Below are 279,557 nucleotides of genomic sequence, written 5' to 3'. Positions count from 1 at the left end.
TTGCTAAAGAAGAACTGAACTTTTTGGCTAGACTAATGGGAGGCCTGGAGATCAAGAAACCCAATGGCAGTGAGCCGGGATTCCGATTAAACCTGTTCACAACAGATGAGGAAGAAGAGTATGCTTAATTCCAATGCAATTTTGTGTGTGTGGTTTTGGGACTGGGGAGAGGCACAGCATTGACAGTCCTGGAGACTGAAGCCCTTTCTCTAAAGCGAAGGTACAGCACAGGGCAAGCGTTCTATTATGGCTCAGTCCTGACCTGGATGGATCCTCTCCAGGGACAAGAGAGGGGCTCAGTCTCTCTGGTGTGTTCACACCTTGGCCTCTGAAATTACCAACCAGAAATCCAGTTAGCACAGGTTGGGGGGCGGGAGTTGTAACATGGAGTCTTCTCCACTATAAAGTGACTGAGGCTTTTAATTCCCCATTGGATGGTAATGACTTTTGGTCACTAGTGACCTGATAGATTTGAACCTGTGCCTGAACTGAAGTACTCTCCCATTACCAATCTCCCTCCAGCTCCTTTTAAGCAAATAAACATTTCACAAGATAAGTGCTTTATTATAGCCTTAATGACAATTAAGGTAATCTGGTCTCTCAGATCTAATCATCCTAGTCTCTTTGATAAAGGATTTATTTTCTGGCTGTGGGGAGCAGGGGAAGGCTGCCATTCCATTTTCTGTATTAGCATCTCATGGATGTGCCAGGGTTGCTATATGAAGAAGGATGCTCAGTAAATTAATAACCAACCAGATGTTTTCCCCTTCATTCCCCTATCTATCATACATGAGATTAAGTAAACTTTTTTTATGCTTTCAATCAGACATGCAGCATTGACCAGGCCTGAAGAGTTGTCTTACAAAGTTATCAACATCCAAGCAACCCAGGTATGTATAGAGTCAAGTATCAGAGGGGTAGCCATGTTAGTCTGGATTTGTAAAAAGCAACAAAGAATCCTGTGGCACGTTATAGACTAACAGATGTTTTGGAGCATAAGCTTTCGTGGGTGAATACTCACTTCATCAGATGCATGTCATTTTACAGGTATGTATGGTGTATTTCAGATCGTTGATCTTTATCATCTCTTTGTTTCTGAGAAAATAATTTTACCCTAAAGATGAATTTGATAAATTTTGAAAATATTAATGTATTTTGACAAAACCCAGTTAAGATCACAAATAAGTAACAGAAATTATGTGCAGATTTAGCAATTACAAAGTAATAGAATTAGAAATATAGCAGATATTTGCAACTGTATCTCCTTTACTCACCTGCCAAAGCACCAAGTTTTACAAATATATAGACTAGAGAAGGCAGACCCGATGGACCATTTGCCTGCTCCTATTGCCCTATAGCTACAGATCCTCACATGCTTAAGTATGTCACCTGAGTTTTGTATTCTGATTCCAGTCCTGTGGTCTGCACGGGGTAAAACTGCAAGGGCAGGCTCCATCATTAGCTATTTTAAGGGAAAAGCAATGGCCAGTGTTATAATTAACGAATGGGGGGAGGAGGGAGCTAACACTTGTTTTTATTTGTAGTGTTTAAAAAACTGGTGGTTCATCGGGGTTTAGTTAATTTCTCAGTAACTGAAAAGTATCTTTTCTTAAACATACTTTTTATGTTAAAATACATAAAATTCAGAACACTGAGGGCTTTTCTAAGGTTATGATGACAGTTCTAAATGTAGTCAAATTTTGCACCTTAAATCTTGAGATGAACTCTCTGAACAGAGTTACACTGACAATAATTGTGAAATTAAGGATTTAGATGTCGGGGTTTTGTTTTCATTTTCAACAGGACCAACAGCAGAATGAGGAGCTGGCTCGAATCATGGGAGAGTTTGAGGTGACAGATCAGCCCAGACAGAGCACAAGCAAGGGAGATGATTTACTCGCTATGATGGATGAATTATGATACTCTGCTTCCCAGAGGCACAGGCAGAACAAGAAGCTGTTTATTTAGTCACTTACAATTTGACCCAGACAGAAACCTGCTGCTAGTCTCCTACCACATGGAGCTGTTACAAATCCTGTCTGTTTGTGTCATGACTGATTACACAGGCCAGCCTCAGACCCCAGAATCAGTCTGGGTGGCATTGATACACATTCTACCAAAACTTCTCTGATTTTAAATGTGACCTTTCAATATTTGCCTCCTTCATTTCCTGTGAAAGCTCTAGATTGTTCCAGGCCTGAGATTTAGAATCTTGAGTAATTAAAGGAAATGGGAAGTGAGCATTCATGTTCTGCCCTTAACCTTTGCTGTGGGAAGTCTGGATACTTTAGATACCATTTATAATGGGAAATGTGAAGCTTAGTGTAATATATACTAGCTTGTGCGCAATTCTTAAGCACTCCTGGAAGGAACAGTCCCTTCTCTTTGCCAGTTGAGGCCAAAGAAGATTTTGTTTGCTTCAATTCATGTAGTTAGCTGTCTGTCCACCATTAAACAGTAGCAACCTCTTTTTTGCTGCACTCATAAAAATGAGAGGTCTAGAAATGACCTACTATCAAAAAAGTGTCTTATTTGTGTTTCTATGTACTTAATGTATATTTTTTTCCCTTTTCAGTAAGGTACAGTACCATACTTCACTGTTTGTTTCTGCCCCCATCACAAAACAGGGAACTCCAATTCTTCAGAAATATTTTCCCAAGTGCAGGGCCGGTGCTACCATTAAGGCAAACTAGGCGGTTGCCTAGGGTGCCAAGATTTGGGGGCGCCAAAAAGAGGTGCCCCCAATTTGCTTTTACAGCATTCCTATGCCCCCTCCCCGAGCGCGCGGTCACCGCTCCACTTCTCCCACCTCCCAGGCTTGCAGCGCCAATCAGCTGTTTGGCGCCGCAAACCTGGGAGGGGAGGAGAATTAGAGCGGGGGCGGCGTGCTAGCGAGGAGGTGGAGCAGAGGTGAGCTGGGGTGGGGAGCTGCCGCACGACTCCCCGGGCCTGGGGGGGTGGGGAGCTGCCGTGGGGGTGCCTCAGGGCAGGGAGGGGGAGCTGCCGCAGGGCTCCCCACCCCAGCTCACCTCTGCTACGCCCCCTCCCTGAGCATGCCGTCGCTGCTCCACTTCTCCCGCCTCCCAGGCGCCTCAGGGCAGGGGTGGGGGGAAGCTACCACGGGGGAGCGTGGGCGGGGAGCTGCCGCAGGGCTGGGGACGGGGAGCGCAAGGTGGAAGTTTCACCTAGGGCGTGAAACTTCCTTGCACCGGCCCTGCCCAAGTGCATAGGTTTTTCTGCCTTAGAATAAATCTGTTGGCCTGAGCAATGTAAACTTCAGGCCCTAAATGCTATCTACCACTTTTCTTACTTCCCTTTAGTGATACTCCTATTTATAAATGTAGCAATTTGAAAGTAACTTTCAGCTGGATTACGTTTATGGTCTGTTGTTTGCAAGAAATAAGGGGGTGGTTCCATGGCTCATGTCAGGGGAATAGGGGAGATGGGGGGGGTAAGAGAGATGGGGGGGGTCCATGGCCCGGGATAGGGGAGATGGGGGGGGATGGATCCATGGCCTGGAAGAGGGGAATGGGGGGTGGGTCCGGGGGGTAGGGGAGATGGGGGGGTCTATGGCCGGGGTAGGGGAGATGGGGGGTCCATGGTCAGGGGGGGTAGGAGAGATGGGGGGGTCCATGGCCTGGATGGGGGGGGTAGGAGAGATGGGGGGGTCCATGGCCTGGATGAGGGGGTGGGTCTGGGGGGTAGGAGAGATGGGGGGGTCCATGGCCTGGAAGGGGGCGATGGGGGGGTGGGTCCGGGGGGTAGGGGAGATGGGGGGTCCATGGCCAGGGGGGGTAAGAGAGATGTAGGGGGTCCATGGCCAGGGGGAGGGGAGATGGGCGGGGTGGATCCATGGCCTGGAAGGGGGCGATGGGGGGGTCTATGGCGGGGGGGGAGATGGGGGGTCCATGGCCAGGGGGAGGGGAGATGGGCGGGGTGGATCTATGGCCTGGAAGGGGGCGATGGGGGGGTCTATGGCGGGGGGGGAGATGGGGGGTCCATGGCCAGGGGGAGGGGAGATGGGCGGGGTGGATCTATGGCGGGGGGGGGAGATGGGGGGGTCTATGGCGGGGGGGGAGATGGGCGGGGTGGATCTATGGCGGGGGGGGGAGATGGGGGGGTCTATGGCGGGGGGGGGAGATGGGGGGTCCATGGCCAGGGGGAGGGGAGATGGGCGGGGTGGATCTATGGCGGGGGGGGGAGATGGGGGGGTCTATGGCGGGGGGGGAGATGGGCGGGGTGGATCTATGGCGGGGGGGGAGATGGGGGGGTCTATGGCGGGGGGGGAGATGGGGGGTCCATGGCCAGGGGGAGGGGAGATGGGCGGGGTGGATCTATGGCGGGGGGGGAGATGGGGGGGTCTATGGCGGGGGGGGAGATGGGCGGGGTGGATCTATGGCGGGGGGGGGAGATGGGGGGGTCTATGGCGGGGGGGGAGATGGGGGGTCCATGGCCAGGGGGAGGGGAGATGGGCGGGGTGGATCTATGGCGGGGGGGGGAGATGGGGGGGTCTATGGCGGGGGGGGAGATGGGCGGGGTGGATCTATGGCGGGGGGGGGAGATGGGGGGGTCTATGGCGGGGGGGGGAGATGGGGGGGTCTATGGCGGGGGGGGGAGATGGGGGGTCCATGGCCAGGGGGAGGGGAGATGGGCGGGGTGGATCTATGGCGGGGGGGGGAGATGGGGGGGTCTATGGCGGGGGGGGAGATGGGGGGTCCATGGCCAGGGGGAGGGGAGATGGGCGGGGTGGATCTATGGCGGGGGGGGGAGATGGGGGGGGTCTATGGCGGGGGGGGGAGATGGGGGGGTCTATGGCGGGGGGGGGAGATGGGGGGTCCATGGCCAGGGGGAGGGGAGATGGGCGGGGTGGATCTATGGCGGGGGGGGGAGATGGGGGGGTCTATGGCGGGGGGGGAGATGGGGGGTCCATGGCCAGGGGGAGGGGAGATGGGGGGGTGGATCTATGGCCTGGAAGGGGGCGATGGGGGGGTCTATGGCGGGGGGGGGAGATGGGGGGTCCATGGCCAGGGGGAGGGGAGATGGGCGGGGTGGATCTATGGCGGGGGGGGGAGATGGGGGGGGTCTATGGCGGGGGGGGGCGATGTCGTGGTGAGGACGCGGAGCAGACGCAGAGAGGACGGACGGATTTGCGGCCTCCGGGGGGCGGGGCTCACCGTCCCGCGCTCCGATGTCGTATCCCCCCGCCCCGAACATTAGCCAATGGGCAGCGGCCGCCCCGCCCCCTGCCCCCACACGCGTTGAAAGGGGGCGGGCCGCGCCGGTTGCTCACTGCGCAGGCGCCGCTGGGCGCGCGGTCGTTTCGGGGGCGGGTCAGGAAGAGGCCGAGTTCCCCCCCGGAGCGCGCGGAGCCCGGGGGCGGGGCCAGCCCGGGGCGCTCCCCCCTCCCCCCCCGCCGCCAGGAGCTGCAGCCCGGTGAGCGAAGCCAGCCCCGAGGGCCGCTCCGGCGCGCCCCCGCCAGCCCGCGCGTGCGCGCGTGGTCCCGTCTGCGCCTTCTCGCGCGCGTGGGTCCGCGCCCGCGCCCCGGTGGCCCGCGCAGTGGTGCAGGCGGGGCGGGGTTCGTCCGGCTCCTGAGGGCAGGTGACCAGACAGCAAGTGTGAAAAATGGGGGGTGGGGGGGGTAATAGGAGCCTATATAAGAAAAAGCCCCAAAATCGGGCCGGTCCCTATAAACTGCTTCTCGCGGGTTAGCCCGGCGCCGTCGGGACTGGGGCCGTCCGGCTCCGCGGTGAGGGACCGGGCTCGTCCCGTCCCCCGGACTAGCCAGTCTGTTTGCGGTCGCCTGGCTGGCCCTGCCCGAGGACGGCTGGGCTGCTCAGGCCAATGCCTGGCAGACACTGTGCAAAAGTTAATCCTTGCACCCCCTTGTGATGGGCGCGGTGCGGCTGTCTGCCGTTTGCAGGTGGAGAAATGGACGCGGGCCGGTTTAGCGACTTGGTCTGCAGAGCGAGGTGTCAGGTCTGGGGTTACCGCTCAAGAGCGAGACGGGTCCAACGTGATCCCGTGGCTGGAAGCGGAAGCTAGACAGACTCAGGCTGGAAATAAGGGTTATGTTTTTAACCGTTGTAACAATTTTTCGAGGTTTGTGGTGGAATCTCCATCAATGACAAATTTTAAATCCAGGTTTAGAAGATCTGCTCTCGGAGTTATTTTGGGGAGGCTCTGTGGCTCGTGCTATACAGGACCTCCGAGTAGATGACCATAGTAATCCACTTTGTCTTTAAGTATCAGGGGGTAGCCGTGTTAGTCTGTATCTACAAAAACAACAAGGAGTCTGGTGGCACCTTAAAGACTAACAGATTTATTTGGGCATGAGCTTTCGTGGGTAAAAACCTCACTTCTTCGGATGCATTTTGGCTTTGGAATCTATGACTCTGCAACTCCTGGGCCCCTGCTCAGCCTTCTAGCCCTTGCTGCCTTTTGAAGTGTACAGATCCCCCCAAATAATCCCACAATAGGCACTGAATTCCCCATTATTGACTTGTCTCAGCAGAGTGGCTAAGGAGTGAATGGGACAGGGACAATCCCCTTTGTCCTTTAGAGGGCAGAAGTAAGGCACATTAACAGAGGGTGGTGTATGTCTGAAGCGTCTGCTAATGTCCATGATGTGCCTGTTACAGAGAGAACTTTGGAGACTGATTCTTGTTGCTTGGCCAGCCCCATATACCAGTGCTAAGTTCATCTTGAAAGCTTTAGCAATGTAAATATTTGTTATATAATGTGTTCCCTATAAACTGTCCCAAACTTTGCAGAACTCAGTACTAGTGGAGGCAGAGGGCAGTTGGAGGTAGCAGCAGGACCTGTTAGAGAGCGTTAACATGGGGTGAATTCACAAGTGTTACACAGGCTTCTCTTACTTTTTTCCTTGTAGTTGGGTAGCGCTGTACAATGGAAATCAGCCACTCTGTCAAAGAGCGCACCATTGCTGAGAACAGCCTGGTCATCCTACTCCAAGGTATCCACGGCTATGTCACCACAGTCGATCTCCGCGACGAGAGCACAGCGCTGGGCCGCATCACCAATGTGGACGCCTTCATGAACATTCGCCTGGCTGAGGTGACCTTCACAGACAGGCAGGGCAGAGTCTCCCAGCTGGATGACCTGTTTGTGACGGGCAGGAATGTCCGCTATGTCCATATCCCTGATGAAGTGGATATCAAGGCCACAGTGGAGAAGCAGCTGCAGCTAATCCACAAGGTGCGCTACTTTGGAGGCCGAGACAAAGGGAGAAAGGAATTCCCTACAGCGAGACACAAATAAACTCTCCTGGGCATTGCCTGGAATCCCCAGGGGGCTCTAATGTGAAACGATAGCTCTTAGCTCCCTTATAACACCCCCGCCCTCCCCCCCCAACTTCTGTACTGGAAATCTTCCTGTCTCTGTTACCGTTTTAGAGACGAGAACAAATATGTCTCATCCTGAAAGATCCCCTGGGCTTCTCTTTCAAATCCCTCCTCTGTTTGTTTGTTACGGGGATTTGGTTTTGGTTTCTTTGGGCAGCTTCCTGACATTGGTGTTTTGGGGTTGGGGCGGAATGCAGACAAGGGATCATTCATAGGGGTTTATTTTTAATTTTTTTAAGGCCTCTGTGAGACCGTCTGGTGTGTTTCTTGCTGGTCTGGCAGGTTTTAGATCCCGTCTCATTCTTAGGTTGTTCAATAAACTTTTTTCAGATAAAACCTGTTTCCAGAAACCAACAAGCTGCTTCTGTGTTATCATTAGGTCTTTCCAGTGCCTTTTGCAAACTCCATTGGCCTGCTAGCTTGGGCCATCACTGTATTTTTATTCTTTGATCAATGGCTGGTGGATTATTTCTCTTATCTCATTAATCTTTGCTCACCAGCGCAGACCTGAGAATTCACTACCTTCTCTCCATTAGGAAGTTAGAACCAGAAGGATCCTTCTGAATGGGAAAGCAAGATGGAAATCTCAGCCCATGAGACAGGCCAGAGGGCCAGCTAGCAGGGACAATTGGATTATAAACTGACCACTGATTGCTCACCTTGTGTTATTCCAAATGCTAGAAGTGGTTTTGCCTTTGCAGTGGAAAAGAGATCAGAAAGGCCTAGGTCAGGGGTCGGCAACGTTCGGCACACGGCTCGTCAGGGTAAGCCTGGCGGGCCGGGCCAGTTTATTTACCTGCTGACACGGCAGGTTCGGCCGGTCGTGGCCCACACTGGCCGCAGTTTGCCGTCCTGGGCCAATGGGCGCTGCGAGAAGCTGCGACCAGCACATCCCTCGGCCCGTGCCGCTTCTCGCCACCCCCATTGGCCCGGGACAGCAAACCGCGGCCAGTGGGGGCTGCGATCGGCCGAACCTGCCGCATCAGCAGGTAAATAAACTGGCCTGGCCCACCAGGGTTCTTACCCTGGCCAGCTGCGTGCCGAATGTTGCCGACCCCTGGCCTAGGTCATGGCCGAGGGAAAAAATGTAGCCATGCCATCCTTCCCTGGCTGATTAAACCCTCTAATCTCTGGTGTCCTGACTTAAAATGAAAGTCACAGGGACAATCTGAGCATTGAATGCGTCCTTGCTCCGCTGTGTGTATTCAATCCTGTGTCTGGGGGCAGGTGGCAACAGCTCCTGACAGCAGCGGAGGCATGGAGTGACAGTGTCCCTCAACGGATGAGCTATGCTGGCTGTGCCTCACAGCATGGGGGTGACTATGGCTCTGGGAAGCAATGCGAGCTCCATTTCGGTCAGTTACAGCCCCTCTCGGAGTAGTGCCCATTTGGTCTAGGAGTCTTGCCACACACGGAGCCCTTTTTTCTCCTGACTTGTTGCTAGGTCTCCCTCTCCACCCCCTCCTTGAAATCCACCCCTAGTCATGTGTGCTGGACCTATGAGCCACCTGATCGCCTCACTTCAACAACAGCTCAGCGTATCCACAGCTACCACTGGTTGCGTGCTGCTGCGGCACATAGGGATCAACTGGAGTTAGGAAATCGCCGAATGCTGACGTGAACCCCTTGCTTAACTCTATTCCCAACAGCTGCCAAATCTCCGAGAGCGGCTGCTTCGGCAGCACTGCAGGGCCCTCCGTGAGTGTTCCAAGGGCCCTGTGGGGAGTTCACATCCCAGCTGCAGGTTAGTCTAAGTCACCCCATTTCTTGCCCTTCTATGCTGCCCGGGATGTTAGTGGCATCTGCTCAGGCCCTTTAGGTGCTATTCTAGTTGAGAGAATAATGGCAAGGCGTTGTCTCATTGACGCTGCTCCAACCCTTCAGTATTTAGTTAGATTCTGGACCCAGGGCTGATCCTGTGCTTGTTTCCATCTCTCTGTGTGTGAACCTGCTCAAGCACAGCTGGTCTTTTTTAACTGCGATCTTCTTTAAGAAGGAGTGTTCCATCCAGAAAACCGTCTCTGTTAATTTTCTCAATGATTTGAAGGCCTTAGCTCTTGTGGGACTTCATAGTTTGTTCATTCTGACTCCTGCCCGTGCAGCTGTAATTTTAAAAACATCCATAATAGAAACCGCTTGAGACAAAAGTCAGTCTATAGTGACAGGGCTAAAATCAGTGGGAGAGTGGGGGCGCGGTGTATGGAGCTGTGCGACTGGGAAGGTATTTCTTATTGGTAGAGCGTCGGGTTGCCTACAGTTAGCTTGCAGTTGACAGGTGATCTGCTACAAGGCCCTGGGAAGAAGTAAAGCCTGACATGATGCACGTGGAGGGCCGCTTTTGTGTGTAGCCTGCCACTGCCTGCACCCTTGGGAGCACGGCTGAGCAAGCAGATGAGCTCAGAACCTTTCTGTATTGTGTTGCTGGTTTACTGTTCAGAGCATGAAGTGTGTGAGCCCTCGGGGGATAACTGTGTTGTGACCAAAGGGCAGGAGGAAGGAATAGGCTGTCAGAAGTGACGTGTTTCTTGGTTAAATGAAAGCACCAAGCAGCCATGGTTTCTGGAGCCTGCTATTTTTGGGTCATCTGGTGACATCTCTCTGCATGGCTTATCTTGGGAGGTGTGGGGAGAGAGGAATTGGTGCCAGGAGAGGGGAAGTTGGGATGTTGAACAGGACTGGACACACAGTCCCTTTGACAGAGGCCTGGCACATTACGATTTCATACCCAAGGGAGGAAGGTACAAACTGAAACGTAACTGACAGCAGCCGTAGCATGAATCCGAGAAAGGAGTTAACCAGGAAAACCTCTGTCGGTGGCAATCAGCACAGGGTGTGTGCATCCAGCCTGCAGTTTACCAGCGTAAGAGCTTGCCTACGCTTGGAGTTATTCTGGAATAACTCCTATTCCTGACAAGTCCTGGTGCACTCCTAGTGCCTTGTTCCAGTTTAGCCTAACCTACTTTGAAAGTAGATTAAGTTAAACTGGAAGAAGATATGCTCATTCTAGAATAAGAGACTCCACACAGAGTCAAGAACAGCTATTGCACTTTGGATTAAGGGTATGTCTACACTACGAAATTAGTTCGAATTTATAGAAGCCGGTTTTATTGAAATCGGTTGTATACAGCCGATTGTGTATGTCCACACAATAAAATGCTCTAGGTGCTCTAGTCGGCAGACCGCGTCCACAGTACGAGGCTAGCGTCGACTTCCAGAGCATTGCACTATGGGTAGCTATCCCACAGCTATCCCACAGTTCCCGCAGTCTCCGCCGCCCCTTGGAATTCTGGGTTGAGATCCCAATGCCCGGATGATGCAAAACAGTGTCGCGGGCGGTTCTGGGTACATGTCGTCAGGCCCCTCCCTCCCCCGTCACAGCAACGGCAGACAATAGATTCGCGCCCTTTTATCTGGGTTAGTTACCTGGGTTACCTGTGCAGACAACATGGAGCCCGCTCAGCACAGCTGAGCTCACCGTCACCATATATCCTCTTGGTGCCGGCAGACGTGGGACTGCATTGCTACACAGCAGCAGCTGCTAACTGCCTTTTGGCGGTAGACGGTGCAGTAGACTGGTAGCCTTCATCGGCGATCTGGGTGCTGGCAGCCGTGGGGCTTGCCTTTTGGCAGTAAATGGTGTATTATGACTGTTAGCCGGCCTATTACAAGTCGGGTCATCGCACATTAGCAGAGTCTTCCCTGAGCAGCAGCTCGTGCAATAGGCCTGAAGACCATCGTCATACACCGCCCCGTATTTGCTGCCAAGCACCCAGAAAGATGCCGAGGGCTATCAGTCACGCTGCACCGTCGTCTTAAGATGTAAAAAATAGATTTTCTCTGTATTCATTTGCTTCCCCCTCCCTCCGTCAAATCAACGGCCTGCTAAACCCAGGGTTTTCAGTTTAATCTTTGGGGGGGACCAGTCTGTGACAGTTGTTTGTGTCTCTCCCTGATGCACAGCCACCGTTCTTTATTTTAATTCCCTGTGCCTGTACGCCATGTCGTCACTCGGCCCCCCTCCCTCCTTCCCCTAGGCCGTCAGATACTACGTTTGCGCCACAGCTCGAGCCGCGAAGCGGTTCACGCCTTTTCTTTGAATTCTGGGTTGAGATCCCAATGCCCGGATGATGCAAAACAGTGTCGCGGGCGGTTCTGGGTACATGTCGTCAGGCCCCTCCCTCCCCCGTCACAGCAACGGCAGACAATAGATTCGCGCCTTTTTACCTGGGTTACCTGGGTTACCTGTGCAGACAACATGGAGCCCGCTCAGCACAGCTGAGCTCACCGTCACCATATGTCCTCTGGGTGCCGGCAGACGTGGGACTGCATTGCTACACAGCAGCAGCTGCTAACTGCCTTTTGGCAGTAGACGGTGTAGCATGAGTGATAGCCGTGGGGCTGGCAGCCGTAGGGCTGCATTGCACCAGCCCCTTCCAGGCGATGGTATATTATGACTGGTACCCGTCGTCGTCGTACTGGAGTGGCTGTCAATCATGGCCACCTGGGCAGACATGCTACTGTCTCGATGATGACGGTTACCAGTCATAATGTACTATTTTCTGCCAATTGCCCAATATTGTCTGCTAAGCACCCAGAAGAGGCCGAGGGCGATGCTGGGTGCTGGCGGACGTGGGGCTGGCAGACATGGGGCTGCATTGCTACACAGCAGCAGCCCCTTGCCTTTTGGCAGATGATGGTATATTATGATTGGTACCCATCATCATCATACTGGTATGGCTGTCACTCATGCTGCAGCGTCGGCTGCCACCTTAAGATGTAAAAAATAGATTTATTCTGTGTTCATTTGCTTCCCCTTCCTCCGTGAAATCAACGGCCTGCTAAGCCCAGGGTTTCCAGTTTAATCTTTGGGGGGACCATTCTGTGTGACAGTTGTTTGTGTTTCTCCCTGTTCCTGTACCTGTACGCCATGTCGTCACTTGGCCCTCCCTCCCTCCCTCCCTCCCTCCCGCCCTCCTTCTCCTGGTCCATCAGATACTACTTTCGCGCCTTTTTTCTGACCAGGCGCCATAGCTAGCACTGGGATCATGGAGCCCGCTCAGATCACCGCGGCAATTATGAGCACTATGAACACCACGCGCATTGTCCTGGAGTATATGCAGAGCCAGAACATGCCAAGGCGAAACCCGGACCAGGCGAGGAGGCGATTGCAGCACGGCGACGAGAGTGATGAGGAAATTGACATGGCCATAGACCTCTCACAAGGCACAGGCCCCAGCAATGTGGAAATCATGGTGTCACTGGGGCAGGTTGATACCGTGGAACGCCGATTCTGGGCCCGGGAAACAAGCACAGACTGGTGGGATCGCATCGTGCTGCAGGTATGGGACGATTCCCAGTGGCTGCGAAACTTTCGCATGCGTAAGGCCACTTTCATGGAACTTTGTGACTTGCTTTCCCCTGCCCTGAAGCGCCAGAATACCAAGATGAGAGCAGCCCTCACAGTTGAGAAGCGAGTGGCGATAGCCCTGTGGAAGCTTGCAACGCCAGACAGCTACCGGTCAGTCGGGAATCAATTTGGAGTGGGCAAATCTACGGTGGGGGCTGCTGTGATCCAATTTGCCAGGGCAATGAAAGACCTGGTGATAGCAAGGGTAGTGACTCTGGGCAACGTGCAGTCAATAGTGGATGGTTTTGCTGAAATGGGATTCCCAAACTGTGGCGGGGCCATAGACGGAACCCATATCCCTATCTTGTCACCGGAGCACCAAGCCACCGACTACGTAAACCGCAAGGGGTACTTTTCAATGCTGCTGCAAGCCCTGGTGGATCACAAGGGACGTTTCACCAACATCAACGTGGGATGGCCGGGAAAGGTACATGATGCTCGCGTCTTCAGGAACTCTGCTCTGTTTCGAAAGCTGGAGGAAGGGACTTTCTTCCCGGACCAGAAAGTGACCATTGGGGATGTTGAAATGCCTATCGTGATCCTTGGGGACCCAGCCTACCCCTTAATGCCATGGCTCATGAAGCCGTACACAGGCAGCCTGGACAGGAGTCAGGACCTGTTCAACTACAGGCTGAGCAAGTGCCGAATGGTGGTGGAATGTGCATTTGGACGTTTAAAAGCGCGCTGGCGCAGCTTACTGACTCGCTCAGACCTCAGCGAAAAGAATATCCCTATTGTTATTGCTGCTTGCTGTGCGCTCCACAATATCTGTGAGAGTAAGGGGGAGACCTTTATGGCGGGGTGGGAGGTTGAGGCAACTCGCCTGGCCGCTGATTACGCGCAGCCAGACACCAGGGCGGTTAGAGGAGCACAGCAGGGCGCGGTGCGCATCAGAGAAGCTTTGAAAACGAGTTTTGTGACTGGCCAGGCTACTGTGTGAAACTTCTGTTTGTTTCTCCTTGATGAACCCTCCAACCCCCCCCCCCCGACCCGGTTCACTCTACTTCCCTGTAAACCAACCACCCCACCCCACCCTCCCCTCCCCCTTGCAGAGGCAATAAAGTCATTGTTTTTTCACATTCATGCATTCTTTATTAGTTCCTTACAGAGGTAGGGGGATAATTGCCAAGGTAGCCTGGGATGGGTGGGGGAGGAGGGATGGAAAAGGACACACTGCATTTTAAAACTTTAACTCTTATTGAAGGCCAGCCTTCTGATGCTTTGGCGATCATCTGGGGTGGAGTGACTGGGTGGACGGAGGCCCCCCCACCGTGTTCTTGGGCGTCTGGGTGAGGAGGCTATGGAACTTGGGGAGGAGGGCTGTTGGTTACACAGGGGCTGTAGCGGCGGTCTCTGCTCCTGCTGCCTTTCCTGCAACTCAACCATACGCTCGAGCATATCACTTTGATGCTCCAGCAGACGGAGCATTGCCTCTTGCCGTCTGTCTGCAAGCTGACGCCACCTATCGTCTTCAGCCCGCCACTTGCTCTGTTCTTCCCGCGATTCAGCCCGCCACCTCTCCTCTCGTTCATATTGGGCTTTTCTCATCTCCGTCATTGACTGCCTCCACGCATTCTGCTGTGCTCTATCAGCCTGGGCGGACATCTGCAGCTCCGTGAACATCTCGTCCCTCGTCTTACGTTTTCTCTTTCTAATGTTCACGAGCCTCTGCGAAGGAGAAACATTTGCAGCTGGTGGAGGAGAAGGGAGAGGTGGTTAAAAAGGACACATTTTAGGGAACAATGGGTACACTCTTTCATTACAAGGTCGCATATTTCGGCTTGCAGGCAGCCATCGTAGGCCACAGTGTTTTGGCTTTTTTAACCTTCTTAACATGCGGGAAAGGTTGCAAACAGCAGCGCATTTCCCATATCAAGGATGAATTGGGTTGTCCATTTAAAATGGGGTTTCAATGTAAAAGGAGGGGGCTGCGGTTTCCCGGTTAACATGCGGCACAAACACAAGTAAACCACCCCCCCACACACACACACACACGATTCTCTGGGATGATCACTTCACCCCTCCCCCCCACCGCGTGGTTAACAGCGGGGAACATTTCTGGTCAGAAGAGCAGGAACGGGCGCCTCTGAATGTCCCCCTTAATAAAATCACCCCATTTCAACCAGGAGAGCTTTCTGGAGATGTCCCTGGAGGATTTCCGCCCCATCCCCATACACGTTAACAGACTTGCTTGCTTTTTTTTTGTAATGTTTACAAATATTTACAAAGTTACACTCACCAGAGGTCTCCTGTGTGCCCTGAGGGTCTTGGGTGAGTTCGGGGGTTACTGGTTCCAGGTCCAGGGTCACAAACATATCCTGGCTGTTGGGGAAACCGGTTTCTCCGCTTCCTTGCTGCTGTGAGCTACCTACAGTACCTCCATCGTCATCTTCCTCGTTCCCCGAACCGTCTTCCCTGTGTGTTTCTCCAGTGAGAGAGTCATAGCACACGGTTGGGGTAGTGGTGGCTGCACCCCCTAGGATCGCATGCAGCTCCGCGTAGTAGCGGCAAGTTTGCGGCTCTGCCCCGGACCTTCCGTTTGCTTCTCTGGCTTTGTGGTAGGCTTGCCTTAGCTCCTTAATTTTCACGCGGCACTGCTGTGTGTCCCTGTTATGGCCTCGGTCCTTCATGGCCTTGGAGATCTTTTCTAATACTTTTCCATTTCTTTTACTGCTACGGAGTTCAGCTATCACTGCTTCATCTCCCCATATGGCGAGCAGATCTCGTACCTCCCGTTCGGTCCATGCTGGAGCTCTTTTGCGATCCTGGGAGGACTCCATGACGGTTACCTGTGCTGATGAGCTCTGCGTGGTCACCTGTGCTCTCCACGCTGGGCAAACAGGAAATGAAATTCAAACCTTCGCGGGTCTTTTCCTGTCTACCTGGTCAGTGCATCTGAGTTGAGAGCGCTGTCCAGAGCGGTCACAATGAAGCACTGTGGGATAGCTCCCGGAGGCCAATAACATCGAATTCCGTCCACACTACCCCAATTCCGACCCGCAAAGGCCGGTTTTATCGCTAATCCCCTCGTCGGAGGTGGTGTAAAGAAACCGGTTTAAAGGGCCCTTTAATTCGAAAGAAAGGGCCTCGTTGTGTGGACGTGTCCAGGCTTAATTCGGTTTAACGCTGCTAAAGTCGACCTAAACCCGTAGTGTAGACCAGGCCTAAGGTAGGGTGTGAATTTAAATTTGAAGTGTAGACAAGCCTTTAAGCTTCTCTGGAAATCCCCACCTTCCCTTCCCTTCCTCTCCCTAGTCTCCTTTCTCTTTCACAGATTGATAGATTTGAAGGCCATTGTGATCATCTAGTCTGATCTCCTAGATTACATGGGCCACAGAACGTTTCCAAAATAATTCCTAGAATAATTCTAGAAGAACGTCCAATCTTGATTTAAAATTCCCAGTGATCTTTCTTCTGCAGACCGTCAGATACTTACAGACTTACCTTCATCTTTTCTTGTTAATATATTGAGCTACTTGAGTTTATCACTATAAGGCATGTTTGCTAATCCTTTAATTGTTCTCATGAGTTCAGAGAAAAGCCTCTCCAGTTTATCAACTTCCTGCTAGAATTGTGGGAAGCAGAACTGGATGTGCTATTCCAGTAGTGGTTGTACTAGTGCCAGATACAGAGGTAAAATAACCTCTCTACTCCTGCTCAAGATTCCCCTGTTTATGCATCCCAGGATTGCATTCATTCTTTTGGCCGCAGCATCACATGGGAAGTTCACATTCAGCTGATTACCCACCGAGACGCTCACGTTTTATTTTATTTTTTTAGACTTGCTGTTTCCCAGGACAAAGTCCCCCATCCTGCAGTTTATGAAGTGATCCAGATCGGTCTGAATCAATGACCTTGTCCCCTGTTATCACTGTCCCATTTTTTGTCACCTGTAAACGTTATCCGTGATCATTTTATGTTTTCTTCTAGATGAGTGATAAAAATATTAAATAGCGTAGAGCCAAGAACCGATACCTCTGGGACCCCACTGGAAACACACCTGCTAGGTGATTCCATGTTTACCGTTACACTTTGAGACTTAGCAGCCAGTTTTTAATCCATTTCATTTGATATCACCGCCCTCCTTTAGTTCTTATTAATCTTCCCTGCCTCGTGGAGAGGGGAACTTCCCTTCTGGGCTTCAGTCTTTCCCAGGCTGCTCCTAGGGCTGAGTTCTTGGAGCATGGAGGCTGGCAGCCGGACGGCATGCTGCTTCTGCTGGAATTCCTTCCTGGAATGTGGTGACCCAGGCAACCACCTGTCCAGCCTCTGCCTGAATCCACCCCGGATTTCTGGACAGCCCTTTCCCAGCTCACACTTTCATCCTAGGCAGCTGGAAACTTGCTCATCTCAGGTTTCCCCCTGCAGTGCCCTGGGAACTCCCTGTGAGCGTGGGCAGCACAGGCTGTGCCATAGGCAGGAAAGCGCACAGACTGCTAATAGCTCAACGGCATGAATCCCCGTCTCTGATGCACAAACAGGAGTCGCTCCTGAAATAGTTATGCCCTGTTTAACAGCTGACTGCCCCGATGCTCTCCTAGCCTGTCACTGATCTCTAGGCAGGTGAGATTGACAGTGACCCTTTGGCCAGTCGGGCTGGGACCCCCTGTGCCTGGTTTGGGTCTCTAGTGTCAATAGCGTCTAGCTGAGCTTGTCCATTTCCTGCTAGAAGGTGGGTGGGACGCTATGAAGCTGGATCTTAATGGGGGAAATAATAGAAGGATCCTTCTGTGCACATGGTCTGTCGCTTTTGCCAGCCTTGCACCTGCTGTGGGAGAGGACTTCGATCCCTACTGCCTTCATCCTGGCACAGTCTACCAGCGCTGCATGGCGTTACCACAGAAGTCACTGTCCCGGCCTAGCCTTCCTCTGCAGAGCACAGCGAGTGATCAGTGCTACGTGGTACTGACGTTTGGTTCCACGAGAGACAGGCTGTCTAACCCAACAAAGCCACGCCAGCCGCGGATCCCAGCCATCAGGGGGCAGGGAGGGTTTAGCTAATTTAAGTAGAGGGGAGATTTTCACCAGGGAAAGTAATTGGACTGGAATTGCTGTTTGATGATTCACCGGTCTAAATGTCCCTCTGGACGCAGCAAAAGATGTCCCTGCCAGCTCTCTGCTGCTCCCTTGAGCCAGGGAGGAATTAGCCTGGGTCACAGCCAAGGGCAATAGATGATTTCATCCTAGTTTGACAGGGCTCTTTTTGCCAATCAACACTATCTGGCTCCTCTGAGATGGAGCTCTGGTCTCTTCCCTTCACTCACTCCCAGCCCAGTCCTGGCCTGTATCACGATGACCGCGCACCCCTTGTCTCCTGTTTATCATCCGAGTGGGCAGGTGTGGGGTTGGCTGAGTCACCTGCAGCAATTCAGCTGGTAACTAACACATGGGGACAGTCAGAGCTGGACTGGGAGCTGGCAGGAGCAGTGTGGGAGCTGGAATGGTGTGTGGGTTTGGAGGGGAGAGTGGTGAGCAGAGATTTGACTTCCAGCTGCCGTTCCCAGCTCTGAGAGGGGATTGTGGTCTGGGGATCGGAGCCGCAGGACTGGGAGTCAGAACTCCTGGGTTCTGTCCCTAGCTCGGGCTGTAATGGTTAGAGCAGGGGAGTGGGAGTCCGAACTTCTGAGTTCTAGTCCTGGCTTTGCCAGTGATGCTCTGTGGCTTGATTTCCTCAGCAGTGGCCTGGTCGGGTGAGGCTGAATCCCTGTATTGTGGAGGGGGTGGAACTGGGAAGCCCTGAGGCGAGGCACTAGCGGGGAAGCAGGCTGATTTACTTACTCTTTCCAGGATCTCTCTGGCAGCAGCTGCTGCAGGGTCAGGTGCAGCCAGAATGGTTCAGGGCCAGCCCCAGGCACAAGCAATGAAAGTGACAGCTTGGACACCAGCCCATTTCCCTCACCCTGGGTGGCTTGAGGGTCTGCAGGACATTAACAGACACTGGCTTTGGGGCTGGGGGGAGTTGTTTCTCCTGGGGGGCTGGCAGTCTGGGGCAGAGCAGGCACCTTGTACTAACAGGGGGCGGGGGTATGACAGCCCAGTTAGCGCAGCAATACCCTGTGCCTGTGACGCCCTGGCCTCTGCTGCATCCCCTGCCCTTAGGCCACATGGGGTATGTTTGGGACGTGATGCTGGGCTGCCGTTCAGGCCCTGCTGGTGGGTGCCGCGTGATAGCACAAAGCAGCCTGCTCCCAATGCTGGGGGGGCTGGGCTTGACACTGCCATGTCCACACTGCTGCTCGGCAGCCTCATGACAGCAGGGAGCCAGCGCTTGGGCAGCAGGAGGCTTTTCCCTGGACCCTCAGCGGGGACGACATTCCATCTCCTGGAGTATGTTCAGAGCTGAATTCCCCATCACCCTGCGCCGCCTGCAGCCAGGTTCGGATGTGCAGAGGGTGAGGCGTTGGCCGGTCACCATGGACGTGTTTGCCCCCGCTTGGCCCAGGGGTGAATAGCCCCCCCCCCAGTGCTGGTCAGCAGAGTACTTGGCTCCTACAAGGCAGTTCCCAGACTAGGCTAAGACATACCTAGCCAAGGCTCACCTAGCTTGTCCAGCAGGGGGCAAAGCCGTGCCACAGACACACACGTCTACCACATCCAGATGCACCCCTCCCAGATCTGGACACGCCCCCCTCCCCAGACCTCCACTCACACATGCATTCTGCCCCCTGTTCTTTTTTCTCCAGCTAGAGAGAGTTAAGTGGAAAATGCCCTGACTCAGCAAGAATCACAGACCTTTTGGAAAACGGAGACACCCGATTTCACTAGCTGGCTGGTGCTGCCACCGGGACCTTCTCTGAGTTCAAGGGCCCCTGGGAGCTGGGGGGGGGGGAAGGAGGTTTGTGCCATCCTCCTCCGGTAGCTAGGTTTCTCTTTCTTGGCACACATGCTCTGTCTGTGCAGTGCCGCTCAGGGAGGCAGGGCTCTATTTAGCAAACTGTGTCTGTGGAAGATGCTGAGCTGTGGGAAGAGGGGACCAGCTGGCATCCAGACAGAGCAGGGATGAGCCAGACTTTGGGCATTGATTTATAATGATGTGACTGTGCAACAGAATTAGCTCCATGTTAATCGGCTCCTGATTCACTCACTTGTCCCACCAGGGCCCAGCCAAGAGCCTCCCGTTTTCATGCACTTTATAAAGAATTTGGACATGAATCTGGTGCTTGTGAAGCAACAAGCTGGTGTGTCTGGTGTTCAGTGCAGTGCTGGCAGGAGCTGGGCAAATTCTCCCACTCCAGCTCTGCAGATGCCCCTCGATCCCAACCCGCAGCCCCCCTGCTATTCCAGTTCTGGTGGTCTCCTGACCAGAGCCTGCCAATCATGCCAATTTGGGGAGCTGGGAGGTGTGAGTGTGTGAGAGACAGCAAGAGATGGTGTGTGGTGAGAGACTGCAGGTGTGTGTGTGTGTGTGTGTGTGTCTGAGAGAGTGAGCAGGGTGTGAACAGGGAACGAGTGTGTGTCTCTCAGAACGCCTGTGAGTGAGTGAATGTGTGGGGGTGGGGGTGGGGCATTGCACCCGGGCCTGGGGAAGGTGCCAGCTCCCTGGCCCTGCAGACCTACCTCCCTCCCCCCCCCCCCCCAGCACGTCTATCAGTGTGCGTCATCTAATCACCAAGGCAACCTGGCTCCATGACATCAGGGATGTAACATCCCAGCGGCTTTGGACAGCATGGGAAGAAAATAAATTTCCCTGTATCCTAACTACAGCCCGAGCTGTGATAGATGGGGGCGGCATATGGGTGTAGACTGATTTTGGGGACAGGTTGCAGCTTTGTATCTGTCCCCTGATGAGCCAGGGTCCCCTGCTGCTGGATTCTGTGCTCCCTCCCTGTGATGTATTTGGTCCCTCAGCACCGTCTCCCGTTCATGCAATGCTGCTGTTGAATGGATAAAGAGAGGCTCTGGTCGTGACACTGTCCCTTCTCGCTCTGGGGCCAGCGGGGTCTGGAAACAGCTCTCAGCAGTGAATAACATGAGCAAGATCAGTTGGGCATTAAACCCCGCTCTGTGCATCAGCCTCAGCCAAGACAGAGCCCGTGAGAAACCAGCTAGCCCTTCCCACGAGCCGAAGACTCTGCCCTTCCTGGGGTCAGGGCTGCCCAAAGAAGCATGGGAAATCTCAGGCTGCAGCGTGGGGTGTCAGTGAAGGCCAGGGATGCTGCAGCCTACCTGCATGCACCTCTCAAGTCCCCTTGGAGGATGGGGACAGCAGAGGGTGTCACGTCTACCCCTTACTCATAAAGACAAAGCGACCCTGCACACACATAGGAAGTTTGCGGTGTGTCCAGGTAGCTCCCAGGAAGAGGGATGGACCCACAGACCTCAGGACAAACAACAGCCCCTTCTCTCAGCAGCATTGGCTGGCTAGGTACCGTTCAAGCCAGGGAAGTGACAGGAAGTGCTGTTTGTGCAGACTCTGGGCCAGTCTGGAGCAGCCGGAGAGACAGCTGCACGTGGGTAGGGGGACCTTCGAACAATCCCAGTCTCACCTGCTTCCCGCTCAGGAGTGGGAGTGTATAGGAACTAGGCCTGGGGGAGTTTCCAAGCTTTCACAGTAGGGAGAAAGGCAGCCCAGGGGCCTTCACTACTCAGCATTTGTACAGTGCTGTGAGATCCTCAGCTGCATCTCCATGTCAGGAGCCCTGGGGCCAGCCCAGGTGGCAATCCTGCAGAGCTTCAGGGAGTGTACGGGGAGGGAGTTGCTGGTCTCCTTAGCCATGCTGGGTCTGGACTGCAGCAGAATTTGACATGTTGGGCCACAGACAGGAGCTTTCCTCCCCATCCTCTGCCACCTTCTCCCGGTGCTTATTAATGCGAGAGCTGGCATCTCACGTGGCACAGTCTAGGAAGGACCATGTGGGCTGTTGGTTCACTCTGCTCCCCTGCAGGCACGATGCTGTGGAATAACTGGGCATTGGAATATCCCAGCATAATGCAGATACAGTAGAGTCTTCCCTGCCTCCCTCCCCATTCTGTTCCACCCACCGCTCTCCTGCGGCTGGATGGTGCAATCAGGACGAGGGGAGTAATTGACTGATGCTCCTGGGAGTTTTGAGGTTGCCTCTCAGGCACCTTCGGTTGCTGAGAGGCAGAGAGAATCCAGAGAGGGAGGAGGGTGCCCTGCCTGTTGCATGATTCACCCTGCGTGATGCAATTGCTTTAGAGTACCCATGTGCTGCTGCTCTCTGCGTGCAGCTGATTCACCAGAGGAGTGGCAGGGAGCGAAGGCTGGGAAGAGATTGCACAAGCTGAACGGGGCTGCTTATTGGGCTGCTTCACAGGAAAGGCTGCTCCAGCACCACACCTGACATGAATCACCCGCAGCCAAACATCTGGGGGTCTGATGAGATCACAAAGGGCTGCCTGCCATCTCTGAGGTGTCCCCATCACATCCCACTCTGTGGGTGGGGACTCAGAAACCCCTGGGGCGGGTTCGTGCATGTGCCCCTCTTGTACTTGCTTTCCTGAAATCGCTGGCCATGGCCCTCGCCCAAGGATCTGGGAGAGCAGCTCAGGAACATAGGGACTGTCAGACTGGATCAGATCACTAGCCCAAAATCCCATCTGTGACAGCAGCCAGGAGCAGGTGGTTCACAGGAAGGAGCCCTGCAGGGGACCTGCCCCCAAGGAGAGTTAACCCTGTCAGGGAAAGGTTGGCCTAGGCACTGAAGCAGGAGTATCTAGATTCTTCCAAGGCTGCTAGAAGGGGGTTGTGTGTAATCCTGGCTTTTGGCCTGTGGAGGCTCTCCGTATCCATAGAAACATCCCATCCTTTTGACCCCTGCTGTGCTCTTGGCCTCTCTGGGATCCTGTGCAGGGAGTTCCCCAGGTTAATCATGTGTTGTTTGTGTATACAGTGTTGTTGTAGCCACATCGGTCTCAGGTTATTAGAGAGACAAGGTGGGTGAGGTAATATCTTTTATTGGACCAACTTCTGTCGGTGAGAGAGACACGCTTTTCAGCTACGCAGCTCTGGGAAAGGGACTGTGAGTATCACAGCTAAATATAAGATAGTTTAGCATAAATAGTTAGCACATATTTTAAGGGACCATTTAAGGTGAAGTGGCCCATTAATATCCCTGTAGCCATAGGACACAAAGGGCAGTTAGTGGGTTACAGATTGTTGTAATAAGCCACAAATCCAGTGTCTCTGTTCAGTCCATGATTCTTAGCAAAGTTATGCATTTAAGCTCCCAGGCGCGTCTTTGCAAAGTGTTGTACACGTTTCCTTTGAGGATGAGGCCTGAGGCGTCAGCTACAGAACGGTCGCTGTGTGAGACACGTCCACCCACAGTAGGGGGACCAGATGTCCCGATTTTATAGGGACAGTCTCGGTTTTGGGGTCTTTTTTTATATCGGCTCCTATTACCCCCCACCCCTGTCCTGATTTTTCACACTTGCTGTCTGGTCACCCTAACCCACAGGCAATGGGGCGTTTCGTCTTCCTGTGCGAGTTCATTCGCTTGGCTGCTTTCGCCCGCCGAGCTGCTGTCGGGGCGGTCGGTGCCCTGCACGAGGGGCCCCACGGCCCGTGACAGGTCTGGGTGTGCGGGGGGGTATTGCTGTGATGTGCCATGCAGACAGGCCCTGGTCTCTGCGCAAGCACCCTGGGCATTCGAGGGGAGCTCTGGGGGCCCCCAGGCATTTGCCTGACAGGTGCTGGGGGGGCCCCATCCCCACCTGCTCTGCACAGAGCCCAAGGGTGACCTGGCAAATAGATACTCAGCTCTCCTCCAATCACAGCCAAGCAGCTTTTTAATCCCCCAGTTACTCACCAATCCTCATGCCCCAAGCCAGCCCACCTGGGGCACAGCCAATCAGCACGTGAAATTGACCAGCCCTGCCCAGTCACCTACCCCGCCCCTGCCGTGATCAGCCAATCAGCAACTAACACCCTCCAAACTCCTCAATCCCCTTCCTGCCCGGCTAAGGTTTCAGCCAATCAACATTGACGGCGCTGGCCCAGCCTTCCAATCAGGAGCGACTCTGGGAAGATCAAAGTGACTTCCCGGGCAGCAGCAGCAGCCGCCATCTTTGCTGTGTCCAGAGGCGCCAGGAAAAAAGATGGCGGGTAGTGCTGGGGGGCGGAGCCGGGCGGAGGAGGGGCTCGGCGGGGTGCGTCACTTCCGTTGTCAGGTGGCCGCCGCCGGGAGCGGAGCGAGCCGGGGAGGACGGCCGAAGCGGGCCTGGGCTGCGGCAGGAGATCCCTCCGGCCGGGCCCGGGGGTCATGGGTGAGGAGCGCTGAGCGGCCGCCGGGACCGGTGAGGGGGGCGCGGGTCACCCGGCGGGGGAGCTGCCTCCTGGGCGGAGATGTGGTGCCCCCTCCCTGGGGGGCTGGAGGGGTTAACCCCCCTTCTCTGGGGGGCTGGAGGGCAGGTGCCCCCTCCTTGGCGGGCTGAGGGGGGGGTTAACCCCTCCCCCCGGGGCAGGTGCCCCCTCCTTGGCGGGCTGAGGGGGGGGTTAACCCCTCCCCCCGGGGCAGGTGCCCCCCCTCCTTGGCGGGCTGAGGGGGGGGTTAACCCCTCCCCCCGGGGCAGGTGCCCCCCCTCCTTGGCGGGCTGAGGGGGGGGTTAACCCCTCCCCCCGGGGCAGGTGCCCCCCCTCCTTGGCGGGCTGAGGGGGGGGTTAACCCCTCCCCCCGGGGCAGGTGCCCCCCCTCCTTGGCGGGCTGAGGGGGGGGTTAACCCTTCCCCCCGGGGCAGGTGCCCCCCCTCCTTGGCGGGCTGAGGGGGGGATTAACCCCTCCCCCCGGGGCAGGTGCCCCCCCTCCTTGGCGGGCTGAGGGGGGGGTTAACCCTTCCCCCCGGGGCAGGTGCCCCATCTTGTGCCCCCTTCCTGGGGCAGGTGCCTCTCTCCCTTGGGGGGCGGGGGTGTGCCTGCTGAACTGGGGCTCCCTTTCTTGGCATAGTTGCCCTGGTTGGAACCACTCCCCTCCCCTGCTGTTTTCCTGTTACCTAGCAATGGAGCAGGGCTCCTCCACCAGGAACCATGGAAACGCCCCTCGTCCAGCAGAGATGGGGGCTTAAAACCCCACTCCAGGAGCTCCTGGTGTTTAGATAGTGTCCCCCACTTGAAAGCTTTCACTTGTGTTGTGGGGCAGATTGGGGGGGGGGGGAAGGAAGGTGTGCATGGGCTTGTCAGGGCTCTCCCAAGAGCCTTGTAAGTTTCTTTGAAGGTCCTTAGCATGAGCTTTGCTGCCTGTGGCTGAGAGACACAGCAACACGCGTGACCGTCTCCGCAAAGTGCTGCCACTGCTATAGTGCTGGGGTTTGCCGCCCAGCAAATTGAGTAATGAAGTCCAGCACAGATAGCGATGGCAAAGGCTAGTTATAGGGTTGTATGCCATGGTGGTGTAGTCGCCTTGGTCCCAGGATATTGGAGAGACAAGTGGGGGAGGTAGTACCTTTTATTGGACCAACTTCTCTTGGTGAGAGAGAAAAGTTTCTAGACTTACACCTGAAAAGAGTTCTGTGTCTCTCTCACCCGCTGAAGTTGGTCCCGTAAAATGTGACCTCCCCCACTTCATAGCTTTGTCAGGCAGGCTCCTTCGCCAGGAGCCTCTCAGGACACTTTGCAGAGGGGGATCCGGGCATTCCTCTTCCGCACCCCCAGCTTGGCTGCTTTGTTTCCGAGGTGACTGATGCATGGTGGTTTGTCATTATTTGTAGGCTGTTGGGCTAAATGCAGCATTTCCCAGTGTCTGATGATTCGCCCTGTTGGTTTCAGGTTTAACATGTAATATGATTTGGGGTGTTCTCACCACATCATAACCCACTTCAGATAGCGCCCGCCCTGTGACTGGCAGCATTGGTTTATTTATCTTGCTGTGTCCTGAAATCTTTAACTACATAGATGACAGAAACAAGAGTCAGCAAAGACCTGTTATTAGTCATATTGTATTGCAGATGTGCAAACTGTTTTCTGATGAGGATAAACATGCTGAGAATGGAGTCCTGGCCTGGAAGAGGCTACATCTGAATGGATGAGTGGGTATCATGCAGTGTAAACAGTATTGCCAGGGAGAGTATTATCTAGTAGTTTCAGTGGGTCACTGGGACTTGAGACTTTTTGGCAGCATCTACTGCAGGAAAATTGGCACCTATAATCCCCACTGGCTGCTGAGTGTAGACAGGGGTCAGATATTTGTACCATCATCTCATTTAACTTACACTACATCTTATACCTTTCCTACAGCTGGTGGAACTGCACTGCTGGGAAAGTATAGGTCCTAATTCTCCTCCTGTAGATAAGCCCTAGGCTCTGTTCTTAGTTCTGCTGCTGACTCACTGCGTCATTAGGAAAATCACCTTTCCATGCATCTCTACCTTAATCTGTAAAATGTTGGGTATAGTGCCTTCCTGTCTGGCAGGGGGCTTGCAAGTCCTAATGAATATTTCCAATCTACTTTGAGCTCTAGATGACAGGTGCTATAGAAGTGCGAACACGCTGGGGGTGGTCACTGTAGCTGGAATGCTTGGTGGAAGACTCGTATTCTCAGATTTGAAAGAAAAGAAGCATGATGGCTGGGTCTCTGGTTTAGCCTTTGTAAGTGCCATATTGTTCTACAGCAGGGTCAAGGAAACTGCCTCACTATCTTGTTTTTTTTTTTAACTGTAGAAACTGAGTAAATAACTGGTTGTCTCTAAAACCTGCAATAACTGATTAAGGTGGCTGAGAAAGCCTGAATATTTTCTAGGATGCGCTGTGGCTTTCACATAAGCTTAGGAAGAAGCCACACTGAAATCTTGATGGAAAGCTGGAGGAGAAAATAGTTAGTTAATGCACACATTGAAGCTGTGTGGTATGCAAATATTGTACTTGGGATGTTTAAGTATTGAATAGCCTAGAGAGATTGAAGTGGTCTTGATCATGAAATTATTCAGGGACTGAAACTCCAGGTGTTCAAGGTGCTGAACTTGTCTGTACTTCTGTCCTGCTGTGTGAGAGTTGGAAACATAAGCTTGCATGTGAATTCTTCCAAGGGTAAGTGGGGGGAGGAGGGGCTTGAAAGTTACTCTAGCCATTCTCATCTAGGCTTAGGATTTAAACCCTGATAAGGCTCCTACTGGTAGTTGATTTTCTGCTGCTCTGGTCCTTAGTAGTGTTTTGTTCTGATCTGTGAAGATCCAGGCTGTTCAGGAAGGACCTGGAACTAGGTTGAGTGGTGGTTACCCAGCTGATCAAAGAAGCTTGCACACTGGCTTCCCTGCTAGCCAGTGTTAATCTTACTTTCATAAACACCAAATTAATCCATTAACTCTTTAAAAAATATGTATGCACAAAAATGATTTTAGAGCTATATGTCTTTGTCTAAAAGTTCTTTGTTTGGTATTAATGTTTGTTTAGCACTTCTTGCATGTAAAGTACTAGCCCAGTGCTAAGTGTTCCTTTCTGGTGTTGGTGCACAGAAAACCTCATGGACTCCTGTGAAGATGGTTTTACATCTGTACTGTTAGGAAAGAATTAGATGATAGTTTTACTCACTTGTGTAACAGCTTTGATACTTTCCTGTAGAAAATGCTTTGACTTTAGAATCATGGAAACATAGTCTGACTTTTTTTTTCTTTGCAGGTATTTACAGTGAAGAATTTTAGGGAAAACATGGGTGACTCTTTAGTTCGGTGCTAAAACCTTAAAAGGAAGTTTTGCTTTTAACAGAAATGACTTTCTGAGAACATTGACAGCCTTCTGAGTAAAGGTTTCCATCAAACCCAACAATGGAGGTGTAACGTCCTGATTCTCTTAAGATCCCCTACTGACTTGCTAGTAAAGAAAAGTGGCTTCATGCTCCCATTCAAAATTTCTTTCTGACCAGGCCACTGAATCTCTGAGAGAGATTTTCCTGGTCTTGCGCAGTTTTTTGTGGTGTGGAAGCCAGTGTCCTATTGACTCATCTCTTAAGGATGTGTTCAAAGGTAGCAGCAGTTAGATCATTATTGGACTAGTTAATGAAACTACAGAAGTGCAACTACATGCACATTGGCCTTCAGACAGTTGCCACATTCCCTTGCCTACATTTGGTCAGAGGTAAGCTGCCTGACTTTCACTGAGATAAACTCACCAAGCCTGCATAGCTTGCATACCTTCCACAACTAACAGCTCTAAAATAGGCTTGTTCAGTAACAGGCCTGTGTGCTCGTGAGGCACTTTGAAAAGCAGCTTTTTCTGTCTTGAGTAACATCTGAAATACATTTGTGGGACTGAAGAACAGTTTACTTCATTAATTCTGGGTGTGCATAGTGTACATTTCTGTGTGTACACACTCACTTCAGTAGTTCTACGTGTGTCCCCACATACACACAATATCCGCTCTTTTCCAGGATCCAGATTGTCGTGAGACATTAGTTGGAACAACTACACCTTGTTTGTGCAAGTTTGAGCTATCCTCTGCTAACTGATCTTGGTGGTTCCTGAGTCTGCCCAGAACAAGACAGTCCAGCACCGTTCAATCATAACTAACAGGTTCTTGTCTACAGCTGTTCTACACTGATGTACAGTACAGGTGCCAAGCAAGTGTAGTGTGCATTTATCTATATGCACCATTCAATTGTTTACTCTGATGGGGGTCTCCATAGGATATGACTGCATGAAAGGAAAGTAATGAAATTCCCAAGTTCCTCATTTTTGGTCTTTTCAAGCGTTTCATTGTGGATGTAACACTAATTTTGCCTTAGATTGATACAACCTATTCATTCATACAACAGAGTAGCACATTGTGACCACGCCAAGGGAACAAACAGGTCATGTGTAACACTATTTCTGTTTTCAATCAGTGTTTATCAGTTTCTTGTCTGTCCTTTTCAGGCCCCAGCAATGAAGGAGAAATTTTACATACTCTGTCTTACGCACTTGTCTTAGTTGAGGTGAACAGTGCCGGATAAGAACTGCTTAGACAATAATAAAGCTTTAAAGATGGGGATAGAGGCTAGTAGAAGATGAGTTTCTGTGGCTGTGCTATTGTTCCCTTCATTCACCTGAATAAGATAATGGAGAACCCGTTTTACTTTCATCTACCTGGTACCTTGTCATTTTGCTCTGTAATTTACTGGTGGCTCTTAACAGTAAAACTTGAATTAAGATGCTTCGTTGTTGCAGTATATAAAATATCAGTCTTGTCTTAAATTTGTCATTGGGAGAACCCACAGGTGCCCCTCCCCACTCACTTCAGACATGATGAGAGAGAGTCTGTAATTCTTATATTTTGGCTTCCTAACCTCCTCTTCTCTCTAACACTATCTTGTTTGTTAGCTCAGTGGTTCTGATCTTGAATGTGAATGAGACTCTTCTGTGTAGGAGATGATTCCTTAAGTGCTGAAAGCAGACCAGGAAGCTGCATGTCTTGGTGTTGTGATTGATCCTCCTTTGCAGGAGAAGTACAGAATCCTGAACTCAGAACTTGGCAGCTTAAAAAAAGCAAAACAAATTTTCCATTTACTTTTTTAAAGCATTTATTCGGCATGTTGCATTAAACTGTTCTCAGAATCTCTTTAACATTGTGCTAGCATGGTTGAGGTTTAAGAATTAGACTCAATGTACATTACTATTTATATTAGTGCCTAACAGTATTGTAGGCACCTCACAGGACAAATAAAACACAGCTCCTACCCTGGAGAGACTCCATTTTAATACCAGATGTGGTGGGCGTCAGATCAGTGGGGAGGAGGACAAAAGAACTCAGCAACAGGTAATGCATAGCGGAGCCAAAACCCTTTTTACTGTATGAACAAATTCAGTGGCTTTGACTCCTTTCCTGGCAGTGTCACAGTGAGAGTAGGTCTTGCAGAGGGTAGTGGCTGGGCATACCAGCTCGGTAAGAATGTCCCTGTGCATAGGGGGCAGAGGGTAAGCCCAGCAAGGCTTCAGGAGAAGTGGAGTTAAATGCTAGATGACTAGCCAGAACACTCTCTAATAATGTCTAGTCCTTGTCTACACGAGGAGAAATCAGATGGATAATTCTCTACTGGTGCAGTTCTACCAGTGGTAGCTGTCGTGAAGAAAGGGCACATGTCTCTCTACCCACCAAGTCAACTCACTCTTTATCTGAGTCCTGGCTGCACTACAGCTTCCACCATTGCCATGACTGGTGGAGAATTACAGGTCTGAATTTTGCCATTGTAGGTAGGTAAATCCCTGTATCAGCAGCTTCATGCCCGATTCGGTTTCTGTGTGAAACTCCTACTGAGTGGCTTCTCACTATAGCATAATCTCTAGCTACCAGCATCTGGCGGGCTATTTTTCAGAAAACAATCCATGTTCTGGCAGGTATCTGAAGTGTCAGGTGCTGCATTGTTGTTTTTCAAGATAGTGTGGTGAAAAATTGGGACAGGGTGTGGGGGGTAACAGGAGCCTATATAAGAAAAAGACCCAAAAATCAGGACTGTCCCTATAAAATCGGGACATCTGGTCACCCTAGGTGAAAATGGGCTGGATCAAACCATTCTAAATGGTACTTTAATTGTGGAGGCATTTGTCAGCCTAATCACTTTACAAATAAAGATTTAAAATGACTGCAGTTCAGATTGAACATCTTTTCTCTCTAATTCTTCACAGACCATGTTACATGGAATATTGGTCTTCTGGCTCTCCAGGCCTGAGCCCTTTCTCTTCCAACTAGTAACGGCCAGGTAAATCCCTGGTTCAGTATAGGCTGTGCTCAGGAGTAGGGGCCATACCTCTACTTAAGTTCTGCTGTGGGATTTGCTCTCACAGATGCTGTGCAAAACCTATAATTTTTACTGAGTTTAACTGAATAAGTCCTTGAGCAAGTCTTCACTTTCCCATTAAATGTTTTCTAACTGGAGAATTCTTTCCTGGAAATCGAATGGAGAGGCGGCTAGTTAGTAGTAAAGTTTGAGCCTGCCTTGCTACAGTGCGTCTGAGACAGTTTTGCCAATGAACTTAACAAATAATCCTAACCAATGGGAAGGTTTCAGCCATCACTCGAAAGCATCAGTGAGCAAAATCAAGTGCAACAGGAGCAGAGGTGTTCCTCTGCAGAAGGGATTTTTTCCTATGGCCAATTACAAAACTGTGGTCCAATAGCCATTTGGTCGGAGAAGTCAGTGGTCTCTAGGTGGGGTCAAGAAAACAACAGGAGCTCAGACTTGTCTCTGTCTAAGTAGACCTAGGGGCAGGTTCTGGCACATTCTCCTTTTGAAGAAGAGCCTGTGTTAAAGCCTGTTTAGTGAACAGTCCCTGAGCAATGGCAGTCATTAGGATGCAGGAAGTATTTCCCTCATTCTGCAGTGTTAACGCTACATCCTTTCATTGTTTCTCTGTGGCATCCGCACTAATGATTTGGTCACATAATCGTATTGCTTAAAAGCACCGTCATCTTCAGCTGCTTTTTATCCTTAGGATGTTATGGCATTATCTCCTTTTAAAGACCACACAAAGGGAAGCCTTGTAGATTGTTAGCTGCTGTTTGATTAAGGATGACCCTATCGATTTCAGCTGCACTGCACTTTGCTTTTAGTCTAAATAAGCCTTGTGTTATCTCTGTTTGCAGAGGAGACTTGGGAATGCTCTGGGTTTTCTAAATAGGGTACCACGCTCTCATTTGGTGTAGTCTCTATTTGGAAGCTGGTGCTCGGATTGCTGAAGTTCCATCCATATTTTAGTTCATCGTCAGGAATGTCCTTCTCCTGTGAGTTGTAATCAGGATGCAGGTTTTGTGGGTTTATGGTGCTGGTATCAAGCAATGTTCCCTCTAAGTTTTCCATCCATGTGTGGAATGAATTTTGTTATTGCACCAATACGGAGGTGATGCGTGGCAGGGGTGGGGTGGAGAGGTTCGGAGTGTGGGAGGAGGCTCAGGGTAGGGATGCGGTGGGGGGGGGAGCGGTGAGGGCTCTGGGGTGAGGCTGTGGATGAGGGGGTTCAGGATGTGGGAGGGGGCTCAGGGTTGGGACAGAGGGTTGGAGTGAGGGCTCTGGGTGGGGGGGGAGGGCTGGGGTTTTGGATGCAGGCTGTTGTGGTGGGGAGAGAGGACCCCCCCCCCCCGCAGCCCTGCACGCCCTCCCCCCCACTCCCTATATTCCACCTCATGCTACACCCCTTTCCTCTCCAGGCCCCTGTGGCTGTGCGCCTGCGTGGCTCTCCTCATCAGCTGCGCAGCCCTTGATGGGCTCCTGTGCCGCCACGCAGGTGCACACCTTAGAGGGAACACAGGTGTCAAGCATGCTGTCATGTAAAAGACTCTGCATTAGTCAGGTTGTACCACATAAGGACCTTGTAGGCAATCTGAAATGCAGCTTCTAAAGTGTTTTCTTTCTGCCCAGTTAGGGTTATAGGGTATATTACATCTCCTGTTAAAAACAGCAACAACACTTCACTGCAAAGAATAAAAATGTCAGCATGTGCATGAGTCATACAATAATATTCTGTGCATGCAAAGGAAGCCTTACTGCAGCTAAATACACACAGTAACTTAAGTAAAATAAAATCCAGTGTAATAAGCATCTTATGCGATGGGTACATTTTTTTTAAACAAATACGGCTTTATGCAAGTTCTGTGTGAATTGCAGCCCTCTGAATTAGGGATGCGCTGGGCATGGAGTTGCTATACAAACAGCAGTGGCTGTCCTTTCTAGGCATCTGCAGGATGCAGCAACACTTCATTTGTACGCGCTCCCTCCGCATTGTACCATGTCCTAATAGGTTTTGCATCAAGCTTATAGACCATGGCTGCAAGCGTGTATTTTTGGAATGGATTGGAAACCTGGATACTAAATGAAATGTGTTTGATCTGTCTCCAGCACTAAACCAGGGGTCTCATACATGCGGCGTCCACGGAGTTATTTCCTGCGGCCCACCATAGCTCCCCTTACCCCCCGCTTCCACACACACACACACCCCAGCGCGCCACATCCCCGCTCCTCAGCCTACCTGCCAATGCCTTCACTTCCGACTTTCCAGGAGGGAAGGGGGAGGAGTGGGGACATGATGCATTCAGGGGAGGAGGCGGAGAAGAGGTGGGGCCAGGGCAGGGTGGGGGCGGAGTTGGGCCGGTGACTTTGGGTAAGGGGTTGGAATGGGGGTGGGGAAGGGATGACAAGAGGCGGGGCAGGCGCGGGGCCTCATGGAAGGGGTGGAGTGGGGGTATGGTTTTTGTATCTTTGTATGAAAAGGTGTCAGTGATGCGACCCTCGGGCCAATGTACTACTCCTCATGTGGCCCTCCTGGTGATTTGAGTTTGAGATCCCTGCACTAAACAGTTAAGCTTACTAGTTAGAAAGGGATTGTGTAAAGACAGCCCTGTCCTCTAACCTTATAGCCAATAAGAAAATGTTTCCCTGTCACTGACGGTCCTTAACTGTTCTCTTCTGTTCCACACTCTTCTATAGGCTTTTAATCAGAAAAACTGTTTTGCTTTTCAATTCTAAAGTTTTCTTTTAATCATTCAGTTAGGGGAGGAGCCGGAATCAGTCTGCAGATTTCCAAGGGCATAAGCCAAAGCTTCCTGAGTCTAGACTTCCTCTCCCTGCCCCCTCCAGCCATGTTTCTGTAGAAGGCTTTGTTCCTACAAAAGGGCTTTCAACTCAATACACAGTTCTTTGTGTGTCTCAGTGGTGCTTTTGAATAACTGGACTCAGTCTTAGACTTTGGGCTCTTTGAATCTGTACTGACAGGTTTTCATTTCATGTAATTTAGTTTTCTGTATAGAATTGTTATATTTCCGAAGGTTTATTAGTATTTCAGTTGATTAAAAGTGAGAGTTCATATAAACTGAATCAGCACCAAACTACTGCCATCTCTGTAAGGCAGAGGAACTAACTTGATTTGTACTTCCTTTTTTAGAAAGGTCTCTACTGCCCTGGCTGTCCTCTGCACTTACCTTTCTTGTAGTGAAGGGGATTGTCTCCACTGAAGAGCCCTTGCTTTGCACCCGAAGGATAGTGGAGCTGATCTTTGCATTCATTCTTTGGAGGTAGCATGGTCGGGGGAGAAAGGAAAGGTCCTGGCTTGTAGAGTAAGTTGCTGCACTGACCTCTAGCATCACCAGGCCAAGTTGCAACCTCCTTACTTTATCATTCTCCCTTCATACTTTGAATCTGACCTACAAAGCTTCCCTTAACCCAGGAGCCAGGGCCTCTTGCTCATCTCAGGACCAGTCAATTTTGAACAACCAGGCTTTTAGGAAGGTTGTTTAAATAGGTGTCCGAGTCCTGTATTGAGATGATCTGGGCAGCTTTGTCTCAGAAGTTCTAAAGTTCTTTCCAAATGGGAAGTGGCTCATGGAGACGCATGAAAATACTTTCCTTGGAACGTTGTTTTTCACCATAATCTCCCAACTGATAAATCAAGTCATACTTGAGGTTTTACTGTGTTAAACTTCAGTAAATGTTTAAATCATTCATTTGGATTGAAGGTCATGTCCATTGTAACCTCTCTTCTGCACACCAAGTTTAAGACATCTGATAACCTTGATTAAATGGGAATGAATTTTAGCTGGTAAACGTTTACAGGCAAACAGATATATTTTTGACCTGTTCTGTTGACTCAAATGTCATCTTTTGCTGTTTAAATTTCAGTAAAATCTAAAACTGGCATTGAAGCCTGTCTGATCAGGTGCCTGGTATCAGTGGATTGGAGGAAGCAAGCAGAACAGTAACCTTTGTGCTAACTCTTGTAACTTGTGTTGGAAGTATCCAATCGTTTTTGGTCTTATTCTCAAGAGAGCCTGAGTATACATTGCTGCACATTAACAAGTGCTGGAAAAGCCAGCAAGTTAAGATGCCAGATGCATTGCAAATGGCTGGGTCTTGTGCAGTTCATCTCTAAAGCTGCAGAGCTCTGCAAGGTGATGCTAATGTGGCTTCCCCTTCCTATGAATAAACAGGTCTGAGGGCCTTTGTTCTGTCCCTCGGTGCAAAACCGGTAATGCCATTCTAACTTTTGTTTTGGAAAATGGACTGAATCCTGCAGGGAGAAGCACAGTTCTATGGACACTGAAATATCAGTCATGAGGGCCTAGTAACTCCACTGAGCACCAGAATGTGGGTTCCTTGTCTTCCTGATGCAGTAGGTGTTGGGAAAGCCTTGCACTCAAGCAGTATTTTGGCCTCTCCTGGCAGCAGTGGAAGAAAGATCTGTGTCCAGTGTTCTGTACCTAGACGGAGGGTCCCTTGCAGCATGAGGAAGAGATCAATAATCCAGGGATATGTGGTGGGAGCTTTGAGCCTCTCCTAGCTGCATAGCAGCCAGAGGGGTGGTGAGTGGATTTTTATTCATTTATTTAGGCTGTTTCCACTGGCGTCTCTTCCTTTCTATGTCTTTAGCTGACGTTTCAGGTTCGATGACAAATTGTAGCTGCCAGGAGTCTCCGGGGGAAAATGATTCATTTGTCCTGTGCCATGTTTAAATTAGCAGTCTGGGAGCTGTGCTTGTAACTCTGTTTACCTATCTTGTTTTGCCTGCAGTGTTTCCATCATAGAAACGATACAAAAGTTTCAGGCACTTCAGTGATCACTTCAGCAAAGCAAAAACATAAGTGTGTGAGAATATTCACCAGTTCAGCTTCGAATAGTTTCTGGAGGTATCCTGGTTTCTGAGGGCTGCTACTTGCTGCAAGTAAAGCTCAGACTCTTTCAAAAACTGCCTCTTCAGCTCCTGGGAGGTTTGGGGATACTAAATGCAAGACCAATGAAGCAACTTTATTTGGAATCCTCAATTCTAAATCCAGCACGAGCTGTTGTAGTGAGAAACACCCCTGTGGTAGCTGATGCATCCAAACTCTGGGTACAATTGCAATTTTTGCTGCTTGTCTTGTAATCCTTAAATTCCAGCACATGCAGGTCTCCTTTGCCTTTGATCTTTGTCCGGGATCAGTCAACCTTTTCTGCTTTTGTCAGCTGACTTTAGGCATTTAGAAGTTACGACAATTCAGAGTTTCCTAGGAAGGTGACTTGCTGGGTCTCCATTCTTTTATGGAGAGAGAGAGCACTGCTGGGCCATCACAATGTGCACAAGTCAAAATATTTCCAGGCAGCTTTTGCAGAATTCATTTTGGCACTCGGTTTAGTAACCTAGGGTTGAATCCTGTACTATTAAAATGGATCTCTTTAGGCTCCTGATGTGAGAATGAGATCCAGCTCTAAAGCAGTGTTTGAGACTATCTGCAGACGACATTGCAGAAGTTCATTTGTGGTTCTTTCTTCACCATCATAATGCTAAAGACTTCGATTTTCTGTTAAAGCAAGTGTAGATTTTAGAGCCTGATTGTGTAGCAATCTTAAAATAATTAACAATTATGCTGCAATTTGCATGGTTGCATAATTGCATTGTATACAGGGGCCATGATTATTACTATTCATTTGCTCTTTGGTTCCCTGTTCATTATGCCTTTGCAGAGCAAGAAATCCTTGCATGATGCAGTAATCCTCAGATTTGTCTGCTTTCTTCTTGTGAGCAAACAGGACAGGGGAAAGCCTCTTGCTGCTTTGGCAGATCAGTGGTGGTAAAACATTCTACCAAAAGGAAATTGGAGTTTGGAACATAATTTGGCCTTTGTGGTAACTGTGACACTTCCTGTTTCTCTCTGGCACCTCCTCCAGTTGATGTAGGGGTAGTGTTGACGGGGTCCATTGGCATGTACCACCAACCTACCTTGGCTGGAAGGAAGCTGTGATTGTTTTAAGGGAGGCTGGGGATCCTGTGAAGCCCTTTGGGGATGGAGGGGACTGCAGATTATCTAGCTTTCTGCAGTGCTTGCAGAACCAGATTCCCATCTCTTTCATTGTCCTCTGTGCTCACAAGAACTACGCATACAGTCAAAGTGCAGGATTAGCATCAGTGCTTCCAAACACAGCTGCTGGATCTACTTTTAGGGTCTACTGGTTTGGATGATGTCCCTTTAAATATGACTTAACACTTAGATCTTTTTAGAATATAATTAAATAGTTGGTATTTGAGCTGGCAGCCTATAGACCAGGTTTCAGTGGGATTCATAGATTCCAAGGCCAGAAAGGACCATTGTGATGTCGTCTGACCTCCTGTATGACACAGGCCAGAGAACTAACACATTAATTCCCAGAGCAGATCTGTTGGGAAAACATCCAATCTTTATGTAAAAATGGCCAGTGATGAAGAATCCACCACGACCCTTGGTAAATTGTTCCAATGGTTAATTACCCTCACTCGCTTAAAAATATGCCCTTATTTCCAGTCTGAATTTGTCTAGCTTCAACTTTCAGCCATGAGATTGTGCTATCCCTTTCTCTGCTAGATGGAAGAGCCCGTTATTAAATATTTGATACAAGTGCTCCCCTCTTGAAATGAGCGTTATAATGACAGTGCTCAGGGCTAAGACAAAACAGAAGCACTAGCAGATCTGCATGTTCTGTATGCCTGTGGACTTGGTAGGGGGCGGGGAATCTCTTGCATTGCAGTTTATCAGGGCTGTGATGATGATGCATTCTGTAGAGGACACTTTCAAGTAAAGGCAGCACAGTGGCATTCATGTTGAAAGGCCTCAATAGAGTCATCCCCTAGATCCTGTTTTTCAAAGCAATGCAGTGTTGTAGGTGAAACAAACCTGTGTCTCTGTGGGCATTCCCCGGTTACTAAGAGAGAAGCTGCACCATGAAACCTGTGGCCTTTTGACCACTTTCCTTGGTTTAATCAGGGTTATGCAATGTCAGTAAATGCAGAAAAGGGAACCATCTTCCCGGTATTTTTGAGAGCAGCTGCCTTTGGCTTTCTTCCTTTTACTTCTGGGACTTTCTCTTTCTATCTTGGATTTAATTCATGTTCCATTGCTTAAAGGATCTTCAACATGAAATCCTCTCAATTTCAAAACATGAGTTAAAAGTAATTTCAGGTGCTATCCTTGCACCTGAGTCCCCCTGTCAATTTTTGCAGCTTTACAATTGCATTTTCCTATTTATTAAGTTATTCTCTTCCCTGTTGCTGTGTGAGATCCCCAAACTAAACAGGCAAAATCTCCTACAGAGGGAGAAACAAGCTAGACAAAGTGCTGTCAGATGCACAGACCGAAAACAGGATTTTCTTTAATCGTTCAGTCCCAGCCGTTTTGGACATTGCTTGTTACAACAGCAGGTAAATTTTCTGACAGGAGTGTGATCGTTAAGTCAGTGTCACTTTAACAGGGCAGGAATGAGAACTCCTCCCACTCTGTTTGTGATAAACTCATAGTGAAAATGCTGCGTAGACCATGCTTGTAGGTTTGTGAGCTTGCCTCCTTTGCACTGCTACAGCCCATCCGGCACAAGTCTGCATGACTGAGGCTATGTCTACAGCCACGCTGCTGTAGTGTAGACGCTTGCTTCAGCTGCAGAAGGGGGGTTTCCACCGCTATACTAAATCCGCCCCCTCAAGAAGCAGCTGCTAAATTGTTGGAAGAATTCTTTCGTTGACCTAGCGGTGTTTACACTGGAGCTTAGATCGGTTTAACGACGGCTCTTGGGGGTGTAAATTTTTCATACTGCTGAGCAACATGGTAGGTCAACCTACATTTTTAGGTGTAGACCAACCCTCAGAAAAATGTTCATTGTGGTCTTCGCTCCTAGTGCTAAGTCCTTTGGCATTGTCAGACAAAATATTAAAAATTGAAGATGACATTCAAAGTACAGTGCCAGGTAGCCTTTTAAACAAGTTCCAGTAACCAGATGTATTGTGACTTTACAGTTTATCTGGCCTCAAAGGAGATTAACTTTTGTTGTGTCCCAAATATGGTCACGTATGCGTTTATTTAGGTTCAACTGCAGTTTATTATTTAAACAAATACAAGGGGATTAAAACATTGTTGGGGTTTAGTAAAGCTGTACAAATTGTGTTACACAATATTTAAACCTCAAATGTTTGTAATAATCTGTTGGTTTTTAATACACTGACTGCCTGACTAAATCCTAATTGCAATCCTTACTTGAGCATGACTTTGAGTTGTGACCAGATTAACTGGAAATGATACTGAATTTTAGTGGAATTATTTTTGTCACAGGTTTTCTTGGCCCTTTTAAAGAGAGGTCCTTGTGCAACCAGGATTCAATAAGAACTTAGTTTCTGGGAAGGACAAAGTTTGATACACTGTCTGAAGTACAAACTTTGTGCATATATTAACCCTTTTATAGCAATACAAAAATAGTTGCTGATGCTGAGGAATTCATTTCCTTCTCTCCTTCCATGAAAGTGGTAGGTAAGTAATTATTAATTTTTATGTAGGTAAAAGCTCAACAGTCAGGCATCCCTTGAAAACCATTTAGCTAGTTTTTACTGAGTTCTAAATGATCCGGCTTGCACCACAAAATAACATTAGAAAGATCCTTGAGGCTAGTATTTGTCTTCAGTTTGTACAGTACCATCCGTACATTTAACTTTCCAGTAACAGAGCTTTGGTAGCCATACTCGCTTGTCCACAAGCAGAATCTTAGAGGGATCTGGAGGTTATTCCAAGACAAACAAAATATAGACGTTGCAAATTACAGAAGTTTTGGTGCCTACCATGTTGTCATAGTCAAACATAATCCGAGAACCATAGCATCAAGTGCATCTCTTTTACATTTACAGAGTCCCGGACCTTTCCACCATCCAGCCTTCTCCAGAGTGATGCCTGCTGTCTCCTGAGGCATTGGAAAACCTAGTTTGGAAGAAGAATAAAGATATGGTTGATGCTGAACTACAACGTGAGTCCTCAGATTATTTTGTTTACGACAATGCCATGTGCACCAGTGAGTCCTAATGAACGCAGATTGCACAGCACCAGTTGTTGCAGCATATGTATTAGCTGGGGGTTTCCTCAGGGAAATTTTGTTTGTGCATATTTCCATCTGGAATGATTACATTGCGGGGAATTGAGTGATTTCAGCAAGGTCAAGTAGCAAGTCAATGATGCAGCATGAACAGAACTAAGACCATTGTGGCACCCAGACCTTGGTTCTAACCACTAAACCTTATGGGCGCCATAACTGAATTCAGTTAATTTCAGTTAATACTTAATTTAAAGGCAAAACCAAATATATGTATGGGTCAGTAATGGGGGGGTTTAAACCTGCTGATTGATTTCATGGAAACATCCCACTTCCTATTGTAAAATTTCTTGCTCTGCTGGGCACGGTGGTAAGTGCTTTTGTATAAATTGATAGTGGTGTCATGTTGAGTCAGCAGTCAGTGAAAAGTTCATGCCACCGGAGGTGTGAACTTCCCACTCTACCTAGTCACGGCTGGAGAGGGGGAAGAATGTATCCGTCTATCTCACCTTTTAAACATCAGCACTGTTAACAAGTACTCAAAGCCCCCTTCCCCTGCCCAGAAGTCATTGAAACTTTGCAAGGAATTTGTTTAAGGCAGTTCCTATTGAAAGTCTTAGTCACTCCTTTTTGAACTGCTTTTAAAATGTGTTAGAATGAATCCAGTTAATCAATGTGGAGTTGGAGCATTCTCTTTAAAATGACTCCTAAGCCAGGGAAGGGAGTCCGGTGTAAGGGGAACTCTCTGCAGACTGGTGCTCGCGCCAGTGACGACTGCTGCTGCAGTAAGACCTTTGCACTAGCAGCGAACCCACTGAGCGCAGTATGTAGCAACAGCAATAGTTTCATAGCCAACCTGAGGACAAATTCTCTTGCCACTGAACTGAGGCAAGACTGTACCCTATAGAGAGAAATGTATTGTGACCAATCGGAGACGTGGATTAATCTGGACCTTTAGCTGTTGGGGCTGCAGGGCTACGTCAATACATTTTCTTTAGGGCTCTGAGGAACAGAAGGCTGGTTCATTTGAGAAGAGTCCAGAACATCTCTGCAATACCTGAATAAGGAGACGGTAACACACTCCAGAGCCTAGTCCAGAGTGATTATCCATTCCTTCAGTCTGCCTATATATAATGCTGTTATCTGCACATTTGGATGCATGCAAGACATTCCTGTGATGGACAGGAGTATTTTCCTGCATGGCGGTAGAGCAGGGGAGCTCACATCCAGGTCTTTTCATTACAAATTTGTCCACCGCAAAATATCTGTTGAGAACTGGTGGCAGTGCTTTTCCTTAGACAGTGTGAAGCACAGAAATACGAGAGAGAGACAGTGATTTTATACAGCAGACTGAAAGTGCCTGAATTCAACTCAGTCCAGCTGGATGAACATAGTGAAGGGATAAGAGTATAGATTAGGTTATAGGGTAAACAGGGACAAAGAGAGGGGGATTTTAGTTTACACTAACTATAAAATGTATATAATTTTTCTCTCTCATTTACAAATAAGTTGTTAATTGTGGATGAATTAGCTAATTATCCCAAAGTAACTAATAGAGATGTATGCATCTTTCATGCGCCCTCCCTCCCCAATGCTCTGTCCCAGGGAAAGCTAAAATGTAGTGATTCAGCCAAATGATCAGTTTTATTCCGCTAAGTGCTGAGAACTGTAAAGACTCTTGTGCTTCTCAATAGCTGGTGAGTTGGCCACAATCATTAAAGCATAAGTGTTTCTGTGAATAAACTCCTAGGGCCTCATGGGTTGACTTCAGAGTTTTTTGGAGGAACAGAGGCAGTTTCTTCTGAAGCTTTTTAGAATGTGTTCATTCATGTGCTTTATTCTGCTGTAAAACAAGTCTTAATTATTTAGATTCTTCTCTCTCCCCTCCCCCCCCCCCCCCCCCGGCCCAATTACATGTGTCAAATAACTGATCTAGGAACATTACATTCTAATGAAGCTGCCTTGTTCCTTGTACCTTCCTGAAATGTATGAAGTCTGTAGCTCCCAATTCATCCGCCAGTAGATGAGCCATAGCATTTTGTCAGTAGGAACTGCCTTCTACTATACAAATAGGCAGAGGAGCTGTGCATCATCCAGTAAAAGGTTTCCAGCACAAGATAGGGTTTGGTGCAAGGAGAAGAGCTTTGTTACTCACTGAAGTGTGATCTTCCCTGTCTTTCAAGAGCTGAGGATGAAGCGGCGAGCGTCAGACAGAGGAGCTGGGGAAACATCCGCTAAGGCAAAGACTCTTTGTGCAGGGATTTCTGGAAGTAATGCCAAGAGAGCAGGCCCTTTCATCCTAGGTAAGCAGAAGAGGTTTTCTTCATCCCCTGGGCCGTATGAGGTGGAATGTTAATGGTTGCGAAGCTTAAGGAAAACCGATGCAATAAAATGAGTCAAAGCAGAATTGTAATCTAGGTTTTTGTGCCTAGCAAAATTCACTTCATCTGAAGTTGACAAAGCAGCAATCCTTGGAGCGCCTGTAACTGGAAAATTAAGGCTGTTTGTAATGCAGGACAGGCATAGCCATTAGGGGCACAACTGTGAACCCCAGCTTTTATTGATTTGGGGACTGAATATTTAAATTGTATCCAAAGGCAAACTCTCTTCTTGGGGGTGATGTGTAGTAGGACGGGTTCCCCTAAGGAGCCCTGGGGTGTATGTTCAACCCCACTTCACTCTGAATATGCTGTTAAATTAGCGCACACACAGTTTACTGAAGTAACACAGTGGCTGCTCTCTCCTTGGTATGTGTCCTGTTGGCTGGCCCCTCCCCCCTCCCAGTAGCTCTTGGCTGTCACTTGCATAATGTATAGTTTTTAGAGTTATTTTGCATAACCCCAAGATCCCTGTGAAGTCCATTGTATAAAACCTGTCAATCGTCTGTTATTAAAAATGGACTAGTTAAGATGGGAAATCAACACAGTGGGTTATTCTGGTGCATTCAATAAATGGTTAAACTGAGCAGCCCCTTTAGGAGTGGCAGCTAGATTCAGAGGTTCAAGAATTCCTTGCCACAGCTGCTGATAGCGAATGTAAAAGCTATATGGTTTAGGCATGCAGAAATCTGTATTTCTATGAGGGACAGCTGGACACTGTGCAGTGTTTTGCCAAAGGACTCTTCTGTGAACAAATGGACCATTGTCCACGGAGGTTCAGAATCCAGCATCCTTTGTTTTCTTAAGAGTAATACAATCTATGGGAAGAAACGGACAGTGTGGATATTCATGCCCTGCTGAAAAAGGAACTTGATTTAGACTTATGCAAACTGTATGACAGCTGAATATTGACATAACATTGAATTAATCATAGCTTTTTAAAGGAAAACCAATCTGTTCTGCTTTGTGCTGGTAGGTCCACGTTTAGGTAACTCCCCGGTGCCAAGTATTGTTCAGTGTTTGGCAAGAAAGGATGGGACAGATGACTTCTATCAACTAAAGGTAAGCAAAACACCTGGGGTGTGGATCCTCTGAGACTTTTTAACCCTTGCTCCATCAGAGAAACTGCCTGAATCTCTGGAGAATGCAACAGTCTAAAGCCTTGTATACACTGGGGATTGGCTGCTAAAACTTCCTGCCAGCCGTTCACCCTCACTTGCAGCAACATTGGTGCAAGTAGAAGTACTTGTGGCACCTTAGAGACTAACAAATTTATTAGAGCATAAGCTTTCGTGGACTACAGCCCACTTCTTCGGATGCATATAGAGTGGAACATATATTGAGGAGATATATATACACATGTACAGAGAGCATAAACAGGTGGGAGTTGGTGCAAGTGTTCGCTCTCAAGCAAAGCCGCAGCTGCTGCTGCTCTGAGCAGGGTTAAACAACTGTGCTTAACACACCAGTGGCTTTCTGGAGCTCTCTCTGCACTACCGCCACTAAGGGAACTGAGCTGTTGTACTGGCAACAAAGGGGGAAAGGATCAGGGGTGCTTGCAAAGGGCAATGTGTGTTTCCTGTCAGCTCATCAAATTCATGCTGTATCATTCTGCACATATGTTAGTTCACACACTTCGTGGCAAGTACATAAATCAAGCACTGGTGTAATTCCATTCAGCTGTTAAATGCACGTGTGACTGTTTAAACTTGTACAGCTGTAACTAAATATTTGGGGGGGACTTCGTTTTTTCCTAAAGGAATAAGGCTTTTTTTCTCCTTTCCCAAAGATTCTTACCTTGGAGGAAAGGGGTGACAAAGGAATAGAAACCCAGGAGGAGCGACAGGGCAAGATGCTGCTGCACACAGAGTACTCTCTCCTTTCCCTTCTGCACAATCAGGATGGAGTGGTTCACCATCATGGGCTCTTTCAGGTACCGCCAGCCACCTCGCAGGCTCTCTGAGGACACTAGCAACTGCAGTGGGCCTGAACTACTACTCTGTGCAGTGTGCTACCCACACTGACAGTCTCACACACAGAGAATTATCAGCATGCAAGCCATGATTAAGGCTAAGTTTTTGTCACGGATATTTTTAGTAAAAGTCGTGGACAGGTCATGGGCAATAATGAAAAATTCACGGCAGCCTCTGACCTGTCCTTGACTTTTACTAAAATTACCCATGGCAAAATGGGTAGCCTGGGCAGCTGTGGGAGGTGGAGATTGGGAGCTCCCACATGGCGCTGGCTGAAGTCACGGAAGTCTTTGGAAATCAGATTCTGGAACCTCCATGACAAAATCGCAGCCTTAGCCATGATTAATCAGTGCCTCTTAAAGCAAGCAAGTGTATTGCAGAGGCAATTCATGTTAAATACTGATGAAATAAGCCTGGTGATGTGATAGATTAGATTATAAAACAGGACATGGGTCTTGATATGTGCACTTGTGAGCCTTCCTGTGCTGCTTAACACTGAGAAGTAGCCTGAAGTAAGGACAAGAAACGTGAGTGTCAGTCTGAAGAGGCTCTTCTAATATGATACAGCTATAGCAATAGCACCTAGAATTTGGATCCCATGCCAGGGGATTTGGAATTGCTCCATGCCCCTTGCTTCATATTTGTGCTAATTAGCAAAGCGTCTTTTTAGAATGTAATCTATGCTTCGCCGTTTCAGTAATCGGTCTGTTGTTGAATTGGGAGAAGCAGACAAGTTTCCAAGATGCTGTTTCAACATGTTAAAATAAATTTGTAAATGTGCTAATTAGCAATTAAATATCCGTAAGTGAACCAATTGCAGGGCTGTTAACACCTCTGAAATAAGTCATTTATTGAATCTGTGACAGGTTGGCTGATGAGAGATGTTAGCTGTGATACAGGTGATTGTTCACTTGCTGGCTAAATGTTTGTCAACAGCCTGTTTCAACTGAGGATCTGTTGCAAGAGTGGGCTGATAAAGTTTGCGGATGATACGAAGGTGGGAGGAGTTGCAAATTCGGAGGAGGATAGGGATATTCTGCAGGGAGACTTGAATGAGCTTGTGAATTGGAGTATCAGAAATAAGATGAAATTTAATAGTGAAAAGTGTAAGGTGATGCACTTGGGGATGACTAATAACAATTTTAGTTACAAGATGGGGATGCATTGGTTAGAAGTAACGGAAGAGGAGAAGGACCTAGGGGTCCTTGTGGACCGCAGGATGACTGAGTCGACAATGTGATGTGGTGGTGAAAAAAGCCAATGCGGTCTTGGGATGTATTAGGCGAGGTATATCTAGTAGGGATAAGGAGGTCCTGCTTCCATTGTATAAGGCGCTGGTGAGACCTCATTTGGAGTACTGTGTGCAGTTCTGGTCTCCCATGTTTAAAAAAGATGAACTCAAATTGGAACGGGTGCAGAGAAGGGCGACTAGGATGATCAGAGGAATGGAAAACCTGTCGTATGAAAAGAGATTAGAGGAGCTTGGGTTGTTTAGTCTGACAAAATGAAGGCTGAGGGGGGATATGATTGCTATCTTTAAATATATCAGAGGGATAAATACAAGGGAGGGAGAGGAATTATTCCAGCTTAGTACTAATGTGGACACAAGAACAAATGGATATAAACTGGCCGTGGGGAAGTTCAGGCTTGAAATTAGACGAAGGTTTCTGACCGTCAGAGGGGTGAAATATTGGAACGGCCTTCCGAGGGAAACGGTGGGGGCGACGGACCTGTCTGGTTTTAAGATTAAGTTAGATAAGTTTATGGAGGGAATGGTTTAATGGTAAAACATAGTAGCCAAGGAAAACCAAGCGATAGTACGTAAATAGCATAATGGCCAACAAGGGTCAGGCTAGAGACTCTTGCCTACATGCTCGGGGTATTACTGATCGCCATATTTGGGGTCGGGAAGGAATTTTCCTCCAGGGTAGATTGGCTGAGCCTCTGGAGGTTTTTCGCCTTCCTCCGCAGCATGGGGCAGGGATCACTAGCAGGAGGGTCTCTGCCAATTGAAGTCACTAAAACACAGGATTGGGGACTTCAACGGCAGAGTCCAGGGAAGGGTCTTGTGGCCTGCAGCATGCAGGGGGTCAGACCAGATGATCATAATGGTCCCTTCTGACCTTAAAGTCTATGAGTCTATGCTGTAACAAAACCAGAGGGCCCAGCTACATTACAGTCCCAGTCCCGTGTCTGGTTTCTGAGCATGCTGGCGTTTGATGTAGGTTTTGGTTGTGTCGAGTACCCATGCTTTTGCACTACTCAGGCCAGGAAATGCGGACTAAGCCCTATAGTTGCTAATCTTAAATCAAACAAGTGTGTCCTGGGTAATCTCTTATCTGTGCTTTGCTTATTACTTTATTGTAACTATCTAAAAGGCCATCTTATTCTCTAATGCTCTGTTCCTAAGTAATACATATGTCCCCTGCATGTGCAAACTAGACCATTTATTTAAACTCCATTCCTTGCCTCCGTCTGCCACTGCAGGACCGAACTTGTGAAATCATAGAAGATCTGGAAACCAACAGAATGGTCAGGAAGATGAGGAAGCGCATTTGCCTTGTTTTAGACTGTCTCTGTGCTCACGATTTCAGTGACAAGACAGCAGATTTAATCAACCTGCAGCATTACGTCATTAAAGAGAAGAGACTCAGCGAACGGGAGACTGTTGTTATATTCTACGATGTGGTACGAGTGGTGGAAGCATTACACAAGGTAGGGTCTCCGTGTAGCCTGTGCACGTGTCTTGGGGGAGTTTCATCCCAAATTAGTATCCTGGACTTCATAAAAGCAACTGAAGGATTACAAAGGATGGCTGTCTCAGCTCTTTTCCAATAACACAATCCTTTTCAAACATTAAGCTCTATGCAAGCCTCGGTATTCTGAGCCATACCAGAGCATCACCTCTCTTCCCCTGCTGTTTATTGATGGCACAACAGTTGCTGGCTGAGGAGAGAGAGCAGTTGGATTAGATGTAAATCAGGTGAACAGCAAAACTATTAACCTCAACAAAAAGAAACTTTCTGGGTTTGAGGCTGATCAAATCCAGGATCCACTCCAAAGCATTTCCCATGGAAGCAATATAAATCATAAGTGAGATAAAAACCCTGTGCTGCTAGTTTGAGATCAATGAACTGGAAATTACTGTGCTATAAAAATAGATTCCACTGAGGTTTCTGACTTGTTAGGCTGTAAAAAGTGACATCCGGCCTCCCTTAGCAGAGCCTTGCCAGTGAGCTAATAAACATGCACGTTCAGAAGAATTTCTCAGTCGAAAGGGGCATTGCCGGGACTGGGCAGCCTGCAGCAGACCTGAGTTAGCAGGATTCTTACACTGCAGTTTTGAACCAGGCAACAAGAATGAAGCAGACAGAGTAGTGCAAGAGCACTGGATACACCCTCAGTGGCAAATTAACACTTTGAATTTCATGGGGGTGTCACCAAGCTCATTAGATGAAGGGCCCTCAACATCTGATTGTTATGGTTATATTATTTGGGTATAGACAGCCTTCTTTACAGCTGTTTACCCCCAGAACCAACTGAAAAATACCAAACTGGGCCTCAGCAATGTTTGCAGACACTTATGTTGCTATTTTGAATGTAGACTGATCCAGCTATATCTCTACATTGTAGGCTTTACCTTCCATGGGCAGCTTGTGTGCTGGAATAGCTCTTGGATTGTATATCACAATAACAAATTCAACAGGCTAAGAGTGTGAGCATTTGCCTCTAATATTCTTCTAGTCGGAGGATGATGCAGTCTCTAAAATAGGATTAGAGCTTTGTATCCTCTGAGTGCTGGGGCCAGAACTGAACTCATTCTAAGGATGCTTGTGTTCATATGATATCATCTGATCTAATATGGAATCTGTCTTACAGAAAAATATTGTGCACAGAGACTTGAAACTAGGAAACATGGTGCTAAACAAAAGGTAAGTCCTTCCGAGGGCTTCTTTTTGCATCTGTTTTTTGGTGCTTCCTTAAGGGATTTCCTTTCTAGCAGACATCTCCTTCATGGGCTACAGAGGGGTGCAGATCATTAAGTTCACACATAGCTGCTATTCCAGAGATGGTGAGGGGGAAGGAACAGTTTCATCTTTTGTCTGTTGTCCCCTCCCCTGCCAAAATTCTGTTCTTAGTGGTCCCCCAAAAGTGAGCAGAGCCCAACCAATCCCAGTCTCTTTCCCCTCCCCCAGATGTACTTCCACTGCCCACACCAAGCTGTTACCCTGTGGTCTAGATGTCAGGCACGCAGAGTCTTGGGTTCTGGTCTCAGCTCCGCTACTGAGCGGTGCCTCGGTTTGCCCATCTGTATAATGTGGATGACACCAATTGGCAACGTTGAGATTTAATGTTTGTCACATGCTTTGAGATTTGCAGATGAAAGTCCCTGTGTAAGAACTGAGCATTACCCCTGTGCCCGGATCCTGCTTGTGGCACGTGCTCCGAGCCTGGGAGTTGTGACGATGATAGGCAAACTGCAGCTTTTACCCTTCCTGGTCTGTTCAAGTGCATTTCCTCTCAGGTCTTGGGCTGTTCCCTCTCCAGATGGAATCTCACTATTCTCCCACTCTCAGACCAGACCCCTTGGGCCACCGTCCTCAGATCACCTGTGATTACCTCAACAGATCAGTGCCCTCTGGGAGCAATGATCAAACAGCCTTCTTAAAGCAAAGTAGTGTTTGTTTAGAACAAAAGCATGTAAAAGAAAATATCTGAAAACAGTAACCAGTCCATAGGTATGCCTGCCTGCCTTCCTCAGAGTTCCCCGTTCCCCAACTTCCCTGACACTCCCACAGCTCTTGCAGGACCTGTCTTTGTTCTTACCAGGAACAGCGCTTGGCAATTGGTCCCACCTCCTCTCCTGAGAGAGGCTTTTCGGTGTCTTTTTTGATTTCTTAGTTCCCAGCATTGGCAGAAAGAGCTGTGTCACTTAGGCCTGGAAGTAGGCCATTGTCCTGTAATTTTGCCCCTTAACCCTTACTGGGGGGCTGATTATTTGTAGCTAGTTGTTGTTTTCCTGCTTGCTTTTCCCACAGCCCCCTGTTAAACTAGATCCATGCATTCAGACAGGAGAGTAACCAAGCTACAATAACTTAATCTCTCTAACCAGGTCACATACAGTGTTCCTAAATTATTACGTTATAGGTCCCTGTCCATCAGTTGCATCTTGATGGCAGTGCCTTTGGAGTATGATTTGTGAGAGGCGAGGGGAACAAACATTGTCTAATTTGACTTTGTAAACAAATAATCCAGATTGAATTTCATACCCTAATTCTAGGTGGATTTGAGCCCGAAATTTCCATTCTTAGCTGTTCCATAGAAGGCTGCTAATACACATGGCAGAGTTATTGCCGATTAGTTTTCAGTTTCTAATGTTAATCCCTTCTACACTGCGCAATTTGAGCAAAGCTTAACTGACTGCTAAATTCAAACGGGTAATCAGCCTCTAATACGAATTCTGAGGCTTCCGGAGCAAAGTCTATGAAAATCTCATTCTTACTGCCAAACATTTAAGGGTTATTTTCATGCTTTATAGAAGGCAGGATAAAACCTTTCAATAACCTATGGCCAGCGATAAGACCAGGTCAGACTAGATGATCATCATGTCTTTTCTGGCCTTAAACTCTACAAATCTATGAAAGAAAAAGTCTATAGCAAGGAGAACATAAGTGTGCGGGTGGTGGTGGTGCCCTGTGCTAGACAGGAGGCCAGACTATCACATCAGTCTTCTGGCCTTCAGCTCTGACTCTAAACAGCTTCCTTTCTGCAGGCTGGAGAGTGGGTAGGGACTGGATTGGAAAATGGATCTTATCTCAGTAGGACATTGAAGAGAGAAGGGAACAGGTGCTGGTTTTAACTGTAAGCTAGTAGTTATTGTCTGTCGTTCTGGGGTTTTACTAGTAAAGACAAAATGCAAGTAAGCATAGAAAAGATATGATGGTTTGACAAGTCTAAAGCACCTGGGTTTTTGTGGGGGTTGGGATGTTTGGATGCTAAACTGTACCTCTCCTGTGATTATTCATGTTGTATATAGCTCAGATCAAACTAGCTTTATAAGATCCACTCATAATTATAGATTAGTGCGGGTCTAGGCTGCAGCAGGATATAAAAAGCACTGCATTAATGCAAGATCCCCCTTAAAGAACAGTTATCTGTAGTCAGTTCTACATTTACTTTGCAGGTTTTTATCGTCTGACTTACAGGGGAAAAAAACTTGCTCCGTTTACAGATCAGACGATGTTTTGGTAACTGCTGACACCAAATTCCGCCTCGGTCTGAAAATCCACCTTTATTGCCTCTTACCTCATCGCTAGTAACAAAGATTCTGTAGCTGGGATTTATCTGACCATTCGGGTGCACAAGGCAGACTAGAACCCTATTGGTTCTGCAGGGCTAATGGGAGTAAAAGTGTAGTCAGTAAAGTGCAGTCAGATCCCAAGATGTGTAGAGAGCTAGACCTGTTAGTAAGTTGTAAATTGGTCCCATATTTACATGGTCACATTTCTCACTAGCACCACCCTCTATATTCAATCCAGGAGCCTTCTGAGTGGTCCTTTTAAAATCTATGTTCAGCCAGTTCTCACCGGCTAAGCTGACCCTTCTGTCTCTCCCCAAGTTGTATTTGACACCAGACACCTGTTTGTGCTTTCTTATTTTTCCTTGCAGGATGGGTGCTCCTAGCCTGTTTCCTGCTTTCATTCTGGTGTCGTGCTGACTCCCTTTCCAGCTTCAATTGTATTTTGCTGCTGCTTCTTTCACAACTGGTTTGAAGTTGCTTAAACTCTGGGACTTGATTCTGCCCTCAGTTGCACCTGAGCTGCCCCATTGAAGACAGTGGGATTGGATGGGTGTAAAGAAGGCGGAAAGGGGCCCTTGTTTTTGTGGAAATGAGCCAGGAGTTAATTACTTCTGATAATTTATTTCAGTCAGGCTTTCAATTTCTCTTCCACTGGCCAAACAGCAGAATTTTCTATCTTGGAGCCATTGTGCACCAACTCTAGTGCGGGTGGTGTGCATACCTCAGAGGGCAGGATCTGGTCCTTAAGTTGTGTTTGGAAAATAAAAACAGGGGGCTGCCCAGCCTAAAATATTCAAACACCCAGATACATTCCCCTTCTCTGGAGAAAGTGAACTCTCCTGTTCCAGGGAGGTTGGCACAGCTTCTCTTCTTTTTTTATGGGTGGGAGGTGCAACCCAAGTTCCTAGAAAAGAAAAAAACAGACCATCAGCCAGAAGGCTCATAACTGAAGTGTGACTCATTGAAACCAAACGGCGCTGATGCAAATCTCCGTTTATTTCTCTCTCCCAGTCCTGTTGGAATGGGATTGACTGCCTTGAGGGAATAAAGCCATCATTTCTCTGCAGTTAAATTGTAAGAGCTGGTCACCAGTGTCTCAGTAACCCAAGTAAAGCTTAAAGTCTGCCAAAAAAAAGTGGAGGATCTTTTGAGTTAATCTTGTTTTCTGACACTCATTCAAAACTGGACTTTAATTGAGTAACCAGTGGCTCAGTTCTGAATCCTGCAATCCTATAGTATTATCCAACACAGCGTGTGGCTTTATTCCGACGTACAGTCGGCCTTGTTGGCCTTTCTTTTTGTCCCAAAAATCTAGTCTTGTCTTAACAAGACAAACTTAGCTGGTGACTTCTCAAGCCTTTTAAATATAGTGAAAATAAAGTTTTCACTTTGAGAAGAGTTAGTCGTGCTCATTAGGCCCAAAGAAGTTGTATATCACATTCCGTGTAGCAAACCCTAGGGTTTCCCTTTGTCCGTCAGTGTTAGGCTATTCCTATCAAAACATACATTGACTTGGAGAAACATTCATGTTCTTTCCACTCTTAGTCTCTCCTCGTTTTTAGCCATGCATATCTTCCCAGAACGTGAGCTCCATTACTTAAAATACCTTGCTGAATGTTGAACTAATCAGTTCAGTGTTTAAAATTCACGTTTAAAGTAAAATGGCCATCTAGGTTGAGTTCCCACTTTACTAAGCTGACGTGAATTTCACAGTAACTTTTAGAGTTCAAGATTTTAGTGTTAGTGTTTTAAAATAGCTTAATCCCAGTCACAACTTTCACCAGAATTGGCAAGATGCCAGGGGAACGTGTTTCCACGTGATTCAGATTACACTACTGTTTCTATTCCACTTCTCTTCTCTTGTTACCTCGTGGCAGCACTGTCGTGCAATAGTTCATCTGCATAGTCTATATCATGGTCAGCATTCAAGCTGTGGCGCATCTCAGACACTCACTTGTATCCAAACTCGTCAGGGAAATGGGTACTTGTTGAGCATCACTTCTGCGTGTGCTTCCATTAGCTTTGTGAAGTATTGTGGTAGTCATCTTGTGTTGCCTTGCTAGTGTATTGTCCCTATCTTGCCTCCAATGTCCACATGTGGAATGTTCTTCTTAGAGCTTCATATGTGTTTGGCCATCCATGGCTCCTGCATCACGCCTTGGAGTTACTTTCCAGAAGTGTCGAGAATTAATGTCTTTTATCCAGCTTCAGATTTCTAAAGCTCTGATTTGGGGTGGAAATAGTGGTCACGTTCTCAGTAGTTCATGTTGGGGCTGTGGGGCCTGGGCAGTCAGTGTGTTACTGCACTGCTGATTATTAGATGGAAGCTCTGTATCCAGCAGTTTCAGGAATGACACAGGCTGCACTTGCACATTTCTTCTACTGTTGTACCTTGAGCTAGAGGCCAAGAGTGCACATTTCTTAACCATCTCGCCCGGCGGCTCATCTGATTCATTGGATGGTGATTTGGGGCTGTCTGGTTTTCTTGTTGGGTGATGTGATCAGAGAGAAGCTGTGGGAATCTAAAGTCTTATGCTCAACTCCCCCAATACCACCTTTCTGCTCCCACGCAGAATCTCTAGATACATGCTGGCTGTGTGTACCCAGCTCCCAGTTCCTATTTGAAGACAAACAGAAAAGTCTTTACCTGCCCCGACTGAATGCTGTGGTTCCCCTGCAAGAGTTGGTGGTTTTCAGTGCAAGGAGCTGCTTTCCCTGTATTGTGTTTAACGATCACAGCTGCAGGATAAGCTTTCTGTTTAACTCCTTTGGTTGCGGGAAAGAGGCAAAATGAGACTTCCCTAAGGGTCCTTGCTACAAACATCACATGCCGGGGGGGCACCAAACCGTCTGTGCACATGCATCCCTTACTAGCGAGACGGGAAAGGCATTTGAAGTGACACCAAGATGCTTGGGTATAAAGAACGGTTTTACCAAATATATGCTAGGTTTATTCTTGTCTAAAATAACGAGTTTTATGGCTAGAATGCCATTAACTGAAGAGAGAAACTGACTGGATCGTCTACAACAACGAGTCGTTGAAAAGGGGCAGGGAGGTAAGCTTTTGAATAGCTTGCTGTGGAGAGGACCAATGATTTGGGCTGATCAGAAATGTTCTTTCGGCGCCAGACATGCCCGTTGTAAAAACCCATGTTTTCTCTGTTGGCTGCAGTGGTGGAGTTGGCTGACTGTCGCTTTATAAAATCCAAACCACAGACATCACGTTCCTAGGCTAATGAAAATACTGCAGCCGTTGTCACCTGGAAAACCGATCCCAGCATGAAAACCTCTGGCTAGCTCAGGCCACCTCCAAAGTAGCCAGTGCAGCAGCTTGATTCTACATTTGCAAATCAGATCAGATTTCAGTGCCTCAAGAAAGCCAAGCAACTCTGAACGTCTTCGTGTCTGTTAATCTAAACACTGAGCCTTTTACATCGCTAGCAAAGCTTGGATCTGCTATCCTTCCACAGAGTGTCTCTTGACATTCCACTTTTAATCTCTTGACAATAGTCTAATGGGAGTCTCTTGAACATCAGTCTTGTTTCTTAAATAAAAATAATGGGGAAACTCTCTCCATTGCCAACCCATACTTGATTTTTTTATTCTTCTACTATTTCATGGATAATTTTGACTGACTTAATCCACACCTGCCAGCACTACATTAGAAATACTTTCCCAGAGTATAATAATGTCATCTTCTAGACAGTGGCTTTGGCCTCCATTCTTTGAGTTTTATGTTAAGATTCTTAGATTGTTCAAGTGACTGAAAGTAACATGGAGGTAATTAATTTCATAATGAGCTTAACTCCAAGAATTTCTTAAATCAGATCAGGAATCCTGTAGAAACAAGGGTATTTTGGTGTGAAACATGTGTATATCTAAAGTTTTTATCCTCTTTACCTAGAAACAGTTATCCATAAAGAAACCCCTAGTTATTGATTAACCATTGTCTGCACACTGGGTACTTCCATGTAAAGAGTATCCAGGAAAGCCTGGTTGTGTGCCGTGAAACACCGCTGCAGTGGAGTACTTGTTTGAAGATTGGTCTGTGGAAAGATTGCGGGGGAAAGAGGGTCAACTTCTCAAATGAAAAAGCTGCCATTTCTTGGTGCTCACAAGAGGTGGTAGAGATTTTAAAGCCCAACACAGAGGTCCAGCTTGGCACTTTGCCCCTTGCAAATACGATGCCAAGTCCTATTTTAGCATATTTAGAATGCCTCTCCCTCAGAATGGGCTGGGTTATAACGACAGCTGCCAATGTAAAGCTAGCCTTTGCTTGGTGTTTTATTGGCTTCCTGCAAAGAAGTATAGTTGTTTCTGCCTTAGTGTTGCCCTTGGTTCACACTGTCTGGCTCCTGACCTGGCGCTCCTTGCTCATTAATGCCTTTTAATCCTCCCCAGGACTCACCGAATAACCATAACAAACTTCTGTCTTGGAAAGCACCTAGTGAGCGAAGACGACCTGCTGAAGGATCAGCGAGGGAGCCCCGCGTACATCAGCCCAGACGTTCTCAGTGGTAGGCGATCCCCTTCCTTCCTCAGCGGGAGTTCACAGCCCTGCGCGTGTAGTCAGCTTTGTTTTATTTGTATGCTGCTCTTGTTACTGGAAGAGAACTCTGTCTAGTCTTGTTCCCAGATGTAACATGCCTCCTAAGATCCTCTTACACCCCGATATTAGAACTAGTCTATTTTCCAGCCAGGCAGGGAGGGGAAGGGAAGAGTGTTTGTAATTCTTGGATTAAGCTACACCAGAACAATGCTCTCTGACTCTGAAATCAGCATGTCCACACGTGGAGTTGGTCAGGAATCCTGGCGGAGTCCATGTGTAGACAAGCTCTTGGGCTCTGTCTTAATTCTGTCCCACGAGGGATCTGTGCAGCTTAGCACATCCCACACAAGAACCAGGGCTCAGTCAGTGCTGACACCTCAGGAGTGTGGCACTCGCCCCTGGCTGTGCTGTCTGATGTTACACGGCTCCCTTTTGCTTAGTCTCTGGGTGCTGCCTTGGTGGAAAATAAAGATCCCCTGGCCAACGTCCTGGCTGCTGAATCTGCAATAGCGAAGTAGGTGGTGGTGGTTGTGTTTGACTAGGCAGTGACTGCACTAGTGACCTGTGGCTTTAACGCGTTTAGGGGACCTGGCACATAGCAGGGTGTCAAGTTAGAATCCCAAGTCTGTGCTACCACAGCTGAGCTGTTTGTGCCTGGAGAGAACGGGGCTTAGTGAGCCATGATGTTCGGTGTTGCTTCCGAGTCAGCCCTGGCTGGTTCAAGGCCTGGCCCAAGCTGGTGTTTGATATCTACCCTGAGAGAGCTTGACTTCTGTGTGTTTGGATTCTGCCTTTTTCTGCTAGGAGACCTCCCTTGGTCTGTGGACTCTGTTGGACCCCTCTTAAAGTATCAATAAAAATGGCTTTTTATGTTCCAGGAGGCAGCAAAACCTGCAGAGACAGGCTCCTCTCTCTCTCTCACCATGGTCTGTGTTCTATCAGCAGGCACCTCTTAGTCCTGCCCGCAAGGCTCGAGTCTCTTCTCCCTGGCTTCATCCTGCCTGGGCAGGGGCAGAGACAGATCAGCAACAGCCGTGAGGTAGTTCACCCTGGAGTGTCTGCTTCCCATGGGTGCCTCACTGCACGTTTCCGGGCCTTGACCCTGAGATACAGCAGGCTTCTGAAAATCTCTGGGGCATTTGATCTGCTTCCTTCCAGGATCTGTTTTAAGGCCCTGTCATTATCTTATGCGACATCTGTAGCATTGTAGCAGGCCAGCATGTGAGAAGTGAGCCTTTCATTGTTTGGTCAGCTGTAATCCAGAGACATCATTTGCCATGGAGATTTGCACTAGAATATAGTGACTAGCTGCAGCAATGCCTGGCTGCTTCTTGACTCAATTGGGGCGAGTACAAAGATTGGGGGGGGGGGGGGGGGGAGGTAGGAAAGTGGGCAGGATTTTTAACTTTGTTCATCTTATCCTCTCCCCTCAATGCCTGACACAGAGGAACCGAGTGAGCCTCCAGAAAGCAAAGCCCCATAGGTCCATGTTACCCAGTATCTGTCCTAAGCCAGCAAACGCCATGGGCCTCTGTGCAGAGAGACTCGCAGGCCAGAACCTGCTGAGAGCTCTGCAGGCCTGTAAGCATCTCGCCTGCTTCTCGAGGTATTGTGAGCTCCTGTGGCCAAGTGGGTGGAGTGAGTTAAGTACATTTCAGGGCACTGGGGCAGTCTGAGCAAAATTGGCTGCTCTTTGTGACAGAGGTTGCTTGGAACTCCCTGCTGCTGTCTCCAGCCCTCCTGCTTTGCTGGGGCTTGTCCTCACTCATCGGTGGGGTTCTGCAGTAATCTGGCCTGGGCCCGGGCCCTGCCTGACCTTGCCACTCATGGCTGCGTAGTGCTACTGGGAGCATTTCTTTGCTCTTCTAAAATCTCCCTTGTTGCCAAATTTGGGCATGACACATCTGTGGGCCCAGCCCTGCAAGGTTCTGGGTACTCTCCAGTCACATTGACTTCCCTGGAGTAGAGGCTGCTAAGGGCCTTGTATATTGGGACAGCCCACAGCTGCAGCACCGATGGCAGACCTTCCCAGGCAAAAGCCTGTGGCTCTGGGATGGATCCCTCTGGCATGAGCACCTTCCGAGCCAGTCCTGTGAAAGGGAAGAGTCTGTGTGTAATCCTGCACCCCCAGGAGCCTCAGGCTGGAGCCTGCAGTAAGAATGCAGCTCGGGAACCACTCAGTCCGTGGCCACAGTATCCTCTGAACCTGGCAGCAGACGAGACCCAAGGCCATCAGATTTTCCTTCCAAACTAGATGTTCATTTAGTTTCTAAGAGACTGTTCTTGGTGTGGTGGAGCCTCCTTCTGTCTGCATGTCTAATATTCTGGGGTGAGGGGGAGCTAAAGCAGCAGGGATCATTACTCCTTGTTTTAGGGCTCTCGAAGGAGCTGTCTCCTGCTAAGAGATGGGCTGAATGTCATGGCTGACCCAGTGTCACTGCAGAAGTCGGCAAGGAAGGAGGAGGGTGAGGTGCCTCTTGAGCTGCACAAAGCAAAGAATAATTAGTACCGATACCAAATGCTGCAGCGGTGACTCACTGGTGACTCAGAGGAAGTCGTTCCCTTAATCCTGTGCTGTGGTACAGCAACAGGAGCTCCTGCAAGCTCTTCTGTGCGTGATTGATGAGGTGACTGACTGCAGGGATTCTAAAGCAGCAGTTCCCTCTAGCGCAGGGGTAGGCAGCCTAGAGCACACGGGCCGAAGGCGGCACGCCAGCTGATTTTCAGTGGCACTCACTGCCCGGGTCCTGGCCACCGGTCTGGGGGGCTCTGCATTTTCATTTAATTTTAAATGAAGCTTCTTAAACATTTTAAAAACCTTATTTACTTTACATACAACAATCGTTTAGTTCTATATTATAGACTTATAGAAAGAGACCTTCTAAAAACGTTAACATGTCTGACTGGCACGCGGAACCTTCAATCAGAGTGAATAAATGAAGACTCGACACAGCACTTCTGAAAGGTTGCCGACCCCTGCTCTAGCGGATTCCAGAGTGCCATGGGGGCTGCAGTGGAGGGCTCCCGGGATGCTGAGGCATGGGGGAGAGGTTCTCTGAGCTGTGCCTCTTAATGTCAGACTTCAGCAACCATCTATTTCAGATCTCACCTAAGGGCTGAGTCATGTCAGCTCAGTTGGGTGTATCATGTGTGACCAGCTTGGGAGTCTGCACCTCCACATGAATATGGTGATGTCCTATACAGCCAGGCGATAGGGGCTGTATGGTGGTAGCTTTCAGATTGGGGCTAACCTGAGGTGGATATTTTTCCAGGTTCTTTTCCCAGTCCCCCCCCATGCTTCTCATTGCAGGGATCTTTAGTCTTCTGTCGTTTCACTCTTGCCAACAATGAAATTCCTCTGAACCTAATGAACCGGAGTTGGAGCAATACACACCTAGGAGTACTTTGCCCAATACGTGCAGCACCTAGTGTGGTGGACACTGATCATCAGTGCATGGCAGTGGGGTTGGGGAACAAAAGAAATGCCCCCAGGGCATCCCTGGTGAGGATGTAGAGGAGACAGGACTTTAGAGGAACCCCAGATGGGTTCAAGATACTCATTCTATCTGCTTCTGGACAAAGGAAGGGCTGCAGGAGCACTACCAGAATATGAACCTGCAGCTTCAGAGAGCAGGATAGGCCACATCCCAAGCCCCTGTGAAGTGCTGCATGGTGTCAGGCCATGAGAACTTGCACATTTAATGTAATCTCAAGGTCCTGTGGTAAATAACTTTTCCCCTCAGACAGGGGAAGGCTTCAGCTAGAGAACAGCTTGACTTCTTACCCATCAGTGTGCGTCCTGCAGAGGGGAGTTCACGTGCACACTGCATGCACTGTCTTAATGGAGACTCCTTCGAAAGGTGGCTGGCTAGCTCAGGAGCCGAAGGGTTATAATCATGCTGATCTAATGCCGAAAGAAGAACTTGCTTGGGAGACGGTTCCTGTGCTGCGCCATACTGAATGAGAGCCCGAGGTCGCAGCATCGCGTGACCTGCTTTTGTCCCTTCCTCTCTCCAGGTCGGCCGTATCGTGGGAAACCCAGCGATATGTGGGCACTGGGCGTGGTGCTCTTCACCATGCTGTACGGCCAGTTTCCCTTCTATGACAGCATACCTCAGGAGCTCTTCCGCAAAATCAAGGCTGCCGAGTACACCATCCCTGAGTGAGTGACTCAGCCCCCGGCGTGCCCAGCCCCTAGTGCATGTGGAACAGTGGCTGTGGGAGCTCCAGCTAGCGAAAGGCCCTGGGCGTCAGTGGCGCTGGGTGCAAGCGTTCCAGCATACAGTGCCCTACAAGGATGCAGGAGCTGTGCTCTGGCACCTTGTTCTAAATGTGAGCAAGGCCCTAACACTGCTGCCCCCAGCTTGAACAAGGAAACATGGAAATCAAACTGAAGGAAATCAAACCCAGTAGTTAATTTTGAGCTCTAGTGAATCCGAGCACGGCCCTTGCGCTGCATGTGCTGCCCTGCTGTCCCGTCCCCTGCCCCACACCAGCCCCTGGCTATTCCTCCCACATCCAGCAATCTTTGGGCTGAGTAACCGTCGTGGCCTTTGTCTTGCTCTGACGGCACGTTTCTCTGGCAGAGATGGGCGGGTTTCTGAAAACACTGTGTGTTTGATCCGAAAACTGCTGGTGTTGGATCCGCAGCAGCGTCTCACGGCCTCTGAAGTACTGGAATCCCTCAGCTCCATCATAGCATCGTGGTGAGTGCTTCCAGCTTCAGGAGGATGGGGAGTTTGTGCTTCCTGGGGGTCAGGCGTACCTCGCTTGTGCAACGGGAATATGTTGCTATTGAGACTTGGGCGGCCCACGGGTTGTAACCAGTGATATGAAGTCCAACTAAGTAAAACCAGGCATGAGCCCTGAAAAGGGCACAGGGTAGATGTTTCTGTTCTAAATTAGAGCATTTAATTGTGGCGGGGACAGGGATGCCATTTAAGGATCAATCTGACTCCAGAACTGTGCACGTACTGAGCAAGAGGAAGCTCCTCTGTCTCAGCCCCTAGCCAAGGGCCCATTCTAGCAACAGTTCCCTGTTCTCCCCGCCCCCCCCACCAGCTGTGCAGTGCAGTCTCTCTGCAGAATGCCCCCAAGCCTGGTGCTAGAGTGGGCACCCGGTGAGTCAGCAGCAAACTCAGCAATTTCTGGAACACGGGCTATTTTCATTTCTGCCTAAACAAGGCGGTAAGAGTGCCACATCCTGCTTAGAGCACTGGCAAAAACCGAGAGTGTGAAGTAGCGTCTTCCGTGGCGTAGTGTGCGAGGCATCGAGACAGACGCCCACCCTAGAGACACCTGGTTAGCTGGAGCTGCAGTGAGCACACAGGTGCTGCGTGGCAGGTGGGACGTACCCTGTCTGTGTGTTTAGTGACTCTAGTGTGTCTGTGCCATAAATTGCTAATGCACTGTGTTCTCCACACCCCAGGCAGTCCATGTCCTCACTAAGTGGCCCTTTGCAAGTGGTGCCTGATATTGATGACCAGGTGACTAACCCAGAAACCCCCCAAGAGGTAAGAAGGCAGCGTGGCGGTGAGCTTATTTCACACGGTGTTGAGATATAGGGAGGCTTTGGTTGTGGTGGGCAGATAACCAGCTGTCCTGCCGAGTGGGCACATATGAGAATTTGTCCCTGCTCTGACAGCCAGCTCCTTTCCCCCAGGCCTCAGAGTCAGCACACTTCCCCTTCAGTTGCCTTTCTCCTCAACTCCCACTTTTTCTTGTCCCTTCACTTCCCTTGTGTCTTCTTGTCAGGAGGACCCCTGCCCTCCACAGCACCTCCCCTAGACAGGGAGGGGAGCGCTGCTGGAATCACAGTGCAGAAGGTGGCGTGAGCTCTCAGGTCTCCATCGGTAACAGTGACTCTAGATCAGGGGTAGTCGGTCAGACTGTGGTCCAAATCTGGCCCGCCAGATGCTTTTGAACGGCCCTTGAATTTTTTTATTTACTCATTATCATTATTTTCTATTATTATTTTCTCTGGAATTTGGACCTTGACTGTACCTTGACCAAGAAATTTGGACCCTGGCAACACATAATTGACTCCCCGTGCTCTACGGAATAGCTGTCGCTGCCTTCCCACAGGGCAATGGCAGTGGAGCTATGCAGAGGAAGCACCTGGCAGCACCAGCTAGCTCAGCTCACACACGCTATATTGGTCTCTTAGCTTTTCTGTTCAACAATTGGGCTTGAATTTCCCATGTGTAAATGCGGTCCCCAGAGTTGCAGCGTCGCTGCGGGGAGAACCAGGAAGTGGTAGCAGCACGGCCTCTGCACCTCTCGCGTATTCTGCAGCGTGAATAAACATCCTGTGCTCTTTGCCAGTGCATTTGTGTGGGAAGTGATGGCTGGTGACCTTGCTGCGCCAGCGCACCTCTTAGAGCCTTCGTACTGCTCCACACTGAGCAGCCCAGGCTGCATTCCCAGCCTGGGGGAAAGTGGCTGCCTCTTGGCCCACTCACCTCGTGGTCAGATTCCCAGATCAAGTGTAGTTGGCAGCTCTGGGGCGAGATGCCCACCCTTTGCCCATTCTGAGTGGGCAGGGGCCAAGGGACAGCTCATGATTGCCCCATTCCGACTTTTCCCTGGTGGTGACTGCATGGGAACCCTACACGTGTCTGTGTTAGTAGACAGGCTGCCCAGAGGTCTGCATGCTTTGGTTAGGTGAACTCGTTCGCTGCTTTATTGGTAGCTCAGGACTATCTAAGATGGGTATTGGCAAAGGCACATCAATGTGCTGAGTGTGCCAAGACTAATGAGTTCTTGGCTGTTAGGCCTCAGGGGCTCACACCAACTGGCTGTGCACAAGCGTGCTTTGCCACGGGACTGGCACTCCCACAGCGCTGACTCACTTTGTGTTGTCTGCAGGCGAAGGTGACCGAAGAGTGCTCGCAGTACGAGTTTGAGAACTACATGAGGCAGCAGCTGCTCCTGGCTGAGGAGAAGAACACGCTGCACGAGGCGAAGAGCTTCCTGCAGAAACGGCAGTTTGGGAACATCCCACCTGTGCGGCGCCTGGGGCATGATGCCCAGCCCATGAACCCTTTGGATGCTGCCATCCTGGCCCAGCGATACCTTCGGAAATAGCTTCCCACACATCCAACAGCACAAGCACCATCCTGCAGTCTGCCTTTCACGTCGCTACTACAGCTCGACAGCAATACCTGTGCCCTGTGATAGAGATTAATGTAGCAGCTCCTTCAAGCTCTGTTAAGGGACACGCCTCATGCTCGCTCTGTTGGAGGGAGAAGACTTTTGAGAAAGGTAGTTTTGGAAGCAGCAAACTCTTGGCATCTTTTGGAATCTCCGATTTTTAAATCCAAGCCTGGATGACTAATCTGCTTTTAATCATGACTTTTTAATCTACCTCTGTCTTTTTAACTGTGCTGTTCTCTGGATGGAGCAAAACCTCTGGGAAGGGAGACTATTACCAAGGGTGAAATCGATATGTGGCTGAGTGCAGTATGGAGAGTTGGCTGGTAGCATTTGCTCCATATGGTTTGAATAAGCTTAATTTTATCTGGGTTTCATGAAAGTAACAATTTCTTGAAACCTCCCACCCCTTATCTGCATGAAACCTTCGTTCTATTTTTAACACAACACCTGGGTTGGATATATTTTGTCTAATCCTGGCTGGTGTCTCCGTAACAGCACTTTTGGCCTTTAATAAGCATCATACGAACATTAACATCCTGGTTACCTTAGACAGCTAAGAAATGAAGCCTGTTTCCTGAGCAGTGGGACCAGGGGGAGATGCCAATGACCATTTCAGGCCAGCATTACAAAGCTCTATTATAAAGTCTTTCCAGGCTTATTCAGAGGTTTTGCAGAACCCCATTTAGCCCGTCTTGGCCCTGACTCCCCCTCATGGATTCTTTTAGCCTCTCGAGAATATATGATTGATCCTGTTTTTCAGTAGCTTATCTAAGGTGCAGTAAATTTGCATTAATTCTGTTAGCATTTTCACCGTTCATTCTGGTACACAGATAATGAGTTATAATGTGAAAAAGTTCCCCAGAATAATCTGTGTTGAATTAGAGGGAGGGGTTGGCTAAAGCCTCTACCGTATGTGCTCTCTAGTTTATCTTGCCCTCCCAGTCCTGCCATGCGAATCTGGTGCTGTTCCTCTGGTCTGGCCACTGGGAATTAGCGTGGACAGGGACATCCCAGCTTCCGCCACCAAATGCCATTAAATAAGCATTGGGCTGTGTTGAGAACAGGATAGATCATTTCGGAGCCTCATTTTGTGAACTGGATGCCGGTCTTGCCAGAGAACTGTTCTCACCAGAGAGATCCCATGGCCTACGCTGCCCGATCCAGGCGTCTGATTAACCCAGAAGCCAGTTTTGCTTTTCCTCTAGACCTGACCACACACTGTTCCCAGCCGTAGCTTGGAGCCCCACAGCACTCACGCGAATATGCTTTAATGTAATGGTCTCTCTCTTAATTGTGGTAACCAAAGAAACCACCTGATTTCAGGGGAGCTATATAAAAAAGCAGTAGTGTGGACAGCTGGGAGCTGGCTGGGCAGGTGCGAGGAAATGCTGGAATAACAGATGTGAGAAGCTGGCAATCCCTGGACCCTGGCATGGAGATGGGAATTGTGCTGGCCACAGGTTGGGCTCAGGGTTGCCAAATCAAAAGTACTTCTCACTAGATACAGGGGTTTGTGCTGAGAAGTAGCAACATCAGCCAAGTACCTGGAACAGGTGCTCACTGGCTGAGCCCCCGTGTCACTGGGTATCCAGTGAGGGGCCGCAGCCCGTGCAGTCCCCAGCACCTGCTTTTTCGTTCCCCCGGTACGTGAGTGAGCACAAGCATGGCCTGAGTTGTGGGATTTATTTGTAGCTTGTTGCCGTCTCTTGCCTAAAGGCTGGAGATGTCTTAGCCTGTTCCCAGTTGTATTTAAATCTACTGCCCTCTGTCAGTGGATTCTGCCTGTTGATGCACTCGGGGGCTGAACTGAAATTCCTTGGCGGGAATGTTAATTGTAAGCTTTGGGCATTATGTTCTGCCTCCGAACTCCCTGAAGCAGATTCACAGTGTGCAGGAAGTTCCTCATGAACACTAACAGGGACTAGAACAGCCTCGCCAAGCTCGCCGGGATGAGCCAGTAGCTTGAAGTCGTATTAGTCTCTTATTTATTTTGTTCAAAGATGCTACGTACGGGTGTGGCACCACTACCCTTCAGTGCTGTCAGCGTGAGAGCTGGCATGCGGAGCCCCTTGCCATTGGCTGCTCAAAAATACCAGCCAACCACCACGTAACAGCTCTGCCAGGCAGGCCTCCCTGCGGGCTTGCCCTGCACCGTGCGGGAAGGGCTTTCTGAGACCTGGGCACTGCACACCGCCTCAGGGCAATAGCCTGACGGCCCATTCTTGCCAGTTCCTCTTCCCCTCCACAGTTCTCACGGCAGGCTAGAGCCCAGGAGCGCTGTGTGGATTGTTGCACCTCCAGTCCCCCCCGCCGTCCCCCATCCGCCCCCCGGTCTAGCTCGCTACTTGTTCGTGTTTTGTTTTTTCCCAAAGTTAAAGCAATATTCTGGGGACTCTGCAAAGTTGTATAATACTGAGTATTCCTGCAAATGGCTAATCACCAGTGAATGATCACGTTTATAGTAAAGAAACTGGAAAAAGATGGCAGTGCTCGGGGCGGGTTTGAGAGCTGCTGGGTTTGGTTTCAGTAGATTAGACATATGACATGCTGTAGACAAGGATCCTAGTGTAAAAAATGGAAAAAAAAATTTGTATAAAGACATATTTTTGTACTACATCAAAACTCTTCCTGCATGTCAGCAATAAAATTTCATAATGTAGAACTGGCGTCTCGTGGCCCAGCGTGGTGTGTGTGTGTGTGTCGGGGGGGTGACCGCTTGGCCCTACGCTGAGCAGCCTGAGTGGGGAAAGATGGTGACTCTGCTCAGCCTCCCAAGGAGCTGGGGGTGAGCAGGACTAGCCCACCTGAGAATCTTCCTGCTGGGACTAGTGGGGTCTCTTGTTCCTGCTTTGGTCCTGCCCGAGGGACAGCCCCCAGTGTAGGGCTTGCAGTGCATGGGGTGATGCACTAGAGGTCACTCAAAGCCAGAGCCTGCGCTGGCGTTACTCTGACATGCCGAACTGAGTTCACCCGGCTGCGGGACAGCAAATCCCCCGGGGTGTGAGTCTGGGCCAGGTGCAGGCAGCCAGGCCTGGAGTGTCCTTGGGCAGACACAGCCCCCTGCTAACACCGGCCATTCAGCAGCCGTGTCCGCAGTCTCGCTCCTGCCGTGCTGCTGGGGAGCCCACGCCCTTGGTGGGCCGTGGGCCTAGCCCCCAGCGAGCTGGGAAAGCAGCAAGAGGCGTTGACCCCCAAAGTGGGTAAAGACGATGGGGTGAAGAAGGGACCCATGGGGCCAGAGGAGGGAAGCGTTGCAGGCCTAATGCGGGGGAATTGGGGACAGATGTTTTCCATTCCCCCTCACCGCCCCTTCACTGTCTGGAGGGATCTGCCAGCCCCCCAGGGCAGCAGCATGTGGGGCCTGCTAACGCCCTGGTGGTGGGGAGATCTCAGGATAGGTGGCGCTTCAGTCCGAGGCCCCACTCCCAAGGGGACGATTCAGCCCAGGGTGGCTGCTGTGGGAGGAGCCCATGGGGCCATGTGAGTGCGACCCAGCCTGGAGGGCTGCCCTGCCTTTTTCCTGTTGCTGCAGAGGGTGATTCCTGGGTGGGTTGGGCACTTCCTAATGCGCAGCTCTTGCTGGCCTGACAGGCTCCCTGCTTTGGGGGCTGGTTTGGCAGGGATGTGTCATCACTGACTGCTGAGTCAAACCCTGCACCCCCACCCCTTCTGGTCTGGGCACTGGGGCTTCCCCTCCCCTTGTTAGAGAAAACCACCAGGGCACCGGGCCCACAAGGCCCTGTGCTTCCCCCTGCAATAGCAGAGTGGGGCTGGGAGAGGAGCCCCCCAACCCGAGAGCAAGCGGGGTCTGGGAATGCATAGACCCCAGGGCTGGCGGCTGGTTGTGTCCCAGGGAATTTGAGGCGGCTCCTCCAGTCAGTTCAAGGGCTTTTCAGGCTGCCCGTTACCTGCACTGCTGTGGAAATATGTGGCTGGCTGGTTCGGTACAAGTGCAAGAGCAGGAGCCGAGCGCTAGAAGGCAGCTGTGGGCTGAGTTCAGGGCCGGGCCAGGCTGTTCATGTGCATTTAATAAACACCAAAAATCCCCGCCATGGAGAGCTCCAAGCTGAAGTTTGCGGGAGGCCCCGACTCTGGAACAAACAGCGTAATGTGACCCCCAGTCTGTCCCCGCTCCTCCCCAATGCTCCCCGCAGAGCCCACCCTAGTACCCTTCATCCACCTCAAACTGTGTCCCTGCCTCTCTGGGCCTCGGAGGCGAGCTTGGTGCTGGTTTCAGGGGCATCCGCCCCACCCAGCTGGCAGCTCCCAGTGCCTGGTGCATGATGGGATGGAAGGAAGGGCCCAGGAATGCCACAGGCTAAGAGCCCCATGTTCCCCTGGAAGCAAGCTCCTCTGACCCTCCACACATGCTCCTGCTGTTATGGGGGTCATGCCATGTGGTGCTGGCATGAGGGGGTGCACACAGCCCTGCTCCTCACAGCAGTGGTGGCACACAGAGACCCCATTGCTGGCTGGCTAGCAGAGCCAGACCCCCCACACGCCGGGCCAGGCCGCCTTGGTGCCTAGATTTCAAGCCGCTCCCAGGAGACACCACCTACTTATTCTCTGCGTTATGGTCTCACGTAGAGAATTCAACCAAGAGCGAGGCCCTGGCGTGCTGGGTGCTGCACAGACCAGGCAAAGGGGGAAGGGGACAGAACCAGCCTCACCCCTCCAAGGTCTTGGCTCCAGCAGGGAGATGGGTGAGGGTGCTGAGCCAGACCCCTGCCCCATGTGCTCAGATGCCACTCCCCTCTCGGAGGGCAGCAGGGATGCACAGGACTCCCTGGGTGGCCAGGTGCAGGCTTGTCTGCATTGGTGTCCTGCTCCCCTGAGGTCTGGCCGTGCTGTTCCTTGCCGGGTTCCTCTGAATGCCAGTGAGTGGGGCAGGGCTGGCAGAGCCATCGGTGCTGAGTGACTCCCCCTGAATGCGAGGGGCTCCTGTGACGAGCCGATTCTCTGCACAGAACCAAGGGGGGCTGGAGCCCTGAGGTTCCCCAGCGGATTCATGTGGGCAGCAGGAGGGACAGAGACTGTTTTAAAAGGTGGCGGCTGCTTCTCTGAGCAAGGGGTCAGCCCATGGCCACATGGCAGGAGGCCAGGCTGGAGGAGGGAGCAGCAGGAGGGGCTGCCCTGCGTGTGGACGCTGACCAGACCCGGGACTTGCAGGAGGGGTGAGCTCAGCCCTCATTTGCCCAAGCTCTGTGCCTCACTGTGCCAGCGAAGAGTAAAGTGTCTGGCTAGGAAATCCCTTTGCTGCACCCGTTCTCCTTGCTCCCCTGAAAGGGTTAACCGAACACGCCACATGACCCCAGGCAGGTGGCCTCTGGGGGGGACGTGTCTAAGTGGCTAGGGTCCGGATGGCCAGACTTCCCACGCTCTCCCCCCCGCCACTCGCCTGCCCCTCCCTCCCGCACATCCTGGAAGGCGACGGATGCTGCAGCCTTCCTTGTCCAGGGATGGAGGCTGGAGCTGAGCCGAGGCCCCTGAGCCGAGCTGTGGCCAGTCTGCAGAGAAGGGTGGAGGCCAGTGCCCCCCATGCCTTGGCTCAGGCCCAGTGATGGTGGACTAGTGCAGCCGCTGTCCCAGGCCAGCTCCTGCCTCGCTCGCCCCGCAGACACGTGCCCTGGGGAGAGGAGGGGTGCTGGCCGGGCTCCCCCGCAGGAGCGGTGCCAGGCTGGTGGCCCTGACACTGTTGCTGATGGAAGCCAGGGCAAAGCTCACGCGAGGAGCGGAGCAGGTGGAGCAGCCGGCTCTACTTTTGCCTCCTGGGGCAGGGCTGGGCCCGGGGTCTGCGAGCTCCTGAGCGGGGGAGGATGGGGCCACAAGCAGCCATTTGCTGCGAGGGAGAGGGCCGGCAGGGCTGCTTCCCGCAGACAGAGTCCCGTGGGCTGGGGCCTGTGGGGGACGGGGGTTGAGGCCCCACAGCTCCCCCTGTCCCAGCACTGGGCCCGGCTAGAGCCCAGGTCCATGCAGAGGGGCACGTGGAGGCTGCACCGAGCCCGGGGCTCACAGGCTGGTGGGTGCAAACCCCTCCCCCCTCACAGGGTGTGACGGGGTCAGTCCAGGCGGAGCAGTGGGGGGGGGATGGTAAGTGTCCCCCCGCACCAGCACACACAGCTCGGGGCTGAGTGCGAGGTTCACTCCCTGCTCCAAATGCTCCCTGCCGCCAGGGTCTCTGCCCGCAGAGTGAGGGGATGGGGGTTTGCAGCACCAGGGATCCAGGTTCGAGTCTCAGCAGCCCGTGTGACTCAGGCCCAGTCACATATGACCAGGGTTCCTAGCTGCCAGCACGGCCCCGAGGTGCTGGGCCCCGGGGCCTCCGGCCTGGACTGTGGAGAACCTGGGGTGCAGGAAAGATGGGGGGGCAGGCTGGGGGGTTAAGTATGAGAGCTGGTGGGGACACTGGTTGGGCTCTGGAGGTGGGGGGGAATTGCTGGGTGTTGGAGCCAGGGCTGGGGCAGGCCCGTCTCCTGTACTGGGCGATGCACAAAGCGCTGCCTTTGCAAAGTTTTCCTCAGGGCCCTGCCCCCAGCTCCCACCGTCCCCAGAGAGCCAGGTTTAACCCGCTACCCCCTCCCCCCCGTCCCAGCTTGCGGGAGGGGGCTGCCACGGGCTGCTCTGGGGAGCGCTGACCGCCAGGCTCCTCCAAACTATTTCCTGTTGCTGCAGCGTTAATGCTAAACAGACCTTTCTCTCCCACTTCCCAGCCAAAGTGCAGCCAGCTCCTGCCGCCGTCGCACAGCCCCAGATCCCGCATCAGCCAGGCGGCCCCGTGCCCCCCAGCGCCCCTCGGCCCGGTGAGTACCAACCCCACCAACAGCCGCCTGCTCGGTCTCCCTTTCGGTCGCTCCTACTCTGGCCTCAGTGCTTTGCAAAGGAAGCTGCAGGGGCTCGAAAAGGCATTTGGGAGGGAGCCTTCTTGTCCCAGCGCGGGGGGGGGAGCATGGCTCCCAATGGGTCAGAGCTGGGGCCAGGTCACGCACCAGCCCAGGGGATGGCCCCCTCTATCCTGCCCCCGGCCGCTCACCCACAGCACCACGGGCCCCCATCTTCTGTCTGCGTCCGTCTGCACACGCACTCCCTCCCTGGGCAGAGGCAGGGCAGCGGGAAGGCCTGGACATGCCCTCGTCCCATGCTCCGTACCCTGGGCCATGATACGGGGCTCTTCCCACTATGAGAAGGTGTCACATTTGGGGGTACTCCTGTGCACTGCCCACACCATGCCTGGCCGGCTGGATTCCCCAGCCTGGCACCCCCTCCTATGGCCCACAGCCCCGCAGCCCCCAGGGCAATGGGGTGCAAGAAACAGGCCCTTCCTTGGGCCGTGGCAAGAAGAGCCAGGAACCAGAATTCCCCAAAGACGTCGGTGCCCAGGCAGCCCGGGTGCCCCCGAATGCTGCCTGCTTCGCTTTTCGCTGCCTGGTATCAAAGGGCACGGGGGGAGGCTGGTGCCAGCTCTAGGGGGCAGGAGGGCAGGTCTCGCCTCTGCCCTGGCACTGCACCCAGCCTGGTTCCCCCTTACCACAGACCGTCTAGCCCCCTGTGCCCCGTATCAGCCTGTCCGAGCAGGTGCCTGGCCCAGCTCCCCCTGCCTTGCTGTCCTTTCTGCATTGCACACCCTGACTCAGTGTTAATCATTAACCAGGCGCTGCTCCTCCCTGGTGGGGCCCCTGCGGCAGGCCCATGCTGCGCTTGGCCTGGATGCACAAGAGTGTGGGCTTTGGGGAGTCCTGCAGCAGGATGGACTCCCAATCTAGGGAACCCCTCGCTGCTGCTGGGATCGAACTAGACTTCACGTCCCACCCCAGGGGCATCGAATGCGTCAGGGACCCAGGTTGAGGTTTCCAAAAGCACCTCGGTCCCCTTGGAGCACCCATTGCAAGGGCATGCAAAGTGCAAGCCTCAATCACCTCGGCTGCTGGGACCCCTCCAAGGGGCTCACTGCCCCACCGAGCTGCTGGGGGGCCAGAGGCAGGTTCCGCATTGTGGGTCGGGGTTCCCTGGGGGCTCTCGGAGCCCTGGCAATGCCAGGGCTGTTGTGCGTTTGGAGGGGCCCGGCTGCCTGCGGGAAGCGCTAGGAATGGCCTGTCCAGGGACAATTCTGCTGATGTGTCACATATTTGCTGCATTTCTTTCCTCATTCCTCCCTGTGTAGAGACGTTTCTGGGAAATCAGCTCACCCCTGCCAGGGCCCGAGTGCAGGGAGAGTCGCGGGAGCTCTGGGGGCATCTCCTACCCACGCTCCTTCCATTCCACCCCGACTCTTTCCCCCACGCGTCAGACCGCACCAGTTCTCAGTGCAAAACCTCGTCCTGGCCGCAGGCTGGCCTGAGGCTTCAGAGGATGGCGAGGGTTACGTGTGACTGTGGGCCATGCCTGGGGTGGGGGGGGGCATGTTGGGGAGATTGGGCTGTGCCTGGTGCCCTATGTTGGGGTGACTCTGCTCCGTGCCTGGGGCCCCATGTTGGGTGCGTTTGGGCCGTGCCTGGGGCCCCGTGTTGGGGTGACTGGACTGTGTTTGAGCCACGTTCCAAGGGAGCCTGAGGATGGAAATTGAGCAAATATCTCAGCCTGGCCTGAGCATTTCTTTGAGGTTTTTAGGCTCGTTGACCCCCAAAGTAGAAGTGAATTGGGCAGTGCTGGGCCCCAGGGGTCCCCCGTGCTCCCCAACACAGGGCCGGGGATTAGCTCGTCCTTGCTGTGACTCCCCCACTTCGGAAAGGCCCTGGGGATCCAGGGGGCAGTCTGAGGAGCAGAGGGACAGTTCATAGGGGCCCAGCGCCCCCTTTTCCCATTGCCTTTAAATCTCCCTCCTGCGGAGCTTCCTGCCGAGGGGAGGGGGAGGGGACGGCCAGGGGAGGGGCAGGTTTGCCCTCCCCCCCACTCTCCGACAGTGACTTTTCCTGTGAGCGCTGCAGCTTGGACTCTAACAATTATTGCCTGTGCTCACATCTGGAAGGAAGTGAGCGGCTCTTTCCACTGGGCGCCTGCACCGGGGGGGGGGGGGGGGGCTGGCCGCCAGCTCCTGTCCCGCCCCAGCTGCAGAGGGCCCCAGGAGCTCCAGAACGGGGCTGCTCCCAAGCCTGCGGACGGACATGGGGGGAGCCGGGAGGCCCCTGCTGTGAAGGTGGCAGCACAAGGGGTAAGCTGGTGCCTGCGAGGCGCGCCCCTCCTTTCCCTGGCAAAGCGCAGCAGGGGGTGAGGGGCCGGTGTGGGGTTGGGTTGGGGGCGAGACTGTCACGGTCCATGCACTTCAGCATTAACCCTTGCCCGCTCCTTGGGTGAAGCAACACTGGTCAGCTTTTGCCAGGGCTGGGCAGCCGGGCTCTGTCAGCCAGAGGCCCGCGCCCTCGGCCGCCGTCTGTGCCTGGCTCTCTGGCTGCTGCTGGTGGCGGCTGGTCGCTCGGCGGGGTGCTGTGTGCAACGCCGATCGGGCGGCATGCTGCTCTTGCTGCCTCAGTACCCCCCAGGGATCTGGCCTCTGGCTGAGTGACCCCGTGGCTCTGTTGTGGGCACCTGGACCACCCTTCCCCCTCCTCCGGGGGCCCTAGAGCTGGGCAGCGCACAGGGCTGTGCTCCTGGAGCCTGCACAAACCGGGCGTCTCCCTCAAATCCGCCGGCCATGTCCCCCCGGGGTTCCCATGAGCAGCCAGGGGCCAGGCCCAGCGCCACTCCCCGCAGCCGGCTCTGTGGATTCCAGCTGGGGCTTGGCCCCCAGGTCCTGCCAGCGCCCCCAGCCAGGAGCCACCGAGTGCTGCCAGTAACTGCCTCCTGCCCCGCAGACGGGATCTCACTGCAGCCCCCAGGCAGGTGGGACCCTCCCGCCCCACAACTGGTCCCGCTGCTTCGCGCTGTCATCCCCACTTCGTGCCTCCCGCTCCGGGGTAGGAAGTGGGGTCACGGCTGATCCAGCCCCACAGCGGCCAAGAGGCGCCCCCAGCCCAGCCGCACCAGCAGCAGGGAGAAGGGAGCGAGGGGCAGGGAGCAGAGCAGCCAGGGCTGAAGCCAGGCCAAGACCAATACCTTAAAGCAGGGGAGGGGGGTCGATTCTGCAGGCACACGGTGGTGGAGCAGCCTCATGTACCGTCCATGCACCCGTGTCCTGCCCTGTCCTGCTGCCCATCAGCCCTATCCCCGCCTGCACTGGCAGAATCACTGCCCAGCGTGCGACACCGAGCCCAGGTGTAATCCTTGCTCCTGGGCACAGGAAGGGGCTGTACGGTGGGGTGGGGCCCAGGCAAACCAGGGCCATTACTTCACCCCACAAAGCCACCGCTGGCCTGTCCGGGGAGGAAGCCAAAGTTGGCGTCTCATGAGGTAAATATGCCTTTCAAAAACAAGCCCAGGCCGCCCCAGAACAAGCAGCTCGGGAAGAGGTGACTTGAGTCCGTCCCCCTGCCCTCCCCGGCCACCCCCGGGCTCCTGGTTCCACTTCCCCCTCCCTTTGCCTCTTCTCCTCTGCCCTCGCCCCCCAGGTTCCCAACCCCCGGCTTGCTCCTCTCTCTGCTCCCCCCACCCAGGAGTGCTAAGTAAATACATGGCCTGCAGATAAAGCGCTATGGTTTTAATTTAAAAGGCGAGGTGTGTGTGGAGGAGAAGTAAACTGGCCCCTTCTCGTTGTACTTAGAAACCTGCCAAAGGCACTAATCAGAGTTTCCCACAGATTAGGGTCCTTTGAAACAAATGGTTATGAAAGGACTAAACTTCCCATGGTCCGGAGCCTTCCTCTGCCCCCGCCCCTCCCAGCTGCTCAGGCACAAGAAAGTTGTCAGGACAGCATCAACCACATGCCCGGCTCTTTAGAAGGGCAATAAGACCCGGTCGCTGCCCCAAAGAGTTGACAGTAGGTAGGCACCATACCAGGGAGGGAGATGGAACGAAGGCAATAGGAAGCCACACACCTGAACTGCAAAGTAAGGGGCAGCGTCTGGTTAGTTCCCTAATTTGTTTGAAGCGTGTGGTGGGAGGGAGGACAGAGGGCTGGTGGGAAGATCAGTTTGAAGAATGCATCTGAAGAAGTGAGGTTTTTATCCATGTACACTTATGCCCAAATAAATCTGTTAGTCTTTAAGGTGCCACCAGACTCCTTGTTGAGTCTGAAGGAAGACATGCAGATTAAAGGCAGGCCTGGAGGAGTGAGTGGGCACATGGCAGCTTGGTGCTGAGAGGGGGATCATCCAAAGCGCTTGGAGGAAGTGTCAGTTCTCCCACTCCCGGGCTCTTGATTCCCTCAGGCCCAGGGCTGGGGGAGCAGGGGGCTGTGGGTAAAGATTGAGAGGTTGGAGCAGAGGGGTGGGGTGGGGGAGAATCAAGGGCTGCGACAGCTCGGGGGGCTGGAGATCAGAACTGAGGGGCCATCCACAGAGCTGGGGAGCCTCGGAGCGGGATCAGGCTGGCAGAGGGGCATGGGCTGGCTCCCTCCCTGCCGCTCTGTGCCTGGCTCCAGCCCATGTTCCGAGCCCTTTAATTGCTCAAGCACTAAATTCATCCCAAACGTTCAGGGGAAAGAATAGAGGCGTTTCTGTGCCCGGCTGCAGCTCCAGAGCCCCCAGCCAAGAGCATGTGGTCAGGAGCCCGGCGTCTGCAGATTTACTGCCATTCCACACATTGTTGGGATCATCCTATTTACTCAGCGCAAGCCAGAAACTGTCTGGGGCAGATCTGGGCAGGGGAACAGCGGTGGCGGGGCTGAGCTGGGAGAGCTGCAGCCTGCTGGAGTATCCCAGGGAGAGCCACTGGGGACCTGGCAGAGCCACACCTGGGACAGTGGCTTCTTAACATCTGTCCGGCTGCCAGCTAGCCCGGGCCAGGGATGCAGGCAGCAGACGGCCATGCGGTGTTATTTCATGGCTGGGGGATGGGCAGCTGGCACCCAGAGCTCGGTGCATTGAAAAACGCAGCCCGATGCTCTTTGAAGCTAAGCAGGCCTGCAGCTGGCTGGGGAGGCCCAGAAGGAACATCTGGGCAGCTGTGATTCACTAGTTAGCGGGGTACCCTCCTGCGACACGGTCATAGCACAGGGAGAATAGCTGTGCTCTCACCCCTGAGGTGGCGGCATGGTGGTCTCTGCCGAGCTGTGTAACCTGCTCTGGGAGCCCTCGGGACGCCCGGCGCTGGACGAGTGCCGGCGTGGGGCATCGCCAGCGCTGCCTTCCTGCCACAGGAGTGACCCTCTCCATTGTCCTGGGATGCTGGGAAGGGAAGACTATTGACTGGGTTGTTTGGCTCTGCTCCCCTTCTGCTCTCCCTCTGCTCAGCTCTCAGCACAAGCCCCTCCAGCCGGGCGAGGGCAGGTCAGCCCCTGCGGACGGCCCATCGCTCCCCAGCATCTCCGCTGAGAGGCCAGCAAGGGCTGCAGTCAGGGCCAGCTGTGGTGGGGGAGTTGCCTGATTTCCACTGCTGTTCTCCCCCCGTCTGCTAGTGGCTGCGGTGAGATAGCCCATCACATGAGGAGGGCAGGGGAATGAAGGCTCCAGCAGGAGTGGGACCTCCTGAGCCAGGCTCCTCTGAGCTGTGACACACATCGTCAAGGGAGGACAGCAGTGCTCCCTCATAGCGGGCAGCCGGCCTAGCCCTGTGTCCCCAGCCAGTGCCCTGGCCACTGCCTGGTGTCTAGGGCCAGGTGGCGAACAAGGGAGGAGCCTGGGTTTGCTCCCGTACCTGATAGCAGCAGCAGGGTGGGATCCCACAGGGGCATGGGACCCTGTGCTCCCAGCCCGCTTCCTGCCCTGAGCACTAATGGCACCATGCACTGCAGGAAGGGATGTTGGCAGGGCTCTGACCTGGGAATGAGAGAGGCCCCAGCTCAGTGTGAGAGGGGTCCCTGTGCACCAGCCTGGGGGAACACGCCCGCTGCCTGCACGCAGAGAGCGCAATCCCCAGTTGCCGTAGGCTCCATGCCCATCTTGCCCAGGTCTGCTGAAAGCCTGAAAATCCAGCCCTGTCGGCAGAGAGGTGGCTGCATCGGACTCTGGAAAGCACGACCAGGCCCCTGCCCCAAAGAGCCGACAGCAGGACCCGGAGCCCCTGGAGAACGGCAGTGCCCTAAGGCCTGGATTCTCCACCATGTCCACTCGGGGGCAGCTGGGAGCAGGTTAGGGTGACCTTGCACCACTACAGGCTGGGCAGTAGCAGAGCGTGGCTCTGCTGTACCCCTCTGGCCCCTGCTGCAGGGCTGATGGGGGCAGTGGAACCAGTCCCCGCCCCACAGCCGTGGCCTGCAGGAGGAACTGGCTCACCCCGTGGGACTCCGGGCCTAGTCGAGGGTTAGCTTTGTGCAGCTGGGGGAGCGACGGGTCACTCCTGCTCCAGGAGCTGCTCTGCCCGGCACACGGCCCTGGCACTGAGCGGGCGATGTCTGACGTGGTCTACGATGTCCTGGCACCGAGGCTGCCCTGGGCTAGGTCCTCCCTGCTCTTGGCCAGAGACGCCCCCGGCTCCTCCGTGCCCAGCTCCGTCTCCTGGTAGCAGGCTCGGAGCGCCATGTGCAAACAATTCATGCCATGAGTGGGCCCTGGGCTGTCATGACAACAGCATGTGCTCTCCGTCCCTGTGGGGGGATCGTCCCCAGACACCACCCGGCCGAGTGGGGCGAGAGCTCGCTCCCTGCGGCACAGTCAAGAGCCGGGTGCAGCGGGCCAGGGAGGAGTTGGGCACAGCGGCGTCGGGTCATGCACCGGACAGGCCACGACGGGCTGGGCCCTAGTTGGGGGTGTGGGGGGGGGAGGCTGCAGCACATCTGCCAGAACAGGAGTCTGGGAAAGAGGAGTGGAGCTGGACGGTCTAGAGTGGGGGGTGTCTGGGCCTCCTGGGTCCTATCCCCGGCTCTGGGAGGGGAGTGGGGCCTAGTGGTTAGAGTGGGGGGGGGCTGGGAGTCAGAACTCCTGGGTCCTATCCCCGGCTCTGGGAGGGGAGTGGGGTCTAGTGGTTAGAGTGGGGGGGCGGCAGGGCTGGGAGTCAGAACTCCTGGGTCCTATCCCTGGCTCTGGAAGGGGAGTGGGGTCTAGTGGTTAGAGTGTGTGTGTGTGGGGGGGCAGGGCTGGGAGTCAGAACTCCTGGGTCCTATCCCTGGCTCTGGGAGGGGAGTGGGGTCTAGTGGTTAGAGTGTGTGTGTGTGTGGGGGGGCAGGGCTGGGAGTCAGAACTCCTGGGTTCTATCGCCGGCTCTGAGGGTGGAGTGGTGTCGAGCAGTGAGAGCAGATGGGGCTGGGAGCCAGGCCTCCTCAGTTCCGTTTCTGCCATTGACTTTGGTCATATCACCGTTGTGCTTTGTGCCTCACTGTCCCCTGTGTGACCTGGGAGGGTCACTCGCCTGTCCCCGGGCTAGGGCGAAGGGGATGTTTGCAGGCTCCGTACACTGGCATGGAGCTGATCCCTGTCCTTTCGAAGCCCTTCTTAGGTGAGCATGTCACGGAGTGTTTTCCTCGCATAGCCACCCCCGAGAGGGGCTGCCCAGGCTGGGTGCTGTCCTTTCACATCCTGGAGCTGAGCTCAGATCCTGCCTGGACACTTCCAGGTCTGGGGGCGCTGGGCTGGAGCCATCGCTGTGTGGGGCACACACCCAGAGGGACATTCCTTTCACCCTCCCGTTTCCCGAACTGGGGGTGTGCCCGTTAGCCGCCTCCTCCGTCAGGGCGGTAGGCCTAGAGATGATGGGCCCTGGGGGCTGGAATATGCTCTCACTGGGCTGGGGGATTGCCGGGGGTCTGGAGTGCTTCCCCTGGGGAAGGGGTGCACCGAGAGGTGCCTCGGATGGGAACCTGGGCCCTACGCAGTAGCTGTCTCTGGCCTCTGGGCAGCCTTCGATGGTGGCAAGGGCAGCTGCTGGGGCTCTCTCTGGGCTTTCCCCTCCCTCTGGAGTCCGAGGCCCGGCAGCCTCTGGGCTCAGTGTCTGCTCTGGATTTCCAGCCCCGCCCGCTGGCTCCCCGTCCAGCTGCAATGGGTTTGGCTTCGGTGCCTGCCTCTTCCTTGACACCAGCTGCCCTTTGGGGCCTGTGGGCAGGGGCGGGAACGGCAGGACGGTGCCATCAGGGTCACGCATGGAGCCAGGTGCTTCCGCTCCAAACCCGCCCCTGGGAGGTGGCTCTGCTGCTGACGGCCGAGCCCAGCGGCTCAGACGAGATGGGCAGGGACCCAGGCGAGCCAGGGAGCTCCTGCACTCACTGGGGCCCTGGCTTCCCACGTCCCCCATATGCTCCCGGCTTGTCGGTGTATCCTGCCGCCTCGCAGCTCCCCAGCCGGCACTGTCCCTCGCACCAGGGGCCGGGCTCTGGTGGGGCTGTGCCGGGGGCACCGTCTGCAGGGGGCCTGGATTCCGGGGGGAGGGGAAGCGCTGCCCTGAGCACCCTGGCCCCTGCCTGGTCGCGGGGACCCCCGTTCGCAGCACAGCAGCCTGGCTAATCCCCCTGCCAGCGGGCGGCTCCAGATGCCTGGTGTGCAGCTGCACGGACATAATGGGCAGCTCAGCCCCTCCCCCCAGGCAATAAAAACGTGGGCAGGCTCCGAAATCCACAGCAGCTCCTCCAGCAGGGCCTGGCGTCCCGAGCCGGTAAGGACTCCCCCCACGCCCGCGCCTCGCTCCCCCCCGCCCCATGTCTGTGTGCGCCAAGGAGCCACATGGGCACCCGACGCCTCCAGCTATTGGGGCCTTTGGGTGCCGGCAGTGGTGGGCTGGCTAAGTTGCCCTGGTAATCTCTGATTACCCCCATGCTGGGCAGAATCCCTCCCGCTCCCCACCCACCTCTGCGCAAAGGCCACCAACCATCCCCATGCCTGCCTGCCCTGCTGCTGCCCATCCTAGGAAACTAGGCCAGCCAGTGGCCTGAGCACAAAGCAGGGAGCTGCTAGGGTTCCGTTTCCGGGCTCTACGATCAAGCTAGTCACTGTCCCTTTCCGTGACTCGGTTTCCCCATTGTTGGCCCAGGGCTCAGGGAAGGCCCTGGGCAGCTGTAAAGCACTGTGTGAGGGTTATTTAGTGTCCCAGGATAGCGCTGGTTACACTCCTCTCTTGGGCAGTGGCCCCCTGGCACGACGACGAGCTGGGCTGACTGTCACGGTCTGGTTCTGGTGGTGCTTAGTCCCACAGCGCCTGTGAGCAAACCCTGGGGCCGGCTCAGCCCCTGCTGGGCACTGCCTTCTCGTGTTCCCTGGGGCTGGGGGTTGTGGGGCTGCAGGCTCCATTTGAAACCCAAGAGAGAAATGCAAGCCCCCTCCCTCGAGCAACCAGCTGCAGAGGGCAGTGGGCTGGGTTCAGGGAGCCAGCACCCGGCTAACGGGTGGGCAGCAGCTGTGCCAACTACAGCCCTGCGTGGCAGCTCTCAGCCCCAGGCTGGGACATGACCCGAACTCCTGCGGTGTGTGGCATCATGTTAAAAACCCAGAAATCCGCCCCCCCCGGGGGCGGGGGCGGCTGTTCGCTGGGCTCTAAAATGCAGCAGTGAGCTGGTGCCTGGCGTGGCCTGGCGCATACACGCCAATAGCTCTGGCTTGGCAGGGCACGACTGGCGCGAGGCACCCCTGAGCCGGGACGGCCACCTGCCTCCCGTGAGGAGCGATCGCAGGACTCCCGAGGGCACCATGCTGCTGGCATTACAGTACCTGGCCCTTGCAGGGGGCCAATTAAGCCAGTGCCGGCGACCGGCCTCACCAGGCCCAGACCTTGGGTGGATCTGCCCCTCGGAAACAGCCATGGCCCTCCCTAACCAGCAGCAGGGAGGGCTGAGGGGCTGGAGCAGGGGCAGAGGAGCGGTGCCTGGGCAGCCCCATTTCAAGCCCCCGTCTCCTAGGTGCCACGAGCCCGTCGCCCTTCGGCCTGGCGAGAGCCCCAGTGTGGCCACCATGGAGACACGCAAGCGGGAGATGGATCTGCTGAGCAACAGCATGGCCGCCTACGCCCACATCCGAGGTGGGTGTCCGGGGCGGGGGGATGTGCTGACCACTTGCGCACTGGGTGCTCCTGGGGTGGATGGGAGGGGGGAGCAGGGCAGGTGTCTAGCTCCCCCTCTCCCCCCCCCGCTCCCTCCCCAGTTTGGGCAGCTGCACAGGGCCATGGGAGCCCTGGGAACTCCGGGCTTGGCAGGCACCAACCGCCCAGGGAGAGCCCAGGGGCTGGCTGCCCTCTGGCTGGGCATGGGTGCCCAGCATGACAGGTCCTGTCTCTCAAGCCCCTCCCCTTTGTTTCCGTGCCAGACAATCCTGAGAGTTTTGGCCTCTATTTTGTCCTGGGCGTCTGCTTCGGCCTGGTGTTAACCCTCTGCTTGCTGGTGATCCGCATCTCCTGCCGGCCGCACACCCGCAGCCTCCCTGCCAAGCCCAGGAGGAGCCTCCGGGATGTCAGCGAGGAAGACGAGGAGGAGGAGGAGGAGGAGGACACGGTTGACAACGTGGCGACGGAGTCCCCGCTGCCCATCACCGAGATCCCCCTGGAGAACCACAGCCCGGCCGATGGCACCTTGACTGTCAACGTCTTTGCCTCGGCGGAGGAGCTTGAGCGGGCCCAGCGGCTGGAGGAACGGGAGCGCATCATCCGGGAGATCTGGCGCAACGGCCAGCCGGACATCCTGGGCACGGGCACCGTGGGCAGAGTGCACTACTACTGACTGCGGGCACGGGGCCTGGCTGCCCAGCTCCCTGAGCTCGACTGTGATGGCAGCCCCTCGGCCACGTGGGGCCCTGGTAGGCGGGCCCCCTGCACGCGCTGCTCTTGGGCACCCTTTCCGGGAGTGCCTGTGAGTCTGGAGATGTTCCCCAGCCCTTTGCACAGCCCCTGGGCACCGTGTCTGTGTGCGAGCTGGGCGGGGCTTGGCCCCCTGAAATGCCCCGTTAGCTGGCGCCAGCTGCGCGTGGCGTTTGTTACTGGCGGAGCCAGGATCTGCCGAGCACCAGGCTCCTCAAGGCGCTGCTCTCGTTAACTGACTGCGCAGGGCCCCGCTAACGGCGCAGGAAGCGTCGCTCTCACCGCTGGTGATGGGGAGCCCCCCCCCCTTTCCCGCAGGAGCTCCCTGCCCCCACCTGATCAGGGACACGGCGCAGGTCCTGCCAGGCTGGCTTCCCGCCCTCAGCGAACCAAGTGCATGGGACGGCAGCAAGGAGAGAACTGAGTGCCCAGGAAGCCCAGCCCCTGGAAGGGTCCTGCTGGGGCATGGATGGACTGGGGCTCATGGACGGACACTCCCAGAACTGGCCACCATGGGTGGCTTCGTCCCTTCCTCTGAAACACCTGGTACTGGCTGGTGTTGGAGGGACAATGCCAGGCTAATGGGTTCCCCCGGTCCAGCCCCCACGTAGTGCAGAGTGCTAGGTAAGGTCGAGCTTAAAGGCTAGGGGCAGCGCGATAGTTATCGGTCTGTTAGCAGTAGTTCCTGGGGTGCTCGTGTCACAGTGTGTGGGGGAGTCAGGGCCCTGCACCCCCCACTTCCTGCGATTCACCGTGACTCTTAGCCAGCCAGTAAAAGAGGTGGTTTATTAGATGACAGGAACAGAGCTTGTAGGTACAGAGAACAGGACCCCTCAGTCAGGGCCATCTTGGGGTGTGGGGAGCCCAGACCCACGTTCTGGGCCTCTCCCAATCTCCCCAGCCATCTCCACACTGACACTCCCTGCAGCCGGCTCACCCCTGGCTCCTCCTCCCGCCTTTGTCCAGTTTCCCGGGCAGGGAACTGCCAACCCCCTCCTGGGCTCAGGTTACGGAGGGCAGTCGCCAGCCTTTATGTGCTGGTCCCCAAGTATCATCCCCCAGTGAAGTCACCCCCTTATTTCCCATCCCCATCTCGTATTAATGCAGACAGTAAACTAGTAAAACTCCCATGCACCATTCCCAGGTTAATCCTCCCTGCTCCATCCCAGCTCGGTTCAGCTGCCCAGCCATGCCCACGGCTCCGGAGGCCGGCATGGGGATGGGCTGCCCGTTGGCTGTGCAGTGACTGGCTTTGCATTCCTGCACGAGCGGGTGGCGCTGCAGGTGGCCTAGGGCAGCATGGTCCTGCAGAGCCCGTCCGAAGGGCTCTGTGCCCATGGGGGCAGTCCCAGCCCTTGCAGGAGAAGGGAACCCTGCTGACCCCCATGGGCGTGTGGCTGGACCCCTTCCCTAGCACTGACAGGTGCCTGCTAGGCCCATGCACGTGTCTGGCCCAGCAGTCCAGCCCCCTGCCAACCCCTCAGGCCGGCAAGCCCCAGAGCTCGTGGTGCTGAGCCGCCAAGCCCCCCAGGGCACCAGCCATCCTCTTGGCCACTGGCTGCGGGTGTGAAAGGAGCCAGGCGCCCAGCAGCTGCAGGGAGGGTGATGCTGAACTGCTGCTGGTGTGGACTGTGTCTCACTCCGGTACTATAGGAGGGAGGGACATGGGCAGGGGTTTGGGCCCAGGACCATGACTCTTACACTCTGGGGACCCTGTCTGGGCTAGGCCCTGCCAATGCAGCTGGCTGCTGGGCTTTCTTGGGCCAGCGACAGGGGGTGGGGGCTGCTGGAGATAGAGAGCGAGACCCCCCCCCACACTTCACCCCCAGGGATCCTCTCCATGGGCTGTGTCTCCCCTCCACCCGAGGGGCAAGGGCCAGGGCGTGGTGTTGCTCTTGGACACTGGGGTGGTACCGTGTAGTGCAGGGACATTGCTGCACCTTGAGCAGTTGGTACGATTCCCTCTGCCCACGCCGTAGCCACTCCCTGGGGAGCTCCAGGAAGGGAAGTCGCGGCAGCGCTGCCCCCACCCGCTCCAGTTTGGAGCCTGGCCCCAAACCAGCCCATTGGCTGCTCAGCACGGTGGGTGAGGTTGGTTACTGGTGCTTCCCCGGACAGCACCGCCACAGCACCCTGGTCTGACTGGGAGGCCCATGCTGCTTGGTAGGTGCCCAGCCAGCCTGTTCCCAGAGCGCGGGGGTGGGGGGTTAGACCAAGCCTGACCTCTCACTGCGGAGTTTGCAAAGGATGTTAATTGTGGCAATACGGTCAGAGCATTTGGCCATCACTGCCCGGGTCAGGGGCTTGTGCCCAGGAGCGTAGGGGAGCCCCACAGCAGCATGCAGTGTCTGGCTCTGGCCAAAGGACGGTCTGGCCAGTGTGGGGCCCTTCGTGTAGCACAACGTAGGCAGAGCTCGCGGCTACTAGGTCAGAGCACTCTGGCCCTGAAATGTGCTTTTATAAACAGCATGGACCCTTCCTCAAAGCAGCGTGGTCTCTTGCGGCATCCGGGGCTAGGCCCCTTCCAATCCCTGGCTGTTCTCCTCAGGGCAGTGCCCCAGCCCGGAGCTCAGCTCTGCCCGCTGGGAGCAGAGCCACAAGAGAGCAGGGAACAGAGCCACAAGAGAGCAGGGAGCCCTGCGCTCCAGAGACAGGTTTCAGCCCCCCCAGGATTCACCCAGCACAGAGTCAATGCAGGGCAGCACCCAGGCCTGCGGGGGCTGGGAGTGGGAGGGGAGAGAGACCTGGCTGATGGCGAAGTGGAACCCAGCACAGCCACTGCCCTGCAACAGCAGGCTGGCAGGGCTGGCAGCGCCGAGGGGGCAGGCCTCAGGGCCCGCCCCCAACATTTTGGCACCTGAGGTGGGGAGCTCACGTGATGCCCCCTTCCCCCCTCGCTTGGGCCAAAACTTTGAAAGGTCTCAATTCTGGGTCCTAGTGGTGCCCCCACATACACACAGTCTGGCACCTGAGGTGGCCACCTCAGTTCTCCTCATGGTAAGGCCAGCCCTGGCAGGCCTCCATCCTTGCCCCTGCACCCCAGCTGCTGTGCAGCTTGGGTCAACCCCCCCCCCCCCGCACCTCAGTTTCCCTGGCTGCAAGAACCCCTTTGAGCAGCTGCGAGGGCAGTAGGTGCAAGGAGCAGTGAGGGTCCAGGCATTAGAGCCTGTGCCCCTGGCAGGCAGATGCCCCAGGGCACCTAGGAGCCCCAACCCAGCAGCTGCACCTGCCCCCCCCCACCTTGGTCCTGAGCCCAAGCCTCCCCTCCCCCCCTTGTGGGAGCTGCTGTCTGGAGAAGCCTTCCCAGGCTCCTTCCCCTCCCCTGGCCCCAGCATTCCTGCTAAAATTAGTTGCTGTCCCTTTCCGGCAGCATCTGACTTGCCCCATCACTCACTCGCTGCTTCCTGGATTGGGGGGGGGGGGGGGAGGAGAGGAGGTGGCTGCCGGTTCTGGGCTGGCTGCCAGCAGGATAGCCCAATGCGCTGCGGTTAGCGCAGCCAGCCACAAGCCAGGGCTAGGGGGGCGCTCCCAGCTCGCTGGGGGTTGGGCTGCTTTCAAAGTCCATGGCAAGCTACGTCCCCTCCCCAGCCTCCTGCGCCAGGGGCTGCCCTTCACTCTGCGCCCCAGCCCACGCTGCTGTTCGTTCAGTGCCCTGTGTAAACACGCCCCTTGGCCCCCCTTAGCCAGCGTGAAGGACCCCCTGTGCTCCTCACTTCCAGCCGCTGGCACTGATCCCACGGCAGCCCAGAGCCACCTGCCCACGCTGGTGCAGCGCCACATGGCACCCCGGGGCCGAGCACTCAGCCTGCTGGCTCCCGGGCAGCGAAGGGCCTGGCCCAGCCCAGCCTTAGGCAGGTCGAACAGCAGGAGCTGCGCTGAGCCCGGGCCAGCCCAGAGCTGCCCCTGCCAGGCCGTGGCTTTGCTGGACTGTCCTGGGGCACCCCGCCTTTGTGTGTGTGGGAGAAGAACGAGACCTTCCCCTGCCTGAGACCACAGCCCCCCTCCGCCCCAGCCCAATGTATAAAAATAGCTCATTCCCACCAGGGCCTGGCCCCCCTGCCGCCAGCTGTAACAGGACCCAGATGTTTTCCAGATGTGCCCTCCTAGCCCCAAGGCGAGCAGGCTGCCAAGAATGCAGAGAGACTTGTGTCGACCTGCACCGAGCTGATAAACAAGGGCAGGATGCCAGGTGGGCCCCCCTGGGAGTGAGGCCTCTGGGGGGCAGGGGGGCCAGGCTGACACCATGGAGGAGATGGGCTCTGCCAAGCCAGGATCCAGTAAGCAGCTTCCTGGGGAGGCTGCAGTGGGAAGGAGGGCGGTAGAAGGGATGCCTGGAAGGGGGAGGGGACAGGAGCCCAGAGCCAGCCAGCTGCCCTCCCATGCCAGCCTGGGGCAGCGGTGCATGGTGCTCCTTGGCTTGGCCTTGCCCCACTGGACTGAGAAATACAGCACGTGGAGCTAACCTGACCTGCTGATGGGCAGCGAGCTCCTGGCTTTCAGTCTGACCCCTCTCCCCAGCCCTTTGCCTATGGCTGGAATGCTCCAACTCATCAGGTCAGGGACCGGCTCTCCCCTCAAGTCTGTACAGCGCCTTGCACGTCACAGATGCGGACGACACTACAGCAGCCAGGCAGTAGCTAAGATTTGTATAAAAATAGTTTATTAACATTTTACACATATTTATAAAATAGTTTTTAAAACCTCAGGCTGTCGGCAGTGGGACAGCGGCTCCTGGGGGCGAGGGACATTCACAGCTGTTCCAGCCCCACCCCCATGTCAGACAAGCAGAGCAGGAGCAAACCGGTGGGCACTGCAGGAAGCGGCTCTCAGAGCGAGGGAGAAACGCCCAGTTCTCAGGATTAAAAGGGCATAGGAAGAACCAGAGGGGTTGGCCAGGGCTCCTGATGGGGAGGGGTCTGGCAGAGAGCCGGGTCACTCTACAGACCCCAATGCTCGGTCATGTTTGAACACATGCTCACTAACACAACTAGAGTCTAGTGCAGACAGGACACACGCAGTGGCGCCAACTTGTGGGGGACCCTGGGGACACGTGGGTCCAGCCTGTACGAGTTATCCCAGGTTAACTAGGATGAGGATTCCCGCACCCACGTCTGGCCCAGGGACAGCTTAGCCAACACATCTGAATGCCCTAGTGCGGACAGGGCAGGATGTAACACGTTAGCTGGGAAGAGGGAGCTCACTCCACAGGGCCAGCTGAGCAGGACAATGCAGATAGCTGTCTGCACTAGGGCGAAGCTGTTCCAAAGTCTGTCATCCTGGTCTAGTCAGAGCCCGGGGTCAGGTGACCCCAGGGCTGACGCGCGGCTCAGGGCTGGGGGCAGTCAGCACAGGGATTTTTGTCCGGGAGGGGTCAGCATCAGCAGCCCCCTGGGAGATTTTAGGGCTAGGGTCACAGATGGGCTTTGAGAGTTGTGCTGGGCTAAAAGATGGCTATTCACACACACACACACACACACACACACACACACACCCCCCAGCACGGGGACGAGTACAGGCCAAGGCTGGGACAGGTCAGGGCAGAAGAGGAGAGCCAGGAGCTCAGGACCAATCTCCAGAGAGGGACAGATGCTGCTGGGACATGGGGCGGCCTCTCCCGGGGCAGGGGGACGGAGGGGCCTCCTTTGATCTATAGGCAGGACATTTGGAGCTGAGCAGGTGACAGGGCTCGGGGGGTGATGACTGCCCAAATCCAGGCAGCAGCCAGCCCCCCCCCGGTGAGACCAGGCCTGTGCGCTGCCAGCATTCACACTCTGGTCCTGCTAGGGCATTGCTAACTCCCCTGGCAGCCCCTAGGTGCCCCATGCTGCCCATCACAAAACCAGTATCCCCCAGAGGGTCAGCCCAGCGGGCCCCACAGCAGGCCAAGGGCTGAGCCCCACCACAGCGCTCAGGGGGCTGCGTGGCCCAGAGCCCCTCACAGTGCTTCCCCCGAGGGAGGGCCCAGTGAGCAGACGCAGCAGGAGATGAGCTGGAGGGGCTCTGGGCCTTCTCCCCACTCCCCGTGGCAGGGAGCTGGCCTCGGGGTGAACAGACACCAAGGGGAATCAATGGCCAGTGATTCTCTTGCAAGTTTAACGGCCCCAGCAGAGTTTGCAGAGCGAGGCCTCTGCACAGTGGACGTCACAGCGTGGCCGGCAGTACCTCCAGTTCACTGCCCGGCCCAGCCACTCCTGCTCCCTCGAGGGCAGGCATCTGCTTCATGCTCTCGATTTCCACCTGCAAAGGAGAGATGAGTGGGAGCAAAGGGAACCAGGCCAAACTCCAGCCCCTCTCCCTGCGCTGCCCAGGCAGAGCGCCTGCCCGTCGCTCAGAATGGGCACCCCCGAGCACTCGGAGAGCAGCCAGGCACCCAGGCCCCAGGTTACCAATGGGAAAGCGCAGGAGGAGACAGGGTCACCGCGACCAAGAGTCACTCTTCAGCCAGTGCCCATCCATGTGGCATCCGGGCACCACACAACGAACATTCAGTTACCCCCCCACCCATCCACAGGCTCAGCTGTTAATCCTTCTAGATCCAACTCCAAGCGCCAGCTCCCGCTCTGACCCACACCCTGCCCCATGGGTGGAGGCCAGGGGGGTTTCACTGACAGACATGCTGCTATCACAGAATACCCTGCAGCAGCAGCATGGGAGTTGGGGTTCAGGGGGTAGCATCCCGACGACAAGCCTTGGGTTTGTGAGATCCCAGTGAGGGAGGGGCTGGGGCAACCCCCCCCCGTGAATTTCCCATGCAGCACCGCATCCCCAGGGGCTCTCACCTGCAGCACCATTCGCTTGGCCTGCTCCTCCTTGATTGCCATCTTGAGCTCCTCCATGTCCTTCCTGCAAAGGGCAGTGCACAGAGCTGGCTCTCCGGGGATCCGGGGGCTGGGGCTCAGGGCCAGAACCTCGGCCAGCTCCAAGAAGTCACCCCAGGAGCACCCAGCTCTGCAGGCCGCTGCTTCTCATGCAGGGCCTCCCATGAAGTTCAGCGCCAAACCTCGATCTCCCCAAGGCCAGGGGATTGCGTACAAACAGGGCAGGCACTCAGACCTCATTCCCCCTCCAGCCACGGCACCCTGGGCCGATTCACTGCTCTACCGACTCACACAGACATGACCGGCCCGTGCTGCTCCGAGACGCTGGCCACAGGGCTCTCGGACAGGGCTGGCACCAGGCCTGCCCCGCCCAGGGGTCACCGGCCCTGGATGGGACACTGCCCACCAGGGTTGACGTGCACACCGGCTGGCAGGCCAGGCCAGGGCTGAGGCTGCTGTAGGCAGTTGCCCCCAAACCCCAGCCCAGGAGAGAGGCAGCTCCAAGCACGGCTAGGAAGCAGAGTCTTGCACTGTCCCCTGGGGATGGGGAACGCTGCATGCAGCGGGCGACTCGGGGTGCTCTGGTTGGCCGTCTCAGCCACTAGGGTCAGTCCCTGCCAGGGCTCCAACAACCCCCAGCCCCACTCACTGGTGCTGCACCCTCATCAGGTCCATCAGGATGCGCAGGGACCGGAGCTCGGCCACCAGTTCCTCCAGGGACAGCTTCTCCTGTGCCTTGGGGGGGTCGCCCAGGCTCTCCAGGGGCTGCAGTTCCCTGGCCTGGACGCTGCTCTTGGCTGGGAGCAGAGGCACCTTCACGTCCTGCAGGAGCAGAACCGATGGGAAACACTCCCAGCAGGGGCAGGGAAAGCCAGTCACTTTGCAACTAGGGAATCCCACAGCTGGGCCCCCCCACCTAGCAGTCCCAGAGCTACGAAGAGCACCTCAGGGAACGCAGCAGGTCTCCAGCACCCATCTCCCCACTGGTGCTACCTGGCCCCCTCAGCTCACAGGCCAAGTGGGTGCTCCTTGCCGGGCAGGGCCAGACACGTGCAAACCCTTGCCAGGTGCACGGAGCTGGCCCCGGCGCTGCCCATGCTGCAGCTTCTCCCCAGCTCTCGGAGCACCAGCCCATGTGCCGGCTCCCCAGACGGGAGGGGAGGGGCCGGCATGGGGTCAGCTCCCCTGACCTGAGCGCAGCACCAGGGAAGTGGCCCCCGCCCTGGCTGCCCAACGCACACGCTCCCGTCCCTGCCATGACTCCACATAGGCATAACTCTTGGAGAGATGTGGATTTAACCTGTCAACTGGCAGCAAGGCGGCACTCTGCTCTTCTGCTTCTCCTCCTCCCTCTCTCCCCCCCCCCCGCCCAGCACCCAGGTGCAGCACCCCTTCTCCCCCCTCCGGTTCCTCCTACGGGATCTCCTGCAGGGCTCCCAGGACAGAGCCTGGGACCCGCCCCTCCGGGAGCCCAGCCCTGGGGCACAGCAGGGCCAGGGCAGTAGCCTGCAGGGTGGCCGATACCAGAGACGGTGACTCTTGCTGCCCACTGCGCCACTCTGCCGGCATGTGGGGCTCCTAGGGGGGTTTATGGCGCTCTGCCTGTGCATGGGGTTGGGTCTACACCCTGCAGTCTACACTCGCTCGCTTCACCAGACCCCGCTCCCATGGGCCAAGCCTGGCACTGACTCATTATTTCAGGTCCAAACTACCCAGCACCTTTAAAACCAGTTGGTGCCAAGGCCAGGGTCCCCGCCCCGGTGCCGAGCACACGCCAGCCCGTCAGCTCAGAAGGAGCACTGGGTGGAGGTGGGACACTCCTCCCCAGCACAGGACGCTGCTGTTTGGGGAGTGGCGCAGAGCGGTTAGAGCCAATCACCCTCTGAATCATAGAATCATAGAATATCAGAGTTGGAAGGGACCTCAAGAGGTCATCTAGTCCAACCCCCTGCTCAAAGCAGGACCAATTCCCAGCTAAATTATCCCAGCCAGGGCTATGTCAAGCCGGGCCTTAAAAACCTCCAAGGAAGGAGACTCCACCACCTCCCTAGGTAACGCATTCCAGTGTTTCACCACCCTCCTAGTGAAATAGCTTTTCCTGATATCCAACCTGGACCTCCCCCACTGCAACTTGAGACCATTGCTCCTTGTTCTGTCATCTGCCACCACTGAGAACAGCCGAGCTCCATCCTCTTTGGAACCCCCTTTCAGGTAGTTGAAGGCTATCAAATCCCCCCTCATTCTTCTCTTCTGGAGACTAAACAATCCCAGTTCTCTCAGCCTCTCCTCATAAGTCATGTGCTCCAGACCCCTAATCATTTTTGTTGCCCTCCGCTGGACTCTTTCCAATTTTTCCCACATCCTTCTTGTAGTGTGGGGCCCAAAACTGGACACAGTATTCCAGATGAGGCCTCACCAATGTCGAATAAAGGGGAACGATCACGTTCCTCGATCTGCTGGCAATGCCCCTACTTATACAGCCCAAAATGCCGTTAGCCTTCTTGGCAACAAGAGCACACTGTTGACTCATATCCAGCTTCTCGTCCACTGTGACCCCTAGGTCCTTTTCAGCAGAACTGCTACCTAGCCATTCGGTCCCTAGTCTGTAGCAGTGCATGGGATTCTTCCGTCCTAAGTGCAGGACTCTGCACTTGTCCTTGTTGAACCTCATCAGGTTTTTTTCTGCCCAATCCTCTAATTTGTCTAGGGCACAAGGCAATTGCAGCAGAGAAGCGGTGGGCAGCAAATGCAGCACAAGGAGCGTAGCCACCCAGCCCAGCGAGTCCAGCCCTTCCCCACCCACCCCCAGCGAGGGGCGCAGCCCAGGCACTCACCGGAGAGCTAGCGAGCGGCTGGCTGGGCGGCTTCCTGCCTGGCATTTTGGGACGGGTCGTGGTCGGGTGGCTCAGTTTGGCATTGGAGATCAGGACGGCATCAAAGCAATTTGCATCTGCAAAACCAAGAGGCACCAGCAGCCCCCTCCCCATCAGCCAACGTGCAGGGCAGGCCCTGAGCTCCAGGGGCTGGGGGTGGCCCTGGGCACAAGGACTCCACCAGTTCCAAGCTGTGCTGTCAGGCTGAAGAGCTCTGCATCCAGACCGACCGCACCCTGCCCATGCACCCTCGGGCCGGGGCGACCCACACTGCTATAGCCAGACAGGGCAGCCAGGTGGCCCAAAGACCAGCCAGCGGGGCAGCCACAGAGCTCAACACCCGCCTGAGGTGCCGAGCTTTTGGGAACGGCCGGGGCTGTAAGGGGACTGAGCTGCTCCCTGCCCTCCCAAGACCGGTCCGGAGCAGAAAGGGGGAAGGGAGGGAGAGATTTGGGCAGCTGCAGCAGGGAACCGGCCGGCAGGACTCCTGGGTTCCACACCACGTGGATTAGCTGGGCGAGCTGGCACCGGGAGGCCTGTTACATCGTGTGGGCTCCTCACATGCAAACAGCAGCAATGTCCTCACTTTCCTAGCCCAGGAGCAGCCCAGGCCAGAGCGGTGCCTGCCGGGGGTGCTCAGAACCCAGGGCAGGTGCCAGCCCTGCCCCAATGCCCTCAGTCCTGCCCGGGCAGAGACTCCTTCATCCGTGCAGGCTCCAGTCACAGCTACCGATGGGCAGCTCCCCTCTCGGCCCAGGGCTCTGCTGCTGGACACCGGAGGGAGATGCTACTCGCCTGCCCAGTGAAGGGAGGGATGGGAACGTGCCAGGTGGCAACAGGCTTACCTGGGTCCTTGGGCTTGCTCTTCTCCGCACTGGCTGGGACACAGTTCGTCGGGGTGCAGGGGGGCCTAGCAACGGCAGAGACGGTCCTGCACATTAGGGGGCTGCAGCCCACAGAGCCCCTGCCCCCTCGTGCCTCTTCCCCGCCTCCCCTTTGGCCACGTGCTGGGTCCATCCCACTCCTGTCACTTCCCTGCCCACCTGGGGGGCCAGGCAGGAGGGAGGGGCCTAACTCAGTTGCTCCATCCCTTGCAGAAGTTTAACAGCCACATGCAAAGCCGGTGATGGCATTAGCGGTGCCAGAGGCAGGGGGCTGAGTGCAGATGGGCAGGGAGGAAGGCGCCCGCCCCGAATACCAAGATTAACCCCTGGAAGGTTTGCGAGAAGAGGCCCCCACCCCACAAGGAGGTGTTAACACAGCGCTACCCCCCCCCCGCCACCCCCAGCCTGCAACAACCTCCCGCACCAGCTAGAGCCAGCCCTCTGCACAAGGGAAGGTGGCAGGGGCCCCTCACCTGCCGGCAAGGCTGGAGACCAGTTTGGTCTTGGCAGGGACGGGAGGGGCTGGAGCCGCTTTCTTGCTGGCAGGGAGGTTCATCTTGGGCAGGTCCATCTTCTTCTGCACCTTGGGCTCTGGGGGCAGAGGGAGGGGTGAGCAGCTGGAGACGGGCGGTTCCCCAGGACTTACCCTCCCAGCCCACCACTGGCCAGTGGCTGCGGCCAGGGTCCCAGGACAGTCTCCAGCCAGCAGACAAGGGCCCGCAGCCCGGGCCCCATCATGGCCGGGTCCCCCTCAGAGGCACATTCTTGGCCAGGGGAGTTTGCCCCAGGGGGCCATGGAAGTGCTGGTGTTATCCTGGTGTTTGAACATTAGCCCTGGCCTGGGCCAGCCGCTACCAAGCGTTTCAGCCTCTGGGCCTGGCTGGGAGATTGGCAGCCTGCTGCGGTGACACCTCTGCACGCCCCACGGAGCCGCACATGGCAGGAAACGCTGCCTGCTGCACTCGCCTCTTCCCCAGCTGCCTCGAGCCTGGCTGGCCTCAGGGGCCAAACCCGCCCGGAGCCAGGCCAGGGCCCGGACCGAAGCAGGAGGGGGCAGGCGGGCTACAGCCCAATGTAGGAAGCAGACGGCGGCCAGCTGCAGCCCTAGCCATGCCCTTCCCCTCAGCTCCCCTCCTGACCAGGGATCCTGAGCTGCCTCCCTGGGCTTAGGCGAGGGAAAGATACGGCCTGTCGCCCATGGGGAAGGGGGCAGACCCGGCTGAGGTATCAGGACTAGCCCCTCACACCCCACCTCTACCAGCCGGCTCTAGGGTGACCAGATGTCCCGATTTTATAAGGACTGTTCTGATTTTTGGGTCTTTTTCTTATATAGGCTCCTATTACCCCCTCCCCATCCCAATTTTTCACACTTGCTGTCTGGTCACACTAACCGGCTCCTTTTTAGCCAGCTGGGTGCCCATGGCACATGCCCTCAGGGGGAGCAGCCCAGCAGCGCAGGTGGGTAGTTACCCATACACCTCTCTACCAGGATGGAGACTTGGCACTTCCCCCAGTGCCCATGGCCAGCCCGGCCCAGGGGGCAGCCCCATGCCCTCATGTACCTTTGGGTTTGTGTGTGGGCCGCAGCTCCGCTTTGATGGCGCTGGAGACTTTCTTCTCCGGCCTGAAGACTGGCAGAGAGGAGCAAGAGGAAGAGTGACACGCTGGCTGACGCGGGTGGGGGGCGGGATGCTCCCCCCCGGCACCGTCCCTGCTCCCTCAGCCCCCATAGCCCCCAGCCCCGTCTGCCCCAGGCCCTTCTTTGGGGGGACGCCAGGGCCCTGTGAGGGCAGCCAGCCCTGCTCCCTCCCACGCTGGGCCCGGCTCCATCCACCCGGGAGTCTCGCCGCCCCTCAGGAGCCATCACCTCAGCTGGGCCTGGGCTGGGGTGACACTGGGCCCCCTGGGTTGGGTGCACCTAGCAGACACCCCAGGGAGGTCGATGGGGTTTTGCTTACACCACAGACTCCCCCTGGCTGCCCAGGGGAGAGGAGAACCCGGCCCTGCCCAGGCCCGGCGAGGGGAGCAGAGGTGCTCGCTCAGGGTTGTCAGAAGCTCCCGGGAGGCGAGCAAGTCAGCGGCATGGGGCTGACACCCACGCAGCCCAGCCTGGTGCATCCGGGGAGCAACAGCAGCACCCAGCACCCGTGTGTGAATGCGCACGAGGGGGTGTGTGTGTGTGTATATATACGTACACTCACGATGGCCCGAGCTGCCCCTTTGGGCAGAGCTTAGAGCAGGGCTTTTGGCTGGCTTGGACTCTGCCTGCACTGCCAGCCTCACTGCCCCTGTGCCAAGGAACACCAGGAGGGGGAGCCGGGCACTGTCCCTCGGGGTGTTCACAGCAGCTGGGATCTCAGAGCCCAGGGTGCCCCCAAAATACACCCAGAGTCTGACCCCCCCAGTGGGATGAGCTCAGAGCCGGCCCATCCCCCAGACAGCTCTGAGCACCTCCCCACTGCAGCTACAAACCCCGCTCTGCTCGCTGTCACATGCAGCCCACGTTCCCCAGCCAGAGGTGGTTGGTGCCTGCAGTCTGCACTTCCTCTGCCGGCTGCTGCACCAGCACAGTCCCTGCCCCCCACCCCACCCCAAGTTCCTCAGGCCCAAGTCGAGATGGGCCCCCCACTGCAGGTCACGCGGCCCTCCGGCCGACAGCCTCTACCCCAGCCGCCTCCGTCCCGCCCTGGCGCCGCATCATGCGGAGGGCCCAGCCAGGAAGCCAGCCCCAGCCCCCCCTCCCCCCCACCGAGCTCTGGGCAGCTGGGCCCTGGGGACAGGTTACACCACATAACACCAAGACAGCTCCGCTCCACCGCAGCCCTGCTAGCTCTCACCGGAGCAGCGCTGACCCCAGCTCTGAACCCTGCCTCTGCTAAACCAAGCCCTGACCCCTGAGGGTTCACACAAACCAAAGCCACCCACTGATTTCGTCCCTTTGCCAAGCCCCGAGGCTGAGGCGCCCACCTCACAGCACCCACTCCCCACCCCACAGCACCCAGGCCTCCTGCCTGGGCCCCACGCAGGAGCTTGTGCCACAAGGGCAGGGGTGGGCACGAGCCCCTCCAGGCAGACCCAAGGGGAGAGCCCTGGTGATGGAAGCTCTGCCCACCCTGGGGCCAGAACCATCCCAGGTGGTTCAGTCTGCCACTTCTCAACAGATGCCAGCCTGGGGCTGGCCGGCCCCCCGCACCTCCCAGGGGACACTGAGTGGGGCTGAGAGATGGGCTGGGGGGGAGGGGTGCTGAAAGCTGAAAGACGACAACGCTTCAGGAGCCTACAAAGCCCCTGACCCAGCAAGAGCCTCCATGACGCAGACTGCCAGGGCCACTGAATCCAGCCCCAACCCCCCCCTTCCCAGCCCCGGGGTGCAGCTGCTGTGTTCCCCACCCCAGGATGGCTCCTGTACACCCAGCACATTGGGATCCTCCAGGGTGCTAGAGCAGGAGGGCCCAGGGTTGGCACAGCGAGTGGTCACTGATAGGAGGGACCGCTCCCCTCCATACCACTCTGCACCATGCGCATGCCATAGACAGCGCAGAAAGCAGAGGGGACGTGGGTACCTGCCACCCCAGCCACGCACGGGGCCTTCACAAGCTGTTTGCGGGGTTGGGGGGGGCCTGGGCCCAGGCTCCGGACTCCAGCCGTCAGCTGCACTCACCGGCTGTCAGCAGGGACCTGCCCGCAGCGCCCCAGAGCTCTGCTCCAAGCCAGAATGCTGCTCAGCCCCTGTACCCTGGGCACGTGACGCAGAGGAAACTAGCACCTCGCGGGAAAGGAAGTCACAGATGCAGAGCACCCAGGGCTTTGCCTGGCTCTGCAGCTCGGGATCCTCTGCCCTCACCGCGGCCCTGCCAGCTCCCCCGCTCGCTGCCTGGCAGCGCTACCCAGGAGCCAGCCAGCCTAGCAGGGGAGTCTTGGTGACCCTGCAGCACGGGCCACGCACAGACTGCTCGGAGCTGCGCTTGGACCCACAGCTGCTCTGTTGATGAGCCCACGTCCAGCCCAGCCTCCGGGGCTGGCAGGACCCCCAAGCAGCCATGCAACAGCACTGGGCAGGGAGCCAGGCAGTGCCAGCCCACGGCCTCCATCGGGTCTGCTTCACCAGGGAGGGGCTCGCAGCCAGGCCCCCCCCCCCCCCCCATCAGCTCGGACCCTCCCACCGTGGGCTCCTTACTTACTCGACTCCTGGCTCCGCGAGGGCACCACCGCCTTAATCTGCAACAGAGCAGAGCCCGATGAGCAGGAGGGGCACATCCTGCGGCAGCTCCTGGCCATTCTTTGCCCCGTGTTCAGAGTGTCTCGGAGCCGGGCGAGGCCAGCACCGCACAGGGCAGAACGAGGGGCCATCAGAGTCCCTGCAGCTGGGAAGGATTCTCTCTCCTCCCACCCCAGCTCACCCCCAGCCAGACGCGTCCCGGGCTCTTCCCTTCGTAGCTCCAGGGACCGGTGCTGCCCGGGGCAAGCCGCCGGCGGAGCAGGAGCCGGGTACCAGGCTAGGAGGGCAGAACTGAGCTATTACTACAATTGCAAGCTTGCCATGCGGATTTCCTCGTCCAGCCCCAGAGCCTGCGTGCCCAGCCGGCCCCAGCCCAGGGAAGGAGAGGAACTTCTGGCCCCTGCCCGTGGCTCTCGCCAGCTGAGCTAAGGGACGGGCATGGACTACCCTTGGGTGTTCCCTCGGGGTCACTGCGCCACCTGCTGGGGGAACCCAGAATGCTGCCGTTCCTCCCCCACTGCAATGGGGCCAGGAGCCATTCGCCCAAGTGAATGGCTGCTCCCGGTGTCAGAGCCCCTGCCCCGAGGCCTGCGCCCCCCGCCCCACACAGGGCTGCTCGCTGGGCCCCCCACGCCAGCCAGCCCGAGGCAGGGGGCCCAACCCCGGCACTCACCTTTGGCACCAGGGGCTGCAGCAGCATCACAAAGTTATCGGGGAAGAGGCCTCTCTTGCCACCACATTCCCCTTCCCACCAGCCCTCCTCCTCCGTCTCCTGCAAGGCAAGCAGGGAGTGCCCAGCTCAGGCCGGGGTGCTACCCACGATCCCCCCCGTACGGCCCAGCACCCCGGCCACGGGCTCAAACATCGCGGCACACAGGGGGTGAACACCAAGCCAAAACCCAAGGGTGTGGCACCCACTCCAACCTGCCCTGCTCCCTCACGGCACCCAGCACGGCCAGCAAAGCCCACCCGGGGCCAGACCCCATGAGCAGGAGGGGCTCAGAGTGACCCAAACGCCCTGGCTCCAGCAGGTCCCTGGCATCAGGGACATGGTTGGGAGGGGCAGTGAAAGAAAGGCACTGTGGGGGCGTTGTGATGCCCACAGCTCCCTCCATGCAGGGAGGGGATCACAGCCCTGTGCCCCACGGGGATGGTGCATTGCTGTAGGCCCCTTCAGGGCACGACGGCTGGCACTGGAACCTTCCCCCAGAAGCTGCAGCCAGCGGTGCTGACGGGACTGGCACCAAGAGCAGCTCAACTGGGCTCCCAGAGCCGGGAAGCCAGCCGGGGGATCTGGAGCCCCTCCGAGACAGGACGGGGTGTCGAGGGAACAGAGCACAGTGGAGATGTGGGGCTGAGACCCAGAGACTCACACCCTCCAGTACCAGGCTCCACCATTTGGGGTTCCCCATCTGGTTGGTGGAGCAAAGGGGCCAGGGCTGTCGGCTCTCTGTGTCCCCTGTATCATGCCCAGAGGCCACAGTGATGGGCCAATGACACACTAATGAGCTGCTCCCTGGCTGGGGGGCAGGCAGCTGCGAGGGGGCTGGCTTCCCCACCAGTGAGATGGCAGATCAGCACCCCCAGGGGGTTCACAGCTTGCCCTGGCAGCCGCCCCCCCCCACTGTCCCCAGCTCCCACCTTGCAGAGAACCAAAACCACGTCTCCTCTCTTCAGCTGCAGCTCGTCCTGGAGCTCCGGCTCGTAGTCGAACATGGCCTTGCAGTACTCGGCCTCGCAGTCTGGACGGGAGGGGAGAGAAAGGGCTCAGAGGAAAGCCCCACAGGGTCACCAGTGGGGGGCGCTGTGCTGCTCACAGGAAAAGGACACCCTCTCCCCCCCCCCCGCCCCAGGTGAGCTCTAGGAACCAGCCCAGTGAACCCAGCCAGGGAATCAGACCCTGCTCGAGTCGGGGTGGGGAAGGGTCCATGCTCCTGCCCTGCAGATGCTGCATGAGCCAGTGGGAGCACAGGCCTGGGGGCCTGGACCCAGATCCCAGCCCCACCACTGCCTAGCTCAGAGGCCCTGGGCAAACGGCTCCCCTGGGCTGGGGGGATCCATCCTGCCCTGGGGCAGTGGCTGGGAATCGCTCCTTGAGGACTGTTGGGGGCATGGTTCTCCCTTCCCATCCACTACAGCCCCAGGGCCGGCCCCTCCCCAGCTAGGGCCCCACAGGGGACACAGCTACTCAGCAGAGGCAGCAGGCTCCATGGGGCAGGGGAGCGCAGGCAGGCCTCACTCACAGGGCTGCAGGGGCTGGCTTGGCGGGGGGTTCTGGGCTGCGGCGATGGGCTTCTCCAACTTCTTGGGGGGCTCTGGCTGTGGAGGAGACAAGGCTCGTTAGCGCTCAGGGAGTGCGTGTCTCAGGAGGGAGTGTGTGCTCAGAGCACCGAGCTTCCACACCCCCACAAGCACCCCAGAATGGGGGCAGACACTGTCACAGAGTGTGGGGGAGTCAGGGCCCTGCACCCCCCCCCCCCACTTCCTGCAATTCACCGTGACTCTCAGCCAGCCAGTAAAACAGAAGGTTTATTAGATGACAGGAACACCATCCCAAGCAGAGCGTGTAGGTACAACCAAGACCCCTCAGCCAGGTCCCTCTGGGGGGGCAAGGATCTTAGACCCCAGACTCGAGGTTCCCTGCCTCTTCCCAGCCAGCCCCAAACTGAAAACCAAAAACCCCTCCAGCCGGCTCTCCCCCTCCTTCCCTCCCCCTCTCCCTTTGTCCAGTTTCCCAGGCAAAGATGTCGACTCGCCCCACCCCCCCCTTCCTGGCTCAGGTTACAGGCTCAGGTACCGTCCCTCACCTAAAGGCACCCCCGGCTCTCCAATCCCCCGGGCAGACAGACAGTCCCAGTAAAACTAACAGACATTCCCAGGTCAATCCACCCTGCTCCCTACTGCATCACACTCTCCCACTGACCCCCCTCCTAGAGCAGGACCAACCTGGGCCCACGGGAGCCTGGGGTAGCCAGCAGTGCCTGGGCAAGCACCCACCAGCCCCAGCCCAACTGGCCACCCCTGGGTGGGGCTTTATGGCCTGGGCCCAGGAGCAGCCAGACAGGTTCACCTGCTGGGTCAGGCCACCAGCTAGCCAGTCTCTGGGGCTGCTCCGGGCGGAAGGTGAATCCCAGGACTGTCCCTCTGCCCAACCCAAACACTCACCTTCTCTGCCTCCTTTATGATGAAGGTCTCATCAGTCAGCTTCTGTCTCTGCTTCCCAGCCCCATTCTTCAGGAGGGGCTCTGGGGCCACCAGCCCTGCACACACCATGGGGGGGGAGCGGGTTATCTCAGGGCACCTGGGATGGGACAGCCCCTCTGGGGGGCACAGACACTGCTCTGACCCAGAGCGCCAGCAACCTGCCAGCTCCCAGCACAGGGGCCCTGCCCCCCGCCGCTGGTGGGGACGCAGCACTGGGGGAGCTCATGCTTTGCGCCTTGGGGTCTTCCCAGATCAGCCCCTCCACATGTCACAGCTGCTGCAGCCTGGGGTCTCTCCTGGGGGGAGGATCAAGGCAGCGGAAGAGAAGGGAGCCAGGCCCAGCTACCCAGCCCCATTGCCGCTCCCCGCTCCCTCCTACCTGGGGGCAGCCTGTCCAGCTCCTGGACGAAGTTGGAGGGGAAAGCACCAACCTGGCCGTTCTTCCTGCCCAGCCACCAGCCATCCTCGATCTGCCGGGGAAGAGAACGGCTCAGAGCTGAGCCCCACCAGCCGCGGACCCAGTGCGCCCAGAGCATCTCCAGCAGACGGGCTTGGACGGTGCCACTGTACCCACCCCGGCCAGCCTCCCACTATGGCATTTCCCTTGGGCATTGGGAGGGAACCCGGTGTCCCAGCCAAACCCCAGCCTCCCGAAAGTGCTGCCTGCAACGTCCATTGGACACAGACTGCCTCTCCTCCCCTGATCCTGACCCACAGCGTTGCTGTGTGCCGTTACACCATGGCCAGACCCCACCCCAGACATGGCTGCTCATTTCAATGCCAGGCGACACAGCCCTTGTAGCTTGAACAGGAGATCCAGAGGGGCTAGAATGGGGCCAGGCTGCCCCTCCTGAGGTCTCCCATTGCCTGCCCAGCTCCCCACCTGCTTGGCCTTCCCATGTCCCTCCCAACGCAGACATTAGAGCAGACTTCGGGGCACTGCACCTGCTGCACGGAGGGGTGGGAGCTGTGCACACCTCTCCGGTGGAGCTGGGAAGCAGATCTTGCCCTGCCCACTTGGTCTCGCTGCTACCCTCATGGCACAGAGGGGGGGGCAGGCTTTGGCAGCACACAGGCTGGCCTTGGCCCTCTGCTGCAGGACCGTAGCTAACTGAAGCCTGGTCCCTGTCCCCGCTGGGCTCTGGCCTAAGGAGTCCCTGCCCAGCAGTGCCTGCAGACAGCACCGCGACTCAGGCACAGGCATACCACAGGTGCCAGGGGCTGGAAACAACCCTCCAGCCACCTCCCACTGCTCCCTGCCCCCCAGGAAGGAACAATGCACCTGTACCCCAGCCGCCCCCAACAGCCATTCCCAAGCACATGGGCCTTGGTCTCCGCTCCCAGGCTCCTGGCTCCGGCAGGTGCCCCCCAGCCCTGCTCACCTCCTGCAGGATCTGCACCAGCTCCCCGGCCTTCAGCTGCAGCTCATCTGCCTTCTCCGCTGTATAGCTGAAGTTCACCTTGCACCAGCGCTGCCCTTGCACCGGCGGCTTCTTCGCTGGCGTGGGAACAGCAGGAGACACACGTCACTCAGGGAGGGGAGGCTGGGGGACGGGCTGCACCGTGCCTGAGCTCTTCCCCCAGCAGAGACTGGACCCCACCCCTTGGTCTGATGCACTAGGGGCTTCACGGCTCAGCTTATAAGGGGTCCCCAGACTTTGCCTGCACTGGGATTCCCCCCACTCCTCTGACTGCCCCACTGCAAATCCTGGTAACCCTAGGAACAGGGCTGACTCCCAGCAGCGTGTCAAACCAGCCCTTCTCCCCCGGACGCTGCCCCCCTGCGTTCCACAATGTCAGCTCTCACTAAACAGTAAGGTCTGGAGCCCTGACAGGTTTTCAAGCTTTCCTTCACCCCTATAACAAGTGGGAAGCGAGGCAGCCAGCCTGCCTGAGTCTGCAGACAGCCAGAAACGAGAACTCAGAGGTGGAGAACTGCCCTGGGCAACTAGAAGGGAGGTTGACTCTGAAACCTAATGAGGGCATTTCTGGTCTCAGCCCTGATAACCATTTCACTGCAGATCAAAGCAGAGGACAAAGAAGGGTGATGGTGTGGTGATTGGGAACCTCGTTTGCTGCTTTGTGGGGATGGAGCTTGGTTTGTAGGTGGAGCTTAGGAGACTTCCACCCCCCACCCTAGTTCAAGCTCTCTGCCCACCCTCTGGCGCTCAAGCCCTGCCCCCCGACAGGAGATGGCTTGGTCCATGGTGCGCTGCTTTGCTAATGTAGGGCCGGCGCCTCCCGGGCCAGTCGCGCTGGAGGGAGGCCAGGCTGTGGGGTGGGAGGCAAGAGGTGCCAGTGTCTGGCATGGCCAGGCCCAACTCGCTCCCCCTACACACTGCCCCCACCCCCCTGGCAGACCCTCTCAGCTCATCACCCCTTGCGGCTCAGCCGGCAAACACAGAGCCTTCGGGGGTAAGAGGCAGGAAGCTCATTTCCCACCTCCCCCCAGCAGGAAACCTGGCTGTCTCCCTACTGCTGGAAGAGCCCCCACCCCCTCCCTCTCACAGCCTGCCCCGAACCCCCATGGGCTCCACGCTGCCCCCCACACTGGTTCCTGGCCCAAGCAGGGGACTGAGGCCTTGGCAGGGGGTCCTGGCACACTGCAGTGGCAGGGCAGAAAAAACAGATCAGCAGCTGCCCCCAAGTCAGGAGCCAGCCACACCCCCGAGCATGGTGCTCCCTAGTGGCTCCCCATCCTGCCCCCGCCCCCAGGAGGCGGTTCAGCAAGCGGGTCCTGAGCCGACGGCAGCAGGCTCAGGTCCTTATGGGGAAGGCAGCCGACGCGCCCCACAGCTGAGGCAGCACCGCAGGGAGCCCAGGCAGGGCAGGTGTCAGTGGCATGGCGCCTTCCCTCCCCAGCCCTAGTGCAGCAGAGATGCTGCCGCCCCACCAGACTCATTGTGATCTGCTGGGTTCCCATTGGGTTGGAGAACAGGCCCATTGTGTAGGTCAGCCAATCAGAGGCCAGCGTGTCAACAACAGGTTTGCCTGGCAGGTGGTGAAAATGCCACAGCTGGGCCCTGTGCAGAGCCACGGGTTGATGAGCGAAGGGTCCCGAGCTGACAGCTGCAACCATGGCACAGAGCCCTATGGGGACCACATGGGGGCCCCACCCCAGCTCTGGGGAAGGGAGCGGTCTTAGGCCGGGAGGATAGAGGGAACAGGGGTCTTGTCCCCCAGGGCTCAGTGCACGCAGTTAGGGGGTTGGGGGGAAGAGAGAGAAGGAGATACGGTCAGGGCACCTGGGAGCGCCAGCTGGGGGACCCGGCTGGCCAAGGCACAGAGACTGGGGATGCCGCTCGCCTCCAGCGGGATGAGGAGACAGCGAGTCTGGGACGGGCGGGCGACGCTGCACCAGTGAAAAGGACAGTGCCAAGCCCACACTCTGCCCACATGCATGGGAGAGCCACCAGCACTGCCAACAGCTCAACCGAGCCCCCCGCAGCCGAAGCACCTAGGGACCCTGGAGCCTCCTTGCAGAGATGGCACTAGAACCCAGGAGTCCTGGCACCCAGCCCCCACCTCTCCAGCTACCGGCCCATTTTCAGGTGCGTCTCCACGCCAATCTCAAACCCTAAGTCCTCAGCTTCCCCTCCCCCACCCAGTTACTCTGGCACCCACCACTTGCAAGCCCACCCGACGGTTCGTGCCACAGCATCCCGCGAGTGAGGGAGCCTGGAAACCGTGCTCTTTACACTGGTGTCCCAGGCCCTGGGTCTCTGGCACGCCCTGCCCGAGGGGCCCCGCCAGCGCACGGCGCCAGCCACTCACCAAAGCGGGTCGAGCGGGGGCACCTCCGACCTCCGTCAGCCATGAGAGACGTTGGGATTTCCTGGGGCAGACAGAGCACAGGCAGGGTAAGGAGCCGACGTGCTGGGCCGGGGGATGTGAAACCCGCGGCAGCTTGTCGCCCCTCGGAAGTGAAACTCCCGCAGCCACAGGGACGGAGCAACCTTGGAGATCTACTCCCAGGTAATGGCGGAAGCTCAGGGGTCATGAGGTGCCGGTCTCAGATGGAGGGGGAGGGTAGCACCAGCCCCAAGGGCCAGCCTGGGGCACACTGCAGAGGCACTGGGGGCACTTGGGTGGGTCTATTCCATCCCCCACTGTCTAGTGTCTAGGGCGGCCCAGACATCTTAGAGGAAGGGCTCCCCAGGAGTTAACCCCTCCCTCTCGCTAGTCCTCGCTGGCCTGCCACACAACAACCAGTGGCGCCCAACCCAGGACACAGAGCATGGGCCCCACTGGACAGATAGACATGTGGGGGCAAAGCAGGAATAGAACCCAGGTGTCCTGACTCCCAGCCCTGGGCCTGAGTCGCAGAAGAGAAAAAGAAAACACCAGGATCGCCAGCCACAAACACCCCATATCTGCAGAAAGCAGCCAGTGCCGGGGGTACCCAGCCCCACCCCAGGCAGGGCCAATACCAGCATCAGCCCTCGCTCATTTCCAGGTGCAACCCACTGGGATTATCCAGAGAGAAATGCCACAGAAGGCCCCGCCCAAGGGAAGGGGGGCTCCTGAGACAACCTCTAGCCATAGGCTGTAGAAGGAGCTGGCTCCCACTAGCTCACCCGTCTTGCACAGCAGCCCCCACCCCCAGCAGCCATCTGGGCAGTAGTTACTAGGAGAGAGGAAGCAGCTGCCTGTCCTGCTTATATAGGTGACTTGGGAGGGTGTGTCCCAGGGACCCCGCCCCTTTGCCCTGCCTCCCAGAGAGGCCCAGGGGAATGCTGGGACACTGGAGGATCTGGGGCCTGTTTTGCATTGCATGATTTGCAGCTGCACACTGATTGCTCAGCACCCGTGAACATCAGGCCGTAGGTGGCTCTGGAGTCCTGCAGGTGTGTGTCGATGTGCACACCTTCCAGATGGCTGCAGGGCGTGGGCATGCGCACCTGTGGGGGTGGATGCACTCGGTCTCCCGCCCAGGTCAGGTTTGCTTTGGGAAGCTGCCAAGCCACCTCCGAAGCCCGGCCCGCCAGGCTGTGTGGGCAAGTCAGGCAAGACGTGGATTCAGCCGTGAGATGGGCCCCGTGCTGTGGGCAGGAGCATGTGGAAGATGCTCCCGTGCCCCAGGCAGGGCAGGGGAAGTGCTCCCGCTTCTGCGTGGCAGCGTGTCCATCTGTAACCCGACGGGATCCCCCGCCCCACTCACCTGCACAAACTGCCGGGGGAAGAGCCCCGTCTTGCCAGCCAGCTCCCCCTGCAGCCATCCCTCCTCCGGGCCCGACTCCACCTTCTGCACGATGTCCCCGGCTTTCAGCTGCAGCTCATCATCCCGCTGCCCAGCAAAATCCACCAGAACCAGGACCTCCCCTAGCACCGGGAGAGAGGGAGGCTTGGGGGCAGGAGCGGAGCTTCCTGAACAAGGCTGGGCCAGTGTGGGAGCCTGAGCCCGTGAGCTGCCCTCAGTTTGCCCAGCCTGGTGCAAGGGCGCAGGGCCTGGAGCCATCTCTCTGTGCTGCCCATGGGGGCGCGAGCGTCAGGGCTGGAGCTCACCTGGATGGTGCCTCCCCCCCTCGGTTAGATTGTGAGCCCGTTGGGGCCGGGACTGGCTGTGTCTGGGCACTTCTATAGCCAACAGTTACGCTAGCGGGGGCTGGCGCGCAGGTGCTCAGTGGGGCAGGGCCTTGAGCCGCCGAGTAACGCCAAGGGCCTGGCGGTGCAGGTGGGGACAACTCATGCGGGCCCCAGAGGGGAGGGGGGCGGCGCGGTCCCCGGGTCCCAGGGGGGAGGGGGCGGTACATTGCTCGGACCCCAGGGGGGTGGTGACGTGCTCCCCAGGGAGCGGGTGGTCCCAGGGCCCCAGAGGGGAGGAGGTGACGTGCTCCCCGGGCAGGGGAGAGTAGAGTGGTGTCCGGGCCCCAGGGGAAATGGGGGGCAGCATGGTCTCTGGGCCCCAGAGCGGGAGGAGGTGGGTACATTGCCCAGGCCCCAGAGGGGAGGAGGCGGCGTGGTCCCCGGACCCCAGGGGGATGGAGGGCGGCGCGGTCCCCGGGCCCCAAAGGGGAGGGGGGTGGCACGGTCCCTGGGCCCCAGAGGGGAGGAGACGACGTGGTCTCTGGGCCCCGGGGGTGTGTGTGTGCACTCCCCAGGCTGGGTGGCTACTGAGCATTTGGGAGCAGGCGCCTGGCTTCTCCCCTCTCAGCGTGTGGACGGGGAGTGAGCTCTAGGAGCCAGCCCTGCAGGGGGTCCCTACACAAGCCAAAGCTTTCAGCTCAGGGAGCTGGCTAGCCCCAGTGACACACGGGCGTGGGATCAGAGGCCCCCCCGCTGAAGGGGCCGCTCAGCCGAGGCCCAGCCCCGAGCCTGTATAATTCACTGTCACTCCACAGCGTCACAGGCAGCCTGGCTCGCTCCCGTCTGTCCTGAACAAGGGTTACGGTGACATCCATGGATTGCCGAGTGTCTGTGGGGTGAGGTGGGCAGCGCCCAATGTCCCCAGGCACATCTCCTGCCCCCCACCCCTGACCAGATGGGCCCCACGAACCCCGCCCTGGGCGAACCAGCCCCAGCGCCCCGGGCTACGTACCCATGGTGGTTCCCACAGCCTCCTGCTAGAGAGCGTGTTGGCAGGCTCCAGCGCAGAGCAGGGAGAAGCGACTCGTGGAGCTGGGAGGGGAATGCCAGTTATGACAAGCCTGGCGTGGGGGCCGGGCTGCGGGAGGCAAACAGGTGAGGCCGGTTCTGATAAGTGCAGGTGACGGGGCTTTTTACAGCCTGGAGGAGCCGGGGCTGCGGGAACTGGGAGAAAGGCAGCAGCACGGCAGGACTGGCTCTGCCAGAGCTGCAGGCCAGGCAGCAGGAGCAGGGACTTGCCCCACTCCCCAGGGTCCCAGCCCAGGCGGAAGCCTCCGGCATGCAGGACGGGCTAAGGGGGCTGTGTCCCGGCCCTGGGAAGGAAGCCCAGACACCGCAGCAAGAAGGCGAGGGACAGGGCTCCCAGCTAGGCCAGGTGTGTGGGTATCGGGGGGGTTGGGGGGAGCAGCAGGGAAGTGTCCAGTGTTGCCCTGTGCCTCCCAGGCCTAGACACAGAGCAGAGCCACCATGCGCCCCTGAGCTCAGCCCCAGGTTAGAGGGGAAAGGGACTTGCCCAGGGTGGCACAGAGCAGGGACCAGAACCCAGGAGACCCTGGCTCTAAGCCTGCAGCCCCTCTCCACTGGGCTGGCTGCTGCCCCAGCACCTCTGCATCTGCTAGGTGCAAAGAGATGCCCCGGCAGGGCCTGACAGGCCCCAGCCCCCAAAGCAGCCTCTGGGTGAGCGTTAGAGCAGCCCAGAGCCGTGGCTGGGAGGAGCCCGTTAGATCTGGCTCCGGCTGTGGCAGACGTGGCCCAGCCGCTGTGTGGGGATCCCAGTATGCTGTGCTCCAGGCAGGCAGGGGCCCGCCGAGTCAGGGCGCAGTGCTCTGCTCTGTGCGGGTTAACAGCACCCATCACCGGGCCACTGGAGCGGTGGTGGGCTGCCCCCCAGGGCTGTTTGAGAAGGGCAGCCTACGTGACTGGCTCTGGAGCACAGCCCGGAGCCCCTTCTTGCTTCTCCCACTGGGGTCCAGCCATGGCACGGGTGTCATTCCCCCAGTGGCTCTGGTGGCAGTGTCCAAGGGGCAGTTTGTCCAACCGCACGGGGTGTATTTTGTGAAAAGTCCCTGGGCAGGGTGAGGGACCAGAGCCATGGATAGCACGTGAGGAAATACGCTCCATGGCTGTGGCTGGCTGGAGCCAGGGAAGGGCGGAGGAGGTGCGCTGACAGGGCAGGACTTAGGGGCTCTGTCTTGGGAACAACTTGAGGACTTCAGCTGACACTGCCCACTGTCACCAGGCGAGCTAGTGATGAGTCTCTCTCCTTCCTGCTGAACCCGTGCACCGAGAGCTCACTCGGGCTAGTCCGGAGGCTGCGGTCAGAGAGTTTGATCCAATACATTGGGACTACAGGGGCATCCGGAAGGAATCTGCTGCACCCGTGTCTCCGCCTGGGGAGGGAACAGCCCCGCCGGATGGGTTGGTTGTGCACTGGTGGAAGGCACTCAGCTCATGGGGAGGAGTGCGCTGTAAGAATCTCTCCAGCTGCAGGGCTGGGCTCAGCTGCCTAACAGGTTAGCAGGAGTGTGACCTCGGCTAAGGTGAGAGCATTTCAGGCCAGGCGCCTGCAGCCTCATGGAGCAGGGCTGGGGTTTGTCCCCGAGCAAGAGCTGCTCCTCCCCACCCCCTGAGTCCTGCCAAGAGCCCAGGGACGTCTGCTTTGCTCCTGCATCTGCAGCCCAAGACCTCGTGTTTCCTGTCCCTCTGCCATCTCCCTTGGAAATGGAGTCTGGGGGGCAGATGAGAACACTCCACTTGCCTCTAGATCTCTGCTGCCCATTGAGACACCGAAAGAAGTGCCCAGATCTTCAGATGAGCCCAGCCCCTTGGATGCTGAGCCTTTCGATTGTCCCTCGAGGGGGCACGAGGCCGACAGTCGGGGGCTGCTGCTCGCACAGCGCCAAGCTGGGACTTTGGGATGTGCAGCCCTTGGCTCTGCTCTGTGGTTTAGTCTGAAAAGCCCCCGTGGGGCATCAGGCCCCTCACAATCGCAGAGGGCTGGGGCCAGGCCAGGCACACTCACACACCGTGTCACCTCTGAGCCACTGTTGTCAGGGCTAGTAACGCTGATTCATTTATTTGTGTTGGTTTGTTTTTTAAAGAAACTTTAACTATATGAGCCCATCCCCCCTATGCGTTTATTTCCCCACCACGTGGTTGCTCGAGTCTGGGTGGGTATTACTGGAGACGATGGGGCAGGAAGCACCCGCCCATCAGCAAAGGAGACATTTGCTTTGGATACGAGTAGCAGAGTGAACAGCAAAGGCTGGAAGGAAATACAGGAAAATAAACAGCACCTGATGACACACATCCCTGGGTTGATTAAACCTCAGTCTGGCAAAGGGACAAGGAACGGGAGAGCTCCTTCTCCACCATCTCTGCACCCTGCCTAACACCTGCATCTTACCCCATTTGCATGACCTATGGGACAAGTGGCAGAGGAGGGGTTGGTCCCCTCCTCCCCCCAAGATCACCTAATTGCCTTCCACGCTGTCTTTGGGAAGTTCCAAGAGGTCGGCTCAGACACAGAACCCTCTCCCCACAGGCAGGTGCCTCGGCCTGATGATTCGGAATTGACCCGGCCTTTGCAAGTGACCCGTGCTGCTGTCTCAGGGGACACGGCCCATTGGCTGCAGGTTGAAACTACAGCGTTTGTGCCTTCACGCTGCTCTTCAGCAGCTCTGGATTACTCAGGTTGAGTCCTCTCCCCCACTGGCTGCATATACGTGGGTAAGTGATCTAGGTCTGTGCAGTCGTGGTCCCTATGCTCCTCTCCAGAGCTTTGGCCACTGGCCTGTCCTAATGTGAATCCTCGTTATCTATCTGGCAGAGGCACAGCGGGAAGCAACACTGCAGGCAAGAGCAGGGATGTTCCAGAATTACCAAAGAGTAATTAGCCTCCAGCCCTAATGCTCCCTCTATGGGCTGTGAGCAGATAACCAGAGCAATTCATTCCGGTTCTCCCCCAACTTCACCGCCCTGGCTCCCCTTGGGGCTGCTAGCGCTACTGACATGCTGGAATCTACCTAGCACAGAGCAGTGTATTCATTGATTGCAGGGGGACGTCAGACCAGGAGTGGCAGCAACTGACTTCAACTGTGACAGAAGATCCAGGAGGCAGTTTCACTTGGCGATTCCCCATTTACAATTGCACCTTGAGAGCTTTCAGTTAACCAGCTTTTGACCCATTTTTCTGCTTCAGTTTTTCCCAGCTGAGTTGGCTCAGTTGTTTTCAGCTTTGTGAAATTGGCCCTTTAAAGCACCGAGAGAGAGAGAGTGAATGAGTGTGTGTGTGTGTGTATATATATATATATAATTCTGTTTGCACAGAAAGGTAATTTGATAGTTGTACATTAGGTTTCTGGCACCTTCCTCTGAAGCAGCTGCTACTGGCCAGCTGCAGTAAGAGGACACTGGGCCAATAGTTGATCTGGGATGAAAATTGATCCTTTCCTGTTTAGGTGTTACAATACCCAGGTTCTGTGAGGTGACAGGTTTCAGATCTGGGTTTTGTGAACACATGTAACAGCTTTTTACATGACTGCACCCCATATTTGGGGGGCGTTAACCACATTTTCATGTTTAAATATGTAACCTTCAGAGAGTTACAGTTCTAAGTTAACCACGAGTACTTCTGTTGAGCACACCTATCGCCACACCCCTCTGGTTCCAGTACCAAGGAGTTAGTGACATCAGTGAGACAATATTTCAACTTTGACACCAGTGAAATGGAATTACCAATTCAGTCTCTGCCAGTTTATGGAGCTGTTTGTTTTATTGATGGCAAACTGGATTGGTGACTAGGGTGACCAGATGTCCCATTTTATAGGGACAGTCCTGATTTTTGGGGCTTTTTCTTATATAAGCTCCTATTACCCCCCACTCCCTGTCCCGATTTTTCACATTTGCTGTCTGGTCACCCTATTGGTGACTGTGGGGACCAATTATAGCTTCAGTCTCTCTCTACTGAGGAAGCTCATTTTTGGAGCACGCAGGTGAATGGTTTCTTCTCCACGTCCCCGTCATAAGCATCTCTCACCAGACAGTATCACAATACTCTGAGTACCCTTTAAAGCTACTGAGCTTTTTACTACTCCTAGCAAGTCAAAGAGAAAAGCTTTTCAGCCTGAAAAGGAAAGCGTTGGACTTTTACACTCCTCAGCCTGCAGCTCTAATACCCTCATCACTCCAATAAAACCCAGGAGACAAGAACTGGACTGGTGAGATGCTGCTACAGACGCTAAAAAGATGGTGCAGATAGAAACTAGGTGATGATGGGTGTAGTAGACACTCCCTCTGGACGCATACACTGATATTCTAACATCAAAGTGTTAGTGGAGCTGCCCTCCCAGTGCCATGTGATCCAGAATGGGTAAGAACCATATTCCAAGAAAAAGCAGGGTGCATGCGGTTCGCTACAACAGTACCTGCCAGTGCTGCTCCCACCCTAAAGCAAGAAAACCTGCCCCAGTTCTTAAGAATTTCATTTGCTTAAGAAACCAAGTCTTTGCGAGAGAGGCGGCTTGTGTTGTGTGAAAGTCAGCAGCGTCCTGGCCAGGACTGTGCAGTGAACAATTCCCAGTGGGCAAATCCATAATCATTTAGGCAAAGGCGTGTTTTAACTGATCACCATTAAGGAAAAGTGTAGCACTCAAGGTACAAATAACCACTTAGTGCCTGATTACTGTATCTAATCTGTACTGTACAATCTATGGGATAAATAATCCCTTACTAGATGTGTTACTATAGTACTGCACCAAAGTAACATCTGAAATAATATAGGCAACAGTGAGTGCATGGAGAAGGCTTGTTGTATTCCTCAGAGCAGGTCTCGTTTCTACACTATAGAATGAAATAATGAACGCGCTCAATTTTCTTGTCTCTCTCTAAGTACAGCCCTCCACACCTCGCTAACCCTGTGGCCTAGGAACTTCTTGTTCTGTACTTTAATTAAAACTGGAGTTAAGTGCAGTCAGTGCAAACAGTTGAACAATGGAGACAACCACAAAAGCATCAGGTCAGAATTCCCTCCCCCACTTTGCGTCACTATGGTTGATTCCAGTTTCTCTCTTCCAGATCAGTCAGCAGTTTTTAAAGCCTCCATTTCCAACAAGTAACATCAATTGCTCTATGATTCTACCCTGTTGCTGCACACAGCATTTACTACGTTTGGCTTCCCCTCTCCACTTGGAAGGCAAAGGTCTGGTGCAAGGGGCGGCCCCGTACTCAGCATGAGAAACAAACTGGAGTTACACCTACGGCTTATTTTATTGTATTTTTATTTGCATGAGGAGTTGAAACAAACTTTAGGGGTTTACTAAACAGGAACTGTTCATGTCAAACAAACTATAGTTAGCAGGTGATGGGGGAAGGGGGGCACAGCAATCCTGGGGAAGGCAGAAATGGAGGGGGGAAGCGGCTGATGTCTTTTTACATGTGCACACACTAAACCTGTGCATGAATATGCCTCTCCTCCCTACACACTCACTGACCACAGAGTTATTTGCTAAACCTCTTCAGAACATTGTAAGTGTCAAGCTGAAGGTAAATGAAACCACAACTTTCCTTAGCCAGCACAGGAGGGATTTGCTTTTTTGTTTTAGAAAAAGATTAATAAAAATATTGAAAAAATTCTTCTCCTTTTATATATTTTAACCTAAGTAGAATTCAGCAGTTGCTTAGAAAACTATGTTACCCTGGAAAGAACATTCAAGTTCACAACCAGCTGCAAAGAGGATACACACAATGCCTACAAGCAGCGTGGGATTCCAGCACACAAGGACCAGGTCTAGCGGCATACACACTAAAATGGGTGAAGAGCAGGGGGCATTTTTGCCATGCTAACTATAACTTTCAGCATAAAAGAAAAAAATAAGGTGGTTTTAAAAAGACTCTAAACTCAACTGATACATACAAAAATTAGTTTTTAAAAATAATCATAGCAGTTTGGTCCCAACTCCAAGTTAACATTTAGATGTTTATTCACGTGCTTGTTTTCTTATAAGAACCAAAAATAGCCATCTTTAATTGGTGTTACTACATACGCAAAGGCCTAAAATAAGTAGAATATGAATTTAAAAATCAAAATACACAAGAGGGGAGAAAAATAAGCAGGTGAGTTAATCCCCACCTTTATCATCTCAAATTATAAGAGAAACAAAAAATGTCAAGATACTGGGCTAAGCTGGGCACAAACTGAAATCCACACCGTCTTCAAAGACTGTTGCCAAAAAATATCTGACCATCTAATAAGGTCACAAACAAGAGACAAAATTTAGGATCACACTCGATATTGGACCTTATTCAGTCCAGCAGGTAAAGTCTTTGGGAAGAAAGATATACTCCAAGAGTGGATCCGAATGCAAGTGATCAGTCCCAGTCCACATGTACGGAGGCTGAATTTTAAAAATGCAGTTAACTTAAGATAATTTCAAAGCTCCTCGGCAGAGCTCTGTTCAGCACTTCAGCATTACCCTGGCAGAGACTCCAACACTGCCTTGCCGGATCCCTCTTCCTCCTTGCCAGGGTGCTCAGGGACAGGCAGACTCCCTGGCTAGTCAGCAGCTGACTGTAGGTTGTCCTTTTCCTCTCGATTCTCCGTTCCACTCTCATCATCCTCAATTTCTCCCTCTTCTCCACTAAATTTGTCGTGGGCCCACTTGGGACTAGTGCTCGATTTTCTGAACATGAAACGACCTCTCCCTCGGGGGAAGGAACCCCGGCCTCGACCTCTGTTCCCCCACTTCTCACCACCTTCACCCTCCCGGTCATCGTGCTGCACAGGAAAGAAATCAGCCAGGTCAGACGACACTCACAAATCACTTTCACCAATAAAATCGTAAATAGGCACAATATCATCCCCTAAAATAACCTTGACTTAAGCTGTGCAATACTTCAACACAAATCAGATCCCCTTATTGTTTAGGCAACGTGTGTCAGGTCGGATGAATAGTGAATTCAGTACATAAAAGGAGTACAAGTACATGTTTGTGTTTGAGAGTAGCAGCCCCACTGGTTGAGGCTGCAAGGGCACTGCTCACTAACCATGCTTTACTTTTCCCTCTGCTTTTGGGCATGTGTGTTTGTTTTTCTGGCACAAAGCTTTTAGCAGTTTTCAGGACCAGGTAGGACACTGGGGGCACCAACACACTCCAGACTCAATGGGCGTACAGCTGAATCTGTGCGTACAGCTAGGAAGTTATTTTATGGAGGATTTTACATGCAGTTATGTTTGTCCCGCCTAACTAACTCTTCTGAACAGCTTCGCACCCACTTTCAGATGCTCTTTCAACGTGTATGTCATGTTTACAACAGATTTTTTAAAATGAGAAAGATGCTATTGGGACAGCTCATTTTGATTAGGTTTATGGACTGGTTACATGACCCGGAATATTGTATCTAGGAGAGTGAAGTAGAGACCAAAACAACATATAATAAAGATTATGTCTTCAACAGCAATTAGAAGAGAGGGCAGAAAAAGGACAGCAAGAGTGATTTAGGACTAAGCCACATATGACCTTTATAATAACCCTGAAGAAAGATTAGAGGGATCTCAGGATCTCAAATATCCAACAGAAGGGGAGTCGGGAGGGGGGGGAGGGCTTGTTGGTGCAAATAAGCCATTTAAAGCGGACACTAACTCAAAAATGAAGCCCTGGAGAAATCCATGCAGGATTTTGCCAGACTAGCAGATGGAAAATGAAAATGCTACAGCCAGCAATAAAAGTGAATCGCATTAGCCAATCCCAGAAGAAGCAGGGCGCTGTAGAGAGCTGTGAGTTGGATTCTAATTGGGTTAAGATGCATTTTCCATACTGCCCACGGAGGAGATGTTCTTTTACTGGGCCCTCCAGATTTTGGTTAGTGGCAAACAGTTCTATAATGGTCAGAGCCAACCGCTCCCTAGTTGTGAGTAAAGATTTCTAGAGGCCTCTTATGGGGGGCAGTGAGGTGAGAACCCCAGAACTGGTATTTTAGATAGTTTGATCGTTGCTGGTTCTCTCTTCCCTGAAGACTGCACGTAACCTGTAAGAGCAGACAGAATGCATAGCAAGGCATATTCATACATATCCTGGTTCTTCAGAAACATACCAGATAATACTTTTTGCTCTTGGGTGTGTACTCTGGGTCCCACTCCTCATCCCTGTTTCGCTTCTGAAAGTCATTGCTACTGCTGCTGTTGTTGTTGTTATTGTTTCCCGAAAAGGTGCCTCTGTTCCATCCTCTCCCCCTTGCTCTGAACTGGAGTAGCAGCAAACAGAAGAGGAAAAGAAGAGGGGTAGAGAGAAAAGTGCTTAGAGAAATGGCATTAGGTCTTTTCTTTCAGTAGCTCTAACTGTTCCCAAGAATACCTTTAGCCTAGCCACAGGAAGACTGTCAAACACCTACACTCTCATTACCTATTAATATTTTTGACCTTATCTGATCATATAGCTCCCCATAGAAGTACACAGATCTCTATCTATTTAGATGCACGTGCAGGGAGTGCAAGGGGAGGCATTTCACGCATACAACGTACAAACACAGCAGAGCTATTTGCTTAAAACATGAGCTATTGCTAAAGGAACCAGTGCAACTGCAGCCAGAAGAGTCATTAAAATGACTTCACCGTAAGTTCTCCGACACAAGCTCGTCTACTCCGGCCAGTGCTGCTGAGCAAATACTGACACACTAGAGCCTGCTGGACTGGATATGGTCTCGGACATCATCAGCAAGACTGCCAATTTCAATCTTCAGAATTTATGCTGGGTTGGTGATTGGGAGCCACCATAGTGTAGAATCACAACCAGACTACTGTACTTCCAGTCACCTTTAAGATCACATTTTACCTGGTAAAAGCAGCAATGTGCAAAAAGGCTTATGCAAAGGTTTTTTGCTGTTGTTTTTTTAGGGGGTAACTTACGAAGGTCCCTCTAGCTCTTCCTCTCTCATTTGGGCCAGCAAACTCTTTTGTCCCAAGCCGGGATTTGTCAAAGCCTGTGGTACACTCCTCCCTCTCCTCGCTCTCCTCTGGGTAGTCCTCCCCTTTGTACGAACGAGAAGATGGTGAAGATGAAGAAGTGGACCTGGATCGCTCACGCACTCTCCTGTGTTTCCTGTACCAGGATTGAGAGGGGGACAGGGGAGAGAAAATCACCAATGTGGTCAGTAACTTGGTACTGTCCTGTCTCTGCTGTGAAGTCACGCTATCACTCCTCCACCCTCCCTTATTATGTCCGTGCACAGCCAAAGTCAGTCAGTTAACAGCTCAGGATCAACTACAATGTGCAGCTCTGATTGGTCACAGGACACTCCTTTCCCAGGATTTGGTCTTAAAACCACACACAAATTGTAAGGAGGCAGCCGACACTTTTCAGCGTACATTATTTGTAATAAGGTAGCAAACTGAAGCCCAACTGAGAACAGAGCCCCACTGTGATAGATGCTGTACAAACACATAGACAGTACCTGCCCTAGAGCTTACAGACTAACAGATGAGACCGGGGAAGAGAAAGATGGGAAGTGACTTCCTTAAGGTCACACAGCAGGTCAGTAACAGAGCTGGGAATAGGATAACACAGGTCTTCTGACCCCCAGAGTCCAAGGCCCTGTCCACCAGGCTGTGCTTTCTGATCACAGAGGTCTTTAAACCTATTGTACAGCTATGCAGCCGGGACTAATTTACTCCTCCTACTTGGCCTCCTTTCTCCAGTAAGTACCTCGACCTGCATCATTACGGGAGAAAAAAAAATCCACTCAGTTGAAGAGGCGCTTTTTGTTAAGAGTTTCCAGTTATGACACACATTGGTAAAAGAAATCCAGGTGCATTCTGTGTTATATGAGAAACGTCTATTTAAGGTAATGTCACTCCACGACACGACCAGATTTGCAAACTGTACCTTTCTGAGAGGAAATAAAATGGTCAGCAATTGCATGGCTAGAAGAACGTTACAGAATGATTCCATGAGCCTGAGCTGTTGCTCTAGGGCCCTGATGCAGCAAAGCACTTAAGCGTGTGTTTAACTTGAAGCACATGAATAGTCACATTGACTTTAATGGGAAAACTCACAATTCATGGTGAGCAGAAGTTTTGATGGATCAGGGTCCAGCCTGCCAGTTCTGTCGTAATGTATGAAGATGCACCAAAAGGCGATTTCTTTGCCAATTTTGACAGCCGTGGTGTTATTCAAAAGCCAGCAGCTTATAGATGAGCAGTAAAGGTATTTTATTTAAAAATTAAGTCACCTATTGGTCCCGTGAACTCAAAAAACACATCACAAGGTTTCTCCTGAGTTACAAACAAGTCACAGCGCCAAAATAATCTCTCTGCATTAGTTAAAAGGAAAATGGAACCAATGGGAAAGTATTAAAATGAACCAAAGAGCAAATCAGGGGAGTCACTGACCGCATTTCTCCATTCTGTGTGAAGCGAAGGCAGTAACAAAACACAAAGGTAATTTGCTCATCCTGGCACAAGCAGCCACTTCGTTTGTTTCCCCTGATTATTCAACATGTACGATAGCTGCACTTCCCCTTTGTAGTTCTGCATCTAATCACAGAAGGCAAGCGCAGCTCAGCTCTATTAGTTACAGCAGCAGGCATACTACTAGGGCTGTCAAGCAATTAATCGCACGGTTAAACACTAGAAGATCATTTATTTTAAATATTTTTGGATGTTTACTACATTTTCAAATATATTAATTTCAATGACAACACAGAATACAAAGTGTACAGTGCTCACTTTATATTTATTTTTGATTATAAATATTTGCACTGGAAAAAAATAGTATTTTTCAATTCACCTAATACAAGTACTGTAGTGCAATCTCTTTATCTGAAAGTTGAATTTACAAATGTAGAATTATGTACCAAAAAAACCTGCATTCAAAAATAAAACAATGTAAAACTTTAGAGCCTACAAGTCCAATCAGTCCTACTTCTTCTTCAGCCAGGCTCTAATAAAGTTTTACATTGTTTTTGAGTGCACTTATATAACAAAAAAAAAATCCCCTACATTTGTACATTGCACTTTCATGATAAAAAGATTGCACTACAGTACTTGTATGAGGTGAATTGAAAAATGCTATTTATTTTGTTTATCATTTTTACAATGCAAATTTTTGTAATAAAAAATAATATAAAGTGAGCACTGTACACTTTGTATTCTGTGTTGTAATTGAAATTGATATATTTGAAAATGTAGAAAACATCCAAATATTTAATAAATTTCAATTGGTATTCTATTGTTTAACAGTGCGATTAACTGCGATTCATTTTTTAAATCACAATTTTTTTTTGAGTTAATCGTGCGAGTTAACTGTGATTAATCGACAGCCCTACATACTATCAATTGCATAATGCAAGGTCTTGTTTCCAATCACAATAAAAGTGGCACAGATCATGCAATAAGGAAGTGAAGATTAGCCTTCTATACATACTTCTTTTTTGACCCTTTGTGACTTCTCTCTGGTTTCTCAGTTGATCTTTCCCTTGAATGACTTGAATCTCTTGAGTCCACGGATTCTCTCGACTTCTCTCGTTTAAGATCTCTTTCCTTATGTTTTTTACGACGTTCGATATCAAGGCGCAGGTCAACTGGGTCGTCTTTATATTTCCCTTCAGTCTGCAAAAGCAGGGAATGGGTGAGAGTTTAACAGAAAGATTTAGCAGCTTATCAAAGACTTCAGCACCTTTACTTTGCTACTGTCTGCAGAGACTTCTGGAGGGCATGAGTTTATAAACCAACCATTCAAAAATGCAGAATGATTCACTACAAGAATATAACATCTTCATTTGAAGTCTTCTGTTTTCCTAGATATTGTATTATGTATACTTTCCCTCTTTAAAACAGTCTAAACATACACGAATAGTCGGGGGGGGGGGGGGGGGGAGGGGGGAGAAGGGAACCATATCAGGAAACCAAAGACTAACTTGGGTTATGTATCACAACCAGAGAAAATTGAGAACATTAGCAGCTAATGGTCCTCTAATGGGAAGTCAAGTCCAAATGATTTTGTACCACAACTGGGGCGCACATGCAGCCCTAGCTCTTTATGTTTCTCATGTCCCCCAGGGGATTGCTACCAAATAACAGAATTCCTCCCCCTCAGACAGATCAGATCCATCTCCCTGAATGACAGGAGAAATTTTAAAGTGCTAGACCTGAAGGCAGCACTGAGAGAGGGGCAATAGCTGTTTGCCACTTGGAAGATGTGATGCTAACATCACGGTTACTAATTCAAGTGGTGGAGTTACTCAGAGGCCAGAGAAACGCAGCTGTTGAATTTATTCTGGGAAATATCATGAACGTTCTCGGAATCTTGTTTTAATCACTGTCAATCGAAACCAAACATCCTTACTAGTAGCGATCGTCTCTATGAATGACACACCAGTTGAACTTTATTTCACAGAACCAGGGGGCATTCTACACAAGATTTTCCCCTCCATGTGTCTGCCTAGCAGGCCTATTAAGTTACATTATGAAGAGAAGAGAAAATAGCCAATAACCAGAAAAGGTATAGTCAAGAATAGTATAGTCAATTGTATGCAGAAAAATCTTCAACACTAGGTACAATCTTTTAAATTTAGTTAAGAGGAAATTTTCTGGGTGTGTAACACTTGTCTTTTTTTCCAATTAAGAAATTCTCCTCTGGAAAAGGAAAATGGTTATTGGGTTAACTGAGTAGGCTCTAGAGTATTTGCACACAGTGCTATGCTTGGGAACTGCATGACTGGATTCGCAACATGCACCAGATGATTAGATTTGCCTTGAATTAAATAAAAACAGGGATTAGTAATTATCTAGCTATTAAATTTTTACTTACATGAATTTCTAAACACTTTTTTGTTTAAATAAAGATTAATTTCAATTAGCAGCAGGACTGGGAGTTGGTACTTTGTTTGTATTGTTTGCTCTTCTGCTTTCCCCAGGCAAAGGGCTTTAACTGTTACTCAGAGCAAAAATGCTCCCAACACGATGGTTGATAGGTAAGTGACAAAATCAGCGGCAGCAACCTTATGCAGCGCAGCAGACACCTATTTGCGTTTGTGAGGGCACATCTGTTTCATGAAGGGCTGGAGAGCTGTTTGAAAACCATGTTTTTTTATACACACTGCCAAGCTGGCGCTCAGAGATCAGGCCCATCAAATTCATCTCACCATCGTCCATGTCAAGCCACAAGTGTGTTTGGAAAAAATCAAAAACAAATATATGAAACAAGTAAGGTTTCAGCAGGACTGTTTAAATCTCGTCACTGTAAATATGTATGAAGTTGAACAAACAAAGGTTAAAAACCCCAAAATGTAACATTTTAGGTTAATCCATTTTTATGATTGCTTATAGATTGTATAATGGCTTAACATTGTTCTATCAAAATCGCTAATATACTGGATTCCCAGGAGCCTGTTCTATCAAAACAGGTGCTGAGTGTTAAAGCAACAGCAATCAACAGAAATGATACAGTAAAGTGTTAGAACAAGATTTATTATCTGCTTAGTAATAGTGTATTTGGTTTAGATATGGATTTATTTTTACTTTCCTTTTTGACATGCATGTCTTTTGAAAACATGGTTGGAAATATCGCATGTATACAATTGATTTAATAATACTTACAAGCAGAAAAATATCACAAAAAGTCTCTTCTCTCATCATGGGCACTTGTTCCAAATATCCTCTTTTTTTTTCTCAAGCTCACCTCAATTGACTTTGGGGTCATTTACCATATTCTAACCACTTCACAAAGGTTGTTGATACATTTTTAATAAAAATTAACCCTTTGTAGTTCATTTTTAGAATTATGCCCATCCTTAAAAGAAAAACACAAACTTAAGTAGAGAGTAATTTAAACAAAAACATCACTGTTAAGTTCATGCCCAATGCACTCATTTGGTTCAATTATTGATCAGATCAACAGTTCACCTTGTTGCCAGGCTCTCTGGTGCTCTTCATTTCCTCTGGAGTGAACCCGTGTTTTCTGAAAGTACTGGGAGAAATATCTATCCTCCTAAAAATAAAGCAGAGAATGAAGCTATTACAGCCTTCCCATAAACTGTACTCCAAGTTCTCCGAACCCTAATTCTATTTTAAAACAGGTAGTTTCTCCACTGTAAATATACACACTATCCTGCTTTTTAGAGCAAAGCTGAGCTGGCCATTACGCCCTGGAAGTGAGAGCTATGCATACAGAGTAACACACAATCCTGATATTCAGACCGGAACAGGTGCATTGTGTTAATGAACTGATCATTAGTGTGTTAAAAGTCCTTGTCATGTGGTTTTCTTACCCATGATTGACTGGGCAGCTGCTGACCATGCGTTACTGTGCTGGCCCCCACAAATCACAGGTCTCTTGTACAATATTTCATTGCCTACTTCAATCGCAAAGCCCAACAGCTCCAAAGAAAGAGTTATCTAGCAGATTGCAAATATGGTAAAGAGGTTATATTTATGTACAAAAAAGAGACCGGCAAATTTAAACCAGGTTTGGGCTGAAAATCTAGAGACACTTCTCTGTGCCTAGATAATAGCATGGATGACTATCCATGGGGAGGAGGGAGGGATAGCTCAGTGGTTTGAGCACTGGCCTGCTAAACCCAGGCTTGTGAGTTCAATCCTTGAGGGGGCCACTTAAGGATCTGGGGCAAAATCAGTACTTGGTCCTGCTAGTGAAGGCAGGGGGCTGGATTTGATGACCTTTCAAGGTCCTTTCCAGTTCTAGGAGATGGGATATCTCCATTAATTATTTTCTGGACTCGATGACCTCTCGAGGTCCCTTCCAGTCCTAGAATCTATGACCACACATATAGTGCAAACAACAATACTTAGGCAGAAACACAAGTAGGGGCTATTTTAAAAAGATAAATTAATATAATTTGGGAATAGCCATGTTATAGAGGCACTGTTGTCACTTACTTTTGTGGGTTTAAAATTGTGTGCGTGATAAGACCAAACAAGAACAAGGGGACATTCAATAAAATTGAAAGAGGAGAAATGTAAAGGTGAGAGAGTAAAAATGTATATGTGATTTTTTTTTTTAAAAGGACTAATCAATCTGTGGAATTTATTTCCTCAAACTAGGAGCCTGGAGCTAGCACGACTCAAAGACAATTAGGCATTTCTGTGACATGAACATGCAATTACATTAGACATCATCAAAACAATTTGATAAGGGCTATAGGCCTTCATGCTTCAGAGCCTTCAGCCATCTAAAAAGAACTAAAAACAACCTTTTCTGAGTCAGATTATTCCATAGTTGTCCTTATAGGGTTTTTTACACCTTCCTCTGAATCAACTGGTACTATCAGAGAATGGAAATCAAACTAGACCAGGGTTTCTCAAACTTCATTGCACTGCGACCCCCTTTTGACAACAAAAATTACTACAAGAAGGCAGGAAGAGGGACCGAAGCCTGAGCCCCCAGTCGGGGGGGTGACGAAGCTTGAGGGCTTCAGCCCTGGGCAGTGGGGCTTGGATTTTGGCTTCAGCTCCAGGCCCCAGCAAGTTTAATGACAGCCCTGGTGACCCCATTAAAACGGGATCATGACCCACTTTGGGGTCCTGACCCACAGTTTGAGAACCACTGAACTAGACAAAATCACTGACCTTGTCCAAGACCCAGTATGGCAATTACTATGTTCCTAACTAGATGGCTGATAAGTTTTGTTTACTGTTGGCTCCTCTTTTGTATTTTTGAATTATGCCCCATAGTTAACTATTAATATTTTTAAAATACTCCTGGAGCTTTAGAAAAAACATTAAAACAATACTCCCCACCTGTGGATTTCAGGGCTCTTCTTGTTTTTAGCTTGATCTTGCTCCATTCCTCTCTTTAGGTATTTTGTAAAGCGTTCATTCAGTGTCATTCCTGAAGACCCAAAGTGATGCTCTGTCAGGGTTTTCAATGAAGAAACATCACACAATTAAGAAAAGTCAGATTTTCGGAAAGGACATGTGAGCTCTACCACCATGTCTTCAATGGATTCAGAAAGTAAAAATGTGTAGTCAGAGGACAAATGGATGAGAGTCAATGGGTCTAGCAAAAGTGGAGACCACCCCCTTGAAATCAAAGAAATGGCGCATGCCTGTGTCAGTGGTGAATTCTGCCCCAAATCTGTTTAACAATGAACATATTTTTAAAACAAAAACTAAATTTATGCAAATCCATTAGAATACCCTAAATATCTGCAGACCCCATGCCAGTCTGCGGCAAGAGTATTGCTTTTTGCTGTTTCGAGGGTAGGCAAGACTGCCTTCCCCCAACTCCCCCTACAGCTAAATGCAAAAACTTGGGGGAAAAACATCCCACGTGGTTGCTATTCTACTCTAGCACTTGTCCCGTTGGTCAGCAATTCTCTTGGGTAATTAACTAGCATGAATGGAACACTGTTCCAAGGAACGGATATAGTGGGGTGGAGAAGCAAGGGGTGAACTTTCAACCAAGAATGCGTGGACATTTGACTCACCTTTTACATGATGGACTATAGTCACTATGTGCTGAGCAAACAATTCAGAAGGACTTCGCTGAGACTGAGCTGACTGTATATGGTGGAAAATGGAGCGGAACTCCTGGTCTTTTTTGTTGCTGTGTACTAAGTCACGACATAGCTTCCGCTCCTGTGCCAATAAACCACTTGGACTAGAAAAGAACATACATTTTAAAAATATAACCATCATAAAAGCAACCTAAACAAAAGCAGCTTTCAGACTGCAAGCTGACAACCTTCAAAGCAATAACCTGGACTTATTCCAGCCACTGCATTTTATGTACTACTAGAAAGTCATCTGCAATACAATTTTCAATGGTTCTGTGTTTGCCCCCTTATATGGCTTCTGAACTATGGGTTCCTCTTTTCTGCAAGGTTCATCACAAACTTCCCTATTTATAGCCAGATCTTGTTACAATATGTAAATGATGGGCTATCTGCATCAGCCTCATATAGGAAGAAGTATATTTTACTTCTTCCTTCCCCCTCCAACATCTGTGGCTAGATTTTAATCTCAGAAGCAGTAGAGAGAACTGGATAGGACCAGGCCCAGAAGCTCTTCTCAGCCATCATTTATTTGATGCCCAAGTGTGTTAAATATCCCAAAACCAGCGGAGGCAACCACAGAAGATGGAAGAAAGATCTTCAAAGCCCTGAAAAAGGTTGGGTAAGACCTTAATATTGCCCTAGAATCTGTTAATAATAAATGTGCCTCATCACAATGGGCAATCAGACCCATGCTGAGGATGAGAGAGTACCAGTAACAAAAGGTTGCTCAGAAACAGGAGAGCTGACTGTCCAGTATTGCTCAACCAACATCCCAGTTCTTGTATGTAAGTCAAACCCTTCCCATCACATCACGGATACCCCCGACCCCTACATCCCTGGGGAAGAACAGCAGTCACCATCGCCCTGCTGCAGCACAGAGAGGACTGATTTAAACCGAAGTGATTTAAAGCACTGAGCCGGAACTTGAAACTTTGATTTTAATCTTGTTCTACATTTGTACTTCAGTATAACCTTTCTTTAAGAAAATAACTCACCAATGAGACTGGACCTTTAAAACACATTGATCTACAACTAAATATAGCCTTGACACTAAATTTGGTACTTTTTGCTAACCAGGAAGATACACTGTATCTATACACATTTATTTAAGCAATTATATAGCATTACTTACTTTTGTTCAGATTCTTACATTATTACGTTATAAAATGGTGACTGATGCATTTCTTATATACTAGATACTAATTTTTTTACGTGGGATTTGTGTCAAGCTGTATTTGGATGAAAACTGAAATTCAATTAAAAATGCACAAAAACAGCATTTTAGAATTGTTTTTTGATTAAATAAAGCTCCCTTAAATGTGCCTGATACATAAGAAAAAAGTTTATCAAAACTTGTTTTGCTTTTAAACCTGACTAAACAAAGGAAGAATAAACTGTAGTGAGTGAACAGACTGCTTATGGTCACCAAGGGCCAGATTTTCAAAGGGTATCTAAGATGCAGGTAAGTGTCTATTGGGATTACAAAAGCACGGGAGTTAAGCACCTGACTCCCACTGATGTTAGCTGGAGTTAGGTACTGTGGGTGCTTAAATGCTTTTGTAAACCCAGTAGGCACCTACAGATCTTTGAAACTCTGGTCCCATGTTCTTCAAGTTCTTAGAACTAGTAGATCTTATCCTCTCCCACCAGGTTATTATCCATAGACAAGAAGAGGAAAACAAGCTTTCCTACTTTTTTGGCTCTTAATGGATTTTTCATCTTTGAATGAACTAGTCCAACAGAAGACAACTGTCTCGCTATGCCTGCTAACTACACTGAAACCAAAAGTAATTAAAGTAAATGCTTTCCAGCCCAACAGAAACCAAAAGCACTAGCTGAAAGTGTTTTCTCCAGACTAAAAATAATGAAAATACAGATCCTTAATGCAGTACACAATATTGTTTCCCCCCGATTCTGTATAAAAAAGCGACACCCTTTAACTCATTAAAACTGAAGAGGGCTCACTGATGCAGTATTTAATTACATTATTTTAACAGATTATAGTAAATCTAGGCCTTAACATAGGTTGTCGTAATTTCAAAATTAATTTTAAACTGATTTTTAAAAAGAAAAATGCATTTAATATAAAGTCTGATTTTAAAGTGAGGGTTTGTCATCCACACTGCTGCTGCAGAATAGAACCTCCCCATCTCCACAGCACACACCTCGTGTACAGAACTGCTTTAGTCAAAGCCAATCGTGTGGCTCAGAAAAGGCTGTTTTTAAAGCACATCCAAACTGCATTATAACGCCGTAATGATCATTCTGATCGCTTATTGTTAACTGCATGTTCAAAGTACTGTTCAGATATTAATCCCTAAAACCTGTGTTGCATGTCCTCACATCTGACTCACATGCCATTAACAGCCATCTTAGTTCCTTTCTCTTCATTCCTGCTGAGATTTAGCCTCCCTCTTGTGTTCCACAGAGCAAACAGACATTTATTGACTAGGAGCTCTTCCCTTTAGCAGAACTAACTTTACTGAGCATCCCTCTAGTGGTCTCCTGAAGCACCAGAGCCTTACAGAAAATTTTAAGTGGCTTTTGGGGCTTCTAGGATCTCACTAGCAATGTTACCATATATTGAGAAGAGGAACAAAGTGCCCTACAAACATACATTTTTTAAGCTGTAATGCTGACATTGCAACCTTCTGAGTAGCTCTGGACAGTGGGGAGCAGAATTTGATTACTGTTGAACACGGGATGGTGTGGTTTGAATGAAGGACTGGGATCCAGAAACTCCCAAGTTCTAAACTAGTCTCTTTGCACTGACTTCCTGTGTAGCTGAGGGAAAGTCACTTAAACTTTATGCTTCACTTTCTCCATCTGCAAAATGGGGATAACATGATTCACCTTCCATACCGGAGAGTCATATTGGTGTGTTAACATTTAGAGATGCATGTGCTCTCTGTGACAAATGACGTGTTGGTAGCGGATTGTACAATATTCTTTATTTAACCTGCCTACATTTTAGAGAGATCCACAAGGGGTTAAGGTGGGGAGGGGGGAAAAATAGGATAGTGAAGCCACTACCTAGATTTAACTTAAAGGCAAATCCTTACCGTGCAAGATCTTCATCAAAGGAATCCATTCGGACATTGACCTGGGCCTCCCGGGTAATGGAAAAGGAGGATTTGCCAGTGGCTAAACCATCTCCTCTGGTTCCTGGCTTCTCCCGACTCTCAGAGGCCTTTCTCAGAGGTGGTGAAGTACTTTTTTCCTGACTTGCTTTGTAAGCGGTCACTCTAAAATTCTTTTCGGGAACAAACCCCCTGTGACCAGCCTCTGCTCTCTTGGATGCTAGCTTGTCTTCCTTTTTCGATCTTTCAGAATAGGGATCCTCCTCCATTTCCTCAGCTTTCCTTTGCTTCTCCTTTGCAGATGGTAAGAACACTACGCCTTCCCATTTACCTGGCCTATCCTCATCCTGATTTTTGCTGGAGGTTGCTACCACTTTAGACATGAATTTGGGCTCATCATCAAACTCCGAATCCTTTCGGCCCTTTGCCTTGTCTTTCTTATCCTGCTCATCCATCTCCTCTTTGCCATAATGACCTTCCTTGTGGAACTCAGCCATCTTCAGCTTCTCAAAGTCATCCCGAAACTTATAGCGTTTAGGAGACTGGCTGCTGCGATAAGGCTTTTCAGGGTCAGTTTTGGAGGTGTACAGGTCTGATTTCGTCTTGCCATCTGCTAAACCCAACTCAGAGAAGCCTCCCTTCTCTTTCATTTTTTCCTTTTCAAGATTTGTTAGTTTCTGTTCCTTGTCTTTCCCATTCTCAGTCTTCTGTTCTTCCAAATACCTATTTAAAAAACAAACACACACATACACACACACACACACATATAAGCAATTCTCTTATTAAAGTATAGACAAGAGTCTTTAATTCCTAAAATTCAAAGCAAACAAACAAGTCTTAAAAATGCCAAGACTTAAAAACATACAGAAAGCTCTCTCTGGTCCCTAATAAATAAGGTAAAATGTAAAGCAGGCTACCCAAATTTTTACTTTAGAAGACATGAATAAGGTCTTAATATATTCAGCAAACGTGCTGGAAGATGGGTATGCAAAATGGATGATGTGAGGTTCAAGAGCAAAGTGGAACAGCAAAAGCTCTTCTTGAGCAAATAAAAAGAGAACCAACTTACCTATATTTTTCTAAGGAAAATATTAAGGTCTTACCCAATCTGTTTAGTCACTTACAAACCTGATTCAGAAGAATTAACACATCAAAACTTTCAACTTGGACTGTTCTGCTTTAAACAACACACTGGAAATAAATGCCTCAAAAGCTACGTCACATTTTGGATGCAAGTTTCCTAGGAAAGCTAAACATTTCATATACTGTAAACACAAATAAAAGCAAAAAAAAAAGGTTAATGGGAAAAATATTTCTTCTCTTGGGAGAACAGACAGACACTTTATTCTAGTACTGGGAATGACAATCCCCCAAACCAATTTAAAGTTTAAAAGTATGCTGGTGAAAGATTATCAGCACATATTTCAATGGGATAGTGGTGGGTTAAGTCTAAAGCACCTCAACACACTATTTTAAAAGTCAAGAGTGGAGTAAGACCTAGTTCTACTAATATCAGAGGTCTTTGATAATTAATAGAATTTGCCCCAAATAATCTTAAATGAACAGAGACAAATGAAAATGATTAAGGACCATTTGAGAACACAACAGTACCTTTTGAGTGAGGAGGTCCTTTAAAATGAAATTAATCAGAAGGACACTTGTCAGGGGTTTGGGACTGCTGACTGGACCAGACTAGAAAGATACTCCTGTACTGAAGATCTTTTTTTTCCTGATTCCAATCATACATAAAATTTATCCCAATGCATTTGCACCATGGCTCTCACAGTGCCTGTATTGGTTTGTTTCTATTAGGATACACAGTAAGTTGTGTGTTTAAAAAACTTAAACAACATTTTTCCCTTTGCAAACTTATAACATTTGCTGAAGTCCAAGAGCCACAAACCTAGCAACTCTGGGATAGATTTCAAGAGGGAATCTATATTTTGTCTGTTAAACTTGACAGTGCCCAAAAGCAAGCAAACAAGCCTTCTGCAAGTGAAGGTTTTAGTTGCATCTGCACCTCTTCCCCCAAAATCAGCAAGTCTGGCATCAGCAGCACCAACTGAATTTTTAATGCTAGTAATGTCCATTTAAAATTGGGAAATGCCCCCAAATAAGTAATTAACCATAAGTGAGCTAGGGAATATACAACCACAAATATATATAAGTTATATGCAGTGATTCAGGAATGTGACAATTTTTAGACTAATTTAATAAAAAAAATCAAATTACTGGAAGAGCTCCTTGAGCACTTTAAAAATTTATAAAAATAACCAAGTTCAAAAGGGAATTCTGGGGTATCTATGTAATCTTTACAACACTAACAAAGTTATGATGTTAAGAAAACAAAACTAGAGAACTATTTCCTATAATGCAGAATAAGGCCTACCACTCTACCACTCAATGAGAGTTACACACACCTCCCCAAAAGTACCTGGCATGTGAACTGAACACAAAGGAAAAATGCACAACTTGCCTCTTTGAAAAGGCTGCCCCGCCAGGAGCTGCTGCTTCCTCCTTCTGCGAGGCACCATAAATTGAACCGATTGTCGTGGGACTTTTACACACAGGACTCTTCCTCGTTGGGCTCAATCCTGATGAACCATGGTCAAATGGACCCTGATGTGAGCCTGTCTGAAATGAGGCACTGCTTTGTAAAACAGACCCCAGCTGTGAGGGGTTTGACAGTGGAGGACTCGGCTTCTGCAATGGACTTGGCCGAGGAGAACGGCGCCTCACCACAACAGACTGGAGAGGACTTTTTAGCGCAGGACTGCGCTCTCTTGGGCTAAGCTCAGGCACGGCAGACACTCTTGACACTGAACTTGTGCTGTAAGTGGTCATGTCTTGCCAGGGCTTTGACCCCTCAGACACCTTGACATCTTGAGTAGCTCCTCCCGAAAATGGCTGATCCTTCGAATCATCACCTTGATTATCTCCCGCAGCCTGTGATGCCCGCGTGTCCTTGGAAGAGGATTTTTTTTCCTTTATGGACCTACGCTTGGAAGACTCAACTCGGCTGTGGTTCGAGGAAGACCGGGAAGATGAAGACCTCCTTGACCTATCAGAAGATGACTTATCAGAGTTTCTAGAATGGCTTCTTGATCTTGGTGATGGAGACCTTCTCTTTGGCGATCGAGATCGGGAACGCCCCCTACGAGGGCTGTAGGCTTGGCGATAATTTTGCCAGTTGGACCTGTAATTTCCATAGCCGCCTCGGTTATATTGGCCCCATGGATAAAATCCTCGGTTCCGCCCACGGAAATAATATGGTCTCCTGTACCCTCTGTTATGACCTCTGAAATCCCGGCTCTGATACACTCTTGGGTGGTTCCTTTCTCTGTTGTGAGACGGAGAATATGACCTAGAACGGGACCTAGAACTGAAAAAGAAAAAACAGTATTTGGAAACCTCTTTCCCTCAATGCAGCCTTCTATTTGAAAAAGAGTTTTAAATGTTATTTTACTGGTTTTGTGTAGGGTTCACAGCCCCTTAAGTGATTTTTCCTTTGCTCATGTGAACACTACACCTTTTCTCCCAGTGAACACTGTTGCCACATCCATACACAATCCTTGGCAGTAATTTCATGATATCTGAACTACAGCTGGACAGGAGACCACCCTCCTTAGAACCACGGCTGAGACCATGATAGGGATACATTTGTTCTGACTGTCCTCGGACTAACATGGCTGGTACCCACCGTCAGAAATCCAAGCGGCATGTGTCTCAAGTGTCCAGTGTTCACCGTTCAAAGAATGCCACGGCTATCTCTAATCCTTGGTCTGCTGCATGGCGGGAATGCATTTCTACCCATAAGGCCAGCACTGTCTCTTGTAACAGACTGAATTCTCCCTTCTTTGCAGCCCCCAAATATCTCATATGCTTTTAATTTTAAACAGGATTTCAAGATGAAAAACCTTTCCTTGCCAGAGAAATTAAATGAACTTCAACACTTGTAAGTGAAAATGGTAGCACTGAAGAGAAAAACCAATGACTGACTTCTCTATATTTCTAATCTCAAACCATACATGAATTGCTGATGTCCTTAATCTTGATCTCCATCAAGTAAAATAAAGACAGAGCATCAAGAAAAGATTGCCTAAGGCATTTAATGTATTCCTAGCCTGATGCCACATGATGGCACTGTTTATCAACATACGTCAGCTTGCTTTTCAAGGGGTCGATATGAGCATGCAGGTTATTAGTGGAAGAAGGAAGAGAATGGAATTTAGGGCTAAATGGGAGTGTTCAGATTTAAAGAACACAACATTTCAGGGGATATGTAAGTGCTGATCAGAGCTGGAGAAGTACAAGGTGTTTTTCCAATATAATTAGATCCCACTTAGTTTTATCAAGTATTTAAACAACTGAAGTAGCTGCAGTTTTAAAAGTAGCATCATGACTCAGGATTAATCAGGTTAATGTACTTAATGAATATTGGACAACTGCAAAGTTGTACTGACAGGGAAGGGTATGAGCAACTATGTTCTTGTAAAATATTAAGAAAACTTCAACACTACACAGGGTTAAAAATCCCTGCAGCAAATCTCACTCATTGTTTATTATGATGCATATTTCCTGCAAACATTAAAACACTTTTCTTACTGTATTAATAAAGTTCCAGTTATTTAAAGAGTTGACTAACTCTGGCAGTAACAGTATTTAGATATCTTATCCTGACGGGCATCAACTTCTACAGCTCTCTCTCCAAAATATTAGTAACTGTACACAACACTGCCACTGAAGTTTCTAAAGCTTAAAGTCCAATCTCACTTTTAATTGGGTTAAAATGAGGTTCTCTTTTGTCCAACTATCAAATACACTAATATTTAACAGGCAATAGCTTATGTTACAGCACTAGTAACATCTGGTATGAAACTGCGTTAATATAAATTGCTTAATCGTCTCCTGATAGAATTTGTGCTCCTTTATTCAAAACAAGAAAACAATGCAACTTACCTCATTCGAAAACAGTATCAACACAAGAAAGAAGGAAAGGCACATGCAGATGCAGGCAGTGAAAATGAACTGATTAAGAGAAGTGCTTCAAAAGCACTAAGCAGAATTCACATGCTCCCCGTCCCCGGGCGCCTACTGCATTTGTTACCAATTACTAGTGAGGGACCTGTTGCATGCTGCTTCCAAAATCCATTCTGTCATTTTATTGAGGCATGGAACATGAAAATCTCACTCCAAAATCTGCAGAGACTGTTTACAAGAAATCATTTAAAAAGGATGCAGTATGCAAAATACAATATACATGTGCCAGAAGTGAATTATTTTTGAAGTCTTTTGCACTGCCTAGCTAGCCAGTTAATTTAATATACTTTGTTCTCAAGTTCTGGCAATTCCACTCTTTTTACAACAGTCAAAAATGAAAAGAAACAGCAACATACTTGATCCTACAAACAAAAGTTAAGTACACAAGACTAACCAGAAGCAAACATGGGGGAAGAGCACAGAATACAAGTCAAACCACCAAGGGATATGGAAAGCAAAATGATGTCCCCATTTTTTTCCCCCTAAACACAGATTAATTTTCTAGTCTCTTCTCCCTAAGATATCCCACGACACCTACCTCAATGAGTATGCGAAAGCCTTGCAAGAAGAGGACTTGTCTATATTAACCCTCTCCATTCCAATTCTCTTTTACCAATTTATTAACAACATCCAAGTTGTTTCAACAGCAACACAAGACAAGAGAGATTTGCCCTGTTCGATTTAATGCATCGGGATTCCATAGTTACTTCAATGCTGGCCAGCTGCTCCAAACCTACACTGCACCCTTTCTAATACTTCAGCTTCCCTGCAAAAGAACTCAGTTCCACTTGAGTCTCCATCTCTGTTCTGGTTTTGTCCTGGCCTTCTCCTCTTTCCAATTGTATTTGTATTATGTTTCTGCATCTTAAAAAAATCCCTTTTAATAATTAACAGTTGCATATGTTTACAAGCCTAGCAATGTTCAGAATCTTCATGATGCATTTCAGATTCATGAAAAAGCAGATGGACATCATAACATCTAGCCCAACTGGAATAGAGGGTTTTGTTTTGTTTTTTTAAAGTGAAGATCATTACCAAATGGTGGCGGCCTTGCAAGATATAAAAGCCTTAACTAGTCACGTAGGATACTGGGTGATGGAAATCCATGCTTTCCTTTTATTTAGACTTAAATTGGTCCAATCAGTAAGTAATTCAGAGATGCAGCAACTATCATGCACAATGAGGATTTCTCACCATAGATCTCAACTAATTTACATGATCTGCCCATAGTTACCATTGCAGAACTCAGTTACTGACTCCCCTCATGATGGAACACCCCCCAACCTCCACACACACACATCCACCTTTCCCGTCAGAGGCTTAGACTGAGACTCCGGAAGAGACCCTCCTGAACTCAACTCTAAGAAATGCATGACTTTTCCTAAAGACCTTTTTTAAAGCTGTTATCAATAAAGTTTTGCGGGGTGGGTGGGGGAAGAGAACAGAGAAGGTAATAAATGAAAAGAAAGAGCATGTTTCGTTGTGGAAATCTCTCCGACAAGAAATGATGCCAAAAATGTCAACACTCTCTGATTTCAGCCCCTTAAATCATCAAAGTGAATAATTTACAAAAAAAATTGATCAGGAACAACTTAGGTCTGTTAAGAGGTTTAAAATGAAGCCTTAGGTAAGATGTCATCTACTGCATAACAAAGTAAAATTTATCCTTTCCTCCATTTAGTCTGGGTCAACATTCCTTCACTAACAGCACAGCATTCTGAGGAGCTACATCTACTTATGTAAGAAACATATGGGAATGTTACATTAAAATGCTCAGCGATTATTAAAGAGTGCAGAAGAATGCAAGACACACGCGTGTTGTAGGGCATCCTATCAACAGCATATTGCAAGACAGAACACGAGAGCAAACAAAATCACTAACCCAAGGCACAGGACACTTAAGCTACTCGAGAATCTAACAAAAGGGTTTTCACAGGAGGGCTTGTTAGTGCAGCCACCATCTGAGCAGGGCAGAGGGAGAAGAAAAACTCTTTGAAGTGAAAGGGGCAATCAAGCCGCATGCATTACCTGAGCCTGCGTTTTCTTGATCGCGAGACAGAACGGGAGCGGGAACGGGATTTGGAGAAGGAGCGGGAGCGTGATCTCGATCCAGATCTTGAACGAGACGAGCGGGATCCAGATTTTGATTTGTTAGTTTTCGACATCTTTGAAAGCTCCCTTCAGTTACACCTGTTGATATATGAGGGAAGGAAAACAGAAAGCATGTAAGCGAATCGTTCTGACCGCTTGGTTAGCTTCTCTCTCTGGTAGTTTTAATAGTTCCAGAGACTCGTACACTTGCTGCTCAATCATGGAACCTTTTAATTCCTCTTTGCAAAAAGAAAAACTCTGGAGTGCAATTTTTTTTTAAAAAAGAAGCAATTTAGCACAGAAACAGGAAGCAGAAGGAGGCCTCTGTGCTTTTTCAAGCATCCTTTTGCTCCAGATAAGTGAGTTAATCTCACCCCTGTCATTACCAATAATGATGGTGCCTGTTTAAAAAAAAGTGAATTAGCTCAGGTTTTCCATAAAGCTTTCTTCTGCTTTACATTTGCAAAAGGAGAAGCAGAGTAAGATGCCATCAATAAAATAATCATCCTCCAAGATACCCTAATTTCACTCCTTTATATGTAGATCTATTAAACCATGAAGTGAAGTTCTGGACATCGTACAAACCCCACTGCTCCAAGTGTGGATCATGCATGCTACAATCAGTTACAAGAGTACACCACTCACTGATGAGTCCTGCTGCAGCTAAAATAATTCGCAAGTCCTTCTCAGTATTCACCCAGTGTTTCAAATATTGACAATAAAGACGACTATCCTAAAGCATTAAATGACTTGAGAGAACCACTAGATTATATAGACACTTAATAAAAAAAAGTGAATTTACCTGTGCTAGTTTCAGGAATATACCCAAGAAAAGCCAGACCAACCTCTTTGAAAGAGACCTTAATGCCCACACTTTTAAACAATTGTGTAGTCACATTTATACCACTACCCAATCCCTACCAGACACACTCTTGAGGAAAGAGCCAATAATGAAGAGCCATTGGAAAACCACATGTTGATGTAAAACTTGTTGGGTATTCTCATTGTGGTTTTCCAATGGCTCTTCATTATTGGCTCCTTCCTCAAGAGTTGGATAAAATATAGGTAACAGATACAAAACATCTTGGATTAGGAGAGTAATTTCAGGAAATTTTTTAAACATTTGAAACAAATAAACCAAGTAAAATTCAGATGTGATATTTTGTATTTAAAACTGATGAACTATTCTTCTTTATTAATATCCAATTAAGTCACAAAGTCTTGAAGGTACACATTTTTCAGGGCTCAGATATAGATCTTAAAAAGTCTAATCATGCAGGTTGTAAATGACCTCCCTTGCATACTCCTTTCTAAAAAGTACCAGAAACAATTCTAACATCCACAGTCAAATTTATTAGAGCATAAGCTTTCGTGGACTACAGCCCACTTCTTCGGATGTGGGCTGTAGTCCACGAAAGCTTATGCTCTAATAAATTTGTTAGTCTCTCAGGTGCCACAAGTACTCCTGTTCTTTTGCGAATACAGACTAACACGGCTGCTACTCTGAAACATACCACAGTCAGTGTCACAAAAATACCTTGCAGCACTCAGGGAGGTGTTTTTTCACACCCGAGCAAGAAAGTTGCAGAGCTGTAAAGTGCCAGTGTAGACAAGCCTTAAGTATTCTACATTAGTGCTTGGCATTCAGCAGTTAAGTTTTACCTCCAAATGGCAGAGCAAAACTGAAACTGAAAAGAACAAATGCTCCCAGTTTTAGCAAGGAAAGCTAGATGGTATGCAATTCATCAAGCCCTAAACTTCACTGAATAACAGAACCAGCACCAAATTATTTAGCATGTAACACGACATTGATTCTCAACTGGTGGAACGCAGACCCCATTAAGAAGCAGAACTTTAACGGGAGCACGATTGGAAAACGGTACCAAAATGGGGTATGTAATGCAACTTCTGCCTAAAAAGTGAGCAGAAATTTTGGATGGGTTTCAACACAAACTCTTGTCTCTTCAGTTTCCCTCAATTCTTTTCCCACTTGCCTCCCACACCCTACTTTAGAATTCTGAAGTATTAAGAGGTTTTAGCGCAGGGGGCCTAAGAGAACAGACAAGCAAGAAAGAACCAGTTAGGTTTCTGGGGAAACACTGGAAAATATTTGCATTCATAAAAAACAGGTCTGACAGCATTCTCTCCATAATATCTTGTTTGCGATTCAAATAAATTCATATCAGGAAATTCCCTACATCAGGAATCAGCTGTTCCCTCCACCCCCACCACCTAACAGCTTAAAATATTAAGATTTGGATACAGATGGCAGCAAAGAAATCAGAAAGCGTCGTTTGATCACTCATGCAGTTTCCTGATTATAAATGTTAAATTAGGTTCTACATGCACCAATGAGAGTACAGTGGCAAAATATATGTATTCATTAAACATTCCTTTTGATAGTGGTGAGTCTTCATTTGAAATGGGTATGTGTGGGGGGTAGTTTTGGATGTTTTGGAACATGTCACACACAATTCATAAGGTAAGAATAAGGCTGCAGAAGAATTAAAACAAAAAAATCTCTATACACATACATGCATATCTAGATTACATGCACCTTCCAGATTAAAGTGTTTTATTTACATCTTTTCCATAGGCTTAGCAGGAAGAATCCCCAGTTTTACCAATTGGAAAAATGAGGAATCTTTTATAATCCTGCATTTTGTGTCAATCACAATACAGCGAGACACACCCACACATGCTTTAGGCATCTGGCAACCTGAGACTGCAAGGCAGGACTCCTCCATGTTAGCTAATTCTTATATGGATCTTAGAATGCAAAGCCCTTTACAGCAAAAGCAGAGGCAGCTTCTGAGGCGGCCACTGGTATTTTAAGGAAACCCGACCTTAATTTAAATCCAGTATTAGAAAGACGATTTGCTATTAACTTTCCCCTTATTTTAGACCCTGATCTATTATACACCTCTACCCCGATATAATGCGACCCGATATAACACGAATTCGGATATAACGTGGTAAAACAGTGCTGTGTGTGTGTGTGTGTGTGTGCGCGCGCGCACTCCGGTGGATCAAAGCAAGTTCAATATAACGCGGTTTCACCTATAACACAGTAAGATTTTTTGGCTCCCGAGGACAGCATTATATCGAGGTAGAGGTGTACTCACTTCTTCAAAATGCCATAAGCAGGTCTGTTTGATCCACTGGTTAATGTGAATCGTGGGGTTTTTGCTATCAGGTTGTAGTCCGCATTCCCCGAGCTGTTACAAAATCCTCTACCATTAAGCCTGCACTGCTTCCATAAAAGGTGACCTGCCTACACACACACAAATTGTTCTCTTTGCTTCTTTAGGATACATAACCTAAAGCTTATTGTATAATAGATATTCTGCCCCCCCCCCTTTTTTTTTTTTTTTAAAAAAACATTATTTCTTGCCTACTCAAGCACAAATTTATGGCAACTAGAGCTTCTTGGTAAAGGGCCCACAATCTGGCTCTGCCCTGCCTGTTGATGTAATACATGAGGGCAGTATTGTCTATCAGGAACTGCACCACCTTGCCCCTCAGGTGGGACAAGAAAGCCTGGGAGGCTAGGCGAACCACTTGGAGCTCCCTAACGTTGATATGGAGGGCCCAATCGTCCCGCAGCCGACGGCCTTGCACGCTGAGCTTGCCCAGGTGGGCTCCCCATCCCAGGTCAGAAACATCAGAGACCAGGGTCAGCAACGGGGCTGGGGCCGCAAAGGGAACTCCTCCAACACCAACCTGAGGTCCAACCACCAAACCAGGGACGACTAGATGTGATCCAGCATCCTGACTACAAAGTCTAGGTTGTGCCTGTTGAGGATGTAGACTGATGCCAGCCACACTTGCAGAGGCCGGAGTTGGAGCCGGGCATGATTGCCCATGTATGTACATGTGGCCATATAGCCCAACAACCGCAGCCACGTGTGAGCCGTGGTGAGCGGGTGGTTCTTCACATGGGAGATCAGGTCCGACATGGCCTGAAAATGTGCCTCTGGAAGGAAGGCTCTGGCTCACGTGGAATTGAGAACAGCCCCAAGAACTCTATTAATTGGACCGGCCTTAAGGTAGATTTTTTCTCGTTTATCAATAGGCCCGGGTCGTGGCAGGTGGAACGCACCAGATCAAGGCTCCTCTGCACTTGTTCCCAAGATCTGCCCTGGATGAGCCAATCACCAAGATACAGGAAGACCAGAACCCCTCGACGTTTCAGGTAAGTGGCCGCTGGTGCCATATATTTTGTGAACACCCTGGGGACCGATGAGAAGCCAAAGGGCAGCGCTGTGAATTGAAAATGGTGTCCCCCCCCTCACTATGAAATGGAGGAAACATCTGTGACCTTGGAATATGGAAATAAGTGTCCTTCAAGTTGAGGGCGGCGTACCAGTCTCCACGATCCAGAGAGGGGCTGATAGAGGCCAGGGAGACCATGCAAAACTTCAACTTCTTGAGATACTTGTTGAGGTGTCGCAGGACCAGAATGGGTCTGAGGCCCCCCTTTGCTTTCGGGATTAGGAAGGAGTGGAAATAAACCCCTTTTCTTTCATGTCCCGAGGGACCTCCTCCACCGCCCCAGGTGCAGGAGGTTCTTGACTTCTTGAATGAGGAGTTGCTCATGAGAAGGGTCCCTGAAGAGGACGGGGAAGGGGGGGTGGAGGGGAGGGGAGGCCCGAGAATTGCAGGGCATAGCCCTGAGATACTGTCTCTAGCACCCAGTGGTCCGAGGTGACCCGCCACCAGGCCGAATGGTAGGGATGAAGACTATCAAGGAAAAAACAAGGTGGATCTGGGGACTAGACTGGGGCATTGCTCTCAAGAGCACATTCAAAATGAGTGCTTCTGGCCCTCAGGATGTTTTGCCAGGCCAGGCTGCGCGGGTAAAGGAAGGGCGACAACGACTAAAGCTCGTGTCTCTATCCCTTCTTGCAGACCCCTGTCGAGGCTGCCAAGGCCTTGGTGGCCAGAACTGCTTCCTCGCCGATTGCGGCATATGCAGACCGAGGGAGGGAAGAGTGACCAGAGTGTCCTTTAGGCCATGGAGCCATGCATCAATCTGCTCCACGAAGAGACCACTCCCATCAAATGGAAGATTTTGGCTTGAGGCCTGCATTTCTTGGGATAGGCCAACGGTCTGAAGCCAGGAGCTGTGCCTCATGGCCACTGTCGATGCGACCACCCTAGCTGCCAAGTCAGCTGCGTCCCACCCCATTTGAAGGAAGCACCTTGCTGCTGCAATACCCTCCTCCACCAGGGGGCCAAACTCCTGGGCCAAGTCCTGGGGCAGGGACTCCTTGAACTTATGGAGGGAGTCCCATAATCTGCCCAAGAGGGCCTGGTGGTTCACCACCTGAAACTGAAGGTTGGCTGTTGAATAAATTTTCCTCCCCAAAAGGTTCAGCCTCTTTATTTTTGCGGGCTGAACAGGTGGGCCCCTGCTTGTCCTTTTTGTTGGCCGCAGAGATGATCAGCGAGCCTGGAGGCTGGAGGGTATGCAAGTACTTGAACCCCTGGGCTGGGCCAAAGTACTTTTTCTCAGCTCTCTTGGAGGTGGGAGGGATAGACGACAGGATTTGCCAGAGGTCCTTGGCAATTTTCAAGACCCCACCGTCCACTGGTAGCAGAACACGGGCAGGGGTACATGCCGAGAGCACACTGAACAGGGTATCCGTCTGCTCAGCCATCTCCTGTACCTCTAGGCCAAAGTTTTCGGCCATCTGTCAAAGCAACGCCTGGTGGGCTTTAAAATCGTCTGGTGGGCTGGCACTTGAGGGCCCCGTCACCGCCTCATCTAGGGATGAGCATGATGGCTGTACCACTGGGTGAGGGCCCTGGGCAACAGTACCTGCAGGGCAAGGGGGTTTTGGGGTGGGCACTCGCTCTTCTATCCCGACCTCTGAGTGCACTTCGCGGGCTGAGGCCGGTGCCGCTGGTGCTGTCAACTGTTGCTCCAAGGCGGTGACCGACGATTGGTGAGAACGGGGCATTGGCATCACAGGCATGCCCCACACACTCCAATAGGGCCACTGGCTGTGTTGCCAAGGCAGCATTGCAGAGGTCAATGCAGCCTCAGGTTGCCAATTGCACCGGCGATGCCTTGGCGAGGGGCTGAACTCCCTCTCCGTGCCAGAGGAATTCCCTTCTGGTGACCACGGTGGGGCCATCGATGCCAGCATCTGTCAGGTAACCATCGCCGCTGGACACCGGCACTTCGAATAGGAGGACCAGGGCTGGGGGGACCAGTACCGCGACTGAGATCATGCCCACAGTGCAGGGAACAGGGATCCACACCGAGAACGCTGCTGATAATATGGTGACTGGTGTCTCCACTTAGGTAACCCACGTCGAGAGGGCGGAGACTGCAATCAACCAAGACTGCCAGTGATCTTGGGCGAGCCACAGTGGACCTGGACTACGAAGCCGGAGATCTGCAGTGCGGAGTCAGAGAGTGTTGCTTTGGCTTTGTGGATCGGCAGTGCTCAACTGCCCTCTGGGGGTCCTGACGGCTGGCTTGCCCTTGTAGGGACCCTTTGCCGCTTCCTGCAGTACACACAGTGCCGGTAGAGGCCTCTGCTCTTTAGGCACTGGGAGAGCCTGGGAGGCATCAGCCCAGCCACAAGTCTGAGTCCCCTACCACTCCTGGGAGTAGGTGGTGGATCCCTTGGGGGGTGAGGGGCCCCGATTGGGGAGGCACGTTCATGTGGCTCCGGTGCGGGCAGGCAGACCGAACTGGGTCCTTTGCCCGACACCCCATGGCCTTTCTTGCCCAGTGCTGGGGAGCCATGCTTCTTGGCCTTCTTTTTGGGCACCGGTGACAGAGAGTGGTGCCGGGAGTGTGCTACACACCGAAGCATTAGGCATAGGCCGGTTGAAATCTGAACAGGGCTTAAACCAACTGGGACTCGCCTGTGGCAAGGTCCCAGTTGGGACTCAACTTCTAACTACACTGAACAATTACTTAACACTAACTACTATAAACAAACTATTTATAAGGCCCCTAAGGCTTGAAGTTAGAAGAGACGAAAACCAGTAACTCTTGGTAGGCAAGGAAAAGGTGCGCCGACTAACCACCATGGGCGATAAGAAGAAAGGGCTGGCGATGCTTAATATACCGACACATGAGCATGGCACTCAAGAAGGCGCCACATCTGACCCTACAGATACTGCTAAGGCAAGAATCTCCGATGATCACACACATGGGCGTGCGCACACCTAGAATGTAATCAACATGAGCAAACACTCGAAGAACTTTGTGTATCAAAAGCATCTGAGGGCATTTGGCGTTTAGAAGACAGGATAAATATTGTTTAAACTAAGGAATGGAAAAGCCCTGCAGATCATTCACAGAATTTATGCATACTGGTGAATTTCAAACACAGCCCAGTAGAATGCTGAGCAAGTTGCAATTACTTTTCTCCCTTAATAAGGGCAAGGTCTGTTATGTAAGTTTTGGAGAATGATCCAGTGTTTGCAAAAAGGAGAGATATGTGCAGCATCTCTCAGTATTGTATACTGAAATGATGCAAGGAAAAAATTTATACTTAATTCCATATATTAACATTTTCCTGATGCAAACTTTGTTTGGATCATCCAATGTATCTAATAAGTTGCCACAGCAAGATAGACAACTGAAATTATAACTAGAAAAATGACTGTGGGTTTGTGTTTCAGTTTTACTAACATGGAGTACTGTATCTTTTGGGGACAGATGATAGACACAAGACATTTTAAGAATATGAAAAGGGCAGGAAAAAGGAAACCCCTCGTCTCCAGCACAAGGAGCAGCCATGTCCAGTCTAATGGTTAGAACAAGAGACTAAAAGTGTGATGGAAAGCCCATGAAGTCAACAGAAAGATTTCCTAGATCAACCCCTAAATCCAGATTTCTTGACTTCTCATGTTATCTTAGATTCTTTTTGTGACTACCTGATCTGTTCTCCTAATTTGCTCTGCCTCAGGGAGATTACATAATTCAATGGACTGTTGTAAATATTAGTGCCAAATTCTATCTTCTGATATCTGCAATTCAGACCCTCTAGTTCAATGGGAAATGCATGTGCATATTCCAGGGCAAAAAATGGCTCAATGTTTGCAAAATGTGTTGCAAGTGCTTAATGCTGACCTTTAAAACATTCTTTACATTGCATCTTCATTTGTCTAGAGTAACAGCAGGGGTACAAAACACTACAGTTACAACTAGAAAGAGTTTGCATTTTGAAAAAGTAGTTTTGCCTTTCCTGACATGTCCATTTCAAACAGAGGTCAGCTTTAAACACTACGCTTTTCTGTCCATTTTGGAAAGTGACAGATGCAGACTTAAATCCAGATTCTTCATCTGGCACATCTAGAAATATACATACCAGAATATTTACAGTTCGACTGCTTGGGATACAGGGAAGGAAAATATTGGTAAAGTAAATATGCCTCTTAAGAGATACAAGGAACAGATTATAGAATCAATTTCCTCAAGCAAAACCTCTCATGGACAGTGGCAGCTGTCTCCATAATTTCAAAATAAAAAGTAATATAATCACTTGGAATTTCTTTATAAGTGTTACCAGTTAAATTTTAATATGATCTTTTTCTAAAATCTGTGTTGGCCCATCAATATTCAAGTTGGATCTCAGGACAGGCTGGCATCACTTGCTTACTTCATTTATGGTAAAAACATATGGAAATAATGGTAGCGTAACCTGATCTTGTCAGAGGAAAAGCTCCCTACCATGCTCCATTAATTGCTTTAGCTATAAAATATGAGAGCATAATATGCCAATCCTTAATTACAATGGATAATTGTATTACTTAAAATGTATGCATGCAGTCTCTTCTGCAAATGTATTTATTCAGCTGTCACCACTAAGTTACATATGTGTTTACACTTGAAGAAATTTTTGTCCCACAAATCATGTTAAAACATTAACCAACTAGAAAAAATAAAACTGCCAGATTATTTAATATTCAGTTTTAAATTACCCAACTCCCCATACATCAGTCACATACAAAACCTAGCTCTAAACCCTCATGAATTTGGGACACGAAAATCTGTGTTTTGGAAGACAGTGAAAATCACAGCACTACGCAACTAGATTATGTTGACTCATTAAAATTATAGCTGCCATCCAGAATATTTCCTAAAAAAATTCAATCAAATACCTGCCTCTTAAGGTCACCAAATATTCATCTTACGCATTAACGGATGTATTTCCAATTAAGGAGTCAATCTCTCAGTTACACCGCTCTACTGTAATATGTTGCCAGTGCTCATAGTATTCAGTAATAGGGTTTCATTGCGGAAAGCCATCTGAAAAGTTTTATAAATCCTTATTCCTTGGTCTGTTTAACTTTTTTTTTTTTTTAGTAAGTTTCACATGCACATTTATTTTCAGTAATTTTCTCCATAATCATCTGAACTAGCAATGTTTGATGCAACTGAGTATGAGCAATTTATCAACATATCCTTAGAACAAGACAAGCAACACCGTAGAAGTAGACTATTACTGCATGGTACTTAAATACGGTTGTTAATACCAAATACTTACTAATCAGTACTTGGTTTCAGTTTAAAATATAACCAACAGCACACTGATGTACAATCCAAGGGCTCTTTCAGACATGGTGTTTATGCAGAAAATATTAAAATGAATAGGAGTGGTGAGGAAAAAAGAAATCAGAGGTTCTTAACCCTGAAACTAAAATTCTGAAAGAAAAACCTCTTAGGTTATGTGTCTTATAGCAGATGTTAATGCAGCTTTAAAGATGTTCTGTTAAAAATTTATGTTATGAAAACAGATTTTACTCATGCTATAAACGAACATAAAACTAGACTGAAAAGTATTTTGCCAGGGCTAAAAAAATAAATACCAAAAAGCTATTAACGAAAGGACAACCATTACATGCCCCTAAGCATGCAAGAACTGAGCCTTCTACAAAAATATCCAAATAATTAAATCTCCTTCCCATCTCTCGTTAGCAGTCAGTTAAACATTCATTAGAGCTGCTGCAAGAAAAATTCACAATTTGCAGAATCTGCTTTTGTGTCTTGGAACCTACTTTTGCTTTGAAATCTCGCAATACAAAAACAAAGCCCAGGTGAAAGAATCTGTTTATAATCTTGAGACTCCCTGAAAAATCTGCTCTTCTTGGGCAAATTGAACCAAGATGAATAGCAGCTTTGGGATGTCCCTGAGTTCTTTCTTTTTGCCCTAGAGTAGCAAAGGACAATAATACCGGGACTTTACAGCATATGCAGACCGATGTTATTAGGCAATCGCCTCTTCCTGGAAGGACTAACAAGTTATGATCTGTTTATTTTTATAATTCAATGGCGCTACATTTTTCCAATCAGAAAACAAGCATGGAGAGTATTTTTTTCAAACTGATTATTCAATTGGGTGTTTGCAAAACAAATATTTAGTCATAATTCTTTCAGTCTTAATTATTTTTCATTATACCACGGGGAGAAGAATGTATATTGCAGTGGAGTTTATTGCAGCAAGTAACATGTGAGATACGACTATATATATATTTTTAATGTGTGATATCACAAGTTGCCCTTGTAGTACAAGAAATTAAGATGCTTAAAAACTACCATCTAAATCCCTAAAAATTGTGAGAAAAGATGTTATCATGACATAAAACAGTGCATTTAAAACTTTTGTGCATCAGAAACTGATTTATAAACTGGGCTCCTCAGTAACACACCTGAAATGTGTGCACTACAATATTACTTCTGGGCAGAGGGAAACAGGGAAATGGTTTAAAGCTAAGAGTAATGTTAACTGAATATGGAAAACTGGTCAAGTTAACACAAGGTTCAGTAATCTTTTTGTGGATCTGGTTAAAATAGTAAAACTTGCTGTATGAGACCAGAAAGAAAAAAAGGTGCTACACAGCTAAAAGCCTATTCTTTCTTTACCTGCTATTTATATAAGCTAAATAATTGTATCTGCTGCTTGTGTCCACTTTAAGTGAATTCCAGTGGATTGACTTGAAATGTTTTCATTTCCAGTTGCTCTCTCTGAGTCCAAAGTGTGTGGGATACTCCATCAACCACTATCACCAACACCTTTTTCAGGAACAGCAGGATGGCAGTAACAGAATCAGCACTATACAAAGTGGGGTTATGCCCAAGAATAACAGATGAAGTTACCAAGAGAGAAGTTACTTTAGTTTTTTCATTTTAAAAATGACACATGCTCTGCCTCCCCTTCCAAGAAAAACTGGTAACGGCAAATCTATTAACAATAGTTAAAATATTCCATACTGTAAAGCACATGGAAATATGTGTTTTCTGCTCTGGATGCGGAAAAATAAGCAGTAACAGATCACAGATGAGAAGCATGATCAGCAAAGTAGGAAAGCCCCAAATGATAGCCACTTTTCAATGAGAGAACACTTGTGAAAGGACAGTTTTTACATAAAAATTAAAAGAAAACAATCTTTATAAAATAATTATGTTGAGACATTGGCAGCTTTTCAAATGGCCATTAGCCAAATGTGGACCAAAGGTTAAATTGCCAAACTCAAAGTACAGTGGAAACGAAGGATGTAAGTAAAATATGATAATGGAAGGAATTCAGAAGCCACAGGGCTTAAAAAGATATAAAAGGGCACAAAAGGTGGTCCAAGTTGCACCTTGAACAATTAAGTCTTTAGTGGTTTTCATATAACAAAACTAACATGAAGCTATGGCCTGGTCTGCACTAAAAAGTTCGGTTGACCCACCTATCTCTCAGGGACGTGAAAAATCCGTACCCAAGTGGCTAAGTTAAACCAACCTAACTCCTCATGTATAGAGCGATAGACTGGCAGAAGAATTTTTCCTCTGACCTAGCCACTGCCTCTTGGGGAAGTGGAGTACCTATGTTGACGGGAAAAGCCCTCCCATTGGCGTAGGTAGTACCAACACTGAAGCAGTTGCAGCTATGCTACTGTAGCATTTCAAGCGCAGACAAGCCCTGAGTTCTCCAAAGAGGTTACCCTACTTATGGGAGTCTGAACCTTAACTATACCTTGATCAAGAAATTTGGATCTTGACAAAAAATAATTGACTACCCCAATCTACAACATACTAGACTCACACACTAGGGAGGGGAGCCAGCCTTAATGAAGTCCTGATAACAAAGAGACTACTTTTTACCCAGCACAAAACCAGGTTTTAGAGGGTCTGAAAACACTATCACCTCCTCAGACTACTACTGACCACCTGGAGAAAACACTACCCCTCCCTCATCCCAGGATTAGCTATAGGAACACGACCATACTTAGAATAGGAAGATGCTACACTTTCAACTGTTTGGAGATTTTAAATTTATGCTTCTCTTTCATGCAGAAGATCATAAAGTGGCCTGAGGTGATCACAAAACAGGATCTTAAAAAAAGCTGAATATTGTTTGTTTCAGCAAACTAAATATTTTTAGGGGATTTTTTTTGTTGTCACCATGAGTCTACTTTGGTCTACAACATTTACTAGTTAGTCATTCTTCTGTTTGGTTTAAGTGCCAGAAACTCTCCCCCCTGTAAAGCTGTTTTGGTTGCTTCTTTGACCGTCAATGTAACTGCAAGCAATAAAAATAGAAAACAGAACTCATTCCTAGCAAGTGAGCTGGCTCCTAGATATAGCTCTTTTAAAACAGCCTCTGGACTCAAAGGGTTAAAACAGAAGAGCAAGGCAGACTCCTCTCACCTCACCATGGTAACATTGCATTTGTAAGCTTGGAACAGCTCAACCTAGAGTTCTGTCCTAAAGGAGTTAAATGATTTATTTACCAAGATTGCCTCTGAACTTTATAGTACAAAAATCCTAAGAATATAAATAGTTCCCTCTCTCCATTCCTTGTAGAAACTTGAAATAAATTCTCAGATGCTTGACGGAGGCAACGTTTCGAAGGAATTTATTTACCGTGACACAAGACTCCTGAAGATTACTCTGGTTCTAATGGAAAGAGTTACCTGTAAATGGAAGTGACGGATTAACTAGGAAAGTGTCCCTGGCTGCACACTTACCTTATTGTTTGGACTTCTTGATTGGATGGGGGGAATCCACGTAAAGGAAACCTAGGCACAATGCCTGACACGGCTGATAGAGGAGAGCAGATCTGGAAGTGGGTAGAAAATGAAAACGTGCGTGGCCCTGCGCCTGGGAAGTGCAGCAGAAGCCTGTTGCACGTTGCACAGAGAGCTATGGAGGCTCCTCTTTAGCAATGAGTCTGCGAGAGGTCACATTTCCTTCCTGCTTTCAGGCCTGACGACACTTCAACCTCCACCCCCTTCCACATTTAAAGGGCCAGGATTATTTTCCTCCATTGCAAAGTAGGTCTCGTCTGGCAGCAGAAAAAAGCTTTGTTGATCCTGCCTGATCTGTTGCAGAGAGCAAGGCCGGAATGACTTGTGTGTGCACGGAACTGTTTTCATACAGAGGGAGACAGTTTGACAGCCAATTTTCAACCAAAGCTGCTGGTTTTGTCTGGAAACCGGATTGCAACCTTGTGTTAAAGCTGTTAAGTGTTGAAAGAATCTTCCCAAATGATGGTTTAGTGCAGTGGGTCTCAAACTTTTTTACTGGTGACCCTTTTCACATCGCAAGCCTCTGAGTGCAACCTCCTAATAAATTAAACACACTTTTAAATATTTTCAACACCATTATAAATGCTGGAGGCAAGCAGGGTTTGGGGTGGAGGTTGACAGCTCACGACCCCCCATGTAATGACCTTGCGACTCCCTGAAGGGTCCCGACCCCCAGTCTGAGAAGCCCTGGTTTAGTGAGTCTGATATCTAGGAACAGGATACAGTCTAAAGCTATCTTTCAGAGTCAAACTTTAAGGCAGTTCTACTGATGGATTGTAACTCTTTCAATAGGAGAGAACAAATAGGAGCAGAGGCTCTACATCAACATGCTGGGCAGCTTCAATAATCCACAGCCCAGTTAAAATATGAATGAGTTAAAATACTGCCACACTGTGGAAATCTTAAAACAAATCTTTATTAAAATAAAATTATATATCATGAACTTTTTGACATTTCATTTCTGATTACGTAATCATTTCTGATGATCATTGCTGATTATTATAGGAAGATGTTTGGTACAGGGATCTTGGCTTACTGGTGGAGAAAGGAAGCACTCCAAAGAACTAGTTGCTACCGCCAACATATTCCTCTCCTTGATGGCATCTAGCCTCTGATCAAGATGGGCCACAGCCGCTGGATCCTCAATGCTTCAAAGGAGAACATTTCTTAGACTACATCGTGTACTTGTTGACAAATTTGACCATCTTGTAGTTTGCATATTTCTACAGCATCTACAGTTGTTAGACATCAATAAAATGTGCTCACTCCAAGTTAACTATACTTCTCAAGTGTAAAAACGTGTCTGAAAAGAGTTAGGAATTTTTAGTAATTTTGGCTAAATATTCTGTAGAAAAGTTAAGGGTGTTAAACATCTGAAACCAGAGTTCTTTTATCCACAAGCCAAGAACCCTTATCAATCAAGCAGATTCAACGCAGATTCCCTGTCACATCTATCCATTTGGTCTCCACCTTAACTGCAGAAACTAAGAGATTATACAGGCTACTAGAAGCCTTTGATTGCTCTGTCACCTGAATAAGGAATGAAGTCAGTTTTTTCTTGTGATGGTTACCAAGTCATGGTTTTAAAGGTGAAACGCTGATGCTGTATTTTATTAAATACAAACATTCTGATAAAGATGGCTGAGAAATTCCACACTAGAAGGCCAAGGCTCAAACAAAAATGCAACATGGTCAAGTTCTGGCAGTGCCTCCTGCACTCTGCAGTGCTGATGAAAGGTGTTCTCTCTTTCAGCTAGTAGCACAGGAAAAATGAGAAGTTCCTAAATGAGAGATGATGCATTTCCAATAGCATAATTTTAAAATCAAGTAATCTTGCTAAAAAATAGACAGCATTGTTAAATTAACAAAACTGCTGTGATTTCCTGATTTTAAGGTACACTTCACAGAAAAGGTGCTCCCCTCTAAATTACCACAGATTACAAATAAAGAAACCCCCCAGAAACAAGCCATTTAACTATCTTTTTTAAAACTTCAAGTAAAAATGTTATTCTATGTAGGAATTGCACTGCTTTGTCTTTTTTTGCAGTCTAAACTGCAGAAGTTCCAAGGATCTGGTCAAAAGATTATTTGCTTGACTTGTTGAAAAGAATTCTTGTTCTCTCTCCTGTCAGGCAAACAATTTGAACTAGATACTTCCTGCATAAATGGAAAACAAAATAAGGACATATTTATGGACTTACCCAGGGGCCAAGTGAGGGTGGAGTTGCAGTATCCACAATAGCCATTCCTTTTGGGTTCCGTGTAAATGCTTGCAAGCAGCAGCACTTAGAAGGAAATATTTCAGATATGTCTTTGCATCACTGAGTTCAGGATAATCAATCCAGCCTTACTTAGTCACTGGCTTTCCAGGGACTAACATGAAGCTTAGTTGTTGAGTTCAATTACTGCATCTGATTCATCTATTTCCATATTAAGACACTTCTGCAAATAATTGAAAGCAAAATGTGTACAGCTACCATATCAAAGCATTAGTGTGTGGATACACACAAAATGTGGGTAAAATGCATTTAAATGAACTTGTATTTAGGCAAGGTTATTTTACCTTTACGTTCTCTTGCTATTCTGCAGAAAATATGAAAAAAACATCAGCTAAAGCCTGCTTTTCACTGGGTGCTGTGAGTACCGCTAAACTAAAGGTAACGCAATATTATCTTTTTTGAAAATCGTGAGCTGCATCCAGAAATTCTCTGTACTGTGAAATTCCTATGACAATAATCTGCTGTTGGAACAAAATTTCTTGTCAAAGCTCTCTCCTGCTAAGGGTTTATATGGTAAAGTAAGTTAGAGTTTTCCAGAAGTATGGAAATTTCACTTCGTGCTCAGAACTGGAGTTGACTCTCAGAATTTGGCTTCTCAGGTAAGTAGTAAAACACCATCGCACTTGCTTTTGTCTCCATCCTAGCAGCAAAGTTCCACATATCAAGCTTAACTTCATTTCACACATTAACCAAAAGAGTACACTGGGGGTTTTTGCTTCCACAAGAAATGTATTTGGAGAGCAGGCAAACATAAGCTGGTCACAGTGCTGTGTGCAGGTCTAGTAGTATTTTCACTGACATTACAAAGGATCTTGAAGCACTAAAAACTATATACATTTGGCACAGCACCACTAAAATGCTGCTACCTCAGAGATGGAAGGAAGACAAGCAGAGCTCTGCAGGGTACACAAGAGTGAAATAGGGACAAATTTTGGCCAAGAGCTATGAAATAAAGCCTTGTACTCACAAAAATGCCACAGGGTCTTGAACACCCATGAAGAAGAGGTAGCAAAACTTGTTTTCTAAGGGCCTTGTCCCAGTGTTGCCCTCCACCATATAGTTAAGTGAATGAAACTCAGTTAATCTATCATGGAAGGATGAAGGCCAGAGTCAATCCTACTGCGATTTGAACATGAGGTCTCAAGGTTACTGCAGAGGAAAAGCTGTGGGCAGCTTTCTGCAGAGCACAGGTAGCTATTTTCTGTACTTTATTAAAAACTAGAACAAAAATTTGGGTAGTCATCCGCTAAAAAATAGCTAATTGGGAAATGTTAAACATTCTATTTTAGTATTACTTTCATCATTATTATTAAGTACTTCTATATATTTCAAAGTGCTTTACAATGGAGGACAAGGGTTAATATTCCCATTTTAAAGATGGAGGCAGAGAGAAGTCATGGAAATTGCCTAAGGCTATAACAGACAGTGAATGTCAGATCCAAAAACAGAACACGGGGTCCTGACTCCCAGCGTGTACTTGCTCAGTCCCTCCACCTATGTAAGAAACAGAGAGAACAATACCCTCCCTTATCAAATTTTTATCATGACTAGTCAAAAAATTATCCTTTGATATACAAGCTGCACTGTATTGAAAACCACCTGCTTTTACTGTGTGCAGCTGACAGTATTAACCTTTCTGAGCAATTAAGACATTGGAACAAGTCAAACTGGATGTGTGTCTGAAATGCCTTGTGCCCATTAATTAGGAACATTTTCCTTAGGTTTGGAGGCTCTGTTTCACATTTTGTAATTTAATCAGGGATTTTCTTTCCTTTGGTGTCTCAGCTCACAAATAAGACCCTTTGTTTGCAGGACACCATGAGATTCAAACTAAAAAAAATGGAAGGGGGAGCTTCAGTTGAGCTACTAATCAGGACTTGTTGGCATAGAAGGCAGAGAACTGGTGTTGCAATATGTACACACTGTAAGGGAGGTTAATATTTTACAAGTGTTGAACTTTGGGACTGAACTCAAACAGCTGAAGATTTTTTCAGTGCAAAAAGCAAATCCTACTTTACACGGAATCCTTTAAAAGCCTTGTGGTTCAGACATCCCCACTCATTGTACCTATTCTATCTCCCCCTAACTTTTGAGTTTGTGGTTGAACTATCTTGGATCCCTTTCCTTGCTAAGAGGTATCATTTTAATGGCACAAACATGATGCTCTTTCACAAAATTCATAGCTCATGGCAGAGCAGCTTAATACAATTAAACAAACAGCAATTAGTTTTTCTCCATGATTCTCAATCTAAAAGAAAAGCAAGTTGTTGGTAGGAGTAAACACTTCAAAACTAATTAAGCCCTGCTGTGGTTTAATACCATTTTAAAGATTTCTGGCATTAAAAAAACAAACAAAAAAAAGATTTTCCCCAGCTTTTATTCTCCATGTGGTTCAATCTGACCTCATCTATGGACGTTTCCAGTAACCTAGTGAATTTTCCACTGTCAAGAAGTTATCACTGCTATGCACTCCCATTAGTTGCCACAATTAGTTTTAAACTAATTATTCCAAATATCCTTTTCACCTAATTTATAGGGTTTTGTATTCTGCTTTTCAAAGAGCAACCACTTCAAGTAAATGTTAAGATATGAAGCATTAACACAATAACTGCCATGGTTCTATAAGGGGAAAAAATATTACATGCTACTCTGACCCAAGTTTATGACACAATGCCCAAATAAGGCCCTCGGAAGGGAAAACATGGACTCTAACCCAACAAATATTGATGGGTTGTAAGTACTTAAACAAGCATAAAAAACATTTATGAAAAAAAGATTTTAGGTATCTGTTCTTTCTGGGACATTTAAGGTCATTCTGCAGAATGGGTTCATACCTCGTAAAGCAGTAGCAAATAAGACCGGGAAGTACAAAATCAGCAGAGTACACTCCCAATCCAGGAACTAGAGGAGTTGTAGAATTTTCTTTTTAGACTGATTAAGAGCATACAGGTTCAAAGGTATTACATATTGCCTTGCTTGCACAGCAACAATGCTGGTGAGCAAAACAAACTCCATTTACAGAGTCAGCGCTTAAACTGTGAGGCAGCAATGCTAAAACTATAAAGCCCTACTGTTATACGTTATAGTCCAAATCCCAAAGAGAGGCACTCCCCCAACTCCCTCCTTAGAGATGTTAGGTCTTAATTTTGTAATAAACTTACCTGGTTGCTGGAACACGCACTCACACCTTCCACACCTCAACAGTAACCTGTCACTGTTTCAGCCTCTCCAATTATGAAATCAGGAAACAAATCTGCACAAAAAAGAAACTGTGTTGAAGCAGCTGTATATTTAAGCTATAGACCAGGTTTTATTTTAAGGCAAGAGGTTTTATACACAAAACTGTGGGTTTTATCATTATCAGCTTAAACCTGGGAATTGGTCACCTTCTGAGAAAGGAACTTGGAAAGTCAATCCATTTACCTTCATCCAGTCACTATTTTTTCTCCCTTCTAATCCCAAACTCCAAGCTAACAACGGTCAGTGATCAAGTAGTCACTTCTACCACACTTCCCCCACAAGACAGTGCAAGCAAGGACAGCCGAATTCTGGCACCTACTGTAGATACACCCTTCCTTTCTAGACCAATGTTCATATTTTGTCTTCAAACAGAATTGTAACTTGGTCTGCATTAACAGAGTGCTCATAAACTGTGCTACAATCTTGCTTGGGCTGAGGAAGAAGTCTACTGCATGGTTCTGGCCAGCACAGTGAAGTATGGGATTTCTAAAATCCTTGTTCACGCTGAAACACCAAACTGAGCTGGTTACAACAATGTGTGAAAATGCTTGTAACTAGCATGGTTTGTGCCTCAGCAGGAACAGTCCCTATGGCACTCCCAGCTGCTACCCTATAGCCCAAGGAGTGGCTGTCCAACATCACTACACATAGATCACTGCTTCAGGCATAAGAAACTGTGGCAATTATATCCAGGGCGCCACTTTCAGACTCTTGCTATTTTCACCACACAATAAAATTAATATTGGGTTTAAACCAAAGCAGGCAGAGAGTATTCTATACAAATTAATAGAGATTTCAAATGCAATGTTTATAAAGAGCCTTAAAGATAAAACACACACTGTGCACTAAGCATTAACAAATGGGGAAAAGAGCCAGCCTGACTCTGCACTTCTCAAATCTCCCCAGGTGTGCTGTAAAGGGGACGTGTACCTCCTGGGAAGGGAAAAAGCAGGATGCACCCCAGCCATACTAATCCATGGAGTGGCACAAACGATTATTGTACCTGTAACTTTAGAATGCCTTGGGGATTTATTCCCTTTACATTTAAGTCTTATTTCCAATATAAAGACACATTACAAGATACAAAGGAACAACATTAAGGCTATAAAGGGAGGAAAAAATTCAGAGGCACAAGCATTATTTTGGGACAAAATTTTAGATTAGCTATTTATTTCACAATGATATAAGGTCTTTTGACTAGAAGACAAAACATTTGTGCCAGTGACATCTCTGACACAGATGCATCCATCCCTTCCCCACCTAATTAAGGCCCCATTCTGCCCTCAGTTGAATGGGTGTAACTAGAGTTAGAACTGAGTCCTAAGTCTAAATTGAAAATCTGCTAAAAACTTTCTTTACCAAAGGCTTTTTTGCTGGCATCAATGCAACAAGACAGATTAAGTTGTGACGGCCCATGTTGAACATTTTGTCTGGGGACCAAGTCTGTTAAGCAGTTACAGAGCAATGGAGATTTTTCAATAATAAGCTATGCATTTTAATGAATTTATTTAGAGTAAAGACTAATAGGTTCAAAGCAGCAAGAAAAACTCAATAAGACAGTCATCTGTCCAGGAAATATTAATAACAAATATTGCATTTTATAGTACCTTCCACACAAGACACTTACAATGTTTTACAATCTACTAATAAATTAAACCTTAACTCCACTGTAAGGATGTTATTCCAATTCTAACTATGGATAAACTGAAGCACAGAGGTGAAATGGCTTGCCCAAGGGCCCATAGCAAATCAGTGGTTGAGCTGAGTATGAAACCTAAATCTCCTGACATCCAGTTCTGTGCATTACCCTCCAGATAAGGCTTTTTTTCTGCTCCGGTCTACGTTTACCTATGCACATTAAAGCAACTCCTGGTGTGTATAACTTCCACTACAAGAGGAAATGCAGATCTGAACTATTCATTTGCAGCCTGATCTGAAATGGATGTCCACTGGCACCACCTGTTCAGAAAAACCGACTCAGCTGATAGCTAGTGGTGAAGTCACATTTTTGCTTACTTCTTAAAAACAGACCAGCAGAGAATCACAGATTTTTGAGAGAAAAATAAAAAAGCAACTGCAGACTGAGAATGTCACCAAGTCCCTGGCAGGCTGAAAGAGGGCTCCTCGGTATCGTTTGCCAGCTGCCCAAACCAAACATGTGCTGTGTGACTGTATAACTAAAAATAACACTGTTTAGCAGCCCATCTTATTTAAGTTCACAAGTAGCTGGTGGTTTCAGGTTTAGCACCACTGCTGTCATTTAGTCATTAAATGCGGATGAACTTTCCAGTATTGTTAATCAGCATAGCAAGCGGCCCAGTTTAGGCTCAAAAGTAGTTAAGGCTACTAAAGTTACAGGAAGCTATTTCCTGTTTCCGATTCTTTTGTTTATTCGTCCTTAAATTCTGTTCTTGGATGTGGCTAGGAAGTACCGGGAGACAGCTGAACATAGACAAAGTTCACATCTTTATTCTTTAAAAAGCAACCAAGAGTCCTGTGCTGCTTTTTACAGATCCAGACTAACATGGCTACCCCCTCTGATCTTTATTCTTACAATTTCTGTGAGGGCTGGGGAGGGATTCCACACAGTTGCTATGTTTGACCTTTCATTGGCAACAACAGTTGTCACTGTCATACCTTTAGATTCATCTATTTCCTGAAATGCTGGCACTTAGTTGCTACAGCCCAAAGTTAGGATAGACTTTTCTATCAGATTTTCCCAAATTCTGAGGTGCACCCCTGGAAGAGTACAGACAGTATATAAATTAGGATGGGTAGGCTTTTAACACCATATTACAGTGTGGGAGCGCAACCAGTTTCATTTTCCATGCCTGCATGACATAACTTCTTAATTTGAACCTGTATTTTGTACTTGCTACTTAACCCTGCTCATATAGCCAGCTATTCTGTATTGTTCTCTAAATTATTAATTGTGTGTTTTACAGCAACCTGTACCTCCAATCAGGCATACCATGGGAGTCTGATATTTCCCCTTCTGGATCATTACCAGTGTTATCACCAAGGAAACCATGGGACTGATTGCCAAAGGCACTACCTGAAGCTGTATTACATTTCTACATTTCCATGACTACGGATTGACAAGTTAACTCCCCAGACAAAAACCCACCACTTTCCCCAGGAGCATTTATTTCACAGTATATGCCAGTTCAAAACACATTTCATTGTTAACCTATGCTGGTTTTCCTTTTATTCTTGTTAGTGATCAGAGGACCAGGAGCATGTAATTCTCTTAACATTAAAGGAAACCACAAGCCAAGAGACATAGTTCCTTACTTTATACATTCATGTCAGCATAACATTCCCGTAGAAGACTCATCTATTTAAATATGAATACATCAAGGCTTAATGGGTGAATCATGTATTCAGGTTTCATTACAGAATTCCATATAAAGGGTTGCAATTTTCAGAAAAATGGGACAAACAGTAAATGTAAATGGCTCTTCAAAGATGACCATTTGCACAAGTAAATCAGATCAAAGATTCCTACAGACTAATTTCAACAAGGACCAATAGCGGAAGTGTCTCATTTTTTCTGAGTATGCAACTGATATCAAATTCACAAACCCCCTTTATCCCCCGCCCCCTTTTTTTTTTAAGTCAACTATTCACCACTATGCATCCGAAGAAGTGGGCTGTAGTCCACGAAAGCTTATGCTCTAATAAATTTGTTAGTCTCTAAGGTGCCACAAGTACTCCTGTTCTTCTATTCACCACTAGTTCCACTTACTTTACTAAATGCACAATCTCAACGATTTCCTTTGGGTCTAGGCTATTATCAATGTTTTGTCAATCCTCTGAGAAACCCATAATCATGAGATTTTTAAACACATAATTCCATTATTTTTATTGTGATCTGATTGATGGAAGACAGGGAAATTTGTCTTATGCTCTACGAAAAATAAGCTCTGTGAGAATTTGCTGCCTTTCATAATCTTAATAGAGGAAAAATTCATCCATGTTAGATCAGTTTTCTCTTTTTACTATAAAAACCCTTTTCTATTTTTATAGCTTATTCCCCAGCATACTGATCTCATAAGTATCTTTTTGTACTGATCTTTTATGTATTCCAAACATATTTTTCTTTCAACTAAAAAGCTCTAATTAATTTAATTCTTATTATTTAATACTGCTTTTTATCTTCACGGTAGTTTATCATAAGCATTAATCCAACACACCCAGGAAGTAAGCAAGCTCTATTTTTCCCTATTTTACAGATAGGGAAAGTGAGGCAGAGAGGTAACGCACTCAAGACTGAGGTACTGAAGCTGAGATTATAGATCATTCCAGCCCATTTTTAAGAACGTTTTCATGTGCCAAGACATGGGTCAAATCAAGAACATTTCTAAAGTTTACATGCAGTGTGTTTTTCTAGAACCATTTCCTCTTTTTTTCCTCGTGGCCTCTATTACATTATCTCTCGGGATTCCCTCCCCTCCCAATTCCTTTTTTGGAATATCTTTCAAGGTATCTTTAATTATTACTTTAACACATGTGAAAGGATTGAAACAGAAAAGAATCCCTACATATCCAGGCAAATTCTGTAGACGCTATCAGAGCAGAACACTCTTAGCCTGCTAGATGATACTCAAGAATCCTAGAGAACTTCCATACCACAGATCACCACATGTTGCCAAGCAAAAGCACAGCATACTGGTCTCTACCAAAAGAAACACTTCATTTGTCTTCATATTTGTCTGTAAAGCATCTACCATAAAGCTAGGAACATTTAGTAATCAATGGAATAAAAAAAAAAAGTTAGCTTACATGTACACTTTAATGTTTAAATGGCCACAAAATGACATAGAACCAATTGGGCTCAGCATTCTCAGAGACCAGGAAAACGAATAATGCTTTGTAAAGTTTCTGTAGGAAGATGCGTTTAGTTGGGGAAAGAAAAATTAATTTTTACCTGCTCCCAATCTGGGCAGTTCTGTTTTATTACATTAGCAAATAACAAAAAAAAACGTGTAGTTTGCTTATACTATAGAAAGCACCCAAAATGAAGTACATGCTGCCTACAGAAAGGCAATTCCTTGCCCAAACAGCTCACAACCTAATTATAATTTAATAAGTTCAATGCCAGAAAATAAGTCAGTTTTAGCAACAACTGTTAAACTTTACTTTATTTGCTTAAACTAGCCTTCATTTCATTTTCAGTAAAGATAAAATGCATTCTCCTTTAACATATTTGTACTCTACGAATCTGAACTCCAATAGCATGCTAAACAGAAAACCAAAGAAACAGTTGTTTTTAAGTACAAAATGTACTATGAATAATTAAGCAGTGGCAGGCACTTGCCTAAACAGGGAATTAACAAAACTTCAGAGTAATAATTTGAAACTTCATTTTCTTTGAAAACAGCAACTTTCCAATGTCCAAATTACAGACTTAAACGACTTATATTGCTTCAACTCATCTAGCCCTTGCCCACAGCCACAAAGCTGCATCGTTATCATTTGAAGATCACTTACTGTTGGTTGCCACAACTCCCCAACCTATATTTTCCAAAAAGGAGTCAGGGTTCTATACTGCTGACATGAGTGGAAATGCAGCTGTTCAGTGCCTTCTGAAAACATTCAGTTTGCCAACTTGGTAACTACCTGCAACAACAGGCTTTGGGATTCAACAACTGACTACTAGCAGAGGGAGAAGTGTGATCTTGATTAGACTCCTGGTCCCTATTTTTGGTGCTGTTACTGACTCTTCATCCGATCTTAGACAAGTCACTTACACTCTGTACTTCAAGTTAGCATCTGTAAAAAGTGGTGACACTTGCGTGCCTTCCAGGGAGGTGGCAGGAGAGGCAGGAATCAGAGATGTACTTTGCATCTGTATAGTATTTTGGGATCCTGGAATGGAAGGTGATGTAGGAGTTTAAGGTATTAGCTCAAATTAGGGGCATGGAATAAGAATCAGGTTATTATAAAACAGAATAGCCAGCTACTATCATATTAAGTATGTTTTATAGCATGTTATTTTTCAAGTTAATAATAATCAATCCATGTCCAGTGTGACTGGAGTAGATCAAATTGCATGAGAAACACAAATACTGAAAAACAAGGCAGACATCTCTCTATCTACACCAGACATGAGCTACTAGAATAATCTAACACAAGCAAAACCAAAATAAACCATGTCCCTAGCACGTTCTCTTGTATGCAGGTACTACAAACTTACTGAAAACTGCTCCAAAGCAACATTGTAGCATCACGACTTTCCTGCTGTCTTTACATTTTTAATATGTACATTTGGCAAAGGAATGAGAAGGGGCACTCTTTCCCCTTCCACTCTAGTGCCCAAGTGGGATATTTTTCATACTATGCATTAACTCCCTGAATAAAAGAAACAACAGTCCAATGTTCATTTATCACTTGCACCTGTCATATCTACTGTATGGCCATTTGAGAATCAAACTCAGAGTGACAATCAAATATCTAGGGGTAGGTCTACATTACGAGGCTAAGTCGACCTCAGTTACACAACTCCATCTCAGTGCAAGGAGTAAGATCTGCCAGTTTGATTAAAGAAAAACATTATGGGAACAGTTTTTGACAAGCTTGAATATCTATAATAATAATAATAATAAAAAATGAAGGATGAAAATGATACGGTCTTACTTCAGTATCCTAGACAGATGTTAAATTTAATGACACAAAGCCAATTAAAGTCGCTGTTCTAAATGAACAGTCCAGACTCATTAAAAAAAAGGATTATATCTGCTATGTGTGACAACTGCATAAAAGTTATTTACCAGCAGCGTCACTCTGCGACTCTGATAAGGTAACAGCAAAACTCGTCTGAAATGCAAAAGGCATAGCTAACTACGTCAATGTTACTTCTCTCTGTCAAGTGTACAAAAAACCTTTAAATCTTACAGAACACTGAAAGCACCTTTTGGTTTTGTTACTTCAGAAAATGAAGTCTCAGTATTATTTTACTTTTCTAGTAGGTTTTTACTTCTTAAGTCAAGGCTCAACCTTGCAATGGAAACCATGCAGGCAGAATCCCATGAAGTCAGCAGGAAGGACCACTCACGCACATTCCGCCGTAGTACTGGGCGCTCACATAATTAAATAACCTTTCATTCAGAGTCCACCATCTTCATTAAGGCCTGGTCTACACTTAAAAATTAGATCAACCTAGCTCCGTTGCACAGGGCTGTGAAAAATGTCACGCTCCGAGTGCTATAGTTAGGTCAACATAACCCCCATTGTCAACGCAGCTAGGTCAATGGAAGAATTCTTCCACTGACGTAACTACCATCTCTCAACGAGATGGATTAACATCAACAGAAAAATGCCTTCCCTCGACACAGGATGCATTTACACTATAGTGGCATAGCTGCAGTCCTGCAGCTGTGCCACTGTAGCACTTGCAGTGCAGACATAGCAAAAAAGACTGCATGGATCAACATAAGCCTGAACACTTTTAACACTCGTTACTAAAAAAGTGACATTATTCAGAAGCGTGTGCACGTGGGGGGGCGGGGCGGGGTGGGGAATATTGATGATGATGGGCGATCACTCGTTACCGAGTATGATCATCTTCCATGGGAGTTATGGGTCCTCAGGTGGCTGACAAGGCCAATCCTTGAATCACAAGTTCTATTCCAAGGAGGGCAGATGTTTTCGGGCTCAGCAGGAGGCTGTTGACCATGACTGGGAGCCAGTCTCTCCTTCCTCCTGCACCTCTTGTCCTCTTCAGCTTGTCGGGGAGCAAGTTCAAAATACAGGGGACCATCACTTAGGACGTCACCCATTTTAAGCAATCCTGGGCAAGTGGAGGTGTGGGGTGGAGAATATTAGGCACCTTAGCAACGACAGAATTCAAAAGCCAAACTAGAAAGGAGGAATTTAAAAATGGTTTGAGTTTTTCAGTGAATCCAAAGTAAAAGAAAAAGGGTATTGCGGATAATGCCTTACTGGTGTATGAAAGCTCAAGACAGAAAATGGTATCTACATACTCAACATTATTTATTACAAGAAGATAACCATACAAGTCTGTTGAAGTTTCAAACATATCCCAGATTAGTCCGTTTTTAAATTTTATTATTCTGTAGATAATTTTATGTTTTTAATCACAACACAACCTGTCCATTTAGCAACATTAAAGCAGACTTTGCTTTTTATTTTCACTGGGAGCTTTCACAGAAAACAGAACACTGCAATTCCCTTTTATAGATCAGAATAAAAGCAAAATGCTGGGTACTTAATGGAGATTAATGAGAGAAATCAGAGTACAGTACACAGAATATCAGTGGTTTAAAATAACTGCACCTGCCCTACCATCTTGAAAGGGAACCTTCCTGGACAACACGGCCACTTTAACTCATGCCAAATTTGCTTTGAAAACAAGGTTCTAATTACTTGACTACTGCAAGGAGACACTAGCTTTGTCAAATATAGCTCCGCTTACCCTAGTTTCTATTCACTTTCAGAGACTGACTCTTCCCATATGAAACTCCAAACATGTTGTAACTAACCTAACTTTTAAGAGAGGTGTAATGGCATCAAGCTGTCAAAAATTTGGTTCACAGCATGGTAGAAAACTTATTTACAGATATTTTGTAAGAAAATGTTTTACCCTACTGCAAGCAAGGGGGCAACTTAAGTATATTTTTCAAGTCTGTTACACAGTATTATATAGAGTTTTTTTAAGCAGCAGCACCAAGGAGCCTCAAAAAAATTGCATTATGAATGTACATGGTGCTCTGAGGAATTGCTTGGTCAGTATTCTAGAGATCCTAGAACAGCAGCTCTTCCAGATTATAAAAGCTATAAAGCAAAACTGTTTTTTGTCTGAATTAACAGTGTGGGATACTCCCTATGATAGGGACACAGCAACATTGGGGTCCCATCCAAGTGTATTCTAAAACAATGAAATATGAAATGACAGAATAAATCTATTTTATTGACATTAAATATGTTTATTCTCTTCATGTAACATTGGGACAGAACAATCTATGTATTTGTTAACCAGTCTGAAGCACCATTCCCCCAGTACGTGAAATTACAAGGATAGAAACATTTAGTCAACTGAGTTTGCTGGACACTGTCTAATACTTGTTACTTTACATTACACAACGAATATAACAATTGTTTCATGCAGAATGAAAAAAAGCACACTTGAACAAAACCAGTACAATTTAGGGATCACACCCACTTAAAAAAATGTCTGCTCCTCTTTTTAATTTAACTCCTGATTCTACTAAAAAAAATCACCTATTTTGTGATATATATTTTCTAAAGACAGAGCACTAGTGATTTTTCCAGCAATTACACTGCATTTGAAAAATGGAACTATGAAATTAGCAGAAGCCTCCTAAGGAGTAAATGTCACGCAGTGCAATTTCTTATTCTAGGACATCAATTGTTTGTTTTGCAACAGATGTGTCACTGCTGAGCAATGCCGTTATGCATAACCAGTGGAAAGTACTGATTTGGAAAAGTTACCATAGAAAGCAGCAGCAATCCTTAAAAATTACAGTCTTATTTCATTTTACATGTACAGGCACAGTGAGAATATACATGCTTTCAAGCTTACATGAAATGCAGAACATACAGCCTCCAGCAACAGTTTGCTGCATAGCAGTAAAAATCACATAATGTATAATTTATGGTTTGATAACTTCCTGGTACAAGATTATATGGTGTACTAGATGTAGCTAAGCTTTCTAAAATTGAACTTCTGTTTCTAAGGTTAAGTATTTGCTGTCTCGGATACCATGAATCAATGTCATGGCATAGCAAGAATTTAGGTATCATACATTTTTATCATGAAGCCAAGGGGTAGCCCCTATTTTGACATTTGAAGAACATCCAAAGTATAAATACATAATTATTAATTATAAAATATACTATGCACTGCAACTCTGTTTATCCAACACTCTCTTTTTACACAGAGTGGTGTTTGGGAGCATTGTGCTTCTGGTGGTGCCAGATGTCCTGACCACTCAATTGTCAAAGATCACCTGTTGCCTTCCCCCAAGCATAGAGACCTTCACTCTAAATTCCAGTTTAGGTATTCCATCTAACTATTGCTTCACTTGGCTACAACAGCCATCACAAGCTGTCTTACTGGATGTATAATGCTGACAGCTAATAGCTAATGCATTCTATCCCAAAGGTAGCTTGCAAAATGCTGTTAAAAGCACTTACCCTTTCAACAATAGTATTTCTTCTTAATCTGGGTTCGAAATATGGATATTAGCATCTCCCCATGATGTTTGGCATGGTGCCCCAGGCTAAAAAAATCAATGTAAGGCTAATTTAAAGTCCTGTCCACCTGAATACTGCTAGCCCATACTGTACAGACAGATTTCAGCTCATCTTTCAGGAAAGAAGAAAATGGTGGTTAATTCTATTTTAGCAGCTGTGTAGAATTAAAAAAAAATATCAGCTCCTGAAAGCTAAACCAGCATTTGAGTATCCAATTTCACCAACTGTTTAAAGGTTCTGCAATACACAAAATTTCTGGAAAAGAGGCCAAAACAGCATGCAAAATCTCTAACTGAGAAGTAAGAAATTATTAGAATATGATGACCCATGCAGAAGAACTGGTGAAACCCCAAGAACTTATCTGAACTGGCATCTCTTAAAACTGCCCTGAATGGGAAAAAGGAGGGGGAACATGTTCTGGTTAAACTCTAGACACAAAGTGAGAAGTACAAAGACCTCCCTGGGAAGGGCAAATTATAATCCCATTTACCCAATCACTTGGTTGTAATTAAGGATACGATTTGGTCACGGAGGTCATGGATTCTGTGACTTTAACAGATCTCCATGTCAGCCCTGGGCGGCAGGGCTTTGGCTTCAGTCCCACTGTGACCGTATGATACCCTGATTTGTCCCTCCCCCCCCCCATGACTGTTCTGTGAATTTTACCCGAAAAAATTGTATCCATGTTTGTAATATACCCAGAATGTTGGTTGTAAACACCAAATGAGGGCGGACTGATACTCCAAAGTCAAATTTACATAAGAAAACTGAACAAAAAACAAAAAATCCTAAACACTAGTTAAAAAAAAAAAAAAAAATGGCTGTCATTTTTATAATGTTCCTTTTAAAAACAGTGTCCTAGTTATCATAAGCCAGTTGGGAATGTCCTTTAGATTTTAAAACGTTTTTTTCACTTGTTACCATAAAAGAAATATGAACAGCCAACAGAATAGAAACATAATGGTGTTTCTCTTGCTGCTGCAGCAACCAAAAAAACCTGTTCCTAGTGCCAAGCTGAGCCAAACAAAGGAAAAACATAGACAACTAAAAAACATGGGGATGGGAAGGAGGAGATGTTTGCCAAGCAAAAAACTCTCAAAAGGGCGTGACAAACAATGGAGAGTGAAAAAATAATTAAAACCTATAAATTTCACGGATTGCTGGAAAACAAATTTGCATCCAAGGTATGACAAATACAAAAGATGAGTTTCACAAAGGAATGCTTTATAACAAAAAAAACCCACAACATATTTTAAAGAATATAAATCAAAATCTTTAAATTACCCAAAAGTATGATCCATACGTTACACCACTAGTTTTAATCAATGCCATTTTATGTATCAGATGTCAGTCCCCTAAAAAGAGCTTTCTAAACATACATCAGAAAACAATTGCAGAGTCAGGAAAAATACTTGCTGGCTTTTACTCTCAAGTCAACAGTTCTCCCTCCATGCTACCTAGTTACATTTTCTATTTCCCACACAAATTACCCCCCTTTTTTGCCCTCACATAGTTTACCCCCACACTGGAAAACAATTATTTCTGCAACTGACATAAGCCACTTATAAAGCTTACAGGTTTTCTAATATTTTGCAGTAATGGAGCATCTCAACACCATCAGGTGGTGATGTATTATCCCCATTTTATATATGGGGGATACTGAAGTTTGAAGAGGTCAATCAACTTGCCCAAGGTAACAGAGCAAGTCAGTGGCTGATCTGCCAATAGAACTCAGGTATTCCAACACCAAGTCCTGTGTTTTAACAAGACTACCCTTCCTAAACATACATCACACCCCACTAATAGTTTATAATCTAATTTCAGGAGTTGTAACTGTGTTTCCATTAGATAGCCACAGCTCACGTTTACAAAGAAACTCCACATAGCCATTTCACAGATAGGTTTTGGAATCAAACATGTGGAATATCATAAAAATCTCATTGAGAGCGAGTCCCTAATGCATAATAAAGTGGATGATGAAACAACACATCAAGGGATGCAGTTCATACATTTATTTTAGAATGGAAGAAAATGATCATGAATGCTTATGGATCAATATCCTAATAGATAAAGCACAAGATGGGGTATTAATTGGTGTTTGCTACAGATCAAATCACACCTGAGAAATGCATAAACAGAGGAATCTTGAGTAGCAGCAGAGAGGTTATTTTACCTCAGTATTTTGAACTGGTGTGACTGTTGCTGGAATACTATGCCCAGTTCTAGTATCCACAATTCAAGAATGGGGTTGATAAACTGGAGAGGGTTCAGAGAAGAACCACGAGAATGGATTAAAGGATTAAAAAACATGCCTTATAGTGACAGACGCAAGGAGCCCAATCTATTTAGCTTAACAAAGAAGGTTAAGGAGTGACTTGATTCCAGTCTATAAATACCTATGTGGGGAACAAATATTTGATAATGGGTTCTTCAATCTAGCAGCGAAAGGTAAAACAGGATCCAATGGCTGGAAGTTGAAGCTAGAGAAATTCAGACTGGAAATAAAGTGTAAATTTTTGAGAGAGGGTAATCACCCATTAGAAAAATTTACCAAGAGTCATGGTGAATTCATGCAATCTAGGAACTGGGAACTTTTTGCAGTTTTCCCCATCTCTGATATGAAGGAAAGATTGGCTGCTTGATGCAAGTGTCTCTACTGAAGCAAAAAGCTTGATTGTATTCCTTGATCCATCTTTAATTTTCTTGGAAAACCTGGTTTCAAGTTGCATTCTGTATTTTAGTCTCCTGGCATAGATATTCAGCAATGCAACCATAGAGAAGTAGAGTTTAAATATAATCTCTCCAAAGTATGAATTGACAATCTGCAAGACATTTTACTTTCTGGGAGGGGACCCCAAAACACCACCCTGAGTGATATTTATCTGATGACAGTGTTTGCTTTTCTAGTATTCCCAGATATACTTTTCTATAGTCTGGATTGCTGAAATTCTCCAATACTATTGACATAAATCAAGCTATGTATGTGACTGAAGACCAAAATACTCGATAGCAAGACATTATGGCTCCAGGTCAAAGCACTTTTCCAAACAGAACAAATAAATTAATCAGAAATATTAGCTTTCCAAATAATTCCACTAGCTATAAATTAATCAATGTCTCCAACTCTGATGCTAGTTACTTTACTACTAAACTGAATTTATAAATCACACGGCGTAAGAAGCCTTAGATTTCCATTAAAGTCATTAAATAATTTGGATCCCAAACATGCCAATTACATCCAACAGAAAACCTTGATCGGGTATCCAGAACATTTGGATATTTGTAATAAGAAGCTGGAGACCTGGATTTTCTGTTACAACAGTAAAAATGAACAAAGGAAAAGTTTCCACAAAATACAGAGAAAAAATGGATTTTGCAGACATGACTTTTTTTTTTTTTTTTCCAAATGCATGCAAAGGAACAGAGGTGAACGAATGAGAACACCCACCAAAATTTCTCATTTCAAAACTAAATGACAGTTTCCTCATAGTGATGTCCTGCTAATACTGAGTAGCTGTTAGTGACTTGTGCATTTGTGGAAGCAGTTGGAGATCCATTAATCCTGTTTAGATTTTCACACTCCACAAAAGGAGCAGGAAATGCTCCAAAAAGTTCCCCTTTGCTTTGCATAACAAAACTACTCACCAATCAGTTCATAGAAAGGAAGACCAGACTCATATGCATAATTCAAGTTATTGTGCTACTTTCTATGTAGCCAAAGAAGAACAAATTGTGTGCCTGCCAATGAAGTTTCCAACCCCCACACGTCACTAATTCCAGTGTAGTCTGGAAACCAGCAGACTCCACATACTAATCTCATTTACCTCATTAAAACTGCACAACTTTACATGCAAAACTTTGGAAGTCATGTTTCCAAAGAAATAGTGAGTAATGCTAAAAACTGAATCCCAGTCCCTTTGGGGTCTTTTCTGATGCATAACATGAACAATTACAGCCAATATTGAATAATTAAGACCCTTTAGACATTTAGCCTACTATGAACCCAGACAGCTTTTATTGACAAGCTGCAAAACCAGATCAGATGTTTATTCCCAAGAAGTGTTTTGATTGCTTATTTGAACCTTGACTAACTCCCACTCTTCCCAGCAGAAAAACAAAATGGTTTTAGATTGTGATAGATATGGCAATTCCCTGTGATATTTCAGTAAGGTCGTTCAAGGATAAGTTTAAGTATCTTTGGGATCACTTGTATTAAATGGTTTATTTATTATTGTGGTCTGGGATTGTATATAACCTCTTAAAATGGGGACATGTGACAGAAGTGAGACCTGAGGGGTCAAAGGAATATATGGAAAATGTACCAAACAAAAACTGACTTGGGACAATATATGTGAAAATGGATTATCTTGGGAAGTCTGAGGAGAGGTTAATGCAAATTGCCCATCTTCGGTTATGCAAAATGCAAGCCTTTTGAAGCTCCCTCCTAAGGGGTTATTGCTTGCTGATCATCCGTTACATGAGACCAAGATCAAAGGCCCAAAATGTATAAAGGAAAGACTGAACTATTCACAGGTTTCATAGTAGCAGCCCTGTTAGTCTGTATCCGCAAAAAGAACAGGAGTACTTGTGGCACCTTAGAGACTAACAAATTTATTAGAGCATAAGCTTTTGTGGGCTACATCGCTTATGCTCTAATAAATCTGTTAGTCTCTAAGGTGCCACAAGTACTCCTGTTCTTTTTTTGAACTATTCACAGTTGTTCTGGTTCTGAATCAGACAGCTATGAATTTGTAGCCATGGGGAAAATCCAGTTACAGGTTTTGAAGGACTGACACCCACTAGAGCCCAAGGTTGGATCTGGAGTTACCTCTGGTAAGGTTTTTAGCATGTGTGTAGGTTCTTTTATTGGTTTTAATATGTTTTCTCTGAAATGTTGCCACCTTAAGAATAAACATGCTTCCTTAAAGGGCTGCATGGTAACTTGTAACTGCTAGCAATTATGCTGTTTATAGCCTTTGGAGAGAAAGCAAAGCACAGAGGCTGGTCAATTTAGGGAGCTGGCTACATGGAGATCTCATAGCATAGGCTGGGAACTGTGCAGCATGGAAAAACCCCAGTCAGGAGGGTGGGTCACGCAGGTATCAACTCAAAAGAGATGATGTCTGAGGAGCCAGGATGCTAAAGTGGGTGCCCTTGGTGGACCACAGGGGGTAAAAACAGAGGTGCAGTTGCCCTGAACTGTGCACTGGTTATCTTTTCATGATGTAGTCCTACACTACATATTTAAGATTATGGCCTATCACGACAGAATATACCATACTCATGTTTTGCTAGATTGTAGCACAGCTGTTCTAGAATATAGGTCATTTATTACATTTTTACATACTTCATTTCCCACCCCCCTTGAGCTAGAGGAAAACTGACCCCACTCCAGACACTGTCCCGCTACTATTTTACAGCACTCTTTATAAAACCCACTCTAATAGTGAAAGAAGGGACACATTTGCTGATAACTTTCTTGCTCCAACTCTCTTTCAGCCCACTGCTTCAATCCATCGAAGTGCTCTTGTATTCTCAAAAGTGACTGCCTAAAAATGAGATTGTGCAGTTCCATGTGCTGCTCCTGGGTTATAGTGTTTCAGAGTCAAGATGAGTTCTTCCTGGCTCATGCATAGACACCAGTGATAAAAATTATCTGCATCTGAAACTTAGTATAATTCAGTGGATGATGCATGAGCCAAGAGAGACTCCAGGTCACTCTCCCAAAGATGTACTAGCTCTCTAGGACTAGCCGAAGGAGGAAAAGAAATCAGATACGTTTTTTATAAGAACTGTGTACATATACATGTATCTGTATCTATCTTTTATTTTAGATATTTACAGGGCACCTATCCCTCTGACTCAGAAAACAGGAAACAACTCTTAATTAAGATGTCCATTTTTGAGAGTTTTGTTTGTTAGTTTGTTTACTTAGTTCAGAATCAAGAAGGCAAGAGGGATAACAGGATCACTGAATGGCAATGCAGCAGAGGCTGTCAAGCAAGGATGGCATGGTATTTACCAGAGGTGTTTTTTACCAAGAAAAACATGGTCTCTTCTACCCCAGGAAAATGTAGTTAGTACCAGTTTAAGGTATTTTCTATTCAAAAAACTGTTTCATTAATACACATCACATTACACTTAGCTTTAGTTATAAACTCAAATTTTGATTACATAAGGCAGTTGATACACAGATTAATTTAGGGTTGTACAAATAAAAAAACAAAACTGCAGAGGGTGTAATATTACATATATTACATAATATTTATGGTAAGTATAATACTGAACACTGGAATGTCTGCATATATTCTGGTTCGGTATTTTCTCACGGAAATTATACACGTCATGATTCTTATTTCAGTATTATATAAACAAAAAACAAAAAACATTCAATTATATGAAAACAACAACAATGCAGAGTTGCAGCATTAAGCAATCAGAAGCACGCAGAGTTGCAGATCCCAGTCCAGATCCATTTGTCCATGCAGCATTCTGTAGCAGACGACCAACTCTGATGCAGTGAATAGGCCAAGCCTATTCCGCAGTTTTGAATGGACGTAACCATAGTTTGAAAAGATTTGCTGTATGCCTGCTGAACTTGCTGGACACTGACGCAATTATTTTTCCCAGTTTAAGGCAGGTTTAATCTGGTATTTACCAGCGTCTTGTCCTAAACTAGCTTTTCCTTGGAAATTGCCAACCCAGCTGTCGAGAGATTATTTCCTTATTGGTGTGATAGGCTCAATGAGTAGAGAAGATAGGAATAGTGTTTGCAGTTAATTTTTATTCCCTCTAACAGAAGAACAATTGTAACTTCCATGTAGTGATGATTTAAAATACCCAAGTTGTCCCATTTCAGGCAGTGAGATATTCACATTATCTAAAGTGGCCATGCAGGACTCTCCAAAGTTCTACCTATTCAAAATGATTATTTACATTAATGGTTTGCTTGGTTTTGCCTTCAGTGAGGTTCTGGTATCAGTTCCACACCCCTTATCATACCTTTTAAGTGCACATATTATTTACAAACATGTTACATTTGAAAACTGACCAGACACAAGACTGTATTTACATACCTTGTGCAAGTCTATTAACTGTGGTCCTTAGCTCTTAAACACCTGGTCTTTGTCGCAAATGGTTAAACTCTCCCCCAGTCTCTAAACAAAAGAAATCATGTATCAGCAAGCATGTAGGTTTACTGGGATAAGAAAGATTGACTAAACTCAGTAGTCTTTCTCCCCTGCACTCCTCCCCACAAAGTACCAAAAAGTTTCAAATATTCAATTGCATCAGCAAAGTAGTTAAAGCCCTAAGTCAGCAAGTGATCGATCACAACTATGACACTATACAAACAATAAATAATAAATTAGGTTAGTTGCCAATGTATTTTATATTTGTTGCACACCAATAGGAATTGGTTCTCTTAATAACAGATCTAGTTCTCTTGGGGACAGAATTTAAACATGAGAAGCAAGGAGCAAAAAAGCAATGCTTCCATGTTCACAGTACGAAACCCAGGGGCTTATTCACTAAGATTAGTAGTTTGTTGCTCTTCTCACAGCAGAAACTGAAGTGAAATACAAATGAGAACAAGTTTGACACACACCCTGGCTGTCTCTGGAAACTACAGCTCCCCTCTTCTTATGGCCACATTACCACCATAAATAACAAAGGAATGATCAAAGTGGCTGGGAGCCAGAGCTACCGGCTGACATGTGGGGGCAGGGAGAGACCATGTGGGTCCTCTGTACATCCCCCCTCCCCAGAAATAGTGAGGCCCCTTTGAAATGGCCAGGAGAAATTTTTTTATTTTACTTTATTAATTACAACCAGAGAGAGGCCAAGCGTCATATATGGAGTGGGCAGGGATGAAGGAGGGCACTTGGGTTGAATAAGGGCTGAGAAGGAGATTGACTAGTAGCTGAATTGAGGGAGGATGGGTGAAAAAGGCTTATGGAGTGACAAGTGAAGAGAAACTGCACGGTAACCTCTGCCAAGTTGTTTGTTGTCAGTTTCTGTTTGTTTGTCTTATCATTTAGGCCCTTATCTTCATGGCCCTGTTTTCTATGTTTGTACAGCCTTGCATAAGGGGGCCCTCAACCTTGGTCGGGGCCTACAGGGACTACCAGAACACAAATATTTCCCTCTTCCATGTACAGCAATAGTGTACTGTGTATGGAGGGATGTGGTGTGACAGTACACTAGGGCTGTTGTAATGAAAAGTGCAGGGCGATCATTATTCTAGTGAAAATAATCTTCCCACACATCAGGTACCAGTTAATATCCCTTTATACGGCCATGAAACTATACAACGTTGAAACTTGATAATGGGCTATGCAAATTATCCACAGCAGATAATTGAAAATAAGATCCTAGCATACATGCAGACAACAATAAGAGCTGAAATCAAAATGTATGCTACTAGCTGGTACACAAACCTAAGGGGAAAAACCACACACACACTTGACTCATTACATGGGGAGGCCAGAATGGAAGTTCGTTCTCAGAAGAAGGTATTCCTGAGAACAATCCCAGCAACTGCCAGTCATCCCTTCACAATGCTGCCTCATTCTAGGATAAAGTTACATGGCTCTACTGACGCTGCCCAGAACGGTCAGTGCACCATAAATTATTTGCTACGCAGCCTGCATATTCTCATATTTGAAGAGGCTTGAATTTTTCTGAACCTGTTCATCTTTACAGAAAAGAAAATGCCAGTGAAAGACTACTGAAAAAAAAATATCAAATGTTGTCTCACTGAGATTAATGTGCTCCGCCCATCACTACCCAATACTTTAGTGTTCTCTGAACTGCCACTGTGTTCTATAAAACAGCAGCTTCCCGTTACCATGGAGTGAAACCATGCAAACATGCCAGTGAAAAAGTAATCCCATGTTGTTATCACTGTTTATAGCTCCAATATTACAAAGTGAAAAAAGTAGAAATTCAAAGCTCTCTCACGGCTAGTAGCAGTGATCACCTTCATTACCCTGCCCCTCTTTTTCAGATGCAATAATGCTCTTCACCAAAGGACAGAATGCAGAAAGACCTTTCCCAGCATAAGAGACCCAGGGAGTTAGACTGAAGTAGTCACCCAGAGAACCTTCAAAATGGCAGATATTTCTCTCCAGCCACCACTTCAGAGACTAACAGAACAGAGTAGGCCAAGATGAGCTGCTGTAGGCACTTAAATGTGCTTTCATCCTCATTCAGGGATCTGCCGTCAAAATGTACAGGCCAGCTTCTAAAATCACCCCACACACGGCTGCTGAGTGGTGAAACCAGTTGGTCTATCTCTGCTGAAGGAAGGACTCTAGCAATATGTCTCCAAGTGTGCAGTATGTTTGAAGGACACACACATACTGACCGCAAGGAGTGCCACCATGGCTGTAATGGCTACAATTAACTCATGAGACACTGCAAACAGTTATCTTCCAAATATTTTCCAGTGAGTCACAGTACCTTTTGAACCTACTGCTATTAAATCTATCTCAGGGCTTGGCTACACTGGTGCTTTACAGCACTGCAACTTTCTTGCTCAGGGGTGTGAAAAAACACCCCCCTGAGCACAGTAAGTTACAGCGCTGTAAAGCGCCAGTGTAAACGGTGCCCCAGCGCTGAGAGCTAATCCCCTGAAGGTGGAGTACCTGGAGCGCTGGGAGGGCTCTCTCCAAGCACTGGCACGCAACCACATTCGCACTTCAAAGCGCTGCTGTGGGAGCGCTCCTGCGGCAGCTCTTTGAAGTTTTGAGTGTAGCCACAGCCTCAGATACATTTGTCAATGCCAGTAGACCTACACTAGTCTATATAAATGTAAAGCAAAAATATTCTCTCGCACACATACAACAACCCTCCCTGTCACCATCATAACTAATGTTGAAACAAAAGAGTCAGATGACCACACACATTTTCTGTACCAGGCAACTATTATCTGCACCCGCAGGTATTAAATACAGCTCAAAGTAACCTAACTTTTCCAGCTATGGACAAGCATTAAGGATATGCGGCTGCTTAAACAATTACTAAGTTTTAACAAGCCAAACCGTCATTCTGTAAAGACAAAACCAGAAGAACTGAAAATCCAGCAACTGGCTACTATTATTTTACACAGCTGGTAGTGTGAGTGGACAAGGAATGCCATGACCAAAAACACCCTCAGACTTCATCTGTACACCTAGATGCTTACATGGCCTCCAACAGCATACTTTCTTTTATGCTACATAAAATGAAATCTCTTGATGTGAACGGGTGCAACTCCATTGACTTTAGTAGAGTTGCACCTGCTTTATGAGAGTGGCAAATTTCACTCAATCCATTTTGTTTCCTACTAACATCCTTGAGAGTCTGACCACAATTAAAGGGCATCCACTTCTTTATCTAGCTACCAAATATCAAAACACCTAACTGGTAATAACATTCAGAACACAGCTCTAATTTAACCTGAAAGGCTGATTGCTTGATTTTAAAATGGAATTTGCAAAACTATTTGAATTAACCAAGCTTGATTATGCTGATAAGCCTCAATAGCCTTTGTGCCAAACTGAGTGGTACTAAAGCACTATAATACAGGCTATGCACATTTCATTTAGAAACACCCATATCACAGAACAGCTCCACTAAAGCAATTCAAATTAAAAAAATTAGCAAGGGGCCTGCTTCACCATATAGGCAGGGCTGCCATGAGGCATGTTTAAATTTGAGTCTCAAGCTCCCAAAACTGACAGTGCATACAGCTCAAGGACAACGCCTCATACACTACTCAAGCAATCCTCCTTCTACACAATGCTTGTTATCCAAGAAAGGGTTGCCACAATGCCCTGGGGCTTGTCCAGGACAGGGCAGAAACATAGGGCAGGTAAAGTAATTTAGAGATGAGGGTGATTTCAAAGGTAAGATGAGCAGAAATTGTAAAGCATATCTCAGCATGATCATAGACAACACTTCTACAACGACTTGAGTAAAGTACAGAGCACCAAGTTTGGCCACACGTAAGCAGGGTGGATTTGATTTAAATCACTAGTCAGGAAGACTCGATTTAATCATGGATTTCTAAATAAAAAAAGTGCATTCTTGTTGGTTGTTATAACCTTAATACATATTCTTCACAAGTCAGACATGGATGTAGGTTTCATTTTTAGAAGGTACACACTATACATTTTTAAGTGATTTATTTTGAAAACTTTTCAGATTAGTTTTACAGTTATATCAGAAAATGAATTATTGTTTGGTTATTTCATTTACCAAAGGTAACTGAAGCAGATATTTATGAAGTCATTGGGAGTTGAACTATCTCCAATTCAACAGGTTAATCATTAATATTTGGAGGATTTTCTTGCCATGCTGTATTAGGAGAACACCACCAGACAGCCATTTAAATTGTTTTATTTAACTAAAACAACAACATCATGTATTCTGGATTTTTTTCTTCAACAGCAAACATAATATTTTAACAAAACAAGCATATGAATTTTTGAATTTAAACATTCAAGTTTTTTAAAATTAGGTTTGTTTTTGTTAAAATTGTTTTTAACTAAAATAGTTAAACGAAATATTTAAAAAAAAAAACACACACACCAAAGATAAATCAACTATCAGCCAGGTCAACACGAGAAACTTAAATATTGGCTTCTTCAGCTAACTCAGTCATCTTCACCTTCATTTTCCTGTTTGTTCATAATCTGGAAAAGAAAAACAAGCTCTCCTGCTTTTTCAGGTCCCAAACGATTTCTCAATTTGGAATGAATTAGTCCAAAGGAAGAAAATATTCTTTCTATACCGGCAGAAGCTACTGCTGTTAAAAATGAGATTATCACTTCAACAGTCTCTGAATCCAAGTGCTTAAGTGATTTCCACCAGTTCACTGGTGTGGCTTTCTTTAAATCATCATCATCAAACATATATTTCTTGAATGGTTCTTATTCCAAAACTGGGTCTCTTTTACGGCCTGCTGCCATTATAGGTTTTCCCTTTTAGCGAGTGAATGGTATGGTAGATCTCAAATCAATGAAGGCTACACTCAGAAAGACCTCAAAACTTCTGGAATATGCGGCTCAAACAGTTTCACTTTTATCTCCCTCCCTTCTCACATTTATCTCCAGACTTCTTCTCTTTGTCCAGATCTATTCCGCCCCCAACAATCTTCTATTCATTCAACTTTCTGAAACTTTGCACTTTTAGAGAGAGATAAGGGATTGACTCTTGTGTACACAAATTTGCAGAGGACAATAGGGTTGAGGTCTGTTATTTCTCACCTCTATATAATTTATTTATTTAAAAGCATTTTTGCTGTTAACAAGCATAGTATCTCCGGAGACACAAATCCACAGTTTGGGAACTGCAAAACTAAGCATCTCTGATGGCATCTTCTAGACTGAGCACTGAGCCTCATTGGGTAGATAGAAAGCTTAACCTAAATAATCTATACAGAAGCCCCTGGAACCCTTTAAGATTGGATCCCTAATTCATGAACTATTGGAACTCATTTACAAAACTTTTCTTAAAAATTACATGAATATATTGCCTTCTACTATAGAATTAGAATTTATAATCCCTATTCCATGATGAGATATCTTTGAGCTATAATGTACTTAATTAAAACTCTTTAGATGGGTTTTTTCCTCAAAAAGCATTTTATCAAAAAAATCTGATTTAAATAAAAAAAATCAGATTTTTTTTTTTAAATCATTGATTTTTATCCACCCTGCACATAAATTAGAACTTGTACCTGATGGTTGCCAATGCACAGCCAGCCACTGACTACCAGACAGCTCAGGAGCACATTAGGCATCAAATATTTTAAAAAGGCACTAGATGGGGAGTGATACGAGCCCATATTTACAAGCTAAGATTTGGTCTCCTTGCAGAGAGCTGGATGGTGAATAAAAAACACAGGGCTATGAACAGGAAGAGAGAGAGAGAGAGCTTGGCAAAATGTTTCTGCACTGTCATTCTGCCTTCAGAACAGCAATTACCCATTCCTCAAGCCTGCTACTCCTTCCCATAAGAAAGGAGTACACCCAAGGCTACCAGGAAATCACTTTGGCTGCCCAGGCATGCCAGCTTGGGTTTTCCCATTAGTATGTGATAAGACCTTCTGCATCTTCACTGTTTACTACATGCTGTACAGCACTGCAGTGGAACAACCACTTTTCCTCCTCCTGCAGAGAGAAACCCAGGATGAAGACAGAGCTATATAATACCACAACTATTAGTCCAGAGCCGTAGAACATTCTCCCTTCAGTGCAGGGAGAATTACTCCTCGTAAGTTAATGACACGTTCTTAATTTTAAAGGATCGGAAAAGATTTGTTAAGAGATAAATAAATACAGTGACTCAAGATATTAAAACTATCAATATGTTTCAAAAATTGACCAAGGTCACTGGTCCCTCTGGTCTGAGATAATCTCATAACCAACAGTGTCTATAATGGCACTCTCCAAAACTTTTTGAGACAGCTCTTTTCCCTTGGCTTTCAGCACAGTGTCTTCTGTACCTGGCAAAAGAGAGACCAGCACTATTTTTTGTACTACTGTAGATATGCTGGAACAGAAGGAAATACAGATTCCAAGAAAAGCTGAACTATGGAAAGGCACTGGAAACTCCTTGAGGTATTCTGTGCCTCAAAAATATACATTTTACATGACTCTCCAGAATAACTATCTTGCTTCATATGCCTTTCCAATTGACCTTATATATCAGAACAGGTGACAATGCCTCTCATTACTCAACCCTTTCCTCACACTGCTTTGCTTTCTGCCAGTGGATTAGTTCTTGCCTGTTCTAGCTCAGATATCGCTAAGGTGCCTTTCTTTGTGATATTTAAGCACTTAGATGGTCACAAAAAGAAGGAATCAGATTCCTTCAGCAAATTCTGAAGGCCTAAGATTTACAAGCCAACTGTTGAGAAACACATCCTTTTCCTGGACTGCAAAGAGGGTCAGAATTCATAGCAACAAATAGGACAAACAGAAGCCCTCTCCTAATACCAGCATCTGACTAATGAGATGGCTATACACAGCATGCCTTAACACTATAATGTACCTCCTGTCTTACTAGGTACATATATTACAGTTATCACCATAAGCATGCACACTAGCTCCCTGATTTTGGTGCCAGAAAATAAAGTAACTGCCTTTGCCAAACAATAATGTGAGGAAAAGCACATAAGAGCATAGGCATTGCATCTGCTGTTGTGACTCAATGTTCACTCCAACAAGCACTCTGTTTTGGCACTTCCACAAAGACTGAAGCAGATACAAAGTGAGGCAGAGGACTCTCTCCCTGCTTTTAATTATCTACGTTAGCATACAGCACCCATCACTGTCGTGTCTTGGCACTGGCACAAGTTGGTCAGTTTTATGAAGTGGGCAAACTGTTGTAGTCTCATAATCTATTATGTCATAAAGTACTTTGCTCCTTGTTCTATTCAGTGAGTTTGCCCATAATGTTGCTCTCTGAGTAGAAACACAGTTTTCCTGGGGGTTATCAGAAGATTCATGTTGGAATATCTGTCTCCTATCCCAGCAGAAGTCTAGTGAGAAATGATGCTATACAAAGCAGTTGCAAACCTCAAGCTCCTGAGCCTATAAACAGTTATCTGGGCCCATAAAGCAAACAAATACCCCATAAGAAAGAGTCACTGCGGTGTCATGAATCTTCAGTACCTGCCATATTCAGAGCAGCATTCCTTCTGAGCTTGCCCAGCAGAGTGGTGGTCATATCACCTTCAACTTAAGGGAACACTAAGAGGCTTAGCAGATGGCAAGAGTGATAAAGCCCATATTAGGCACATGTCACTTAGGAATGGGTTAAATATATATAATTTATTATATTTAGATGAAGGGTAAAGGTACTGGCCTCAGCTTTGAGGAGCATCAAGTTCCAGGTCTAAATTACATGAATGAGCCCAGTTACACAGGACTCCAGCTTGTCTTATATTTTTACAGGTTACATTAAATACGTTTCCCAAAATAATCCTAATAGTCATTATGAAGTAAAACTTTGCCATTTCTAAAAGCAAAAACCAATGATTTAGAAGCCGGATAGTCAGACAGCCTAGTGACGACATACTGCACTGCTGGAGAATCCAGCTTAGTGTCCTAGCTCATTTCATACCTTGAATAACAATGTCCAGAAGGGAAGCAGATTTAGTCTTTGGGCAAAGCAAGCAATGTCTCTTCCAGTTTATCAAAAAGGGACCTAGATAGTCTTAGATAAAAATCTAGTCCATTTTAGTCCTCCTATACAGAAGATATGAGTATGATTATGAGACTTACAACAAAATAGTGTCATTTACAGTAAAATTCCAATGCAACCACCACTTTCTCTGCAGTTTTATAGATCCTTAACTTGTAAACATGGCAGGGAAAAGTCAAAGGATAAATATTATATTAGAGACAGGTGAGGTAGTATCTTTTACTGGACCAACTGCTATTGGTGAGAAAAAGCTTTCAAGCTACACAGAAGACCAAGGGAAGAGCTCTGTGTAGCTTGAAAGCGTGTCTCTCACCAACAGCAGTTGGTCCAAAAAAAGATATTACCTCGCCCACCTTGTCTCTCTAAACAATAGGTTACTAAATTATTCTGAGGAACCCCATTTTCTCAAGGGACTGGAAGTGGAATACACAGCATTTCACATCCATGTCACCAGGAGTCCTTTATCAGATGTTCACACAGTGACTAGCACAACCTGGTTGTGGCCTTCAGACTATACTGCAGTATACCTGTTAAATAATTTAACATTTTAACATTACATTGGCACTGACTAAATATTATCTTCAGGGATTTGGAGGGATATACGCAAAGGGAGGCAGATCTTCTAGAAAAGTAGTTTCTCAACCTTTTTGGGCTCAGGACCAATTTATAAATGTTGATAGCCTATCACAACCCAGTAAACAGGCTGGGGGTGGGGAGGATGAGAGGTGTCAGGTTGCAGATCCCATCCCACCCCATACTGCCCCTGTAGTGGCAGTTCTGGTTCTGAAGGGCTGGCTGGACTTGGCTTGCAACTCCAGGCACTGCAACATCTGGGGTTGCAGCACCACTCAAATTGGGCTCCGCTGGCCCCCCATTGTCATGATGGCAGCCCAGTCCAACCAGCCCTGTGGGACCAGAGACACAGCAGCCATCACGTGACACTATGAAACATTCTGGTGACTCAATTTCAGGTCACAACCCATGGGCTGAGAACCCCTGCTCTAGAACAGTTCAAGCCCCATCCACACTGGCTGAGCAAAGTGTGTTATAACCCATGAACCATGTTACAGCCTCCTTATAAACACTAAACAGGGCACACGTGGGCCATTGCGCTTGCCCTCTTTCCCAACAATAAGGACTGCAACTGGGTTCTCCCCCCCCCCTGCTGCAGGCTCCCATTTCACGGCCTGGGTCTGCCCAGAGCGGTGCAGCTGGGCTGAAGGAAGCGATCTCTCCGCGGGTCACGGCTACAAACCAGGCCCACGGGGGACAGCCACGGCAAGCGGATTTCTTGGGCCTAATCTCCGCTCGCATGTTGCCGATGTAAGCCCCGGCGCCGATGCCGTTACAGCAACCGGGCCGTGCGTGGGCCCGTATCACCCGCCTCTCCGCGGGGCGCGCTGGTTATGCACCGCGGGCGCGGGGCTAAGACCTTGGCCGGAAAAGGAGCAGCCCGCTCAGCACAGGCCCGGCGCGCACTGCCCCGGGCCCGCCTCCCTCGCGCAGGGCCCACGCAAGGCGGAGGCTGGAGCTCGGGGTCAGCAGGGCCTTGCCCGTGGGCCGAGCCCGGGCCCGCGATCCCCGGGGGGGGGGGGGGCGGAGACCGGCCGAGGGGACGCAGGGGGCCCGCCCCACGCGCGAGCTGCCCGCCCGGGGCCGGGCCCAGCGGCCGGGTAACGCGGGCCGAGCCGCGCGCGCAGGCCGGGCCCTAGGCCGGCAGCTCGCGCCCGGGGCGGGGCGGGACGGGACGGGACGCTGGGCCCAGCCCCGAGCCGCCGCCCGGGAAGGGGGCTCGTTCCGGGGGGGGGAGGGGCCGAGCCCCGGGGCGGCCCAGGCCGGGATCGGCGGGACTCTCCCCTCAGGGCCGGGCCCGCGCGCGGCTCCGCCTTGACGCGCTGCGGGCCCGATGCCGCACAAGGGCGGAGGGGAGGCGCTAGGCCCGTTCACTCACCGGCTCCTGCTGAACCCGCGGCCTCCGCTGCTGCTGCGACCGCGCCGCTTCGCCTCCTACGACGCCGCCTCACAGGCCCCGGCTCCCGCCTGCCGCGTGGGCTGCTGGGAGACGCAGTCCCCGAGCGGCCTCCGCCCATTGGCCGCAGCGGTGGAGGGGACTACAACTCCCGGCAGGCCCCGCGCGGGGGCCGGCCTCCTCCGCAGCACGCGCCGCACGTAGAACGGAGGGGGTGGTGCTTCGGGCGGGGTCAAAGGTCCCCTCACTGGGAATGGGGCCTCATAGGGGAGGGGGTAAACTCCCCCTGGGGGTGGGCCCAGGTTGGGGGGTTAGAGCCCCTGGCTGGGGCTGGGGTCAGGGTGGCTAACCTGGATCCTGAATTGGGCAGTGAGAAAGATTTTAAAAAGAAATCGTAGGTGCTGCTTGGAACCGTGGCCATTAAAATCCTTTCAGCCAGAAGAGTGGCTCTTGCTTCCGACAAAGCCTTGAGCCCGTTCTGTGTCAGGGTATCTGAAACCTCTACATGCGATGGGGAGGGGCTGACCCCCAGGACTTGGGAAGATTCATACTGGCGAATAGTATCAGGGGGTAGCCGTGTTAGTCTGTAGCCACAAAAACAACAAGGAGTCCGGTGGCACCTTAAAGACTAACAGATTTATTTGGGCATAAGCTCTCATGGGTAAAAAACCCACTTCTTCAGATGCATCCACCCACTATGAATGGATTTGGAGACTCAGCAAGAGGCATAGACCCTTCTGCAGGGCCTGGGGAGCTATGGAATCATTGGTGTTAGAGGGACATCATGAAGCCTCTACTCTGCTTCTAGCCAGTACTGGGTTAAATTCGTTCTCCATGTGATAGGAAATGTCAGGACATGAGACACAATCCGGCCTCTGCCACAGGATGTGCCACAGAGTACATGGAACCCTCCCTGAAGCTGGGAGAGGCTGTACCAAGCTGGAAAGAACTCCACAGAGGAGGTTAAAGGGGAAAGAGCTAGTTCGCATGAATTAGCTGCAGAAAACACAGGCAGCTTTTTGCCAGAGCCTGTTGAGCAGGCAGTTTCAGAAGAGGCCTGCACTGAGTTGCTGTGGCTGCCTTTGCCCAGATGCTGCTTCCTTGTTTAGAGTTCTCCTCCCCGCTTTCTGCAGCCATCTCTGCACTAGAATAGGATAGAACAAGAAACCCACAAGTTATGGCCTAAAAATTCATGTGTTGAGGCAGGCACCAGGAATGTGCAAACTATCCTACTGAGTGGCAAAGTCAAGGGATTGGAATCTGGCTAGGAACCAAGAGCTTTAGAGGATGGGTTAGAGCAGAGGATCGTGAGTCTGGACTCTCAAGTTCTATTCCTGGTTCCTCACTGCTTGAGTTTGGGCAAGTCACTTCACTTCTTTGCCTCAGTTTCCTCACCAGAGAGAGAGCAGGAATGGACTTTGTCCAGGGCTGCGAGGGTCAGTTGGTAAAGTGCTGCCCAGGCTTCCTAAATCTAGATCTGCAAAGCCAGGTGGAGAATCTCCTGAGAATTGACTCGTGGTTTTTCAGCATTCGGGTTCCTGCCTCTGCCTGAAACTGGAATTGAGGCCATTTCTCCTGACCTTTTGGAAACTGAACAAGTATGTATTTACAGTTCGGTTTTAACCTTGGGCAGCAACTGGAGGGTCTGGGCTTGTTCCAAGCCACCTCTCTCCGCCCAAAGCTGGGAAATTCTCCATGCGGGTGCCCACTCCTAGTGATTCCTTTGTTGCACGCTGCAGTTTTAAGACTCGTCCCTATGGCTTTGGGGAAGTCTGGCTCTGGGGGCAGTAAGGCATTGCTTTCTGCAGGGGCGGGAAGGTGGTGGAGCAGCAGAAAGGGGTTGTGAGGTTTAGAGGCTGGGTTAGAGCAGGACTCTACCTTTCCTTCAGAAAAGTGCCTGATTTCAGAAGCAATTAAGCAAACAGCCATTGTTGCTTACAGGCCCCAAGCCAGAGGAGTCTGGATTGTTTTTCACTGACCTTTGAAATTACCTAGGGCTGCTCTTATGATTTGCAGGACCCCAAACTATCAGGGAAAAAGAGCAGGGAGTTGCCTCCCCTCCTGTGCCTGCTGCTAATGAGAGATGGTCGGTGTCAGAAAGCTGCCCTGGGATGGGGACTCCATGGCAGCAGAAGCCCAAGTGATTGTTTCTTTCTCTGCAAGCCTTGTAGCTGGAAAGATTTGTGTGTTCACAGCCGGGCCCTGCTGCTGCCACTACGAGCTGCTACTAGCCCACACCTGATTCACAGTGACTCTTTCCTTGCTGGTCTGCCCGGGGTCTTACTGGTCTAGAGATCAGAGCCTGGGGCTGGATTTGAGATTCTGTCTGGGCCTGGGCAAGACCCTTCATCTCTTTGTGCCTCAGGGTTCTTACCTGTCCAATGGGGTTAAGAATAACTTGCCTTTTTCAAGGGGGGACGGGCATGAGGCCGGCTTCCTTCGTGGGGGTACAGGGCTTCCAGCAGGGAAGGAGCTGAATGTTATTTCCTTTATTATTCCTGGTGAAAGGCAGCTGTGAGGGTCCCATGGCAATTAACAAAACAAACAAAGGCCCAGCTCAGCGGATGCTGATTTCCAGCTGGTGCCTGCAATCTTTCAGGAGCACACACACCACAGCGCCTGCTCAGCCACCCCAGTGCGCTCTTTACAGACAGGCTCTTGTTCCAAGTGCAGCTTCAGGGAGTTTTGCTCAGAGCTGACACCTGTTTCATTTATTTGCCCAGTTGAGCCTCAGGCCTTACAATTCAGCCAATGAAAACCCAGCTATGTACACTTAGGGCTCAATCCTCAGCCAATGGAAAGTCTGGCAGTGGCTGCGGTGGACTTGGATTGGGCCCACTGGGCCCAGCCTGCTTTGGAAAGATATTGCAGATAACTGCATCGCAGCCAGCTAACCAAGCACCACCTGTCCCCATCCCTGGGGGGCCAGTGCACTGGGCCCTTCCTAGTGACAACTGAACATGCAGGGGACTTGCGGGCTGGCCTTGTGCAGAAGCAGAGGACAAGTTGTGGGAGAAGATCCCTGGTTTGACTGTGAACCCTGCACTGCCCCAGATGCTGCTCCGCCCCCTGGAGCCAATGCATGGGCTGTTCCCCTCCAATCACTGGCAGGGTCCCTCTGGGCTTGACATAGGGCTTGATCCCTGATATTTACAAGTGGAAGGAAAGTCTGGGGCTTTCCACACTCTCAGGCTTCTTGGAGCATTGCAGGGCTTGCCAGCGCAGCCTGTGGGTTTTTCCACCTGCAGATGGGATCGTTTAATTCCATGATCCATCAGCCTCAGGGCTGGCTTGGTGACATGGTGCTAACTCAAGGCCTCAGATGTCTTTATGTGTGAATTTGTGATGGCAAGAACTCGCCTCCCAGCCTCCATCCCAAGAGCCACCCACCTGATGTGTCCTCTGTTGGAACAGATCTAACAGGATGGCTCAGGCGTGGAGGAGGGTCCTGAGGTACACACCAAGCGTCAATTCCTTACTCTGCCACTGACTCCCTGTGTGACCCAGGGCAAGTCACCAGCCTCTCTGGGCCTCACTTCCCCAGCCCTTGTGTGTCTCTGGGCCTGTGCAGCACCTGGCACAATGGGGCCCCGAACACAGTTGCGGCCTCTAGGTGCTGTTGTAATACAATTAATAGTGAGTCATTTGCAGTCCCATTAAAAAGCATCGCTTCTGGGTGTAGGGCAGCCTGTGTGGCTGGGCTGGATGCAGCGCAAAGGTCTAATAAAATTCATGTTTTTGCCCCATGGCTGCAGCAGTGTTAACAGGCCACTTCACCTTGGATGGTCCCTTCGAACATGTGTGAACTCCTCCTGTGAGTAATCCGGGCCACCCTGTACTGAGCTGTGATGCTCCAAGTTCCTTTCCCAGGCCTGTAAGCTCAGAGCTTGTCTCTCTCACCAACAGAAGCTGGTCCAATAAAAGACATTACCTCCCCCACTTTGTGTCTAATAAACTCCACATCATTGGCCCGTGGGTCCTTCCCCCCCGTTGCTGCTTGCTGGGCTGGGGGGGCATTCAGCTCTCTCTGCACTCTCCCGGCCTCTTCCTGGGAGCAGTAGCACTGGGAGAGGGACAGCACTGCTCCTTACTCCACCTCCAGGGTCCCCCACCCCCTGTCCGACCGCACTCCCTCCCTCCGTGCGCCGTTGTAAGGAATGATGGGCGATTTGATCTGGACAGATGCCACAGCAGAGCAAAAACCATTGAGATGGGAGGCCCAGCTGAGAGCAATGCTGATACAGGTGCTGGAACAGCCAGAACAATCTCTGCTGTGATGGTTAAAATCAGACACCCAAAGGAAGTCTGCAATGCCGGAGGGGCTGAAGACTTACTGCAGACCCCTGAGCCCCCTATCAGTGCTCCAGAGCGGAGCTGCACCAGGGAGCCCAGCAAAGCAGTGTTCTCGGGGTACATCAGACAAGAGCTATGGGGAGCGGAGTGTCCCCAGCATTGCTGCTGGAGTCAGACCTTGTCACTCAGCTGGTCACCACCTGGCCTAGCTAGACGTGGGAGGAGCGTCCTGCACCCCTGGGATAGGGGTGGGCATGCTCATGAGAGTGGGTTGCGTGACCCACAGCTCCATCGAGTCCACCAGCAGAGAGCACCCCGCTGGGCCCGGACAGGAACTCCCTCCCCTCAGGGCACCATTGAGGTATATGACCCACCACCTTCCTATCTGGTCTGGAGCCCTGGCCCTTTAAGAAACAACAACCTAGTGCTGATAGGAGCCGACACAGAATGTCAGATTTCAGCTGCTGGAGCTGGGAACGGATCCCGGCTTCCGCTGGTTCTGAACCCCCTCCTAAGACCCCAGGGCTGGCTTCGAACGCAGCCCTGGCACAACCTGGCATTGCTTTTGAGCAGGAAACTGGGAACCAGGAGAGCTGGGCTCTGTGTTGACTTTGCCATGCTGTGTGACCTTGGATCCGCTCTGTGCCTCAGTTTCCCCATCCGTATAAGGGGGGCACGGCCCTCTGAGCACTGTGAAAGGAAGAGTCTCGCTCTTCGGTTATTAGTAGCAGCTCTACCGCTTTAGTGTTGGGCTGCAGCCGGACCTGCCCTGGCTCCACTCCTGGCACCGGCAGAGCCAGCACCATCAATGCCACGTTCCTGCTGCCTTCCAGCCTGATGATGCCCAGAGGCCCCTTTCCCACCTTGCCAGGCTCTGTGGGTGGGCAGGGGAAGAAGCCAGCGAGAGCCATGCACCAGGGCCAGCCACGCTGACCTCGGTATGCTGAAGGGGGCTGAAAATAGACCCCCCGAGTGTCATCCACATATTAGAAGGGAAGAACAGCTGAGCAGCCAGCTGGGGGGCGGGGGGGAGTCCTGGGGGCGGGGTTAGGAAAGAGATTTAACGCTTTGAGGAATCTGTTCCTCCAAGGGAGCAGCAGGATCCTGGGTCCCCAGGGCTGGAGCCAGACCATCTGTCTTCGCAGGCCGGGGCGGAAAGTACCCAGCAGCCCACCACAGAAACCTTCCCCGGCAGCGCACCCCTCCGCTCCTGTGATGGGGGACGAGCAGGCTCCCCAGCCCAGGAGTCAACTAACGACTGCTCCTCGGCATCTCAGCAATTAACACAACCCTCCCAAATCCTTTTCTCTGCTTGCGTGTTCCAGGCCTGGAGGCTAGCGACACAGGGCAGAGGCCAAAGGGGAGACCTTACCACAAATGGCTAAGAAAGGATCTGCCTTGCCCTACTGTTATTAACTCATACTTGCACTGTGGTAGCTCCTGGCCACTGGGCACTGCCTGGCTACACCTCAAAGAGACAGTCCTTGCCCTTACACTGTCAGCACTGGAGCAGGCAGCATAAGCATCTGGCTAGCCCACAGCTGTCTGCTCTGCCAGTCCCAATCCTCCAAACCACACCAAGCCAGGAGCGAGATCATGGTGTCTACAATACATACCCAACCACCGGGCTCGCTGTGCTAGGACCAGCTTGCCCGATAATCAGAGACCTTCCATGTAACAAACAGACCTTGCTGGTAAGGGGAAGTTCTGGACAGCAGAGGGTTCCTAAGCCCGGCTGGGCTGTGCACCCAGACACACTACGCTGGGGGTGGGCCCATAGCTCCAGGGTATTTGTAATAAACTCTCAGTCATAAGGAACTAACAAACTCCAACCTCTCCCCACATGGGCTGCAGGGGTGGGTGGCAGGCGGTTGCTCGTGGCATGGGTTGTTCTTTATGGAACATGATTTCTTGTTCTTTATGTTCATGACTTGTTCTTTATGGAAGGTTTGGGATTTGTGAAAAATTCAATATCAAAAAAACATTTGCCTCCCTTCTCCTCTTTGATTTCAATCCTATGTTTACATTTTAAAGGGAAATTTAAAAATTGAATCTGGGTTTAGAGGCTTTCCGGTGGATGGAAAATTTTAGGAACATTTTTCAATAAATGTTACGATTTAAAAAAAAATTCACAAAAACAAAAAGTTTGGGGAGTTGCGACTTCAGCAAACGGAATCGGCTGCACAATTCCTACCCGGGCTGGAAAATGAGCTCCCGGTGGCTGGAGCTCCAGGGTCCTGCGCTGGGCTCCGAGCAGCTGCCCCAGGGCTGGGACTCAGTACCCTGTAGCTAACTACCTTTTGGAGAGAGGCCAGGGCCTGCTGGGATCTCACGCCCCATCAGCAGAGAAGGAAGAGCACAAAGGTTGCTGCCATCTCCTGGACTGCAGCGGTAAAGCGGCAGGAAAGCTCAGATCCTGCAGCAGCATCTCTCACAGCTAGATTCAAGGGCAAGGGGTGCCAGGCTGAGCCTTGGTTCCCTGCACTGGGCCCAGCGCAGCAGGGAGAGGCCATGTGCATTTGGCTCCAGCTTCGGGTCGAGGCGCTGGCGTCACCGGCTGGCGATGGTAAGAGAAGCCTGAGGCCTCCCTTCTGCCCAAGCTGCCAGCTCCCGGCCCAGAGCAGGAGGCAGAGACCGACCGGCAGGCTCCGAGCACACACAGACGCGGAGGCGGGGCGGCTCTTCCATTTTATTGTTCAGATGCATAACACTGTCACATTGGCACCAAGCGAGGCGGGCGCGGCCCCGGCGGCCCCCTCCCACACACAGCACCGACACCCACGCCCGCAGCGGCCCAGAGCGTAGCACGTCGCACGGGGGAGTCGTCAGAGTGGCACCGAGCGGCTGGCTGGGCCAGGCTACGGGAGGTTAAAGGAGATCGAACCCTAGACCCAGGGCCAGCCTCCTGCACCCTCCAAGCTTGCGGGATGGGCCCGGCCTCCTGCACAGAGAGAGCTGGGCCTGGCGCTCGTCCGTGATGTCACACGGAGCTTTATTTACATTATTCACATACACTGTCCCCAGCAAGTTAAATAACGACATTATTACACCACACGTCGGGGGCGGTGCGGCGGGAACCGCTAGGAGGGGCGGGGGTGTCAGTCTGATAAGGTGCATGTTAAAAACGAACAAAAAGAGAAACCAAGAGTCCCTGGGGCTGGCGGGGGGGGGCACGTCCCGGCCCCCTGCCCTGCCCGGTTCATCCTCTTCCTGGGGCGGTAGGTGGGAGTGACGTGGTTTTTCGTCTGGTAACAGCTATAGTTCTGTGAGAAAGTCCGGAACTGGCACTTCGCCTCGCCCCGCACCGAGGCAGCCACGGCGCGGGCCACCAGGGGGCGCTCTGCCCAGGGAGACACACCTGCCCCTCACAGCACTTCTGCAGGCAGAGGGCGAGAGAAAGCAGGAGGCGGATTAGGGACACTGCCTGCCAGCCCGGCCCGGGGCTCTGCGCGGAGCACAGGCAGGGGGAGACCCGGCAGGACGGCCCGGGACACAAGGGGCCACGGTGGCGAGAGGAGGGGACGGCACCTGTGCAGCCCAGGTTTGCTACAGGCTGATGCTGTCGCTCTGCCAGGATCTGCTCCAGGGTCAAGCCAAGCCCCTTCCCCCGAGCTCTGCTTGGGCCCCCCCCAATTCCCCCTGCTGGGGCTCTATCCCACCCCCACTGAGCCCCATGCCAGGTAGCCATGTCGGGCGGATGAGCTCCGGCAAGGACGGGCAGGGGAAGCCCCTACCTGTGACCTGGGGGGGCTTGACGACGGCCGTCTTGAGGAAGGGCTCCTTGTCCCCGAAGGGGATGATGGGGTCGGTGCTGCCACTGTGCTGCGAGAGCTCCAGCACGCCCTGGCCCACCTCCTTGCCGGGGAAGCCATTCTCGTGCTTGCCGGGCTGCACGCCGTTCACCAGGGGCGCCATGTCCTTGCTGGGGGGGCTGCAGGAACACATGGGGGGAAGAGGGGTTCACAGATCCCAGCCCCAAGCCCCCTCGCTCCAACCTTCACAGGCTGCAGAGCTGCAGCTCCCCCTGGCCCCAGGGCTGGGCGCTCCCAGCCGCCCCCTGCGTGGTCCCAGCTCCCCCTGGCCCCAGGTGCTCCCAGCCGCCCCCTGCGTGGTCCCAGCTCCCCCTGGCCCCAGGTGCTCCCAGCCGCCCCCTGCGTGGTCCCAGCTCCCCCTGGCCCCAGGTGCTCCCAGCCGCCCCCTGCGTGGTCCCAGCTCCCCCTGGCCCCAGGTGCTCCCAGCTGCCCCCTGTGTGGTCCCAGCTCCCCCTGGCCTGCCCGGTGCCTCCCCCCAGGGCAGATACCTTTGCTGCAGCCCCTCAGGGCCAGGGCCCGTCCGCAAACCCTGACTCTCTGTGCTGGGCGTCTCTGACTCAGGGAGCTCCTCTTCCTTCGCCAGCAGCCCTGCTCGCTTCCCACAGCCTGGGGACCGGAGCAGAGATGGGTCAGCTCCCCTGGACCGGACCCCAGGAGGGATGGGATGCTCGGGACCAGCAGGGTAGGGCTGTGGGACCAATGGGAGGTGGGTGTCCCACACAGGCCTGGCCAGGAGATCTGGTGGGTGTCACTTGTGGGTCTGGGCTGCGTGTCTCCCAGGGCCAGTGGGGTGGGGTGGGCCATGGGAGGGCCCTGCGTGACTGGCCTCGTGTGTATGGGTGTGGGGAGTGGAGGAGTGGCGTAGTGGGGTGTGCTGCCCAGGCCTGGAAGGGGGGAGGTGGGGGTGTGCCGCCTGGAGGGATGGGGTTAGGGACGGAGGGATGTGCGGCCTGGGGGGGGAGGGACGGAGCAGAGGGGTGGGGGTGGGCTGGGGTAGGGGCTCTCCCATGCAAGCCTGGTGGGGGAGCAGCTTTGCCCTGCGTTTACCTGGGCTGGCGTCAGTCTCCTGTTTGGCTTCTTTCCCATTCACCATTTTCTTCTCGTCCTTCTTCTGCAGAGGGGAGAGGAGCCGCTGAGCTGTGTCCCAAGGGCCGGGGGGGCAGGGACAGGCCTGGGCTGGCAGCCCTACAGCCCTGTCGCCGGGACCCCATGCTGAGGGGGAGGGGGCATCACCAGGGGAGAGACCCCAACTCCCCAGGCCCATCCCAAGGGCTGCTGGGATGTGGGGCAGCCTGCTAGCCCCCCCCAGCCCTGGCACTGCCCGCTCACCACCTCCCGTGCCCACCCGAGGCAGCCCTAGGCCAGCAGGGTTGGGCACAGCTCAGGCATGCGGCATCCCAGGGTCTCACCAAAGAAGCAGGAGGGGCTGGGCTCAGAATCCCCCCCCAAGCCCAAGCTCACACTGGACGGGCAGCCCCGCGCGCAGCAGGGCACTCGCTGGCACACTGCAGCCACAGGCACCCACCTTGGCATCGGCCGCGTCCGACTTGCGCGTCCTCTTCATGATCTCTTCCAGCCGCTGAGGAGGGAGAAGGTGGGTCAGTCCCAGAGCCCTCGCCTGGCACCCCACACTCTGCCCAGCTGGGCTCGAGGCGGCACGGCTCTGCAGGACGATGGGTCCAACCCTGCTTGGCTGACCCAATGTGGGCTTCAGGGGCAGCTGCCCACACTGCACCAGACACCCGTGGGGAAAGCGCTGGCAGCTGCCCCCCTCCCGCCTGGTCTCCGGGGCACAGGGGCTCTGACCCGGCAGCTCACCAGGCGCTTCCTCAGAGTGCAGCGCCCGCGCATCGCTCTCTGCTCCCCGTCCCCAGGGCTCTGCCTTGCCCTACTGCCCCTGCACCACTGCCCCCCTTTCCCTCCTCAACTCTGTCTGGACTGTGTCAGCCTCCTGGGCTCTGCCCCCGCACCCCGACACTGCCCTGCCCCACCCCCCACTCTCCCCACCCTACCCCCACCTTCCTCTGCTCTCCGACCCCACCGTGCCCCACTCCTCCTGCAATGCACCCCGCCCCGCCCCGCCTCCCCGCTCACCTTCTTCCTCTCCAGCCGCTCCTGCTCCTCCCTCTGGAAATGCTTCTCCCGTTCCAGCCGCTGCCTCTCGGCCTCCTCGCGGGCCCGCGCCTCTGCCTCCTCCCTCTGCAGGACAGGGGGGAGCCAGCCCCCAAGGTCAGTACGCAGTCAAGGGCACTGCCCTGCCGGAGGGGGCGTTTCCCACCGCTGGGCCTCGCCAACCATCACCCCGGGGAGAGTGTCTAGTGGAAGTCCCACCCCCACCCTGTGTGCATGGCACAGGCCCAGCAGGCTGCTGGGTATAACACAACCAGGAGCCAGGCCCAGGCTGGGGTGCGGGTTGCGAGTGAGGGGCACCGGCAGCGCTGGGGGGGAGGGGTGCAGACTGGAACAGCGGGGGGCCAGAGCTGGAGGCTGTTCCCATGCTGAAACTCAGCAAAGGCTGGGCTGTGGGCCTTGTCCAGGCAGCTCAGGAACACCCCAGCTCCCCACAGAGCCTGCCCTGGCACAGCCCCCCGCAGGGGAAGGGCCAGACGTCGCCAGCTGCCTGCCAGCTGCGGCGTGGGAATTCCGGGCCACTGGTGCTTCTCTCCACCACTAGGGGGCAGGGCAGGTACGTGGCTCCCTCCCGCATTGGGGGTCTGTGCCCAGGACCTGGACCTTGTCACCCCCGCCCCTGCCCACCCCATGCCACCACGGAACCACCCTGTGCCCATCCCCTCCCAGAGCCCCCCATCCTGCTCCACGTCCCATGTGCCCACCCGCCACCCCGCCCTGTGCCCATCCCCTCCCGGAGCCCCCCATCTTGCTCCACTCCCCATGTGCCCACCCCCCGCCCCACCCCGTGCCCATCCCTTCCCGGAGCCCCCCATCCTGCTCCACACCCCATGTGCCCACTCCCTGCCCCGCCCTGTGCCCATCCCCTCCCGGAGCCCCCCATCCTGCTCCATTCCCCATGTGCCCACCCCACACCCCGCCCTGTGCCCATCCCCTCCCGGAGCCCCCCATCCTGCTCCATTCCCCATGTGCCCACCCCACACCCTGCCCTGTGCCCATCCCCTCCCGGAGCCCCCCATCCTGCTCCATTCCCCATGTGCCCACCCCACACCCCGCCCTGTGCCCATCCCCTCCCGGAGCCCCCCATCCTGCTCCATTCCCCATGTGCCCACCCCACACCCCGCCCTGTGCCCATCCCCTCCCGGAGCCCCCCATCCTGCTCCATTCCCCATGTGCCCACCCCACACCCCGCCCTGTGCCCATCCCCTCCCGGAGCCCCCCATCCTGCTCCATTCCCCATGTGCCCACCCCACACCCCGCCCTGTGCCCATCCCCTCCCGGAGCCCCCCATCCCGCTCCACTCCCCATGTGCCCACCCCACACCCCGCCCTGTGCCCATCCCCTCCCGGAGCCCCCCATCCTGCTCCATTCCCCATGTGCCCACCCCACACCCCGCCCTGTGCCCATCCCCTCCCGGAGCCCCCCATCCTGCTCCATTCCCCATGTGCCCACCCCACACCCCGCCCTGTGCCCATCCCCTCCCGGAGCCCCCCATCCCGCTCCACTCCCCATGTGCCCACCCCCCGCCCCACCCTGCCACCTGCACCTGCTTCTGCAGCCGCTCCGTCTCCTCCTGCTCGGCTCGGGCCCGCTCCTCGGCCTGGCGCTCCTCCTGGCGGCGCCGCTCCTCCTGCTGCCGCCTCTGCTCCTCCTCCAGCCGGCGGAGCTCGGCCTCCCGCTGCGCCTGCTCCTGGGCTTCCCGGTGGGCCTGCTCCTCCCTCTGGCGCCTACGGCACACGGCACCTCAGTCCCCGTGCCCGATGCCTGGCCCACCCTGCCCCCAGACCTCCGCGAGCTGCCAGGCCTGTGACACCGCGGAGGGTTCCCAGGGGAGCCAGGTGGGGCACAGGGCACTGCTGCTCCAGGGTCTGCCCCTGTGGACAGCCAGCGCCCCCAAGTGCCAAGCTCCAGTGGCCCCTCTTGGGCTCACTGGCAGTGGGGTGAGCGCTACCTCCCCATCCCTGGGCACGGCGGGGGATCCCGGCAGGCAGAAAGGAGCCCCCCACCCTGAGAGGCCGGGCCACTGACCTCTCCCGCTCCTCCTGCTCCCGGCGCTCCTGCTCCTCACGCTCACGCTGCTCGCGGGCTTGCCGGCGTTTCTCTGTCAAGAGCCGGGCTGCCTCTTCTCGGTCTGTGGTGCCCGCCATGGGTTTGCCCGAAGGCGTGGCAGGAGCTGGCGTGGGGCTGGGGCTGCCAGAGGGGGCAGCAACACCTGCCGAATGCACACAGTGTCACAAACACATTCATCACACCCATTTCCTCTCCAGGGACAGAACCCAGGAGTCCTGGCTCTCACTCCTCCCCGTGATCTACACCACTCTCACTCCCTCCCTCCCCGGGTCCAGCGACAGAATCCAAGAGTCCTGGCTCCCAGCCCTCTGCTCCAACCCACTAGACCCCCTGCCCCGAAGGCCTGGCATGGCCATTCCGAAGCAGGAAGAACCACGCCCACACCCGAGCGCTGTGAGCAGATGCCCACTGGCTCGGAGCCGGCGGGGGTTCTGGGGGAAGTGGCTGGCTCATGGTGCATGTTCTCAGACCTGGGGGCTGCTCAGCGGGCCCAGGGGTCTTGGGAGTGTCGGGCGGGGCTGGGGAGGCTGTTCCCCTCTCCTCTTCCTCCTCCTTCTTCTCGCGTGCCTTCAGCTGGCTCTCGCGCTCCTCCTTGGCCCTGGGCCGGCCCTTGCGGGAGGAGTGGACGCTGCGGGGCAGTGGCGGCTTGTGGGGCGAGCCGAGGCCTGGGCTCGGGGAAGCCGGCCGGTGGTTGGGGGTGGCAGGTGATGAGGGCCGGTTCTTTGGCCTCGGGCTGGAAACGAAGAGGAACAAAGCATTAAGGGGGACTGCGGATGCCCCCACCCTGAGCCTACCCACCACAGTTCGCACCACCGCAGCTCGAAAGCAGTGGCCCAGAGCCCTGCAGAGCCCATCTGTCTGGGCCCAGGCAGGCTGTATCCCCGCATAGCAGGCAGGGCCCCATGGCTCTCGGCTAGTCGGCTGCGGGGTGGCTAACGGTGCCCAGGCTGAGGCAGGTCCTGACCTGCTGTCCGCGGAGGGCCGGGGGAGTCTGGGCTGGCTGCCGGGCTGGGGCTGGTGCTTCTTGAGGCCCCGCTCGCGAGACAGGGCGCTCCGCTCCTTGGCGTTCTCCCGCTCCTTGTCCTTCTTCTCCTTCTTCTTCTGTGCAGGGGAGGAGAGAAATCAGAGCCCAGGAGCAGGGGGATGATAACAAGGGGCTGGCGACCTGCCAGCTCAATGAGAGAGGGGGCCAAGGCTGGGGCCACACGAATCTCTCACAGTCCCCTGGCTGTCACCCCCCAGTACAGAGGGGAAACCGAGGCACAGAGACCTGCCCAGGGCCTGGGAGCAGCTCAGGACTGGGCTCTCTATGGGGCACAGCCTGGATGCCAGCCATGAGACCCCCCCAGGGGCAAGGCCTGCTCTGCAGGGGACACTCCAGTCCCTCGGGGGCTGGTGGGTGGCAGGCAGCAGAAGTGATGTGATCCGTTTCTGCTGGGTTTGCTGTCCGGCCAGCGCCCACCATGGGCTGGCTGCAGCGGGGCCCTGCCTGACGAACCACCCCGTCCCCCAGACACCAGGGGGCAGAGCCCGGGGCACAGGGGAGCCCGGCCCTGAGGAGCGCTTGGTTCCCACCCAGGGCTGCGCTTAGGGAGAGCTGTGTTCGGGGACAGGCCGGAGCAGGGCAGCACTCACGGGCGAGGACTCAACTCTCCGGCGCGGCGTCACCTCCGGGCTGCTGGCCACCACCCTGCGGCGCTCCCAGCAGCGGTGCTGCAGGCGGTGGTTGTTGCAGGGGCTGAGGGGGCTGGTGGAGGCGGAGCGGGGGCACACCGGCACTGCTGGGGGCAGAGAGCACACACCGTCAGGCTGGCCGCCCTGGCAGGGGCAGGGAGCATCAGCCAGTAGGCTGCAAGGCCGTCCCCCCAGAGCAGTGGGGGGACCCCAGCACGTGGGGGTCTCCAGAAGAACAGAGACCTGGTGACAGACCAGGCTGAGATCACTAGCCCCCTGCCACACAGCGTTAGCGCCCAGGGCACCCTGGTGCGGTGACTGGGGGCGGGAGCCGGACCCCTGGGAGATAATCCCCAGCTCCAAGAGCAGCCGTGCAAAGCCGAGGGGCACAAACCCAACAGAGCCGAGACCCTGCCAGGCTCAGCCCAGGGGCCAGCAAGCAACCGGCCCAGGCCCCGGCCCATGGTCTCCAGAGCGGATCTCAAGGGCCGGGTCACCAGAAAGGGGCTGTCGGGTGCAGACGTGCCCAGGGCAATGCAAGGCGGGGCGGGAGGGCGGCAGACACCAGGCCGGGCTGCAGGAGGGAGAAGAGGCAGGTTAACATAAGGCTTTTCTGCTGCACTGTACGTGACTGTCCCCTCAGCAGGGAACCAGGGCACAGGCACCCAGAGATCCAGCATCCTCCAGAGACACCCAGCAGCCCCCTCCCCGTCAGTGTGCCAGGTCCGGGTACTGCTTTCCAGTCTCGCCTGTCTGCTCCCCCATCCCACCCCCAAGCTGGGTGAACCGAGGCCGGACGGCCGCGTCTCTGACCTCAGCTTGTCACGGACCGAGTCACCAGGCCCCTCCTCGGACGGGGCCTCGCGCCGACCAGCCCCTGCCCAGCTCTGGCTTTGGCTCTTTCTGGCTCCACGCGCCCCCGGAGGCCCCCGAGGGCCCAGCTTACCCTGCTCCTTGCCAGTGCCGGCCAGCGTCACGGCGCTTCTGCTGCGGGCCAGGAAGGAGAGGGTGGGCGTCATGAGCCGGTCCACGATGCTGCTCTCCCAGGGGCTCAGCTGCAAGCTCCGGTCTGGAAAAGAACGAGTTTGGGGGAGAGGGACCTTAGCACCGCTCTGGGCCCAGCTGCGCCCCAGCCCTCAGGCCCTGGGTCCATGCTGGCACCAACTGGCTAAACACCCGCCCCTTCCCCACCGTCTCCATTCCCGGGTCTCCGCGCTGCCACCCCGTTCAGCGCCTCAGTGACACCCCAAGCCCACCGAGAGCTCCCCAAATTCGGCTGGGCTAGGTCAGGGCCCTGGTGCCCCCGGATGCCTGCCAGCGCCCACCAGTAGCAGTCCCACCTGCAAGGCTTTTGGAGCGGCTCAGCTGGGCCGGGCCGGGCCCTTCCCTAGGGCTGCTCTCCCCCAGGCCAGCCTGTGGGCCCTGCTTGAGCCACTCTCCCGATGGGCACCCCACAGGGCCCACGCGGCACAGGAAGGGAGGGGGAGCCCAGCGGGCCTGCAGTTCCTGATCCAACGGGGTGCAGGGGGAACGGCCGCCAGCTTGGGAGAGGAGCCTCCAGGCCCTGCCTGTCCACTGCAGAGCCGCCCTCTGGCGCAGCCCCGCCAGCCCGCTCTCAGCAGAGGGCCAAGGATTGAGCCAAGCATGGAGCCCCGTCTCCTGCTGCACTGGGTCCCACTCTGCTGCTGCCCAGGCTGCCGCTTGCCAGCACCTTCCCCAGCCTGGTGGGCGCCTCGGGGAAGCCAGTGAAATGGGGGGCAGATGGGCAGGGACAGACAGATGTACACAGTAAGAGGAGACCGGCTGGCAACAGCGCCGCAGGATGACAACGGGATAGGCACTGCCTATGCCAGCTCCCCAGAGGTGGGCAGGACATTCATCCCCAAGGCCTCTGCATGCCGTGGTGGCGCTGGCTCTGGGCCCAGACCCACGGCTTGCATCACCCCGGCCGTGGGGCAGTGGGCACTGGCTTTGGCGTCCCCATGAACCCTGGGCCCAGCTCCCAGCTCAGCCCCCAGACGGCGAACACCTGCTCAGCCACGCGGGCCGACGCTCCAAGTGTGACGGCTCCGCAGGGCTGGCACCGCAGCTCCAGGACCATGTGATGCCCTTGGCAGCCTCCCCCTGCCCATCCCCGTCCTGGGCCCTGCTGGGATCCATCTGTCCCTTCACTACAACCCCCACCCCCCAAACAGCCTCAGCCACAGGCCAGCGCCCCTCCTAGGAATCCCTCTCACAGGGCAGGAGCAAACACCCTCCAGGCCAGGGTGGGTGAATCGGGGACACGAGTGACAATGGGGGTCACCAGACAAGGACCCCCAACCCCGAGTTCTCTATAATAAATAAATGGAGATATTCCTATCTCCTAGAACTGGAAGGGACCTTGAAAGGTCATCGAGTCCAGCCCCCTGCCTTCACTAGCAGGACCAAGTACTGATTTTTGCCCCAGATCCCTAAGTGGCCCCCTCAAGGATTGAACTCACAACCCTGGGTTTAGCAGGCCAATGCTCAAACCACTGAGCTAGCCCTCCCCCCTGCTCCTTCCCCTGGCACCACGCCTGGCTAACACAGCCCCACAGCTCCTGGGGGTCAGGCCCTGGGCTCAGACCGTGACACTCCTGGAAACAGCAAGTCCTGAACTCGGGTCAGCTGCACCTCTGTCCCACTGAGCCCCGAGACCCATGTGCCCTGGGGCTGCAGCACCTGCCGCTTGGGCCCTGACCCACAGGCCTGGAGGGTGGCCCAGCCCCTGGCAGAGCTCTGCAGCTGACCCCCTGGCAGAGCCAGCTCCCCTCAGCCCCCGTGGGGCAGCTGAGCCAGGTCCACACAGCCCTGCCCCTGCCAGTCACCGCCCCCATCAGCTGCTCAGGTTATTTATACCTCAGCGGGATGGAGGGCTGCAAACTCCCATCACTAGGCAACCAGCAAACAGAACAGCGGCTCGGGGGTTATAAATAGCCTCTGGCTCGGTGAGCCGCGGTGCAGGACTGGGCACCGGGCTCCGGCTCCCCGGGCAAGCTCCTTGCAGAGCTAGGCGGCCCGTGCAGGCAGCCAACCTTGTTCCCGGCGAGCCGCCCGGCCTAGGAGCCCCTATGGACAGGCACGGCGCATACAGACTCCTGCTCCGCCCGCCAGGCCCCCATGGCCCATGCTGCAAGGGCAGAGGCGGAGCCGAACCAAGAACTAGCCCCTCCCCCTGAGCACTGCGGTGGGGACGGGCCGGCCCTAGGCCAGCAGGCCGGGGGGCGCCATCCCCCAGCAACCCCCCTGCCCGGCCCCATAGCCGATGGAGCCCAAGCAGCTGGCAGCCCACCCGTGACCCCATGCTCTGAGCACAGCAGCGCCATCCCTATCCCCTTCCCCCGGATCACACATGCATGTAACCCCATGCGCCCCATACGCCAGTCACACTAAAAGAGCATCACCAGCACCCTGACAGCTCACCCCCAGCCCGAGGGGCAGCAAGGACCCCAGTGCGTCTGGCACCAGTCCCTCTGGTGCTGAATTCACCGGCCCTGCGCAGCTTTTCCCCGGCTCCCTTGGGTGAGAGCTGCCGAGGGCCATTCGGGCACCGCCCCCCACCTCAGCTCCCACTGAACATGGGGGGGTTCCCCAGAGAACCGGCTGGTTCCCCACTGGAGACCTGGGTCCCAGAGCCCTCAGTCACCGGCAGAGTGGCATCTGCAGAGCCCCACGCTGGCAGGCCAGGTGAGGGCGCTTCACCCAGCAAGTGAGGAGATGCCTGCGGGCTCCTGGCTCTCCCTGCAAGAGAAAACAGCAAACGGCTTCTCCCCTCTCCACGGGCGGCACATTGCGAGGGCAGGGACTGGGGGGGATGGGCACTCCCTGGCACTCAAGGGGGCATCTCCCTAGTGCTGGGCTGGAACTGGGGTCAGCTCCCTCAGCTGCTTCTCCCCACTGGCCCCATGCACTGGTGGGAAAGGCAGAGGTCTCTTACTTCTACTGGGAGAGTTCCAGAGAGTGGCGGAGGATTTGGAGAGCCGCTTGTTGATTATAGAGTCCACGTGTTTGGGGAGGTTAACAGCGGACACTGAGCACCGGCTCGCACCTAAAGGAGGGAAAAGACACAAGGGCATTACGGTCACAGCGGCTGGAAGCCGGGGGAACCTCGCATGCAGGCATGCAGCATCGTGTGCCCCTCGAGTGGCAGGATGGAGCTCCCATCGGCGGGATGTGGGCACTGGGGCGGCGGCCGGGGCTCCGGGAGGAGGTCTGCCCCCAGCACAGGACTGCAGGGTGGAGGGGCAGCATCAGAGCAGCCCAGCCCAGCGCAGACAGAGCCCTGGGCCCAGGGAGCGGCACACAGGAGTCACAGGGACAGCTGCTGGGATCCACTGAGAGCTGGCACCGCTGGAACATCCATCGGGGGTGCTGGACCCTCTGCCCAGGGGAAGCACCCGTTGGAGGGAGCGATGAACAGCACCAGGGCCCCGTGGCACTCTGGCTTCCCGGGGCAGGAGGCTCGGCTTGGCCCGGCCCGTCAGTGGTTCTGCTCATCAGGCAGGGATCTCCTCTTTGGGACGACGCACCTGGGCCCCGTACAGCTGGGCCTCATGAGAAGCCAGGTCTGTGTCTGGCCCTGGAGGCTGCTGGGAGCAGGGGCGGTGCTGGGGGGCGCTCAGAAGTTGCTGGCTAAGGACCCCAGCTTGGGCTCAAAGGGCAGTTCGCCTCTCCTGAATCCCAGCCCACTGGGGCAGCGTCTCCAGTGCACAGAGGGAGAGCAGCGGAGTTTGGTTGGAGAGGAGGCTGGGGGGCTGCGAGTGGGGGGGGGCCGCAGGGACTAGACAGGCTCCCCCCAGACATACACACTGAACCCAGCCCCCCGACTCCGCCAGCGCCCCTCGATCCTGTCCTGCTCCAGTCCCGGCCCTCTCACAGCTGTGCATCACTGCTCTGGCGCGGTGGGAGTTTGCATCCGAGCGCCAGGGGCTGGGGGCTAACCCCCGTCTCAGACATGGGCCAGGGCAGGCTCAGCCCACCCGAGGGGCTGCCCCAGGGTGGAACTGCCCCCTCCCTTCTGGCTCACTGCAGCTTGCCCTGGTTGGGGTGCAGTCCTCCCTGGGCGGTCGGTGCAGGGGAGGGGGAGCAGCTCGGCCACTGCCAGGAGTCCCAGCCAGGGACCGGTCATGGGAGGGCTGGGAGCAGAGTCCCTGGGAAGGTTTCGTCCCACAGTGCTCCTGGCAGCCCCACACCTTGGAGGTGGGAGCTGGGGTGTTCTCTGCTCTGAGCCAGCACTGCTGAGTGGCACAGGCTGGCAACCAGAGCGGAGCCCTGAAGCAGGGACATGGCACTCCGGCCGGGGCTCCAGGGCTGTCACACATCTCCTGCCGGTGGGGCAGGTCTGGGCGCCCTTGGCCCAGACGCCAGGCAAGCCCGAGGAATCAGACCTCCTGCGCATCCCGACGCCCCACAGAGACCCCTGCAGCAGGGCGGGGTGTCAGACAGGGCCGGGGGGCGGGGATCTGCTGGTCAGTTCATTGCACAGGAAAGAGCCATTTACAAAACAAATGAAGAGCAAAAAAGGGGTTTCCCCCCAAACTGCCCAGGGGTGGAATCTGCAAAAGCAGCTGCTGATGGGCGGAGCTGGCCCAAGATGTCCAAGGAGCTGCCCCATTGCGAGCTGCCCAGCCTCTGGGAGAAGCAGATCTGGGGCACCCCATGCTGGGCTTCCCGGAACCAGAGGGGGCAAGTCAGAGCAACAGGCGCCCCCAGCCAGTTCAAGCACCTGTCAGAATTTGGGGCAGGGCCGGAGCTGGGCCCAACTCTCCCAGGTCAGGACCCTGCCTGTGAACTCAGCTCCATCGACGGCTCCCAGCAGAAACAAACCAAACTCAGCCATTCCCTCCAAGTTCCCCCACAAACGGCACTTGGACTCAGCCAGTGCGCACCCCCACATCTCTGCCTCTCCAGCACCTCGGCCTGCGCCCCTTACAGCCAGCCTCTAGCTGCTCTGGCTGCAAAGAGAACCCCAGAAACGTGGCCTGCGTGTAAATGAGGCAGAGACATTTACTTGAGTCTGCAGAGAGCCTGCACCCACAGCTCGGCAAGGAGAACCGCCCCATTCGCTCAGCGGCCCAGCCACGATCACGTCAATGCCAGCACTGTTCACTATTTCACGCCGCACGTGTGAAGAGCAGAGAGGGCTGTGGGGGTGCGTCCCTGATCTGCACAGCTCACGGGGAGCAACGCTGCATTTTGGTGTCACAGGTGGGTGGCTTGGGGAGCTGCCGCCACAGGTTTCTTTCTCCTCAGTCAAAGCGGAGCTGAGCCCAGCAGAGCCCCACCGACCCGGAGAGGTGACCTCACAGGGCGGAGCTTGTTTGTGGGCAGAGCGTCCCCCATTCGGGCCCTGCTCAAACCCGTCCGTTGGGGGAGGCGGCGCGAACCCTGGGCAGTGCCAGTCCCAGTTGAGTGCCCAGGAACGGGTGAAGCCGCAGTAAAGGGGTCAAATGACTCGGAGGCTCGTCCCACCTGGCCGCGAGGGGCTCCCCAGAAGGCGGAGCGAACGCGATGGATGGCGCTCTGTGCAGTGCCGAGCCGGCTGCAGCCCCAGCTCAGCACACGCAGACCGGACGTCAACTGGACTGCGCCACGTCTCCACCCGGGGACGGGGTAACGGCAGCACGGGCCCCCAGAACATTGTGCCATGTCCACACATGCTCACTCGTGCCACATTCCCAGAGAGATGGAGGACGACACGGCAGCGACACAGCTCCGTATTCACAACAACCAGCCGACGTGACTCCCGTTCCTGCAGGCTGCCCAGGAACGGCCAGGCAAGGGCACGGCTTTGGAGACGGGGAGCGAGCAGGCGGCAACACCCCTGCTGGCGGACAGGACACCAGCCACTGAACTCCGCTGGGCAATGCGGACACGGAGTGCCCACACACAGGGCGAGGGCACCGAGAGCAACACCCCGGTGCAGAGAGAGGGGCCCCGACGGGCTCAGGGTACCATGCTGGTGCTGCTGCGCAGAGGGCAGCTGCTCAGGGCCAAGGAGGTTCTGATGGATCCCCCCAGCCCTGCCCCTACCTGGACACTGCAAACCTGCCAGCCCCTCCCTCGGCCATTCCCAGCAGCAGCGTGGAGGCAGGCTGTGGTGGGTGAACCCTGCAGAGCATGGCCCGCTGCCGAGAGCCTGGGGCCCCACCTGGGCAGGGGAGATTTCCGAGGATTCCACATCCCCCCCTTCATTTTCTCACGCCAACGGAGAGCCCAGGCAGCTTGTGCCCAGCCATGCGTGCGCCTGAGCCCCCGACTCACCATCCTTGTGCCGGGGGGAGCTCTGGTGCAGCGCGCCAGCCCACGACCACCTCTGCTGCCGGATCTCGGCCCAGGTCTTCTTGGCTGACCTCTGGATGGCGGCTTCGTAGCGCTCCTGCGACGAGGAGAGGAGGTGGTGAGGGGCGGGACCAGGCAGAGGGAGCAGGCGCAGAACAGCCTGCAGCTGCATCCCAGCATCGGGGCCCAGCCTGAGGGGTCAGGGTTAGGGACTGGGGTGAGGGACTGGCTCTGAAACGAGTACCTGGGGAGGAGAAGGAGCCGTGACGTGGGCTCCAGAGCGAGCCAGGACAAGCACCTGTCGCCGGCCGCACCCAGCACTGCCAGGGCATGTGGAGGGAGCTGCAGGAGGGGGAGCTGGGGGGCGATTGCATGCTGGGGGGTGCAGGGGCACAGGGGAGGTGGGGGATGGGACATGCAGTGGGGGGTACAGGTGCCCAGGGCAGGCGGGGGCTGGGGTGACTCTTCTAAGGGCTGGAGAGTTTGGGGTGGTTTTTCCATCCCGTTTTGTGCCCGGAGATCTCACACCCAGGGGCATTTATGCCAACCAGAGGCTGTCCCTGCCCTGCCCATCCCCGCGCCCACCTTGTTCTTTTCCAGCTTCTGCCTCTGGCGCTCCTCCAGGATGGCCCGACGCTTCTCTGCCTTCAGCCTCTGCTCCTCCAGCCGCTTCCTGCGATCCTCCAGCTGCCTCTCCCGCAGGACCTTGGCCTTCTCCTCCTTCTCCAGCCACAGCGCTCGCTTGGTGGCTGCCGAGAGAGAGCTCGTCTGTGAGGGGATGGAGCCCGCAGCGCCCAGCCCCCAGCGAGCTGCACCACAGGGGCAGGTTGGGCTGGGTTCCTGCCCAGGGCCACAGCTAGTGCGGCTGGGCTCATTCTGCAGTGCCCCACCCCGGCCCTTCCACTTAACAGTCATGACAATGCAGGGACTCTAGAAACAGCCCCCTCCCCTTCCCCCGCCGCGTTCGTTTGAAACCTGGTCCGAACAAACGAAGCCGCTGACAGGACCCGGCGCCTGGCCCAGCACCTCGGCCTCTGCCAGACCATGCAGCCAGGGCCCCCGGAGCCAGCTGCCCTGGGAAGACTCGGAGCCCCTGGGGCCAAAGACCTGTGTTTCTATAAAGCACATGGTGCCGGGCAGTGCCCATACACTGCACCACAGCCCTTTCCATCCTGGGCCTCTCTGCTCCCGGGGCCAGGCAGTGCCAAGCGCGATGGGGACCCCATCTAAGCTGGCCCCTTTCACTGCCCAAGGCAGATACAGCCAAGCTCCCATGCCCAGGAGGCAGCCCCCAGCACAGCACTGCTGGCCATAGGGATGATGGGCTTTTCCCCCTCTCTGGACACTGGCCAGACAGCAGCGGGTGGAGCAGTGGCCACTCTGGCCCGGCAGAGCACGGGGCACTGCCCGAGGATGGGTGGGAAGCCCTGGGACAGCACCTCTGACTGTCTGCTCACTTAGATCCCCCCAGGGAGTGCTGGAGCAGAGGCTCTGGAGAGGCCCAGAGTTGGGCACAGTGGGGCTGTGGAGCTGCTGGGGTGAGGTGGCCAGAGGTGCTGGGCTCTGCCGAGCTCCCTGCAGGCAGAAGCCCAAGGCAGGGGTCGGAGCCACAGGTGTTGGAGGAGGATTTGGGGCAGAGGCATCCGCAGCAACGGCTGGGCCCAGAGGGGAGGAGCCTGGGGCCAGGACAAAGGGGAGTGGAGAAGCCGGCCTGAAAAGCACATTCAGGGAAACAATGGGGGAATGAGGGTGGAAATAGTTGGGAGACAAGGAGGCTGCTGTGTGGGGACGCGCAGGGGGCCCTGCAGCGCGACTGCCGGGAGCTGCGAAAGCACGAGGCCCCGGCTCGCTCAGGGCTCCTGGAGCAGTGGGGGCGCCGTGTTTCACCGGGATCCCAGCGCCCGGGGCTATCCTGCGACTCCCAATGAACCCGCAAAGCTCCTCTAACCGGGTTTGTCTTTATCCCACTTTCCCCTTTGAGAACCGAATCCAGGCCAAGTCCCTGGTGCCCACGGCGCCCTCTCCACGCTCCCGTGTGCCCATCGCCCACCGGAGCCCACCCAGAGCCCAGGGCACCTGCACACACAGCCCTGTCCCCCAGCTCCCTTCCGCAAGGGGCCTGGCCTGGGGCTCACGCCAGCCTCTCTGGCTCCTCACCCAGGTACTTGGCCCGCTCCTCCCTCCGCTCCTTCGCCTGCCTCTGCCTCGCTTCGGCTTTCTGGGCACCTGTGGGGGAAAGAAGAGAAAATCTACTCAGCACAGGGCTTGCAGCCCCACCCTGCCCCCAGCCCGCCGGCCAGGGGAGGCTCGGGACATCTGCTGGGCAGGGGGGAGGCACCGACGTGTGATCCATGAGGGTTGTGCCTGTGGCCTGGGCCAAGAGCCGCCCAGGGAACCGGACCGTGGCATGAGAGCACAGGCAGCTGCTCGGTGCCGTGATGGGCGCAGGCAGGGGCGCTCCGGGACCACACACCCGCCCCAGGCCCCAGCTGGCCTGTGCAGTCCCTGCAGAGCCTGGTCCAGCACTCACAGCCAGCTGCAGGGATCAACGCACCAGCTCCCGAGAGCTCCACTCGGGTCGTCCCAGCCCTGCTGTTCTGGGCCTGTCGTCCCCTCTGGCCAGGGGGCAGGACAGGAGGTACCCAAGGCCCCGTGTAGCACTGCCCAGGGACGCACGCACCTTGCTTGGGCCTGGGGCTGGTGGCCACTGCGGCAGGCGGTGGAGAAGCAGCGGTGGCAGGGGATGGCCCATTGCTCCTGCGGGGTAGCGCTTCTCCTGGGGGAGTGGCTGCAGCTGGGGAAAGCCGGGCATTTCCTGGAGGTCTCTTTGCAAATGTAGGGGTCCCTTCCACAGCAGCTGGAGCAACTACTGGGGCTGGCTGGTCTCGCCGGGGGGGCAGGGCTTCTCCTGGAGGTGGGGGGGCAGCGGCAGGGGCTGGCTGGTCTCCCCGGGGGGGCAGGGCTTCTCCTGGAGGTGTGGGGGCAGCGGCAGGGGCTGGCTGGTCTCGCCGGGGGGGCAGGGCTTCTCCTGGAGGTGTGGGGGCAGTGGCAGGGTCTGGCTGGTCTCGCCGGGGGGGCAGGGCTTCTCCTGGAGGTGGGGGGGCAGCGGCAGGGGCTGGCTGGTCTCGCCGGGGGGCCAGGGCTTCTCCTGGAGGTGTGGGGGCAGTGGCAGGGTCTGGCTGGTCTCCCCGGGGGGGCAGGGCTTCTCCTGGAGGTGGGGGGGCAGCGGCAGGGGCTGGCTGGTCTCGCCGGGGGGGCAGGGCTTCTCCTGGAGGTGTTGGGGCAGTGGCAGGGTCTGGCTGGTCTCGCCGGGGGGGCAGGGCTTCTCCCAGAGGAGTCACTGCAACAGGGGCAGGCGTGGCAGGGGGGGAAGGCTGGTCGCTCTGGGGGGGGATGCACTCTCCCATAGAGGTCGCTGCGGGAGGGGCAGGCCAGTCACTCCTGGGGGGCAGTGTTTCTCCTGTAGACGGGGAGGGGGCTGCAGCAGGAGCTGGCTGGTCACTCTTGGGGACGCTCTGCCCTGGAGGGGTTGCTGCTTTAGCTGAAACACAGAAGCAGAAGAGAACAAGGTCAGTCCTTCCCCAGAGCCCAGGCCAGCCCCACACATGGGCCCCAGGGCAGATCTCCAGCCACATGGGGGCAGGAATCGGGGGAGGTCGGCGTGCCAGAACCCCACTCTGCCACCCCACCCCAGCGCTCCTGACTGTGGCCTCACTCAGCAGCGACCCCTGCCGGCTGTGTTCTGGGGCTGGGGTGATCTATAGATAGGCAGGGCCACGAGGCCGCCAGCGCTGCCCGTCTGCCCTGGGCCGTAGCGGCAGAGGGGGAGCCAGTCGGCGCCGCCCTCCCCAATGGCCACCGACTATTTTAGCCTCGAAACAGGAACCAAGGACGGGATGTGAGAAGTGACACTGAATGCTGCTTGCTCCAGCCCCAGGGTCTGTGACTCAAAGCCTGGCCCCCCGCCACTCCGTCCAGTCCCTCAGCAGCCCCATCCACCTCTGCCAGGCATGCGGCAGCCCCTGGGGGCCCCCATGTGTCTCATACAAGGGCCCCCCACTGCTTGTTCTCTCAGGCCTGGGCAGACGGTTCAGCCCCACTGGAGGAGGCTGGGCTCGGGCGGCTTGGCCAGGCGGATTTCTGAACAAAACGGCCACATACCAGGCAGGGAGCTGGCTAGAGGGACAGAGTGGGGCGTCTATGGGGACCCAGTCAGCCCAGCCCCCTGGGAGTGAGCCTGCCAGGCCCACAGGCGAGCCCATGGCAACTCGCGCCCCACCTGGCCTGTCCCCCGGCACTGTGATGTGTTGCCTGGAGCAGAACCACAGACTATGGGAGACAAAGCCCCAGGTGTCAACTCCCTGCAGGAACAGGGGCAGCCGAGTAGCCAGGGTGTGGGTCGGGGGGGTGGGGGTGGCAGGACCCACAGGCCGGACTGGGGGAGGGGGAGATCTGAAGGAAGCAAAGGAGACCCAGTGCACAGGAACCAGGCGTTTGCTCTCACGGGGCTGCATGGACGGCATCCCAGCATTGGCAGGACCAGCGAAGACCCAGAGCATGAGGACGGAGGGGACAGGGCGGGGGCTGAAGCAGCGGCTGGGTGGGTGGGACAGGTTCCAGCTGGGAGGCCGAGGCCCTGGTGTCCCAGGGAGATGAGAGGGCCAAGCCGGAGGCTCCTTCAGCCAATCCACAGCCATTGGCATTCCCAAGGAGGGGGACAGCGTGACCCCCAGGCCCTGCCTTGCCCCCTTCCGAACACAGCCGTGTCCCCCCATGGAGGGCAGGGCCCCACGGCAGTTAGTCGCCCACATGCCCCACAGCCCCATGCTCCAGGTGCCAGGCACGGCGCGTCCCTCCGGCCAGCTCACACAATGCACAGAGCGCCCATCGGCGAGGGCCTGGCACTGCCCGGCACCGGCCATCAGCCAGCAGGGCACAAAGCCGCCCTGTTTCCTGTGGGAGCAGCTGCCTGCCCTGCTCCCAGGTGGGGGCCAAGGGTCCTGGATCCTTGGCTCAGAGCCAAGCCTGCCCCAAAACAGCACCACTCAGAAGGGAAGGGTTCCTGGGCTGGGGAAGGGGAGGGCCCGGGGCTGGACTGCGCAGCAGGAGGCAGGACCCCCCGCTCGCCCGGCTGGCTGGGGGATGCAGCGCCTCGTCCCTTCCCAGCGCTGGAGTGGGAGCTGCCTTTCCCAGCCCAGGACAGTGCCGTCCCCGCTCCCCCGACGTCATCGCTCCAGCCCGGCTCTGGTCCCGGCAGCAGAGACAGAGCCCGCGGCAAGTGCCTGCACACAACAATTGACTAATGCAGCAAGAATGTCCATGTGAGGCCGACGCATCTCCAGCAACCAACAGCCGCCTCCCCCGCGCGGGGCCACCCAGCGCCTCCCGCACCCCACCCGCTCCCACAGGAAGTGACAGACTGGGCCTGACGGGACGGAGGTGTAGGCCTCTCCCAGCCCAGCGGGGGTGAGACAAAGCAGGGAACCCCCCCCACACACACACACGGTGAGTTGTCAGCAGAGAACGGGGCCGGCTCCTGCTCATGGCTACAGGAGGGCATGCTGGGAGGGCATCCCACAGGCCGTTTGGCAGAGCTGGCAGGCTCAGCTCCGGTTCAGATACAGGCTAGCGGGGGCTGCAGTTCAGGACTGAGGGGCACCGACGTTCCTTTGGGAGCGTGGTACCAAAAGGTGACCCGGAGGGAAGGTGCCATGATGCATTTGCCGCCTGGGGCTCAGGACACTTCCCCCTCTGCAGGAGGCGCCCAGGTCCCTGCCCGCTGATGTCCCCAGAAATGAGCGAGAGGCGTCGGTCCCCTCCGGCTGCAGCGGGGCCTGCGTGCGGGTTTGGAGAGCATGTCCCCTTGGGAGGGGTTTATTCCAGCCCTGGCGTCGGGGCTGCCCGTGTCCATCGCAGGAGCCAGGCAGGGAGAGGGGACGGGAGCAGGGGCTGCTGCATTAGTGTGTCACTATGGAGCTCCACAGAGGAGTCCAACGGACGGACAGACACGTAGGAAGGGCACGGACAGCGAAGCCAACGCCTGTCCCCACAGACAAGCATCACCTCAGCCTGCCCCCTGGGTCCAGACTGCCCCCCTCAGGCCAAGGGGTCACAGACGCATCATTAGGTGGCACGGCCAACGGGAAAAGTGCCTCCAGACATAGGGCCCTGGGGGAGCGGGCCCACCAGACGCCAATCACCGGGCTGGACCACGTGGGTGCTCTCCCCGGCCTGTGCCACGGCGGCATGGCAGCAACATGGCTGGTGGCTGCACGAGGCCCCATGAGCGCAGGCCCAGGAGAGTGAAGCAGCTGGGCAGTTTGGGGGGGGCCAGGATCCCGCAGCGGATTGGGGGGAGAGGGGCCATGGGGTCCCTGGTGGGACACGTCCACAGTCCAGGCTGGGGAAGAGCAGGATGGCACTGCCCTCCCAGACCCATGGCCACTCCTGGGATGGCAAAGACCCCAGAACCCTCCAGGGAAAGGGCCCGACCATGGCTGGTCCCTTCCCCCCACCCCTAACGAGGACCAAGAGCTAACCCGTCCATGCCAAGAGAAGAGGCAAAACCACCCTCCCCCCCGAGATGCTGGGCCTAGAGCTCTGCTCTGTGGCTAGGGTGGCCAGTGCCTGCTCCATGCACTGGGCTCCAGTCGATCCCCGTGACCCCTTCCCAAGCGCGGGACCCTCGCTTCACCGAGTGGGATCTCACCTCTGAGCCACTCAAAACAGAACTCAGCTGGGGCAAAACTGCCAGCACTGGCCACCCCCGCAGTGGGGAGGAGACAGACAGACATGCCACCCTGGAGGGACACTGGCTGCACCAGCACAGGAAATGATTGAACCCACAAAGGGCCTTCAGCATAGTCAAAAAGTCAGCGAGCAGCTGGGCGTGAACGGCTGCCTGTGTGTGCCGAGGGCTGGGATGGCAGCAGAGGCTGTGGGTCGGGACTGAGGGGCACTGGCAGAGGTGGGGGGAAGGGAGGTAGGGATTTGCTCTGGCTTGCTGGCGTTGCCTCCAACACACCCAAAGAGCCCTCCCCAAACGGATACGCCCTGACACACAGAAACCCATTTCCCCAGTCACAGGACCCGGCCCCGGTGCCCGCACCCACAGACACAACAGGGGAACACACTGTCCCTGCCTCTGAGAGGAATTGCTCCCGCATGCGTCCGCCTCTCCTGCCAGGCTACTCCCACCCATCAGTCTGCTTCGGCGCGGGCGTGTTACACGCCAGATCAAAGGGGCGTTTTGTTTACAAGGCAGCGGGTGTCAGCGCTGGCATCACAGCGCCCGGTTCCCAGCGAAGCTGCAGCATAGGCAGCATGAGCCAGGCGGCTCCGGCTCCGTGACTCGCGGCTCCCGTGCAGCTGCACCAGGAGAGCTTTGGCCCAGCTGGGCCAGATGCTCACCGAACTCAGCACCCCTCCTCGGGGCTGGGTTCCTGGAGAGCTCTGCTCGCAGTCAGGCTTGGAAACAAGGGCTGAATTCTAGTGCCCAGCAGCTCCCAACTGGGACACCAACAGCCAGAATCTCCAGAGAGCCCAGCACCCAGTGCGCGCTCAACAGGGGCATCCGCCGGCAGTGGGATCCCAGCCCACACTTTCACAGCTCACGAGATTTACTGCACTGTGTCCTTCCATGCCCCTGCTCAGAGAACGCGGGCGCTCAGCAGCCCCTGCCCGTTTACGGAGCAGCACACGGGGCGGTGCGAGAGAAAAGCCAGACCATGCTGCCAGGGCAACACACGCCGGGCACGCACCAGAGGGACGAACGCCACCTCCAGCCCGTTCGCCAGCCCCAGGAGTGGCCGAGGCTGGGTCAGAACCAGGAGCGGGTGGAAATTCTAACACGGCGTATTTGGAGAAGTCTCGGGAAGGGCGTGTGCCCGTTGAGGGGAGAGGAGGGGCGGGCGCGTGTCCCTCCATCCATAGGAGTTTGCCTTCATAACACCCCAGATAGAAAACTCCCCGTTCAGACGCAGTCCTGCCAGGTTCGAGAGACTCGCGCTCACACCCAGAGACTGACCACAAGACCCCGCGTGCCTGGCAGTGCAGCTCTAGCTCGGGAACGGTGACTGGGCCGGCCCGGCCCTCGGAAAGCAGCCGTCTCCCTGGCCGGGTTGTCTGCAAAGCCACTGAATAATCCCCTGGACTAAACCAAGCAGGGAGCAGCCTGGGAAGCGCAAGTAACCACTGCAGCAAGAGCCAGGGAGGGGCAGGAGAGACGCCCAGCTCCGGGGCCGAGTGCCGGCAGGGGGAGGTCACTCCAGGGCAGCCCAATCTTGGCACATTTCCTCTTTTCCTGACCTCGCAATGCAGAGTGGGCACACTGGACGTTCTGTGCCATCCTTGCACACGCACACAGCACCAGCAGGGTGCGTGGAGACGCCGCTGCCCCATGGGGTCTCCTGGCCTCGGCCTGGGTTACGGGTCCAGTATGGAGGAGTGAGCCGCGGACGTTGGCAGCTCGCATGGGAACAGTTCAAAGCCCCTTGGTAGGACGTGCCAGTTATAAGCAAGCAGTTGAAAACTGATTAGCATCTATTAACCCTTTATTCATGTGACCTTAATACAGACCGTGACCCAGACCCCTGCCTCCAGCCAGACCCTGCTACCAGCATCCCTGGTGGGAAGGGCTGCCGGAGCCCTGTCTACACCAGGGGTGGGTCACCCAGTCAGCTATGGCTCTGTGTTCCCGGCACAGGAACACACCGCATCTGGGCTGGGATCCCACGAACCCCGCTGAGTGTGCCCCGGACGGGAAGGGGACCAGGCCAGCAGAAACCAGGCACTGGGGGGTTCAAAGGCCTGAGAGCAGCTCTGCTTGCAGCCCAATACTGCCCCCACCCCGGCCCGTGGCAGGAGCAGGCTCTGAGCCCCAAGGAGCATGCCAGGGGCTGGCACAGTCTGGCTGTTGGAGCCAACTCGGGGCATCATTCAGCTGCTGCATGCGGAGCTGGGAGATGGCGTTGCGGGGAGAGGGTCTGCGTTCTGCTCCCTGGGTGCTGAATGTCTCTCTCCAGGGAGCCATCAGCCCCGATCTCCTCCAAGAGCCCGTGGCAGCAGCAGCACCAGGCAGGCGACCCCAACGGGATCCTGGTGCCTGGGCCCCACAAGCCACTGACGGTGCGGCACGTGGCAGGGAAGGGCGACGCTGTGGTGACTGCTGACCATTCGCGTGGGGAGCAGCCCGTTCAGGGGCAAGCGTGCACAGGGGCACGCGCATGGGGAGTCGTCACTTTGCCCGGGAAAGTCCCCTCAGCTCCAGGGCCACAGCCCTGCATATCACAGCAGCGTGGAGCCTCTTGGCGGGTTCAGACCTTGCACTCCAGACTGAACAGTCCCGGGCGTAATGGTTTGTAAATAACGGTCTGATCCAGCACTATCTAGCGCTTAGAGCAGGGCCCTGGGAGCCAGGACTCCTGGGTTCTGGGTTCCCAGCTCAGGGAGGAGAGTGGTGTTTAGTGGTTAGCGTGGGGGGGTGAGAGCCAGGACTCCTGAGGTCTATTCCAGACTCTGCATGGCTACATGCCTCAGTTTCCCTATATATAAAACACACATATAACGATATATGTGTCTTATAACCTGATATAACGCGACCTGATACAACATGAATTCGGATATAACATGGTAAAGCAGCGCTCCGGGGGGCACGGGGCTGCATGCTCCGGCGGATCAAAGCAAGTTCAATATAACACGGTTTCACCTATAAGACTTTTTGGCTCCTGAGGACAGCGTTATATCGGGGTAGAGGTGTATTAGGAGGCCCAGCCAATGCTCTCAGATCAGCCTATGCATGGAAAGCTCCTAGCTGGGACGTGGCCCCTGCACTAGCAGTGGGGACGCTGAAGCGCAGGCAGGCTAGGGCAGTTGGGAGGTGAGATGTGGCTGCAGAGCCGGCCCCTCCCGGCAGGGTGACGTAATGCACCCCGAGAACCGAGGGCTGGGTAATGTTTGCAAAGCGCTCTGCAACCTGGGGCTGGACAGGGCCACTGAGCCCGACAGACACATGAGCTGTATAAAGGGCCCCGGCCCCTCTCCTGCCACAGCCAGGACAGGAGAGAAAAACAAACGCACAAGGACCAGCCCTGTCTGACTCCTGATGGCAGCACGGCGCTGCCACAGGGCCAGGGCCTGGCAGGCCAGGACGTCCCCGCTGCCGTCTCGGCACTTTGGCCACAAAGGCGGCAAGCTGCCGGTCGGTACGTTTCAGCACAGACCCAGCCTGCGGCTGGCAAGGAGCCGTTTGCACTAGCGCAGGGGCTGCCTAGTGAGAACGTCCCCAGGGATCCCAGAGACACCCTGCGCCACCGGCAGAGGCATGCTCACCCCAGGGGCTTTGAGAGCAGCGCTGGCACTGGGAGGGGATGGCATCGCTTTCCAGGAGCAACCCAGCTCACAGCTGCAAGGGGCTCATTCCAGGGGAGAATGTGGAAAAACCGCCAGTGATGGGCACCCCACCCCAGTGTCCACTACCACAGCATGCACCCCCCCCAACACAGGCTGCACCCTGCCTTGCAGCTCTTGCAGGGAGGCGTCCTGGCAGGCGAGCCCAGCCCCCGGTCACTGCCAGGGCTGGGGATACAGAGGGAGGAGCGAGAGCTGGAGGTGGCAGCCTCATGGGTTCTTGGCTGTCTGGGCTGGACCAGCTCCATCCCGCTGCGCTGTAAGAACTGCCCCAGCCCTCTGCCCACAGCACTGGGTGTGTCTGAACAGGAGTCTGCCCAGTGCAACCCTGCAATCAACTGCACCAGCTCTGCCCACAGCCCGTTCACCCTGCCACTGCACAGCAACGCCCCTGGCAGCATGGCAGCATCCCCCCCAGTGGGGCAGGCAGGAGGGGGACCGGGGGGTCCCCCATCCTGGGGCTCATGGTGCCCTACTCAGCAGTTGCAATGCCGGCAGGTGCAGCACATGGTGCAGAGCAGCTTGGCTGCTCCAACAGGTTAGACACACACGCGCATTCCCACCTGCAGCGGCAGCTCCAGTCTGACCTGTCCTAATGCCCCAAGCCCTCCCTGAGTGCCACCTGCAGCGATCCGGCCTCCGCTCTGCCCGTCTCGGACCTAGCGCGGAACCAGCCACCCCAGCACTGGCCTAGTGCACACAGGCCGGGGCGGGAGCCCAAGGGGGCCTGGCATGGGCGGACATGACATGGGCCAGAGACAGCCCCTTCGCAAATCTGCCTGTCCCATTCCCCCCCCCCACACACACACACACTGCACCCCTTCTCTGCCGCCCCAGGGCAGAGCTGCTGGCAGATTTGGCTGTACATGGAGCCAGATCTGGCAAGGAGACTCGGGCCATTTACGGGCCGGGAGTAGTTGAGGGTATCACCCCCTCCCCCCGCCCAGGGTCACAGCTCCTCGGGCACCCACACCCAGACCGCCCTCCATGGCCAAGCCAGACAAAGACTCTCTGAGAGGCAACCGTGTCCTGCCCCGCCCGGGGCCTGCAGCCACCAGATGAGTGAAAGCTTCAAGCCCAGGATGACGCCTCAGAACAGATGGCAATACTCTCCCAGATCCCCAAACGTGCCCAAGGCAAGGCCGGGGGATGGGCAACTCTGACCAACGCCAAGACCAGTCAGGGTCCCCCTGCACACGATTTCCCTCAGGACTCTTGGACCTGCAGCCGAACTACCGTGGGCTGCCGAATTAGTGGGCTCGGCAGGGTCAGGCTTGGCCAGTGGGCAGATGGGAACCGTCCTAGGAAAGCCCAGGCAGCGCTTAGGGAAGCAGGCTGGGGGGACGCAGTCGGGGTGCACACCCCAATGCCCCCGGGCTGCATGAGGCCAGGCCATGCTGCAGTATCGGCTGTGTAGGACTCCATTAGGGACCCCCAGCTCCCTCGCTTTCAGCTCAGCCTCCTGGGAGAGCCCACGGAGAACATGATGCCAGAGAAACAGGCCTGGAGGCGGGTTCCTGGCCCCCAACAGCTGCAGGTTGCAGGTCTGGGCCCTTGACGCTGCAGAGAGCTCCCCTCCCTGCCATCGGCGAGGCTAACGCACATCCAGTGAGTACCAGGCAGGCAGGGAACACCACCCCCTTACTGGGGCAGTACGGCAGAGCTGGGGCCGCCGACCCGAGCCACCAGGGCCCATGTAGGCCAGTTCACCGGCCAGGCCAAGATCCTTCCTAGGTGACCAGAGAAGCCAGAATTTCTTTGGCTGAGGCAGCGCCTGTGTCGGCCCCTGCGCTGACCCAGCTGAGGCACAGCCTCGCCCTGCCCTGCCCCAGCCTGTCGCCAGCTGTCGCTGTCTCGTCCCAGCAGCTGCCCCGAAACCCGACGCGGTTTGTCTGCCAGGACAGCGGTCAGGGTGGGTGTACTGCGAGTGGGGAGGGAATTCCAGAAGGGATGAACTCCCCCCACGCATGCGCAGAGCCAGGCTCTACGCCCTGACCCCCCAGACACAGGTGTTTCCCATTCGCCTCGTGCAGACTGGCGATTCCAGGGCACGCCAGGCAACTCCCCGCTTGCTGTGGCGAGCCCTTGGGCCCAGAGTGCCCCAGCTCCCGCGGCTGGCGTGCAGGGGGACGATGGCGCTGAATGGCAGGGCCTGCTCGCCCCTGTCTCGGTGGTGTCGGGGGGCAGCAGGAGGGATGCTCAGGACAGGCAAAGTGCTGCTGTCAAAGCCATTGGGGCAAGGCAGGACACACACACCCCTGCAGCCAGCTCACAATCCTGCCGTCACCACGGCACACAAGCACCTGGGGGCATCTCTGCTGGCGAAGCCTCATCTACACTAGGCAAGAAAACTTTGCAACCAGCCAACCGGAGGGACACTTTACTCTCTCCGGGCACGTGCCACAGGTCCGCACACATGCGTTGCCCCAGGCGTCTGATGAGCGCTGGTGGGGGTGCCCTCCTGCAGGGCCCCCGCCAGAGAAATGGAGCTGGGCACAGGCCCCACAGCTAAGCAATAATCAGGCCCTCCTTTGCTGCCGGCGCGCCCCATGCCACCTCGCTCTGGGCCCCATGGTGGGCACGAACACGCGCAGCTCAGCAGGGCACGGGGGAGTAGCCTGGTAACATGGGGCAGCTGCTCAGAGAGGCTGGGAAGCACATTGCTAACGGACTGGATGCTCGCTGAGACCCCCTCAGGGCTGGGCTGTCCTGGGGGTCAAGGAGGGGCCTTGGATCCCTCCTGAGGATGGAGGCGTGGCACCCCTGGCCTGGCTGCTGAGCTCTGCCCCAGCGGGGCCTCTGCTGGAGGGGATGGAGGCGCTTGGCTCTGTAGGAGCAGGCACTTTCCCAGGGCCCCGTGGGAGCTGCCAGGCAGAGAGAGGATCAGAGCATCCCCCGTCATCACAATCCCAGGGCCCTGCCCCCTTCCCAGGCCTTTGGGCTGACGCCACTTGTCCCTAGCAGGCTGCAGCATGCCAGGCTGGGGTCCCTGTGCCCTCACCCGGCCCCGCTTTGCGCCAGCGTCTCTTCTAACGTCAGCAGTTTATGCAGGGGAAGATCCAGGCTTCACACACGCCTGGGCCCAGCAGAGCTCTGAGCTAACGCCCTTACCTAGCACAGGAAGGGCAGGGCACCGCGGTGACGCCAGGCCTGGCCCCGAGCCAGGGGCTGCATCTCACCGGCCTGCTTCCCTTCATCCCCAAGCAAGGCTGATCCCGAACAGCCCAGTCTCAGCCCCTGCCTCCCTCTGCACTTGGGAGGGGCAAAGACACCAGGACACCAGCTTCGGCCTTGGCTCCCTTCAGAGCCACAGCGCAGAGCCCAGCCCACACCCCACTGCCTCTCCCATGGACCAACGCTGCCTCGTTGGTTCCTGGCGCTCCCCCAGCTCTGCCGGTGCCCACCTCTTCAACTGGAAGCACCTTGGGGCTTTGTCATCTCTGTATCGCACCTAGCGCAGCGAGCCCCTGCTCCATGGGTGCTGCTCCTGGGTGCTGCCGGAGTGCAAATGAAGAGCGATTTCTGGTATTGTTTCACGTATGCCTTGGCACTGCCTGGCCAACCCCAGCAGCCAGTCACGAGCCTGTGGAAAGCCCAGCCCCCCGCACTGCCTGCCAGAGCGGGGAAGAGGAAGAGGAAGAGCTAGAAGTCTCCGCTGGATGCTCCGGCAGCCCAGAGTCAGGCGGGGCAGAGGCTGAGCGAAACCGAAGCGGCGCTAACTCCCAAGCATCCGTGGGGCCCCAGTCTCCGTCTCAAAGGGCTGCGCTCAGCTCCGGGAGCCCCCTGGGCTGCTTGTGCAGCACTGACACAGCAGGGCCCTAGGGACCCGAGTGCAAAAGCAGTCATCCTGCGGGTACCTGCGGTCTCCCAAGCAACACTGCAGGACAGGCGATATCCCCTGGGGCGCACACACCTGCCCGGGCACCAGCGCAGCTTTCCTGGGAGGGTCTTTCTTGTGCAATCTGCTGCTGACGCAGTTCTCCGCGCTGCAACCCCTAACCTTGCTTAGCTCATCAACAGCTCAAGGGGAGCCTCTCGCAGCCAGCGGGGCGGGGTGTCAAGTCTCTGCATGTGCATGGCTGGGATGGGAAGGCGCCAGCAGGTTCCCAGTTACAGGGCAGCAGGTGGGCAGCCCAGCATTAAGCCAAGCAAAGGAAGTTAAAATGCAGCATTCCAGAGCCCATCTGTGCGGCGTGCAGTCCACAGCCAGCCCGCCGTGGGCTTTGGAGCTCCCTATCCAGGGCCATACAATGGCACAGTGGGATCCCCACCCCAGAGCAGGCTTCCCTGGAGGGTGGCTAGAGAGGTCTCCCACCGGCTGTCAATGCTCATTTCCAGCTGAATCCTGCCATGCTGGGTACCGCTGCCAAGGGCCAGGGTGTGTGGCATGAAGGGGAGCCAACAGGGAATTCAGCCGAATGCTCAGGTCAGTGCAGCTGGTTACTGGAAGATGTGTGAGCCGCTGGGGCTGGCTCGTTACTGCAGGGATCTTGTTGCTCACGGACAACAGGCTGCAGGGTTTGGCTGTTGGAGGAAGAATTTGTTTGGGGGAATAAAACAAAGAACCCAATGCCGAGACGCCGGGGAGCTAAGCAGTCACCGCGCTGGGCCCCGCAGAGCTGCTGTCCCTTGAACAGAGGGATTCTGCTGCTCTGGGCGGAGGCCAAGTAACGGGGCCACCTCGGGCATGAGGCCAGTGGTGTGTCGCTCCCTCCCGGGTTAGCACAGCTTCTGCCCAGGCCACTCACACAGCTCGCAGAGGGCCAACTCCTACCCCAGCTCAGCACACCAGGGCATGGCAAGTGCCTCTGAATCCGGCCACTGGCAGACACACCTGGGCTCTTCCCTCATTGAGGAGCACACGGGGCTGGAGAAAGGCACCCCACTACCTGCCCCAGGAGGGGGGTCCCCTCCCCATCCCCAGCATGGGGCCACCTCCTCTACCCTCACTCGGGCCAATGTGCCTCAATGACTCAGAGAAAGCCCTCTAGCAGGTAAGGGATGGTGCAATCTCCATGGTTCATTCAGTCCTTGGCCTCCTCACCGCAACGGCCAACTAGGGTCCATTGCCTGAGGCACCCACAGAAACCTGGATCACGTTACACGGGCCAGACCGTCATCAGGTGGGAACAACTGCTGGTCACTACTAACCTGACGTCAGATTGGAACCAGCACCCTAGAGGGGAAAAGCTCCCATCCCATTCCCTGCCTCTGAGTCAGCCAGCCTCTGCCCTGGCTCTGATGAGCCAGGTCCCCTAGAGGGGAAAGCCCCCAGACCCCATTCTGCAGCCTTCCTGTCTTCCCACGGGATGATCAGGAGCAGCGGAGCGTGTCTCAGACATGCTACAAAGCCACACGCCCAATTGCTCACACACACACGCAGCTTCCGGGGGATTAGCATGAACAACTGTATCCGTCACACCTGGATGACAGCATCTGAGAGCGTAACTAAGCAGCCCGCGCCTGACGCAGCTCCTGGCAGGTACAACCGCTCCTCTGCCCACAGCGCCGCTTGTACGCCCACCCCATGACAGCTCAGAGCTCCAAGCCTGCCTGCCCCACAGCAGGAAGCCAGGGCCGACCCAGAGAGCGCCCACCACAAGTCTGAGGGCAAAGCGCTGAATGGAACCCCTGCCCTTCCATGCCAGCCCAGCACAGACAGATGCCACACAAAGGGGTGCTCATGACACAGAGACTATGACTCTCCCCCGTGACTGGCGTGGGCTGGCAGCCTGGTCCCACAGCACCTGGGCTCGGTGCCCAGGGGAAGCCAACATCCCCCCAGGACCATCTTCTCACACTCAGAAATGAAAACTGAGCTGCTCCCGTTCGGGTCTGGCTCCCAGCTGCCCTGGGGCGGGAAGGGGGGTGCAGCAGGCTCAGACCCAAGCCCTGAACTCCCCCCGGGCTCGGCAGGGGAGCTGCAGCTGGGGTTTTTGAATATCCACAGATCATGCCCCCAGTACCTTCCCCAGCATTCATTCATCCTCCCAGTGAAAACAGGGCAGGGGTGTGTGTGTGTGTGTGTTGGGTTTAACCCTTCCCCTGCACTGTTTGCACCAGAGTCGTCAGGGCCCACAGCCCATAGCCCATGAGAACCCAAAAGCTAAACAGACTGGAACCAAAGCCTGAAGCTCCCCAACTCTCCCCGGACTCTGGCAGGGGGTGTCCAGACGCCTTCTCCAGGTTAGCCTGCTTTTTAAGGGGCTCTCTGCTTCCTACGGTGCCATCACATTTCCGCTTGCTCCTTATTTGGGGGAGCTGGGAGGGCTGTCCTACCCAGCACACAGAAGCCTGCTGAGCTGTCACTGAGCTTAGGGGAGAGACAGACACTGCCCCAAAGACTTTCCTAACCCTAAACCGACCCGCGATAGGGCAAGGGAGGCCACACCACAGCAAAGGGCCTGCCTGTGTGGGGCCGGGCACTACCCAGGAGATTTAGTGTCAATTGCTCTACAGACCAAGCCAAAAGAACTTGTTCTAAGAGGAGGACGTTCTGGGGACCATTGGCTTCAGCCAGCTCCCTGTTCCCCCCGTGGATAACCTGCTGCATCTCCACAGATTGTGGAGCACCGGAGCAATCCTCGAGGAGCAAGGGAGGCCTGCTCACCGCGCAGGAGCTGAGAATACTTCGCTGCAGTCGTGACCCCGGCCCCTCAGTGCCAAGGCAGAGCAGCCGTGCTGCAAGGCCGTGTCCAGGATGTGGAGCGAGGCGTGACAGGGGAACTCAGGGAGGCAGGATCTCAGGGCGGCGCTGGGATGGGACCTCGGGTTGTTTACAATTCATTTAAAAATAAACAAAGGAAAATGGGCCAGAGAACCTGAGCTGCTTTCAAGCCCCATGCCTATCTCTGCACTGGACCGGCCCGGAGTCAGCGCTAGACCCCCAGGGCACGCTCTGTGACCGGACACCCATCGGGCCAGTGATAGCAGCTGGGTAGGAAGTGCCTGAGGACCGGGGACACCCTGAGCAGCAGCAGCAGCTTACAGCATAGGCAGAATTGCTAGCAGACCTCGGTGAGTCGGGCGCTGAGCTCTGAGAAAACCTGCCCATCAGTGCCACATGGTGGCTGCTGGGCACTTCTGAAAGTCTGGCCTTTGTCCCAGTGCCTTCCAGAAATCAGGCCTAGCAACCTCATTTGCAGAGGTGCTGAGCATCTGCCGCTCCCCTGGACTCTAACTGGAGCAGGGGAGCCCAGCACCTCTGCGAATGAGACCACCGGCGTTAACCCTGCAGCATGACCCCTAGATCGCTAGCAGGACCCAGCCCGCAGAGCCGGCTGTTCTCCCAGCGGTGAGGTCGGCCGTTTCCCCAGCGCTGGGCTCTTGTCCCGTCCCGGAGTCAGCACCCCAGAGCGCTCTCCGGAGTGAAAGCTGCACTAAGTCTTTTGGACAACGTACTCCGGGGCTGTCACACTGCAGTTCTGCATGTTGCATAGCTCAGAAAAGCAATCGGGCTGGCCTCGGCCAAGCCCTGGCCTCCACCCCATGCCACCCCTTCTTCCATCCTCTCCCTGACCTGGCTTTCTCCAGAGTCCCTGCCTTGGCTGGTGACCCAAGTTCTCTGTATTTGGGGCCCCCAGTCCCAGCGGGAAGAGGAAAGAGACCACAGAGAACAGGCCCGTGCCCGCTCTGTCCTTGTCCTTGGCCGGCCTCACCCAGCTGCTTGCATTTAGCTACCATATCTCTGCTGATGGCTCCACAGAGCCGCCCTCCCTTGCCCAGTCCTAGATCTGTGCCACTAGCACCCTGGCTGGCTTGCTAGGGGACGCGGTGCACCCGTTGTTCCTCTGCCAAGCCCTGTCCAGGTCAATTGGAAGATGCCCAGCCCTCCCCTGGATGCCAGCCAGCTCGAGGCCACCCTGAGGAGTGTAAACACCTCAGGCAGGCGAAATCCCGGCCTCTCTGAAGTCAATGGCAAAACGAGTTGAGCTGGGGCCAGATTTCACCCCGTTTTCTCGTCCCCATGGGCTCAGGGCCGTTTCACACAGTCAGAGCAATGGGCAGAGACAGGGCGAGTCCACTCTCTGGGCAGTTTGGACTGACCAAAATTAATAGAAAGGGGGAAATGTTTAAACAAACCCCTTTCCACCAGAAATACAAACTCGCTGATATTCGTGCCAGGCTTCAGAGAGACCCGTTCTGCAAAGTCGGGCCTAACACAACTCGATAGCATCCTTTGGAAATGATAAAGAGCTAACTTGTCCCCAGGACTGTGGCATGCTGCAAAACTGTTCCCACATCTTCCAGAGGCTTAGCACCTGGATCTCTCTCCCTCCCTCCCTCCCCCACCCCATTCCCATTGTTTTCTTGCGAGGAGATTAACAACAAACTAGCTTCCCAACATATCGGTGGGACACACAAAAATCCCTTGGGTGTCTGGCAGCAGGACCTCCCACCAATGGCAGGGAACTTGCCCCCACCCAGCCAGAACACATGCCCCCGCCTCAGGCACAGGCCATCATCACCAGGAGGGAAAGAACAGTTCTGCTCAGCTATAAACAACGGAAAGCCAGGCCCATCGGAGGAGCCGAGAGCCAGGCACAGACAATACGTCTGCAGTTTTCTTTTTAAACACAGTATTTATCAAACGCTGCAGGGCCCCAGGGCTGCAGCTCGGCATTTAGGGCCGGGTCGCCTGCCTGCGACCAGCAGCGAGCTCCGAAGGGCCCTGGTTCGTCTGGTTCCCCTGCCAACACTGTCCTCCCCTCCCCCGGACGGCTCAGGCCTCCATGAATCACAGCAGCTGTCCCTCCCACTCCTGCAACAGGGCATCAGGGACGGAGGGGGGAGGGGGCTGCGGGCCTTCCCTCTTCCTCCATCAGTGGAAAGACAGGCCTGCCACAAAGCCATGCTTAGTCACAGCGCTGCCCTGCCTGCGCCCAGAGATACCAACACAGACAGGGCCAAAGAGCATTTGGCTGGGTCCCTTAGAGGGACTCGGAGCCAAAACAAATCCTGACTCCAGCCAGCCGCTGCCCTCCCTCCGGCTGCCCAGGAGCAAGAGAATTCAGCAGCGTTGGGCAAAGCTGCAACTTCAGGCCTGGCTGCTCCTGTCACCCACCAGGGAGACGGCAAACCCCTGGCCGGGGGAGAGCAGCACGGCACCTGGGAATGCCATAAACCTGCCCAGAAATGCAGCAGGAGACAGCCACACATGGATGTTGCATCCTCAGCATCTGTCCCCTGATGTCCTCCCACCACGCAGCCACCACGAAAGGCCTTTTCCTTCCCACTCGTCAGACCAGCCTCCTGCCTTCCTCACTGAGATCTAGGGGGCGGCTATGCTGCACATGTGACCATGCTGGGGGGACCCGGTTATGGGCTAACACACCATTGCACCCTGTGGTGTAGACAAGACCCGACAGCGTTTTGACCATGTCTCCAACCAATCCCAGGGTCTGGATAAGCTGTAGCGCAGTTCAGGGACACCGTAAGCTCCCAGCTCCACAGCAAGATGGAGCAGTGTCAGAGGACAGACGGGTTGTACCCAGGTTGCCCCACACTGCGGACGGTCTGGGAAAGCTGCAGAGATGGGTACTGTGGCACTTACAGCTAATCACCCGGATGCCAACCAAGCTCTGAGTGGGGCTGGCTCAGCTCTGCCCTCAGCCACAGCAGGGGTATGAGGAACAGCGACAGAGCCAGCACACAGACGGGCAGGGTGGGCACAGAATCCACTGCAGGTGCCTGCTTCGGTTCTGGATTTCATGAGCCAGCAGATGTGCCCTGCACCCTGTGTGCCAGGGGGCTGAAGCCGCTGGCATTGGGGAGGGGCCACCTGTATGGGGTAGGAGAAACCCAGCGAAGAGGGAGAATAAAATTAACACCCCCTTCACCCCAACTCTGCTCCTGAAGAAAGGGGAGCCAGCAGACAAGAGGATGAGACCCGGGGGAGAGATTCAGCTGACCCGTGTCAGTGCCACCCCTGCTCGGGCCTGGCCCATGCCCCTACCATGCGTCAGGGCTGGGGACCCATGCCGGTGATGCCCCAGGGCAAAGGGAAAGGAGGAGCAGGCAGGTTCTGGGGGAACGGTGGCCTGACCCACAGCAGCCCCAATGCCCCCTGCAGCTCAGTGGGGGACCAGGCACACCCAGAAACACCAAGATCTTGCCCTCTCTGCACTGCACGACAGAGACTGCTACTGTCTGGAAAGGTCTCATCAAGGGCAACTTCTATCTTGCAGCCACTTGAGTGAATCTAATTAGCTCCTAGAGGCTGCAGGCTTGGCAATCTGTGGGCCTACTGAGACCACGTTAGCTCCTTTCCTCCTGCTCCCTAAAACTCCAGGGAGGGGGCACTGCCTTCCCCTGGACCCTCCATTTCAACTGGGTCTATCTGCCTACCCAGCTGGGCCTTCGTCACCCCCCAGTGAAAGTGAGCACATCATTCACGACTGGATGGCGAGGAGACCTCTCCGGAGAGCCTGGGACCTGCCATACTACCCTGAGCTCTGCAGAGCTGGGATGCCCGCAGGAGCTGGTCGTTCAGAGGGACCCGTACCGCCGGGGGCCCAATTCTCCCCTCACTCGGCTCAGACTTGTCCGTTTCCCCAGAGTGACTCCTGATTTACGCTGGGATGGGCGAGTGCAGAATCAGGTCCCCTCTGGCACTATCTGCTACTCAGACGCCAATTCTCCTGGTGTAAATCATCACAGTCCCACAGCCCCCACATACACATCTATGGATCTGGCCTGTTCATTCCAATGGGAGCTGCATCCATTCACACCAGCTGGGGGGCCCAGACTGCAGAAGTCACTCCCGATTTGTATCAGAGGGGGAGCCCTGTTAGTCTGTACCCACAAAAACAACGAGGAGTCTGGTGGCCCCTTAAACACTAACAGATTTATTTGGGCATGAGCTTTCATGGGTAAAAATCCAGACGTGGTGTTTTACCCATGAAAGTTTATGCCCACATAAACCTGATAGTCTTTAAGGGGCCAGTGGACTCCTTGTTACTCCTGATTTGCAGAGTCCGGTGTCTCTGTGCCCCAGCCCGGTTTAGTCACGTCTGGGCTGCAAACACTGCAGGGCGAGGCTGACGGTCCCGGGCCTGGCCTAAATTAGGACATCTCTGGGACTTGGCTCCAAAAGTCTGCTTCTGCTGGGGGAAGATTCCAAATCGCCCTGGAACCCCCAGGCCTAGGGCTGAATTCAGGGGTATCTACCCAGCCGGAGGAGGGACCGTGCCCCCCCCCCAAACTCCCTCCTCCAGGGAAGGGGTCTGAGCGCCCCCCCCCCCATCACCCCGTTCCCCGCAGCCCAGAAAGCCCCTGGACAGGCCCAGCCCCCCAGCGTGGCGCACCCCCGGTTATTCACACTCTGCAGCCCGGCTGGGGGTCCCCGGCCCGCCCCGCGAGCCTGGGCCAGCGGCCGTTTGCCCACCACCCTCCAGCAAAGGCGGCTGGTCCCGGCCAGCAGAGGCGCCCGGAGAGATGCTCCCGCCCAGCCCAGGCCCGGCGCTGGGGAGGAATCCGGGAATTCAGACCCGCTGATCTCTCGGCTCCCGGGGCTCAGGGGGGCGGCCAGGCTGGGGACCCCCCCCCCGGCCCCGGGGAACTCCCCCTCCCCCATCCCCAGGCACCGCCACGAGCTTCCTCCTTCCCCACCCTGCGAGCGGGACCGGGGAGAAGGGCCAGAGCCCCGCGCCGCGGCCCCTCCCCAGCGCCCTGCGGGGCTCGGACCGGGGAGACGGGCCAGAGCCCCGGCACGTCCCGACAGCAGGGCGCGGGGAAGGGGGGGGTAACCGCAGAGCCCCGCGCTGGAGAGGGGCCGGGGCGCGCCGCACAATGGAGCTGGGGGGGGGACCCTGGCGCTTCGCGGGACCGGCTCCGACTGGACGCTGCTTTCGCCTCCCGGGCTGCAACCCCCCCCCCCCGGGGGCTGGAGACCAACCAGTGGGGGAGGGGCACGAAGTATCTCACGACCCCCCCAGGCTGCCCGAAGGCCCCGCGCAGCTATTTACCTTGGGCTCGGGGCCGCATCGCCTCGGCCTCCCGCTCCGGCCGCCGCTCCATGCCGCGCGGGGGAGGGCGCTGCTCGCTCTGTTGTGGCCCCCCCGCCCCACAGCAGCGGGATCGGACACGAATCAGTCACTGCTCCGCCGCAGGCTCATCCCGCCCCGGATCCGACCCAGCCCCTTCCAGGGGGGGGGCGGAATCCGCCCCGGCTCGTCGCCGGTCCCCGCGCCCCCCGCGCAAACACCACGCGCCGCCCCGGGGCGCAGGACCCGGGCGCCTGCGGTGCGGTGAAAGGGAAGCGGGGCCCCGGGGCTCTCCAGCCCTGGCCCGGGGGGGTGCAGCCCGGCGAGCTGGGGGGCGGCAGGACGGGGACCGAGACTCCCCCAGGCGAAGGACCCCGCGCCCCCCGCGGCCTCTCGCCGGCGGCAGCAGCTGATGGGGCAGCAGCGAGCCCCGGCGCTATTGTACAGCCAGCCCGGTCCCTGCCCGGCCTCCGGGACAGGCCCCTACCATGTCTGCACACCCAGCCGGGAGGGGGGTCTCCGCCTCGCCCCGGGAGAGGCCGGGGGCAGGGGGACGCCTGCTCTGGGACGGGGGGTGGCCAGAAATCCCCTGCGCTGCGCCGAGCGCCGGCGCGCCCCGGCCTGCGCGCTGGGTGCCCGGCGGGGGAGGGCAGGGGCCCGGGCAGATCAGCCTTCCCCCTGCCTCTTGGTTGTGTCCGGCAGCGCGCTGAGACTATCTAGGGAAAGTTGGATGCTTGGGCGAGCCGCGACTGGTGACTCACTTAGGAAAGGAAAGAAGGGCCAGGAGCAGCCGGGCGCCAGCTGGGAGCGGGGAGGGGGGTACCAGGCTGGGGGATGCTGGGAGCGGGGGGGGGCTCCAGTCCTGGGGTACCCACCCGGGGGATACTGGGAGCAGGGGAGGTCCCTCAGTCCTGGGGTACCAGGCTGGGGGATGCTGAGAGCAAGGGGGGGTCCCTCAGTCCTGGGGTACCAGGCTGGGGGATGCTGGGAGCAGGGGGGGTACCAAGCTGGGGGATGCTGGGAGCGGGGGGGGGCTCCAGTCCTGGGGTACCCAGCCGGGGGATGCTGGGAGCAGGGGTGTCCCTCAGTCCTGGGGATGATGCTGGGGTGAAGTAGTTCCCCTACCTAGCCTGTGCGTTCCCCTCCACGCCTGCCTGGTCTGTCTTTACTCTCCGCCTGCTGCCAGCTATCCCTGTCACCAGCTGCAATGGGGCTCATTACACACATAGCACCTGCCAGACCAGTTAGTTGCATTGACTGGAGTTTGAATCATCCCGCAGAGACACTGGTTTCCTGACCAGGAGTCACAATCCCAATTTTAATTCTTGCCTCTCCCTTGCTAAATTCTCTCCCCTGGCTGCTCCCCGCCTGCACGGGGCTCTGAAGACCGGCCACTTACTGACGGCCCTATTCTAAACAGCACTCAGCGCGCCCTGCGTTTCCCTTATATGAGGGGAAGGGCGATGGGACCTTTCGTTCCCAGCTCAATGTGCTCCTACACTCCCCCGCCCCTGCCCCCAGGAGCCCAGGGTGCTCTGCAGCCACCCGCTCTTTTAAACTCAGCCCCTTTGTCTGGCAAAACTCCTTTGGCCTGAGAAGGTGATGGGGATCAGGGCCTGTATCTCTCACCCACCACTGCAATGCAGCCCCCTCTGGGGCAGCCCCCAGTGGCTAGCAGCTGGGACCTCAGGTTCGTGTCTCCCCCAAAGGCTGGGGTGCCTCCCTGTGCAGCACACCCTGGTGTTGGGTCTTGCTACCAGCTGAGCCTGCTCCTTGCTGGGGCCCCTAGGGGCTTATAGAATCATAGAATCTCAGTGTTGGAAGGGACCTCAGGAGGTATCTAGTCCATCCCCCTGCTCAAAGCAGGACCAATTCCCAACTAAATCATCCCAGCCAGGGCTTTGTCAAACCTGACCTTAAAAACCTCTAAGGAAGGAGATTCCACCACCTCCCTAGGTAACGCATTCCAGTGCTTTACCACCCTCCTAGTGAAAAAGTTTTTCCTAATATCCAACCTAAACCTCCCCCACTGCAACTTGAGACCATTGCATCTTGTTCTGTCATCTGCTACCACTGATAACAGTCTAGATCCATCCTCTTTGGAACCCCCCTTCAGGTAGTTGAAAGCAGCTATCAAATCCCCCCTCATTCTTCTCTTCTGCAGACTAAACAATCCCAGTTCCCTCAGCCTCTCCTCATAAGTCATGTGCTCCAGCCCCCGATCATTTTTGTTGCCCTCCGTTGGACTCTTTCCAATTTTTCCAAATCCTTCTTGTAGTGTGGGGCCCAAAACTGGACACAGTACTCCAGATGAGGCTTCACCAATGCTGAATACAGGGGAATGATCACGTCCCTCGATCTGCTGGCAATGCCCCTACTTATACAGCCCAAAATGCCATTAGCCTTCTTGGCAACAAGGGGACACTGTCGACTCCTCTCCAGCTTCTCGTCCACTGTAACCCCTTGGTCCTTTTCTGCAGAACTGCTGTCTAGCCACTCGATACCTAGACTGTAGCAGTGCATGGGATTCTTCCGTCCTAAGTGCAGGACTCTGCACTTGTCCTTGTTGAACCTCATCAGTTTTCTTTTGGCCCAATCTTCTAATTTGTCTAGGTCCCTCTGTATCCTATCCCTACCCTCCAGCGTATCTACCACTCCTCCCAGTTTAGTGTCATCTGCAAACTTGCCGAGGGTGCAGTCCACACCATCCTCCAGATCATTAATGAAGATATTGAACAAAACTGGCCCCAGGGCTGACCGTTGGGGCACTCCACTTGATACTGGCTGCCAACTAGACATGGAGCCATTGATCACTACCAGCTGAGTCCGATGATCTAGCCAGCTTTCTATCCACCGTACAGTCCATTCATCCAGCCCATACTTCTTTAACTTGCTGACAAGAATACTGTGGGAGACCGTATCAAAAGCTTTGCTAAAGTCAAGGAATAACACATCCACTGCTTTCCCCTCATCCACAGACCTAGTTATCTCCTCATAGAAGGCAATTAGGTTAGTCAGGCATGACTTGCCCTTGGTGAATCCAAGCTGACTGTTCCTGATCACCTTCCTCTCCTCTAAGTGCTTCAGAATTGATTCCTTGAGGATAATGCTCCATGATTTTTCCAGGGACTGAGGTGAGGCTGACTGGCCTGTAGTTCTCTGGCTTATGCTTGGCAAGTTGTGGTGCTGTCACAAAGGCCCAGGGAAGAGGGGTCAAGGTAGGTGCAACACGCTGCCGAGGTGACCAGGCTGGTCATGAGGGGAGTAGGGAGTAAACTCACAACCCGACTGCACCAATAATCATCCGGCCCGTCCCAAGGGGGAAAGGACTGCTCCAGGTAGCAGCTGGATGTTTGTCCATGCCAGGTCTCCTGCTTCCAACCACAACCTAGTCACAATTGTGGCTTCCCACACTGAGTGATGGCCACAAAGCTCTAAGAGGGGTGGATGGACACAGCTGGCTCAGGGGAGCATCACAAGAGGTAACGAGCCTTTCTGTCCCTACATCACGCCCGAGACACCAGGTCAGCAGCAGCCTAAAGTCATTACCATGTGATGGCTGTTTGGCGGGGGGCCTGCGTGCAATGAGCTTCATGGGTCTCAGTCCTGTTACTAGTGGGCCAGGACTAAAACCTCCCCCACAATGTCCCCCCCGCCTTGTAAGGGCTGGTGGCTGGGTCCTGAACACATGCAGGGCCTAAATGAGAGCTTGTGCTTGGCTGTTTTAATTCGTTTGCAGCATGCTAGTGTACATGCTCCCGGTCACATTTCTGGTCATGTTCATTAACTCAAGTTAAAACAGGAGCAGAGTCTACCCTAAACTCTCCCTGGAGCTCTGTACTTCGCACTGCCTGGGCCTGCACCAGAGCGGAGAGGGTTCGATCCAGCACGAGCACCTCTCAAACAGGCATCACCGGGCTCTCCAGCAGGCCCCCTCACACCCAGTCTAGCACTCGCTGGGCAAGTGCTTTGGAGCCCAGAGTCTCCTTCCAGTTCAATGGCTCTGTCCCGCCCGGCCCTGCCACCAGTACAGGTAGGTCCCTTTGGGCGCGTGGGGGTGGAGCAGGGTCACTGAGGGAGGTGGGACTCTAATGAAGCAGGTCCTGGATGTTTTTTGCTGCAGCCCAGGGTTTAGATACTTGTAGGGTGTAAATCACTGACTTTAAGGGGGTGACAGATTTGCACCAGCTGAGGCTCCGGCTCAGTGAGAATGACTCAGTGGGCACCACCCTGCACACCCTGTCACACATAGCTTGGCTCCGACTCCGGCAGGGCCGTTTGCACCAGGAGGGCTGCTCACGTTTTGCTGGCCCCACGCACACTGCTCTGGGTGGACGCTCATCGCGGCGCTGTATAACCGTTGGCTGGAGAAGAAGCCACCTCCGCTACATTCTGCCGGCAGAACCTAATTACCCACATTGGAATCCAGCCAGGAATGTGCAGAATAAAGTGAAAGATTTAAAAAAAAAAAAAAAAAAACACCCACTAGCCCCTTCAATCTGGGTTTTGAAGCAGCCAGTGGCTCAGTGGGATCAGCCTATTGATTGTGCTGCAGGGGTAGAGCTGTGCTCAATAGGCCGCTTGCCTGGCCCAGGGAATCGTTAGATTCAATACATTGTTCAGCTAAACTGCCCGTGGCTCTTTGAGGTCAGATTATCAAGGGGCAGCATTGAGGGGGGATTAGCAGCATCTCGCTGGGCACTGCGAATTCCGGCGCTATTTGCATGTTTAAGGAAGGGCTCTGGTGCCAGCACTCGTATGTGCGGGCAGGAATCCGGCAGCAGGGAGGAGCTGGGGAAAGCAGCCCGTCCGGCGTGGAAGCCAAGGGGGCTTGGGCAAGGCGGATGGTGTGACCGGCCCGGGGATGCAGGGACATGGCCTGCTGCTGCTTGGGGTGGGGAAGTCGGGGCTCAGTAGCTAATGGCTGCACCTGTTCGTGTGACAGGCGCTGCTCTGGGGTTCAGGGCTTCGCTCCACTACGGGATCTGCAAACACAGGGGGTGCAACCACCATTATCACATGGTCAGAAGCAGCAATGGGGACTAGACTGGAGGGAACAGTCCCTTCCGGGAGAGGGAGCTGATGGGGCTTCCTGGCCGCTAGCCTCTGGGATTAGCCCATTGCCCAGCAAAGCACATCCTTCCTTTAGCCAACTAGCTGCCCATCAACTAGGAGCAAATTAGCCATAAGGAACTTTGCCTGTAATTCGATCTTCTGTCCTCACCCTGGCATCACCCAGAAGAGCGGGGCCTTTAAAGGCACCCCGTAGCGGGGCCCTGTCTATATCTAGTTTCAGAGTAACAGCCGTGTTAGTCTGTATCCGCAAAAAGAAGAACAGGAGTACTTGTGGCACCTTAGAGACTAACAAATTTATTAGAGCATAAGCTTTCGTGGACTACAGCATCCGAAGAAGTGGGCTGTAGTCCACGAAAGCTTATGCTCTAATAAATTTGTTAGTCTCTAAGGTGCCACAAGTACTCCTGTTCTTCTTTTTGTCTATATCTAAATCACGTTCTCCAGCGCTAGCTCTCAGAGCCAGGCTGCCTGTCCCGACCCGCCACCAAGCGGGTTTCCCAAACCCTCCCCTCTCCGGGAATGCCAGGAGTGACTCAGGGGCAGGGGAGCCTGGTGGCCCCAATGAACTGGCTAAACCGGGGCCAGTTTGGCAAGAGCAGGAAGCCGAGGGCCACACCCGGAGTGCCAGGAATAGAACGCGTGGCAGCCACCCGTTCAGAGGGACAGCCCCGCAGATCCCAGTGAGTGGCACTCCATCTTGGCTCCGAGTAGAGCAGAGCATGCTGGGATCCAGCCCTCTCTGCCAGCCTCTGCCTTGACAAGGAGGGAGAGGAGGCCGCGAAGATGAGCACCGCGCAGACAGCCCGAGATGCAGGAAAGGCGGGCGTGGGACAGAGCCCATCCAGCCTGTGCTCGCCAGGAGTTCTTCCTGGGCTCAGCTCCTTGATAGATTGGCGCTGGCAAGGCTGGTCTCGCCTGTCAGGGCAGTAAAGACACTGACACTGAGGAGTGACTTGAAAGCGAGAGAGTGGAAGGGAGGCAGCTGTGGGGTCGTGGGAGGATTGCTAAGCTGAGCTCCTAGCCCAGGGCCAGCTCCGCTCTGGCTGAGCCCCGCACTTGGCAGCCCCGTTCCCAGCCCTGGGGCTTTTCGCCCAGCTCAGCACAGTGCCGAGGTTTCCCCGAAACCCCATCTGGCCTCGCCCTCCCGGCTGACTCCACACCGGGGAATGTTGTACGACAGAAGGAGAGTGAAGGGAGCCGCGCAGCCGCGTGCCAGGAGTGTGCGGAGCTCAGGCACAGAGCCTGGGGGGAGCTGGGCAGCTCCCAGCCAGCCTGTGCCCCCGGCAGAGCTCCTGGGGCAGGAGGAGACAGATGCTAACAGGCTCCCACAGGCCCCTGCTGGTGGGTTGGGGGTGGGGGAAGTGCTCTCAGCATCAAGGGGCCAGGACCCTCGCTCACCACGTGCTGCCATCATGCTCAGAATAAACCTGCAGACACTTGGAGGGGGTGGGGGAAATCGGCCCAAAATATCCAGGGGACAATTGCCCAGTGGCCCTGCTACTGACTGGTCCCCTATCCACCATCAAAGCTCCAGCGCCCTGCTGGCTGGGGTGAGCAGGGGCACGGCGGACTCAGGAGGGCAAACAGCAGCCACTAGGGATGGGGACTCTGCCTTCCAATGCCCAGCGGGGTCAGAGAAGAGCCAGGCCGAGCAGGGCAGGATTGTTCTCTGTGCCCAGCCTGGCTTTAGAGGAGGAACCCCCGCCCCGCTGAGCCTTTGCCCAACCAGCCCTGACTGCAGCCGCTGGCTCTGCATGACTGAGTGGCCCAGCGAGCCGCTGCATTGTCACTCCCCTTCCGGGGGTCTCCAGCAGCCCCACACCCTTTCATTTCCATGACAAATGGCATCGGACAAGGGACCCCCAGCGGAGTCCAGACGGGGCTGCTCAGCAGAGACCCCGCGGGCGGCCACAGACAAGGCGGCCAGGCAGCTCTCAAAGGCATTTTTGCTTGGTGAGGCAATGGCACTTGTGGAGGGGTCCTTCGGGGACACAATGGGAGCAAGGAGACCCCTCCCTGCATCTCCGGAGTAACCCCCCAACCTGCCCCTGCCCCTGCGATGGGGCTTTGCATTCCCCAGCCACAATCAGAGGGGCAGGGATCGGGTCTGCTCCCAGCAGCGCTCCGTGGTGCTCTGGGATTCTCCCGCGGCTCTCAGCCTGGGGGTTGCCAGCCTTGGGGCAGGGGGTCCTTCCTTCCCCCTTCTCTGCTGCCAGGCTGACTTGGACACACTGAGCTTCTGGGACAGCAGGGGGAGGGGATTGGAACCACGATGGCTCAGTTCTCACATGGGGTCTGCTAGGAATCGAGGCAGCTAGCGGGGGACAATGCTCAGCGCCCGCCCCAGAGGCAGGCTCCTTACTGGATGCAGTCGGAGTGGGGCAGGAGAGCTGGCATCTCACAGTGCTGCTCACACCCCTCTGCCTCCCCTGGCCCTGAGGACAGGATCAGCTGCCCGACCAGGGCCTCACTCTTCCACACCCTCCTCCCCCAGGCCTGGTCCAGCTCCTCTCTCTGGATTCAGGGCCGCAGCCAGTCCCCCTTTCCTTAGCATCCCCATAATGCACCACCCCCAGAGACTCCTTCCATCTGCCAGGGGATGCGGCGCCTGGGCAATGGGGGAGGGAGTGTGCTATGGAAGGGGCGTAGGGATGCTTCCCTGTCACAGCTCCAGCTGAGCACCCCTTCTTAGCCACTCACCAGCCTGCTACGTGAGGGCCTCTGGGCACACTCCTGGGGTGCAGATCTTCTGTCCAGCACCCCATCCCAAGCGCTGCGGCCATGCAGTCCACTGCCGGGCCCCTGGAGCCTCCCAGAGCTGATACACACCCTCTCTACCAGAGCCCCACCTTTGAGCCTGCCGCGTTGCCTCTCCAGCTGGGCATGTGGTAGGTGTCAATGCCTCACACACACTTTGCGCCAGACTCTGAACCACCATTGCTCTTTACTTAGTAGTACAAGAAATACACAGAGCTATGCAAACATCATAAACCCTACCTGCATTGCCCTGCCTCAGTTTCCCCCCCAAACACTCCAGAGCATTCTCTGGGCTGGGGTCAGGCTCCTCTGCCATTCAGGGTCCTCCTGCTGCAATGCGTGGGTGGGGTTGTGAAACATTCTCCCACCAGCTCACCTCCTCTGGCCTCGGCCAGCCCGCGCCCTCCCCCATCCTGCCCCATGCTTCCTGGGGGGCTGTTAGTCTGTCCCTCCCCCCATAAGTCCTTTGTGAGGACACACCCTTGGAGCACCCCGTTGTGGCCAGGCGTAATGTCACCGGTGTCCTCCAGCCAAGACACATTGTGTTCAAGCCCCTTCTGGGGTAACCAAACGGCAATCCAAACAAGTCTGAATAATTCTTCTGCCCCCTTGGGCTACTGCAACCTTCTCTTCTGCTTCCCCTTCCAAACCCTATCTCAGGGCTCCCCCCAGGAGCCTCCCCGGCTCCCCAGCGGCTTCTCTTCCTACCAGAGTCCTGCCTTCTCTTGCCCCCTTTCCAGGGCCCACCACAGGGATCGGTTCTGACCCTACCGCCTTCCTCAGCCTGCCAACTCCGGCCTTCTCAGGGAGGGGGGAGCGTCCTATCTCCTAGGTCCTCCCTCTTCAGCTGAGCACCCCAGCTCCTTACAACCTAGCTCCACCTCCTCAGGCCAGAAGACAGTTAGTTCCTCAGCCCCCCAGGTGCGGAGCGTGACTAACTGGAGTTCTTTCCCTTGCCTGGCAGGTAATGGGGGTTAAGCCCCATCACTTCCTTTTATAACCTTTCAGTCCCTTGGTCCAGTGACTCCTGGATCCGAGTCGACAGGGTGATCCAGGAGGCTTCTTTGCCAGGGGCCTTCTCCCCTGGCAGACCAGTTCCCCTGGATGGGAGCCAGTCTCCTGCCTGGCATGTGTGTATTAGAATGGAGGAGCAGCCTGAGTTAACGACCCTCTGTTGGCAGCCCTCTACCAGCCCCCTGGGAATTTCAGTCCAACATGGAGATAAAGAGGCAACAACGAAGGCAGCTAGTTCCCTCCCCCTTCCCAGTGGCGTTGGGAGCACAGGGAGAGTTCTGAATCTCACAGAGAATTCATACACGCAGCTCCCCCAGTCATCACCTCTTCCTTTCCCCAGAGACAATGTGAGGTGAGCCAGGTCCCCTTCCCTGTGCATGAGGCAGCCTGGGGCTCTCTGTCTTGGCAGTCCGTGTGTGTGATCTGCCACAGGACCCGCACTCGCCAGACGGTGTTTTGGGACGCACTAAACTGTTATTTCTTGCCCTGTTCCTGGGAAGAGGCAGCGTTCCTGACTGGACGGCAACGTAACACAAAGAATCACGTTCCCCAAGCTGGCCCTCTCCTGCACCGCCCTCTGTCCCACTGGCCTGTGGGTCTCTGGAGCACCAGTCCCCAGAGAAGTGGGATTCTGGTTACTCTGGGAACCGTCATTCTGAGAACGCCCAAGTGGAAAACTACCATGTAGATGGAGCAAGAGCGAAGAGGAGCGAGTGCGCAGAGCCCTCCGCGACCCCGGGACGGTCAATACGCTTGTATAATAACCTCAGTATGTATTGATCGCTCCGCTGCAGATCGAGTCACTGCTGTATTGCTTGCTTTTTGCTGGTTCCTGTGGAGACTGGGAGCAACCAGCCTCCCAATCCTTATGGAAAAATCGATGAGTTAATTATGATTGTGTCTGCACGTGCTAAGCTGGCCCGATAGAGAGCCCCTAGTCCTCGAGGCAGAGACAGCGTGTTCCTCATTCTCCTCTGCACCGAGTGCAGAGCCCAACGCCAAGGCAGCTCAACCTTGAGACCTGGGAGGCGGCTGCCTCTGGGTGGGGGTATGTGCGGGGGTTACAGGCAAGTCCCCCCTTTTCCCAGGGGGATCTGAGCGGGAAGATGGGGATATGGATCGCTGCTCCCACCCCGGGCCCCTGGAATGCTGCAGTCTGCTGGAGCTGCGGTGTGCACAGGTGCTCAGCACCTACTGTTAATCAGTGGTTGCTAGGTGCCCATTGCCTCAGGGTGCCAGCCAGCCAGTGAGAGCGTGTGCGGATGGGGTGACCCGTGGGTCTCTGCTGTGACTGGGCCCAGTGCTGTGCCAGCAAGGCCGCTGCAGGAGCTGTGTGGGCGGGCGGAGCTCTGCCACGGGTCAGGCACCAAACTGGGATGGATTCGGGGTACAGATCAGGCACAAGGTGGCTCGAGCTGCCAGCCCAGGGTGCGCCTGCCCGTGCCGCTGAATTGTGGCTTTGGGCCGAGCCTGGCGGTCCTTGCTCACTCAATCTGTGCGTGCCAGCAGGAGCAGGGGACGCTCTCAGGGAGGGCCGCTGCGATCGGGGCTTTAATCAGACGGAGCATTGCTCTTTCCTAGTCGCCTCCTGCCGATGCACTCCTGAGAGCCCCGGAGCTGGGCGTGCCAGAGCCTGGGCTGGAGGGAGTGCAGGGGCAAAGAGCCTGTTCCCCTCTCTAGCCCTCAGCAATCAGGGGGAATGGCTCCCAGCCTCGCCGCAGCTGCGCCAGGAACGACCCCACTGCCCACACCCACACGAGTCTGCCTCTGGCTGCGCTGTCTCATCAGCAGTGTTGGAGCAAAGTCTAGAGCCGGCTGATGAGCTGGGCACGTTGGCTGTGTCGGGACGGGTCCCCGGCCTTGCGCTCTGAGCCAAAGACAAACAGGGAGGAGGTCGGGGCAAACATCAGGCGGTGCTGAGATCATCGAGCAAAGTACTCACTAGGGCTCTTTCCCTTCGGCCTGCCAGTGCCCAGGGGCTGCTGGTCACTCTCCTCTTGTAGCCAACACCCAGCAGAGCCGCTGACACACACACAGCTCCATCCCAGAGCCGCTGACACACACACACAGCTCCATCCCAGAGCCGCTGACACACACACAGCTCCATCCCAGAGCCACTGACACACACACAGCTCCATCCCAGAGCCGCTGACACACACACACAGCTCCGTCCCAGAGCCGCTGACACACACACACAGCTCCGTCCCAGAGCCGCTGACACACACACAGCTCCGTCCCAGAGCCGCTGACACACACACACAGCTCCGTCCCAGAGCCGCTGACACACACACAGCTCCATCCCAGAGCCACTGACACACACACAGCTCCATCCCAGAGCTGCTGACAAATATATAGCTCCGTCCTGGCTTTATGGCACAGCAAAGCCACCTCTTCTTGAAACTGGGGGCTCCTTGCTCACAGGCTCAGGCTTGCTGGCCTGCAACCCAGGGCACGGTACCTCTCCCCCATACACAGGGCTCTGTTCTCTTAGACTCCAATTCCCCCACAGCCACGGGTTCCCCCCTTCTAGCTCATGGTAAGTTACTGCCACTGGAGGCTGTGATTTCAGCTGAACATGCGCTGGGCACAGACCTGAGGGGCCCAGCCCATTCATCACAGCTATCACTGTCCCTTTCAGCCCTGAGCTAGGGGATAGATAGATAGATAGATAGATAGATGGGGTCGATGGGGATAGATAGAAGGGTAGATGGGGATAGATAGGGGGTGTATGGAGATGGATAGATAGATAGATAGATAGATAGATAGATGGGTGGATGGGGATAGGGGGGTGTATGTGGATAGATAGATGGATAGATAGATGGGGAGTGGATGGGGATAGATAGAGGGGTGTACATGGATAGATAAATGGATAGATAGATAGAGGCCGAGTCACTCCTGGCATGTGAGTTTCACCGTGAGTGTGGGGGACAAAGGAACCAGCCGGCCGCTCCTACCCCGCCCCGGCGTGGCCACACACCCAGCTCTGTGATGATGCTGGACGGCACCTGTCATTAGCATCGCGGTGTGATCTCATCCTGGCCTGTGCAGGAAGCCAGTGTGCCAGCCTTGCTGGGCAAAGCTTACAGCAACGGCATTAGCTCCGCCAGCTTCTCCCTCAGTTCTCGCCCTCCGTGCCCACTTAGCTGGGCTCTCTCTCCCCTCCAGCGACCCTGCCCTGAGAAGGGGACCCGCTCCCTCTGGGCCATTGCCAGCCGAATGCGCCACAGCACTCCTGGGCTTCTCTAGGGCCAGGGGAGGGGATCCTGCCCGTCAGGGCCTGGAGTTGGGCTGGAGGGATCCCAGAGCAGGCCCTGGTGACTGCTTGGCCCCGATCCCGCCTGGCACGCTCCCTACTCCTTGTCACCAGACCCTGCAATCGTTACTGGCCTCCTGCCTGACACCCCTTGTCCAGCGCCTGGGGGAGCAGCTCCCTGCGCAGCAAGGACAGTGCATCCCTTGGGCTTGGGCATCTGCAGCAGGGCCGGTGACTCTGCCCTGCCCTCGCCCACCTGGAGTCCATGGCCCAGCGTGAATTCCCAACACATGGCGCTCAGGCTGGACTCTCACCCAGAGCCGGTGTTACTGGCCCCATGCTGTGTGGGGTGGGTGGGGGGGACAGTACCCGAGTACTGCTCTGCAGCTGGCATGGCAGGACCCTGGCTCAGAACTCTGCTTTGTCCTATGGCCCTACCTGCTTCTCGGGCTCCCAGGGCACCCTCGTACCTGGCACCCCCGCAGGCAGGCAGTTTGCATGACTTCCTAGAGCCAAAGGCAGCCGCAGGAAACGCCAGGGCTTATTTTCAGTTTGCTGGCGGCACAGAGGCTGGCGGCAGTGACACACAGACGCACAACCTCCCCCAGAGACAGACCCTCCGACACCCTTGTGCACCCACATTCCTCCACACACCCAGTGCTAGTCACACAAACAACTGGTCACAGCCATGCACACACCCCATTTCCCATCACCCTGGAGGAGGGGCAGCTCTGTGGCCCGGGCAGAGTGGGGCTCAACGCCACCTGGCTGACTGGTTTCTCTGGAGCGAGGGCAGGTTTGGGCTGCAGGGCACAACCCAGCACACCCCGGGGCCGTCTGTCCAGCCAGCAGAGAGCCCAGGGCCCTTTCGGTAGGGTTCTGGTTGCCCACCAGGTGTCCCACCCAAACTCCACTCCGCTTACTCTGCTCTGCCAGCCCAAACCCCCAGAGCCCTCCCATGGGATCCAGCACCAAGCGTCGCTCCCCGCCCTAACCGGCTGGGCAGCATTTGCTGTGTGCCATTAAGCAACTTCCACGGCACACCCCAGAGGCAGCTGCACTTCCGTGGGGAGATAAAGGATCCCTCAGCAGCCTTTCACAGTTCAGGGAGCTGGGCAGCACCCTGGGCTTCTCAGATGGAAAGTGCCAGCTCCATCCCAGGCGCAGCATCTGCCTCCACCACGTGGCCCCCAGTGCCGCTGATCCCTGCGTGGCACCGTACAGCTCTGTGGGGACCCGGCCCCCGAGTCTGGGGAGAGCTGGGCAAGGAGCCCCGTCCTCACCCTTCTCTGCCCACAAGCCCCAGCCCTGAGCCATTTGGCAAATCAGCCACAGGCCCAGACGCATGGGGGTCTGCAGCCCTCACTCCTGGGAAAGTCCCTGTGGCAGGGGGCAGAGGCCAGTGTAACCTGACCTGTCCCCACACACAGCCTGACACAGAGGGGAGGGAGGCATCCATGGAGCTGGCCACCGCCTGGCCCCAGCTGCTCCTGCCAGGAAGCGGGCTGCACCGCCTGGGATGCAGGAGCACAGAGCTGTGCCCCTGTTGGTGCCATCATGGCATTGTCCAGCCGGCCCTGCCAGCAGCATTGGCTCTGGGCACTCTCTCTCCACCCAGTGCCCAGCCCCACCCCTGCTATCATAGAGAAATCAAAGGAGGGCAGGGCTAGGGCGGGCTGTGTGTGCACGGCGTGTGCCTGGGTGTTGCAGGGACGGGCATGCCAGCCTAGGTGACCACCCAGCCAGCCCCATCCATCCCTGCCGTGCCCTGAGGGCAGGCCTACCCTGGTGTGGCACTCCCGGCCCACAGTGCCCCCCAGCTCTGGGGAGGTGCACGTGGCCAGTGGCTGAGTTCCAGCCTGGGCCCTTTCCACTGCCTGCTCTATTCCCAGGGCCGCCCCTTCCTGTTGGGGCTTGCTGACCTCAGGCAGCTGTGGGACTCCCCGTCCCTTCCTGCCCATTGTGTGTGTGTGGGGGGAGGGCATGCTGCCAGGCGGAAGGGGGAGAGCCAGCAGGATTTGTCATCCCCCTCCCCCACACATCCACCCCTCTGCCCCCACATCCTCCCATCCTCCCCCTGCACTGTTCCCCTCCCCCCAGCACGGCTCCCGTGTCCATCCCTGTCCCCTGGCGCCGGACTGAGCTTGGTAACTCATTTCACACGCTGCCAGCCCTTGGTTCCCCCTGCCCTGCGCTGGCCTGCAGGGCTTGCCCAGGCAGGAACAGCTCCTTGCCCCGTCCCTGAGCCAGCCAGCCCCCACGCTGGTGGGGCCAGTGAGCCTGCCAGTGCCAGGGACCTCCCACCTCTATTCAGCCAGCCAGCTTGGCCCCTGCAGCCTGCCGGAGGGGAGGGGGTGTGGGCTGGGATCATCCCCTGCCGTGCCAGGCTGGGGAGGAGGGAGCTGGGCTCCAGATCTCTCCTGACCAGGTGGCACCTGTGGCAGCAGGGCCCTGGGACATGGCTGACCCACAGCCGCTGGGCCGGGAGGTGGCAGGGCTGCCCGCTCAGCCAAGCCCCTGCCCCAGGGCAGCGCCCACAGCAGGGTCGCTCACTGGGCACAGCTCTGGCCTGGCTGCGTGCCCATCGGTGAGTCACTCTCTCTGCCTGGGCTGCCCTGTCTGTGGTGGAATCTGGGGGTCACTGGTGCTGCGAGAGCTCAGCGAGCCGGGCAGAGCCCACGGGGACGGGCACTGGAGAGACTGGCCCAGAGGGAGCAATGCCCCTGGCAGGGGTGAGCCCCCGTTCGCAGCCCCTCCCTGCACTTGGCCAGAGCCTGGCTGGGCTGTAAGGAAGGGGGGCGCCACCCAGCGGAGAAAGGGGGGCATGACAGCTGGGAGGAGGGTGCCTGGGGGCAGGGCAGGTCAGCACGTCCCATCCCGGTGCCAGGAGCTTTATGCCGCTCCTGTCGCCTGGGCACAGTGGGGGAGACGTGGCCCCCTTGGGAGTGCTGTTGCTGGGGGGTCAGGTCGGGGGGAAGGGGCCTATCTGAGAAGCACCCTTCTGGTCTGGGGGAGGGGGGGGCTCCTACACAGCAGGGGTTCAACCAGCACCCAGGTGGACTCAGTGCTCACTGGAGTGTGTGACCACATGGCCCATGCAATCCCGCCAGGACCCCCTCCAACCTGTGCCATGGCTCCAGCGCCCCCTGCTGGCCTGCAGTGCATGGCAGGGGCTGGCAGAGAAAGATGGGGGAGCCCAGTCCCTCAGCACCCCCATTTCCAGCTGCAGCTTCCATAGGGGTCAACGCTGGGCAAAGTTTATTGTGCATCGAGTGAATGAGCTCCCATTGTCCCCAGTAGAGCCAGCCAAGTGCCGGGCCGACCCCCCCAGTACAGCCAGCCAAGTACAGGCTGGGCCCCCGCATACAGCCAGCCAGGTGCCGGGCCAGCCCTCCTAACCCTGATAGAGCCAGCCATGTGCCCCCGCTTCCTGCTACAGCCAGCTGGGTGCTGGGCCAGATCCCAGCCCCACCGCACATGGCCACATCCTAGCCCCCTGCAGTTCCCATTCCAGTGCCCCAGAAACCGTCCCTGTCCTTAGCAGCGGCTCAGGGGTCGGGTGCTGCCGGTCACAGTGAACTCCGCCCGCAGGACCTCGGAGCTGGCACGTGTCTCCTGGCCCGGCTGCTGCCCGCCCACAAAGAGCGTGAAGGCGCCCGGCTCCAGCTGCCACTGCTCGGCCCAGACGGCGCGCTGCACGTAGGTCACCAGGAACAGCAGCTTCGCCGCCCGGCCTGCGGCAACAGGCACCCGGCGGAATCCAACCAGCTGCCAGCGGGGCACTGGCACGGAGGGCTGCGCCCAACGCAGGTACAGCTGCACCACCTGCAGGGAGGGGAGAGGTGGGCTGGGAACAGCAATGGGGAGCCAAGCGCCCAGGGCAAGGCCAGCAGGGACCGAGGGGTTCTGCCAGGTGCTGCTTCTCCATGGGCAGTGTCACCCCTCAGAGATAACCTGAGAGACTGGCTAGAGCAGAACCATGGCACTGCCTCACCCCAATGCCACAGGAGTCAGCAAGGCGCCACCTCTCCTGACCGCCCCGGCCCCACAGGGGAGGAGCCATCAGGGCTAAGTGCTGGCCTGGCACAGGGCCCACATGACAATCCCATTCCCCCCAAGCCAGGCCCTGCCTCACAGCCCCCCCGATCCGGGGCAGGGAGAGCTCTCACCTCTTCACCATCCCTCTGCCCAGTGTTCTCCACCACCACGGAGACGCTGAGGTTGGCGCAGAGGGGCAGCACTGTGGGGCTCAAGGCCAGGTCCCGGTAGAGGAAGGTGGTGTAGGACAGTCCATAGCCGAAGGGGTAGAGCGGGGCCACTGGCCCATAGTACCGGTACGTGCGCCCCTCCATGGTGTAATTCTCCATGGCTGGCACCTGCAGCCACAAGGGATGGAAAATGTCAGCCACAGGCCATGGTGCCATGTGGGCATGGGGGGGCATGGTGCCAAGCTGGCCTCAGGAATAGGTGGGGGAGCTGGGGGTTTTCCGATTTCCGAGCCCCCAGCACCGGTGCCCCTGGGCCTTACCTGGTCCATGCCAGCTGGCCAGGTGGCCGGGAGCCTGCCCGCCAGGCTGGCACCCTCCTCCCCCAGCAGCACCTTGATGATGGCGATGCCCGCGGCCTGCGCTGGGAAGAAGCACGCCAGGATGGCGCCTACTCCATGGTGGGCCTGGGCCCAGCCCACGTCCAGTGGCCCCGCGTTGAACAGCAGCAGGATGACGGGGCGCCCCACAGCTGGAAGGGACAGGCCAGGTCAGTCCAGAGCCCGTCCCCTTGGCATGGCAGCTTGGGGGACGACAGCAAACCGGGGCCCCACACTAGCTCAGGGAAGCCCATGGGGCAGCGCATGTTGGGGTCTCATCCCTAGACCAGGCCGACTGAGGTCTGCGATGCTCCGAATACCCCAACTCTATGTCCCACTGGGCTCATCCATGGGAGCCCATCACTGTGGTCTCTGGGCTGGGCACGCAGGGCACTGAGCTCAGTCCCTCCAGGGCCACCCACGCGCAGGGGCAATGGGCCCCCCGAGGGTGGGCTGGGCTGAGCCTCAGGGGGTGCTGTGCCCACTCATCCGGCCCCCTGGCAGCTCCTCACGGGTGCCCAGATTCCCATCCCTTGCAGCCCCAGGTTGCCCCAAACCACCTCACCCCAGGCCACGGCGTCCTGCAGCAGCTCCTGCTGGTGCCCGGGCAGGGACAGGTCCCGTCGGTCCTTCGCCTCTGTCTCCAGGTCAGTCCCTGAGCAGGAAGGGCCAGCGCCAGTCAGTTGTGATGCCCCGCCCTGGGCTGCCAGGGGCTGGGTCGCGCCCCCCGTGCAGAGCATGTGCCTCATCTCCACCCCCCGACCCGGCGGGGACATGATGTGGGGGGAACATCCTGGTCCCCTTGGCCGAGGGCTCCCGGCAGAGCGAGGAATTGTGGGAGTTGCCATGCTGAGGAGAAGCTCACGCCGCACCCTTTGGGGAGCAGGCAGCCCGGCAGGGGGCCCCGGGCCTTACCCGCCCTGGGCACTCGCGGGCTGTCTTGGTGGGAGGCCCCTCACACAACGGGCAGCCTGAGCCCTGAGTCCGCAGGCCCAGCCCTGCTCCCATGCCAGGCTCTGCCAGAGCCTCTTGCGGATCTGGGGAGGAGGAAGGGGGGGCAGGAAGGCAAATGCCAGAGCGGCTGAGCCCACCCCCTCAGATCCAGACCAGGCCCCCCATCACTGCCCGGGGACCGTGCTGCCCCCCCCGCCTGCCCTCGCCCCCCATACCTGTGCCCAGGCACACCACGACGACGTCGGCTGCCCAGACCGCCCTCTCCACCTCGCCCGGCGAGTAGTACTGGCACCTGGGCTCGCTGCAGCCTGCGGCGAAGCTGACGTTGGCTGGCAGGGTCTCCAGGCCCCTCCTGCACCGGAATGGGACCAGCCTGCCATCAGCGACGTCACTGATACAGGGGCCGGGCACCCCCCTCCAGACGGAGAATCCGCCTCCCCGGCAGGGCCGAGTGGGACCAATGGGCAATTCTGCACCAGGTGTCAGGCGGGGATGGGGGAGTCCCACCGATGCCCCTTTGCCCTGGGAGCTGCCCGGCTCGGACCAGGAACCAAGCAGTGCCATGTGCCCAGCCCGCAGAGCAGAGAAATGCCACAACACCCTCCCCACCCAGCTGACGGATGGATCAGGGCAGCAGCCTGAACTCCGGGGTTGGGGGATCCCAGGAACCGATGGGGGGTGGGTTTTGCTCTTGCCCTACCTGGGGGTGTAGATGTACTGGGGGTCCGGGATGGGTGCGTAGTCCCCAAACAGCACCCTGGGGTTGTCGGCAAAGGGACCAACGACCTGCAGAGGAGGGGAAACAGCCGAGGGTGGGACAGGAGCCACCCGCTCCACCCTGGCAGCCCCAGGGCCCAGGTGGCGCACAGAAGCCGGGGGGAGGAGGGCCAGGGGGGCCATGGAATGAGCTGGGTGGGTCAAGGGCTGGCCTAATGCAGCCTCTGGCAGCTTTGAGCCTCACTCTGGGGGAGGGCCGGCCGTGCTGCCCCCCACCCCCGCACTCCCCCCTGCCCCACGCAGCGCTTGCTGTTCCTGGGACCCATCGAGCAGCGCCTGCCCCAAGCTCACCTGTGCAGTGCCCCCCCTCGCTGTGCAGCCTCTGTCCAGGCCCCCAGGTCCCACTGAGCAGCGCCCATCCCTCCCATGATGCGCCCACCACCTCTATCGAGTAGCACCCACCCCCCCATGATGCACCCACCACCCGCCATCAAGCAGCGCCCACCTCCCATGCAGCACCCACCACCCCCAATCAAGCAGCGCCTGCCCCCCCATGCAGCACCCACCGCCCCCCATCGAGCAGCTCCCCCATGATGCACCCACCGCCCCCCATCGAGCAGCACCCACCCCCCCATGCAGCGCCCACTGCCCCCATCGAGCAGCACCCGCCCCATGCAGCACCCACTGCCCCCATCGAGCAGCGCCCACCCCTCCATGCAGCACCCACTGCCCCCCATCGAGTAGCGCCTGCCCCAAACTCCCTGTACAGTGCCCCCCCCCACTGTGCAGTGTCCCCCCGGGTCCCCAGGCCCCACCACGCCTTGCTCCCTCTTGCTCTCATCAGCCAGGCTCCAGTGCCCGCCAGGACCTGCAGTCTGCACAGGGCACCCTTTGGTACTGAAGGGTGGGGAGCTGCAGCTTGCTCCATGGGTGTGTGGCTGTGGGGCCCCTGGCAGGCTGTCAACATGGCAGGGTGCCCCTGATGTCACGCAGTCCCCAGCTGAGGTGTCTGGTGTGGGGCAGGGAGCCCCAGTGCGGCCGCGGTTCTCTGGGGCAGGGCACGCAGTAACTGATGGCCTCCCAGTCACCACGGCCCCAGTGGGTCCCCCCATCCCCGCCCCGAGCAGGACACTCACCGCGATGCGCTTGCCGGCCAGGGCCTGGGCGCTGAGGGGCAGCGTCCCCCCCTCGTTCTTCAGCAGCACAAAGCTCTTGACGGCGGCCTCCACGGCGAGGCTCCTGTGGGTGGGGCTCTGCACGGCGCTCAGGTCGAGGGCGCTGTAGGGGTTCATGGCAGGGGGGTCGAACTCCCCCAGCCGCAGACGTGTGTAGAAGAGTGGCCGGACCCGGGCCCTCACCGTCTGCAAAGGGCAGTGAGATCCTGTTACACCGGCTAGGGGGAAGCCAGAGCTCAGATCTGGGGGGGCCACTGCAGCCCCACATCCCAGTCATGCCGGCGCAGGGGGTGGCTCAAGCTCAGACTTGGGGGAGACGGGCTCCCACCCCACATCCACTCTCCTGCCAGTCCCAGGTACCCAGCGCTCTCCCAGCCCAAGCAGGGTGACCCAGCCCAAGTAAGTCCATGCCCTGGGGCCCGGGGCCCCTGGTGCTGAGCTTGCCGGCCCCATGCCCTGTGCCGGTGGGGGGTGTCCCATCCATGCTGCCCCCAGAGCTTCTCACCTCCAGCGTGATGTTACCCTTGGCCACAGCCTCGCTGATGCACATGAAGACGTTCTCTGTCAGGCTGAAGGACAGCTCTAGGTTGCAGCCAGCGTTCACCGAGGCTGCAGCGTGGCAGAGAGACAGGAAACAGCGCATTACCGCCGGGCTCAGCCTCTGCCCCCCTTGCCCTCCCCCCCAAGGGCCCCCAGCCCTCTGTGCCTGCCAGGCTGGGGGCAATGAGCTCAGCTCTTGAACGGAGGCTCCAGCACCCTTGTTAACTAGGCCTCGTGGGCCCTTGGGAAGGGGAGCAGGAGGGTTTGTAAAGAGGGAAAACTGAGGCACATGCGTGTGTGTGACTTGCCCAAGGTCACAGAGCAGGTCAGTGGCGGAGCTGGGAATAGAACCCAGGAGTCCTGACCATCAAACCAGTGCCCAACCTTATCCCGCCCCCCCACCGACTGTGCCCCTGCCCTCAGATGCCAGTTCTGCTCTAGTGGCACCAGCAGCAGCTGGGCCCTGCCTCGCTCCCAGCCCAGGCAGCTCTCGGCCAAGCGGGGCCAGGCTCCTGGGCCGTGGGCTGTGTGCGTCCAGGCTCACCGATGGCTGTCTCCAGGAAGCTGTGTGTGTAGCGATGGGCCAGCATGATCAACTCCACGGCCCCCTCGTCGCTCACCACGTAGCCCTGGAAGCCCCACTCTGCCCGCAGGATGTCTGTCAGCAGCTTCTTGTTGGCGCAGGCGGGCACGCCGTTGATCCTGCCGGGTTGGGTCTGGCAGTTATTGCAATGCCGAATGCAGCCACCTCTGGGGCGGGGCGCGGCAGCTGTTTTAACAGTGCCTGGCAGTTTGGGACAGGAAGTGAAGGAGAACGCTGCACTCAGTTGGAATTGCAGGGGGATTTACTTCAGCAGAATGTAACTGCCCACCTGGGAACCCCAGGCCACGGGGCTCCCGCCCTGACTCGCCCCGGAACTGCCATGAGGTCACTAGCAATGACGGACGGAGAGGACCGAGGTTTGACTTCTCCTCTAGAGGACAGCGCCCCCGAGCAGCATGCAGGGGCATTGGCTCAACCGAGACGTGGGTGGAATAGCGCCCCCTCCTGAGCCACTTGGGGACTCCATCCAAATCCCAAACAGAGCCAACCCTGCTCAGCTCGAAACCTGTACAACTGTGGTGGGGTTCAGGCTGCTGACCTGCCCCCTTCCAGGGCAGAAGGGTGTGTGTCTGAGAAGAGCCCTCGTCTCCCCCAGGAGAAGCTAATACTGAGCACGGGCCAGGAGCGGCCTGCAGAGACCCCTGCCCCGGGCACAGCCCCCCAGCCACGTGCCCCGTCTCGGTGCCTGTCCGGCCGCGGGCCTGCCTCGCCCAGTACCTGTTGTAGCTGCACATAACGCTGTAGGAGCCAGCGCGCACACAGGCCTGGAACTGGGGCAGGAAGGTCATTCTCCAGTCCCGCTCTTGCACCTGCAGGACGCAGAGCACTCGGTCAGGGTCGCGAGCCTGGCGCAGTCCCCACCCGCACCCCATGGCCCCCAACATCAGCCCTGGCGGAGCTCACCGGGACCCAGAGACCACAGAATCGTACAGGGATGCCCTAGGCCAGATATATGCACCCAAGGGTGGCATGTGAGGTCTCTCCCACTGGTCGTAAATGTGTGTACGGGTCATATTTCCGGCGTCCTGTATCTACACTGAAAAGTACGTTCTGAAGATAAGGCAGATCACCAGGAGGTGACACACCTCAGCCAGGTTCCTTGCAGGCAAGGGGTGACAGACACTCATCTATCTGTCTGGTCACATGTGTTTATGCATCGTAGGTCTTACAATGGATGCCTATGTGCACACCAAGCCAGGCACCAGGGGTAGGATTGTGAAATCTCCAGGAGAAAAAACCTACAGGAAAAACAATCAGGCCGGCATGGCGGGGGCGCTGCTTCAGACTAAGATCAAAGGATTCATCTGGTATATCAGGTACCGCAAGGAAACACACAGTAACTTTCACCTAGCAGGCAAGCTGACAGCGTGACTTGTCTCCTGAACGAAGATCACAGCCAAGCCTGGAAGGATGGTGGGTGAGCATTGCTCGATCAGGCAGAAAAGTAGCTGGTTCAACAAGCCTGGGTTCTTCACACCTCCAGAGATTCCAGGGCCAGAAGGGAGCGCTGGGATCCAGACAGGCCCCTGTACTACGCCGGCCAGAGACCTGCCCTACAATCGTTCCTGGAGCAGATCTTCAGACAAACTTCCCACGTGGATGTGAAGCTGACCAGGGATGGAGACTGCCCCCCACCCCAGGCCTGCTCTAGCGTGTGTGACGAGTTTATTTCCATCACTCAACTTGCTCACTCCAATCTCTGGGCTGTGTTAAATAACCGTTCCCTTGTTCTCACTGCCCAGGGCTCTCAGCGCTGGGTGCTGAGCGGAGGTGGAACTGGCCTGCTCCTTTGGGAGCTGCAAACCTGTGAATATTGCACGCGTCCACTGGCTGGAGTGGGCCTATCGCTAGCCTATAATGAGCCAGCAGGGCCTGTGGGGCAGCGCTTGTGGCCGGTGGAGTGGGGGAGCTGACCCCCAGCAGGCACAGACCAGACTCTCGCGCTAAGGGTCCCTCACGGCCCTGCGTATCACCAGGGAGCGTCGCACTCACCTTGGCATCAAAGCTGAGCCTGGAGACGGGCACGTTCTCGGGCCCCCCGTGCACACTGAAGTGTTTGCAGCCGGCACTGGCCTTGACGTAACGGGGGTGGTCGCCCTGCAGCCCCTGCACGAACGCCACGGCCAGCTCTGCGCTCAGGAACGGGTCTTCGCCGTACGTCTCCTGAGGAGAGACAGATACATGCATTGCTGCTGCTGCCCCCTCCCCCCCGCTGCTGGGGCATTGGCTGTGGGGATGCAACCCCTGCTCCCCCCAGCCCCATCACTCATTGCTCTGCGACAGCTGCCAATTCCCCACCTGCCCTTCCAAACAGTCCTGGAGCTGCCGCCACCTGGGGACTTGGGGAAATGAGACCAGAGGGAGGAGGGGGACTCTGCAGTTACTCGTGGGCCCACATCTCAGACACATTAGTGCAAGGGGCAATAGGGGCAGCCTCAGCACAGAGGCCAAGGGGCCACAAGCCACAGGGGGAGAGGGAGGGAGCTTGCAGGGTCTGCCAGAGGGGCCCTAACACATCTGGATTCAGGCAGGGAGAAAGTGAGAGGTGTGTTGGGAGGGGATACCAGGGCACACACCGCTCTGCCGGTGCCCCTCAGTCCCACCAGCAGCCCCCTGCCCTCCCAGTCCTCCCACCCCAGCTCTGCTGGTGCCCCTCAGTCCCACCCGCAGCCCCTGGGCTCCCCCTCCCCCAGCTCTGCCAGTGCCCCTCAGTCCCACCAGCAGCCCCCTGCTCTCCCAGTCCTGGGCTCCCCCTCTCCCACCTCCGGTCCGGCTGTTACCTGGTTCCTGCCCCACAACGGGTGTCTCATGATGTTCAGCACTGGGCTGAAGCAGCTGAGGCCCGTGTGGTCGCCGTAGATGCCCGTGGACATGAAGTAGTTGTGCTTGGCTCTCACTTCCGTGGCAGTGGCATTGGCCACGCGGTGGATGAGCTCGGGGCTGTGGGGGAGGGGAGAGCAGCTGAAGCATTGGGGGATGAGCCAGGGCTGTGCCCAGAGATGGCACAGGTCCCCTCAGTGCCACAGCAGCTGCCCCTGCCCTGGGCAGAGCTGGGGCAGACACACGCCCAGGCACAGAGCCTGCGCTGGGCTAGGCCCCAGCACGGCCTGGGGGGATGCCCAGACATGGCAGCACGGGGGCCCCCCTGTTCAGACAGTACCTGAAGGAGGCCGCCAAGCCCAGCGCTTGGGGGAAGGCTGTGGCCCAGCCGGGGGCTTCTCCATCCCCCCTCAGGCACTCGGTGTTCCAGTTGTAGGGCTTGATCCCCAGCCGCTCAATGGGGGGCGCTGGCCCGTTGTACTTAGCGCCACCTCTCGCCATCTGTGGGGCAGACACCAGAGGTGAAGGGGGGCACAGAGGGACATATGAGGCTGGGCACTCTGCCAAGGGGCTGCCCTTGTTCGCCCGGCCTGGCCCTGCAGAGAGGTGGGGCAGCCGGCACGCTCGGCTCTTCCATGCCAGATCTCATTCTCCGTCCCAGCAGGAGACATGGACAGGGCTGGGGAGGCACCATCTGGGGGTGGGATCTGTGGGATGGGAGATTCCAGGGGCACGCAGCTTGACCCACCCCCTCCAATTCAGAAACCCCACCCCACTGATTCCCCTCCCAGCTCCCTCCCCTCGGACCAAGGGTCTTTATAGGGTGCCCTGCCAGGCCCAGACTCCCACAGTGGGACGCCGAGGCCCCAAGGATGCTGCCCTCGTCTCACTGCCCCCCCCCCGGGAGGGCAGAGGCTGTCGCCCCCCCCGGGGATGCAGCTGTCAGTGGGGTTGCTGTTCTGGCTACAGAGACCCGCTCCATACCTGCAGCACCAGCTCCCCCAGGGTGAGCCGCCCGATGAGGTCGTCCAGCCGCTGCTCCCAGGGCAGGGTGGGGTCCCGGAATGGGTAATCCTGGGCCAGGCCCAGCCCTGCCCAGAGCAGCAGGGCCGCAGCACGAAGCCAGCACATGGCGCGCAGGATCTAGCACAGACCACGGGCTGAGGAGAGAACACATCCATCGATAGCACCCGACAGCCCCAGCCCAGGGGCCCTGGCACAGCTGGGGCGGGGGCTGGACTCGCAGCTGGTTCCAGCGAGGCTGAGCGCCCCCAGACCAAGCTCCCCACTTGGAGGGATCCCCATAAATCCTGCAACCACCGGCCACCGTCTGGGGCTTCCCACAGGCCGCGCCCGGAGCTCTCCAGCCTCAAACATGTCGTTCACCAGTGGGGCCGGCCCTGAGCCCCACACACAGCAACAGAGTGAATTCCTGGCCACGATCCGTGTGGCATGTGCCAGGCTGGGGAGCGTCCCAGGTCAGGGCTGCGATAACAACCCCAGAGCCATGGCACCAGAGGTGGCACAGCACCACGCCCGAACCGGAGCCCCCAGACCCCATCAATTAACCACGCTTGGCAGGACCGGGGAACCCCCCAGCCAGGGACCGGGGAACCCTGCTAGAAGCAGCCCCCGAGACCTGGAACGGGGGTGACTGGGGAAGGCCAAGCAGCCCCGATCCTGCCCCCGCAGTGCAGCGGGGCGGGCGAACCGGCGCTCGCCCTGGGCGCACGGGGCGCTCCCAGCTCCGGGCCCTGCCAGCGACCCCCGGCGTGTGCCCAGCTCCCCGCCCCGCGGGTCAGTCACCGGCCGAGCGGGGCTCGCTGCGGGCTGCGCTGCGCTGCGCTGGTGGCGGCGGAGCGGATCACGAGGACTCCCGGAAGCTCGGCGGAGGGAGGCGGCGCTGGGGAGGAGCGTTACGCGGAGGGGAGCCGGGACACCCCCGCACCTGGGGGCCGAGCCTGGCGGGCGGAGACAGGGGCCGAGCCTGGCGGTGCTCTCGCAATGCTGGTGCCAGCCTGTGCCCCCAGCCCCATCCAGGCCAGGACTCGGGCGAGCTTCTGTGACCCAGCAGAGCCCACCCCTGCCCGCAGCTCTTTGGAGCCTGCCCCAGGACTGTGCATTGGGCGAGCAGCGCTGGCTGCAGGCAGGTCTGAGAGGAGGCCCCCGGGGGGGGGGGGGCTGGCCCCCTGCATTGGATTCAGGCGCCCCGTGGCACAGACCTTGCTGAGCGGTGTCAGCTCGCCTGGCGCCCTTCCCAAGCAGGCTGGGCTGTGGGTGCCGTGCCCACAATCCGTGCTGCCGAGCGCCAGGACAGCTGTTCCCGCTGGATCCGGCTCTCAGGGCACAGGCAGACAAGGGCAGGGCCATGCGCCAACAGCTGGGGGTTGAGGGAAGAGTCGTAAGGAATCCTGGCAGCACTTGGATTGGAAACCCCAGCTGGACGGGGGAGCCCCGGCCTGGTTCTGGTGGGAGCGCACTGAGCCCCGCGGGGTCACCCTACCTGCGCCCGGGGAGATGAGAACCAGCCATCGGGCCTTGGGCATCTTGATACCTGTATCCGGCCGGATTGGCATGGCCAGCAGAGGGCAGGGCTCACTTACATATGGGCTCCAGCAGCTGGGTTGGGCACAGCTGGTTTGATGTGGGGCGGGGGGAGCATGCCTGGGTCCTCAGCCTCCAGGTGGCACCATGGGGAGCGGGGTTCCCTTGCTTACTTGCCCCCTTGGCCTATCATGTCCCCCTGCGCTGGGCTCGGGGGCTGTTTGTATCAGAGCCCATTGAAGCTGGGGGGCATCCAGTGAACTCCCCAGCACCCTATAGCCCGTATCCTACAATTTGCCCTCTTCCCCTATCCAACATCAGCTGGTTGCGGGGCGCTGACTGGTGGCCAGATGTTACTATGGCAGTGCTCACAGCTGCAGGGGAGGGGGGTGAACTGTCTGACGTGTAGACGGGAGGGTAACAGCAGACGCTGCCTCTGGAGCGGCATCCTCTCCAGCTCAGGCTGTGCCCTGTGAATCCCCTGGCACCACCAGCCATAAGAACAGTTTGTGTCAGTTTCCCATTCGCTCAGCCTCTCTCTCGCCACAGCCCCCTGCCGCCCAGCCACTGGGGGGGAAGAGATGAAATTGCTGCCCATGGTGGGAGTCTAGGCCAAGGCCACTGTCCTGATACAGCACGCTAGGAGGTCAGAAATGCCAAGCATAGCCCACAGCTCTAAGTGCTGAATTTGATGAATTTGTCAGGGGGCCAATTAGATTTTAAAGCTGAAATCTAACACTAGATAGGCTACAACATTTTTCAAACTGGCTAATATTGCAATGGAATTGAAATAGGAGAACCTCTTTTGTTGAGCCCAGGGAGCGTTAGCAGGCTAATTTTAATGCTAGGTTCTTTTCAGGTCAGCTTTAATCTGGGACAGTAAAGGGGCTGCTTTTCCCACACACCAGCTACTGCCCTGTGTGCACGGCCTAGCTCCTTCCCCAGGCACTGAGCTGAGAGGCCTTCTATAGTCTGGATTGGCCAGCAGTGCCTGCCCTCACCCAGCTCCCACCTCTCCCTGCTGAGTATGACCAAGGGCCCTGGAGGTTCAGAGGTGCCCTCGAAGAAGCCAGCCCCATCCACGTGGATAATTAAAAAGCTGCCCTGAGAGCAGCTGCCAAGTCAAGGAAACTAACCCCCTGGAGTCGATAAGAGGCCTTTGAAAGGGACCCACAAAATCTTCCCGCACAACCTTTGCATGCATGGAAATTCATATTTGCATCTGCACTCCGATTCTCATATGCAACCCTACAGTAACAAACCCACGTGTGCAGCCCAGCGCTCACGATCACAGAGCTCATTGGGATGGGGAGCGAGAGACACGAGGCATGGGCATTTTGGCTGCTGGCACATGGCAATTTTGGGGTTAGCATTTCAGTGCCAGCCAGAGTGGTGCCCCAAGCCAACTCCTGAGCCTGCCCCTCCTCCTTGGGAAGGCGGGGTCGTTGCTGCGCTGGCCGTTTGGGGGGGTTAGACCCAGGGAGAGGGTAGCAGCACCATAACTTTGCTTTTCCAAAGCACACCCAGGCCCCAGCGCAGCTCTGACTCCTGCATGGTCTGGGGTTCCCTCTTTGTGTGCGTGGGGGGGAAGTGGTCGCCTGGCATCACCTCTGTAGAGCTGCTTTGGAGAGGGTGGACGGCGGCTGGGGGTTATGAACAAGCCACAGTACCAGGATCCAAACCACCTGTCCTCCAGGGGCGCCTGGCTCAGCCCCCTGCTCACTGGGCCCTGGACCCCTGTGTGCGGCGCGTGGCGTACCTGCCCTCCCAGCCATGCACACATTCTGTTACAACCCCAGACGGTGCCAACCCTGAGCCCGGGGCCTCGTTCATTGAGGTGCAGGGGCCTCGGCCCGACCCAGCCCTGGGCTTTGCCTGAGCCTGGCCCAGTTTCCGGTGCCTGCCTTCGGGGTGAGCAGCAGCCGGGCAAGGGAACCTGCCAGCTTTGCCCTCTTCACGCTGCAGCGCCTCGTGGCTTTGTGACGTCTCCGCGGGGCTGTAACTGCCCCAGACGCTGGGCCCTGCTGGCAAAGACTGGTCACCTGCTCAGCAGAGACTCTGTGCTACAGTGACAGAGGGGCAGAAAGAGCTTAGAACAGGCCACTGGGGGGTCAGGACCCCTGGGTTCTCTTCCCAGCTCCCTGTGTGACCTCGGCACATCCCTTGCCCGCTGGGTGCCCGCCTTTCCCTGGCTGTGAGGTGGGGATACCTGTTCGTACAGGCCGGTTGCGAGGTGCTGCAGCCTCACCAGGCAATGGCACAGAGCCCCTCGGCCAACCCCCGCCAGTCTGCTTCTCCTCTCCCAGCCCCAGAGTGCTCAGCAGGCCCCCCTCGGGGGTTTCTGTCCCCGGGGGCCATGGGGATCCAGGGGCTGCATGTTCTCAGCAAACCCTCACCCTGGGTGGAGACCCTGCCCCTCCCTGCAACACAGGGGGAGGGGGCTGGGCATTCCCCTCCCTCGCTGCCCATTTGGTTTGCACGCCAAGCAGCCCGGACCACAGGGCAGCGCGCTGGGGCCAGCCCAGCCCCAATGCACCCAGACTGGGGGGGTAAGATCAGCCCCCCAGCTCACGCCCAGGGACTCATCCAGCACAGCTGTGCTCTCCACTGATGCTTTATCTGAACAACGTGACCCCAGTGTCACAAGCCCCCAGCTCCCCAGGAAACAGCAGGATGTTTGTGAACCAGCTCCTGAACCGGGAGGAGATTAAGACCTGGACGCAGGCTGCGTTTGGATGAGCTGGAGGGGGCCGCCTCTGCTCAGGCCAGTCCTCGCTGGCTGGTGCCTGGGAGCGAGCGCTGGCGCGGCGGGGAGGAGGCACCATACAGAGGCAGGGCTAAGCAGGTGTCCAGAGCGCTGTGCCAGCTCGCCCTCGGGGCCGGACCCACGTGCCGGAGGCCGATCACGTGGCGCCACAGGAGCCTTGGTGCAGCCGCAGCCCGGCCCAGCTCCCCTGCAGGGACGGCCCAGCCCCAGCGCCCCGTCCCGTCTGGGGCCTCTCAGAAGTCCGCAGCCCGGATCATCAGGGTGGTGGCCTTGAGTCTGTGGCTGGGCCCCTTCCAGTAGTGCCACTTCATGCCGTTGTAGCGGACTGTCGCGGGGCTAGCGGGGTAGTAAATCCCATTCAGGTTGGAGGGGCCGCAGGCATCGAACCACCAGCCTAGGGCACAGAGAGGGGGTCAGAGGGACGGCGCACCAGAGCCCCAGGGCGAAAGTGGGGGCTGGGGATGACTGGCTCTCTGTGGGGCTGCCACTTTCCCAGCGCTGCCCAGGGAAGCCCAGCAGCGAGCTCCTGCTCTCCTGTGTCTCCCTAGTCAGGCGGTACCACGATATCGCCCCGGGGGGCGGGGCGGGGGGGGAGCAGCCAGGATGTTGCCAGAGCTGGAGTCATTGGGGGCGCGAGAAGCAATGGGCGCTGCCCAGGCAGGGAAGGGCCTTCGTTATCTCACTGCAGCGCTAAGGAGAGCAACAGAGGTGTTCCCAGGGGCCGAGGATCCTGGAGAATACACGGCGGGACCCAGTGGGAGCTGATTCCCGCAGGGAGCGTTAGATGGACCACGACAGAAGAGGCCCAGTTACACGCCTCCCAGCCTCAGCACGGTCATTCAGGGCTGAGTCGGCTACGAGCCCCACCCACGGCCCCGCAGCGCCCCCCTGGGGGCAGTTACCTCCGGTCGCCATCTGAGCGCACTTGCAGCCGCAGCGGTCGTTGTCGGCATCCTTGGTGCTGAAGGCTGTCCCCGGGGGGCTGAGGCTGCTCGTCCTGCCGGCCGTCCCGCTGTAGTCCCGCACGTGGAGCCTGGGGAGACACAAACACAGGGCTGCCACGCCAGGGCCAGGCTCACGGGAGATCAGGGACACGGGAGGCCACGTGGGCATGGTACAAGGTAGGCCTAGAAATGGGCAGCACAAAGGGAGCAAACCCCAGAGGCTTCAGCGCCTTCCAATCCTCAGTTTCTCTGGCACACACCAGGCTGTGTTCCAAACTGTCCTTCCCGCTTCCCTCCTTAGGGCAGGAGTTTTCCCCAGCTCGGGGCTGGGCTGTGGTTCAGGCCAGCCACAGGGCTTTTGACCAGCTTCTCCACCAGTGGGGCGCTTTTACCAAACAGTCCTTCCCCTGCCGCCCTCTTCTCCCTGCTAACTCGGCCCTGCAGGAGCCTTCTAGCTGCCCAGTGTCTACAGACACCTGCCTTGTGCTAGGCCGAGGCAGCATTTACATCGGCCCCTTCTCCCAACTCATTCCTTGTTGGCTGGGTGAGAAGGGAGCCCTGCCCTGCCCCTCGCAAGGCTCCGGGTCCCAGCCCCTTAAAGATTCAGTAACCGGATCCCTTTTAACTGCTACTTCTTCCCTGGACCCTTTTCCTCTCTCCCTAGATCTCCTCGGGCCTTGTGGGTCCAACCACCTGAAACCTTAAAGGCCACGTCACCTGACGGGGACTGACCAGTGGGCAGTGCTGCCCCCAAGTGGCAGAGTTCCCCATGGCACTGCCATTTTCTATGCCTGCCTTGTGCAGGGTGCTGCCCAAACACAGAGAGCGACAGGCGAAAGGAGCTGGGACTTTGTGAGCAGTACCAGAGCTGGCAATGGCCCCATTCCCTCCCAACCCTGGAGAATCCGCAAAGGGCAGACGCTGTGTGACAGATGCCTGTCGCACCAGCTGTGCTTGGCCTCCGTTGCTGGCTTTCCGGAGTGGGATGGCGTGGGGGATCTGCTGGAGGGCACTGACTGGCGGGGAAGGGAGGATGGAGTCATGCCAGATGTCCCCAGGGCCCTGAAGCCGTGCGCTGGGTGAAAACAGGAGCTGCAGTTTCCAAAGCAGTTGCCAGTATTGTCCCCTCAGCAATTTGCCGTGGGCAGCCACTGCCCGCTCCTGCCTCCTCTACAGAGACGATGTTTGTTTTGCTTCTTTCTCACACAAAAACACCCTGCCCGAGACAGGGGTTATTTAGCTTGGCACTAGGGCCCGCAGGGTCTATTGTTCTCGTGGTGTCCTGACTAGCTGAAGCAGCAGGTGGCTTTATAGGTAAGAGAACCAGCTTCCCACCCTGGACATGCACAGACACAAATATTATTGCCGGCAGGCATCAAGGAGTTGTGACTTGCCGCAGCTGTGAAGCCGAGCGCCCCCTGCTGGTGCAACTGTGTTTGGACCAAAGGCCAGGCCAGGGAGAAACCCAGGGCCCCACTGCACAGCTCCAGCCACCCAGGGGCTCTGAAAGCAAGATGCAACGGTGGCTCAGGGTTTTCAAAGAGCTGCAGCCAAGGAGCTGTCACGGCTGTGTCTAGCCCTGGAGACCACGGAGGGGGCACTCGGATGGACAATGACCCCTTCTTGCTCATGGGCCAGCTATGGATTCACAGTGTAAGAACCCGCAGCGCTGCCTCTGCGTGCGCCGAGCTGCGTGGGTGGTAGCGGCTACTCTGGGGTGCTGGGCTTGGAAAGGGACCCGCTGGCCTTGCTTTGGATGCTGTCATTGGCCTGCCTGTCTGGAGCTGGATGGAATGCGAGGAGTTGAGTGACGGACCTGCCATGGAGCAAGGGCAGCTGTTGGATGTGGGTTGTTACCCATGACCTTGTGTTTTGCTGGGGCCGATCGCCAAGAAGGACTCGGCGAGAGCCCTGCTTCTCATGGCAGAAAACAAAGACAGCATCGGGGCAAACCACGTGCACAAGCTGCCAGGCCAGGGTGACGAAACGCAAACTGGCTAGTGAGGACTCTTAGGTGTTTGCAGATGGAATTTCACAGCATAGCCCCAGCATCCAGGATAAAAACGCCTCTAAAATTCCTGAAAAAGCTGCCTGTGTGTCTCACCAGGTTTGGGGACTCAGAGCCAAATTCTCAGCGCTTGGGGAAAAGCTGTTAGATCAAACAAATGGAGAACGAGCCCGGCCTCCTGCCAGGAACCCCGATCCCCATTCATTACCGGGGTGTGGTGCTGCGCCAGCCAGTCCAGTAACCATGATTTGTATTCCCTGGAGGGATCAATTAGAACCAAAGCCCAGTGCAGCCACTGGAGAGACTCCCCCTGATTTCCACTGGCTGTAGATCAGGCACAGACGAAGATTTCTGCCCTTCATCGCAGAGCCGGGATACTCAGGAGAGCAGGATTAGCCTGCCAAGCACAGACCCCACTGGAAAACACGGCTTCTGGATTTAAAGCTCTGAGGCCACGGTTCCATTGGGTTTTAGCAAAGGGCATGTGCTTGGCTACTATAAAAAGCTGTTTTATTCCCTTGTCTCTTTCGTTTGCAAAGTGCATGCCACCCTGGAGGCAGCAGGACTCTCACTGGAAAAGACATTTGCATTAAGATGATTTCAGTGAACTGGGAGGAGGCGCGTGAGACTCTTGAAAAGGTTTCATGGAATTGTTTCCTCACGTGAGATATAACTGGGGGAGTCTTTGCCAAACTCCAGGCCAGGGCTGCCAGTCCTGTATTGACTCACCTCATTGGGAAAGCTCTTCCCAGCGATAGGCCCTGTCTGTACGTGTTTGACTCCACCAGCGTTACTAACGTGGGGCCATTGGAGCAAGTGCTTTCGGTGCTGGAGCTGCCTGGAGTCTATGGAGCACACAGAATCACGCGTGTCCGCTGATCACGGCCAGGACTGGACCAGCGCAGCTGCAGTGCCGGTAGCTCTCTGTGAGGTCACACTGGTGTTGTATGGCACAGAATCCCGATTCCCACGTCACCAAGCTGCTGCCACGTGCAAAGCAGACCCCGTGGGGTATTGCAGCCCAGCTAGGAGGAGGCCATGCCCCAGGTGCCTGGTAAAGGAGCCGATTCTGAGCTGGCTTGGATGGTGAGTATGGGTGGGGTTGTTGGCACCAATTGGCATGGAAGGAGCCCGCTCTCTCTTCGAGAGTGGTCATAGGTGTTCCCCAAAAGCCGGGCTCAGACGTACAATGTGGACAGCCTGTAGGGCCCGGCGTGCTCTGCCGTGTGGGGAATCTAGACTCAATTCCTGCTCTACTCATGAGCACGGCAACGTGCCCAGTAGAGAGAGCCGGATAAGGCACTTCACAGGATCACGTTCCTCCCTAGCGACCGCTCCGCCCAATTACTGAGTCAGCGTCTGATCAGAGGCTCGGACAGCTCGGGGGTGTTAAAGCTAAAGGGGGTGAAAATGGGAGGGAGCGTGGACAAAATCCCAACGAGACTTTGCAGAAGGAACTCCGAGCCGGGGGTGCTCCGGGCTGGGCTTCTCCAGGAACAGGAGCATCGGGACGGAGCCGAAACATCACTGGCGGGCTCCAGAGCATGGTGCAATGCGGGTGGTGGTAGTACCTTGGGACAGAAAGTGCCTGTATCGGGGCGGGGGAGCTGCCCCTTTGAGGTCCAGAGACCTGGAGTTGGCCAGCCCCATAGAGTTAGCCCTGCCTGCCGCACCTGGGAGAGGTCTCCTGTTCCTCCCCGCACCTCACCTGGGCTCGGGGTGGGGTTTAATTGGTAGAACCAGCTGGGCACGGAAGAGCTGATTTTCCTCCCAAGAGCAGCAGGAAGCGGCAGAGGAAGGGGGATGTTCAGGGAGAGACAACAGGAGTGAAGCTGGAGTGAGACTTCAGCAGAGGCCTGCCACAGCAGGGAATGGCTGGCAGGAGGGAACGCTGCGTCTTCAGGGAAAAGCTCTGGACAGGGAAGGCCTGAGAGACCCCAGCAGGAAAGCCTACGTGTCTGGACTTGCCGCAGATTCGAGAACTATATTTGGGGAATGATTTGATGTTAATCAATCTAGCCCCCAGGGGGAAGGGGTGCTGAATGAGAGAAGAGCTTGATTGACAGAGTCCTGATAAGTGGGGAAACTGAGGCAGGGCACCTGCAGAGCAACCTCAGGCCACAAGGGGGTGCTGAGGCAGCAGCTGGCTCATGCACAATGCAAGGGGAGCTTCTGCTGCAGCATGGGAAAGGCAGGGGATTCTCCATGGCATGTGCTGTGCCCATGAAATCTCTCTGGACTCTGCTGTGTGGGATGAGAGTGAGCGGGAATTAACCCCCCACCCGCCTTCAGGAGACCCAGAGGCTGATCCTGGCTCTCCAGGCCCAGGTGGGCCTAGTGGATTTGGCAAGGGCTTGATTGCCATCGTGGGCGGGGCGGGGTCATCCTTCGTGCACAAATCGCGACGCTGGAAGCTGGGCGAAGCGAGACTCACCGATAGAGCTGCTCCTCGCTGCCCAGGTGGAAATGCCCATACAGGGAGTAGGCCTCGTTGCTGTCCCAGTCCCGGAGCTGGATTCGGAGGGAATAGGAGCCCTGAGCAGTGAGCCGGTGGATGAAGTCATTTCCCAGCCAGTGTTCTCCAGATGGGGACCCAAAGCCCTGCGTGGAAAGACCAGAAACCCAATGAAGCAAGAGGGGGCTGCCAAGAACCAGCCGGCGGCACTGGGGCTCACCTGGCTTCGCGCTTAGTGGCTGCTACCCGAGAAGTCCCCAGGTTCCTGCTTTGTGATTTCTGTGGTGGAAGGGGCCAGCTCTGCTCTGCTCTGGGGGAACTGTACATACAATGGTAGCTTTGTAACTAGAGCGTCACTGTGGGGATTAAGATCCCACTTCTGGGCCTCTGAGACGCCTCAGGCTCTGGCATCTGGATCTGGTTAGAACGGCTTTCCAAAAACAAAGCCCGAGGGTGGCACCACAGTGTTCAGTGCAGCCAGGCAAAGGCCAAGAGGTGCCCAAGATGGGCTGAAAGAAGGAACCCGGAAGGAAGCAGGTTTTGCAGCACGTCATTCGCTCTACCAGCCCCACAACAGTGCGCGTGGCTGATCCAGGCGCGGTCCAGGGAGCTCTGTGCTGGGCTTTGGAATTCTGAATGAATCCAGACAATGGTTCATTGACCAGTAACTTCTCTGGAGAGCCCACAAGTCAATTGCCTTGGTTACCCCTGCTGTGCCCAGATACATCCCCTCCATCACATTGCAGCCTGAGAAAGGCCAACCAGGGCACCGCACAACACCACAGGCTGAGCCAGTGTATGAGAGGAAGGAGTTTCAGAGCCCCCTGCACTCCTGCTCCTGCCATGTATGGAACCAGGCCATTTCTTGGACGAGACACAGAATCTCCCCTACACCCAGATCCACACCCACACCCCCTCTCCCAGCGCTGTGGCTACAAAACCACTTTCCAGGGCCAGCCACACGACTCACAGGGGAATGAGCTGAAACCACAGCCAGGATCTGAGATCTTTTCCCAGCATCTGCACAGATAGCTTTTCCACGGGAGTGTTTCAGATGGTGGAGAGTGTGTGTGCGTGTGTGCACCAGACACTTCACCATGTTGCCACTTGCCCACGGGGCTCACAGAGCCAAATCCATGCATGGTGCGTCTCTGCAGACTTCAGTGGGCAGGTCCTGGGGATGGATTTGGGGGGACTGGCTGAGATATCACCTTCTAAAACTGTCCCGCCACATGGAAGAAGCCCTGCAATTCGGGACTCACTTGGAGCAGCTGGGGTCTTTCCAAACATCAAGGGTATGGATCCAGATGTTCCCTTCCATACAGCCCACGCAACCAACTCCCAGCAGGGTATCCGGGGGGAACCCTCCCTCCCTTGACCAGTTAGCAATTTGGGCATCTATATTTGACACCCCCTCGGACCCTGGGCCATCCGTGGAAAGCGGGGCCTGGCCTGCTTTGATTCAGGAATGCTGGTGGCACAGAATCTCCAGGTCATGGCCTCTCTCTGTCTATGGGACTTCTGTGCCCGTTACCACAGTATCTGAGCGCCTCTCCGTCTTTACATCACAACACCCCAGTGAAAATAGCCCTGACCCTGCAGCGGGGGGCAACCTCAGCTCCCTCCTTGTGGTGCAGGGGCGGCCCCGCTCTCCATCCCTTCCCCCATCGCTGGGTTCCTGTTTGCGGCCTCCCGTGTACCCAGAGCCAAGGCCTTCACCACATGCCCTGAACAATAAGGCAGTAACCTCTGCTCCTCTTCTTCCTTCCCACGTGTGTAGGGCGGCCGGGGGCTCCGGGTGGGGAAGCGAGGGCCCTTCGCCCCTGGGAGTGGCTGGCTATTCCTAGCCTCCACGGGAAGCTCTTCCTGCCCCAGTGTGAGGAAATGCCGGGGGTCCCACACCACGGCCTCACCGGGGAGGCGCTGGCTGCCGACAGGACGGGGAAGCCTTACGTGTTTGTATTCCTTCCAGGTGCGGTGGAAGTCCACGGAGCCGTCCTTCCGGTGCTGGATGACAGTCCAGCCTCCCCCACTGGTCTCCATGTCGCAGAATGCCTGTGAACGGGACAGCATGGTCACGGCTGGACACATACAGCACAGCCCCACGAGCGGGCGTGGCCCATGCCAGAGCGTGAGGGGCCCACGTCAGAGCGTGAGGGCCTCGTATCCAAAGCAGGGGCTCGGCTGTGATCCCCAGGCCTGGCCCCGGCTAGTAACCATCCCCACTGTGGTGTCCGTGAGAGGCAGAGCGGGCCATTGGGGTGGGTGGATGTGATGGGCGAGGGTTGTTTTGGTTTGACAAGTGCCATTTTTCAGGGCCGGGGATACTCGTCTGCATCTCAGGAATGTGAATGCTCAGCCCCTCTCTGACACATCGCCTCCCAGGTGCTTGGTGCGCTTTGCCTGCACTCGTTAACCCAGCCAACCAGCAGACCCCGTTTGCAGATGGATACGTGGCGGGGCAGAGCTGAAGCGATTTGCCCAAGGCCAGACAGTGAAGCAGTGGCAGAGCTGAGGGAAGAACCAGAATCCCATTGCCCGGCTCCAGACAGTAGCCGCCCCCCGTTCCCCAGAGGTGGGACCAGAAACCAGGAGTCCTGACTCCCCGCCCCTCTCTGCTTTACCCCACTCCCCGCCCTCTACCACTGGCCCCTCCTAGTGGGTGTCAATAAGCTACATCAAGGTGGGGGCTCTGCCAGCAGCCATGTGCTCGCATATCCCGGACCCTGGGCCAAGTCTGCCGGGGGCTGGGGAGGGGGCCCGGCTCAGCTGAATGGTGCCAGGCTGGAGACTTACCCTGGTGGTGGCTGTGGAGTTGGGGAAGCGCAGGGTGTAGACTCCGCTGGCAGTGAGGCCCGATTTGTACGCGCCCCCGCAGTCCCGGAACACCTTCTGCTCCCCCTGCGGGGCCGGGGAGATTTCTGGGTGGAGCAGACAAGGGGACACTCAGCTCTTCCCCCCGCTGCTTCAATTCCAGACGCTGCCCAGGGAGACTGACCCCACCGTCCCCCCTCCCTGTGGCTCTGCTGCCATGGGACCTTGCTCCTTGTGCACCTCCGATTAGCAGCTCACGCCGCACGGTCCCAACCACACTGACATCGCACTCTGCTCCAGCCGCCTGAGTGGAGCCAGTGGCCCAGAATCTGCCGGGAACCCACGGGAGGAGGGAATTCTCAACAGGTGTAAACCCAGCCCAGCGTCTCCTACGCCAGCCCTCCAACCCCAGCATAAGGCTATGCCCAGGGTCCCACAGGGAGCAGAGCCAACCCTCCAAATTAGAGCAGCCCCTAGGCTCTTCAAATTAAAGTGGGGTGGGGCAGCTTGAGAGTCGGGGAGCAGCTCTCCCAACACTCCCCCAGTCTTGCACCAAGTGCGCTGGGCCATTGCTTGGGCCCGACTCCCGAGCAGCCACTCCCAGCCCCCCCCCGCCCCCCCCCCCCGCCCCGCAGTACTGACGGTTGCACTGAGAGACCAAGCTCAGGAGTTGGTGCACTGTGTTCATGAGAGACGCCTGCTGTCTCTGCAGCACCGTGTTGTTGGCTGAGGCTGTGGCGAGGTGCTGCTCCAGTTCCCGGATGAGCTGGGTTTGCTTGGACAACAGGCTCTGCATCTCCAGCTTCTCGGCTTTGATCCCCTGCAGCTCCTCCTCGTGTTTGCCTTCCACGTCCAGGACTTTCTTCTCCAGAAAGCTGGGGGCAGGGGGCCGAGAAGGGGGGGATTAAGAGGAGCCTCAGAGAGAGGGAGCCAAGGAGGGGTGGCCCAGCCTGGGCTGGGGCCTGGGAGCCCTGGCTTCCCCTCCTGGCTTTGCCAGACTCCCGGTGTGACCTTGGTTGGGTCACTTAGTTTCTGTGCCTCTGTTCACATCTACACCAGGGGATAATTGCCCAGCCTTACCTCAGAGGGGGGCTGTGAGGAGAAACACACTAGAGACCGGAAGGAGCCCAGATACCGCGGTACAGGGCAGATGAGGACCAGACAGACAGATCCTGCCCACTGCCTGCTGCAGTCCCCAGGGAGGCACGGCTCTGGGGCTCTGGCTTTCGGCCCCCACTAGCACAGCGCTGCCAGCCCCACGCTTTCCAAAGGCAGGGTGTCTTTTTCAAACTCCACACCCCAGCTTTTCTTGAATCGGCCTCCTGTGTTCTGAGCTTTTAGGGGACGCGTTTTCAAGCTGTGCCTCTATGAAGCCGTCGGCCCAAGCACAGCGCTCAGCGTCCTTCCCAAATGCAATGAGCTGGGGACAGGCCGCCTGCCGCCGGGGCGAGGGGGGTGGGGACGAGCCATAAACCCTTTAATGACAAGTCCCTGGTCTAGCAGAGGCCCCTCTCCCAGCCAGAGCTGTTTGGCTGGCTCCCAGGCAGGCTCTGCCAGCTCCGGTGCCGGGGCCTTAGCTGCAGGGAGGATTGACAAGGGAGAATGTTCCCAGAAGCATAAGCCGAGTGGTCACCTCCAGTCAGTGGGGATCTCACTGGAGCTCAGTCCATTCACGGCACCCGTACTGGGGGCCTTTGACACAAGCCCTTCGCAGTTCTGGGAAGTGCAGTGTGGAGCCGTCCCTCTCCAAGCAGGCGCCCTAAGCCGGCCGGCCCCCTCTGCGTCTGTTAATCACCCTAATAGTGGGGGCAACAACCTATTTATTTACAAGACAAGATGGGGGAGGGAATATCTTTTATTGGACCAACTCCTACTGGGGAGAGAGCCAAGCTTTGGAGCTGCGCAGAGCTCTTCTGTAGGACTGGGAAAGATGCTCCGAGCAAGCGGCACAGCTAAACGCAGGTGGAACAGATTGTTAGCACATATTCTAGGGAGCGTTCAAGGTGGAGTGCCCATTAACACCTCTGCAGTCATAGGACAAAAAGGGGAGTTAGCGGGGTTACAGATTGTTGTAGTAAGCTTGTCTCTCTCACCAACAGCAGATGGGCCAATAAAAGACATTCCCTCGCCCACCTTGTCTCTCCAATATCCTGGGAGCAACAGGGCTACAACTACACTGCGTGTTTCTTTACAGTCACTGCAGGCAGCAGCTGCCTGAGTTTCAGACACATAGTCGCCCACCTCCCTACGCCGCACTCCAGGAAAGGGAGCAGGGCGCTTCCCTGGAGACGCTTAGAACCACTTCTGGAAAGGTAGGTTCTGGGCAAGAGGAGAACTCCAAAGCTCTGGAGTCTGGGATCCCGTGAGCTGCACTGACTTTTGTATTTTATTGTATTTTTATTGGTTGTTCTGTAAGCCAGAGCAAGAATTTCATCCAAACAGGGGTGTTTATTATGATCACAACCCAGGCTGCCAGTTAATTAGCAATATAGGAGCTTAAAATGAGATTTTACTGAATTTGCCATGAAAAATATTTGAAATGAAAGGGGGAAATGTTCCATGAAATGCCAAAGAGTTCCCTGAAACCCACAACTTTTGTCAAGTCTTCTGGGCCAGATCCTCACCTGGAAGGTGACGTCATTGGAGTGGTGTGGCTTGACGCCAGCTGGGGATCTGGCCCTAGAAACAATGCTAAGTCCCAGACCACGCTGGGTTGTCCTGTTTCTATTCTGTGTGGTAGAGACAGCCGGATCCCCGCATTCTCACAGCCCATCCCAGAGAAGGGATTTTACCTGTTCTTCTCCTGGAGCTTGTTTATTTCCTGGGTCTGCAGCAGCAGCTGTTTCTCCAGCTTGTTAGTGGACAGAGAGTTCTCCAGCAGCTGGATCTCCAGCCTTGAGGTCTGATTGAGAACCTGCGCGGGGGGAGAAACCAGACTGGGATGGTCAGGAAGGGATGGGATCCGAGGGGATGTGGGTTTGGGAAACATGCTCCCAAGTCCAGCAGCAGGAGGAGCAGGCTGCATGGGGAAATGGATTTTGGCCTAAGTTGGGTGGGGAGGAAGACTCTGGGGATTAGGTGTCCTGTCCCGGTAGAGCCCTCAGTGCAGTAGGGGGCAGATTTGCAAGGGCTCACCACCCACCGTCGGGGCTGGATTTCTAGACCCCTGCACAGATACAAAATTTGCATTTGCCTCCAATCCGCAAACCTGGTCCATGGGTATCCACATGCGGATATCCATGGATATAAAGCAGATATCCACAGATTGGGGGGAGGGATAGCTCAGTAGTTTGAGCATTGGCCTGCTAAACCCAGGGTTGTGAGTTCAATCCTTGAGGGGGCCACTTGGGAACCTGGGGCAAAATCAGTACTTGGTCCTGCTAGTGAAGGCAGGGGGCTGGACTCAATGACCTTTCGAGGTCCCTTCCAGTTCTAGGAGATGGGATATCTCCATTAATTTAATTTGCAGGGGTCTATGGATTTCCCAGAGCGCTCAGCTCCCATGTAGGCACCAAAACAAAAGGCCAGATTTTCACAAGAGCCCAGGATGCAACATGCATGCAAGATGCTGAGCAATTCTGAAGCATCCAGCCTCAGTCCTCTGAAAGCTGGAGTGCACCTTCTACAACTTTGAGGATCAGGGAGAAGCTGTTTGAAATCACAGCAGCTTCAGTGGTGCACTTGTCATTTAGGTGTCTTCAGCGGAGGTGGCATCAAATTCCCCTCTGTTTCTTATAAAGATCTCCAGCAAAAAATACAAATCCCAATGCACGGAGACTAGCGAGATGCAGTGGAACATTCTCTGCTGTGAGCGGGGAGCCAAGTCCAGCCCAGGGGTCTATGAATGCAATCTTGTTCCAGTCCGTGGAGTCACACGCAACGACTCCAGGGCTCGGCGCCTGGGGGACAGCTCGGGAGACAGCCCAGCCAGCAGTTACCTGCGTCTCCACGTCGGTGAGCTTGCGGGTCTGCTCAGCCGTCTGGCTCAGGAGGTTGCTCCCGATCTCCAATATGGCAGCTGTGTGGTTCTGCACCGTGTGGAACTGGATCTCGGCAAGCTCCATTTTCACATTCTCCTGGATGTAGCTCTCCAGCTGGGAACAAAAAACAGGCAAAGAAGGGGTTGTGTGGGAAACGACTACTTCCCTCAGCAGTGGGAATGGAACGGGGGGGGGGTTACACAGTGCGTCGTCAATAGGTGACGGTGTTACACTGGTAGATAAAGGCCATGCTGTAGCTGCAGCTTGATGTGCTGACTTGGTTGCATACCTACTTACCTACCTGCCCATCTATCTATCCATCCCCCTACATGTCCCGCTAGCTAGCTAGCCAGCCAGACCACCCCTGCACTCCCTTCTCCCTTTCCCCAATCTATCCGTCCATCCATCCGACCCCCGGCACACACCTCCATCCATCCGTCCATCCACCACCATGATTTTTAGGCACCTGCCTTCTGTGAAACATGCAACATGAGCTCTAGGAAACATACCTCATAGTCAGGTTCTCAGGTTAATAATATCAGCCTCCCATGTCTTTGGTTAAACCTCACCTGCCCCCCACCCCCAGAAAGGCAAGGCAGTGCTACTGATCCCCCCCAAGGAGACACGTACAGAGACGTGCAGTGGGGTCACCTGCAGTCATGCTCCCCCCGGGCCTGGCAGAGCTGGGACTGGGTTGTGCTCTAACCACTAGACCGTTCTCTCTCCCTGCATTCCTTGTGCTGGAGGGGACGAGTGGTAAAAAAATGAGAGTCTGGGAACAGGCGAACCGAGCCTCGCTTGCTTCTTTCTGCCTATTGTTTTGTAACTGACCCCCTGCCCCCGAAGGCTGTGGCAAGGGGGCCGCGTGCTTTTCGCTCGCAGGGCCTCCTCACTGCATAAATATTGCTCTCCGCACTGTATATGCAGATGACGTGCCCTGCCCATGTACAAACACGATCATCCCCATGGGCATTTGCCAAACTTCCTCCCATTGTAACGGGGGAGCGAGGAAGGGAATTCAGCTCATCACACCCGCCTGCGCTTGGCTCCTCTTCGCGTGCCCGAGCCGAGAGCGCACGGGGCACGCTGCTCCGGAGCAGGGGCTCAAACCCATTCACTGCGTGCCTCCCATGGCAGTACGCAGACTTCCTCCCTGGATTGGGAGCTCTCCGGGGCAGCGGCCATGTGTCTGTACCAGTGGCCCATTTCACTGCATCGCTTTGCTTTCGTCTGTTACACAGATATAAACAAGGACTTATTTAATCCTTCCACTGTGCCATGGAGCCCATCCTGAAGTGATGCAGGACGGGCCCAGCTCTGCAGTGACTTGTTTAACTTGGAGAGAGATTTTTAAAAAGAAAATTTAAAAAAAGGGTGGGGGTTAAATTAATAAACACTGATGGATTCCCGGTGACTCTGGGAGCACCTCCAACACTCTCAGGTCTGGAATGAATGTGATTCCCTCCCTCACAGCAACCTCTCTCCTTCGTGAAGCAGGATGGGAGCAGGTTTTCAAGGCACCTTTCCTACCTCAGAAAGAGACTGATCCTGGGTATGCAGCGGCCGTGACATGCACACCCACTGTACCTCCCGATGGCTCACACACAGGCTCACATGTTCTGGAGAGAGGCTGCTGGCCCAGACCCCCAGATCCTTGCTTCCTTCTGGGGCAGTTATCAGAGATGGGCAGCTCTATAACCAAAGCCCGGAGGCTCATGGTAGTAAAACACCACCTCCCAGCAGGGCATGTCTGCAGGACCTGGCCCCTTGCCGCTATTTAAAGAGCATCTGCTGGTATTTAGTGTTGTGTTCTCTTTTATTAGGGAACTAGAAGTCCTTGAGAACTAGGGCTAGGAACCAGGCCATCGGAAACTGGGATGATACTGACCTTAGGAACCAGTCGAATCTCTAGGGGAATTAAAGAGTGAGGCAGTACGCTGGGGCTGATTGCAAGGACTGCTTGGCCCACTGAATCCTCAGTCCTCTGACTTGTGCCCAGAAGTCCCATCTGAGTCTGGGGCCCCTTGGCAGTGCGCACTGCACGTGCACTCAGCAAGAGACAGGACCTGGCTCTGCATGATTCTCAGTCTCACTAGACAAGACAAAGGGGAGGAGAAGGGCACAGAACTGACTTGACCAGGCTCCCACCCACCATCTGGCAGAGCCAAGAACTGAGGCCCAGGCCAGTGTCTTAACCGCACGCCGTCCTTCCCAGACACAGGCCCACACTGCTAAGGCAAAGCCAGGGTCATTGAGCTGCAAATGCGCCTGGAGGCTCCACTTTCATTCCCCTCCCCCAGCGGGTTGCCATATCCCTGGCACAAGGCCTATTACTCAGCCAGGCAGATCAGATGTCCCGATTTTATAGGGACAGTCCTGATTTTTGGGTCTTTTTCTTATATAGGCTCCTATTACCCGCCCCCCCCCATCCCGATTTTTCACACTTGCTGTCTGGTCACCTTCTACTCAGCAAAAGCCCTTTTAGTTTAAAATCTGGGTCTCTTTGATGTTACACGAACCCACCGGAGACTATCCTGAAAGGGCAAAACTCTCACTGGGTTTTGGTCCTGAGCAGCCAGGAACTGCCGATTCGGATCAAAATTGCAAAGTAAATCAGAAAACCTGCTAGATTCCAGCTGATTGTTGACAAGGGGGTGGGGTAGATAACGACACCCCCCCCCCCCCGAAATGGGCGCTGGTCAATAAAAAGCATGGACTTAACTCCAGTGGTACCACCCTGATTTGGCCACTTCCAAGCCACAATGGCTGGAAAGCGTTGTCTGACGGGCTTCCCTGCCATATCCCATAACAGCAGGCCCAAGGCGGCCTCTCGCATTCCATTCCTGACGTGCTGGTGGCTGAGTCGCAGCGGGAAGGAGTTACAGGGTGGGGGTTGTTTGGGGAGAGTCGCCCGGGGGGTCTCAGCAAAAGAACAGATTATAAACAGGAAGCTGGGTGTCTGGCAGGAATACCAGGCTCTGTCCGCTGGAGGATCTGAAAGCACTTTGCAGATGTTAATGAACTGAGTCAGGGTCATGATCCCCGTCAATGAAGGAGACGCCTGAGGGACAGACTGTCATGGTTAACACGGGGTCAGCTGGCCAGGACCAGGCGACATGATGTTAAACCTGGCTTGTCCAGGCCTGCTTGATACTGTAACTCAGCAGGGTCGTCTTTCACAGCACAGACAAGCTGAGTGACTTGGCCAAGGTCACGTGCTGAGTCAGTGGCAGAGCTAAGAACAGGCCCCAGGTCAGCCAGAAAACCTTCGTTCTTGTGAGTGAGCGATGGCCAAGCGGAGTCATTCACAATACAGCAGTGCCGGCAGCGTCAGCATGAGCTGTAAAATCCCCCGTCCCTTTGTCCTTGACCAGAGGTTCCAACTCACCTGACAGAACGAGGCTTCCGGTTCCCATGTGGCACCACCAGGGGCATGAGCCTGGCACCAAGGGTGTCACGGCTCTCCACCGCTGCGTGACAGACAATTCTGCCGGGCCTTTTTTGACTTGCAGAAGGAACCCCACCCCTACCTGTGTTGCTAAGACGCCTGATTTTCAAACCTGGGCTCCTTGCACAAAACCTATAACTCCCTTCTGTGGGCACACACAGCTTTATTTTGGCCGTGCTTGGGGCCCCATTGTGCTGAGTGCCGTATATACACCAGTGAGAGCCAGCCCCTGCCCCGGGGAGCTCTCGGAACGGACCAGTTAGTTATTCTCACTTTGCAGATGGGGCACTGAGGCCTAGAGAGATTCAGCGATTTGCTTGAGGTCACCGAGGAAGCCTGAAGCAGAGTCAGCAAGTGAACCCAGATCTCCAGAGTCCCAATGCACCGCTGTACCCACAAGCCCATCCATCGTTGCTTCCCGGAGGTAGGTAGCCCCTCTCCGAGGGGCCTAGACCACGCTCGAAGCACCTCGGTGTGAGGTTTGGAGGGAGAATAATGGGAGATTTGGGGGGGAAATGTTTGCAGGGAAGAGCCGACAGCCTCGTGTCTGAGCTTCATGTGCAAACACTGAGCAGAGGCTCACGGGGAAACGTCAGTGCCAAGCGGTTTCCGCCTTTGGCTCTTTGAGCCCAGCAGGTGGAGTGAAGTTTGCTCCCTTCTGGTACAGCTGAGCGATTACGGAGCCCTGTCCCCCAGACACTCCTGGCGAGGTTGATGATGCACTTTGCTGAGGCTCAGAACCGGCCCATCCTATTTTGCATCCGCCGTGGTGTCTACTGGCTGTCAGAGAGCCCGAGAACCCCCAGCTGCCCCTCGCCCGAGGTGTCCACATTCCATCAGCAGGTCATGGAGCGCAGCAGCAGGGGCTGTCAGGAGGAGGCTGGCACCAGATCCTCACACGTTGGATCAGCTGGGCCCTAATTGCTGCTTTCCCCCCCCCACCACTTGCAGCCATCCTGGGCAGTGACGCGAAGCAGGTTCTCCCCGGGTCATCGTTTGGATGGGAGACTGAGGGCAGCGGTGCTGGCAGTTCAGTGCACGGGAACTTCTGAGTGGCCCATACCAGACACCTGGGCTTTCGCTGCTGCTTCCCCTCTGCTGTCCAGCTGACATGGCCGGTCCAGCTCAGCACCCAGGGGTGAGAAACAGGCCCTAACATCAGCACCTGCCTTCTCAAGGAGAGGCCCCAGGGTGGGGCTTTAGCAGGCGATGAAGCCACCAGCCCAGGGCATCTTGCTTCCAGTGACGATTCCAGCTATACGATTGGAGTCCGAGCGACCAGAGAGAGGCCTGGTACGAAGCAGCCAGCTAGCCCCTGGCATTCCTCTTTGCTGTTCCTTCCTATTGCCCCTCGCTCAGCCACCAGCGTTAAGGCTTTACAATTCACCAGACCGTGTCTCCTTTCCCAGCAACCTGTGGCAGAGCGCCTCTGGCTGGGTTCCCCCTGCTCCCAGTTGGCCCTGGAGGAATCCTGCTTCCCCGATGAGTCTGCATGAGAAACTGTGGCTGGATCCCAGCAGGGCTGAAAACACGAGTGCCTGGGAGCAGCCCCCTGGCTCCGCTCGCGGCGCTGGGTCCCGCTCAGCAGGGAACCAGATCAGCACTGTTTACCCTCCGCCCCAGACAACATGATTCATGGCTTCTTGGGCAATAAACACACATCTGGGTGTCCAGGGAAAGGAAACAGCTGAGGAGAATGTTTTCCAGTCCAGTTCCTAACAGTCTGTGCATCTCCATTTAACCCCTGCAGTGCCAGAGGGCCAGGACGGCCTGGGGAGCACCCTCTCCCACCCAGACCGGGCTCTGTCCACCCTGCCCTCCCTGCGCATTCAGTGTGTGGCATGTTTGTAAAAGCAGTATCAAGACCTGAGCCCCTGGGGGGGCAGCAGCCTTAGGAACCTGTAATGTGCTGGCAGACAGAAGGGGACTTTTCCATGCAGATCAGGTTCAGCGGCACTGATGACTAAATCGCCCCAGTTCCTAGAAACAAAACCCTGCTGCTTCACCCCAGACACATGTTTTCTGCCTGCCTGGAGTCTGGGTCAGCTGCTGCGGCTTCCCAGACTGTGCCTCCGTATGGCACAATCACAAGAATCCTGCAGGTTATGTCGCTGCCGCCCCTTGTCTTTCAACGGGTCCTCAAACGACACGCAGTATATTCTGCACACAGCACCACGAAAATTCAGCCACAACTCCGGAGGAAGCCACAACGGACCCCGGATAGGACAGAAGTGACACAGCTAAGGATTCTGGGGCAAATCCCGTCCCGTGGAATCCTTAGAGTCCATGCTGAGCTGGCAGGACCTTGGGAGCTAAGGTCTCATCCAGAGACCCCTGCACAGCAAACAGCATTGCTCTCAATGCTGCACTACATGCTATCCCAGTGAGTGCACAGGAATATGTATTAACACAAGGGCGTTGTAATGCTCGATATTAATCACGTTCCGACACTTTCCCCTGTACTGCTCACATGCCCTCAGCCTTTGATCTGATGGGGTTTTTATTTGGGGGGATTTATTTTTAATTAAATTCTCCCCTAGTGCAACTATTTGCTTATTGCTTTGGTAGAGTGCAAAGAAGTTTGTTCTGCCCTGCGTAGGTCGTCTTTGGAAAGAGATGTAACGTAGTCTGAATTAGACACATGCCCCCCATAGCAGCCTGGGAACAAAGAGGAAGGAAACAACCCCTCTGCTGCCTGGCTGGTATCTGCATGCGAAGCAATTGGTATTTATGGGTTAGGAAGGAGCCCGATATACCCTGCAGGCACGGGGTGAATCCTGGCAGCAGAGAAGTCAGTGGCAGAAATAGTGACAAAAGGATCAGGATTTCACCCATGCGGCTCGATTCTGACATTGCTTCTAAACTGGTTTTACTTCAGTTCGCCGGTGTAAGTGGAGTTATTCCTGATTTACACCAGTGTAACTGGTACCAGAGTCACTCTCAAACTCTCGGCTTGCAAAGGAGAGACCTATGAACCCAAGTGACTGTGATTTCCTGGGTTTTAAAATAACTGGAAAGAAAAACAGAAAAAGAATTTTTCCGCTCCGGCTCTGCCGGTAAAAGAACATCAGGCACAGCCGAGTAGCAGAACACGGGTCTGAGAACAGAGACAGAAAGCATGTCACACTCAGGAGGGGGCTAGTAGAGATCTAACCTTTTAAACAGTTTAAAAGGGGTATTTAATATTAGGCGAGATGCTAGGTTCCCAGGATCAATAAAGAAGTTGCCCATTTAAATGATCCAAGCCCTTGTACTGTTTTCCTCATCTATAGGGGTAACTTACCTGCAATAATGCTGAGACTGTCTGGGTCAAGGCGAGAAGCCTGTTTGGTCCCTTTAACAAAGTAATTATACAGCAGTTCCCAGGCACAGACTTTGACCAAAGCCTCTCGAGGAAGCCAGCGCCACATGGTTACGGTCAGAAAAGTGACAGTGCAGCCTTGTGTCACATCCACCCACATTACTGCGCAAAGACGCTTTTGCTGCTGCAAAGGCAGGAGTTAGGGGAGAGCGAGCTGGGTCCTAGCCTGGCTCGTGCATCGGCAGCAGAAAGGTAGCAAGCTGCAAGAGGTCGCCCCTTGATGCAAGAGGCAGAGGGAGCCCCGTTTGACTCTCCGAGCCCAGAGGGAGGTTGGCAACGCGACATGTTTGCAGGCCAAGCCCTGTGTTTGGAAAGTGCTGTGGGCACTGCTGCAATCTATACAAGAACCACTGCGATCCAAGCAGGCCCTGACTGGATCTTACCTTCTGCAGCCACTGTGTGTTGTTTTCCATGACGTTCTCCAGCTGTTGGAGCCGCTTGGCTGGCCACTTGGGCTCAGGCACGGGCGGAGCATCTCTCTGCAGCGAGTTGGAGACCTGGTATTCGGCGGCGGTGGGGTAACAGCCCCCAAGCTCTGGGAGCAGGAAGGTGTAGCTGCAGGGCCCATGCTGCACCTGGTGCTGAGGTCTCTCAAGGCTGTCCTTCCCTTTCAGGTGGGAACCAAGTCCCAGAGCCAGCACAGCCCATGCAGCCCCCACTAACCACAGCAGAGTTCCCCCAGCTCCCATCCTCACCTTCCAGGTGGCTTACTCCTACCCAGCTGAAAGGGTCTGGTTTGAACTTCACACGCACGCACGTTTCCCTGCTTCTGTGCTGCCTGGTGTGGGACACTCAGTCCTCCCCCTGCTCCGCTGCTGCTGACATGTGGCGTCTGACAGCTCCGAGGCTGGGCGCGCAGCTGGCCAGGAATCCTGCTCCCTGAGTCTGTGTTTCCACGATAAAGGCCCTCGATTGCTTCCTATATCTCTGGCCCATGTTCTCCTGACAACCGCAGGAAGTTTTATTATTATTATTATTATTTTCAGCCCTCCCCTTTCCCCTCCCTCGCCCCCCAGCTCCTCTCCCGCCCCCTGTGGGGCTCTGGAACCCGTCCCAGTCCCAGCCCTCTTTGAGGATGCCTTGTCCCTTGGAATCCAGCTCCCTCAGAGGAGATAATTAGGCTACAAGAATGTGTGTCAGCCCCCAGCCCAGGCCAGGGGCGCTGGGGCTTTCCGTTTATCTTAGGCGGCCGCTTGGCCTCGCCTCCTCCCTTCCTGCCGTTCTCTGCAAACTCACTTTGCCTGGCAGAGCTTGGAGAATAGTCAGCCTCACCCCCCAGAGAGTGCTTCCCAGCACCCCGCTTTCTAACCCTGGCACCCCCTCCCGCACAGGCAGCTTGTCAGTGGCAGGTCTGTCACAGGGGGGTTACATGTGCCAGGAAGGTCTGGAAAACCTGCCCCGCTGGGAGAGACGAGCGAAGCTCCGACTACTTTGCCTGGTGGGTTCAGAGGGGAGCCGCTCACAGTCTGGCTGCAGCTCCCAGGGTGAAGAGCTGTTTGTCATGGAGTCCCCGGGCGATGCTCTGGAACTGCTCCCCACAAAGCCAGTCAGGACTTTGGGGAGCCTCCTCTCCCTTGGAGCAGACTGTCTTCAAGGCAAGACACTCACTCGGCTTCACCTCCTGGGTCTCTCCTGGGAGCATTCAGCATATGCCCCTCCGTGCGCTTCCCACAGTGAGTCCACCCAGGCGGGGTCCTGGGGAAGCCAGAGGGTAGTGCACCCCCACTTTGCAGTCAGACGTGACTCTCGGCCAGCCAGTAAAACAGAGGTTTATTAGATGACAGGAACACGGTCTAAAACAGAGCTTGTAGATACAAAAAACAAGATCCTTCCGCCGGGTCCATTCTGGGGCCCAGCGAGGCAGACACCCCTGTCTGTACTCACTCCCAGTCCCCAGCCAGCCGCAAACTGAAACCCCCTCCTTTCTCGCCTTTGTCTCCCCCGCCCCAGCCAGGAGGTCACCTGATTGTTCACCTTTAGCTGTTCCCTTGCAAGGGGGGAAGGGCCCTGGCCATTTGTTGCTAGGATACAGATTGTCGGCCATTTATGCACACCAGAGACTTAAGAAATGCATAGGGGAAACTGAGGCACCCACACGGTATTCAGAGGAAACATTAAGAACAGTTCCACTTCGTCACACTGAGCTGGCTCTAGGGGGAGGTCTTGGCTTGAGAACTGTCCCCCACTCGTACAAGGGTCAAGTCAAGGGGCCGCATCCCTCCCCCTCCCACGCCACACTGGGGGGACATCCAGGACAGCCACAGCGTCACATACACCGACTGGGAGAGTCCCGGGTGCTGTACGTGTAGCTAAAATGGAGGCAAATGTTCTTTGCCCTGCTAAGCTCGGGTCCATACGTTTAAGGGTTTAATGTGTTTGCTTTTAATTTGCCCAGAATTGTTTTGCAGTGTTTTTGTTACTCAATAAAGTTCTATTGTTTGGAAAAGAATCCCGTGTTTCTTGTAGCAATTACCCCCCCTCCCCAAGCAGGAGGGAGATGCTTTGTTGACCCTCAAGGTTCTTGCTGTTTGCTGTTACGTCTTCTGTTTGGGGAGCATTACGGGAGGGTCAAATCACTGTCGGCTGAGGCAGGGTAGGGCCTGTGGAAACCATGGCTCTGGGCACAGGCACCAACTTTCCAATGTGCCTGGGGGGGGGGGGCGGTGCTTGACCCCCAGCTCTGCCCCAGGCCCTGCCCTCACTCTACCCTCCCAGAGGGGATTGTTTTAGGGACCCCCTGACTGCCTTGGGGAGGTTGGTTCTCCAGGGATTACAAACAATCCCATAGCACTTGAGACCAGCAGCGGCTGAACCCCCAAAGATTCAGAGGCTGGGCATGGTCCAGATGAGCTCCCAAATGCTTGGTCGTTCAATTCTCCAAATGTCTCACATCTGCAGAGTTGGGCTGGGGGGATCTCCCAAGAATGGCTCCCTTGGGGTATTCTGTCATTTCCAGTGGCTGGTCTAGACGCTGCCCCAGACATTTCAGGACTGGGCTCATAGTTTCCAAACTGGCTTATTCATGCCTACTCATGACCCAAGTCAGACTCGAACCCAGGTCCCCAGCCCACCCGTCCTCAGCAGCATTTCTAAACAACTCGTCCCGCTCCGTGCAAGAGGCCTGTGAGGTTTGCAGGGTTTGTTCCGGCTTGGAAGGGTCACTTGTAACATACTTGTTCCAGTAAATATTTACTGAAGTTCCATGGAGCTCCTGGCAGAACTGGCTCCCACAGCACCTCTGCCCTCAGCCACATTTCCGCAGGGCCAGCATTTGTTTCTCATGCATCTCAGCCGAGAAAAACCCAAAGGGAAGGTTTCAAGCACCTGCCCACTCCTGTTGCTGTAGCTACAGTGACAGTCCCTGATACCAGCGCAGGCTGGAGCAGCCTACAGGATTGTTTCCTGAATCCAGGTAGGAGAAGGGCTCCCACATCCACCCATCTTGGGACCCCCTAGTAGCACCTTGTGCCAGCTGCCAAAAGGAAAGTTTGTTTCTTCAAAAAGAGGAAGCCCAAGCCCCAGGGACTGCCCCAAGCAGCTGGCACAAGCCCAGGTAGGACAGGTTGGCACACTCGGTGGGACAGTGAGAAGGTGAATAAACACCTGGACAAAGACATCCCTCATCTGAATTCAGGGCTTGCAGAAATTGATATATAGGCCTCCCTGCAGGTTCATACAGTAGGAACTTGCCCTACTGCTTCGAGCACAGGACGCAGATTGTATGATTCTCAGGCAGATGAGAAAGCCTGGAAGTTCGCGCACTGGGGCTGCCTTAAGCAGCCGCAGCCTGTGAGGCCCCAGGATGGCAGCGCTCCCGGCGTGGGCATCAGAGAACGCGTAGCCAATGCATGTCAGTATCTGATCCATGGTCCTATTCTTGTGGCCTCCCTGGCCTCTCGTGTGCCGCACTGGAGAGCCAGCCCAGGTGGTCCCTGGCTTGGAAAGGGGCTGTTAAAGCAGGCCCCTCGAACGGAAACCACTCGCCTTGCTGGGCAAATGACTTGGTCAGGAGAGCTGCTCCCATACATTTGCTAACGAGAGCTGAGACGGGGTAGTTTTTTCCTGCCCCCCAAACAGCAAAATAACTACACAAGTGCATTTGTTGAATCTAGCAGAGATGGAAAGGGCAGCCGGAGCTTCAGGGACTGGGCTAATTTGTATTCCAACAACAAGGCTCAGAACTTTAAGGGACCCCAGTCGTGGGCAGTCGCCCATTGACTAGGAGCCGCTAATTACATGCAAGGTCGCAGGCTGAAGCTGGGGTGTACCTGGGGTGCACGGCCCCAGCACCCCCGTGATGGAAGACAGCGATGCATGCTTGCTAACAGAATGGTGCGATCGTTCCCAGGGACTCAGCCTCAGCCCGGCAGGGAGCTCGTGGCTGGCCCAGCAGGTGAGCACGGTGCATAGCTGTCACTGGGATCCCCAGGTACTGTCAGTTACAACAGATCTGTGAGTGCTCCCCACAGTGTACTAACGGGGACCTACTCAGAGACAGGAGGGAGGTGGGGAATGGTCCGAGATTAAAGCACAGTAGAGACTTGGGCTCTATTCCTGTCTCTGCTGCAAGTTCCCTATGAGATGTGGGCCAAGTCACATTCCCACTTCGGTTTCCCTGTCTATCAGAGAGAGGGGTGACAGGATCTGCTTTGAGATCCTGGAGCAGAAGGTGCAAAGGAAGGGCAAAGAAATAGCTTTAAAAGGGGATACTAAATAATCCAGCCTGCCGGACGCAACATCTTGTAAGAGCTCCTGCCTCGTCTCACCACATACCAACCTCCTGGGTGGTTGTGTCCTTCCCAAGTGTTACCCAAGTGTCTGGGCCAGACTCCAAGGCACACAGCTCTGCTCACTCCAAGGGAACTCCTTCACCCGCTCTCCAGCTGCACCTCTGGCCTGTGTGTGTATGGAGCTCTGCTGGTCCTCTCCGTGCCAGTCTTTCCGCCAGAGCCCCGGCCCCATATGTAGGACCAGCACGTTCAGTGGATGGGGAGGGAAGAGGGGACAATGCAGGCACCCACATACCTAGAAGAGCCAGTGCTGGCATGGGTTCTGCTTCAGACAGAAAAGGGAAAGGTGGTTTTAATTCCCCCTCCTGACCCACACCCCTGTTCTTTCTGTCTTCATTCAAGTAACTGGGAAGGTTCTTGGTTTGGTGCCCGCATGAGATAATTCCCTGCAGAACGGGCCATTGTTCTGCTACAGCTGAACCGCTCACACCCCAGAACATACACAGATGCAAAGCAAATCCACCCTCCATTAAAACATTCAAAAACCACCCCTCCCCCGCAAAAAAACATAATCTTTTTGTCTCATTCTTGTTCTCTCCAGGCCAGATTTCCAAACACAACTGCCACAATTGGGATTTTGAAGCTCGAGTTCTCACATGCATGACTTTTTGACACCCTGGTTTTGGTGCACACAGAAATAAGGATTTGTCATTTTTACTTAGTATTTGGGACAATGCTGTCCAAAGCAGCGGGTGCACAGTCCCTGCCCCATTGCACTTACATTCTAGATTAGACAGATGCTACATTCAACGAGGAGTTTAGGAACAATGGTCTAATTACAAGGGGATGAGATGGGGGATTAATGTTGAGGAGGGTGATTTTAGTCTGTGTTGTTGCAAATTTGATTTGCATGCACAAATTGGGTAGTTAGCTGCCTCCCTACTCCATTTGCATGCACAAAGCTGAGGATTTGCATGTGCAAAACCTTTGGTGTGAAATATCTCACCTACAAATTGAGAGGCCAGCATGAAGCTTATTTAAAATTCTCCGTCCCCTTCCAGTTTATTTTGCTTTAGATTAATAAACTATCTGGCAAACTCCCAGCAATGGAAAAAAGTCTTGACTGCTTTCCAAGGAGCAAAGAAAAGTGTCCACCAGCGAGGCTGCTTCCTCTCTGATAACCTCCCACTGAGACAGTGCTTCAGCCTGGCTTCACTTATTCTTGACTATCTGGGTCTGGCACAGAAAGCCAAATTGCGGTTCAAGTCCCGCGTATGTGTCCTGTTTGAGGAGAAGGAATGCAGAGCAGCCAGCCCAGGGCTGCGGAACCTGCTTGGGCAAGCTTCTGGGAGGAACCCTGTAAACCCCCAGCCCTGTGCCCTGGTTCAGAGTTCATTGGGTGGGGGGGTTCCCCCGGTGGTGGTTTGTCTAACTCCAGAGATTGATGGGAGCCAGCACTGTCCCTGCACCCAGTGAGCAGAAACTGGAAATGTGCATTGGGGAGCTAACCAGTACACAAGGGATCTTCTGTTTGTTCAGATGCTCTCCCTGGGGACGCACCAGTGGATCCCTGGGGACTGCACCACCCCAAGACCAGACTGCCAGGGATGGTCCCACCACTTTATCCCCCCATTCGACAGACAGGGAACAGAGACTAGAGAGACTCAGTAACTTCGTCAGGGTGACACAGAGTCTGCGGCAGAGCCAGGAATGGGACCCAGGAGCCAGGTCCCTTAATCACAGCATCATCCTTCCTCTCACTTTAGGGTCACCATCAATGGGCACTGAGTCACCTACGATTAAGTGGTTTATAATAAGGCCTCTCAAACTTGGTTGCTCATTGCTCCAGTCAGCCAGTGTGAGCTGGGGGGAAAGGGGGGCGACACAGGGAGGAAGCCAACTACTTGGCAAGGAGGAATCTTGGATGGGGGCTGAAGAATCTCTTGTTTTTCCTCCACATTCTCCCTGCCATGAGTAACATTCTGCAAACACACAAGCCCGTGATTTGGAGGCCAACACTTCCCGTAAACAATGGACATTTCTTAATGAGCCCCGGCACGAAAGCGAGGCTGTAAACACGTAGCCTAGCACAGCTACTGCTCGGTTCAGCGCCCAGGAAATTACAGTCAGCCACAACCAGGATGAGCCCCCGGCCAGGCAGCTCCTTATAAGCCCCTCAGCTCCCGTCACCACTGCAATTACTCACCAGGCTATTATTTATCCCCCCAACAGCCAGGCAGGAACCTGCCCCCTCCCTCCCCCCATCTGAGTGTTTTAGTTTGCAAGAGCCTGATCCAAACCCCAGCTGAAGGCAGCCGGAGACTTTCCCCATTGACTGCTTTGTCTCAGGCTGTTACTGCTCCTGGAAATGAAGGGCAGAGGTTCCTAGTTAGGGCAAGCCAGCGTGCAGAGGCACGTTCCCTCACACAGCCCAGGCCTGGCCCACAGCTCCCCTGCCAACGGACCCTTCACCCTGCCCTGCAATACCCTCTGCCCTGCAGCCCTGAGTTCCCACCCAGCTCTGCCAATGTCCCTCAGCCTCTACACGCCATCGCCCGGCTATCCCAGTCCTGGATCCCTTCCTTCCCCTCCTCCACAGCTCTGCCAGTGCCCCTCAGCCTTGCCCTACAATACCCTGTGCTGTTCCAGTCCCGGGCTACTTCTGAGCAGATTCCGTTCACCCATTCCAGGTCTGGGTCTGCCAGGCAGTAGGCACAGTGAGAGCAGAGGTGGGCACAGTCTGCCATGTGTGTAATCCGAATGGCTGACAAAGACGTCAGGCCTCAGCTCACAAACCCCTGTGTAAGAGCAGAGTGAATACAGAGCGAGGCAGGTTCAGCCCGTCCTGAGCCAGGGCTCCTTGGCGTTCTGTGTCTGGCATGGATGCTGTTGGAACCAAAGAGACATGACTGTGTTACTTAGCTAAGGTGCTACCTTATATGGTGCCTGTCTCCTGGAGACACAGGGGCAGCCCTCAGAGAATTCTCCAGGCCAGACGAGGTGAAATGTTTTCTGGGAAGGTTTTAGCTCACTCTTTATATGGCAGTGTTTCAGTTAGAGGAGCTTTGTGGCTTGATTCAGTGGCTGGGGGAGACTCAGAGCAGTGACTGCATAGTGGGTGGGAGCAGCAAGACTATCTCGCTCTTATTTAGCACTTTCCATGGCTCTCAATGTGCTTCACACAGAGGAGGGGGCAGGATCACTACCCCCATTTTACAGAATAAGAAACTGAGGCACAGGGAGGGGAAGTGACTTGCCCAAGGTCAGTCAGCAAACTAGTGGCAGAGACAAGAAAAAAACCTCAGGTCTCCCAAGTCCCACTCCGATGCTCTATCCACTAGGCAGCGTAGCCTATAGCCTGGTGGGGAGGGAGCCGTATGGAGACGGAGACTAGACTCCCGGGCTCCTTTCCCAGGGCTGCCGCGGACTCACCTTGGCAGCTCATGCTGTCTCTCTGCAGCACACTTGACCCACTGGTAAAACGGGACACCAATGCTCAGCTCACAGGGGTGTCTGGGAGGCTGGTAAAGTGCTTTGAGCTCGTTGGCTGAAGGAGGGCTAGAGACAGGCCAGGGCAGTGGCCGAGCAGCCCTTGCACCTGTGGCCTGGAGCAACCCTCTACTGGGCTGAGGGTGCCTGGTCAGCCTTGGTTTCTTTGCTGAGGTTGTGGCTTGGGGATGTGGACACTAAACTGAGAGGTGTCCCCAGGCTGGCTCTTAGGCTACCAGCCGGACTAGGCCAGTGGCTGTTCTATGCTTACCCTCACTCCTGCGTCTGCCCCAGTCTGCTCTAGCCCTGTTCACCTGCTCGCCTCCTGACTCCAGCTCTGACCCTTCGCTTTGGCTCCTGGTTCCCGACTCCAGCTCTAAACTCTGAGGCTGTTCCTGGCCTCTGACCGCTAGGCCTGACCGCCCACGCCCCGTCTGTGCCACAGGGTGACCATGACACGTGTGAATTTCCAGGTGCTAGGTTCCATACCGTTCTTTCATTCATTCCCAGAGCTTCCCCGCCTCTGGCTGCCCAATCACAGAGCTTTCGCCAGAGCTGCTGCCCAATCCTGGAGCTTCTTCCCTACCGGCTGCCCGGACGGGCCCCAGCCAGACGGTGAACAAGCGACGAGCAGCATAAACATGTCAGACACATTAGCCGCGAGCCAACACAAACCACAGGCAATGTGCAAAGAGGGGTCAGCCAGCAGACCCTGTTCAGCGCTTCCCGCCACCAGCAAGGCTGCTCCTTCCGGGGCCTCGCTGCACAGAACACGCTCCCGGCTGGAAAGTCCCAGCTACTCCTGAGCAAGCCCAAGAGAATGCGATGAAAGAGTCGCGCCCTAAAGCCTAGAGCCAGGAGCAAGCGTGTGAAGGAGCGACAGCTGGAAGTAAAGTAGGGACCTCAACTGTGTGGAAGTGTGTCACACACACTGCAGCCCTCCCTGGCACTCCTCATGCACAGGCACGCTAACCCTCCGCACAACACGTGTGCCCACACATTCCAGCTCTCCCACCCATCTGCAAACCTGTTATGCAGCGTGTTCATGCCAGTTCCCCCACCCCGATGTCAGACCCACGAGGCTCAGAGCCCCTGCACCACGCCATCCCCATGCACGAGCACCCCCCTCCAGTGTGGGCATTGCAAGGCTTGCCTCCCAGTCCCTTACCGAGCGTGCAGGGGAGAAATAAGCAGATGAGTCTATTGCATGCAAACGAAAATCCATCCCATCCCAGAGCTCCGTGGTTTTTACCAGATGAAGCACAATAAGGGTTTTGTTGCACCAAGGTGTTGCTTTGGCAATGGCGAGAAAAACAAAGCTGAAGTTCCCTGGCGCGATGTCAGTGGGGTTTGGAGAAACCATGTGCGGTTTCCAAAGAATGAGCCCAGAACCGCTGCTAGCCCGGATGGCTCACCCCCACCCCCATCTCAGGCAGACAAGAACTCTCTCTCCAGTTGCAAGCCAAAACAGAGACACGCCCTCAAGAGCCCACCTCAGTGGTGCTGCATCCAATCCTTTCCTGCCTCAGGGTACGGGTAACTCCCATCAACTTCACGTGCATCTCTGGGAAACCAGCGTTTAGCATGAAATGGACAGCCCAGCCCGACTGCTCTGTGCTGGTGGGATCTTGTCTGGGCACCTCAATGCGTTTTCCAAGCCCGGTTGATTGGGAAACCTCAGGATTTTGCTGGGAGGTTGTTTGCTTGCGATTGCGGATGAGTTATGGGCCCGAAGGCTCCCCATGAGGGCCCTGCACAAACACATGTTCATGACCACACTTGAGCAGATAGGCCTTCAAAGCCATCTGCTTTCAGAGGATAAACACCAGGGAGGAGGAGCAGCCTCTGTTCTCTCTCTGCATTTCATCATACAGCGCTCAGCGCTTAGGAAGGGTGAAGACAAGCTCTTGGAACTACAGGCTCCAAACAGCCGGGAAGGTCGTTCTGAGCCAAGGTTCCAGGAGCAGTAGTATTGCAACGGACCCCTTCAGAAGCTAGAAAACCAGAATGTTCCCAGCACATGGGAATGCTCAGCTCAGGGGGTCTGGTCCGGGTCCATCACTGGCTGAAGTGGTTCAAGACTTCCATTCCACTTTACTATTAGTGAGGTCATCACTTCCAAGTCACCTGCATCATTTGACAGTCCCTGGGAGATTGGAGCACCTGCAAGAGCTGTTTGCATGCACAGCATTGGTGATTTGCACACAAACTCCCTGTATACAGACAGCTGCAAATGCTGCATCTGGCAGGTGCAACAGCTCCATGGACACTGGAACGGGTGCATCTGTTGCTGCTGCCTTTTTTGAAAGTCCACTCCTTGGTCTGATGTCTCGCAGCATTTACTGAGAGTTCCTGGCTGGGACAATGCACCTAGCGATTCCCGCCCCCCGCTGCTATTTGGCAATAGCTTGTTTCCAATTGCTATTAGGCCCTGATCACTTACAGCCAACACCCCCCTCATGTGTTCGTTTTCCTATTGCAGAGCTGGAGGCAGAGCACCGGCAAGCGGAAGCTGTTAGTCCATCTGGGAGCCGGACTCCACTGTGGCTTTCAGCACCAGCCCCAGGCCCCTGCTTATTGTCAGTTTGGCTCCAGCAGGGGAAGACAGAAGGCTCTGATGGAAAGGGCCATTTCTCACTCACACCAAGCCATGTGTTAGCATTTCCCTCCTCAGCTGGGAGGTGCAGCTCTTGGGTGGGTTTCGGGGTTCACAGAACTGGTTGGCTGAACTAGGGCAGTGCACGGATTGCCTCTCGGTTCGGGCAGCAGGGAGCATCGGGATGAAGTTGTTGCTGGAAGCTGCTGGATCAGTCTCCACATTCCCTTCTCCCGGACTGGGAATCCCACGGCACTCCTCCTTCCCGGACAGCTAGAGCCGCCCCAGCACAACCTTGGCAAAGTCAGCGGGGGTAGCCGAGGCAGCCGAGGCGGGTCGCTTTGGCTGGGATCTCTTGCTGCACAGCAGCAGCACACGGAGGTATCAGTATGTGGCGCCATGCAGGAGTCACACAACACAGACAAGGGTCCTGTGGCACCTTTAAGACTAACAGAAGTATTGGGAGCACTTCTGTTAGTCTA

The 279,557-nt window shown here is 53.7% G+C and overlaps 9 protein-coding genes and 1 long non-coding RNA gene across 28 annotated transcripts in view; 5 read left to right on the top strand and 5 right to left on the bottom strand.

Moving 5' to 3' along the window:
• The window catches only part of OSCP1 (organic solute carrier partner 1), an 18,872-nt gene extending 15,514 nt beyond the window's left edge, over positions 1–3,358 (top strand). Inside the window, 3 exon segments of the mRNA XM_054011787.1 lie at positions 1–118; positions 827–890; positions 1,804–3,358. The exon segment at positions 1–118 is cut by the window's left edge and continues 22 nt beyond it. Coding sequence (XP_053867762.1) covers positions 1–118; positions 827–890; positions 1,804–1,920 — 299 coding nt within the window. The 3' untranslated portion in view covers positions 1,921–3,358.
• A 1,965-nt stretch (positions 3,359–5,323) lies between these two features.
• On the top strand, positions 5,324–7,674 carry LSM10 (LSM10, U7 small nuclear RNA associated). Of its 2 annotated transcripts, none has more exons than XM_054011810.1 (2): positions 5,324–5,433; positions 6,890–7,674. In XM_054011810.1, exon 2 carries the CDS (start codon positions 6,907–6,909, stop codon positions 7,276–7,278), a length of 372 nt encoding a protein of 123 aa, XP_053867785.1. In that variant the 5' UTR covers positions 5,324–5,433; positions 6,890–6,906; the 3' UTR covers positions 7,279–7,674. The 2 variants fall into 2 exon arrangements, with proteins under 2 accessions (XP_053867785.1, XP_053867786.1); XM_054011811.1 differs by lacking the exon at positions 5,324–5,433 and adding an exon at positions 5,450–5,598.
• A 16,233-nt stretch (positions 7,675–23,907) lies between these two features.
• STK40 (serine/threonine kinase 40) lies at positions 23,908–64,493 on the top strand. 2 transcript variants are annotated; one of them, XM_054011796.1, is made up of 12 exons: positions 23,908–23,997; positions 39,293–39,408; positions 41,655–41,774; positions 42,826–42,911; positions 43,639–43,782; positions 46,310–46,537; positions 47,702–47,754; positions 54,525–54,640; positions 58,690–58,834; positions 59,259–59,378; positions 60,101–60,185; positions 61,540–64,493. In XM_054011796.1, exons 2-12 carry the CDS (start codon positions 39,387–39,389, stop codon positions 61,756–61,758), a joined length of 1,338 nt encoding a protein of 445 aa, XP_053867771.1. In that variant the 5' UTR covers positions 23,908–23,997; positions 39,293–39,386; the 3' UTR covers positions 61,759–64,493. The 2 variants fall into 2 exon arrangements, with proteins under 2 accessions (XP_053867771.1, XP_053867772.1); XM_054011797.1 differs by having other exon boundaries at positions 23,937–24,027.
• Positions 64,494–68,524: 4,031 nt separating this feature from the next.
• On the top strand, positions 68,525–81,894 carry EVA1B (eva-1 homolog B). Of its 4 annotated transcripts, none has more exons than XM_054011835.1 (3): positions 68,525–68,627; positions 78,614–78,732; positions 79,017–81,894. In XM_054011835.1, the coding sequence occupies exons 2-3, from the start codon at positions 78,666–78,668 to the stop codon at positions 79,424–79,426; spliced, it is 477 nt and encodes a 158-aa protein (XP_053867810.1). In that variant the 5' UTR covers positions 68,525–68,627; positions 78,614–78,665; the 3' UTR covers positions 79,427–81,894. The 4 variants fall into 4 exon arrangements, with proteins under 4 accessions (XP_053867810.1, XP_053867809.1, XP_053867807.1 ...); XM_054011834.1 differs by having other exon boundaries at positions 78,600–78,732; XM_054011832.1 differs by lacking the exon at positions 68,525–68,627 and adding an exon at positions 70,841–70,972.
• Positions 81,895–84,975: 3,081 nt separating this feature from the next.
• On the bottom strand, positions 84,976–104,119 carry SH3D21 (SH3 domain containing 21). 3 transcript variants are annotated; one of them, XM_054011831.1, is made up of 17 exons: positions 104,040–104,119; positions 102,663–102,823; positions 101,276–101,336; positions 98,884–98,999; positions 97,881–97,971; positions 97,463–97,557; positions 96,541–96,616; positions 95,939–96,039; positions 94,971–95,069; positions 94,260–94,296; positions 91,641–91,709; positions 90,552–90,669; positions 90,040–90,104; positions 89,156–89,271; positions 86,971–87,143; positions 86,283–86,346; positions 84,976–85,740 (listed from the first exon to the last, which is right to left on the bottom strand). In XM_054011831.1, exons 1-17 carry the CDS (start codon positions 104,041–104,043, stop codon positions 85,645–85,647), a joined length of 1,542 nt encoding a protein of 513 aa, XP_053867806.1. In that variant the 5' UTR covers positions 104,044–104,119; the 3' UTR covers positions 84,976–85,644. The 3 variants fall into 3 exon arrangements, with proteins under 3 accessions (XP_053867806.1, XP_053867804.1, XP_053867805.1); XM_054011829.1 differs by lacking the exon at positions 104,040–104,119 and having other exon boundaries at positions 102,663–103,997; XM_054011830.1 differs by lacking the exons at positions 91,641–91,709; positions 104,040–104,119 and having other exon boundaries at positions 102,663–103,997.
• Positions 104,120–104,289: 170 nt separating this feature from the next.
• LOC128827780 (uncharacterized) lies at positions 104,290–110,005 on the top strand. 2 transcript variants are annotated; one of them, XR_008443101.1, is made up of 3 exons: positions 104,290–104,462; positions 106,632–106,816; positions 109,163–110,005. It is a non-coding gene; the product is annotated as an uncharacterized LOC128827780 (long non-coding RNA). The 2 variants fall into 2 exon arrangements; XR_008443100.1 differs by lacking the exon at positions 104,290–104,462 and having other exon boundaries at positions 106,115–106,816.
• On the bottom strand, positions 109,349–176,837 carry THRAP3 (thyroid hormone receptor associated protein 3). 6 transcript variants are annotated; one of them, XM_054011887.1, is made up of 14 exons: positions 176,755–176,837; positions 166,685–166,765; positions 149,291–149,382; positions 146,052–146,292; positions 130,744–130,905; positions 126,152–127,057; positions 123,658–124,398; positions 120,527–120,699; positions 119,838–119,949; positions 117,984–118,068; positions 115,504–115,688; positions 112,989–113,181; positions 112,178–112,327; positions 109,349–110,861 (listed from the first exon to the last, which is right to left on the bottom strand). In XM_054011887.1, exons 5-14 carry the CDS (start codon positions 130,878–130,880, stop codon positions 110,640–110,642), a joined length of 2,904 nt encoding a protein of 967 aa, XP_053867862.1. In that variant the 5' UTR covers positions 130,881–130,905; positions 146,052–146,292; positions 149,291–149,382; positions 166,685–166,765; positions 176,755–176,837; the 3' UTR covers positions 109,349–110,639. The 6 variants fall into 6 exon arrangements, with proteins under 6 accessions (XP_053867862.1, XP_053867863.1, XP_053867861.1 ...); XM_054011888.1 differs by lacking the exon at positions 146,052–146,292 and adding an exon at positions 171,183–171,286 and having other exon boundaries at positions 176,755–176,811; XM_054011886.1 differs by lacking the exon at positions 146,052–146,292.
• Positions 176,838–183,742: 6,905 nt separating this feature from the next.
• On the bottom strand, positions 183,743–221,073 carry MAP7D1 (MAP7 domain containing 1). Of its 4 annotated transcripts, none has more exons than XM_054011930.1 (18): positions 220,427–221,073; positions 200,734–201,594; positions 200,211–200,279; positions 198,639–198,802; positions 198,036–198,150; positions 194,710–194,820; positions 191,698–191,820; positions 190,713–190,858; positions 190,042–190,175; positions 189,548–189,810; positions 189,036–189,219; positions 188,554–188,734; positions 186,972–187,076; positions 186,403–186,456; positions 185,925–185,988; positions 185,366–185,483; positions 184,800–184,996; positions 183,743–184,441 (listed from the first exon to the last, which is right to left on the bottom strand). In XM_054011930.1, the coding sequence occupies exons 1-18, from the start codon at positions 220,476–220,478 to the stop codon at positions 184,431–184,433; spliced, it is 2,952 nt and encodes a 983-aa protein (XP_053867905.1). In that variant the 5' UTR covers positions 220,479–221,073; the 3' UTR covers positions 183,743–184,430. The 4 variants fall into 4 exon arrangements, with proteins under 4 accessions (XP_053867905.1, XP_053867902.1, XP_053867903.1 ...); XM_054011927.1 differs by having other exon boundaries at positions 190,042–190,178; positions 220,427–221,072; XM_054011928.1 differs by having other exon boundaries at positions 190,042–190,178; positions 190,713–190,855; positions 220,427–221,072.
• Positions 221,074–235,785: 14,712 nt separating this feature from the next.
• Positions 235,786–245,855, bottom strand: LOC128827694 (uncharacterized). 2 transcript variants are annotated; one of them, XM_054011709.1, is made up of 15 exons: positions 245,746–245,855; positions 244,924–245,099; positions 244,280–244,440; positions 243,900–244,059; positions 243,112–243,282; positions 241,837–241,928; positions 241,060–241,217; positions 240,481–240,584; positions 239,937–240,161; positions 238,784–238,869; positions 238,299–238,435; positions 237,695–237,784; positions 237,073–237,281; positions 236,714–236,920; positions 235,786–236,369 (listed from the first exon to the last, which is right to left on the bottom strand). In XM_054011709.1, the coding sequence occupies exons 2-15, from the start codon at positions 245,068–245,070 to the stop codon at positions 236,082–236,084; spliced, it is 2,235 nt and encodes a 744-aa protein (XP_053867684.1). In that variant the 5' UTR covers positions 245,071–245,099; positions 245,746–245,855; the 3' UTR covers positions 235,786–236,081. The 2 variants fall into 2 exon arrangements, with proteins under 2 accessions (XP_053867684.1, XP_053867685.1); XM_054011710.1 differs by lacking the exon at positions 245,746–245,855 and adding an exon at positions 245,579–245,685.
• Positions 245,856–249,081: 3,226 nt separating this feature from the next.
• On the bottom strand, positions 249,082–275,751 carry LOC128827923 (angiopoietin-2-like). Of its 2 annotated transcripts, none has more exons than XM_054012143.1 (9): positions 275,625–275,751; positions 261,410–261,565; positions 260,264–260,385; positions 258,114–258,346; positions 257,454–257,578; positions 256,611–256,712; positions 254,637–254,803; positions 250,153–250,283; positions 249,082–249,644 (listed from the first exon to the last, which is right to left on the bottom strand). In XM_054012143.1, exons 1-9 carry the CDS (start codon positions 275,673–275,675, stop codon positions 249,484–249,486), a joined length of 1,248 nt encoding a protein of 415 aa, XP_053868118.1. In that variant the 5' UTR covers positions 275,676–275,751; the 3' UTR covers positions 249,082–249,483. The 2 variants fall into 2 exon arrangements, with proteins under 2 accessions (XP_053868118.1, XP_053868117.1); XM_054012142.1 differs by lacking the exon at positions 275,625–275,751 and adding an exon at positions 268,644–269,184.
• Positions 275,752–279,557: the final 3,806 nt, after the last annotated feature.

The sequence above is a fragment of the Malaclemys terrapin genome, chromosome 22 (assembly GCF_027887155.1).
Source record: "Malaclemys terrapin pileata isolate rMalTer1 chromosome 22, rMalTer1.hap1, whole genome shotgun sequence".
In the NCBI taxonomy this organism is placed as follows: Eukaryota; Metazoa; Chordata; order Testudines; family Emydidae; genus Malaclemys; species Malaclemys terrapin.
The sequence above is the reverse complement of the archived record's forward strand: the minus strand, read 5'-3'. Positions and strand labels throughout refer to the sequence as shown.

Coding starts and splice junctions, on each gene's coding strand:
- LOC128827923 (XM_054012142.1), bottom strand. CDS start 268,949: ATGGGAGCTGGGGGAACTCTGCTGTGGTTAGTGGGGGCTGCATGGGCT. Junction 258,347..260,263: donor AAGCTCCAGGAGAAGAACAG/GTAAAATCCCTT, acceptor CCCTGCCCCCAG/CTTTCTGGAGAAGAAAGTCC. Junction 254,804..256,610: donor CCTGGAAGGAATACAAACAC/GTAAGGCTTCCC, acceptor CTTTCCACGCAG/GGCTTTGGGTCCCCATCTGG.
- THRAP3 (XM_054011887.1), bottom strand. CDS start 130,880: ATGTCGAAAACTAACAAATCAAAATCTGGATCCCGCTCGTCTCGTTCA. Junction 124,399..126,151: donor GGGGCAGCCTTTTCAAAGAG/GCAAGTTGTGCA, acceptor TTTTTTAAATAG/GTATTTGGAAGAACAGAAGA. Junction 119,950..120,526: donor TATAGTCCATCATGTAAAAG/GTGAGTCAAATG, acceptor AAACCCTGACAG/AGCATCACTTTGGGTCTTCA.
- MAP7D1 (XM_054011927.1), bottom strand. CDS start 220,478: ATGGAGCGGCGGCCGGAGCGGGAGGCCGAGGCGATGCGGCCCCGAGCC. Junction 191,821..194,709: donor CTGGAACTCTCCCAGTAGAA/GTAAGAGACCTC, acceptor GTTCTTTTCCAG/ACCGGAGCTTGCAGCTGAGC. Junction 187,077..188,553: donor CGGAGCGGCTGCAGAAGCAG/GTGCAGGTGGCA, acceptor CCTGTCCTGCAG/AGGGAGGAGGCAGAGGCGCG.
- LOC128827694 (XM_054011709.1), bottom strand. CDS start 245,070: ATGTGCTGGCTTCGTGCTGCGGCCCTGCTGCTCTGGGCAGGGCTGGGC. Junction 244,060..244,279: donor GGCTTGGCGGCCTCCTTCAG/GTACTGTCTGAA, acceptor CCTCCCCCACAG/CCCCGAGCTCATCCACCGCG. Junction 238,870..239,936: donor TGGCCGGCAAGCGCATCGCG/GTGAGTGTCCTG, acceptor CCTCCTCTGCAG/GTCGTTGGTCCCTTTGCCGA.
- EVA1B (XM_054011835.1), top strand. CDS start 78,666: ATGGAGACACGCAAGCGGGAGATGGATCTGCTGAGCAACAGCATGGCC. Junction 78,733..79,016: donor CGCCTACGCCCACATCCGAG/GTGGGTGTCCGG, acceptor TTTCCGTGCCAG/ACAATCCTGAGAGTTTTGGC.
- STK40 (XM_054011796.1), top strand. CDS start 39,387: ATGGTTGATGCTGAACTACAAC. Junction 42,912..43,638: donor ATGACTTCTATCAACTAAAG/GTAAGCAAAACA, acceptor CCTTTCCCAAAG/ATTCTTACCTTGGAGGAAAG. Junction 58,835..59,258: donor GCCGAGTACACCATCCCTGA/GTGAGTGACTCA, acceptor TTTCTCTGGCAG/AGATGGGCGGGTTTCTGAAA.
- LSM10 (XM_054011810.1), top strand. CDS start 6,907: ATGGAAATCAGCCACTCTGTCAAAGAGCGCACCATTGCTGAGAACAGC.
- SH3D21 (XM_054011829.1), bottom strand. CDS start 102,959: ATGGCTCCAGGCCCTGCGCCCTTGCACCAGGCTGGGCAAACTGAGGGC. Junction 87,144..89,155: donor AGCCGCTCGCTAGCTCTCCG/GTGAGTGCCTGG, acceptor CTGCTCCTGCAG/GACGTGAAGGTGCCTCTGCT. Junction 85,741..86,282: donor CCAAGCGAATGGTGCTGCAG/GTGAGAGCCCCT, acceptor TCTCCTTTGCAG/GTGGAAATCGAGAGCATGAA.